The 243,793-nt window shown below is 37.5% G+C and overlaps 1 protein-coding gene across 11 annotated transcripts; it reads left to right on the top strand.

Moving 5' to 3' along the window:
• Positions 1–1,174: 1,174 nt before the first annotated feature.
• On the top strand, positions 1,175–194,535 carry TAFA2 (TAFA chemokine like family member 2). 11 transcript variants are annotated; one of them, XM_080557500.1, is made up of 8 exons: positions 1,175–1,762; positions 135,882–135,988; positions 167,207–167,359; positions 168,426–168,550; positions 182,983–183,165; positions 183,656–183,774; positions 184,985–185,225; positions 192,365–194,535. In XM_080557500.1, exons 2-5 carry the CDS (start codon positions 135,883–135,885, stop codon positions 183,010–183,012), a joined length of 414 nt encoding a protein of 137 aa, XP_080413626.1. In that variant the 5' UTR covers positions 1,175–1,762; position 135,882; the 3' UTR covers positions 183,013–183,165; positions 183,656–183,774; positions 184,985–185,225; positions 192,365–194,535. The 11 variants fall into 11 exon arrangements, with proteins under 11 accessions (XP_080413626.1, XP_080413622.1, XP_080413623.1 ...); XM_080557496.1 differs by having other exon boundaries at positions 182,964–183,165; positions 184,620–185,225; XM_080557498.1 differs by lacking the exon at positions 1,175–1,762 and adding an exon at positions 35,790–35,806 and having other exon boundaries at positions 182,964–183,165; positions 184,620–185,225.
• Positions 194,536–243,793: the final 49,258 nt, after the last annotated feature.

The following is a 243,793-nucleotide window of genomic DNA, read 5'->3' as shown; positions in this document are numbered from 1 at the left end:
CTCTTCCATTTCTCAGAGTTGACCATCAGCATCATACAAGATGGGATGACAGCTAAAGGCTCAACAAAGGCTTCTTTTCTGAAAATATGCTGTTATACAAGCTTATACAAATTATAATATATATCTATGAGGCAATGGATGATTATCAGTACTTGGTAATCCAAAGTGCACTCCCATTTTAACCTAGGAACGGACAAGCATTCTGGGAGAAAACCGAGACTTTGGCCCTCTGTTTGATACCACTGGAATGACTGAGGGCCCTTTCTGCCCACCTCTGGCCCCCTCCCCTCCACATCTCTGCATCCCCCTCCGGATGGCACAAACCACACTGCAATAAAGGAGCAAGCTGCGCTTTTCCTTATCCTCACCCGCCACCGTTTCCCCCCTATCCATCAGCAGCCGTGGCGAGCCACCGCCGGCCCCTCCCGGCTTTGGACAGGAGGAGAAGAGCCCTTCAGGCTCTGACCCCTAACAAATTCCCCTACAGTCCCCCAAGCCCGGCAGCACGGAGCCAGCCCGGGAGCCCACGGGCAGGCACCACCGGGGGAAAGCGGGCTTCCCCGCTGCCGGGAGTGCCTCCCTTCTCCCCTTCTCCCTCTGGAGGGAGACACAGTCCAGCTTTTGGCTGCCGGCGCCGCCGCGTCCCTCCTGCCCCTACCCTGCCCCTGCCCCTGCTCCAGCCGCCGCGACCCCTGCCCCGCGCCCCGGGGGAGCCGCCGGGGCCCCCCTGCCCGTCCCGTCCCCGTGTCCCCGTCGCGGGGGTCCCGGGGGAGGCGCGGAGGTGCCCGTCTTCTCCCCGCCGCCTCCCACGTGTGCGTGTGCAGAAACTTGGGAGCCCCCCGCCCGCTGCCCGGCAAGGGAAGGGTGGGCACGGGAGGGGAGGGAGAGCCGAGCCGTGCCGAGCCGAGCCGTGGGGGCGGGCGGGAGGCGGCCGGAGCCCCGCTCCCCCGCCAGACCCTCGCCAAGCGGGCTCGACAGGGGGGGTGACGAGCGGAGAAAGGAGAAGGGGAAGGAGCAGGAGCAGGAGCAGGAACAGGAGCAGGAGCAGGAGCAGGAGCAGGAGCAGGAGCAGGAGCAGGAGCAGGGCGGGCTCCCCCCTCCGCCCCCCGGCTGGGCGGCCCCTGCGCGGTGCTGCTGCTGCTGCTGCTGAAGGTGAAGCTCCGGCTCTCCAATTACTTTTCCCAAGAGGGAGAAGGAGGCAGCAGGAGGGGAAGGCGAGCCGTGTGGGGAAGGCAGGCCAATCAGAGCCGCGGTAACGGAGGGATTGCTGCAGGACGCCGCGGGTTTTCCTCCCGTCCTCCGCCGCCGGGGCTGAATCGGGACCGCACGCAGCTGGCGGAGGGGCCGGAGCCGCACCGGGCTGCAGGACTTCCTCGCCCCACAGCCAGCCCCTACTTCTCCTCCTCCTCTCTGTGTTTTTTTTTATTATTTTATTATTATTATTTTTTAAATACTCCGAGCCACTTCGAGTCTCCCCTCCCTCCCCACGCACTTCGCCCTCCCTCCCGCATCCCCCCAGCCGGATTTCCCGCTCCGTTCCCCGACAGCCGGGGGACAGCCGGGCACCGACGGCCGCCTGCCTGCCCGCCTGCCTTTCCCCTCCGTGCCGAGCCGTGCCGAGCCGAGCCAAGGGGAGCCGAGGCGGGCGCGGCGCCGCTCCATGCCCCCGGGCGCCGGCGATGCCGGGGCGGTGAGGCCGGGGCTCCCCCTCGCCGGGAGGCGGCCGCTCGCGGGGTGCTGCCAGCTCGGAGCGGGGCTGCAGGTAGGTGAGCCGACAGCCGCGGGGCCGAAAAGTTGCGGGAGGCCGGCTGAGGGGGGCAGCTGCCGCCCTTCTGCCGCGTTTTATTTCTTTTTTTTTTTTTTATGTATTTTTTTTTTCCCTCATCGCTTGAGGTCCTCTTATTCGGGCGAAGTACCTCAGCCGCGGGGGCTGGGGGAGCCCAGGGGTCTGTCAGCCCGGCTGCTCGTGTGGGGAGGGTGGGCGCTTACTCGCTGCACCCCCGGGGACTTGGGGGTTTGGAGACCGGACGCTTTGTCGGACGGCTCCAGACAGGGGTTAAAAGAGCGTGGAGTCGCTTTGTGAATCCTTTAGAAAAGGAGCGATAAAGAGATGGCTCTTGACTCCCTTTCTGTGTGTAGAGCTCCCCAACTTGTGGTGTGTAGGGCGTGCAGCCCCTCTGCGTGGCTTTCTTTCCATTTTAGGGAACTCATTTACCTACTAAATACACCACAGGTTCGGTCTTCTGCAGTGAAAAGGCTCTTCCCTTGCTCCATGCCATTTATAGCTTTGCAAGAGTGAGTTTTAAAATAACCCGCTTTGTTCCCTTGAACTGTAGGATCGGACACCCCGTTACCTGGGCGAAGGATAAAGAGCAGTAGCTTGCGCTGCCTTGTTAGGAGTTGCCTTTCATGTCTCTTCTGTGTGGTTCATTCTTACCAGGAGTTAAAATCATTGCTTGAAGCACTTGAAATTATATGTGTACTTACAGTTGTCTCTTTCCAGCTTTTGCTCGGATATTGTCAGTATTGTTTTAAGGCACGAAGCACTTCACTGCCACCACTCTCCCCCCAGTAGGCTCCAGCTCTGTATTTAAGGAACCGGGCTTTGACTCCTGAAGAACAGCCAATTTGAATAATAAACATACTCAGCCCCTATCCCTGGAAGCCCCATAAAACATTCGGGGTCTTAGGGTCTTCTCACAGCACTGGATACATTTAAATGACTATTGACTAAATGATAATTGTTATCTGGTTTCTCTGTCTTACCAAGTGGTTTCAGACATTAACATTCAGCCTGCTATATGTTTAACACTTCAAAGCTGCTTTATGGGCTGACCTAAATGATGTCAAATTGATAAATTAAGATTATTTTCTGTAGCATAAGGTACACACTAAAAACGAGCAGTTCAATGGTACTGTGAATACAGCTGAGCTGAAGTTGGGAAAGAGCATACTAAGGCATTTTTTTCAGGGGTTGCAAGGGTTACATCTGTTACACTTTTTCACAGTAATTGCACAGTCATTTCATATTGATGTCTCTAATTTATTTTGTGCGTAATTAAAAGTAGTAAAGTAATTCATATAAACTTCATTATGAAAAAATTATTTTGGGGAGCTGATACTGCTGAGGCAATATTGAAAGCTATGTGTTTTTTGGTTTCATAAAGTCCCGATTCCCCAAACTACAGTACTGCTACTGTTATAAATGTAAACTATCCAAGTGCCATAATTTTAGTGGAAGGCTTGGCTCGATTAGTTAATTGCAGATCAGGATTACTATTCAGTGTTTCCACATGTTGTCTGAACAGAAGGGGGTTTTCAAAAAATGTGGTGTTAATTTTAGATATGCTGCTGGTAGTGGGTGACTTTGAGGTAAAATCTTGACTCCTGTCAGACAGTTTTAATCAGAGAATGACGTCTAATATGGCAGTGTCTTTTATCATACCAGATATGAGACCAAGTAACCTTTTTCTCCGTCTCTTCCTATGAGCAGAGAGATCTCATGTAGGTGCTTGTGATGCACTTGTGAATTCTGGTGGGGAATACATGAATAACTAGTTCTGTGCGGAAGTAAGTGGATGTGTCTACAGATGGGTATTGGAGATTGCTTTACTGGCAACTTGCAAAGTGATGATTCATTGAACCCCGTCTAGATTTACATAAAGCAAATAATACTTTACACTGAATTGTGACAGCAGAAAAACATGTAGCAGTCAAGAAGTTCCGTAATTTCATCACAGGTGATGACAGGCTTGATAAAGGACCTCTTTATGAATGCAGGCTATATGTTTCTGATGAGCAAAACATACCATGGAATTTTTTAGATCTGAGCATCTTTGCACTTAAATTTATTGCTGGCTGTATTGCTACTTGCCAACCTGTGTGAGGCATAAATAGTGTATTAGCAATATATTGCATTAATTATATCGTACGTTTTACCAACTATAAAAAAGTAATAGAAAAATGCTAACTAGTTATTGTGTTAAAGGAAATCACTGACTTTGGAAGGCAGAAAAATCACATTACCTAATACTGTACATCTACACAAAAATGAGATCACCATCTTGAAAAACTGTTCTGAATAGTACAACTATCAGTGAGCAGGCAGTTCTATGTCCCCGTTTTAACTTCTGCAGTATTTTATTAGAAATGCTTCATTAAGTCACATTATTCTGCAGCTGTTTGTTCACTGAAAATTAAAACAAAAATCAGGAAGTTTATCCAGCACAGCAGTAGTATTCCCTTTGTTATGTACTGAAAGTTCAAACAACAACAGCAACAAATCCTTTAGCCTCACTGTGCCAGAAACACTGAGTACATTCTATTTTTGTGATATATGGATGGCATTTACTGATGCAATTCATCAATGTATTTATTAGTCAAACGTCATCTAACAAAGAAAATAAATGAAAGTAAACAAAGACTGCATGATGATACAAAGGCTACAGCAAGTGAAGACTCCACAAATCTAATTAATTAATGTTCAGTCTCATATTTACAGTCTGTATTTAAATATCTCATTCAAATGACATGTTTGTTGTCTTTCTCCCATTCATTTTCTAGTACAGCTCCAAATAATTCAGGTAGCAAGTGCTTTTCATTTGAAAATGCATTTTCCATTTTTCTTTTGAAATGCTGAATTTTAAAGGGATTGAGACAAAAGTTGGGTTTGGATGAATATAAAAGAAGGGTCCTCCTGTGTCAGCAGAGCTCAACACTGACCTGTCCCCATTCATGACAATTTTTATGTGTTAAGAGGGGCATCCTCAACTGATGTGGATTTCCCTTGCTCCATTGAAGTAGTTGAAGCTCTGACATTTTAAAGCAGCTGGAGATTTGCTCCATTATCTTTAGATCACTGAATTTAAGTGTGCCCTTAAAAAAGGATTTCACTTACTTTTTTTAGGGTGAGAAAACATTTACATACTGTATTGAGCTTCACAGAATCCATTGTAAGTGGATTTGAAATAGTTTTTAAATACAGAAGCACAGCGCTGGAGCCGTTTCAGCAGGGAATTTGGCCCAGTTATTCAGTTTTGTGAGCCACCAATATATACTTCAAAACATTCCTCATAACTAAGTCAGATTTATAAAACTCATCAGGCATAGGAATGAATGTGGCAACATCAACAATAATGTCATTCATTTTCCTGGTGACAGCTACAGAGCTGTTGCCTTTTGCTCTGCGTACAACTTGGAAAGGTAGTGATTTCTGTGCTTTGATTCTTTATACACCCTTGCCAGCCATTCTTATTTACCATACAGAGTCAGTTATTTATCAAAAGAGAAGACAAAATAATAATGGCCACCTAATGTACTTTTTCCTACTGCTACTGGAAAAAGAGTCACATTTTTAAGATAAACAGTTCAAGGCACTTTATAGAGCTTCTTTCATGCAGTGTATTTTGAAAAACACTTTCAAAGAAGAGAGAAAAAATAAAGACAATGCTTTACAGTACTAGTTGTGGCAGGACAGTACATACTCAAATAAAATGGGAAAGAGTCACTAAAAAAGGCTTTTTTAGCTTTTTCTTGTGTTCTGCTAGGTTGGAATACTGATTTGTAGAAAGCATTGTAGCAGTAGCTATTGCTTGATGTAGCACTAGAAAATGCTTTGTATGGATTTAGAATCAATCGTGTATATAATTGCATGTGTAAAAATTGGGAAGTTGGGTTTGTCCCTTGTTTAAAGCCCATCAAACCTCATAATCTGAATTATGTTACGTTTTTGAGTAACCCCACTTCACATCTTGCTGATCTTGTAATAGGAAACCTGCACACCGGTCTCACGACACCAGGACAGGCTTGCATACAGCCTCCTCTACTGCAAGCATCCCTCTAACAATGCCGGGGGGAGAGCCATAGTACAGGGAAGCACACAGATGAAAGCACATACAGTTTTTTTTTTTAGACTGTTAGTTGTTTGGTAGCCTATGCTTAAATCATGAATGTGAACGAAGGCTGCAAAAGGTGCTGTAGATTGCCAAATGTTGCAGGCTAATAAATGCATGAGCACGGCTCAACAAACCTATTCGGTTGTATAAATAACAAAATGATTAAGAAACGGGTTGCTTAGTATGAGACATTTTTGAAATAAATAACCAAACTTTTACTTTTGGTAGTATGCTGGCCTCTTGCTGTGTGGAAAATATACTGCCTCTGTTGTAATATTAACAGCCACTATTGAAGATGAGGGACGGGACTAGATGGACCATTGGCTTGATCCGATAAAGCAATTTCCTTTTCGAAATGCAAGGAGGTATAATTGCAATAGTCTATATTTTGACTGGCTTATTAGAACAAGACTGTAATTGTCTAGCATTCTGTTTTTGCTTTTTTTTTTTTTTTTAAGAATGATATAATGCATTTTAAAATAAATCTCTCAGTAACATGCAGTCTCACACTAGCTCCTTTGGAGACAGGAGCACAGACCTGAAAAGTCTCTCACATTTACAGTGATGCTCCCGTGTTGGATTTTTCCTCATGCTCCCCCACTGCAGTTTCTGCATCCCATATTGATAAGAGAGCAGTGGCCTCCAGCCCACCTCAGCAAAAACTGGTTAGCTGTGTGGTGTATGGCCCTTTGCTTGTCTCTGACTTGTCGTGTCAAGGGATGGGGCAGAGGACAGAGTGCTGCCCCTGGATCACCAAGTGACTTTTCATGCTCCTCTGAGCACCTTTTTATGGGGCACTCTTCCTGGTTACAGTCTCTCCCCGTGACTTCTCCCTCACCAAGTGACACCATGTGTGAGAGAACCTGTCCCAAAGCCTCTGATGTGCAGGCTGGGTGCCTCCTGATGCATGGCCACACAAATGGGGGATATGTGAGCACTGGCTTAAAACCCCACTCTAGATCCCCTTTCATTTGAGACTTCTCTTGTGTTTGTTCCTGTGTAAGATATCCATTTGGCCTTTTGAGTTCTAGGCTCAACCTTAAGTCATCGTTAGCTGGTGTATCATTGAACTTCATGACATGCAACGTACATCACAATGGCTTGGTAGCTCTCAGTAAAGATAATGGTTTTCCGTGCCGTTTGTATGTACCAGTCTTTGAAATTTGGATCTTTTCCAGCAACGGATGAGAGCTGGTACCATCTGAAGCTTGTTTCATGGCTTATCTGAAATGAGTCAGTAGTCTTCGTTTGGATTTTACTGTACAACTGTCCAAGCCACAAAAGTCACCACTGGCAAAAATGATGATGTGCACCTGCTGTGTGCACAGCAAGGCAAAAACCGAGCTCTGATCAAGCAAGGCATTTCAGCTGCAAGCATGTAGCTTCAATGGGACTAGTCAAATTAATTATGTGCTTGCAGACTTTTCTGAAGCGAGCCTGAATAAATGTTGCTAACTGCTCAGAGTGATCGGTGTTGAAGGCATGTGGGTGGGGTGCTGCTGAAACGGCTATGTTTGTGTCTGTATTCTGGGTATAAATTTAAGACTTGAGCTTTGTTTCGATGGATTGTCAGCCCTACACCTTCTATAAACATCCAATCCCGTTATATTCAGAACAGAGACCGTATAACAGCAGGTCATTTTCAGAAAGGTGCAGCAAGTACCTACCCTGTATTATAGCGTTAGAAACTACAATTACAATCATGTAATTCTTCAAATGTGATGTTACTGGCATGACGCTGAAGTAAAATATCACTTTCTGACGAAGTATATCAGGCTATGGTATTCCTGCAAGAAATGAGGTCATGTTTAAAGCTTAACTACAGAAGAAGGATCTCTTTCTGAGCCATAGCAGGAGAAGAATAGTCTCTCAGGACTGTGTTACCTGTGTTTATTTAGCTTTGATTTTTTTTAATCTATATATTATAACAAATAAGCTATATTTAAATAAGATGGTAAATTTTATCTTGAGGTCTGGTAACTGTAGTAAATAAAGTGAGATAAGTTCTGGTATATAAGTTTACTGGAATCCAGACAAGAAAAATCGTATTTGTATGCTAACATAACATGCTATAAATTCAGATACGATGTTATCAGCCAATATGGTTAATGTTGCCTGACATTTCTCATTACATGATCCTGCTTTTTTTTCTGTTCAATCTAAAATCACGAGGGATATCACTTACATTGGAATTAAGATAATACTTCAAACACACAGCCAAAGTGTCCAGACCTTCATAACCAAGGCACTACACTGGTATTTGTGTAATGTTCAAAGAAATAAGTAGCCATGAATCCAGGCGCTGGCTGAACTCCAGCCATAGGAAATGTTTTTTCCCCTCCCATGTGGATTCATTCTCCTTTATGGCAACATGATTTTATTATTTTCTGATTATAAACATTATGATTTGATAGAAGTATTCTTGGTGATTGTACCCCAGTTTTTCCTTTACCACAGGGATAATCTTGCGGTCAAAAGCTAACAAAACAAATAAAAGTAACTCTGGGTAACCCTTTTCCTCTTTTCAGATGCATGTGCTTCATCTGGGAATCTGAACCCGCATACTGCTGTGCTCAATACATCACTTCATGCTTTTAGATGACTGTATGAGGATGTATGGGGCTTTAGCCCTCACGTTGTGGAGGTCAGCGTGGCCTGCATGGCCTGATCTGGCTGTGACCAAGCTGGTCATGTGCAATTGCACAGCTGCCTTGTTCCATTCTGATCATGCTTGCATCCTTTCATGTAATTGTTGGGGTCACTGCTTGTGTGGAAATGTATTAGGAGAAAATTTGAGCTTAGCTCAGCCTTTCTGAGCTTTCACTTTGAGGCAGTGATGTAATTTTTTTATTTTTGTTTTTAGCAGTGCAATTATTCCTACATGTTTCAGAATTTCTTTGGCATTGCTTTGATTTGTTGCATCTGTTATAAATACATATTTGATGTCTGGCAAATACACACTTCACACTCATAAAATGAAGTATGCTTTTTAAAGCAACTTTTTTAAAGCAACTGCTTTTTCAGAGCAACTGGTACATAACAGTTACTATGTTTTCTTATCAGAAGACAAATTATAGAATTGCTAATTATTCACCTATATGAATCTTAAATAAAACCCTGTGTGGCAAAAGTGCTGACACAGCTATCACAATAGCTGCATGAATGCACTCTCTTCAATAATCTTGTTCTCATTCCCACTTTAAAAACTGAACCCACAGCAATGACACTTGTATTCCCCTCTTCCTCTTCATCCACCCAGACACTCATCACTTAACTTTTTCTCCTCTAGGTCTCCTTGCCTGTCCTTTTCTCCTCATTGTTCATCTCATCTGCATTGGTGTCATATAATCTTTCCGAATGTCAAGTAAATGTAGTCTGCAGTCAGTATTACCAAATTGCTTTCCTGCCAAAAAAGTCTCTTTTCATATGCCATGACCCATCATCTCACAGTTACCTGCGAGTCATTCTGATTCCCAAATTTACAATATATTTTCTATTTAATGAGCTATTAAACATTATGCACTTTTAAACTTCATCTTTTCTGACTAACTGCATTCCTCCTGATAATTAGAGCTTTAGAGAGAAACAATTAATTTGGAACCAATTCTGCAATAGAAGTGACATTATTTATATAGCATTCCTCCATATCTGTGCTCTAGGGATTATCTCATTAGCATATATTTATATTTGGAAACTCCTTAAGACCATTATGTCAGTCCAATAGCCACCACGTTGTCATCGATAATATAGACAAGACTACTGCATATGCTATTTTAACGTGACACACAAAATGAAAATAGATACATGGAAGGGTGAGTAGTTTGGTTTTGTTTTGACTAAATTAAAAAAAAAATCAGTTTATGTCCTTCCTCCAGCTTAGGAGAACATTTTGAGAAAAACTTAAGTTAAACACAAGCACATATAATATTACATACATATTGCACGGAAGTGGTCATTTTGGAATTGGTATGTTATTCCCATGTCTTTTTTTATTAATGGTAATATTCAATTTGTTAGAATAACTTTTCAAATTAAGTAGATATCTAATAAGAATTTTGTAAAAATTGCAGATTACTCAGTGATGATGAGTGAGTTCAATCTTTGTAGCTCATAGCTTACATTACATTAATGTATTTATTAAATCCAATAATGTCTACTAGTTTGGGCTATATAATCCTGTTTCTGTCACTGTGGTTAATTATATCTAGTTAATGGATACGAACTAAATGCTGTAAATGCATATGCATTCTGCTAATAGCTTAGCTTGTGACAATCCCAATAACTTTTCCATGAATTCTAATCTTTTTTTTTTTCCTCTGCTACTTAGAGTTACACTTTAGCAAAATATGAAAATGATTGACAGAAGGAAACTTTGTCCATGATTTTGCCATGGCAGCAGGTAGAAATGTACATTTTAAAGTCTTCATCTTTCAGCTTTCAACCCTGTGTTCAAGTAGCAGTAACTGTAAGTCTCTAACAGCCTTCCTTTGTTGCCTGCCAGAGCTTGTGCCTGGTTCTCACAGTTACTTTGTGGGAACAATACCAAAAATATTACTGGGGGAAATTTCTTTTCTCTGAATCAGTAAATACTATCAGTAAATACTACCATATTAAATACTGGGTTAAAATGAGTGCAATATACATATGGTACATGATACACATAAGGACACTCTAAGTTCACTGCTTATCTGTTGTGTATTTTAGATGCCTTTCCACTCTCTTTTGAGTGAATAGTTATGTGCACAGTTAAGTGGTTCAGTAGACAGCTTCACTTCCCTCATTTCTCTTGAAGCTGGACTGTTTTGGTCCAGCACTGTTTCAGTTCAGTTGCAAACTTTTCTGGTTTCTTGGCAAAGTAACATGACAGGCCTGATTCTGTCACCTGAGGTATTTCTCACCAGTGAACAATTGAGGTGATTCAAAGCTGCATTTATATATATTGCATATATTTTAAGCAAAATATATTTTATACCCCAAAACTTCTCAGCAGTTAAACAAAAGGATAAAAATCTGAGTGTACCAAATCCTACCTAAACTTTACTATTTTCTTGGAAAAAAACAACAAATCATTGTTTAATCCTTATGTCCACAGCTATTCTGAGTTGTATATTTCAGTCTCAGTATGTCCTTCTGTCAGCATCATAACTCAAGCATTTATTGGTTACTCATGGCCCCCTTCCTGGAGACAAAATTTGAAGCTGTTTCTTTTAATTTCTATAGGTAGTCTGGTCTTGACCAGAAGGTCTGTATTTATTAGGACCTGGAAATAACATCTTTCAAATTACTGGCCCACATACCGTGACTTTAAAGTTACTGCCTCTGCATGTATATATCTGTTCTTTTTATTTACATTTGGCACTTCCAGTTGCTTACAAAAAATCTTTTATGTCACAGTAAGTATAACAATCCTAAGAAAGCTATTAACTGCTTATATTTGAATAGCTATGTGACATTCAGAAAATTAGTGTGTATCAGTCTACATTATCATCAGAAACCTAGAGAGAAACATGCATAATTTTGCTGTATACACAATACACTACTGATTCAGCAGTGTGCTGTGGAGTTCAGATCACAGTAATGATAGATTATAAGGATTTAGAGAGGTACATTTCTGTTATACCGCCTTCGGGGTTGTTGTACCATTTTCTTAGTTGGTCTTTGCCACTGGATGATGAGTCAGGCTGATCATGAGGGTTTCAGGTATTAGATGGCTGCTAGTTTTGAAGGCAGAGCCGATGCTGGAGCTCACTGCATAATGATATGTTGGCTCCCACAGTGTAATTGTTTCTAGTAGAAATTATCATTTTTAAATCCTTGTTCTCTTTAGTCTGTTCTTTCTCCTCATCTCAGGAGAATTCTTGAACTCATTTAATTGTCCATGAAATAAGAAGCCTGTGATTGGAGCCCGCTAGAAAAGGAAATTGCAAAATGGGCAAATACTTCCTCTGTTTTGTTTTGATCAGTTGCAGCTAAGGTTCTCCAGTGACAATGGTCTTGATAAAGACATTTAGTTTTTACCCAGCAGTTCTCTTGTGAAGTTGCTTTATTAAGGAACTTTAGGTCTGTCCAGAGCCAGAGAACAAGTAGGAACAGGCTCTAACTAAAGAAGGATATCAGAAAGTGAGACAGTGAGAAAAACGCTGCTTGCTTTGTCATATTCTTTCCATTGTTGGAAATGATGGTGGTAGACAGTGTGTCACGTAATGTTACAGGAGGAATTACGTAATGCTAACACTTGCAGGTATTGAACAGTTGTTTCCATTTCGGAGGAAAGAAACTGTCCCTGACATCTGCCTTTTGTTCTATTTCTATTTTGTTCTCTTTTCATGTTTGTTGAAGTAATTTCATTTGTGTTTCCCAGAAAACTCTAACCATACATTGGAGAAAGAAGTGCCTGCCTACGACTTTTCCATGGAACCCTGGTTTGTTCCAGGCTAGTTCTTTCTTAACCGTTGTAAATACTGTCTAGCACTAAAGAACACAAGACCATAATTGGAGAAGAGGAGAATGAGAAAGAAGAGATTGTGCCTGTCCTTCCTTTTTTAATTTAAACAATCTTTAACTTAGGCTCCTGTACAAGAAACACTTAGAAAAATGAAACCAAATCTTTTTTTTTTTTCCATTAGATGTATTTCCAGCTTTATTTTTCTTTGACTGTGATTGAATGAAAAATTGTCTTTGATCATTACCTTCATACTAACAGTTAAGAACTGTATACTTAGAAATACATGCTTCTACAAAAATTGGATTTCTAAGTTAAATTAATAGTAATGCTGGCTTACTTTAGCACTGGTGTAATAATAGAGCACAACTCCTTGCATTTCTCTTTTTCTGGGCTTACCAGCATAATAATTTATAGTAGTAATTTTCTACATGAGTTTTAATTTACCAGTTAAGTTTCCAATAAACTTGTCATGATTCCTGAAGTAAGCCTATTTTTCTTCTCTTTACTATCTGGGAGAATTTCTTCCCATCGCTGAATAATTTCAAGTCTCTATTACTCTTTGAGTGTAGCTATTATTTTGCCAGTCCATTGTACACACAAACCTTCAACACCAGGATTCCTTGGCAGGTCTAAATGGTCTGCAATTAGTTATGAATAAAATTATAGTTATTTTTAATACTAGGAATCAAGTATAGCAAAATATAAAATGGATTTTAAAACAGGGACTCTCCTCTCTGTCTTACTTTTCAGTTTCTCTCTTCCAGTTGGTAGCCCAGGTTGGCTTGGCTACTGCAGTTGTTCTAAAATTGATGTAACACAGTAGTTTTTCAAGAAAAAGTTAAAGGGCTTCAGCAGCAGGACAGAGATGCATCTAATTTTGTAACTGATAGCAGTCCTGTTAGTGTTGGTTATTAAAATAGCGTCATATCTTTTCATGGTTAACTCCATGTGTTCAGTTTCTCTGCTAGAAGTTGAAATCTGAAGGGATTTCAGCCTGAGTGCCACATAACTCCTTTTTAATTTTGGTCTCTGAGGTGATGAAGAAACCTGAAAACCTGCTCAGATGGCCTAAATCTGTCAGAGAAAGGAGAGTGGAGCCCTTCACATAACCATTGCAGATACTCTGAAATTCACTCCGTGAATCTCAGATAATAAAAGCTGTTGGGGTGGCTGATTGTGATTGAAAAGGTGAAGGTGGAGTCACCTTTCCGCATTTTCAACACTAATAAAATTTGTATCTGGAATTTATCTTTTAACTGATAAGAGCAAGTTTGGAAGCTGGAGAACAGCTACAATTGTGTTTTACCATCATCTTTTGTTACTTGATTGGCCTGAAAATCTTCAGTGATTAAATTTTATGATTTGGAATTATACAGCTAGGTGTAGCAGTAGTCTCATAGCACTATGTTTCTTTGCCTGTCCAAAAGTATTGCTGTATTGTTTGAAGTTACTCTTTTTAATTTTGAAGCCTCTGCTCAAAAACATATTTAATCCCCTGGTATTTTGAGAAAAGTAATAACAGTACATCATCAAATAAAATTCTTGAGCAAGCATAAGGAATCTAAAATGAAAATTTTTCTAGACATCTTCCTTTCTTCAAACAAACAAATAAAACCCCAAACGAGTTACATGGGATTAAAAGTAAATCGGCCTTTAGTTGTGATTCTTTTTATTGCTACCTAAAGAACCTTTGCAAAGATACATTCAGAGCTGCAATTTCCTAATTTAAGAGTAATAGAAACAACTTCTTCAGCGACTTAAGAGATGTGCCAAGGGTAAAAATCTTTGTGTGTTACCTTTGTGATGTTGTAAGGTCCAGTGCTACTTGTTTTTTGATGTTGGAAATTTGGTCATAGCCTACCAAAGGGGACATTAGAGACAGGATTCAAGTTGAGACTGAACCTAAAATATGTTTCTACTTGTAACTATCTACTTGTGAGGCAGTTGCTTTAACTTCATAATCGAGGGAGATCTAGGGTAGGTTCAAGTGCATAACATCATTTTAAAGACTCTAGAGCATCTTGTCTGGCCTCCAAGCGCTACTCAAGATGGGTGCAGAACATGATATGCCTTGCCAATTCCTTCCTTTGAGGCATCTCAGCTGACACAAGATGGTTTTGTTCAAGTACCTGAACTGCTGAATCCTGTCCCTTATCAACAGATGTGTAGAGTGATTCTACTTGCCCTAAAAGAGATACCTACTTTGTATCAGCTGAACTGTACTTCAAGTCAAAGTCATACTTTGCCCTAAACTTGTGATTTAACAGTCGGTAGTGAGCATTTTTATATGTGTCAACTTATCTAAGATAGTTGTATGGGATTTATAGTACTGTTTCAGATCAATAACATGAGACTCATGGGCATGTCAGATATTGTGTTTAGTCAATTCAATTAAGTACTTACATTTCAGTGCTCAAATTTAGGTGTCTTAATCTTGAACTGAATCCTGTCGCAAGACCTGAAGGTGACATGAAGAATAATAGCATCATAGACAGCAATTACAAAATTAATTAATCTGGGGGACAATCTCTGCTAAAACTTTATTTTCATCTCTTTCTTTGTATGTTGTTTAGTGATATAATCTGATGAAAAATCCTAGCTAGTGAAAAAGTACCTCCACACTCAATTCAAAGTCTGGATATTCATCTGAGGTTTGAAAAAGCTCACAAAAAAGCTACAACCTGATTAGCAAACTGGGTAAACTAGATTTAATGTTTCTGATAATTCCAAGAGGAATGAACAGAGAATAACTTTTTAAAAGTATCTCTGGAAGGGGTGAATTCAGCTTTCATTCTAAATCATCAACTGCATGACATTAGTTAAATTTTATTTCTGAGGTCAACTTTTGTTGCTGAGAGCATTGTGTAGAAGGATAGTTAACTTCAGAACAAGCATTTATTGTATTGCAGTGTAATAGGTGGAAATGAGAGGAAGAGTTTCCACGTGAATGAATAATGAGGGTAAAAATCTACTTGTGGAGTTTTAGAGCAATAAACCAAATGCATAGTCTTGAAAGAGGTATATTCTATGTACACTACTTTTGTGACAGTGGCACTTACTTGAACCAGTCAGGAATGTGGTGCTGCACAAATATAAAATGAAAGATTTTACTGTTATCTATTTCAGTTCAGCTGCAGGACTGACCGCTGCAAGAGAATCTTCTAGTCCTTAGTCCTCATGACAGCCGCCTGCCAGTGGGTCTATAGCTGTAAGTCTTAACATTGTCCCGCATGCAGCAGTGGTCCACATACCTTGAGCTAACAGGATTAAGAAGTATATAATTGCCAATGTCTACTAGTATTTTAACAAAACAAACACTGAGACTGTTATAAAAAGTTTCTTTGTGGTTTTGATTTTCACATTAGTGATTTGACTGTGATTCATTAGGTTTCTTTAGTCTGGCTGTTATGTAGAATATAGGTCTACTGGCATCAGTTCCCAAAGTGTTATTGCCCTCATTGGAAATAGACAGAATCAACCTACAGAACTGGAATTTGAAAGAAAAAAACAAAGCAAAACAAAACATAAACATACACACTTCCACCACCAACAAAAACAAAAACCAGAAAACAAAACAAAACAACTCTCCTTTGTCTATAATCAGAGTAAATAATGCAAGAAGTACATCTTCTTTAGTACTTCTTAGATTATTAAACTCTTTACTACAGAATTAGAGAATCTTAAATATAAGAAGTAGTTTTGCTCGTCATTTCTCTTGTGAAGGGATTCTTAGGGTAGGCAGCAACAGTTGAAGTCACTAGGTTGAAAAAAATGCTTGCGTCCCAACCCTGACATGATGAGGCAGTGTACCCTCTCTCCTCATCCCATATCCTCATTTTTTCTTCCACAGTATTCCTCTCTTCACTCCTTCCTATCAGCAAAATAATTTTTGACTGCATTTTAAGTTGGTGAGGATCTTCACGGCTCCTTACTATTTCTAGACTACTAAAAACATGTCTTGATTTCCCCAGTATCTCTATTTGAGAAGCTGTTGTTGCAGGTCACTTCTATTAGCAGAACGTCAATATGTGACTAATTAGAGATGAAACGTCCAATGAGTATTGAGTAATGTAGTTTTCTAACTTTCTAATTAATGGCAAAACACACAAAAATGTTAATTATGGTTGGAAAGATCCTATGTACCATTTTGTGAAGAGTTCTTTTAATTTTAATTGCAAGAAATGATGCAAATAACTGAAGATAAAATATAAGAAAGAAAAAAAGTTTTCTCATGCCACAGATAATACAGATATAAAATATTTTATAGCATGTAAAATTGTAAACTCCTGCAGGAATTCGAGAATATTAATTCTCTCAGGGAATAAACATTATGCTTCTTACATACTTAGCAGCCTCCTTTTAAATCAACAACAACAAAAAAATCTAGTATATTATTTGTGATAATATGCGATAGCTGTTATTGGAGGTTTCATAACTAATGACCTAATCTGTCTTTAAATGTTAGAGTGGATAGATATACCTAGATTGATGGATACAGTTTAAAACCCTAGGGCCTGTCTATAATAGAAAGAATTAGTGTCAGCAATTTGTACAGCTGAACTGATGCTGAACACTATTTAGGTAAAAATGAATGAAGAATGAACTTTGTTCAGCCCTATTTCAAAATAACTGTTACAGGGTTTTAACCAAGCCATAAGCCTGCATTTGGCTGGAATGCCCATGAACAGTGTGATAACAATTTTAAAACAAGACATCTAACGGTATGTAATAAGGCAATGCTACATCTGCTTTGGGCCTTTTTTTTTTTAATTTATTTTTTTTGCTGAGTTCATACAAAAACATTTCACAAAAATGAGTACAAACAGCTGCCCAGCAGGACTTGTGCAAAGTGGAACATTTCTGCTGAACTCACTTCATTCCACTCTTTATGTCATAAATGGGATAAAAGTACTTCAAGGTTTTAACACAAAATCATTTCTAAGAAGCAGTTCACATGATGTATACATGCATATATACCTGCTGTAAACAACCACAGGCTTTGAAAATGAACAGAAAATGAAAAAGATTTTTATACTTTTTGACTGTTTACATGGTGGTTTTTGTAGGACCCATATTAATGAGAGTGTATATAGATTGTATTTGTAGTGAATATCTGCCAGGAGTCACTTTCTTTCATATTCATATATATTCATATATATATTCATATATATATTCATATATATATTCATACCTATATTCATGTAAGTCCTTTCTCCATCTTAAGCTGATTTCTCTGTTAACTTGAGTTCATTATTTGCATTAAATTTGAAGCAGTAATTTTGTAGCATTTTGCAAGTTTTATTTAATTTGCTGTACAGATGCATTTATAATTTTGTAATAAAACAGGAGAGAGCTAACAGAAATTTGGAAGCCCTTCTAATTTGGTTCAACATTTTTTTCCTAACAGACGTTCCCAAATGAGTACATCAGCATCTTTTCCTGGAAGAAATTTTGCTACTTTTAGTTCTGAATATAGCTCATCTTCTTTTTCATAGCAGTGTAGAAGTGAGCATCAGAAAAACTCTCACTATAATCTTGACTTTCATCCTATTTCCACTCTAAACACAGACCAAGATGTCTGCTTTCTGGGGAGCTCTCTTCATTTTTTGTAGTGTCCAGCTGACATGCTTATGCTGAGCTACATCAGCAGTACTGCTTAGTGCTAACAGGAATGAAACTTCAACAGGAGGACACAGCAGATTTTACCTTGGGTGATGCAGATGTCTTTCTCAGAGCCAATAAACCCAATCTTACCTCTCCTTCCAGTCAAAGTATTTTTGGACATTTTTGACATTTTGCACCTGGTACTTTATGTTGGGGATATTCAGTCCTTATAGCTTCCATTGACCTCAGTTGTAATTTGCAGTTCTGCAACTCCAAGAGGAAACTTTCTATAAACAGAAATCAAGATAGCATGTGTAAATTGCAAGACAGCCTGCATAACTTACTGTCATTTGTGCATGTAAAAAGATTATGTGCATACAACAAAGACCCATATGCTAAAAAAGCAACTCTCTATTTAAATCAAATTCCACAACTAAAATCAAATTGCATCTACTTGTAACACTGTCTGCCCTGAGGAGTCCTATCTCAAATCTGTATGAATCCCTTCTCTGCGCTAAAGAAGCAGACATTGCCAGATCAAAATTTTGAAAAAGTACTGGAGATACAGCTTACTCCTTATTGACTGCCTTTACCGACTGCTTACTGACTGCCTTTGCAGTCATGAAATCTTGGAAAAATGAGATGAACCTTAACAAGGGTTTTGTTCAAGTAGTCCACTCCAAGAAACTGATCCCCATCTCCAAACAATCTTCACCAATATAATGTGTTTGCATAACTTTACTATAATGATAGATGCAGTGGGTTTTAATTCCAAAGACTTCCGCAAAACATTCCCAAGAGTAAGCAGTTTGCTGACTACAAGTAGTGTTGTGTGCTTAATTCCTTCCTTTCCTTCTTTCCTTCCTTCTGTCTTTCCTTCCTTCCATCTTTCTTTCCTTCCGTCTTTCTGTCTTTCCTTTTGTCTTTTTCTCTTTCTTTCTCTTTTTCTCCCTCTCTTTCTCTTCCTTTCTTCCTTTCTTTCTCTAGCATTTAATCGAAAAATTTGGCTGAAAGCCAAATGTGATTTAGAACATTTTTATGTCTCAATCACCGAACAAGCTGTTGTAAGAACTGCATCCTTAATGCACAGAGGATGAGTTGGCATTTCTAGTTCAGATTAGTTAGTTCAGCGATTGTAAGCAATTCTCAAGTACAGGTGACAAGAAAGACCTTTGCCTTGGCATTGTAGTCAGAAAGCTTAGTTAGCCAGGAGACGCTGTCACGTCGGTGGAGGCTCATCCAAAGCTAAGAATGACTGTGGACTTTGGATGCTTGGGAGAGCTGTTACAGCTCTGAGATATAATGATGTGGCTCTTTAGTGCTAGATTTGATATTAGATACATTTTTAGCTGTGACATTTACTGTTTCAATCCCTGGTAAACCAACCTTGAAACAATGATCACATTAGCTAATCCCAACAGTATTTGAATCCCTTTTTCTAAACTGGACAAAGCTATCATGACAGCTGTATACTATTCTGAGAATCAAATCTGAGTTTTCTGCAGGGACTTTTGATCTGCTGACATAAATATGCCTAAGCTTGGGCTGCAGGCAGAAGAATTTCAGCTGATCAAACTTGCTTATTTTTCTGTAGTTCGGGACTATCGCATCTTGGCCCTTGATATATACTGAGTTGTTCAGAATTCTACAAAGGAATGCTTTTATGACCTTGCCTGAAATTATTGAAGATGCTGTTTCCACATCACAGTTTTGGAGAGCAATTTTCCAAATTGTGGAAAATGGGAGTTTGAATAGCTATGCAGTCACCTGTGATGACCTGGACAATTTGTACTGACCTGTTTTAATTTTAGAGGAAAAAGTATCTCCTTTTACAAATCTTACCTGGCTTACGCATTGCGTTTGATTTCATGGTATTGTTGTATTGTTGATGCTTTTGTATATAGGAAGTTTGCCACCTATGGCTGGGGATATATATGGTACCTCACGTGCAGCAGAGCATTATCGAGCCTTAGTGATCACTCACTCAGACTGGAGCACCTCATGTTGTAGAAAGATTGGTGAATCAGGCTTCCCTTTCTTTTAGGGCTGAGCTGGGGTTAGTGTGGTTTGAAGGGCTGAAACTTGTCCAGAAACAGTACAGAGGAGTTGTGTATGAAACTTGTTCTTTTACATAGGACCAGTTAAGGTTGAAGGAAAACATACTCCATTGGAGACAGTGTCTTCCATTTGGGAGCTGCTTGGGGATAGAAGACTCTTGGAAAAATGACTTGGAACTCTCCATAAGTACCCAATACTGAGGAATACTCCAGTGCAGTATGCAACTCCTGTGCTCTGTCTGAAGGCAAGTAAATGCTTTCATCTTTACATTGTCAATTAAAATTACCTACTTCAGTTATAATGTGTCCTTCAAAAGGCGTACAGAGAGACAATGTCCATGAGATGGGAGTTTGTAGATGAAGGTCACTCCCATGTTAACATAAAGCGTTTTATAGTAAACACAGGGGTCAAGCAATTGAGTCTGTGCATCTCAAAAAAGATGATAGATAGGACTGTGACAACATTAAATAAATAAACAAACAAAAAACACATAGTTTTTCATTTCAGAGCTTAAGTCTTGTTTTGAGAATAAAATCTGCCCTTGATGGTTAACTTGAAACAGAAAAGAAAAAAAAGCAGTAAGGGTGCTTTTTTTTTTTTTTTTTTTTTGACCTTTCCCACTTCATACATCTCAGCATAATGCTGTTTACAATGTAAATATGGTTAAGTATTTTAGGAACAAGAAGCAAGATCTCAGGTTCTGGAAGGAACTGAAAAATGAAGAGAAACTTTTGGCTGCCCTTCAAAAACTTCAGATCCACAAAATCTTAGATCAATGAGCTTAGCTCATCTAGAGACTTCTAAAAGAAAGTGCTGTATGTATGGATCTGTGGTCTAAGCAGAGATGTTTTCTGAACCACGCCTGTGAAAAATGGATCAAAGACTAGATTTCATGATCTGCTTTCTTTGACTGACTAAAATAGAAGACTGTTCATAACAGTTTTGTTTTGTTTCTCTTTTCAAAAAGTATTTTGTCTGTGATTACAGGGAAGTTACTTAAATTGATATTTCTTTTTTGTAATATCCTAGAGGAAGAATTAATATATAACTTTTTTCTTTACTTGGATATTTTGAGGACTTTTAGTTGTAAATGTCAAAAGAAAATTGCCATGCCAATATGAATTACCTGTAATAAGCTAATGTTGATTAGATTTTTTTTCTTGTCTATTGAAATGCTGTGATTTACCTTCTTTGGTTGTTACAGAAGGGAAGAAGAGCGAACTTCTGTTTGAGTGCTCTTGGGGTATTTATTTGCAACTCAGAGTCTCTCCAAAATGCAATTTGGGGTGTGGGACAAGTGATTTCCAAGATGACATTTGTGTGTGAAGCCAAACAGATGACAGAGCCCTTTTCACTGTCACATTGAGAACTCACTGAGAGCTGTTGCAAGGGCAGTATGACAGAAACAACTCTGTCACCATAAGTGCTGGTGATTGTGCTCACACTCAGCTAGCTGCTCCCCGGCATGTGGGATGCCCAGGACTAAGGTAAGGGTTTGAATAGACAGTGCATTGCTAGCTACTGGAAAGAACACATGAAGGTTAAAAAGAGTCATGGGGGAACGGAGGGAGCAAGAAGAGTACAAGGTCCCGCACATCAGTAGTATTTGCTTGGAAACATTTTCCAAAGTCAATGAAATGTATTAGTATATAGATTAGAAATAGGGGTTGCAGATGACTCAATTTATTTTTGCAGCGTTTTTATTCCTGAACATATAAATATGTAAGATGTATATGGACACGTAAAAAAATAAAGGTCTAAAGTCATAGCTGCCTGTAGAATTTGATGGAAATTGGAAGTGCTGAAGCAGAGGTGTGTCTGGAGGTGTTCTCTTCTCCCTCCCATAGACTACTCACGTCAGCGTAAGCTGCTTTGCTCTCTCCCCACACAGAGCTGACCTTGTTCTGACTGGCCTTGTACTTTCTCATTTCTTTGTCTGTGTTAAAGCCAGCTGGTTCTCTCTATGGAAATTCACAGCTAGGACCCTTTCAGCAGATGTCTACATGGCTTCAGCAGCTCTTTTCCTCTGCCCTTCTGTGGCATCATTAGACTTTTACCCTCACATTACAAAGTGAAAGCTGGGTCACTCAACTTTCTTGAAATGTGTTAGCAATTTGAAGGCTATTTATAGATGGACTTCAGAGCATATGGAGTGAGCATAGCCTGAGTATTTATGACCTCCAGATCACTGCTGTTTCTTCACTCAACATTCAGACTTACGTAAGACTTTGTAGCCTTTTATTTTGGAACAACGATCTGTCCTGGTGCATATTGTGATTATACAAGGTTTTCTACTGGAAACTGCAGATAAGTTAGACTGCTTTCCAGCAGCATACCTTCACAATTTTTGCACTGTTTATAAAAACATGATAACTGTGAGAAGGGCACTATTTGTTCAGTGTGCAAGAAAGACTTAAGATAGACTTAGGAGATGGTATCACCTGTGAGACAGACTGAAAAATCAAATAATAGCACTGTCAAGTGGGTGCAGCAAAGATGTCTCTATCTCCGCCAGCTTTGGTAAAAAAAAAAAATAAAAAAAAGATAAAAAAATGATGGTATGTACTTGCTACATTTATTGCATGTTATATATAATAAAAGAATGTTTGATGATTTAGCAAAGGGCAGGCTCAAATCACACCAAACCAGGTGTTCAGACCTCTTTTAGAACACCTTGCTCATGCCAGACAATGAGCAAAATTTTGCTTGGCTTTTCAGCCTCCAAGAATGACTAGGAAGCTTACCCTTTAATGTTGTGGTGTGAACAGTGGTGTCAAGAAGCTTACTACCTTGTACAGCTCAAATTTTACAGCTATGCTTTCTGGCAACTTGTGTCCATTTAAAAGACCCCAGACTGACTTTTGAATCCTCAGGTTTCCAAGCATCCATCATGGGCCTTTCAAAATGTTCTGTCTGCAGAAGTAACAAGACTTTGGGATCTTGGTACAAATACAAATCTGGGCCAACCTTGTTTAGACCATTTCAAATCAAATTTTTTTTTAAGTTTTGTTACCGTTAGCAAGAATCTCAACAAAGCTTCATGTGACAGTCTTTCTCTGATTATACTCATTGGAGAAAGAAATAGCTTTGTAAATGGACAATAAACCCAATGGCATAGTGTATAGTAGCAGTAGTAGTAGTAATCGTAGTAGCTGTGATTTTTTTTTTGATTAGTATATGATTTTGATGGGCATTTTCAGTGTCTTATATAGCTTTCATTAGAAGATATCTGGGTAGAGGAATGTTCTATATTCAGAACTTATGAAATATTCTTCCCCCTGTATAGGGGAATATCCTTGAGAGTATTTTTGAGATAGGAAAAGAGAGTGGCTCAAGACTGCTGAGTCTAGATAGGACCCAGATTCCTTTTATGGAGTACATTGAGTGAGATTCTCAATGAAAGCTAAAAATAAGAAAAAAAATATGAGAAAATATATGAGAAAAAATATATGAGAAAAAAATGAGAAAAAAAAATCATAACTACTACCGAGAGTATCAACTCTATTTCATGTTCAAGCTTTGGGAATTTATTATTCTGATAGGAAACCGAATAAAAACCCGTTCCTTAAAGTTTTCCTCCAAAGTAAAAAATCTATTTTGGACTTCAGCAAGAGCTTTTTGAGAGAAGAACAGGTGTCTTGACTAAGGTGGCCTTTTGGTTGTGAGAGGTGCTTAGGTTCAGGTTCATTTAACGTGATCATTCTGGAATGGGAGACTGTTTGCGGAAAACTGTTGAAAAGGCATTGTGAAAGGACTTCTTTCCCTGGTTAGTTGCTTGCCATCTGCCTGCAGTGTTATGACCATTTGTAGTTAATTATTCCTTCAGGCTCACAACAGATCCTGTACCTTCCAAGGTGATGCTCTGTGGAGGTTATGGTTTCCTTCAGGCACTAGGCAGAGCATGTTCTCATAGCTGGGGATCTCATTCAGACTCCTGTAATTGAAAATTTTGTCATGACTCCTAGGTATTTGTCTCATATGCTTAGCAATGTGGGTTGTAGGTAATATATTGCAACTTTCTTCCAAGATTGATTGGCTTTTTGTTCACTTTGGTGTTATGATTCAAGGTGGTGCTATTTGATCTCTGCTTACCTGAACTTGCATCTTAACTACCTGAGAAACCAGTAAGACAAAAGGTGCAACAGACTGCAAACATTTAACCCAAATAAGGGTTCCTGTGACCTACTGTTTCCTCACATAATAAAACTAGAAAATGAAAATATTAAAGATGGGAGCCTGAGTGGTCTGTCAGAGGAGTCCTGACATTCATCTTGATTTAAAGATGACTGTTACAGGCAAATGTCATGTGTAATTTATGTTTGGAAGGATCAAGCTTTGTAGTAGGACATCTTTCATGCAGGATTGATCAGCTAAGAATAAGGAGACTTTGAAGTGTCCTGGTTTGAACAGAGCACTGAAAGAGAATGAAAGAAACCCCAGAGCTGTTGTGGGAAAGAGGAGAAAGGAGCACAGAATCGGGTTGGGTCTTGCAGGGAGGCAGTTGATGTTCTTTGCATGGTTCAGGTTGAGCTGCAGAACTGCTCACTGCAGGATGTTGTGGACTCTGAAAGTTTACAGTGCTTTGAAAAAGACTTGGCACTTCCATGAAGAACACTCCACCAAGTCTTATTACAATAACGCCCTCTCTGCCTGATGATTTTCATGAGGTGCAAATTGCTCACGTTCTGGGGAAATTATCACTCTAGGTTTATACCCTGTTACAAGCTCTACATAAAATTATGAGGCACCTGCTGCTGGCTGGCAACAGTTAGAAACTATGTACTGGAGACATGCTTTCAGTCTGACCCTGTATGATTGTTCTCATGGCCTGGCAGATTGGGTTTCAAGAGTGAGAAATTTGTGAAGAATAAATTTCCCTCTGGTAAGCAGAAGGACTGTCTCATGCCAGCTTTCTGTAGATTATGAAATAAACCAAAAGATCTGAATCAGAACTGGGAATTATATGTTTTCTTGACAAGAGAGAATAGAAAAATGCCTTTAGCATTTTTATTTTATTATTTTATACATACATATATATATATATATATTTTTTTTTTTTTACCTGAGAAGGGTGATTCCTGGTACATTTACAGGTTGCACTGGACCAAATTCACTTCCCCTAATGTCTCAGTCCAAGATTTGACCCAGTAGCAGCTGTTTCATTGGAGGATCTGTGAGCTTGATGTTTGGGAGAATTTTTTCAATTTCTCTTGTTCCTCTAGATAAGTGTGAATGTGAGGAATGATATGGATACAACACATGACCTCTACAACAAACAGGATAAAAAGTGTTATGCACCTTCATTGATGTTTCAGCTGTTGATTTTCTCTAGTAATAAAACAATTTTTGAATTATTTTAAATGAATCTTACCAGGTACTTCTTTTTAATGATGGATTTTAAGCACAATTCAAGGTGCCCATTTAAACTGATAAACTCTTGCTGTTTCTCCACTGCAAATGTGATTCCTGTTAATTATAATTTCTTCAAAACTTTGCATTGATCTCTTTTTCAGGGTTCCATAACTGACATCAAAACAAGCTCAAATCAGAAAGTATCAACCACAAGTGTGAAAAAATCTCCCACTATACACAGAGGTCCAATTTGAGAAATACAAAGCCAAAATGGACTTTTTAACAGAATGCTAAGGTTAATGAAAGGTTATCTGTTTCAAAACAGGTTCTAGAAAGCTTACTCTCAAGTTTTTATTCTGCTCAATCAAAAGTGGGTGGCACAAAGATTTTGAAATATTTGTTCTTAGTGACTGGGGTTTTAAACTTTGCATTAAGTTTTTGTACTTTTTTTTTTGTGGAGAAAATTTTACTTTTTTTTTTTTTTTTTTTGGCCTTGAATACAGTTTGTCTAAATACAAATCTAAGCTTTCATTATATCTAACTAATAAGAATCAAAGGTTAGTAACCTTTAAATACTTTAAATGTATGCTTGAGGGAATCATTGCTGTCTCTGGGACTTAGCCATGCAACTCTTACAGAAATCTTCCAATGGACTTGGGAAAACACCACCACAGGAGTGACCAGAACAAGCAGGCACAATTCATATGTGTATTTCTCATTTATGTACACCATTATAATATTATTGGTATGGAAGGACATTTACCCATCTCATCCTAGAGTGAATTCCCTTCAGAGCTTGATTTAGCTGAGATTTTTTTTCCCCAGTCTTTTACTGTTTTCTGTCATGGTTTTGCTTTGTCAAACATCGGATTACCAGTGAGGTTCCTCTATAGATGTCATCACAGGAGTGCGACTTCCAGGTGACATTTTGCTAATCTTTTATGAGTCATTACATTTGTTTTGACTTGCTCTCTGTATAATCATTGCAGAAGAGAAAAATACTGTTGAGTGTAATGTTTGCCTCACCTCTCCGTCAGCCTTTAAATGCAGTCCTTCAAAAAGGGAATGATAGAAAAGATCAGTGAACAGCAGTATGAAATAATGTAGCAATGATATTTAGAGATTGTAATTTACACAGTGTAGCCTTTTCATTTTACATATCCGGAAACACATTTTCACCTGATTTACAGGTTCAGTGATATTGTGTAAGGAGAGGCTGAAATGGGAAATGGGATGCAATCTGAGAAACAGATTCATTCGGGGATAAAAGGGTAGTTTTGAATTAATTTTTTTAAGGTAAATTTTTAAGGTAAATTTAATTTTTAAGGTAAATGTCTTCATGAATACATGGAATGTTCTCATGTTATAGAAATGAAATTATTTGATTTTTACTTTGAAATTACATTTTTCTTTTGAAGTGACCTGAATTCTAAAATGGTTGAATAACCTGACACCAAAACTATAAAAATCCCCTTGTGAGTCTGATGAAACTTCTGAGTTTATACAGAATTTTTGTAGGTCTTTCTTGTTTGCTGAACAGATTTTTTTTTTTAAATTTTAATTTCTTTGACCTCTTTCTTTTATTACTTCTAGTGTTTGTTCAGACTTACTGAGGAATTTTATTTGATACATTATGTGGGGCCTGACTACTTTATCCTATTTAATAAAAATATAAAGGGATTCTTTTTTTCCATATATGTGAAAATCACACGTGATACTTTATTTATTTATCTTTATTCTCTCTCTCTCTCTTTTTTTTTTTTTTTGGTGATTTTAGGTATCGATGCAGATGAAGTAAGGAATGAACTCATATATATTCTGGAGTTACTTTCTAAATGATTCTCAGTCTCTCTTGACAGCTACTACTTTATTTCTGAAGGAGGAGGGGTCAGAAGCACCTCTTCCTTCCCAAAGAATTGTGCTGCAAGATGAGAAAGAGTTTTTGGGAAACATAGGTGGCAAACCTATAATTAATTATTTAACCATCTTACCTGGCAAACTTTTCAAAGTAAATTTTCTCATACAATAAGTATGATGTGAATAATTCAACCCTGATAGATAGTTTTCTGTAAAAAGTACCAGTAATTTGAATAAGCCCAAATTACCAAATCATCAAGTCACTTTGCAGCATCTGTATTTTTCTTACCATTATGTAGGATTGTTGATATGTATGTAAGGATTAAGACAAGTTCTGCGAATCTTATGGACAATAATTTTCCACAGTAATATTTTTATCTGCGATCAAAAGTAGATCCTATGGGATTCCACTAGAAACAACACCACTGGATTTTTTTTTTTTTGAGAACTCTCATTTAAACAGTTTTTTAATCCAGTTAAGATGTGCTAAATTGATTTTGTGTAAAGCATTTTCATCAGAATGTCAGTTAGTGCTGTGTCAAAGGTCTCATGGATGTCCACCTATGTTATATCAACTAAAGTTGAAAATACCCAGCTTCTGCAGATATATTTCTAGTCTATAAGAAATTTAATTTGGAGATATTTAATGAGATTGGATCTAATAAAATCTACTTTCTGACTGAGGACTTGATCAAACATCTTTAAATCACTTCCAAGCAGACACACCTTACCATGGCAGCTTATGAATCCCGAGAATATCTCATCGTTTATACAGAAGTAGTAGGGACTGTCGACCTTTCCCTTGTCTTTGTGCATTCCTTCAGGAAAACTCAAGCCATGTTAATCAGAAATAGCATAATGTACTGAAAAACTGTTATTATTTTTGGTGACTGACATGCTAATTTTAAACATGGTCATACGATGAAGCCACAGCAAGTCTTGGTTTTCTTACCCCTGCTATCAGAGTGATTACAAATGGTTCCAAAGTGTGTTTATCAATGTGGTGATAGGTGCTATATATAAATATATATATGGTGTGCATTGGCTAACCTGTGTTACATGTTCCTGTCTGTTTTAGGAAGTGGTTCACCTAAGATTGCTTTAAGCTTGGAATAATTTATGCCAGAGTCCTAAATTTCCCCATATGTTAATATTCCCTGGCTTTAAGCTGAGCCACATTATGGGTTCCTCTTCTTGTGTGCTGCTACAGAAACAAGGGTTAGGGTACACTTATAAATTATGCTTATTTTATAAAAGTCATCTAAACCCTTTGAGCTTTCTATGCAATTATTTTCAAACATGCACATGAACGTGTTTGTGAACACATTTAGGAAAGGCTTCTTCTCTGGTACTTATATTTACTGAATGACAGAATAAGATGCCTCTGTAAAGGGGAAGAAAGCAGATATATTCTTCTGCACATTATTCAAACTGACAGAAGAATCACTGAAGAGTCAAAACCTGTCACATCATATATGAATTTAGACTTATATCTATCTGACCCATTTGCACCCATATCTGTATTAAATGTTTCATAATTCTTACAGACATTTTGGTTTTAACTAATCTGTCTTCAAAGCTTTCTAGTTCCTTGTTCTCTAAACCTGAGAACTTCTCTGAATTTCCCTGACATAATCCTAGATATATTGAAGAGTATAAAACTGTTGATTACAGAGGCTGTATTCAACAGCTCCTTTTGTCTACCTTCCTACTGAGGTATCGCTGCTAAAACCTGAAGAAATATGTTTGTACTTCAGTACAATAGATGAAAACTATCTGCAGACTAATGTTTTTCAATGATAACTTCAATATTGTTGTGTCAGCATTGCTATTCTAGCATAAAAGATAATCTCATCCTTCCTGAAACTTCTGACATATTAATAAAAGCAAACCAAGAGAAAGAAAATATTATTTACTCTTCAGGAGACTCTCTATCTTACTTGTTGTGTTTAATTTATGGTACAATTTACAAATAAAGATTACATGCATCTATATAGACCAGTCAAATTGTTTTCAAGTAGTGGTCTGTACAATTTGTCATTTTCATACACCTGATACAGTGTATGTCCTGTCGCTAGCATAACCTGATTACAATTTTCTACGGGGGCAAAAATAATTGTTAAAAAATCTTAATATTTGAAGTTAAAAAGTGTTAAAAATATATAGTTTAGTTTATTATTATTCTCTGTCAGGTTGTTTTTTACTTTTCTTTCTCCTTAATTTTCTTGTTTCAAAATGTGGATTCACTGCATAATCTCCTGTTTCACAAGAGTGTGGAAGGCAATTAAGAATAATTTTGGTATGGTTTGGCTCACAAAAGCCTTCCCCTGAGATAATTTCAACATGCTGAAAGCAAGCTCTGATTCTTGGCAGCAGAAAGAATTGAACCTTTTAAAAAAGCAGGCTCCCAGTAAGCACAATTAAGTTATTCGACCAAGCGAAGGTTGAATTTAGCCTCTCAAATAAACAATTCTGCCAGCTGCATCAGTACTGCATCGGTCCCAAATTCCCCCTTCTTTGATCTGGCATGGCAAATCCATGAAGAGGAACTGGTGTGAGTCTGTGTGTGTTTTATAGTCTGTCAGATGGAGGATAGACCAAGGCCAAACTCCAGCGCTCCCTGGAACATCAAGGGGACTCATGCAGAGATCACGGGGAAAACAGAGTTTGCCCCTGAAAATTATGTGTGTATTGTCACTTGGGGTCTCTGCTTCTCACCAGGCCATTATGTTCTTCTTCCTGCATTTTGCTTTCTTTTCGCTATCTTTCTCTCCTTTCTTCTGTGTTGAGACTTTTCACCCCTTCCCCTGGTGTTGTTCCTGTACCCTGTGACTGGAGTAGCTGGTGTGGTTGGCACGGTACTACGGGTGGTGTCTGTCTGACACCCAGGAGAAAGCAAGGGGCAATGAGGTAGTCTCTGCCTCAGGTCCTTGTGCAGACTCAGGAAGCCACAGTTGAGAGGGCCTCCAGCTCTTCTTCCCTTTGGCTGCTGTATAGACAGAGAGAGAGGGGCCAGGTGACAACGTCCCTGTCACTCCAACGATACACACAATAGTTACATGCTGCTTCGTTAACGTTACAACTTTTATGGCTGGTAATACCGTTATCAGTCTTTATATGATATTTGTAGAAAAATAATAGCTGTGAGTGAAATAAGTTGTTTGTACCTCTAGTGTCTCTTGATGCTATATTCTTACTGTTTAACAATGTTAAATCCTCACACATAGGATTCCTATATTCAAATACCTGAAAGAATTAAGCAGCACTGGGGCCTGCAGGTCTACATCGGCACAGGAAAGGCTCTTGGTTCTCCCTTGGTTCCTTTCCTCCTCCATGAGCAGCACTCATTTTGGACAAAGAAACTCCATTTTGAATTAGAAGGAATTTTCAGTGAAACTAGAAGGAGAGAGAGAAACTAAGAAACTGAAGTAGCCGAATATTTATTCTTGAATATAATTTTACTAACAATTTTACTAATATTTTGTTAATTTTGTCATTTTGTAATTTTGTTCCATCCCTGTTTTCTAGTGAACACTCATTATTCTTAGACACCACATAATAAAGAAGATAGATCTGATTGAACATAGAGGAGTGTATGGTAAATCTAAGCTTCTGTGTATGTGCCCACTTCCTAAAATGCTCTTGAGAGAAGCAAAAACTCAGCAAAGTACACCTCTGTAGTTACACATAACCACAGTAAGACAGTATGCAAATGGAGTGTAGGACACATTGTCACCTAGTATTTAGGTATCCAAAAATCATTGCTATTTTTCTTAAATCTATCACTATTTCAACACCCCAGACAGCTATATTAATCCTTCCACGGTTTTTCTTACAGTCAGTAAAGACCATAGGCACATCCAGAGGGCAGTTCAGAGCATTCACAGTAGGTGTCCCTTTTTCACCCTGCAGATGAGCTGTACTTCATCCTCATCAGCCTTCAGTAATAAATCTTTTCATTACAGTGAGCTGCTGAGAATGTCTTAAGTTTTGAAGATGATTTTATGTGCTAGCTTTGTGCCACTCCAAAATAGTGACCACCTTTCTCTGTATGAAGGAATGCCTCTTATTTCATTTGTCTTTTGCATCTGTAAGAGGAAACCTGAGTCAAAGATAAAGTTTTGCAGAGCAGCACTAAGCAATATAACTGATTGATTCTTTTCCTTTAATTTTATTTAATATTTCAACCTGAAGAATTCTTGTCTTTTATTTTTTTGTGGTTAAGTTTTGTGTGTGTGTGTGTGTGTGTGTGTGTGTTTGTGTGTTTGTGTGTGTGTGTACCTTCTACCTAAATGATTAAATGCAGGGATAAAAATTATGTTTAAAAAAACTGTAAAAAGCAAAAGTTTGCCAAATGCAGTCATTTGCCAGTTTAATTTTAAACATTCAGTGGATATTTTGCATAGGATAGAATACAGTAGGAGATTGTCTTCTTCAGATGGGATGTGGAAATTCCCAGTGGCCTTAATAGAGGCACTGATATTTCCATTTGATTTCTGCAGTCCATAAAATGAAGCTGACCCCACCTCCTATTCATCTTTATGGCAGTATGTTTCTTGAACTGCTCAAATGACTGTTACAGGAGGGTTTCAAGGGCATGTGACAGAAATGGAAAGAGAAATTGGATCCTTTTTCACTAAGGACAAGGATTAGGCAAGAGTTTCAGAGAAGAACTGAGGTAGAAGATTCCACAGATTCCGAAGAAGATTCCTCACCAGCAAAGAAAGGACTTAGTGTAATATTATTAATACTCACTCTCATGGGAGACCTCTGAGATGGAGCATCAAGACAGTCCTGTGTACTTGATCTGAGGCAGCAATAGCTCACATCTACCTATCACCCATCCAGGAACGTGAGAGGATCCCACATTTAAACAGCATACATATAAGGGAAATGCAAGAAGATGAGTTTTGAACATCTGTATTTCCAGAATATGTATAGTTCAGTATAAATAAAAGTATTGCAAATTGAATCGTGTATCTACTTAAATATTTTGTGTCCAGACATCATTTTATTCCAGGTATTTGACATGGGGATAAATAGTACATAGAGAAAAATATTTGAGGTTTATTGGCTTAGACACAGGGATGCAAAGGTAACAGAGCAGATAAACTCTAATATTGGGTTGAATGTTACAATTTTTACCTGGTTGAATTTATTTCAAGGTTGTGATTATGTGATTATGATGGTGATTGTGACTTAATAACTGTTAAAAAGTCAGAATGCTCCAGATAGTGGGAGGAAGATTTGCAATTTCCAGAATGAATGAAAAATAATTTTACATGAATTGGTGAAGATTGCCATACAGCTTACTGTCGTTTATCTAGAAGAAGTTTCTTAATTGCTCGTTTGTAAGATGTGTTGTGGGGTATATAATCCTAGCATGCATTCCAAGAATTCTCGAAAATTTTTGGTTGTTAATAAATGTCAAAATAAGGAAAAAAAGTAAGGTGATCATTGAAGTAAAATCTGTAGTGACTGATCTTTATGAATACAAGAAAAAATTAAAATTTCATCTAATCTTGGAATAGAACAGATGTGCACCTTGGTAGTGCAAAAGGTCATGTGTATTCTTCCTTCTCTTTTAGCCAAGTAAATAACTAAAGAGTTTTTGAAAAGGCCATCAGTTTCTTCATGGTCAGTGAATCTTCAAATGTGGAATATCCAGATGTTTTTCAGAGGTATCATTACCAGCCAGCTGAAAGGGGAGAAATCTGTCCATCTGCGTGACTGTTTTCAAAATAGCAACAAAATTTAGGAATATTTGGCAATATATAAAATGCCAAAATGGAAGTATTTGAACATGGATGGTGTATTCTTATTTATTAATGCTAATTTTAACTTAGAGAGACATCACTCTGTTTTCAAATTAGTATAATTTATTTTCTTCTAGCTATTTAACCAACTCTCATGTGCTGTATTCTATCAGAAGAGTATCAGAGGTATTGCAAGGTATCAGAGATATAGGTTATCTCTTAATCTTAGGATCATAGGCTCATAGGATAATTCAGAGGTCTCAGAAGTCCACTGCTGCTCAAAGCTGGGTCAGGTATGAAGTCAGACTGGGTTGTGCAGGGCTTTATCTAGTCTTGTCTTGTTAATGCCCAAGAAAGTAGATTGCACAACTTCTCTGGGCAATCTGCTCCACTGCCTAACTACCTCCTGGTGATTTTTTTTTTTCCTTAAATCCAGTTTGAACCTCTCTTGTTTCAGCTTACGCCCGAGGTCTCATCCTCACACCATGAAAAGCTTGGCTACATCTCATTAACCTCCCTGTAGGCAGTTACTGGCTGCTGTTAGGTACCCCCAAAACTGTCTCTTTTCCAGGCTAAAGAAGCCCTGGTCCCTCAACCTCCCCTTGCAGAGCAAATGCTCAAGCCCCAGCCTCTGTGGGGGCCCTCTGCTGAACTCGTTCCAGTTTGTCCATGTCTTGTATTGGCGGCCCCACACTGGAGACAGATAAGGCCTAGTGAGTGCTGAACAAAGGAGGATGATGCCTTTCCTTTATCTGCTGGCTGTGGCCCTTCAAATACAACCCAGGGCTTGTGACTGGCCCATGCTCAGCTGCCCAACAAGGCCCCCAGGGCTGCTCCCCAGCTGGTCTCACGCAGTCTGAGCTGATGCAAGGGAGCTCCCCTCCCTGGGGCCATGCTCGGCTTTTCTCCTTGCTGAGTTTCATGAAGTTCTTGTCAGATCATTTCTCCAGCCCATCTAGGCCTCTCTGAATTGCAGCCTGGCCCGCCAGTATATAAGCCGGCCCTCCACAGTTGGGTGTCATCTGAAAACTTGAGAGTCTGTTCCATTGCCTCCTCCAGGTCACTGATGAGAATATTGAGCAGGGCAGGTCCCAGACTAGGCCCCTGCAGTACTCCATTTCTTACAGGCCTCCAGGCAGGGTAAGACACATTAACCACTACCCTCACAGTCCTCCAGCTGCCCTGTGGGATCCCACGGTTCAATCCATTGAATAATCATCAGTCTGCTTGCCTGGAGTCCAGGGCCTGTGCTTGGCTGTTCTCCTTCCTCACTCCTTGTAGGATTTTGGACCCCACTGTGGCGTGGTCACTACAACCATAGCTGCCACTTGACTGTTAGTTTCCCAGTTGTCTCTTCCTTATTAGTGAATAGCAGATGCTGGCAAGCATTGGCCTGCCTGTCCCACCCAGTACCCCGACACCTCCCGAAATCTTGACCACTTGTGTTCTGCTGTGTTGCCTTTTCAGCAGATGTCAGGGATTCTTGAGTCATAGAATGAAAAATTTCAACCGTGTTTCTTCATCTACTAAGATACTTCATTTTTCAGTTTTTAAGACATGAAAATATAGAGACATGCCTCTTCGAGGAAATTGTCCCTATAATTCTGCAATGATTCGCTGCAGATGTGGTGATATGTTTTCCTGCTCAGTATTTGCTTTTGTATGCTAGGAGGTGATAGGTTCCTTGTGGAATTTTGAAGAATTTTGAAGGTGGGAATAATGGAAAACCACTTCCTATGTCTGAATGCTACTTCTGTTGCTTCTACATTATGCAAGGAATCTTTTATTATATAATTATAACAATCATGATCTTATATACATTGAAGTTTGTGTCATAAGGCATTCACTTAAGTGCGGGTAAAGACAAAGAATCAGTTACAAATCATTTGTCCATAAATGTAGCTTTTCTCCAAAAATGAAAAATGAAGAGGAATTTCATTCTGTGGTATAGATAAGTTCTTAGGTCTGGCCTTAGATTTTGATTTCATTTAATGATGTAATGTTAGCCAATAATCATTTCTGTCAGGTTGAAACCTTGTAGATATCTGATCTCTGTAGATCTCCTTCATATGAGGAGCAGAGCGTAGACAGGTTCAGCAGAGCAGATATGCTGCATCGAGAATCTTATGCCATCAAATATTTTGTCCTCAGACCCTGATTCTCTCAATTTTTTAAACATTGGGGAACAGAATATGGTCAGTTCCAGCCTCAAATTCAGCAGTGAAACTAATGTTTTCCCTATGTAAACAGACTTGAATAAATTGCAGATACCAACCAAATATTGATTCTGTTAAGACTGACTTTGAAATTGATTTCATTTGTCCTTGTAAAGGGCTTTATGATCAGATTTAAAAACAAAAATATATTAGAGCTGATAACTAACATTTAAAATAATAAATTGAAGCTTATGATAATATAATTGTATATTTGAGGGTGGCAGAAATATACATTGGAGAGAAACGCCAATAGTGTTTCAGAATCTCTTAAACATAATATCCATCATTTTTTATTCATAAGAGGTCATCACCATATTCCCTTGTTAACATCCTAAACTCCTAAACTCTTAATAGCATTCTAAACAATTGTTGGATTCATTGTTGTTGCTAATTTGCCATTTTTAATAGGAGATTGTTATTGCTGGCTAATAAATGTTTCATGTTTGGAAATTTGTTTCTTTTGCTGATCTTTTCATTAAGTGAAGTTGCTGCTTAAAGTTGTTGTTCTGATGAACATCCTTTTTTTCTCAGGGTGATGGCTACATTATTAGTCTTGTTGAGTTGGATTATTAAAGGGTTTTGAGTGTGAGGAAGGAACAGTTCTCAGGATTCTTGGCTGAGCAGGTATGTTGCAGAAAAGTAACATCTTCAATGGAAACTTTGAAGAAGCCTTCCAGACCATCGTGTTTTGTGAAAGCAATTTCCTCGATTTTGTAAGAACAGATTTCAAACTGTAGTGTTTTGGTAGAATCTCCTGTTTTACTGTAAGAATAACTTTGTTTCTGGTCACAAACTGATCTATCTCTATGTAAGTTGATAGGGTGCATGTTTAATTCTATTTATTTATTTATTTATTTTTTCCCTGAGTATAAGAGTGTTTCAGCTTTTGGGCAAAGCTAGTTTGTTTTTTGAGAGAGAAAAATTCAAGAGGCCAAGCTGATGACAAGCCAGAATTGTACATGGCACTGCTTTACATGCTAAATTTTTCCTACAGCTTGAGTATTGACTTAATTTGCCCTTCACAAATATGCACTCTCTGTTAATATGTTGTTTACAATGTACTAATGTTCCCACAAAGCCCACTGAAGTAGAGCAAATTGTCCCATTTCATTAGTACAGGGTTCTAACTTTGAATAATTTTATTTCATATCAAATAGCTTTTTAGCTCTGCATCGTCAATGTAACCAGTATTTATTGTTGTGTAGAACAAGTTGTTGCTGTTTCCCATTTGTCATCTTTCTGCCTTGCTGACTCACTCCAGCCTTTATTTTCTTGTCTCAAATCATTCACACTCTCCTAAAGGGATTGCAGCTAAATATAACAGTTTACCTTTATGTTTAATTTTCACTCTTTTTAGATATCACATGCAAGTGGAGTCATGCAAAGTGTTGGCTCAGGATATCATCCAGATACAATTTCTGTCTTTATGTAGAGAAGAATAAATACCTTTTTTTTTTTTTTTTTTTTTTCCTTTCTTCCGTATTTACTCTGTTTAGGACAGATGAAAATTGCATTTCTTATATAATTACATGTCATACAGGAGCCATGGGCACACTGTCTTTCCAGAGACGAGGCCAGCGCACTCGTAACAGGTAGTGTTGTGTTTTGCAATGTCTCCAGGCTGGTTCTCTGTCTCTGCTCTGTAGGTGAATGTTTATGGCATCAATGTGTTTATGTCCTTTGGGGAATGCAAGCTCATTTGATATATAAGAAGCGAATCATATGCTTAAAGTTAAGAATGTGTTTAGATGAAATTAATAATTACGAATGTGTTTAGGTGTTGGCCTGAGGTGTGTGTGGAGGCAGCCTGAGGAGATGTTTTCTGTCAGCCCTGCTCTCGCTGTGTGTATCTGATAGTCCTGTAGGAAAACACGACAGAAATTCTAAGTGTAATGACCATATATTGCCACTAGATGGTAATGTTATATGAGATTAAGTATTTGTTTTGTACGAGGGAATGCTGAAGGGAAGTGGACCTTTGATGGCTGCTAGTCATGTGGGAAGGTGCCAGTGGCTGCTTCTGAGCGAAGTGCAGATGGCCTCAGGAATAAGGCATAGCAGTTAATTAAACCATAATTTATGATTTTGTTTCATGTTATTTGGAGGATTGGTTGAATAATGCAAGTCATTGCAATCGAGTAACCTCACTATATATGCTAGCAAAGTACTGGAAAATGGGAAATGTTTTCAACTGCTATCGTTGTTTTCCACAATATTTTACATAATGTTGTCCACTCATGATTTCAGTTTAAATGAACACACATCTCCCGTCTTTGAACAAGTGGGAATATTTTCACAGAATCATAGAATGGCTTGGGCTGGAAGGGACCTTAAGGGTCATCTAGTTCCACCCCCCTGCCATGGGCAGGGATGCCACCCACTAGAGCAGGCTGTCGATTTTCTTCAGGAGAAGTATGAGAAGGGCAGGTACCAGTACTGAGCAGGAACATGAGCAGTTATGACTTTCAACCTGTGTGAGGCAGTGATATATTTATATGCTACACATCTGCCAGTGCATTAAAACTTCCTAAAAATCCAGCGGGGGACATATGTGTGATCTATTCCATTGCTTGGCTGTTTCTTAAGGAAAAAGATAAGAATTATCAGTTGTTAGTTGTTTGGTTCTTAGGATGCTCCATTCTGTGAAGCACCAGGAAAGTCTGCACAAACTGTTTTATCTCACTGCTGTGTGAAAGGCATTATTCACTTAGCTTGGGATAGGGAAGCAGTTCTCCTAAGCATAGCAGTGCAGGCTGCTGCCTCCATTTGAAAAAAATCTAAATAAAAGGTGGAGATAAACATTTTGTAGTTTTTGCAATAGCTTTGAAACTTCCTTACAGCTTTGCTTTCTTAAAAATATTGAGAGAAAGCATTTAACTTCAGCTGATTTGGGGTTTAAATTGCTTTTTCATGCCAGGCTTTGTTTGGAAATCTGCTGATTTCCTGCTTGAGTCAGAGGCAGATGTATTGCGGGATCTCAGTGCCGTGATTGACATTTGTATTTTTCCTGTGTTGTTGCTGTGGCAGTGCTACAGTGCCACAGTCAAAGACCAACTCCAGTTTTCCTGGGGACTGCATGAACCCAGAACAAAATAAGGTACCTGCCTCAGATTTCATATTAGTTTATGTATTTAAATACAGTTTTCAATGCAGAAAAGTGCCAGTAAGACGAATATTTTTTAGTCAAGCTCAGCCCTCCCAGTGTCCCCCCCAGTCACGAGCAGTTCACTCTAATCTTAGGGGAGATGCATGTGCAGAACTTGAAGTCTCCTAAGAAAAAAGTGGAGCTCTTCACACTTGCTTCTATGTGAAGATTTAAGTAGACTCAAAGGTGTAGCATGCTTATAATCTATGCAAAACTAAACCCTAGCTTTTCAGAATGCTTCCTTGCATGGATGGCAGTGTGCTCCAGAGTTGCCCTTATCACCATATAGTTGGTCTTCCTCCCTTCGTTCCCCTCTGGCATGTGGTGCTGCCTTAAATGCACCTTCCTGCCTGCAGTGAGCATCTGCAGGCTGGTTGGACAGGTGAGCCCCCAGGGCTTGTCCACATCCTGCTGGCAATGCTGATGTGACACTGATGGCTTCCCCTCTGCATGGTGGCCAGGTCTGATCTTGAGAAAGGCCACTGGGATGCTTAGAGAGACCATGTGGACATAATGATTTCAAGTACCACACACAAAACAAGATTTAAAGGACTGGTCTGCCCACAGTTATATATCACTCCAGTTCTTAATCCATTGGAGGACCTGGCACAGGAAACTCAGTACCAAGCTGTGAATAATTACTAGGCTAAGATGACCTGCAGACAGCAAAGTCCTAAACAGAAATGCTGCATCACACGGTGTTGCATACCAACCTGTAACAAAGATATATTTCATGTAAAAAGTCATTATGAGTATTTTAGAACATGAAGGCCACTGGGATTATCAAATATCATCATATTTGTTTCCTACATAATTTTCATCTTGTGTTTTCTTCCTGTTATTTTTCCCCATCTATTGGATAGTGCTTTTTCTTTTTCTCTGGATTTTATTTTGCTTCACATTTCAATTAATTTCATGATAGTGTTTGTAAATATTTGAGAGCAAAAATGAAATTTGCCCTTCTTCTGTCTTACCAAGTTCTGTGTTAACTGTTCTGTGTTTTCTCTAACAGTTTCCAGGTATGAATCTTGGAAACTGCTAAAGCAGTTTCATTTTTAGTGGAGGAATCCAATATTTTAGATCATTTTCCACTGTTGAACAGAGATGAATCATAGTTCAGAAGTAATGCCTGAACAAAGTCAATGGCCATTTCTGAATATGTATTTGTTCTTTAAATGAGTGATTTTTGGATTGACTTTTATTTTATCTTTTAACTATGTGCCTCTGACAGGCAACTGTAATAGGTGAATTTTAACCAAAATAGCAATGAATGTAGTGAAAGATTGCACTTCTGATTAATATAATGATACAATTCAGTTCTACCAAAAGATTCTCAGGAATACAATTATTTTAAGTGTATTGTAAAAAAAAAACAAAACACCAAAAACAAAAAACAAAACAAGAACAACAAAAAACCCCAAAACAAAAAACCTTCCCCAAAACAGATCTCTCTTTCTTTCTCTTTCTCTTTCTCTTTCTCTTTCTCTTTCTCTTTCTCTTTCTCTTTCTCTTTCTCTTTCTCTTTCTCTTTCTCTTTCTCTTTCTCTTTCTCTTTCTCTTTCTCTTTCTCTTTCTCTTTCTCTTTCTCTTTCTCTTTCTCTTTCTCTTTCTCTTTCTCTTTCTCTTTCTCTTTCTCTTTCTCTCTATTTCTCTTTCTCCCTCTCTCTCTCTCTCTTTCTATCTCTCTCTCTTTCTCTTTCTCTCTTTCTCTTCTCTCTTTCTCTCTCTCTTTCTCTCTTCCTTCCTTCCTTCCTTCTGAAACCTATAAAAATGTGACCTAAGAACATTCCGTGAAAGCTTTCTTAATCTGCAGGACAGTTCAGTATATTTATGTTAAATGATATTAAAACAGACAATAGTACAACTCATATATAACCATTATTTTTTAACAGACATATCACAGGTATGTGCAGTCTTGGTAATTATAAATTAGATCTCCAGTGACCAGCAGGGAGCTTAACAAAGGCAATAAGGTAAAACCCAGTAATTTCAGAGTAACTTGCTGACTATCCTTAGTAATTAAGGCTGGAGAACACTGCATGTTGTGACTGAGGGAAAGGGAAGCTTATTTTCCACATTATCCATGATTTGCTGGAGAAGAACAGCAATAATTAAAAAAGATACTTTTTTTTTTTTGTGAAAGCGAAAGCTCACTCGTAGCCAGTCTGTTCTACAGATGTGTTCTGTGATAGTTGTTTCATCACCATCAGTGTTTTCAAAATATCTCAGTTAGCAAGAGCCTTAGAAGTTGTTATGACCCACATTGCATGGAGTCCTTGGGGATGCTCACTCTCAGATTTCTGTTTTACTGTTCTCTGATGCTAGTGCTAAGCTGTGCATATCCAAAATTTAAACTGAGCTTAAAACTATTAGTAGTAATAAAAATAATCCTTCTAAATAATCAGACTGACTGATTGAAGGACCTCAGATATTGCCTGTGACTTCTAGTTTGATTCCAGACTTGCCTTTGGTATTTTGTAACTCTTTTTGCTCAACCTGCCCAAAAGTAAGATCTATTTTCCCTTAGTGCGTGCGCACTGAAAGTGTACCATGTATTCCCTCTGCAAGTTTAGCTACTGTGTTATTATACTGATAATATCAACAGCTTTGATTTATATTCCTTTAGCAATACTACCTTACTTCTTGTTTGCTTTCTTTACTACAACTGGATACTTGGCTAAGGGCTTTAAAGGATTTTTCTGTAATAACTTCCAATCTTTTTTTATGCTTCAGAATCTTTCTTTTAGCTGATAGTCTGTCAGGTTTGTTCTTTGTTCCAGGGCTTGTCAGTCTGCATTCATCTACATTTGCTTTTAGCAAGACCAAGGTCTTAAATGATAGAAATCTTTTCCTCTTCAATTCTGTTTTCTGTATGATATGCTGTGGCTCCTCATCTAATAACACTTACAGGCTTTGAAATCTTCCCTTTTAAAAGTGTTGTCCAGGTCTTTAAACACAAGAAAAAGACAAAAAAAAAAAAAAAGGACAAAAAAAAAAGAGAAAATAAAGCATGCAGGGACACATCTTTGGCTTCTGTAGCATCTTTTAATTCTACTCTTGTTAAGCCTAGATAAGAAGACCTTCCAGACCAAAACGTGCATTTTTTTTTTTCACTAGATGATCCACCATTTCTTTTTTATGCTATTCTTCCTTCACTATAAGGATCATGTCTTTTGCTGTAAAAAGCACATCTCAGTGTAGCATAGTTTTTTATTTTTTATTTTTGGTCCTAATTCAACATAACATATAGGTCCCTTCCTAACTGACTAGAATGCTCAAATGTATTTAACATTTCTTGAATTCTGTGGAGTGAATGGACTTGGTAAAAAAGCTGAACATGTGCCTGAAGGTCCTTCTGGTGCCTTATTTGAAGCCTGTTGTGAGGACCCTGCAGAGCCATGTTGCAGACATGGTGGGGACAGGTTTCGGTATCTAAGCCCACCCTGTCCATGTGGGAACAACACGCTGCTGGGACATGTGGTGCAACAGAGACTGGCCTTGCTCAACCCAGGTTGTAGACAGTGTCTTTTCCACGTTGGTTGTATATATGCTAATAAGTAAGATGGGCTAGAGTCTGTGCTTTGGGCCAGGAGGCAAGTGATGTGATTAAACTCATCCTTTCCCATTAAACAGGGTTTGTCATCCTTCTTATTGGGAACACAATTGGCCTGGGCATTGCCTGGAAGACTGCTGGTTGGCACAGGCCAAGACCCTGCCACAGTCTTGGCCTGTGCCAATGCTGAAGCAGCAACAGTGGTTGTGGGACATCCCTTGAGCCACTCTTTGGTCCTGTTTAGGTTCCTGGAACAGAGATGCTGTGGCTGCTCCAGGCGTTGGTGTCGTTGGACTGCTCTGGTCCTCAGGGGCACTATGGCTTGCATAGGGGAAGAGGCCTTCAGCTCTGTCAGCCTGGCACCTAGCCTGGTCTGAGAAAATCTCTTTAGCCAAACAGTGGAGTTTTGGGGGTAGTGTAACAGGGTGGGAGGCAGAAGCCAATAGGATAGAGAGCTAAAACCCTCTGATTTTCCAAGAAAAATTGGTGCCTGCTTTTTTTTTTTTTTTTTTTTGTATGTGTGTGTGGTTGCAGCTTTTATTACCAGAGCCAAGTTAAATAGATGTGCAAAAAATAGGTTTATTTCTCACAGCTTAGACATGTTATCTTTCTTATCATAAGGTGTTAAAAAAGTTTGCTGAATGAAATGTCTTACACTGAGGGTGAGACAATGCTTATCCTTTGTTTCTAGGAAGGTATTTTAAACACCTGAGAACAAGAATGGATATAAACTGTGAGAGGTCTCTTGCTCAAAGATATTTCTACTTGAATCTTTTACAGCCCTTCTGAATTCTGCCCTTTGGCCTCCTTCCAGTTCAGTGGATGTCACAGTCCTACACCAGGGAAAGCTTCACACTGCTCCATGAAACTTGTCAAATAATTCTCCAGATAAAATATAACTGACATTCTTTTTCACTGCCTCTTTTTCACCCTGTCAGAACAGTCAGAGCGGTGATCAAACCATCAAGCCAGTGGCATGGAAACACACCAAGCTGGTATTTTTGGCATGGCCCAGAACATCCTTTCCTAGTAAGGCATGTGGAAGGGACATCTGGATAGAGACTTCTTCCCATCCTTTCCTGAGAGATGACCAGTGCATTGCAGGTGATGCCTTTAACTAGGGTCTCACATGTCCACCGTGACCATTATGTGGAAGGCCTGTCGCAGCTTGGGCACCTTCCCCGTGTTTATCTTGCTCCACCATGCACCTCATAGGTCACTTTGGATCATCTGTCAGATCACCTCTGAGAGAGAGGGAGCTGCGTTCATCATTCCTCAATGGGAGGGATGAGCAGAGTGTGGAGATTGCCTGAGATTGCATTATTTTTTTTTTGTCTTACCAGATTGTGGTGGGCATTGGATAGACGTTGTGCATCCTGGTTATTCCTTTGCTGCCCATTTTAATCTCATCTGTCACTCTCTGGTGACAGATGAACCTCAAGCATTCCAGGCCATATTTGTGTAGCTGGTTCGTTCTTGGGTTGATCACCTTTTATAGCACTTTAGACCTTATGACAGAAAATGTTCCTCATTCCAACAAATAAATGGAGGGCAAACAGTAGGGTGGCTTTGGGTAGCTTAGACTGAAATCTGAAACTTTTAGGCACAAGGTGAGTACTGAGTTACTTGCTTGATTATCCCCTTAGCAAGAAGAGAAGTCCAGAGCAGCATGTTGTGCCTGTAGTTGAATCAGCATGAGAGCTTCTTGTTTCTGAGAGTGCCTTGCAGCACTGCGCTGCTGCCACTTGAAACCCTTCTTGTGATGGTGTGGAGTGTGTCCCTTCTCCGTAAACCTACCCCTTTTCCCACCAGCCTTCATTTTGGGAAATCAAAATTGGATAGCTGTGCTATTTCACTTCCTTGCTGTCCCTCTGTCTCCATTGCTTTCCTTGGTTTATTTGAGGGTCCTTTACCACAGCAAGGAAGCAATTGCCCAGACTTCCTTGAAGTGCCAGTGATCTCTGGGTCTCCAAAAGGTTAGCTGGGGAAGTCCCAGAAGATATTAAACAGTTTATGTAGCACTAAACTATGGAAGTCTGCAGGAAGGGAAGAGCTGGAAGATGAGATTATGTGAGTTCTTGCAGTCTGTGCTGTCAGTAAATTTTTATAGAGTTGAGATTTATTCTAGTGTCAACCTCGTGTAGCTGTATATAGTGGGGGCAGGATGCAATAGCCTGTCTAAATAAAAGCTGGCAGTGTGTAAAGCCACTCCTGATTTTTATTTTTATTTTCTTTTTAGTCCTCAATGAGTGTCTCTTCATAGTACTTTTTCATTTTTAGCCCCTTTCATGCTGTTCTTCATCTGAGTGATCCTGTACATGTTAATTTTTACTAGAGGAAGATAGTGGGAGACAAATATTTAGTCAAAACTCCTTTTGTTTGGCAATGTGCAGAAGTGATGTGTCAGTTAAGAGAGAAAAACATAGCAACTACCAGTCTCTTGTTTTTTTTTTTTTTTTTTTCTTATCCTTTTAGATGTGCTCTTTGCTACCTGATCGATTGATGTTTGTTCCTGAAGCCAGCTAGAGGAAAGCCCACCCTGCCATCAGGGTGCTTAGTGGGCTGCGGAGGCATACCCCTGGCAGCCTGGCCTGAAGGCAGCATCAGGGACTGCTGGGGTAGGAGAGAGAGAAAAATGTCTGATGTGGCATCCCACGGCCATCATGCAGCGATGTGCAATTCCTTCTCACCGATCACACAAAGCTCTGCAGCTGTAGCACCAGGGAGTTCCTGTGAGCTGGCAATTGCAGAAATGATTTCTTACAGAGTGCAGCCCTTCTGCCAGCGTACAGACACAGTCTTAGCACAAGGAAGATGCTTTAGAAGTAAGGCAAGCAGCGCTGCAACAGAGAGCTTTCCTTGTGAAAGCCTATGTATTACCTGAAATAATACAGAGAAAATGTACGAAAAAGACAGAGGAGTTCAAATGGAGAATCTTCAAACAAGGAGTGGTGTTTATACATAAGCTGAATATGCAGTGTGAAACACAGCCAGAGATTTTGATACATTTTGCAATATACTAAGTAGAAATCTGAAATTTTGAAATATTTTTGGTCTAAGGTAGAACTACATAGTTTAGACAAACTTGAGTGTTTCTCAGTACGCTTGGAAATTATGGCAATTCTTGATGTTTATTTCAGATTCTCTGCAGACAAATGCTGTAGCAGGAGCTAATATGTAGTCAAATTAAAGAGGAATTTAGTGAGAAAAGTAAAATATATTGAAAATGGAAGGGCCTGGTATTTTATTAAGAAACTCTAAATATATGATATGATCAGAGGAATGTATGACTTGTTTAGAAAAGAAAAATCTATATTTTAAAAAAATACAAAGGAGAAAATAACTTCAAATTAAAATCAGCATCGTGCAAGACAGAGTTACAGATAGAAAATTGAGAAGAAACATCCTGATCTGCTGAAGTCTAGAAGGAAAAGCATTAGCAGCATTGGCATTACAATGATCTTTTAAATTAGCTGTAAGCTCACGTAAATTGAATTATCAGACTTGATGTAGGGAAGAAAAAATAGCAAGTTCTGATTAACTTGTGCTGATGCTTTCTCTCAGCCCCAACTCCAGAAAATATCTAGCAGTAGTGTTAGAAGACATCCTCACAAATTTAACTAATTTAACTCCAAGTCCGCAATGCTTTATTCATTTACATGATCAGAGGATCAGCTCTCACACAATGCGTGTGTGCTGTGTTTCTTGTTCACATATGAAAAAAACATTCTTTTTATATGACATTGAATTTTCTCACAGTTTTCTAATGATCGCAGCTTTTGTTCCCAGCAAAAAGAGTCTGCCTTGCAAAGAGTTGGATAGAATAACTTTGTTTAATAAGATTTATTTTAAGGAATATAAACACATCTGCCTTTACTCACTCAAAAATAGACTTTAAAAACAAACAAACAAAAACAAACAAACAAACAAACAAAAAAACAGAAAAAAGAAGCTTTTACAATCTCCTTTTTCTTGCTTTCTCACCGGATCAGAGCTCAGAACCAGCCAAAGACTCCCACTGACTGAAGCAGCTGTAGAGGCTAAATGAAGTTTTAAGGTGAACACTTTAAAATGAAGCTGGCTAGGAGGTTCATAAAGCAATTTGAACTCTCAGTGTGTGCATGTGTACTGCATAGGTAACAGTATTTTACCCATTATCACCTCAGAAAAAACACTGGGAGCTGGAGAAGTTTGTTCAGACATTCTCATGAAGAGATAGGGTATATATATGTCTGGACTTTCTTGTATGTTTTCTTTCGAAGTTTTATCTGGTCACATTTTGAATACTTTAAAAATGTGTCTGGGATTTAGGGACACCAAGTAACTCTAGCCAAATATTCCTGATCCAGCTGCTGCACATAAGCATTACATAGCTGTCTCCTTTGGGACTCTGGACATAGAAACAGTTATATCTGGATCTTCTGAACATCTAGGCTGTGTTGTACAGGCACCCACTTTAAGTTTGACACTTCTGGAAGGTCTTCTGTGCTTGTACTATCTAGTCAGTTTATGCATGTTCAATAGTTTTGATTGCTCTAATTCTGTATACAGAAGTTGATTTTGTTCCCACTGTAGTCCTCAAACGTTGCTGTAAACATCAAGGGTCAAATTCAAGTCCTATACCTTTTCTGGATGGAAGAGTGGTTTTTTTTTTTTTTTTTAGGTTAGTCTTTAATTTAGTGTGGTTCTGATAATTGGGCACTCAAGTTCTCAAGTTAAAAAATAGTTTTCAAAGAAATTGTGTTCAACGTAGCAAGTGCATTTATTTCTATAACTGGATCATTCATTCTGGTCAGCATCTTGCGGATAATGGAAGCTCTTTTCTTACATAGAAATGATGTGTTTGCTGGTATTGTCTCACATGATGTAGGTGCTGTCAGGAATAAAAAGTATTATCTTTTCCCTGATCAGCCTGTCCCAAGTGGCCTGCATTTCTCCTGACCTGGAAATGAAATACCGAAATAAAAGTATAATTCAGTAATGAGTTAATGTGCTGTAGACTCATTACTATTTTTGCAGAAATTATTCTCACTTCATTAGCTTGCTCTCCCCTTCCACCCATTTTTATAAGAATTATTATGGAGCCAGAACTTGATTAGTGCTGCCTTTGTCAATTCAACTTATTAATGACTAGTTAATTCTCTCAAGGAATCTATTTTCACTGTAGCAGTATTCATTTTAAATCACTGAGCCTCATGTTTAAACATTTTTAGCACTTACTTTTCAATTATGTAGCCACAGTAGAGTGAAAAAAAAAACAGCAAAAAAACCCACAACCTTAATACTTCCTTAAAGGTGACTTGAGAAACATGAATGATTTATATCTTATTTTTACAGCTCTAAAAATAGTGCCCAATGTTACGCACTGTATGGGATGCAGCTCACGAGAAAACAAAGAATAAGTGATATTCTAGTAAAAAATGTGAATATCTATTCTGTAGAGGGTCAGAAACCAAGCAACTTCTTATTTAAAAAGAAGTTCTCTACTCCTCAACTAGTAGTGGAAATGCAAAAATGTTAAGGTGTTTTTTTGGTTAATAATGTAAATATTGTCAACATTTTCTTAGCTCTTGGTAGTGCTAGAAGACATCTTTTCCTCCTCAAATTTGCAGGTAAGAGCATCGGTTGTATGTTTAGAATGACCTGGTACATAAAAATAACTGTATTATACTAAAAGTGACTGGAAATTTAAATATGAATCCGTGAGCAGATAATGTAGGACAAAGTAAAGTAGGGCAACTGCAGGGTGAGTTGTCTTTTTCTTGCATCTTTGTGGAACTACAGTCAAGAATAAATAAGTTATGTATACTTTTTGGAAGTTTCAGACTGACCTATTTGCACTTTGTATACTGCGCATGAACGTGGAGAAGAGAGAAAAATAGAGCTCCCTGCAGAATGTGTGTGAGAATATGTGGCAGATCTCCAGGGAGTGTTTGTATGGCTGTAGGAAAAAAATGCATAGTCTGGGGAGGGACTAGGACAGGTGTCTGAGGAGAATATTTTCTTACTAAGCCTTTGCATTACAGTGCAGAAGGACCAAAAGTGACTCATGAGGATACTTCGTGACAAAGCCTACAGATGAGAGCAGTTGGAAATCTCTTTCCTCACAGCACAAGGGTAACCGGTCCTATGAGAGAAGTTATAGACTTTGTATTTGAAATATAGCAATGCCTGGGATAGTCTGTTTAGGACTCACTACCTCTTGGGCAGCCTGATTGAGCAAACATTGTGGAGATAGTGCTCTCTGTGTTTCAGAAGCTCCATCCTGTGGCCTTTCTCTGGTTACGTTAAAATTTCATCTGTCACTGCTGGAGTCACTGCTTAAGATCCCATGGTTGTCAAACTCTCTCAACTGGCTCTGTGTCCTTTTCTGTGTCATTCAGAGAAATGAAATAAGTGATTAAGTGCATATTTTTAGTTACTGACTGCAGGATCAGATAATGGAAGGTTGCATGGTGTTTTAGGAAATCATCTGCTTTCAGGCGTTGTTAAAAATACCTATTTCCCCAATTTTTTTTCAGTCTTCTCATATTCCTTAGACAAATTACATACTCACAATGCCACCCCCTAATATTTCATGAATTGGTAGTAAACGTTAAGGGTGTTCTACCGGGAAGATTTGCTTGTCTGATAAGGAGGGACATTGTAAATGTACTGCAGCCATGGAGAATATCATGACTGAATAGGCTGGTATACTACTACTACTATTTTCTTTCTGTCCATTGCTTGCTGATTGTTAATGTCACAGTTTTGGATATACCAGCCAAATTAACAGAATTCCCTTGCAACTGTTGAACTTCAACTACGTAAATGGTACATCTGAACTCTTTTGCATGATTTTTTTTTTTTGCTATTCACATACAGTGTATCTAGTATGAAATTTCATTCATTTTGTCAATTTAAGCTGTTTTCCACTCAAAAATTTTTAACCTGCTAGATTCCCTATACAAGTAGGACTTTTGGTGGTATATTTGATATAGGATAGTGGTGATATCCAATATAATTTTAAATTTCTGGGGTTTTATCTACCTCCATAGAATGCATCAAGGCAAACAGATTATGTTGTCAATTTTTGACAACACGATGTTAAAGCCACTGGAACTGAGTGTTTCTGAAGGATAGCTCCATTACTTACCTGGACTTTTGAGATTAGCTTTACTCAATGGCAAATTCTTTTTCTTTTTCTGTCTTAATTCATTTCTGATTTGTGTTCAAATAGGCTATGTGCTATCTGAACCAATTCAGATTTTTTGAAATATTCCCAATATGCTTTTTATCAATAGCTATGCTCTACAAAGTTATCACTGTTTTCTAACTCCCTCATCACTTTTTTTCTAGCTATTAGTTGGGATAAATTTGTTCCATGTTCAGGATTTGTCTTAATTTTGTCTCCTTTTTAATATTTTTTTTTTTTTGCTAATCATGTTTTTAAAATAATTTATTCTTCCCCTTATTCAAGGATTAACTAATTTGGTTTTCATTCTCTCTTCTCATTTCTCTCATGGATATTTTACAACTGTGCATATTGCTGCCTATATAAATCACCATTTCCCATTTTCAGCAACATTTCTTTTTATCCTCAAACCTCCAATCAATCTCTCTGAAGCTGAACTGATCTTCTTGTTGAGCACTTATGGAATAAAATCCTGTCCCTATTGAATTCAGTGGGAGTTTTGTCATTCGTGTCAATGACTTCAATGCTCCACTCACAGTTAACATGCATTAGGTTTTAATTATAATGCCTTTTAGGCACCTCCAGCTTTCTTTGTGCTTCATAGCTTTTAATTACTTCCTAGTGAGCACACTATTTACTCCTCTTAATTCCACTCAGCTTGTGTTTTCAAATGCTTACCTTTTCTCATTGCTTGTCAATACACCGGAGAAGGATGATACCTTAGGTAAACATAAAGATAGCCAAAGGGGAGTTATGGCAAACATTTAAGCATTGCTTTTGCACATCACTATGTGAAGGCAACATGCCTATTAATTTTGGTGGGCTTTATGGGAAACTGGGACTTCTGCATACCTCCCAGTAGTGGAGTGTAGCCTTACAGAACATGATTATCACATCTCAAACATAAAGTGATAACCTGATTAAGGATAAAGAAATAGAAAAAAAAATATATATATATGTCTGTGACACACCTCATGGTCCTAAGATAAGGAACTTCTTAGCTTTTGTTGCTATCTCTTCTAAGATATGGTAACAAAAATGATAAATAACAATTGCCTATCAAAATAAGACAAATTGAACTTTTAATCACTTGCTGTTTATCATTGTTTTAATAACAATATATTTACCAAAGTACTATGGCTTTCTAGTATTAGCTCATTTCTTTTTAGCCTTTCACATAGCGTTTAGACACTTTTGCTACCTACATTTCTATAGAAATGTTCCAAGTTGAAAGAACTGATGAATTTATAGGCTCTCTAAATAAAATAAAATAAACCTGAATCACTGTATTTTTTTTCTGAGTTTTCTCATGGCTGGTCTACAGTTCTGAAGTACATGAATGAAACTAGTAAGAGAAAGAAGATGCTTTTCTACCTTTATCTGTACTTCTCATGATCATATGGCTTATTTCTTACATGGGGCAGTATTTGTCATTTCTTGCATGTCTATATTACACCTGAAAGAAAAAGATCTGGCCTTATTGGTTCCTTCATGTTCTGACTTCCAACATTCCTTCTAGTTTACTGCATGAGACAATACTGCCTTAGGTCTTGAAAAGGACAGATGTAGTAATGTTAAATTTATTTGAGCAAGATGTCCTTCTAAGAAACAAAGCTGCTGGGAGTAGCAGATTAGTATCTTTTTGCTATGACTTGTAAAAAGGCAGAGGAATAATGTCAGGAATAATGATAAGTGAAAGTACTTCCAGTACTTCCAGTGGAAGGGAATATGTTGCCTGTAAATGTCTAAGCAGAAGAAATGACATTGGCTCATGGTAGGTCAGGTAAGTCCAATAATAAGTATAGTAATCCAGTGATGTTATATTCTTTTTAGGGAACATAGTAGTTCTAAAAGGCTTTGTCAGGATCTGTCCCAGAGAACTGAAAGGTTATCTAGAATTGCCATATATTTCTCAGACTTCAGAACAGCGTTAAGTAATTCTTGAAGAAAATTTTCTTGTGCAATGACAAAAGCAACTATTCCCATGGAGAATTATTATTATTATTATTATTATTATTATTATTCTCTCTAAAGTATTGCTGGTATCTGGAGCTCCATTGCCTGCAGCCATTCCATGGTCCTGGGGTGTCCTGTCCCTGTCCTGGACTCACTTTAGAAGTAGAGAGGAAAGTATTCTTACAACTCAGTCTAAGTACAGTTTTGACAACAATCAGGTGAAGATAGCTATCTTAAGAGTGAGCAGGCCAATAGTGCATTCCCATTTGCTTCTCACCATGGTTGGTGCTCCCTAGCTAATTCATTTTTTCAACAGAACTAATATCCCCTTTGTCTTCTTGTCTTTGCAGAGTTTAGTTTTTGACAGTCCTGAGCCATACATCAATCACTTTGCCTTTTAAGTACTAAAACATCAACATCAATATTCTGAGATTTCAGCTTTCTCTTTGATGACTTTTCTTTTCTGATGGATAACATTAGTTGAGTCCTCTGAGTTGAAACCATTGTGTGGAAACAGCTAGAATTAGGTCACTACGGAATGTGTAGTTACTGTTATTTTTCTGATTTTTTTTTTTGTGTGTGGTATTGGTAAAGGTGACTTAGCCTCTCTCCATCCTTCCCCATCTTCCTTCAAAACCTAGGAAAGAGATTCCTAGCTAGTTAGAGAGGCCTATTTCCTGGAACTGAACCCCTGGGAAAGAAAATTCCACTGTGATGCCTGCGTCTGATGCTTGATAAAAGGAAACAGGAAACATTAAAGTACTTCTTATGCACTTAGCTATAACTAGTGATAACTGCTTTGTGGAAGCAATTCTGAGGCTTTAAAATTCCCTTGTTTGCCTCTTCTAAGCTATTTCTGGTATCTGCTGTTGCTGTTTGTTAAGGGAAGCTGCAGATCCACTGAAAAAAAAATCCTGAAAAAATGTCCTGGGGATTGAGAGGAATAGGGGGAGATTTAAAACATCTGGATGTTGTATTTGCTTTAAAGAAGTCATCTGATCCCTCTTTACTAGCTGGGGGCAGCTGGGTTCTGCATATGGGCTGTAAGAAGCTTCTAGTGAGATGACTTTTTTTTTAAAAACGATTCATACACACTTTCTAGAGTTTAGAATAATTTATTCCTCTGAATGTTGCTTTCTGGGACATGAGGACCTCAGAATACTTCCCAACTAATGGACTGGCTAAAAATCATTCTTGGGAAAAAATTATTTATCTACTGCAAGGAAGGAATTTGGTACACAGAGGTGAAATAGGGCAGGTATAGACCAACTCTGTCATTGAGCCTAAACCCATGCAATTACTGGGGATTACTGTAATTATTACAACAGATGTCTTGTTCAGAGGTTCACAGAACAGCTGTCTCACAGGATCTAATATCTGCAGGACATCTGCTGTGCAGACAGTCACATATCATGGACCACAAAACGATTCCTACTGTTTTGTAACAAATGCCAAGTCAAGACCAAAGCAGTGAAAGAAGAAACATGGAAAACTACAGTGTTGCAGTAAAGAAAACGAGAGAGATTGAAATGATTGCCCATGTTCTGTGTCTCTGGGATGTCAAAGAATTTGCCAGCTACAACTGGTCCCAGAAGACAACCACATTGTCAATAGTAAAGTGACATTAGCTGATTCTTCTGGAGAAAAAGTTCAAATTCTTTCTGATGTGTAATCTGAGAGTTGTATGAACTTGCTGTGAGGTAGTAGCATCCATGCTATTGGATTGTCTCTGTCTTGTTTTTAACTGGGGTGAAACTCCCAATGATTCAGGAAGAAAATTAAACGGTCCCTCAAAACGAGTCCAAAGTCATGCCAAAGTAGGACCCAGCTCCCTTGATTTGCAGTTTTAACTTCCCCCCCATCTCTCTGTTAATATACCATCCATCTTCATTAGTGTGAGATATCTATGGTTGAAAGCTGTCAGAATTACCTAGCAGCACAATTTCATTTGAGAAATTACAAATATCAGCTCTTTTATACTGTTGTCCCAAGTCTAGATCCTCATTAATGAAATGACAAAGACTCGTTGGCAATGTCAGCACTTTAGTTTATTACTTGTTTGCATTTTTTCCTGAAAATTGAGAAGTTATAAGCACTAAATTCTGCTCATATAAATGTATTTTAAGGAAATGATACAGAAGAATATTTTGTAGGAAACAGTCTCATCTAAATCTTTTTCTTTGTCCCGTGAGCTGGACACTATATACATATACATATACTATATACATCCAGGGCCTGTTTAGCCTGGAAAAGAGAAGTCTGAGGGGAGACCTCACCAGTGTGTATAAATACCTGAGGGGAGGGTGTCAAGAGGATGGAATTGGTCTCTTTTCAGTTGTGCCCAGCAAGAGGGCAAGAGGCAATGGGCACAAACTGCAGCACAGGAGGTTCTGGCTCAATATGAGAGGGCACTTCTTTACTGTGAGGGTGACAGAGCACTGGCACAGGTTGCCCAGAGAGGTTGTGGAGTCTTCTTCTCTGGAGATATTCAAAACCTGCCTGGATGCCATCCTGTTCAATGCGCTCTAGGTGAGCCTGTTCGGCAAAGGGTTTGGACTAGATGAACTTCAGAGGTCCCTTCCAACCTTGGCCATTCTGTGATTCTGTGATTCTGTGATATAACTCCATATACTGCATGTCATTGAACATAATACTTGGTTTAGTGTTCTTTTATGTAAAGACAAAATATTACATTAAAGAAGTGTCCTGTTTTGTTCTTTAAGGTTCTGGATGTTTAAATACACCGAGGAAGATTTTTTTGTAAAGTATATACTGGAAAATGTGCTTTAAAATAAGCAGTGCTATGGCTGGATGCAGGCATCTTTGTTATCAGTGCTTTTGCAGGAAAGAGGGCCCCAGGTGCCACTCTGGTATCTACTCACACGAGACAGAAATCTTTTTAGTTTCCTGTCTTCATGACAGTCAGAAACCTTGATAAAACCTGGGGCTCTGAGTTCAGAGGAGGTCCATGAAGCTAGCAGGGAGCTGGAGCACTTGTTCTGTGAGGGAGAAGATGGAAGAATTGGCTGTGCTCAGCATGGAGAAGAGATGGCCTCACAGGATCCTCACAGCAGCTGCAGTCTGCCTAGTGGAGCCATTAAACAGAAGACAGACCCAGGCACTTCACAGCGGTGTGTGGTGGGAGGACAGGAACTAATTGACAAAAGTTGCAACATGAGGCATTCTAACTGGAAATGAGGAAAGACTGCTCCCATCACGACAACCAGGTAGCGGAGCAGGTTAACCAGAGAGTTTTTGCAATCTCCATCCTTGGAGGTCTCCAAGATCTGACTGGGTGAAGTCCTGGGCAATGTGGTGGGACTTTGGGCCCAGCCTTACTTTGTGCAAGAGGTTGAAACAGAGATTTTCTGAGGTCCCTTCCAGCCTGTGTTACTCTATGGTTTATGAAATTCTTTCTCCCAGATGTAAGGGTTTACCTTCAGCCCCAGGGTGGAGGTAGAGATACACGCAGTCCTTATCTGGGCCTAAGCACCTTAGTCCTTTCCAGGACTAAAACCGGTGTCAGCTGCTTATTTTAAAACACAGTCAGATATGTTGTTTGTGCCATTTTATGTTGCCTTTTATTGTTAAGGCACTTGCCTAAGTGGGAGACTTTATTTGAGGCCACTGGTTTCCTCAGGCTGAGGAGGTTCAAATTTACACCTCCTTTGTTCCAGGAGACTACCCTTACCCTACTGTCATAAGCTGGGTGTACCACACACCTTTTCTCTTGAAGCAGTGCAACTGCACAGCTGAGAATGCAAAATCTGGGGATTAGAGAGAGAAGGAGCAAGAGCAAGTGAGATTTGCAGGTGAGTTACCACTGCAAGGACTGTCAGTTTGGGTTGAGTCCTGGGTTCCAGTCTCTTTCTCTTATGCTACATTTGACTTTTAGCTGGTAGCTAATTATTCCCACATATATATGCACTTATGGAAGAAAAATCCGTCTTCCAATCTAATACCTTGATATGGAGCAATATCAGTCTTTTCCCACTCAAACTGCAATTTTTGTATAAAAATGATTATGGCTCCTTTGCTTTGGTGAAACTTTCTGTTGTTATTGCATATTTGGCTTCCTATAGACACTTCCTATATCATACCTCTAACAGGAGCAAGAATGCTTTGTTATGGAAGTCCTGTTCCTATCTTGCAACTTTCTTTCCAATCAAGTATTTAATATCCCAAATTATGTATAGTGATTGCTGGTGACCAATGGTCAGGCCACATTCTCATAAGTATTGCTGGTTTTGACCATGAAGGACACTCTCCTAGAACATCTGCAATATTCTTGGTGTCTTCAGAGAAAGTAATCTCAACTCTCAGTGAAGCCACTGCAGGGCAGCCAGCTGTTTATCTTTGTTTTCACTTGTCAAACACTGCTCATGGCTTCATCCCCAAGAAATCCTTGGGTCTGTTTGTTTTGCTTGGGGAACAGAATGTCTCCACTTACTGAGAAGTACTAGATAGAAGTAGTTTCATTAGAGGGTGTTAAATTTTATAGTTCCTTCATTACATGTGTCAGATTAGTAGTAAGAAAGTGTTTTAAATGGTTGACTTTAATTAGAAGAATGGTGAAGTCTGCCAACAACAATAATCCATTTTTGGTGACCAAGTGTTTAAGTCGTTTAGAAGTTATTCCATTTATTCTTAACTATATTTTCATTTATTGAATTTTAATCTGTTTGGAAAAACACCAGTCCTAATGGTATGCTTCATGGATCATGAAATATGTGACAGAATATTTAAAATATATATTTTTTTCATTTTCTAGTCTCTGCCTTTTGCTACTACCTTCTGTGATGCTTTTGTGTCATTTGGTACATCTGATCACAAATTGTCATACTGCTCTTAGATTTACCATTTGGTAATATTTGCATCTGTTACAAAAACTCCTTTTTACAGCCTTTGAACCACTGCCAGGCTGAGACCTTGATCAGCAGTAAAGATACAGAGATGCCGATTAATTCTTTTGTCATCTCAAGGGCTGATTACTGTAATTCACTCTTTTTGGGACTTTCAGCCCATGCTGTTAAGAAATTACAACAGACACATTATGCTGCCATGAGGATTCTCTTAAAAATGAGATTGTTTGAATGCATTACACTGATTATTAAATTTCAAAAGAATCTGAATTTAAGTAGAGAATTCATATTAATTATAAAATGTATCTTAGGGGATCTTAGAGCATTACCAGTATGAGCCTATCATGTGAGTAATCATTTTGTTCTGATCTTTCCTGTAGATCATCCATTTCACTGAGCTGTCCTGATGAAGTCTATTAAGATTTGTACATCATCAAGAGAGCAAATTATCTATTGATACTCTCTAAACTGAATCTGCATTGCTTTTCAATCAACATCAAAATGCTTTTTATTTGCTTGAACATCTGAATAGCAGGTTTTCCTATTCCTGTTTTTAATTTGTGAGTATAGAATTATGGGCTTGATGAATCTTCCTGAAAGATGATTAATAATAGATATTGAAATTCAACAAATGACTGTCCAGATTGGATGATAGTTTTGAGTTTTAAAAATTAATAAAAGACATAAAAAGTGCTATTTTAATATTTTTTCTCCAGCTATTTTAAATTTTGTCAGAAAAAGGAGAAATATGTATATTTTTTCTTTTGAGTAATTTTGAAGCATAAAAAAAATTACATGGGTAAGAAAATCCTGTTTTTTAACTATCCTAAGCAGAATAATCAGAGTGGTTTTAGCAATATGGGTAATAGTGCTAACCTGTTTATGTATGCCAATCAGCACCATCTAATTAACAACCTTGTGTTAGCAAAGTCTTTTTTTCATTTAAGAGGAAGCTTGAAGCTCTAAAAAGTCAATTTAAAATGTCGTTTTCAAAAGGAAAGTGGCTTATGCTTCATATTATGCTGATTAGATGAAAGCTTTCCATTCTAATGTATTCTTGCATACTTATTTTTTGGTCACTTGAAAAAATAAAGGTCTAGAGCAATGCACAGATTTTGGAAAAGCTTAAAGAATCCACTCCAGTGGATTCACTGGATCAAACATAATTCTGAGACTTTAGATTTTAGCTTGGACTCTATAGCATCTCACATCAGTCTACTGTATCTAAAGAAAACATCTACTGTATTCTCGTGGTGTGTGAAACATATTAAGTCATAACCTCAAAGAAAAAAAAAAAAAAAAAAAGAGGGAGAGAGAGAATACACACACAGATAGGCTCCAAAACATGGTTTATGCTGAATAACTAGTATCTGGCCTTTTTTTCCCCTGTCCCAGATAGTGTGAGGTGAAGAACCAACAGAAAAAGATGGCCATTTTTCAAGTCTTTTGTCTGTTGAAGAGAATGCTTTATTTGCACTGAAATGAAGAAGGAAGTGAAGTGTGGGAGCTGGGTTTGCCATGGAGAGCAGGGCTCAGAGAAAAGGTAAAGACTTAGAGCCACACTCAAAGGATGGGATGTTGCTGTATAGATCTCTTCTCCGGCTTTAAGCTCTGAGATGAGTTAAAAGATTTTCCAAATGGGTTGCTATTGGAACCATAGAATATTTTCTTTTTCTAGCTTGGTTTCCAGCCTGGTAGTCCAGGGGTTGTCTTGTTAAAATAAAAATATCCTATTCTGTAAAGTATTGTATAAGTCTTAGTAAGGCTGGTAGATGGGATATCTTATCTCTCCAGAGGTAACTAATACAAGTAAAGCCGAATACATAGGCATTTTGATCTGCTTAGATGCATTTAAGCACCTTGTGTGCTGCAGGGAGCTCAGGGCCTTGCTGAGCACCATGGCGGTGTGGGGCTTGGTCAACTGAGTCAGGCTGCTAGTGCAGCAGGCAGCAGAACAAGACAAACAAACTTATTTTAGAATAGATAATCTTCCACTTACAAGAAAAATATTTTCTTCTCTTGAATTTGGCATTTAAAACTTACTGAAGACAATAAAAAGACTCATTGGGGGACCCTTTGACTGGGTGGTTGATGTTTCACTGCTTGTCTACTTTGTTATTTTTGGGCTGTAAGTTCTTTAAGGCAGAGAACATATTAATTTACTTTTAGTTGAGTGTTCTGTGCTTTTTATGGAGATTAAATATGATATTTGAAAGGATTATTCTGTTCACTAGTGAAATCTGTTTTTCAGCAAAGTTAATGTTGAGGTTGGCCTATGTAAGAGCTGTGGAATTTGATTTGAGGACATAATGTTTTGGTGAATGTCTAGGTTTATTATCATAGATTTATAATATAAATTAGTGATTTCATATCTGCCTTGGTCATTACCTAGTTTAGGATGTTAATATCCTTTCATGTTTTATTTTACTGTTATCTAATTTGACAGCATTCCTGAAACTATCAACTAAACTATTCAACTAAGTTGAAGCAAACAAGTTTCCGTGTCCCAAATTCTTGAAAAAACTGTTTCTCACAAAATAGCTGACATCACTCTGCTTAAAATACTTTTTAATGTTCATTATTTATTTTATAAATGTAATAAGTAAAGGTTAACTTTTTAGCTTATGTACTGTGGTAATGCTATGTGAAAAAATTCCTCCCTCTCCCCCCCTGAAAGTTTAGATACTAAGACTGTGACCTATTCAAAGTCATAATACATTGCTGTATAGATATATGCCAATCTTTCTTAGTGCCATTAGGTCTTGTTCTGGTTCAGTCATTTCATTTGCTTTTACACTTTGTAGAATAGAAGTGAAAAAATTTGGATTTATTAGCATTTTGGGTCATTTATTTTGTTTGGAATACAAATTAGGCAGGATTGTCATTGCAGAACTAGTTGAAAATTGTCTCTTTAAACAGACAGTTTGTAGGTCTGCTCAAATAAACTATTCTTTGACATCATATGTCCTTCTACTGGCTGATTTGCTAAGCTACTTAATTTCTGCTTCAGTTCATTTGACAGCAGTGTGTGTTTTCAGTGACAAAAGCTGTAGACTTGAATCCTGCTGACAGTCGCGTTGTATCTGTACATGCCATTGTAGCTCTGTACTTAGTTGAATGATGCAGATGAAGTAAGAGCAGAGGATTGTGGTCATTAACTTTTCTTTAGTGTTGTCTAACTTTTTTATTGTTTAGTCTTGGCAGAACTTTTGCTGTATTGCAGTTCATAGCACCGAATTAAGGAGGTAAAACTTTGCCCTGATATGCTGAATCTCATCACTGAATAATGGAAAAAAAGGTACAGAATTATATTGGTGAAAGAGGTATGCTTGCAGCTGCGTAATTGAAATAAAATTCCTTTTCAGCTTACACAGTATCAGTGGTGTACTGATAAAGGTTATGTTTCCTGTCTGGGAAAAGACTGAGTGTAGTAGATGATGTGCAGCTGCCCTTTTTTATGGAGATGACAGTCTGGGAGGCTCCCAAAGCTGATGGAGCAAGTGTGTCTCTGTCTCACTAAGAGGCTGTTCTACCTTCTGAATGTAGAATAATTTCTGTGTAGTCATTGGTACCTTTTCAGATCTGATAGGAGTCTGTTGTGTTTCACTCAGTGTTGAAATTATTTAGAATATGTTCAGAAATTCAGAAAGGTATAACATACAGCAGCAAGTTTCTTAAATAGTGTCCACAGTGCATGTTATATGAGACTATTTGACAGCTTTCAGTTCTTAGTTCTATTACACAAGACCACATTCTGTTCTAAAATAATACTTTTTAATTCTCATGAAAAAGTAAGTCACCTGTTTCAGAATGGCTGATGCAGTAAAACTGAGTCTCTTGTACAGTGGAGCTGGAATAGTATTCTTCAGCAAAAGGATAACATTTTCAGGTTCACTTGAAGCTGTTGAATTTCATGGTATGCAGGGTAGTCTAGCTGCTTGTAGAAGGGTACAATGGGACAGGAGCAGTTCCTATTTTTGTGATTGAATGGCTTTATTTATTTAGTCTTGGGTTTAGGCTATGAAGACTGTTCTTATGCTATTCTAGTTTTTACAGTAGTATGTTTTAGTTGATGTAAAGGTGCCTTATTTTATAGTAAACATAGTTTAAATTTACCATGTTTCTCTAATGCTCTCCAATTATCCCTATACCTAGTAAATACAACTTTGAAACATCTTCAAAGTTACTTCTACACCACAAAATTGTCCTTTCATTTGTATGGAATTATGAAATAAAAGTTACTAAAGCATTTAAAAACCTTGTACTGTTTCCTAATATTTCAAACAATTATTTGGATCTCAGTGTCCTTGAAGTAATATTTTTTTACATCCATCATTTTTTCCATTTGTTATATACTAGGATCTATAGTTGAACCGTGGCAGCCTTAGGGCTATGAATGTAATCAGGCACTATAGAGGAGGTAATTGAGTTATGAAGCTTGAAGTTTTTAATGGAGTTTTATTTTTTTTCATAGTCAAAAAAAAAAAGAGAAAAGCCATTGACATACATAACTAGGGCTGTGATTATGAGCTATTAAATAAAAATGAATATAAAATGCTCCTACTATTATATGTCCCAATGCTACAGTTAAGCCCTGGGTAACATGGCTCTTTCTGAGGAGCAGCAATTCAGAAATTTCTGACATTCCTCTTCTAAGATGATACCAGTACTGTCAGACCTGTCTTTATTCAACCATGTTCAAAAGTTATTTAAAAGTTGTAGAAGTGAGTATCCCTGGGGATGTTCTTGGAGAAAAAGGATGTTAATTTTTGGGGTGCAGGTTGGACAAAACTTCAGAACATCTTGTTCAGTTTTGTTTCTTACTATCTTCTAAATAATACAATCTGACCAAGTGACTCAAATAACTATAATCCAATGATTTCAGAGCATGTGCTGAATTTTCTCACAGTAGAAGAAAATTTCAGAATTGCTTTATTTATTTGTAACTACATTTTCTAAGGAACTGATGTACCACTCATTTGCAAAACTTAACTTTATGTCTGGAGTCTAACTTTGCTTATATCCCATAAAATTGTTCATTTGCATCATCCCTCTTTGTGAGTATGGGGCTCATATGGAGGAACTTCTGACTTGTCTGTAGAATTGTCATCTGAACAGGGGATATAAGAACAGCTACATTTTTTTTTTTTTGAAGGTACAGTTTCTCATGCCCAGTGGTCAGCTTATACTCAGTTTCCAAAAAAGATTTTTATTACCTTTTATAAAATAGTAATCACATTCCAAATATAGCTCTGACATTTTAGTGATTTACAGTTCATTAATGATCCTTTCAGTACACTCAAATCTTTGGCCAAATATATCTTATATTAAGGCAATGTCTTTGAATTTGTGTGTGAGAGACAGGAAGACAGATAAATAATCAATTTCTGTAGCCTAGGTAATCATTTACCACAGCCTATCTCAGTGAATATTCAAGAAATTGTAATAAGTTCTTGTTAAGTTGTTATTTCCTTCACAGCAGTCAAAAGTAGATGATAGACATTTTAGACAACAAGGTCCTTGCTTTGGCAAAATAACTGAAATTATACCTTGAGGTAGCTGCATAGTGTCATGATGATGAGTGGAAGAGATGCTGAATGAAATGAGAAGAAATAGATTTTTGTCATGAAGTACTCTCTTACGGAATGAAGAACGTAAGATATTATTTGGCTAAAGTATTTGACTGGGAATCAGAAATCAAGCCCAAATTCCCCAGACCAATTCATTTATTGCACAGTGTTTAAAGTAAGGAAACAGGACATAAGGGGACTGACTGGATTATCATGCAAGCTCCACAGTATAGCATCTTTCCCGTTAATTGATTCTTCTCAAGGGGAAAGCCTAATTTCCTTGTTCTTTGACTCCATAGTTGTAAAATAGGATTAACATTTTCCTTCTTTATGGGGGGAAGGAATGTGGGAGGATACCTTCATTAATTAAAGCATTATGCTTGACAGAAGAATGATGAAAGTCAGACCAATAAACAAATTGGTAAGACCTATTAATATAAACTAAGTTTAAATAATTCAAATGCATATAATATGCCTGACTGTCACAGTGCAACTGTGTCTTTTACTGAACTACTGGATTTGGCTGGTAATTTTAAATTTATCCATGAGCCTTGCTGTGTATTGAGACTATGAGAACAGCTGTAGTGGGTCAATCCAGCTTCCTCAGTGGATGGAGAACTGTGAAAGAGCAGAGAACAGGACAGTCTTTCACATGTCCTTTCTGCTAGTATACCCTTGCAACAGTCTGCATTTAGGGACTTTCTGTATCAAAGATTGCATCTTTGAGTTTAATAGGCTGTGATAGTTTTCCTCCATGAATTTATCTAAATGAATGCATATAAGCTTTAGATATCTATATATCCTGTGACAGTGATGTCCATAGCTATATGCTCTGTCCAAAGATTGTTATTTGTATGTTTTTAACATTGTCTTATTAATCTGATACTTATTTTTTTTATTAGTTATGAAAAATAAATGGGTGATAATTCCATATTCACTTCTGTATGTCCCTGAAAGCTCATAATTCTTATATTTTACCATTGTTTTTCATAAAATCATACATTTAATTTCAATTTTCAGTTTCACTGGAGAGAATGGAGAATTCAGGAACTATAGAAGACTGCCCTGTTAAACTGCATACCTTTTGAACACAACAGGGAAAAATGCAGTTTTGTTATTTCAAGAGCTGAAAGGAGATAGTTCAAAGAGTGTAAGCAAACAATGATGAGAGTGTGTTGACAATGCATGAAATCTCTGATGTGGATTGCTTCATAAAATAAAATGATTTTTTCAGGGATGCAAAGGTGGCTGTTAAAACCGCCAGTTATAAACTCACAAGAGAAAAGAATCTTCCTTTGGTTTTAGCATTGCTCCCCAGCTGAAAGAGCAATGAATGATTTTTGATGAACATCTTGTAGTGCAAAGGAGCATAACAGAAGCTATCCTGATGCTGGTAAACTCTTATTATTTCATTGCTGCTGTTGTTGTTTGTTTGTTTGTTTCTGATTCTTCCATCACTTTTTGTAGGAAATTAAAATAAATTAATAGGAGGAGAGATTTTTAGATGAAAAGAGTAGGATTCAGGAAACCAGACTGACAAAATTGGTACTTTATTTACACAGTCATGTAATATTTATCAAAGAATAGACTATTACAACCTATTTCTATATCCACTAAAGAATGAATTATTATCTGTAGAGTGAATGCCCCAGTGGAAACAATGGAACTCTTATTTATTGTGCACACCTTAGGCCCAATTAAGGAATTAAAGTGTTCAGTTTGGTTCCACCTTATAGACACAGCTCTGCGCTGGTTGTGTTGTACTGTGTGCTGTGGGAACACCAGAAAGCACTCTGCATTGGAAAAGTTGTGGTTAAGTCTTCTGCAATTCATGAGAGAGGAATGGAGGTGCTGAAATCTGTCTGCTGCTCTCTGAGACCCTGGATTGAGGTCTTCTAACACTGCAAAGACCGTTGCCTGTGAGAAACCTTTCTAACAGGTTTGGAGGGATGGATATGTTGCTTCCTGCCTTCCTGGCTACAGAGAAAGTCAGCACCAATGTGGTTTATTAAAATGAGCAATTGCTTTCTGTAAATAAGCTCCTCAAAAGTCCCATTACTTCCCTGGGTGTAAAGAGGGAATTAATTAAACAAACTCCCATCTCAAATGAATGATGGAGCTCCTGGCACTTAACAGGTGATAGATGTTTGTGCTCCATTTCATAGACAGAGTGAAATACTCAAATTAATGAGCTCTTCTTTACTAAAATAAATAGACTGGATACTTGAAAGTGCTTTTATGAAAAAAACAAATACTTGGAATGAAAATAGCTGGGAGATGGAGACAGTCTTTCAGTTGAGCTTATATTTATGGCTGAGTTCCCTAGAGGGAGAACTAAGTCAACTGACATTGTAATCTTCTGGGAACAGCTTTGGAAAAATAAAGGTAAGACATGGGATTGGCCTGATCTTAGAGAACTTGATATTCTTTATGGAACTTGTGAAAAGCTTCCTTGAAATACAGTCACACATAGGACCTTACGTTGTAGCAGCCAACACAACCATGCCCTCCAACTGGAAATATCTGCCCTGGAAATAACCACAAGTGTTAAGAGAGTGCTCTCAAAGGAATAGCACTGTTTTTGTTGTGCTTACAAGTAAACACCCATGAGTAGTGTGTAGGAATAGCACTGCAAACACGAGTGTGATATTTGAATGATAGCCTCTGGCGTGGTAGCAGCATTCAGTACCACAAAATTCACTGCAAATCTCCAGAATTCAAACATGGAGATGCAATTTCCATTATGTATTCATTAAGGATTTATTTTGTTGGCACATGCTTGTTTTTTTATTCCTAAACGTTGCTCAACATTGTTAGGATCTGGCTGATAAAAACAGTGAGATGTTTCTGTACAGTGTCATGTACAGACAAGCTCTAAACCAGATGCCTTGCTCAAGATATGATGTCCTTATTCATGTGAGTTCTTTAAACAATGCTAGCCCTTCAGCAAACATCTCAGAACAAACACAAATACTACAGGGAACTCAGCCCCTGATATTTCTAATGTTAAAAACAAGCATATAAAACAAATAACGAGGGAAAAAATGACATGCACTCAGCAATATTAAGAAGTTATCTTTGAATCGCTTCAAGAAACTTAGTGTATTTGTACCTCTTGGATACATGTTTTGCAGCAGACTCAATTCCCTGCTGTAAATGAGTTTCATTTTCTCTTTCTGTCTCTCAATATTTACATGTCTACTTCACAATACATCATATTCATATCTAAACCTAATTGCATGTTTATGTATTAATGGTACTTATATGACCCACCTTTGTTAACATGGTATTTGTGTTTTACAATTTTACTTTATTCTATAAGATGTTTGTTTATCTTACCATGCCTTCATAACAGCCAGTTTTATGGTTGCAGTCTCCATGTCTGGCTGAGTTTCATAAAGTTCTGTAGAAAACTTGCAGTAGTTTAGAGAACTATAGCAGATTCTTCTAAATTGGCAGCTTTTGGCCCAACCAATGGACCATCTTTTCTTTCCATTTGTAATAACGCTTGTTTCTCAAGGCCAAGGAAGTTGAAATGACAAAGCTTTTACAGACTACTGTGCTGTACTGAAAGTAATGTACAGGAAAGTGTTCATAATACGTGACATAAATTATTCTACATCTATTTTCTGTCTATCTATATTTTTTTTTATATAAAAGACTACTGAAATACAAATATGGAACTCTCTCTTATCAAACATGCAAAAAAGCTCATCAGGCATCTGTTACCTCTGAAAACACCTCAATAGCAGACACTTTGTTATCTCAAGGAAAAGGACATTTTACAGGATGAGAACTGAGATGGCTGGCATTGGCAAAGTATCTTGCTGAAAAAGTACTGAGCAATATTCTATTAGATAAAATGAGAATTGTTTGAAAGACCTGGATTTCTGTCAAAATTAGTGATGAAAGGGGTAGAAAATTAGATGACAGGGCAGTGTCCTTGATATGGTACTTTCATTGCAAAGACGGAGAGGCTGGACAAAGTGTTTGTTCAAGTAGGTGCAACAGAGAGAGACAGATTGTTAGGTGCAGTGGTACACTTAATTAAAACATTGCAGCTGTTCCATTATTATTTCACCTTCAGATATGACTGCTTTATATAATACATATTTAAGGGAAGCTCACAGCTCTTAGGATCATAGGGTCACAAGATAATGTAGGCTGGAAGGAATCTTAGGAGGTCAGCCAGTCCCTTCCCAGTCTAGGCTACTTCCTTCCCAAGGGCAGTGCTTTGCATTTCTCCTTATTGAATTTCATGAAGGTCCTTGAAAGACCAGTCAGACCTTCTCCAGCCTGCCTGGGTCTCTCTGAATGGCAGCCTTGCCCTCCAGCATATCAGCTGGCCCTCCACATTTAGGTGTTGCTTGTAAACTTGAAGAGACTCCACTCCAATGTCCCCACCAGGTCAATGATAAAGACGTTAAGCTGGACAGGTCCCAGGATAGACCCCCACTTCTTACTGGCCCCTAAGCAGGGTACAACCCATTAACCATTACCCCCTGAGCCCTATCATCTCAGCACTTTTTTACCCATCTTGTCTGAACCTCCAGACCATAATGTCCTAACTTGTATACAGGAGTACTGTGGGAGACAATGTTGAAAGCCTTCCAAAAGCTGAGGCAAATTACATCTACTGCTCTCCCGGTGTACATATGCAGCCATTTTCACCTTCACGTTTTGTGAAATTTTAATCAGAAAACTAAACTATGATGGAGTTGTTATGCATATGTGGACACAAAGAGAACACAAACAGTGAGGATGTGGCAAAGGGCAACTCCTTTTGCGAACAGACCAGCCAGTTCTGTTGTCTGACTTCGTCAGTTCAGCTGGAGAAACCTGTGGGTAACAACACTTAGCACTTAACACGTGTGTTTAACTGTTGAAAAGGGCTGTGCAAACATTAATTTATCCTTCTAATCACTCATGTTGGTTTCCCGAAGACAAGACTGGTTTTAGAAGATGGTCACAGAATATGTGCAGTGAAAACACATGCAGAAGAGCCAGTAGCAGATCTACAACTTTGTTAAATTGTGAATCAGGCTAAAACATTACTAGAGTTGTGGTTGAATAAAGATAATCCACGCTCAGGCAAGTGATTAGCTACAACATTACAGGAGTTGTAGTAAAGTAGAGATTATTGTTTATAGCTGGTGTGATCTTTGAGTGGCAGTTGATATCACATTGATACTCTTGGTGTATGCTTAAGGCGATAACTTAATAGCTCCTAGAGAAACAAATAAACAAACATAAAATAAGGAAAACTAATAGTTTTCCTGGGTTATTGCATTACTAGGAAATAACATACAGAACTTTTAGCTAGAACACGGATTTCTCTTAAAAAAGTAGCCATGATGCAACAGATTGTCTCTGCTACAGTATATTGGGATTTCAAAGAAGTCTTTTGCTCTGTATCAAGAATTTTCTTCCCAGAAAAGGTAAACCTTTGAATGCTTCCCAAAATGTTAAACCCTCTCCAAATTGGATCCATTTAAAATACATGAATGCTATGAAATGCTATATTGAAATGCTATGATACTTAATCCATTTTAAGAATATCTGTCAGGTTCTTCAAGAAATGGATTGATCTAAAGAAAGGGATTGTGCCTGCTGAATCATATGATGAGCTAGGTTGTGACTGAAAGAAGCAAGGGATGAATTTTCCTTTTACCCTCCAATCTGAGAGGGAAAAGTGGATGATGCTTAGAAGAACTCAGATGGCATAAGAAGGGAAAAGTGGTTCATTGAAAGAGCTCTCATTTATAGCATTGGGACCTGCAGATCTCTACTCAGTAAACAGCTGGCTACCTTGGTGTTAGTGCACAGTCACTTTGTGTAATCCAAGAGAAACATTTGAGATTCCCCAGTTATTGCAAAACCCAAACTTGTGTGTGGTCTTCTATTGTTACCTATTGTTTTTATTATTTTTTCACTGCATTGTTTTTGTCATGTGATGCTAACTTGCTGGTTTAAGATAAGTTTTCCATTCAAATTGACAGTTTTATTCTGTATAAATATGCTGTGTGAGGCTGTGTGAGGTGGCTGTTAAAGAGCAGTGTGACGGTTCTGCCTAGGAAGTGGCCTTTGCCCCATTCCCTCACTAAATGCCTGGCTCTTGTATTATTCTTCATAGCTGACTGTACATTGATTGCTATGTGTAAAGACATCCTAATTTAAGTACAGGTAATGTGTTTTGAAAGGCAAAACTAAACAAAAAAATATACTTTTGCTTAATAAGCCTGCTGAAAAATTTTGTGACAGACATGTTGAGAAAGAGATTAAAATGTACATCCCTTGGGTAATGTATGAGGGTGGCATTTGCAAACTTGTATGCTAGAAGGGTTAGTGCTTATCAGCTGGAAATGTTCTGTATATCCTGATGGAAGCTAAAATGCTGAAGTAGTGGCTAGGTTTCTTCTCACTGCATCGGAAATAAAGAAGATTAAGAAAAAATGTAAGGTGAGTTAGCGTGTGTGCGAAGAATGTCATTAATTGTCTTGGTGGTTTGCAGACAGTCCTTTACAGTAATTCCAGTATCACTAGTAGAATATTAATGGCATGCTGCTTTGACCTGCTATCAGTCATTGTGATTTGCATAACATTTGCATAGTATTTTGCATATCACTCACATCTTAATCACTAGATTTTATATTGCTAGAGCAGTGGATTTAGAGAATGACTGTAGTAGTGTTGCTCCAGAGAAAGAGATCACTTTTCAAGTTTTTTTTCTATTATTTTCCAAAATATTTTATTACAATGTTTTCAGAAAGTGAATGTTATTTTTATCATGATTAATAGCAAATGCTGGATAGACTATATCGATATAGTTCACTGTTAGTCTCATTCTTAGTTCCAGTGCACAAATAAACCACAAGCTGATGATTCTTGGAGATCATTATTATTTAGCTTTGGCTTCCTGTGAAGTAACCTCTTGGGACCTACGCTCAGAAGCCAAGACTACGTTGGAGAGTTTTTAACTTTGTCTGGCCTCCTGAGCTGTGGGCACACTGCAGGCCTCTGAGCGCTGACCCTGTGCCTTGGGAGAGCTGAGCATGGGCTTACTGTGCACAGGTAGATCTTAAGTGCACTTGGTCATGACCTTGTCTCATTGCTCAGACCTTGTAAATAAGAATCTGGGCTTGTTCTAGCTGTACTTAAGTTTTTGATCTCTCTATATTAGTTTGTATTAGTCTGTTTTTTTTTTTTTCTTTTTTGTTTTTTTCCTTGACAGTAGGAGTAGCTTACCTTGAGAATGGGTTGACTGTAATAGAATGTGCCACAATTCTTGAGACACCAATCTCAAGGACAGCTTTTACATTTAGTTAAGTAGTGATGGGGTGATGGCTCAATGTGTAGTACTTCGCTTTGACCCTGTGTATCTAGATTTTTACAGGGATTTGTTATGAGTATGTACTGGATATGTTGTGAGTAGGTCCAGAGTGGCCAGAAATTTCATTTTACTTCAGTGTGAGGGAAAATTATTGCTGTCAGAATGCCTTTCTTCCTGACTTTTACAGAGTATAATATACAGCAAATTTGAATTCCACTGGCCTATGATAAAAATCCTGGTTGTGCCAGGTCATTGCATCAAATTCAAAGAATGTATATGCTGAAGAGATTACCTGTGAAGCATTTATTTCTTTTTAGTTGAAAGGTTACATATATTTGCATTGACACGATGGGGTTTAAGTTAATGTAAGTGCTTTTATAATGTCAATAGACTATTTTTTCCCCTTCTATTAATTTATATATTCTAAAAGAGCTATTACAATTCTCAGTTGAGCTGTCTCCTGGAGTTCCAGTGACATCAAAGCTGTTTTGTTGTTAATAAACTTTCCTCATGGCCAGGCTTTGACATAATGAAAGTTTCCAAAGAGTCTTTTGTCTTTCAATGGAATATGCATGAATACTTTTCAACCATTTTCTTTTTAAATAAATTTTTCCATCTTTATTTAAAGAAATATATTTTTAAACATCCCAAAAGACCTCTCCTTAAGCAATGTCTGCATTTTTTTTTTAAAGTCATTGAAAGAGATTTGTTACACAAATCTTGCTTTGCATTAGTTGATAAGAGACATTTTACAGTGCAGCCAGCTATTTTTGGTGCCTAATATTGGAGGTACTTTTAGTAGGCCATATATATACTTCTGCTGCCCTTATTCTGAACTGCTCCCCAGTTAGCTGGGAGGTGTCAAGAGCAGTGAGGGAAATTAGACTTGAAATGAGTGTCTTCTTTCTTCTGCCAGCTCCACTTGTGTCACTGTTGTCTGGATGAACTTTTTGCATGGATCAGGAAAATATTGTCCAAAGATTACTTCTTCTTTTCATAGTTCAGAACCAATCACTTTTGGCTGGCCCAGGCAGGTCTTAAACCCTGGAAATGCTTGTCCATGCTGGTCTTTTCAGATGGCTGCTATATGTTTGCACGCTGCTACAGGTCATCTGCTACCTTCAAGTAGTTGGAGACTCCATGCCATTACCAGTTTTACTATTTTTGTACAACTATGCAAAGCAGTTACAATAATAATTCACTTTCTAACCTTATTCAAGCAGTCTTGTGGTAAGACTGGGTGCAAAAAAAAATGGTTATGCTTCATGTTTTGCCTTAAATCAGGCAGGCTGCATGGAGGAAACATTACATTACACAAGTAGGCCTTCAGGCAGCACCGGGGTGGACTGACATACTATTAGTGGTACTATATTGAGTTTGCATTTTCAATAGGACTTTCAGCAATCGTAGTGAAAATGGAAAAGAAGGGAAAAAAAAAACATGCATTGGCAGGTTGGGAGTGTTTTATTTATATGACTAAAATTTTGCCAGGAAAAGTTAAATTACATCTTTTTTGGGGTGTGTGTGGGGTGTGGGGCGGGGGGGTGGAAGGCACCTAGAGAAAGGATTAGCAGCAAAAAAGATAGGTGTGACAGCAGAGTCAGTTTAACCTCAGAACTCAAACTGTTATTCCAAGATCTGATGTACATAGTGGATGTGAAACTTCTGTATTCAGAATATAGTAAAATAGCTTTTCTTAGTATTAAATGAAAAATTTATATGTCTGTCTTATAGCATGGTTGAGCAAAAGTCTCCAGTCTGCTCCCACAGGATTTGCTCTCAAGCTTTTAACAATTTTTTGTCTTATTTTGAAATATTATATATGCTACTTTTCTTTTTCTTTTTTTTTTTTTCTTTACAAATCCCAAAAGGGATAAATTTAGAACAATATTAGAGTATTTAATTTTAGAACATAAACATGCCTGTTTAGCATAAAAAATGAATTAGAATGGATCTACATTTTCACCAAGATGGATCTTGCATTGAAACAATGATAGTTTTTTTATGAAATTCTGAATACCATTGTAGTAGAGATTAAAGTAATATAAAATTACATTTTTCCTGTTTAATTTCATAGAATTCATATTATGTATTTGCACAGCTCTACTTTGCTCAAATAATTACCTTTAATTCAGATCCAGTATTAACTGAACCAAACATCATTAACAACACTTTAGATTACAAATACTAATTTAATAAGGCATGATTGATTCATTTAACTCAGCACAGTCTTCCTCTTTGGAGAGTTTACTACTTTGTTTTCAGTTTGCAGAGGCTTGTGGCAAAAATCAGGAATAGGTCATGCATGGTTGCTTACTGGTTTCTTAATTAGTAATCCATTTGAATTGTTAATAGCTTTGCATTTGCAAATATTGTATCTCATTTTGCTGAGGAATCGTCAGCGCAGATATTCCAGAATAGGCCCACTAGGGAACTAATAGAAATGAAATTCTGTGTAATCTTGCAAAACATATTTGTTGTATTCTGTGGTCACAGTGAACATTTTGCATCGTAGCCTTCTGGTCTGTTTTTCTGTGACACTTGGGCTGACATACAATCAGACTGCCAGTCTGTATCTTTAAAGATGGTGCTATCATTCATTGTGGCTTTAGCTAGGACGTATTAAATGAAAAAAATCTTGCTACAGGTAGGCTAAATATGTAATCTCTGTTAGCTTTTTCATTTCTACTAAAAAAAGAAAATAGAGTGTTATCAGAAAGAAAGCACCCATAGCGGGGAAACATGACTACATTGCTTACTGTTTGAAAGCTTTCTTAGAGCATCTTCCATTGCATTGCTGAGAAATGCACACGATGATTTTGCATGGTATTGAGAAGCTAGCTGTTGTGTCATTCCAAGTCCTACATCTTGTGGACAAAGGTTGGCTGCAGCTTCACGATGTACACAACTGTGCTGGACCTGTGTGCCAGCGGCACTGCAGGGCGCTCCTGCAGGCAGAGCTGACCCATGTGCTCAGTGCAAAGCAAAGCAGGATTTGGGAGCCCATCCAGCTGGCCACCCATGGACTCTTGTACAGTGTGGTAAAAGGCAATACCTACGGACTAGCAAAATGACAGCCTACTTACACAGAGGACACAGTTAAATTAAATGCTTTAGTGTGTTCAGGAAGAAATCCCATTCTAACATGAAGAATCACCAATATTTATTAACTAGAGAGAATAATAATTTTGTCTTTTATTAAGACAGAGAAATAAGTAGAGTTGAGATGTATCACCTGAACTGGTGATAGACGTTGGTCTTGTTTAATGTTAGTTCATTGGATCATGACGGAGATACAGAGTATAACAGCACTGCAGTGTGCTCACTCAGCACTTGGTCGAAGGTTTAGTTGAAGCTCAAGCTGCACAGATGGGTAATAGTTGAAAGCACAGATGGAATTTAAAGAACAGCAAATTCAGTGGGAAAACTGCTGTATTGAAGAGAGGGCGAAAACTGAATGAACCAACAGCTTGAGACAGAAATATTCAGATCCAGCTGGTTATTACACAAATTATTTCAGCCTCTCCTAGTGTATAAACTGTGAAGACGACTGGCAAATATTTTAGAAGAATTGGCTGCTTCCACACTGTTCTCTTAAATAAGAAGTGCCTCTTATCTTAATTAAAATCCTTTTTTTTTTTTTTTTGAAGTGTTTTATTGGGAGCTAATGGAAGAGAGAGACAAGAAAGGGCCTAAAAAGCAAGGCAGAACTAAGGCACATGAGTAGAGCAAAATCAAGTGGCTGTAGATCTTAATCCCAGGATTTTTTAATCACAAAACTAAAAGACCAGCCTGCTGAGAAAAAAGTGGGGAAGACAATTTGCTGATCTCACCAGTCTGCAGGTCCTTCTTGTGTTGAGAGCTTGCCCCCTAGCAGGACTGATTTCTGCCTGAGCGTTTCAACAGCAATTTCCTTGCACAACCTCCTGGTAGAGGCAGAGCCCAGAAAAATGTCTTGCTACCCGTTCCCGAGAAGAGCAAGAGGAAGAATAATCCCAGACAGTTTTTAGCTACCTGCTTTTTACCCTGAGCTGTGTCCACTCATTAATCCTTTTGCATGTACCTGCTTTCTGATAATGCCAAAATTAATTTGTGTCTGAAGTGACTTAATCTCATGCCAGTGCACTGTAGATTTTAGTTCTCAACTCTTTTTGTTACCTGGGGATCTGTTTAATTTAAACTTCCCAGTCAACTTTAGCTGAAAAGTACAGTCCCTCATTGTAATCAAATAACTGTGCTAATGTTTACTTTCTGATTGTCCTATCACAATTTTTTTTTAGAAAAGTTTCATTCAATAAATAAATAAGATCCGTTAGGCAAAAAGAAGTAAAGTTTGATGAAAATTTGTTTTCTTAGAACATTTACATATTTTATATTATTTTGCAGTTCAATGGTTTTCTAATATTTCAGTAATAAGTGTGTGGAAGATGTTTTTTAGCTAAGCCATAGAAAAAAGAAAATTATTTTTGAAGCACTAAATTCCATATATATGAAATTCCAAGAATAATGTGAGATCCATCATTCAGAACAGGAAGAGAAGCTCAGCAATAAATTTATTCCTTCAAGCACTGATTTAAAAAGAGAAAGAGAAGACTAAAATTATATAATCAGATGAATTAACACTGTAATTTATTGCTGTGCTTTGATTTCTCTCCTGCTGCTAGAGATTGTCTCATAAGTGAAGTCTCTGTGGTCGAGCATTTAAAGCCAGAGTTTTTGAGCCTGAAAGTTTTTTTTTCTTCAAAGTTATTTGATTTCTATACATTTAAACTTTAGCTTATTTAAAACACAGAGCTTTCAAGGTTATTTGCTGAGTATAACTAATTTTGTATGCATATTTTCATAACAAAGATGGCTAAGAAGTGTAAAAGCCCCAAACAAATGATTCTGCATCACAGTATGTTAATGTCCTATTTCAAATAAACGTTCTTTATGACAATGTTTCTATGGAGCCCTGCTGTCAGAGTTAAGTCTTTCTTCATAAATTAGAAGAAAAAATATTAAGTTGCTAAGGATTTTTGTATTAGTTTATTGGATCTAATACTGTGGAAGAAACAGTTTCTGGTTTCTATCTTTCTATAAACTGGGATATTTCTTCCAGAACTACATTGAAATTTACTGTGACAGTTTATCATTTTTTTTTCCCTGTAAACAGTGTTTGCTATTTTTTCAACATTAGAAGCAATGCCATTTTTGTGGAGTTGGTTTGTTGGTAGTATGGTAGCATTACTGCCCTTTATGGTCATGATGAAAAAAAAAAGAAATGTTTTTAAATATCAAATTTTAACACTTGTAAAAATGACCCTTTTTTTCTTTTTCCAATCTATTAGGGCTTTTTTATCATAGAGTTTATACTTCCTATCAGATAATAAAGAAAGTGAAGACTGTTTGTTTTCTTTTTGAAGGAAATGTTGAAGCTGACAGGATCAGAGAAGAGCTGCCTTTTGAAAGTATCACAGCATGTGATTGTACCTTCCGGCTAAAAGTTTATGATTGAAAACAGAACTGGAGAGGACCTTGCAAGGTCATCTTCCAGGATTTAATAGGGGAAGATCCAAGCATTTATATCAAGGATCTGTTGATTCATTTTCAGGACATAAGATAATAATGGTGTTTTCAACTCTCACAAAGAGTCCTCTGAGCATCTAGAAGGAGTCTGAAAATGAAAAAAAAAGAAGTGCTGGTGCCATTCAGGGAAAGAATTCTAATCCTGCAAGGTTAGCATTTGGTAAAAAAACATTTTGTAAGGGTGCCAGTGACCTAAGCTAGTTTTGTCCATGCCAACGTGAACATTTCTGCATGGGACTGCTCGGAGCTGTGCAGACATACTGTGGGTTGGTAGAGACAGCTTCTTTGATGACTTAGAGTGATACCAGAACTATCTGTAGCCAAACATGGACAGTTAGACACCACTGCCTCCTGCTCCCTGTGTCACTGTGGAAAATTTCCTGCCTGTACTAGCCCAGGCTGGACTCACTGACCTTTCGCTGGATTTGGTTGCACTTCCAAAGAATCACAGAAGCACAGAATCACAGAATTGAAGGGGTTGGAAGGGACCTCGAAAGATCATCAGGTCCAACCTCCCTGCCAAAGCAGGCTCCTTAGAGCAGGCTGCCCAGGTAGGCGTCCAGACGGGCCTTGAATATCTCCAGAGAAGGAGACTCCACAACCTCCCTGGGCAGCCTGTTCCAGTGCTCTGTCACCCTCACCGTGAAGAAGTTCTGACACTGGTTTTAAAGAAATCTGACACTGGTTTTAAAATGGCTGTTGTGGTGCCTCAAAGTAGGAGTGGTTTTCTGCTAAGCATTATTCTGACTTGCAGAGTAATGTATGGAGGTCCCACAGTGTGAATCTACATCTGCCTGACATTTAGAGAGTAGACACTTGCAAGAAACATTCCTTAGCAGAAGCTGACTGACCCAGTCTCATTAGTATAATTAGATAGCACCATCATTTATCAATTCCAGTCATCAGCTCGTAAGAAAATAGCAAGGAATTTCTGCCTAAGAGAAATTGATTGGAACTGGCTGTTAACGCTTTGATAACAACTGAAGCAGAAGCTTTATAAATAAACTGGTCTCCACTGTCCTCTGCTAAACCTGACTGTAAGAAAGGGATTGGGTTGAATGAGGTTAAAAACTCTGGAAGGCATTTATGTTAATAGGCTTTTGGCATGTCAGGTTCCCCATATAGCTGGTGGGCAGTGTTCAGCAACTCATGAGGACAATGGAAAATGCTGATGCTGGTCAGCCACCAGGCTTTCACCCTTGGTGCTGGGGTCTAAGAAGAACCATCTTTTGCTATTAGTCATACAGTTGCTTTAAGGGACACAGGAGCCCAAAATTAGATGACATGAATAAACAGAGTTGCTCCTGATTCGCCTGCTATGAATACAGCACATATGACTGCAGCTCCCTTGCTGTACAGGAATTCTGGCCACCGACGATGAGTGGCTCTTTCTGTAAACCATACAGCCTTCCTGACTTCTGTGATTATTTATGAGTTCTATTTCTTTTCTTTCTTTCTTTTGTCTTTTTTTTTCCTTTTTTTCTTGTTGATGGCAACACAATATCATCAGCTGTTTCTCCCCTATTTCTGTGCTTTCACTTCGTATTTTAAATATCCTTTTTTTCCACAATCTTCTTTTGTCATAGTTGAAGAGTGACAAAAGAAAAATGAATATGCATGAAGTATAGAGGTACATTCTTTGACGTTTTCCCCTGCATGGTTGAATATCATTTCTAAAGTCCTATTTCCTTCTCCACTGGATTGCAGGGCAGTACTTCCTTGTTCTCACAATCCTGAAACAGAAAATAAAAGACGTCCTATCAGAAAAAGTTTGATGTGCCCTTAAGGCCTACTTGTGTGAAGTAAACCAATTTAAAAGTCATAATTCTTACTAATTTCTTAGTGCAAGAAGAAAAGTCCCTGATTCCCCAGTCTGAGTAAGCTAACAGTTAACAGCATGTATATGGAGCAGGGATGTTGGCTTGTGTCCTTTCAACCAACAGGGATGTGTCCTTTCAACCTACCAAGCAGTTTCTGTCACATTCAGTTCTGACTTGGGCTGTGGAAAGGAGAGGTCTCTAATGGAGAGCACTGCAGAGCTCCCATTTTTGGGGGCCATCACAAGCAGCATCAAAATGCTGTCACTTCCGTGATCTTGTCTTTGTTAATATCTCCACTGAGCACTGAACCGTTTGGGAAACCACAAGTGATTCTGTGTAGGCCTGTAAATTTTTGCTCTTTCCTCTGCTTTTCAAAGGAGCATCAGGGAAATACTGTCTATCTTTTTCTATCAAATTTATTTTTTTGTTTAGTCTGAGTACCTTAAATTTTTTTTTTTTTAGTCATTCTCTGATTTTCCTTTCTGTAGAAGAAACAAGTGCCTTCCACTTGAGCTGTGTGGTGTCAAAGTTCTCTCAAGGTACAGAAAAAAAGATTAAAAAATATGTAACTTTCAGTCTTCTTTTGTGGTACAAACCCCAACTTTTTCATCCGTCAAGTGTTTTGTAATTAAGTGTTTTAAGAAGAAAAGGGTATATAGGCTTTGAAGTAATTTGATAAATCAAGGAGGATGGGAATTCAATGGGTTTTAAATATAGGCTTCAAGGAGCTCTTCAGGGATTTTACCAAGGGTGGTTTTAGTGGAATGCAAACAATTGATATAACTGACAGGGATTACACAAGGATAACTTTATATGTTGTATGTCCCTGAAAATAAGATTTTTAAAGTATATTGGAGATAAACTGATGAAGTGTCAAAATCACATCAAAGAATGAAATATTTTGATAAGATCAGCAATCTGTGTGTAATTATATGTTAAAAAAGTAGAAAGTGTTAAAAAACATATAACTTTCTCTTAAGATTAAGCTCATCTTTAGCAATTGAAATCTTTTTTTTTTCCTTTTTTTTTTTTTTTTCCTATCTGTATTTACAGTGTGCTAGGGCTTCTACTGTTTTGTCACTGATGTACCTGGATTTTTTGCCATATATCATTTTTACTATATTTAACAGACTTAAAGAACTTTTACAAAATAACTTTATTTCTGCCTGGTTTTGGAAAGGTGCAATAGACAGGTGGCCCTAGTGCATTCTGCTTTCCTGGTTTTAAAAAATGTTACCAAGAAAATGTTTTTGCTACCAAAGCTACAAAAGATTTAAAACATTGTTAAGTTTTCATATTGATGACAAATAACTCATAAATTCCAACTTTCTATAATATTAGAGATTAATATGAGAGAGCTCAACTTTTCACTGTCCATCGTTGTCCTGCTTTTGAATGTACAGCTACCCCATCCATGGAAGCGTTCAAAACCAGGTTGGGTGGAACTTTGGGCAGCTAGATCTAGTGGAAGGTGTCCCTGCCCATGGCAGGGGGTTAGAACTAGGTGGTCTTTAAAGTCCCTTCCAACCCAAACCATTCTATGATCTATGATCTAAATCTACTTCCCCAGTGAAGCAGTGCTGCTCTGTGAAAAGGGATATAAGTGTTGTAAGACCAGGACCAAATCAGTAGATTAGCAATGAAGCCGTATCTTGTGGAGAGGGGGTTATTCTCCAGATTGACTCCCTGTTTCTTATAAAGGTTACACATATAAACAATTGCTGAGTAATATGTACTGGAAGCAGACAATAGAATCCAGGATTTGAATTTGCAGATTATGTGCCCACTGAGGGATGGCAGAAATTTGGATGCAGGGATTTTGTAGTTGTCCCATTGTGACTAAGTTGATTAAATGGTGTCCTATTGTTGACATAGACATTAGCTCTTTTGGAAGACAAGTAGGCATTCCCCTGCAGGCTGTCTGCATCTTTAGGTAATTAATCTTAAAATCTTATGTGCCTACATTATAACTCGTAAGAAAAATAGTAGATGATACCGCTTTTTTCTGATCCAGTTATGGATCATATTCAAAGGACACTTTCTACAAAAATATTTAATTACAAATACCTGTTTTTCTGCAGATAGTTTCTAACTGATCCAATAAAATTATAACTCCACCCTGTAATCACTGACTTGCTATTCCGGTGAAGGGCATGTGTGTCCAGAAGTGACATCTTGACATCAGCCAGTCTGCATTTTTGGAAGTAAAGCATATGGTGCTTGTAAAAGGGGTTCAGTTATCTTTCCATGTATACATATTGAGTTTGGTGTAGTAACTCCTGACAGCAAAGTAAAATATATTTCTCTTCACACTCTAATTCTGTTATTCCATCTTTAAATTGTTCTTTTTTTTTTTTTATTATTATTACACAAACTATTACACAATTACACAAATAAGAAATTTTGGAGGGTGACTCTTTATCAAGTACTATAAATAAAATTCATTTTTTAGATCACAATCCCTAGGAAAAAATGTTGTGAAACAATTTTTGTGAACAGAAATTTGTTTTATAAGAATGAAGAAAATAGTAGCTTTCATGTAAACTAATTTATTTATAGTCAGAAACAGATTTCCCCAATCAAAGAGCAGCTTTACTTCTTATTGCAGTTTTAAAATGTGTTTTTGACACACACAAAATGTGTTAAAGAAGATAAACTATCTTATATCTTAACCTAACGTCAAAAGAATACTATTTAGAAAAAAAGTGTAATTTAGCAGTTGGAGACATGTGAAGCCTAATCATTTGTATTCACATTTTTCTCAGCAACCAAAAGAAAATGACCACATTTCTCAAACATTGTTGAAATGGTCCAAATGTTTCATAAACTCTCTGAACTGAGAGCGTCGGCTTAATTGTTGTTAATAACTATGAATAACCAATTACATTTCTGGTATATTTGTTCATTCCGTGCTGCCTAAAAATAATCATGGAAGGACATATTCCTAAAAATATTTCTACTGTTGTTATAAGACTATAAACCACCTTTTGACCATTTTGAAGTTGCTTTGGACAGGACATCAACTATGACTTACAGGAGGAGATCTGAAGCATGATAATTTGTGTTGTGCCAATATAAAATTTGTATGACCAAAATACTTAAGAGACCATTAGTAATGATAGCTTTTTCTCAGTAAAGTAGTAATTATTGCATGGTAATAATATCTCTCTGCACATTTGAGAGCAGTTCTCGTTGTATTCAGACTTCCTATTAGCAACATATATTTTAGTCAAAAGCATTAGCCAAAGAGCTCAGCTTCTATAGATACAATATCCAGATACTCAGATGTTCCCTGCTCTCAGCAGTGCTCATGCTCCGTCTTTCATAGGAACAGTGGAAGCTGCTGGTTGTCAAACGTTTAAGAAAACAGAATATCCTACTTTGGGTGTCTAACCAGAAGATGATTTCATCTTAAACTCTGCAACTTTGGTAATTAATTGTCCACAACTTCTTCTGCTTCTCTCATGCTCAAGGTGGTGTCGTAGTGATGGTTGACAGCTTGGTAGCTTGTCAACCCACTGAAGCAAACTTTTAAAAAATGTGCTTGGTACTAAAGTGGAATTAACGTTTTGTTTGCTATAAAATAGTTGCTCAGTAGCCATGATTATGCAGAGAAATTTACAGTGCAGGTCTCTAGTCTTTCTTGAGTTGTTTTATTTCTGCTGACTTTTTATTTTCATTTTTATGGAAGAAAACTCAGGTCAGAATTTTACCATTGGTGTTTCAAGATGTCAAACGTCTAAGAAAATAGTATTTAATCATTGTCAAAGTGCAACTAAGAGACAAATATGACATATTCCATTTGCTGCATATGCAGTGTAATTCAATCTTCAGTATTTCTTCTATTTAATTGTGCACTGCGACCTCTATGTAAATCTGTAAACGGCTCTCCTGTGGCTATGGAGATTGCTTTGTACAAGTCACCTTTATAGCACTGTATATTGCTTTTGTACCCCAACTCTTTAAAGTACATCTTCCAAAATAAAACTAGAAGAAAGAAACATCTGACAAATCCTCACCCTAGAAAGGTTAGAAACCTATATTCTTTCAATTTTATTATCATGCCTTATCCTGGCTGGATTGTGCAAACACTTCTTGCCAACTCCAGGGTGCCTGAGTGACAAAACAATATGCCAAGACTTAATCTTTTTTCTTATTATGAAACAGTTATAGCTATTGCACAGGTAAGGTTGAAGCTAGCTTCCATTACAAACCTGATCTACAACTCCCCATCAACTACTTGTCCCCAAAACAAGCCATTCCCTGTGAAATTTCATGTCACATCTAATGCAGAGTTAACTATTTCTATGAAGACTAAGAAAAGAACACTAAAAAGGACTTTTAAACTTACAAAGCATGATTTTAAACTTACAAAGCATGATTGTCTGTTGCCCTGAAGAGGTGAACAATGAACATGTACCCTGAGTTTGTATACATACTGGAATTGGGATTGCTAGCCCTGTTTATTGTAAGATTCCATAGTAAGTCCTATCATAGGACTTTTCAGTTTCTTACAGATTAGATTAATGTTTACTGTCTTGGGTTTTATTTCAGCTTGATGTTGGTGTTTATGCATTGAGCTATGTGGAAATTGTCAGCCAGCTCAACACGGTTATGGAGAAGATGGGAACTTGTGCAGCAGATTGGTCCTTAGTTTCTGTAAAATATTAAAATCAAATTTTGGCTTATGAAATTAAATGTAAATGACACTTGGACCAAAGCAATTTCAAAATGAGATCTCACAAAATGTTTTAGAAGAGGAACGAATGTATAGTGGTCCTGAGGCTTGTGTGTAATGTCCTTTGTTGGCATGGGCAGAGAATAAGCATTGTGTTCTGCTTTGTGGAGTTTACAGCAGATTTCAAAGGGTCCATGTACATAATACTGGAGGTAAACTAGCTTCTAAAAATATTCAAACTGTAATTTATAATAGCTTTATGTTTAATATCACAGTTCATACATTGTTGCAGAAAACTATATATGAGATTCTCTTGCTCCCACAATTGTGATGTGACATCACAATGACAAATGACAAATTGATGGTTTCTTCTGAAGCTCAGAGATTTCCTATGGATTAGCTGGATGAGAACAGTAAAGATAATTTTCAGTCTGGATTTGAACTCAGTACCGAAGAGCTTTTGCTCTTAACCCTCTGCGTCACCTAGCTTCTCATTAACAACTGTTCTGTAATGCATATATGAATAAGACTCTTGATATCATTCTTCAAAATCTGTTCCATGTTAGACTAAAAGAATTCTCAGCTTTTAGCTACTCAGGAAATATCAGCTATCTATCATCTTCATACATTTAATTATGCACGCAGCTATTTTGCACAAAGGGATTAAATAAATCTCTTGTTATGTTGTAGTACTGAGGAAGACATATAGTAGAAGATATGTCTCCTTATGTTCTTGGAATGGGTATATCATGAAAATTATCTAAACCAAATAATAACAAATACACCAAACTGGGTCTTTTACACAACTCAATATACAGATATACTGCAGAAATGTAATTACTGTGACTGATAATAGCAGCCGTTTATTGCATGTCTTAGGGAAGCAAGACACGTATTGCTTGAATTTTGTTTGGACATATTAAATATTAATTCACTGATTTTTTTGTACTGTTCTATTTAAACATTGATGGTGTGAAAGGAGATGGTCTTATCTGGGCTGAGATAAAAACAAAGCTCATAAATTGGTTTAAAACTGTAAGGTGTAGCAGACTGTGATCTTGGGATGACACCACTGGCAAATAAATGTTGAACTGTAGTTCCCTGCCTGAGAAATTAAGACATGACTTTTTTCTCCATTAACTTTACTGTTCATGTACATTAGAGTGGAATGGTACATTTTTAACAATGGGAACTCCTCTTTTTGTCTTCTGTACATTTACTGAACTAATTTATATCTTAAAAAATGTTTTACCATGAAAAATTCTTGTTCTACTATTAAGTTGAACTATGAGGATATAATAAAGTATACGTGGGAGATTCTCTTAATTTCCTTAGTGCATTCAGAGATCAATGTATCTTCTTCAGAATTTCAAAAGTTTGAATTAATTTATTATTTTCTTATAAACTGTAGTCTTGCTAGATTTAATGTCCTATATTTTCCTTGCTATTTATAAAAGACAGCCCCAGCGAAGCTTGTAGGTGTCTGACAGTGAAATGCGAACACTCAACAATAGACTTACTTTGCTTGACAGCATCTTTAGATAATCTAAACATTTCCTTTCAGAAAATGTATAACTTTAATTGTAGGGCCATGAAAGCCTCCTGGGCAAGGAATTAATTTTCAACATTGCAATAAAAAAAAAGCAGTGCGTGTGTCAAGGGTATGCGACTCTTTTGTTAACTGGGAAAATTTTACTGCAGTGTTTGTCTGCAGCAGTGTACTTGCATATCTATTCTGCAGTGAAAATACAATCCTCTCTTCAGAGGACAGATTTAAAGGATTTTTTTTTCAGAATCTCAAGGAAGTGGTGAAAGGGAATTTTTAAAATGTCTTTCTAAAACAGAACTCATGGGCTTTGTTTATTTTTCACTAGTTGGGAAACCTCTTGTCTTCAATAAGGCATTTTATCTAAGAGAGGCTGAAGAAGAAGGAAATGAAGCACTGAAGAACGACATTAATATAGTTGTTTCCCTCTTTGGGCAGGGAAATATCTAGTGACTTTTTTTTTTTTTTTTGTGTATGTGTGTGTGTGTCTGAAAAAATTTTGGGATCTGTGTCAAGATTCTGTGTTTGTAATGATTTGAGGTTTTGCCTTTTTCAATATTTAGATATGATTATTTCCATAGTGTTTTTGAAAGGAAAAATACAGGCAAGACTGTCATTAGTTTTGTAATAATGAAAGCAGTAGTCATTGGTTTGAGAGGCATCCAGATGAATCTAAACAGGAAAGCAATTTAAAGTGTAAAGCATAAATTAAAGGAATTTATTTTCTATTTACTTTGTTTTCATATCTGTAGTCTGGAAAGTGAAGTGTTAGTGTTACTAACTGAATTATGTTAGTATTAACTAACATAATTTTAAGTGATTTTGAAACCTGGATATGTGAAAGAGGGAGAATATATATACATACATATATACACGCATAAAAATTAAGTCAGTATTTAGTTAAGATAGCAGGTTTATTTTTGAAAAAATAAGTTGTGAAAACTCAATAATGTTAGCACCGCAGTTCCTAATATTTAGGTATACCCTTCACTATGAAGATGTTTTACTATGGCCTAAAAGTTTTTCATATGTATCTAACAGAAAGGACTTTTAAATTCATTCATCCAGCAGAGTTCACCTAACCAGTGCCAGAGGAGATTGGTCCCAAAACATGATCCTAAAATAATGATGGCTCAGTTTGGCTGCCCTTTTGTTGCTTTCTCTCTTTTCTTCCATGCAAAAGAAGAAATGTTATTGCTGACTGAGCATTTCCACATTTAGCAAATAAAAGGCAAATTACATCAGTCAGCTTCATCATGCCATGCATAAGAATGTGATAGCATGGTGATTGCTGTTTGATCCATCTGCATATTATGATTCATGTTAATGACACATACAAATGTTCTGATGAAGAGGAACTTAGTGCACAAATTCATTTAAAAGACTTCCTCCAAAAGTCTCATGTTCTTTCAGTTCTTGAAGATTTTTGTTTAACTAGAACAGTGATACCATGAAGTCAGTTCATCATCTGGGATAAGTCAATTGATAATTCAATTGATAAGTCAGTTGCGCAGAGGATAAGGATCTGGGGGTGCTGATTGATGCTCTCCTGAACATGGGCCGGCAGTGTGCTCAGGTGGCCAAGAAGGCCAATGGCATCCTGGCTTATATCAGGAATAGTGTAGCTATCAGGACCAGGGAGGTGATTGTTCCCCTGTACTCGGCTCTGGTGAGGCCACTCCTTGAGTACTGTGTTCAGCTTTGGGCGTCTCACTGCAAGAAAGACATCGAGGCCCTGGAGCATGTCCCAAGAAGGGCTACGAAGCTGGTGAAGGGCCTGGATCACAAGTCCTATGAAGAGTGGCTGAGGGAACTGGGGTTGTTTATTCTGGATAAGAGGAGGCTCAGGGGAGACCTTATTGCTCTCTACAACTACCTGAAAGGAAGGTGTGGGGAGCTGGGGGTCAGCCTCGTCTTGCAGATAACTAGTGATACGACAAGAAGGAATGCCTTCAAGTTCCACCAGGGGAGGTTCAGGTTGGAAATTAAGAGAAATTTCTTCTCAGATAGGGTAGTCAGACATTGGAATGGGTTGCTGGGGAAGGTGGTGGAGTCACTGTCTCTGGTGTTTAAGGAAAGGTTGAAGGTGGTGCTTGGGGACATGGTTTAGTGCATAATATTGGTGGTAGGAGGATGGTTGGACCAGATGATCTTGGAGGTCTTTTCCAACCTTAATTATTCTATGATTCTATGACCAGTAGTCTCACATTCACTATCACACATTGATACAATTGAAATCCAATTTTCTCAAGGGTTTCTGCGCCTTTCCTTCCATTCAGAGAGTATTATCCTTTTAGTTATTATTCAAATGTTACCCTATCCTATCCTATCCTATCTATCCTAATATATTCTAGGATATTATCCTAATAGATACCTCCTATATGTTCAAGGCTGTAATTTGCGTATGAAGAGCAGTTGTTTGTATATAAATTTTGGTTAACCATTAGAGAATGCGAATATGTCTCCAAACAGTATTAAAGGCTGTGGGACAGCGTGCAACTTCTGCACACACAGATGCAGCATTGCATGTGCAAAACGGCTGCCCTGGTGTGAGAGGGAGAAACCTGCCCTGTTGCAAGGCAGCACGTGAGGTGCCCTGGCTGCTCTTTCTGTGATCCTGCAGAACGTTTCACTCTTGGCATGATCTAAAGAAGCAGAGAGGAACAAACTGGAAGGTGGGAAGGCTGTTACCTACTTCTCAGCTCTTGTGTGACCACCCCTGCTGGCAGCAGAGAAATGACTGTTGCTACAGCAGAGGTATGAAAATGGAAACTATTTTAAATGCAAACCTTAATCATTAATTAAATTGATAAATAAAAATGCCTCAATGTATATTAGAATAAGGCTAAATTCTGTCACACATTTAATTTGATTTGACATTCTAGTTCTGAAATTATTTTTCAATATTTCATTTGTTTTTAATTGCATAGTAATAATATTTAAACACATTATACGAATAATATAAAGAGTAACTTTTTTTTTTTTTTAAGGCACAGAAAGTGGCAGTTTCTTACTTGTATATTATTTTCTTTGCTTTTTGAATATTTTAAACTTTTAAATAATAAGATATTTTTGTAGGTGCATTATGAAGTGAAATAGTCTTTAATAAGTTACTAATCACAGCAGATGTTTAAATTTTTTTGATTGATTCAACATGAATTCATAAATTGGTTAGTTACTCTGCATAGAAAATGTTCTGCAAAAAAAGTTTTCCTGGCAAGTTTCATGGAGCTGTATTTACGCTACACAGTATTTTTCATTCTGTATACAGCACATATAGCTGTCACATTCCAAAGCTCTTGTTAAAAATAGACTCAGTCTAAATAAAGTGATGAGATTTTTATAGCTGCCATTAATTTTTGTGAACTCTTTTTGCAGTTGGGTGGCCAAATACTTCTTTCTATACTGATACGTGCAGACAATCTTAATAATCTGACCAGTACAGGATACTAAACAATGTGTGAAAATGTGTACTTCTAATCTAGGTTTTATTATTGCCTTGTTATTTATAACTCCTATGGATTCTTAGGATGGGAGAATGGATTGTTCAGTGAAATAGTAACAGGATTTGAAGACTGTCACTTCTGGGTCATTGATTTATGTCCCAGGCTAGATTGGCACTGTCTAAATAGAGTTATCACCTCAGTGTTTTGTTTGGCCTATGTGAAATGCGTCTTAAATTTTTAGTGGAAAGCTGTTCAAGTCACAAAAACACCATAAACTTTTGTGCTAATTATGGACTTTGCAGTTTCAGCAAGGAGGCAGAGGATCAAGTAGACATTGAAACTCCCCTCACATGCCTGGTGAATGATCTTTGTTAAGACACTTTGTCAGTATATCCTTGACAGTCACACTGCTGTCACCATGCCAAAACCTGTTCAATTGGTAATGAAAAAACCTTCAAGACTCAAACAACCACAACATTAATTTAAAAAAGCTATAGAAAAGTTTTAGGACTAGAATTTTCAACTGCATAGAAAACTATTATCCCTCAAAGACCTGGGAGCTGGGAACCTCAAACTCAGTCACCTCAAATGGTTGATTATCACCTGTCTGAATTCAGTGAAGAACCAGTAATGCATGCCTATGCATTTATGTGTTTGTATCTGCTTCATTACAGACTAATGCAATATAAAAGGTTCACTGGATAGAAACAATTCATGCTGAAACATGATAAAAATTCTACTCCAAATTTGCCCAGGAGAGTATTAAATACAAGAGTAGTACCTGGTCCACTGAAGAAGGCATTGCATCTTATACCAGCTAGATCATAACATAGTAGGAGAAATATTAAAGCTTTCTTCTGAATTTTCTAAAGCTGAATTAGCCTGGGGAGCAAGAACGTGGATCTGACTGGAGCACTCCCTAAAGGAGGTTAATTACCTATGAGAAGACAGAGCCACACTCTTCCTGGAGATGCACAGTGGTAGGATGAGAGACAATGGATGCAAGTTCCAAAATGAGAAATTAGGCTTATGTAGGAAGAATTACATTTATTGATTTATTTATTTTGCCAGAAGGATGGTCAAACAGTGCAATAGATACCCAAGCAATGGCCAGTTTTGTAAATCAGGATGTATCTTCCTGTTGGGCTGGCAAGAAAAGGAACAGCTCATGTCATGTGCTGTAACCTTGCCATACTTCTCCTTTTATTAAGGCACAGGGTCTTCCACTGTTGAGTTATCTGTGCTGTGGTCTTAGTGGAACACATGCCCTGGTCTTGATGGAAACATCATGTCCCTGAGTGTTTCACTGCTGTTGTGTCCTTGGTTATCAGTACAGGCCGTACTTCTTTCAACCCTATTCTTCTGTTTCCTCTGGTACGCACTTACACATATTTGAATTCCACTTAATTCAAAAGCAGTATAATAATCCTGTTACAAATCTCTACAGGTGTAGTTCAGGGCATGTGTGTTCTGCTGGGCAGGAAGGCAAAACAGAGGAAAATACAAACTTTTGAGAGGTCTTTGAATTTTGTATGTTCCTGTGGTATGTAGAAAAGGACTTTTACACTCTATGAACATGAGTAGTGAGCATTTTCAGAGAATAGCTCTGGGGCAAAAAAACTCATCAGTGCTGTGCAAGGTGAATCAGTTGCATATTCAGGACTTGACAGTCTTCCAGTGGACATCAGTGATTTTTTTTTTTCTGTAGAATTGGAACACAAAAATGCAATAATATTTCACATTGCAAACCAGAAGGCAGACTTCTCTTTTCTCTCCTTAAACTTGAAAAATGCTGCATTTTTTACAGTTGTTTCTCTAGCTGATTCATTTTGCCAATTAAATCACATCTTGTAGATGCTACTATCATATTTACTACTATATTTACATTACCATCTCTTTTTATTGTGTAAGCTACTAAATTGATGATTGGCTCTTTGAAATTAATTGTTTATTACCTCATTTGGGTATTTCTTCTCTATCTTTTTTATTTGCTGTAAGTCACCAAATTGCCTCATTTTTATGAAAGCCAGCTTTTAACAGAGGCTGGTTTGTTGGTTTCATTAAATAAAAGACATTAAATGATTACTGCAGTTGTAGAGAGTTATACAGTGTAGCTCCAACCTTTACTGAGTAAAACTTACTACATTTGCAAAATTTTGCTAGTTAAATCTGTTACTAGCTTCATCAGCTGGCACTGCAATATACTGGCAAAAAAATTAATTCTGTTGGGGTACTGCAGTGATAAAGTACATAGCATAGAGTCTTTTGGAGAAAACAAAGCTCAAAGGGAAATACACTGTGGCTTGTGTTGCTCCTTGCATTTTTTTTTCCCACCTGCGGTGTTGAATGCTCTAGTATTTTTTTTTAATGCCTTGAGAAGATTTTTGGCTGTACATTTTGTATAGATCTAAGTGGATTTCCCCCCATAGGTTTTATCTTCACTAGGGACCTTCAACCTCTGCTAACAAGCCTCTCTTTTTAGGTCACTGTGCAACACAGGATGTGGCAGGGCCACTTGGGGTTAGAGAAAATAGTTGCTGTAGCAACAAAATTGACCTGGTCACACAACTGGGGCTTCTGAACTGTAAATTACTTGTATTTCTGAGGCAGTTGTGTTGGGTGAATTCCTCAGGGCAGTGGTTTGCACAGGTGAGGGGCAGTTCTTTGGGCTCAGCACTGCTGCAGCCCACATGCAGTTGCCTCCTCATGGGGTTGTATCCATACTGCTGTCACCTCTCATGGTCTGAGCTGCCGTTGAGATGTGCTGTGGAGCAGTGGAAGGGCAGGGCCATGGTATTATGGCTTGAATAAAAGAGAAGGGATGCACCGCCTACCTGTTGCTTGGTGAGCAGACACGAATGCTGTGTGTGTGCATGTGAAAGGTGTAACACTAAATCTCAGTCAACACATCCTGTTTCTCCACAGGTCTGTTTGAAAAGATTTGTCACTAAGACAACTCTATATACAGCTTCTGGTTGGAGATTCAGCTTGCAGTGTGAGCAGGGCTAGCTCATGACTGCTTGCAAAATAGATGTTTCCCATACTGAGCTTACTGAAGAATGTTTTACCTATTTTGCAGGCAGATAGAAGACCTTAATCTCCTGGAGTTGCTGTCAGAGTATTTTGTGATTACACTGAGGTACCTTAGAATAACAGTTAATCATGTTCAGCTCTCAGGATGGGCTCTGTGTTGCTCTCATCACATTAAGGGCTAACAAGGTGATTGTTTTCTCTCTGAGCTCCTTGTTGGACTCTGCCTATTGAGATTGCTGTTTCCACTCCATTTGATAGCCTTAAGCAAGCCTTTGAGTTGCTGTCCGCACCCTTCTTTGGTTTGCCTGAGGCAGCAGGTGCAGGAACAGTGACTGGAGCTGGTACTATGGGTGCTGCTGCTGCTCTGACCCTGCTGTACAATTGAGTGGTGGTGTTGGGCCTTTGCCCAAGATATTGCAAGAGATTCTGTTCCTCTTCTTGGTGTTGATCTCAGTTTTCCTTTTTAGCAAGGTGTTTAGAGGTGTTTACTAATTCAATGAGGAGAAATGCAAGCACTGCCCCTGAGAAGGAAGCTTCCCTGTGTGGGACTGGCTGGGGAGCAGCTTTCTGGGGCCATGTTGGGCAGCTGAACATAGGCTGGCTGTGTGCCCTGGTAGCAAGGATGGCCAACAGCCTCCTCAGCTATGTGAACAGGGGCACAGCCAGCAGATGGAGATCATCCTCCTTTATTCAGCACTCATTAAACTGTGTCTAACTGTGTCCAGTTTCAGGCCCCCCATTAACAGAAGGACATGGACAACTTAGAGTGAGCTCAGCAGAAGACCACCATGATGGCTGGGGCTCAAGCACTTGCCCTGAGAGGACAAGCTGAAGGACTGGGTCTTGTTCCACCTGGAGAAAAGGTGGCTCTGGGAGAAGCTAACAATAGTTTGCCAGTACCTACATGGAGGTTAATGATAAGATGGATCCAGGCTTTTTGGGAGACTGGGAGATAATGGACATTAACTAAAACAGGAAAGGTTCAGACTGGACTTAAGGAAAAACTTTTTTCACCATGAGGCTGCCCCAGGAGGTTATGTTCTCTGTTCTTGGTGGTCTTTAAGATCTGACTAGATGAAGCCCTGAGCAGTCTTATCTGACCTAAGAGCAGACCTTGCTTTGAGGAGGGGGTTGTGCTAGAGACCTCCTGATGTCCCAACCTTGCCTGGCTAAAATAACCTTTCATTTGCAGGAGGGAAAGGAAGAGGGCAAATGAAGATGAAGAGGGAAACTGTGCTTGTATATCCCATTTGTGCCTAGGCCACCAGATATGGCTTTGACATGGTGTTGCCATTGCCTATGTCTTGGACTATTTTGCTAGTCTGACAGACAGTTGCTTTCATAAGGGTTTAACCCTGTGGATGGCTCAGTGAAAGTCTGTTTCTTGGAGGATTATTGATGATTCTGAGGAAGCTAGGTCCTAATGAACTCATATAAAAATATGACACGATTTTGTTTCCTTTTATTCTGCGTCAGTGTTGCAACCTTCAGGTCAAGCAATGTTTCCAATAGAGGCCAGCTGTTCTCCAGCCTGGGACTGGCTGGCTGTGGCTTTGCCATAAAGAAGAGGGTGGTGTATTTTTCTGTGTAGACATTTATTTGCTCCCATGCTTTTTTTTTTTTCTTTTTTTTTTCCTGCTGTTTTATTACCTGACAATGCTGTATTCTGTTCATTCTATGAAATATTTTTGTTCTCCAGTACTGTCTTTTGCATGCCTGTGCCTCAAAAATATACCTTTTACCTAATCAAATACTTTGCAGTTCCTTTAATGCTTACGGATCATGGAACATTAGGCAGCAAATAAGGGCTGTCTCTAATAGTGCAGAATGAATGGTCCTCCCGCTGCAAGGCCTCACTTATCACTGTCATAAAAGAAGCAAAACAATATAGCATGGTGGGCACTGTTTTTTTGCCACTGAAAGAAATCAGCAAGACACTTGGAACAAGAGTTGGGGAATGAGAGAGAGCCTTGCAGCTGTGTCACAGGTGTTATGTACTCTGTGAAGAAATACAGCTCTTTTCACAGGGACATGTGAGTACAAAGCTTTGGCACCTGTATCCTTGTGAAACCTCAGCTGCTTTTGGTAAGGGCCAGGATGGAAAAACGAGAGGCTAAGAAAGGAGATGGCTTTATTTTTTATTACATAAAATCTCTCTGGTCAGAAGTCTTTTGGTTTTGATGAAAAAAGTGCTCATCATTTGTATATTGCTGTCCTGAAATTCAGAAAACAAGATAATAGATTTATTTTGGAGGCTTTTGATCCAGTAATGCTTTCAACAATCTTAGGAAACAGGTTATACCATCACGTGGATTTGCACTAGAGGATACAGAATTTATTTGATCATGTTTCAAATGTCTAACCTGTAGATAACTTTTTCTGATTTTGACAGCCTGCAGACAGAACAAAGGAAACAAACAAAAAACAAAACCAAGCCAACCCCCCAAACAATTGTTAACTTGTGTCTCAGTGATCATTGAACAGATACCAATGCATTTTTTTCAGCAATCAGTTGACAAAATTAACTCAAAAACAACCAGCAGTCTCTAGCTATGAAATATAGTAGTGTTTCCTTCAGACTGCTTTCATGCTGTTTTAGACATCAACTTCACTTGAAAGAGGTTTTGTCAATACACATCATATTAAATGCAAGTAGTGCTGCACACATTTTTTTTTCTTTTATTTAAATTAATTTTATTTATATTCAAGGCTGCATTGTTTTCTAAGTATTTTTGTAGGTAATTTTTAAAATCTCTCCTCTCAATTAAAGACAAACTAATATGTTCCTTTATTTCAGGGAAACCTATGATTCATTGTATAAAACAGCAATGATACACGTTCGTTTCAACAGAAGTTCTGTTTCTCTCAAAATTAAATCTTATCAATGAAAGGGTTGGTTGGAATTGCCACTTGCTTTGTCAGAAGGATTCTTTCTGCTGTTTTTTATTTTACTTCCATAGACATGTGTTCACACGCACACAAACACATTTACTTCATACATATGATCCTGACTTTAATAGAGTTACAGTCTAAAGAAATGATATTGGATGGTGCAAACTACCTGAATTTTCCATATGTGGAGCTGATCCTTTATAGGATCTGATTTTCAGGCAAATATTTACATAGTTCTAAGCTCAAATTTATGATTCAGTTCTCCAAAGCACTGTTAAGTTCTCACCTAAAATAGGATATGAAGTGTAATAAAGAATGAATCTTTTACTGTTTTTCAGTATTTTTTAAGAAATATAGAATTCACTTCCTTCAGTGTTAAATTTTGGCAATGTTGAATTCTTTGAACATCATCTTATCTTGGAAAAAATACACAATTAGATGCCTAATATAATTCACAGTGTGCTCTGATATGAAACAAGAAATCCCAACAGTTGCTTAAGTGTTATACAAATAAAAATAAGGGTTAATTGTATGAAAGACAATAATATTGCTTATGAAAGTCAGTTATGACTTTCCTCTGGCCTATGGATTCTGCATATTATTTGCATTTTAATCACTAAAGTAAATACTTCACTACCATTACTATAAAGTTTTTAGAACAAACAAGCTGGAAAAGATCTCATAAGAAGACTTACATATCAAAACATCATCAATAATATATAAGTTAGAGTAGATCAGAGTAATTTTTTGATGAAATATTTTTTAGTTGGAAAACAATGATGGGACTGAACTCAAACTGTCTGTGAGAATTTCAAAATTGTGGAAACATCCCTTTTTGCCATTTTCTTTATGAAGATTTTAGTTTTTCTTAGTTGACACAATTGTTTTGAAATGTGTATTTATTATATTGTAGTATCAACAATGGAAAGAGAATTTAAAATTGAAATATTTTGCCTTGCCAAAATATGTCCTCTGTTGGCATTTTCAAATTGCAGAAGATATTTGAAGGTTTGGCCTTTATTCTCCTGTCTATTGAAGAGGAAGGCTGTTGAAATCATGAACGTTTTTGTGCAGTAGGAAATTAGTTTCCTATTGTTACAATACATGAGAAGAGACAGCATGCAGCTACCCTAAGGAATCCGCTGCATGGATAAACACGAGGGGAGCTTGAGGCATGTGTGGACACTGCTTTCCCCAAATGTTTGATGCTTCTTGTTTATTGTTCTTAGGTATTTCGTGAGCAAACATAAGGTGAATAGGCAACTGATGATGGGAAAAAATTGGGATAAAAAAAAGGGGTTGAGGCTCCAAAATGGATTGAATGGACACAGAAGGAAAGCAAGAAGCAGGCTATGTCTGAGAGAGCCCATTGCTTCTAGAAGACATCTGAGGGTGTTTTGCTCAGAGAGGTGAGGCAACTAAGGATCCTTGCCATTATTTATTTCCTCCTGATGGTGTTGATCATCAGCATGCCAGAGGCAAGAGGAGGTGCAGTGATTTGTTAGGATCCCAGAGAGAACATAAGATGAAGAAGTGAGGAGACCTGCACAGCCTGAGTATCTTCAAGAGGATCTGGAGATGCGGGAAGGGAGAAAGTGACCTGGAGCTCATGAGATATATGGGTCAGGGTCTTTGTCCGGTGAATGGATATGAGTCAGAAAATCTCTGAACCACTCCACAAAAAACACGCCTGTGCCTTCAGTTTTGGGGGGTTTTGCCCAATGATGTTTTGGCATGCCATGGGAAGGCATCTAAGCAGAGGCTTAGGGAATTACAAATTCTTTGCCAGTAGAGGGGAAAGCAAAGTAGGAACTTATGATAAATGAGTGTTGTTTGGAAGACAGAAAGAGAGAAATAGACGTAGAAATTTAGGAATCTGCCAGGGGAAGCTATAGGATATGGCAGGAGACAAATATATTGTAATATAGAGAAAGTGTGGAACATAAATGTAGAAGGAAAGAGAAACAAGAAATAGGTGTTAGAGCTAGGGTAGAACTCTCCAGACCTACTCAGTTAAGTACAGAATAATAGAAACTAAGAACCAAAAGGTGTCTACTAATGCATACCCCTGCTTCAGCGCAAGGTTATTGCCTAACAATGTATACTTAAATCATTTACAGTACTATATTTCTGGTGAGATTTCAGGAGAAGCATTCAGCATAATTTTAACAAGTACTATACTGTCTAAGAGGTCTTTCTCCTTGGATGGGCGCAGAACTACCTTCAGACATTATATTTTTTATTGTCTTGCAGCAACATCCATAATCATCTTTCCAAGTGAAATTAAAACAAATAGATATGAAATGCCTTCACTAAAAATCTTGAGAAAGAATACTTGTTCAATGCAATACCTAGAGAATTTAAGCTAAGTGATCCAAATGAATAACTGAGAGAGCAAAGGATTATAATAGAACAGAAGTGCAAGCATATACTGTTTAGAATGAATTCTGTCCAGGCAGAGCGTTACTATTTGCTGCAAGAGAAGAAATTTCTTTCTTTCCTTCCTTCCTTCCTTCCTTCCTTCCTTCCTTCCTTCCTTCCTTCCTTCCTTCCTTCCTTCCTTCCTTCCTTCCTTCCTTCCTTCCTTCCTTCCTTCCTTCCTTCCTTCCTTCCTTCCTTCCTTCCTTCCTTCCTTCCTTCCTTCCTTTCTTTCTTTCTTTCTTTCTTTCTTTCTCTCTCTCTCTCTTTCTCTCTTTCTCTCTTTCTCTCTCTCTCTCTCTCTTTCTTTCTTTCTTTCTTTCTTTCTTTTCTTTCTCTCTCTCTCTCTCTCTCTTTCTCTCTTTCTCTCTTTCTTTCATCTCGAGTATTTATGCTTTTAGATTTGATCTTCATCAAATGAATTACTATAACCTTTGTAAACAAATAGGAAAATCAAGTTGTGTTGTTATATATGCCAGTGAGATGAATCAATAATTACTGCAACCTCTAGATTAATTTGCTTTCTTCCACCGACTTGGTCTTTGGAGGAAAAGCAGATTAGCCCTTGATTACAAGGAGTTGAGCAATTCACAGTGAATAATTTATTTGGTAAATAACTTATGACTTAGAATAATTTATTTCCCTAAATGCATCCATTATATTTTGTACAAGGCTTTTATGTGAACAATTTTCATTCTATAGAATATTCATAATTGGTTATACAATTTCCATAATTAGATAAATTTGTAAACTGCAAGCAAGATAACAGATCAAGTTATTCAAGTCTCTTTGCCCTGTTATTAGATGCCCAGCTATGACAGAGGTTGAGAAAAGATGGAAATCTGAACAATCAATAGGAAATCTACAATCTGGGCCCAAATTAAACAATTTCCATTAGTTTCTTGCTATTCCATGTATGTATTTTTGCTAACAAATATTTAATTTCAACTTGTACCTGGCCAGCATGGATAAATGTTTATTGCAACTGTGGAGCTATGTGTGTGATATATTTGCTGTTTATATGCAAGTGCTTAAGGAAAATGTTTACTACTAGTATTGAACAGCTTTTGTGGTAGTTTTGGCAGCTGCTTGTAGTGGCTGAAGCAGCAGTAGAGTGGTGGAGAGCAAGGACAGTGTGTGGAAAAGGAGCACAAACAACAACTGTATCTGAAGGACTACTTCTTAGATCAGTTTTGTTTAAGGCAAAATAGAGGCCTGGAGAGAAGCATGGGCTGGTAGGTGCCAATGATGGTGAAGATCCAGAATAACTTCGTGGTTTCCAAGTATGAGAGTAACCAAGGCTGTCTTTAATATTTCTGGAGCTCAGCATGAAGCCATACACCACTATGAGAGCTCTTAAATTTTTTAGGAGTATGTGGTAACACTGTCTGGAATTGCTACCATTCATATTAGTCTGAAGGTAGCAGTTAAATTGTAGGTAGATATACAGTTTAAGCTTGATGGGATGGATGTATATGATGTATATGTATATGTATATGTATATATATATATATATGTATAGAGAAACCAGTACTCAAGCACTGGTTCAGGCATTTGTAGATTTGAGAATGTGTGATTGCAGAATTACAGTAGATAAAACCCTGCTGATAAAACCCTATACATATGAGTTTGTTAACAGAAAGATGTAATTTTTCATTGAGCTGCAAGGTACAGTTGGCAGTTGGTCACATTTGCAAGGTACAGTTGATCACATTAGAAGACTAAATGATCAAACTTTTTTTTTTTTTTTTTTTTTTTTTTTTTTAGTGGGAGAGGTAGGGGAGGAGAAGGAACTCAGTTCTTCATTTGGTGGACATTAAAGTGTTGTGATTCTTTCTGCTGTTCTGGGTGAAGCAATGACCTTTCACTATCTTGATTGAGTCTTGTTATACAATTGGATTGAGGAAAAGGGTTGCTTAACTGTTACCTGCACCCTGGGTAACTGTGCATCTGGGAGAACGTAAGGGAAATGGTGCTACCTACTGACAAAGGTAGGATTTTCTGAACAATAGTGCCTGGAACTATGACTGTCTGACGTGTGTTGCAAAATACCTGGGAGTGCAGAGAAAGCTTTACTACAGTTTGAGAAATAATTTTGGAGACTTTCCAAGACTTACAGGTGACCACTGAAATATTGATGCAAAATTAAAATCTCTAGGGATATCTCATCGGGGATATTTTTTATTTCTGTTTCAAGCAAGTAAGAAGATTTAAAAAAATAAGTAAAATTTCTTTCATTTATATTTAATATTTATGGAAATATCATCAATCATGAAGCAAGTATATGAATGCTTCAGGGACTATATCACAAATTGTTCAGATGTCATTGAAATGTTTTAAGTATGAGCACACTTACCTAATGGGAATTGGCATAGCTGACACTTAATGACTGTACTCATACTATTTTCTTCATGTGTTATTACAGGATTTGTAAAAGAACTAAAGATGGTCATGAGATGTTGCACAGCTTGTGATAGGAGCTCATCTTCCCACTTCAAACTTTATTTATTTTCATGTTTTGTGTAGCTTCTCTTGCTTGACTTATGAATATTTCATGAAGAAAATCAAGGAACATTTCATGTACCTTTAAATATTTTTAAATGAAAATTTGTTCATATGAGATTATATTTTCCTTCTTGGGAATTTTAATGGCACTTTGTACAGATTTTATGTCAGTTTTATTAGATTAAAAAATAATCAGACTGAAACTAAAAGTAACAATGAAAATACTTTTATTGCCCTCAGAACCTATGCAAATATACTGAATTAGAACAGGAAAAAAATAAATAGCTAACTGTAACAACAAGTCTATATCTTAAACCAAAAATGTCTACTAAAATGGTTTGAAACTAGCAATTAGACACTTAGAGGCAGAACGGAATTTGCAGGGCTGAAGACTTTCAGCTCACAAGAAAGAGCTGCCATATGCTCTGTGCTTAACTGCCTCAGAAGAACCTGAAGGTATGAAATGCATTTAGCTTGGATGGCTGCTTATGCTGGGGAGTTGCTTGGAGAGATCTGTATGGGTTACTGATTAAATTTTGGAAAGTTCTCTGCATACAGGAGTGCAGGATCTGAAAGCAGTGATGGCACAAAGCAGAGGAGAAGATCAAACTCTATTGCTACAGCTTCATTCTGTTCATGACAAATATGTTTTATTTTCCTCAATTCGTTACCTCCCTTTATTTCCTCACCCCTGAGACTCTGACCTCTCATTCTCATACCTCTTTGTTTCTTTGAGAATTTGAGGAGTTTGTCTCTTGTCGTTCCATTTCATTTTTTTCTCTTCCTTCTCCTACAATTAGCCAGATACTAGTTTAGGTGCCACGTCTTTGGAGTTCTGGCCTAGCTCACTGCAGTTCCTGTGGAAAGCAAGAGGCACAGAAAGAGAGCGAGTCTGTTCCATGTCACTAAAAATAATTTTCCTCATATTTTTTCGTATATACCCTCAATTTCCACTGTCTACACACTTTTGAACTTTGTTCATGTGAATTACTACTCTTGCTGCTGAACTGAAGTACCCTGAGGTGCATGGTTTGTTTTGATATTGAGAAAACTGAGCAGTTAAGGCCACTGGTGGTTTGAGGGGAGGAGGTGAGTAATTGCGCTTGAACGCCTTACAGTGTTTTGTATTTTGGGCAGTGTATAGCTACTCCCTGTGGTCAGAAAGCAAAGAAGGTGCCTGTCTAGGAAAGCAAAGGGAAGCACTGACACTGATGTCATTAACCAGAATAGTTCTTCTAACTTCCTCTCATAACTGGAAAGACTATCTCTTCTGGACTGAGTGACAAGGTTAGTTTACTCTATAGTGTTTCAAGTACTACCGAAAAATTTCGATAGCTAAAAGTCCTGAATTTTTTGTGAAGTAACTGTCTTACAGCAACTGCTGAAGTTACATATTTGTCTTTTTACAAAGAGTGCAAGAAAGCATACTGACTGAGCTCAATTTGTTTATTGATTAGGGGTATGAAGGCTGTGACCAAGCAGAGACATTTTCATTTTTCCTTTGTGATGCTTCACTGACTGAAATAGAGAAATCTCTGCATACAGTTTTACAAATCCTATATATATTTTGTTTATAAAATGTAGCACTACAGATTCAACTGCTGATTTGAAAAGCAAAAGCACAAGGAGGTACTACGTGCACAGATCATCCAAGTTTGGTATTTGTTTCGCAGTCTTGAAAGGGTAATATGAAACCACAAGATATACAAATCATCTGGCTGCTCCAAAGCAGAAAAAAAAAGTTTTAAAAGCTCTGAGAAAATAAAGGTTTTACAAAGTTCAGCTAAATCTCATGATAAAAACCCTTTAATGTTGTGGGGTTTGTATTCATGAAGTGGCAACATATTTATAAATTTTTGAATTATAGTGAATTAAAATATGGTTAGCATAAAATAGTTTGAAGCTATAGTACTAGCAAACATTTAAATCATAGGAGAGGAGCTAACAATGACCTGTGCTCCTGGTCTTTTTGCAGGTTACTAATGGTACATTTTCATGCATTTAAGAAACATTTTATTTGTTGCTAAGTTTTACACCACAACTTTTTGAACAACAAGAAAAAAAAAGTCACTGCTTTGAGAAACTGAAAGGTTAAGATAGTAAGACAGATAGAAACTGTGTGTGTTTGTGTGTGTGTGTGTGTGTGTGTGTTGAAGAAGGAGTGGTAAGGAGTGATATTCTTATTATGGGGGAGTTAGTTTTGAAACCATGTCATAGTGTCTTGGTAAAGCAGCATTATGAGTATGTAATGCAAGAAGTAAGCATGTCATTGTGGGACAGGGAAGAGTGAGGCCCGTCAGTGACATGCTTTTCAAGATTTGTAAATAGATATGTAACCACTGAATGATTAGTTCATGATGGGATTTTCTCTATTGCAAAGTTGCCATTTTTAGCAGTTAACAGGAAGGTTAGTACTTGGACATTCTACTAACTGCTACTAATGTAGCAGCATCCAGAATGCATGAAGATCCAGAGTTACAATGGGATGAGTCCAGAGGGGAATGAGCTGGCAGTAATTCTTTCCTTGAGCTGCTGTGGTGTATCTGTATGCCATCCTTTTACATTTCCAGCATCCTCTTGGACTCTCATGTAATGAAGGGGCCCTTTTGACTGTTTGGATTCCTATTGGTATTGGAATCCTTGCCATCCTCACTTGCCTCTACTCACTTGGCATTTTCTCTATTAAACTATATCTCACAGCAATATCCTGGGAAAAAATCCTAATATGATTCCTGTTTCATATAGAACAGTGCTGTGAGCATTACTATTTTTAAAACTTAGCTAAAGCTTGTAAGTTGTTCTGTATTCTTTGGTCTTGATCTGGTACTCCTAGGTGTCCTCAGTTTTGACTACTCCATGCCATTGGTTTTGGTAAAGTTTAAAAAGATTTTTCAATGATAATTTATCATCTCACTAGTAAATTACTTATAAATAATTATATGGAATGTGGTCATTTCAATGTGTATAAATTGAAATTACTGAGAACTTGCATCCACTCATCCACTGCCATGTATGTAAAACTCTGCCCCCACCCTCCCCCCCTTTATTACCTTACTGCTTAGCCTAATTTGTAAAAAAGTTCAGTCTTGTGAAGTACTTTTCTGAAGTACTTACTTGAATAGAACTACTCATATACTTGAAGTAAAGCTTCTTGCCAAATGGAGACCAGAGAGCTTTCAAAGAGGTCTCTGGAGCACTTCCAGAGCAAATACTGTTATGAATCCCTCTTTATTCTTGGATTTGTAGTATAGCTTCTGCTTTCCTTGAATATTACAAGAAAGATTTACTTACCAAATTTGCATGAGTAAAAAAAAAGAAAAAAAGGAACATTGTGTAATATTACTGAAATGAGCTGCTAGGGTACAAAAAGGCCCAAATATATATATATTTATATATAATATAAATATATATATATATATTTATATATTATAACATATAATCATAATTTATAATAAATGCTATAAATTTATATAAATTTATATATTATATAAATATAATATATATATATATATATTTGTTTTATTCAGCTAGCTCAACTGTTGGCCAACACATAATTCAGCCATCTACTTTCAAGTAGTTGTATTACTCGCCCATCAAAAAAAAACAAACAGAAAATGTCTAACTTACCTAAGATTTCTGTCTAAGAAGAACTTTATTATAATATAGTTATAACTTATAAAGCATAGCTTATCTGAGAAGGTTAACTGAATATTGCTATTCTCATTATCAGATAATGAAACCAAGCAGGACTATATGATCCTGTGTTTTGAATGGTTTAAGTGTCATAATGTCACAATGGACAAAACTGTACCGGAAGATCATTCTGAGGCAACAAGTAAGCAAGAATGAAACAGAAATAAAGACTATCATCAAAGTATTTGATTAACATATGTAGTTTTATGGAAAAACAATTTGGTCAAAAATTCAGAAAATGAAATTCAAATTCAGAAATAAGTTTAGTTTTGCCAAAAATCACACAAACTATTTGCAAATTATTTCTCAGCTCTATTCTGAAGAGAGAGGTTTCTAGAAAGATTGTTCATCAAAGCCAGTGCAAAACTAAGCTACAGAGAAATAAGAGGGAAGATATTCTCTAGGACTAAGAAATGGTTAAATGTTAGGAAAAAAAGAATAAGAAATTATTATTATTATTTTTTTTTCAGTAGGGAAAGAGGGTTGGTGGAGTCTAGAAAGAACCTGTGATAAGCCTCTCTGTTCATAAATGATCTGGAAAAAGAGGAAAATAGCAAGGTGAAAAAGTGTGTGGATATTAATCTATTCAGTGAAATAAAACTGGAAATTAACTGCAGAGAGTTGCAAAAAATTTTACAATACAGAGGAACTGTGTGAAAAAATGTCAGATGAAATTCAGTGTTGATAGATGTATAGTGATGCACAATGGGAGAAAAAGCTAACTTTACATACATAATGTTGGAGTCTGGATGAATTATTTTCACTGAAGGAAGAAATCTTGGAATTATAATAGATCGTTTTATGAACAAGTCAGTTCAGTGCTTAGAAATAGCCAATGATTCAACAGTGCACAAAGAAGGCACATAAAATGAGAAGAAGTTCTAGGAAAGGAACAGAGAACAAAGCCTGCAGCATCATTACAGTATTGTACAAATCTCTGGTCTGTCTTTATCCTTCATAATTTGTTCAGTTCTAGGGTCCTAGTCTTTAAAACCATATGCGAGAATTAGAAAAGCTAAAGAGAAGAATGATGTGACTAATGAATCGTAGAATCATAGAATATCCTGAGTTGGAAGGAACCCACAAGGATCACCGAGTCCAGCTCCTGTCTCCACACAGGTCTACCCAAAAATTCAGACCATGTGACTGAGAGCACAGTCCAAACGCGTCTTAAACTCTGACAGGCTTAGTGCCATGACTACGTCCCTGGGGAGCCTGTTCCAGTGCATGACCACCCTCTCGGTGAAGAACCTTTTCCTGGTATCCAGCCTGAACCTCCCCTGTTGCAGCTTGATTCCATTCCCTCAGGTCCTATCGCTGGTCACTATAGAGAATAGATCGGTGCCTGCCTCTCCACTCCCCCTTGTGAGGAAGCTGTAGACTATGATGAGGTCTCCCCTCAGCCTTCTCTTTTCCAGGCTGAACAGGCCAAGTGGCTCAGCTGCTTCTTGTATGTCTTCCCCTCTAGGCCCTTCACCATCTTTGTAGCCCTTCTGTGGACACTCTCCAATAGTTTCACGTCCTTTTTGTACTCTGGTGCCCAGAACTGCACATAGTACTCGAGGTGAGGCCGCACCAGCGCAGAGTAGAGCAGGACAGTCCATTCCCTCGACCGACTAGCAATGCCATGCTTGGTGCACCCCAGGATACAGTTGGCCTTCCTGGCTGCCAGGGCACACTGCTGGCTCATATTCAACTTGCTGTCAACCAAAACCCTCAGATCCCTCTCTGTGGGGCTGCTTTCCAGCGTCTCGTCGCCTAGTCTGTATGTATAGCCAGGGTTGCCACTCCCCAGGCGCAGGACCCAGCACTTGCTCTTGTTAAAATGAAAGATATGAAAGGAATTTAAACCTATGAAAAGTGACTTTCTGTGCCAGTCTACTTCAATCTGAAAATGAGACATTTGACTAGCCTCACAAAGAAGGCTTCAGCAAGTAGGGAGAGTTTATCATGAAATTACCGTTACGTGCTTTCTCTTATACTGTTCATTATTCTAGGCATCGTTATTCATCATTGCCAGAGACAAGATATTGAGTTATATGAATGTTTGGTCTGACATGCATGTCTCTTCTCCTTTTGTTATGTCATGTTACTATGAGGAGAAACAAGATTAAACATTTTCTTGTGATTCAGTGTTCACTTGTCACTGAGATTGGACCAGTAATTCTGGACTGAAAAAAAAATAAAAAGCTAGATGTCTTTCTGTCTGTTTATCTGTCTATATATCTGCACAAAATTATCTTGACCTTGACAATATAATCTGTATAATCAGTATTTTCTGTTGTATGCTTGAAAGACAGACATTTCTCTCCAGATATGACATGGTAATAGCATGTACTAGGGACTGAGAACCAACGAAGTGCATATAGAGGAAAAGATTTTATCGTATTCTCAACCTCAGTTTGAAATGTAACATTTATAGTATAAATGTAAACCTTCATTTTATCTGTCTACCACTTCACTACTGTAGATTATTTTTTAATTAGTTGCAGTTTGACCAGTTTACTGTTCTGATTGAGCTTTCCGTTTGAGATTTCCATTCAAATAAAAGATTCAACATAAATTAATATTGCACAACTTGAATTAATAAGAAGACAAAGGAGATACACAGCCATAACTTTTTGCAAGTGAGTAGCAGTATGTAGAAAGCCTATTTCAGTGTCACAGCTTGACTGTGACTTGACTGTGACTGTGACTTCAACTACATGAAGTGACACAAGTGTAACACAGTTTTTTTGTGTACATTCTTAGAGAAAAAAAAATGGTGTCTTTGAATATTTATAACCCAAAGAAATTAAGAATTTGGTTGATGAGAGATATTTCTGAAAAACTGTTTGTAATATATTCTTTCTGATTAATGCCATATATATATATATACACACACATATATACATATATACTTTTTTTTTTTTTTGAAATTAAATATTTTGTACTGACCTCCTGTTTTAAAATAAGAAGACCAACACATGGAATTAATCTGATATAGTTAACTGGTAAATAAACACCTTTTTCTCAGTTAACGTTTGTTTCTAGTCTTTGAAACAGCGAATAATCCTGCACTTAACTTGAGTAATTAGAAATAAAATGATATTCCATATACCTGCCTGTGTATGCCTTGCAGGTTCATTTCCATTTCTGCATTTCACGTCTAGCCCCCCAGACACTAATACATGAAAATGGCTACTATTAAGTGAGCATATCAGTATAAGAGGCATCTTTGAAGTAAAATGGAAAGAAGATAATCAGAGCAAATTGTATCGGTGCAGTAGAAAGTAAATAGAAATGACATAGTAAGTCATGATACGGTTCAGTAGGAGGATTAATTCCTGTAAGGTACCTTTATTAAAATAAATCACAGTTTTGCTATAGGCTGACATGGCATGCCTAAATAAGAAAAGTTTTGTAATACTGTTTTAATGAATACCTAACCTAAATGCTGACAGTGAATTCCATATTCTGAAGACATACTGGATGAAAAGGGCCCTTCCTATTCACAGAATCACAGAATCACAGAATCATCTACGCTGGAAGAGACCTCCAAGATCATCTAGTCCAACCTCTGACCTAACACTAACAAGTCCTCCACTAAACCATATCACTAAGCTCTAAGACTAAACGTTTTTTAAAGACCTCCAGGGATGGTGACTGAACCACTTCCCTGGGCAGCCTATTCCAATGCCTAACAACCCTTCCAGTAAAGACGTTCTTCCTAATATCCAACCTAAACCTCCCCTGGTGTGACTTTAGCCCATTCCCCCTTGTCCTGTCACCAGGCACGTGGGAGAATAGACCAACCCCTACCTCGCTACAGCTTCCTTTAAGGTACCTGTAGAGTGCGATAAGGTACCTGCCTATTGTCAAGTTGCTACTTGACAATTTCACTTGAATTTGTGAAAACAGAAAACACAATCATATTTAGAGATTTCACTTGCCACCACATATGTTATCTAAAAATGATAAAATATTCTACTGTACTATTAACATTAAAAAGATGACATGAGAAATATGAAATGTAAAGAAGATCACTGAAGAGAGCAACAAGAAAAAAAATGCTTGCAGGTAACCTTGATACATTTAAATAAATGACAAACTTAAGTACTAATTAGAGAATACTTTCAAAATACTGAAATGGTGTAAATAGCAAACAGATAGAAACTGTTAGAACTGTTAGAACATGCATGTCATGTCCAAATGAGGAAAGTAGAAATAAATGTAAACTTACCAGTTTAAATATAAAATTATAATGAAACAAGCCAAAAACAGTTTGAGGGACATCTTGCTGAAGGAGACCTACAAATTAAAACCAAACAAATGAAAAAGGCACAAAACAACACATCAGAAATGGGAAGTATGTTACAGAGTCTCTGAGACAGCTAGATAAGTACATAATCAAACTCACTGTGTGTAAGAAAGCCATTGTGCAGAAAATCTGAATTAATGGTATGCATTTATGTTCACTGTAGATAAGGTCAGGAAAATACCTACTTCTGAGTCATTGTTTATGGATGATAAGTCTGAGAACTGTCTCAAATTTAAGTGTCAATAAAAGACATTTTGGAGCAAGTCAATAAAATTAATAATAATAAATCTCACCCTATTTTCCTTTCATCCAAATGTTATGTGGAACTTAAATATAATATGCAACCTACAATTCTGAATGAATAGAAAGTAGAAAATGTGATGCCTGCTTTTAAAATAGGGTCCCAGGACAACCTTGTGAATTTACCTACCAAGAAATCTTACATTTGCATTAAGCAATTTGATAGATGTTATGACAAAGAGTAGAGTTAGTGGGCACAAAGATAAATATATATGTAATAAGCATCAAAATGGCTTGGATACTAGATGAGATTCATGACTCAAAAAGATGCTAGAGTTCTTTGAACTTGTCAACAAGCATGGGGTAAAGGTTATCCAGTTGACAAAATGTAGTTAGAATGGCAAAAGACTTTATGACAAGTTCCTTCAACAAAGACCCATACACTGCCAATTTATTAAATTGCTAGATAGAAATCAGTGGTTTCTTCTTATAATGGAGTGTAGTTAAATAAAATCCTGTAGAAGTCTGTACTGAGCCTGTGTAATTCAGTATATTCATAACTTGGAATTTAACAAACTTATAAATTGTTCAGAAAAAGAGATGAGCATTGTAACATTGTAATGACAAAGTCTGAAGACAAAACAAAATGGTGCCTAGTATTTATAACAGTCTGTGATGAGATTCCAATGGTACAATACTCAGTTACTGGGAATTAAAATGGCAAATGAATCATAGAATCATTAAGGTTGGAAAAGACCTTCAAAATCATCTGGTCCAACCATACCCCTACCACCAATATTACCCACTAAACAATGTTCCTAAGCACCAAGTCCAACCTTTCCTTAAACACCCCCAGGGACAGTGACTCCACCACCTCCCCAGGCAACCTGCTCCGATGCCTGACTACTCTTTCTGAGAAGAAGTTTCTCCTAATTTCCAACCTAAATCTCCTCTGGTGCTACTTGAGGCTATTACCTCTAGTCCTTTCTCTAGTTACCTGTGAGAAGAGGATGACGCCCAGCTCCCCACAGCTTCCTTTCAGGTAGTTGTAGAGAGCAATAAGGCCTCCCCTGAGCCCTCTCTTCTCCAGACTACACAACCCCAGTGCCCTCAGCCGCTCCTCATAGGACTTGTGTTCCAGGCCCTTCACCAGCTTTGTAGCCCTTCTCTGGACACGCTCCAGGGCCCTGACGTCTTTCTTGCAGTGAGACGCCCAAAGCTGAACACAGTACTTGAAGTGCGGCCTTACCAGAGCTGAGTAAAAGGGGATGATCACCTTCCTGGTCCTGCTGGCCACACTATTCCTGATCCAAGCCAGGATGCCGTTGGTCTTCTTGGCCATCTGGGCACACTGCTGGCTCATGTTCACGCGAGCATCGACCAACACCCCCAGATCCTTTTCCTCTGCACAGCTTTCCAGCCACTCTGCCCCAAGCCTGTAGCATTGCATGGGGTTATTGTGGCCAAAGTGCAGAACCCAATGTCAATAAATACCAGGTGATGCATGCAGAAGAAATGGTCTTAATTACACATACAGAATAATGACCTCAGTGGTAGTGTCAGTATTATCATTTAGCAAGATTAGAATCACAGCAGATATTTCACACAGAATGTGATGTCGATGATGAACACTGGAAAGTGAAAGTAGGTGTTGGAAATTTAGAAGTAAGATTTTGAGAACAAGCATCCAAACTTCATTAAACTGCTATGATAACATGTTACATGCAGAGTTCATTTATTCTGTTACAAAAAGGTGTAGCAGAACTAGAAAGGGCATGGAGGATTTAACCAAATATGGACCAGAGGCCTGGAGCAGCTTCCCAATTATAAGAGACAAAGTAGATTAAGACTAATTTGTAAAGCAAGCAACTGTGAATAAATGTGAAAATATCTAAGAAATCATAAATGTCCACTCTTTCCTGTTATGCTACAACTAAAGAGCACCAACTTAATTTAGCAGTTTAAGAAGGAGAAATGGAACTGCTTTTTCCTACAGCTACTAAGTAAATTCTAAAACTCACTGATATAGGATGTTGTGAAGGGCAAACACAGATAGTTTCTGAAACTGATAAACCTAATTTGTGGAAAATAAGACATTTATAGTTATCCTCAACGGTCTTGTTACAATACAAGACCCAGACAGTCCATACACTGCAGTCTGAGGGAAACATTATGTGTGACCTCTGTCTTTTGCTGATGATTTTTCAATACATAACAGTGGCCAGATCCGGCAGGTCTTAAGTTGATAACATTTAAGTTAAGAAACAAGGTAGACGACCAAATTCTCAACAGCCTTGTGCACTCCTCCCCATGCAGTCATCAGAAGTCATGCAAAGTATATCTAATATACTGCCATTCTTTGGCAGTTTTACAGTACTGGCAGACTTGTAATTATGTTTCCAAACAACAGAGACTTGAGTCCAGCATCTTGTTGTCTGTGATGATTTAGGTATTTAGTCACATCTGTTCATTGTGTAAGAATCCATTCAACAATGAATGCTTTTAGTATCGTGCAAATGATTTTTAATGGCTTGTTGTACTGAAGAACAAACAAATTCATTTTAACCAAAAATATCTGACAGCATAGTATAGGTTCAGATGCATCATGCATTTAAAATTTTACTCCAGCTAACAGAGTATATATAAGGCAATGCATTCTTGTACATCACAGAGATATTATGTACATGTTGTTTACTTACAGGGTAATATTAATACTTAATTATGTGTAAAATCATGACAAAGCTGGGTAATTATTCTGAAAGGACAATGTAATTATCCAGGTCTGGGCCTCTCCTCCCTTTGAGGAAAGTAAAGAAATAGAAAGTTTATTGTCTGACAGCTGTATTTTGTCTGCAAGGAATTTCCTCAGCACTTGGACTCTCTCTAAAGTTACCAAGGGACTCTGCCTTAAGTCTCATTTGTGCAACGTAGAGATACTTAATGTCGTGCTAAATGAACTAACTTGAGTAACAGAAGTAGTCCAGCTGCAGTGGCATGGCTGGTCCACTACATACAATGTACAGTCTATCTCAGGTATTGGTAGTTCCAGAGAGACAAGTGAGACTGAAGGAAAACCAATTATCTTTTTTCACGGTGCTACTTCAGTGGAACAGGGTATTTGCTACGTTACTTTTAAATTATTGGTATCATGAATGAGATACATATTTGGAAGTATGTGTCATTTAAAAGGAAAAGACTGTTTAGAGCCAACTATATTTAAATAAAAGTTTCTCATTCTTTTATTCTTACATGTGTCCAAAGCTCTGCCAATCTGGAACTCTCCTGGAAGGATATCTAAATTACAGTTTCCAAGCAATGAAGGGATAACAGTCTGGAAAGAGGGGAGCATAAGAGGAGTGCTTCAGGTCACCAGCACTGTGTCCCTACACGGTGCTTTTGTCCATCAGAAGCCAAATGTATCTGTTGTGTTCATGTGCATGTAGTTAGATTAACTTGACTGGGAGTTTTATAAGGCTGATTATGCAAAAGAGAATCCCATGAATCTTATTTACAATTGGTACTTTCCAAATAATTTCAGAATCAAAATTTCTGATTCATACACACTGGTGAATGAAGAAAAGTACTCTGGTTTACACCCCAAACCCAAATGAAATAAAAACTGCATCTGCACCTGTCAGTGTTACACATTGTGATAAAATATAGAGGAACCAGGACTGATTTCTGTGTGGGTGCTGTTTTGCTTTGCTTCTATCTCTGAGCAAGAGGGAATGTAAATTAATTGAATACCATTCTTGAAAAAAAAAAACACACACAGAAGAGCAAAAAAACCCTCCTAGATAACAAAATCTGCTGTATTTTTAAAACTTCATATTATCTGGCCTAAAAACTGGGATGAATACTGCAGTGCATTTTTCTTCTTGGATGAGATTTGGGACTAAATTACTGGAAGGAGTGTCTCGGTAGAACTTGCTGGTGGTTGCAACTCACTCATGGATTTACTCAAGGCAGAATCAGTACTGTTCACTAGTTTAATGAATAAGCTCAGTCTTATGATTGTGGAGTAAAATACGTATCTTTCTTAGTATGTCTGATGACTTTCTGAATATTTTTGCAAGACAAAAAAGACAATACTTAAGCAAAGCAACATCCAAAGAACCAAGTCCTCTCTTTATTGGTGTCTAGTTTGTTGCCTGAAAAGATATTATCATTTTTAGCATTTGTATTGCAATCATTATGGTCAGAATCTTTGGGTAGACCTGTGTGAATCCAGGAGTTGGATACTTATGGGTCCCTTCCAGCTCAGGATATTCTATGATTCTATGATTGTGTATTTTTTTTTGTGGACTAAAATTTTGTGAATCAGTCACATGTCCCAAGAACTACTATGGACACTTTAGAGGAGACCAAAACAGTCCTTTCCCTGGTTTGCTGAGCCTGTTTTGTAGTAATGGCCAAATGTTAGCCAAACTATAGGTTTTACTATGTGCCCAGTGAATACCAGCATTGAAGCTGCTGGAACTAGTTCTCAAAATCCACCAGTGGAAATTCTGTGTCACTTCCCACAGATGTAGAAGAAACCAGCCTCTGGCATTGCTTCACGGAAAAGTTGACATAGCCAGCATGTCACAAATGATGCCATCCTCTACTGCCTTACTGGGGGTGGTACCATGTGTGCCAAAGTTTAGTAATATCATTTAGATGACAATAGAGTTTGACTTTGTAAATAATAAGCTTGTAGTGTTCTGCGGTTAACAGGCAGATGAAAGCACATATCACATCACTTGAAATTTACACCTGATGGTTTTGAAGACTACAAGTCTTTTCCTGGCAAATTATTTTGATATCCTATTCCCTCTGGATGCTCAAATTAAAGACTTGCCATAGGTAAAATTGCATTGTTCTGTTGACTATAGGTTGTGCCCATAATCTGGCATTCATCAGGTCTTCTGACAGGCTTATGCACGGCTGTTTATATTTACAGGACCTAACGCATTCTGAACGTTCAATTGGCTGCATGACTGTTCTGTCTTTAGCATTATTTTAGTATACAGCTTTCTGTTTGACAGCATATTGCTATTGCAACTGCGGGTAAAACTACCTGGTAACAACCGATGCTATTACCAGGCAGTTAATTTGCAAGGGGCCAAGAATTAACAGTTTTGCTATTTATGTGGCACAGTAATTTTTCTGCAAAAGGAAATCCGCCTTGATGAATAATTTAAATCCCTGTCTCCCTGCAAGTCTATAATCACGTGCCCTGTGGAGACTGGAGTACATTTTACTCTGAGCATTGTGCAAAAGATTAGTACCTACGTGGTAGCAATGCTGCTATAACAGTGTGAATTGCACTTTTAATTTGTCTTCCCATCTGACAGAGCATCTCATTATACTTTACAAAATCTATTTTAAATTATACTTTTTAAATTCTCATTTGAAGGATATTTACATAAAAAGGTGAACATTAAATAAATTGTTTTAAGTCATATCAGCAAATCATTTTAATAAGAATATCCTTTCTTCCTGTATTTGAAAAAGACTGTGCATTTTGTTCCAACCATGTTCAGTTCCAGTCAGTCAAAATTAGCAATGACTGGATACAATTTCTTTACAATACAGTTTAGATGTTAAATGTGTGATAAGCCCTACTTTGTGTAACAAAATTATGCAAGCTCTCTAATAACTAACTTGTTAGCTATCTTCAGTCTGAAAAACATTTTATACAATAAGACCAAAACTTTTCTTTCACAAGTAGCATCGAGAAGAAAATTATTACTTTTTGTTAATCAGATTAAATTGTGGAGGGGTATACATGCATACTCCTTATGCACAGATTTTAAATAATAATGTTATATTTCTTTCATTCCTTTTAGCCCTATTCCTTTTTTTTTTTTTTTGTTTTTTACATTATTGAAATTTAGGAAGTATAATAGCCGATCTATTTAATGGCATATAATTGTCTTCCCATAGCATAATGCATATTATTCATCCTACCATATTAATCATTAATCCATTATATTTATTCTCTCTTAGTCTTTGTGTGACTGTGTAAAGAATTAGACTTTCTCTATACAAATGGGTAACATTTTCCCAATACTTAAAGATCCCAGTTAATATGTCACCTGTTGTTTAGATGGCTCATTTGATGGTAAGATTTCATGTTACTTGGATAACATTTGTTATATTTCTTGTTAATTTCTCCGGGCATCTATATATTAGAGTTTAGTGCTGTGCTAATTGTGGTGCAGAAGCCATGGACTGACCGTCTCAAAAATACTGCAAACTCATTGCAAATACCGGTGACATGTTAACAACCAATGGACATTTTTATAAGACTTCTGTGTGAATGAGGTTATATTTATGTGAAACAATTGTTTTTAATACTTTTTCTTATAAAATATATGGGCCAGGCCCTTCAAGGTAAGAGGAGGCTTAGGAGGTTGTTGCCAGGGCATGTTGCTTCTAGCAATGCTTTTCCAGTAAGTGCACCTTGTGGGCCACAGCTTCTGAGGTGGCCTTTGCCAAAGGCTGCCCATGCCTTAGTGGGGTGGCAGGAGCTTGCCTTGCTGGGGGGACAGAGGTCTGAGAACTCTGGGGTCAGGGAAAGACAGATTGCTCTAAGTCTTGTCCCTATTCCTATTCCTATTCCATTTCCCATTCCCATTCCTTCCTTCTTCCCTTTCTTCCTTTCTCTCTTACTTTTTTTTTTTTTTACACACAAGTTATTCTAAAATATTACTTCACAGTTATTAATAATTGGTAAGGCACAGTGCTTGGGTTCAGATCCAGATTTAAACTTCAGAGACTGCTAGGAGATATTTGGACAATACTTGTGATTGATATCACCTAAGTTTTTCATATCTCTCATCTGCTAAGGTAAAAAAAAAAAAAGTTTATGTAAATTATTATTTTTTTTTTATCATTGTCTTAGGTTACTTCATTTTGCAGTACCCAAACATTTAGGTTGGGATTTGAAAAAGAATTCATGTAAAAATGATTTTTTATTATATAATTTTTTGAGATAGATTGCTGTAAATTACCCATATTTAAAACTAATAGCAAAAGATATGTATAATGAAAGGGAAATAATAAAGTCCAAAATGGGTACAATTATCATTAAGACCTCATGCCTCCCAGGAACACAAGCAGCAGTCCTAGTTCCACAGATATTGGAACATATGCTGAGTTTTAAGTACAAGAAATTGTCCCTGTGCAGACATCTGGGCTAGAGTGCTCAATGCTTTGCATATTTGGCCCCTAACTCCATACATGCTTATGAACTGATCTTTTGTGTGTGTACTGAACAGAGATTAGACTTAATAAAGCTATGCAAGCATTTTGGAAAAGAAATCTCACTACAGTGTTAAAAACAACTTCTACCATCTGCTTGGGAAAAGCACTGGATCATTTCTTGTAAATTTGGCAATTAAATATGCTAAAATATAGTAGTAGCAAGATAAAATGTCTGCCATACCTATTAGCAACAACAACTAAAATCTAGTTAAATAACAACAAAACCTGAGAGAAAGAGCTGCCATCTGGTTACCAGGTAAAAACAAAAGTCTTGATACTCTTAAAACAAACACCCTCATTGACATATATTTTTAGTGAGGAATTTTAGAGCAACAGGAATTAGGTTCAGACTGGAAAAGCAAATTTCTTATTTGAAGTCTTTAAAAAGCTGTAAAATATTTAAGGCTGTGTAGTATGTGCTGTTTTATTTAGACTGCATTTTTCTGTCTCTAAAAAGATGAGAGCAAAAACTGCAGAAATTGCAGCAGCTCTCTGAATTTTTACAAGTTGAGATCTGTGCAGAGGCATAGTAGACTTAATGCTCGAACTCTTGGAACAACAAAATCACAACTTTCACTGAGTGAAATGTAATTTCTACTCCTTACTTACCTTAGCTTTCCTTGCTAAGGAAAGCTACCAAACTTTTTAGGGATATGTCAGGACTTCAGATATCCTGGAAAATGGTGTCGAAGACTAGGCTGCCATCTAACACTCACTGGATTGTTCAGTTTCCAGAATCAGTGCATTGAGGTATTCTATCAAGATTATTTCACTGAAGAGATCTATGTATAGTAGAAGAAGAATAAAGTGAACATAGTGCTCTCAAACAAATACTTTTTAGTAGCTGGCATAAGTATGCTGTTCATTGCTGCTGCTTCTACCAGGAGGAGGTAGTTGTCATAATGATGTGAAAGGAGGAGGTCACAGCTCTTTAATCTGCCCTTACTGAATAAGGACTCAGTGAGTGGGCTTCTCTCTCACTGTGGACCTCTAAAAGGCAGATGTGTCTGCCCATACTAGTTTCTTTAATTCCATTTATAATAAATGGAGAGAAACTAGTAATTGCAGGTATCATTCAGCAGACCTTAAATACCTATGGTAAGCTGCAATGAACAAGCTTCTGAATGTCTTTTCCCCTCCATCAACTATAAGAGAAAAGTACTTTCTTAGATACCTAATCTGTAAAGTTTTTGGTTAGAACAGGTAAATCCCAGTTTATGTTCCTAAAACTATGTTGGCTCTATGTGAAGAGCAGACTACAGCGTGGCTGAGACTGCAGCTGTCTTTCCAGCAGTGTGCTTGCAGGCTGGTTCCAAATGCCTTCCACAAACACTTCTTTCCTGGATAATGTCTAATTGCTGTGTTTAATAGGGCAAAGGGTACTAGTACATAGCTCAGCTCAGTGACATGTGCTTAAATGTTCTGAACCAGTTTGCCTGAAGTTGTTCTCACCGCTTTAAGCCACTTATCCTTTCTGATGATGTGACCCTCATGGCCTAATGTCCCTTGGAGGAATCTGTTGTTGAACATGGCTTTTCTTCTGGATGTTCATCCCTTGAAATATGCTTCTGTAGTCTCTGGAGGAGTGCCGGGTGGGTCCATGGTCCTAGTTCTGCCTTCCCTCTAGTTTAACAAATTCTGATGTAGCACTGAGATTAAATACATGACCCTGACTTGGCTGGGAGAGAGTGGCAGTTTTTGCAGTCAAAATGTTATTGCACATCATAGTCAAGTGTGTCAACTATTGAACTAAAAAATGTCCCCTCATAATCTATCCTGCACTTAAGAGATTATTTGCATTTTCTCACTGGAGTCGGAAAAAAAAATATATATTTGCACATGATTGGCACCAGATCTCATTTCTTTAGTTAGAAATGATTTATTCATTCAGTGTTTTTGGGATTACTCTTGGTTTGTCACTTCAGTTTAGATAAGCTAAATACAATATAAGTACATCTAATTGCATATTCATGAATATGCCATCAACCTACTTTAATGAAAACAAACTGAAAATTTAGATGTTTTTAAAGAGAGTGCTTCCATGTTGTTTGGTACAGGAAGACATGTCAAAAAGGTCAATTAAATCTTTACCAATCTTTGATGAATGACCTGATCTCATGAAAACAAACTTGCAAATAATATCAGTACTTATTTCAAACCTTCTGTGTGTGTCTGCTGTGTAGGTTCTGTGCAGCCTTCTGAACAGTGTTTTTTCATCTCATGAAGTGTTAAAACTCTTTAATTTTCGCAAAAAGTTGACAGGCTTCTTGTCATTGGGTATGTTTTCAATTTATGTTAATACTACTCTGACACTCAATGATGCAATCAAAACCATTGATCTAGTTTCCCAAACCCAGATTACTTCTCCCCAAACTGTTCTTTCTACAGAACATCTAGATAAACTTTCTGAGAAATAAGAATCATATTAATCAACTGTTATGGCACATCCGGGGATTTATCTTAAATATCCTTGCTCAATGGATGTATAGAACAAAATTTAAAAGCAAAAACAAGTCGAAGTATTTGCAGAAAAGTTGAAAAGTTCAGGTTAATTTAAAACATATTGACAGCATTTATGTATTTTTCCTAGAGAAATGAAGTTTCATAGAATTGAATGCTCTTTTCTTCAAATTATGAAGTTCCAGTACTTTGTCTCAAAAGTACATTTTTTCCTGTCTATAGCCAGACAAAGGCTTTGTGTACAGTTAAAACTTTAATGTGAGAGATACCAGAATTCTGTGTTGTGTGGTCATCAGATATTTATATTAAAGATGTACAATGCATGAATAGAATATCTAGTTAAAGAGAACTCTTTATGTTCATGAAAAAAGTCTGACCTACTTCATCTCCTGTACTCCCTGGTAGATATTGTGGTGGAAACAGGATTAGCATTCTACTCCATCCTGGTTAGGATATTCATAAATTCTGAGCTATTCTGCACTGTCAGCCAAAAGGTTCTACTGTATCCTGGGGTGCATCAAGGGAAAAGATTGTCATGCTTTACTCTATGCTGGTGTGACCTAATCTTGAGTTCTATGTGTAGTTTTGGACACCACAATATAAGAAGGGAATAAAACTATTAGAGGGTATCAAAGGTGGGCAACAAAGATGGTGAAGGGTCTAGAGGAGAAGACGTATGAGAAGTCACTTGGTATGTTCAGGCTAGAGAAGAGGTGACTGAGGGGAGACTTCATAGTGGCCTGCAGCTTCCTTATGAGGAAAGGAGGGGCAGGCGCTGAGCTCTTCTTTCTGGTGACAGCAATAGGACCCGAGGGAATAACATGAGGCTGTGTCCGGGGATGTTCAGACTGGATATTACGAAAAGGTTCTTCACCAAGAGGGTGGTCAGGCACTGGAACAGGCTCCTCAGGGAAGTGGTCATGGCACCAAGCCTGAAGGAGTTCAAAAAGCCTTTGGACACAGATCTCAGACGTAGCTGAGTTTTGAGTTTGTGCATAGGTTTGATTTCTGGTGGTCCCATGTGGATCCAGGAGTTGGACTTGATGATCCTTGTGGTTCCCTTCCAGCTTGGGATATTTTATGATTCTGTGATTCTATGATGGTGTTGAAGTAGTGGGTACTTTTGAGAGTGTAGGTAGATGTGCATGGCTGAGATTTCTTTTTAGTAAGTCTAATCACCTAATCACTTTTGAAAAACCTTTATTAAAAAAAAAAAAAAGCATAGATCTTTTCTTTCATTCTACTGAGGAAATGCTATAGGGATAAGAAATATAGTGAGTTTTAAAGCTGTTTCTCTCGTTTTTTAATGTAACGGTCTTTAAAAACCTAAATGCTTTTTGTAATCACACTGAATATTTTTCAAGAATGAAAGTTTGCAGAGAGACTGAGTGGATTTTAAATCAGCATTACACAGCACACTAGATACATCATAGACTCATAAATAGAGAAGTGAATTATTTCCTTGATTCTTCAGTTATAATGGCATTTTGGTGTGGTATCTTTTTTGATGAATATAGCTAGGTGATTCTTTTTTCTGATGAGCTATGAGGTGGCAGTTGTTTTCTACTGATTCTTCTACTGATAGAAAAATAGTACTTCTGGGAATACCAATTTGAATCATTTCTAATCGTTCTGATACTTTCATTTCTTGGCATGCATTACTGAATGTATAGTTAAATATATTTTTCATGGTGTATATATATTTACAATGTAGCTATAACACCTATTCTTAGTGCTTGAATTATGCTGTGCCTTGACTTTTAAATTCTATCTATATCCAAACTTGGCTTTAGCTGTAGCCAACTAATACACTTTTCTATAGATACTCTAGAATTCTGCAAAAAAAGGGGGAAACTGCCTATGAGATTTAACAGGGACTAGATTCACAAGTGTATAGTACCTTCCACTGTTTAAGATAGACTGGTCAAAAATTAGCAGCTAGATCCTGGAGGTTTTGGGTCACCTTCTGAGAGATCACATTTATGCAGCGGATTTTTTTCAGTGCTATCCAGTGTTGGCATGGAATGGGTATGTCCCATCCTCTTCCTTCACACACATTCAGATACAGTGGCAATAGCTATGCTTATCTGTGGGCAGTAGTTTTGTCCCCCAGAAATGCTGGAAAAAAGAAAGTAGGGCAAGTATAAGTAGGACAGATAAAGAAATCTGCAAGACAGATTCATCATGGAGCTCTCTGGTTGGACCATGATAAAGTTATCATGATAAAGGACGAGAGCTTTTTCTCCAATTATTTACAACTTTCCTTGTTATCTCGAAGGGATTTTAGTCATTTCTGCATAATTGCAACAAGAAAGACTTCTACAGGTACATCAGTGATAAAAGGAAGACAAGGGAAATTGTGGGCCCTCTCCAGAAGGAAATGGGAGACTTGATTACCTGGGATATGGAGAAGGCTGAGGTTCTCACTGACTTTTTTGCCTGTCTTCATGGGCAAGAGCTCTAGCCATATAGCCCAAGCCCTAGAAGGCAAAAGTAGGGACTGGCAGAATGATGGACTGGCCAGTGTAGGAGAAGATCAAGTCTAAGACCAGCTAAGGAAGCTAAAGGTGCACAAGTCCATGGAACCTGATGAGATACACCCACGGGTCATGAGGGAACTGGTGGATATAGTCGCTAAACCATTATCCATAATATTTGAGAAGTCGTCACAGTCCAGTGAAGTTCCCACTGACTGGAAGAAAGGAAACATAACTCCCATTTTTCAAAAGGAAGAAAAGGAGGATCTGGGGAACTACAGGCCAGTCAGTCTCACCTCTGTGCCTGGCAAGATCATGGAGCAGATCCTCCTGGAAACTATGCTAAAGCACGTGGAGAATAAAGAGGTGATTGGTGACAGCTGACGTGACTTCACTAAGGGCAGATTGTGCCTGACAAGTCTGGTGGCCTTCCACGAAGGGGTTACAGCACTGGTGGATGAGGGAAGAGCAACTGACATCATCTACCTGGACTTGTACAGAGCATTTGACACAGTCCCCCATGATATCTTTGTCTCTAAATTGGAGAGACATGGATTTGACAGATCATAGAATCATAGAATGACTTGAGTTAGAACGGACCTTAAAGATAATCTAGTTCCAACTCCCCTGTCCTGTAATTATCCTATAATTACAGGTGGATGAGGGGAAGGCTGTGGATGTGATCTACCTTGACTTCAGTAAGGCTTTTGACACCGTTTCCCACAACATTCTCCTCAAGAAACTGGCTGCTCGTGGCTTGGACTGGCGTACGCTTTGTTGGATTAAAAACTGGCTGGATGGCTGGGCCCAAAGAGTTGTGGTGAATGGAGCCAAATCCAGTTGGAGGCCTGTTACTAGTGGAGTCCCCCAGGGCTCAGTGCTGGGGCCAGTCCTCTTTAATATCTTTATCGATTACCTGGATGAGGGGATCGAGTGCACCCTCCGTAAGTTTTCAGATGACACCAAGTTAGGTGCATGTGTTGATCTGCTCGAGGGAAGGAAGGCTCTGCAGGAGGATCTGGATAAGCTGGACCGATGGACTGAGGTCAACTGCATGAAGTTCAACAAAGCCAAGTGCCGGGTCCTGCACCTGGGGCGCAACAACCCCAAGCAGCACTACAGGCTCAGAGATGAGTGGTTGGAAAGCTGCCTGGCAGAGAAGGACCTGGGAGTACTGGTTGATAGTCAGCTGAATATGAGCCAGCAGTGTGCTCAGGTGGCCAAGAAGGCCAACAGCATCCTGGCCTGTATAAGAAGCAGTGTGGCCAGCAGGTCTAAGGAGGTGATTGTCCCCCTGTACTCGGCTCTGGTGAGGCCGCACCTCGAGTACTGTGTTCAGTTTTGGGCCCCTCGCTACAAGAAGGACATGGAGGTGCTCGAGGGAGTCCAGAGAAGGGCAACGAAGCTGGTGTGGGGTCTGGATAACAAGTCTTACGAGGAGCAGCTGAGGGAGCTGGGGTTGTTTAGCCTGGAGAAGAGGAGGCTTAGGGGAGACCTCATCGCTCTCTATAGGTACCTTAAAGGAGGCTGTAGCGAGGTAGGGGTTGGTCTATTCTCCCACGTGCCTGGTGACAGGACGAGGGGGAATGGGCGAAAGTTGCGCCAGGGGAAGTTTAGGTTGGATATTAGGAAGAACTTCTTTACTGAAAGGGTTGTTAGGCATTGGAATGGACTGCCCAGGGAAGTGGTTGAGTCGCCATCCCTGGAGGTCTTTAAAAGACGTTTAGATGTAGAGCTTAGTGATATGGTTTAGTGGAGGACTTGTTAGTGTTAGGTCAGAGGTTGGACTAGATGATCTTGGAGGTCTCTTCCAACCTAGATGATTCTGTGATTCTGTGATTCTATTGAGCAAAGAGTCGCTCTCCATCTTTTTTATACATCTCCTGTAAGTACTGAAAAGCCACAGTGAGGTCACTCCAGAGCCTTCTCTTCTTTAGGCTGAACAACCCAGCTCTTTCAGCCTTTCTTTGAAGGAGAGGTGCCCCAGCCCCCTGATCGTCTTCATGGCTCTTCTCTGGACCCACTCTAACAGATCAACATCCTTATACTGGGGGCTCCAGACCTGGATGCAGTACTCCAAGTAACTACTCTGCCCCACGCATAGAGTAGAAGGGGACAAGTAAAGTAGAGGGGACACCTCTCCTACGAGGCTGAGGGAGTTAGGGTTGTTCAGCCTGTAGAAGAGAAGGCTCCAGGGAGACCTTATAGCAGCCTTCCAGTACCTAAGGGGGGCCTACAGAAAAGCAGGAGAGGGACTTTCTGTCAGGGAATGTAGTGATAGGACAAGGAGTAATGGTTTTAAACTAAAAAAATAAGGTAGATTTAGATTAGATATTAGGAAGAAATTCTATACTATGAGAGTGGTGAGGCACTGGAACAGGTTGCCCAGAGAAGTTGTGGATGCCCCATCCCTGGAAGTGTTCAAGCCACAGAACTTTCCTCTCGCTAGAAGAAAATAAATTCTACCCCTTTTTTAATGCATTTCATATGCTGAAAACAAGAGTTAGGCTTTTATTTTTAGTTAATTTGGATTAAGGTTCTCTTCTGGTTTTGAGCTTTGCTAAGACATTGTCGTTCTTTGATCTCAAGTTTTAGTGTTGGTTCATCTTTATTTTTATCCCCTAATTTTGAGATCATTGAAGCATATATACCTGTAGGAATCACTCAAACTAGAATAGAAAAATAATAAAACATAACATTTACATAACATTTTCATTTTTAAAATAATATTTGGCAACAACTGTATTTAGAGGAACAAAATAGGAAAAAGAAATGCTGAGACCCAGACAGGAACTTTCTTTTGGTGTGGAAACTCCTTTTCATGCTGCATTCAGGTGAGTGTTTCTGAATTACAACAATCATGAGAATGTCCCATTTGTCTTTTGTCCCACGTAAAAGGTCTTCATTATAACTGAGAAAGAATTGATATTTGATGAGCTTAGTCTGCCTGAAAGTACACTGCACTTTATATTTATGGAAACAATACATGTTTGGCTGAGTTACTTTCCCACTACATTCCGTAGTTTGTACATGTATATGTTTTGCACATCTTGTAGTTAATGAGAGGAAGAATAGTTTGAGATGACCAGTAAACTTTCAGGTCATGGCACAAAACTTAGGTTCATCAGTACTTTTATAACTTAGGTGAAATACAATGAACGCATACAACTAGATAATGATACTGGTCTTGTTTAGTGTGCAAAGAAGTGTCCTTTAGACACGTTTCTTTCAACTAGTATTTGGTCTTATTTGTTCTACTAAGGAAGCTTGAATTGCCACCATCAAATACAGTATATAAGGATGAGCATAAAAAAACATCCCAGGTGCCACTGAAAATACCTGAAAACAGTAACGGCACAATTTTGTGGCTCTTCTTTCTCCAGAAGCATGCATATGGGAATTCATTCCCATTACTGCCATCCACATGATACTGAGTTTTAGTAGCATTTGGTTTTGATGGTGAAACCAGTACATGCATTTCTTTGATTCCGGCAAACAGAAGAAGTAATTATTACCATCTATTAAAAAAATAACAAAACAGGAGACGTGAAAGAAATAGTCTAATTTAATAAAATTTTATTTTCCATTCTCTCGATTAGCCATTTATCTTAGTGGCTTTTTAAAAAAGGTATGTATTTCTGAATTAAATACTTTTCATAGTTTTGACAGCATTTTTGAATTCACTTGTGGGCTGAGCCATCTTGACCTTAAATTTTAATTCCACTTTCCTCTGAGGAAGTTCAAAACTTACATAGGGAAATGAGGGGATAATTCCTCTCTCCTGAATTTGTGACTTATTTTATACAAATCCTTTCTATTCCCAGTTGGACATTTATACTAATTAGACATGAACAATAGTGATGAAAGTGAATTCATCATAGTTAATGTAGCTATTCAGAATAAATTTTCATTCTACATCTGTAGAAAATCTGAATAAAGAAGCATAAAACAAATATATAACCTCCACTAATTGTTTCCAAAAACCAAATTTGGTAATACTTGCCAAATTTGATTGTACAGAAATTTAGGTTCATCTTTCTTAAATTCTCAAGCCTTTAATACAAGAAAATATATCCTTTTGTTTTGAAGCCTTTAGAAATAATATTTTCTTTGCATCTACAAAAGATAATTAAAATTGCAGTTCCTATCTAATTATTGGACTCTTGGAACTTTCAGAGAAACACCAAATATCAGAGGACTTGAAAAAAAAAAACTGGGGAAAACTGTGCTTGGTTACAGAAATAGGGACTCATTGTTAGCAATTGCAACTGCAAATCATGCAAGGAGGAATATACAAACAACAAACAAACAGCAAACATCCTTTATTGCATCAGTGTTGTAAGAAAAGTTTTCACCTTTCACGAACAAGGATTGTGGGAAACACAAGGTAGACAGCTCTTGAAATGAAAAAGAGAAAATTAACTGATGCAGAAGGAAATACAGGTTAGCCTAGATTGTGCTTTGTTTCCCTTTGAGTTATGAAAGTTCTGATTTTACAAAATTATAACAACATATAATGAACTCAGTGTGATGGATATAGTTTCCTGCAAGTCTGGCAAACACATAATAATTTATTTTGGTGGTGATTGCTTTGCAATATCTATAACTGTGACTGAAATGAAAGGGGAGTATTATAATATCATTTTTTTTTTCTTTGTAGGTAATGTATATACAGTATTATACCTGTGCTCTAGAAAATTTTAATGCTCCCTCATTAAAATTAAACCTTGATTTCATAACGGCAACCTTCTAAACCTTTCTATTTTAACATTTATCTTCGGAAGTTTGTGTAATTTCATGCTATTTTTCATTCATGGCTGCTCCCATATTGTACTATCTAATTATCATTGTTATTTAAAGACAGCCTTCAAGCCTTGTACATTTAGAGAACTATTCCCTCTCTTAATGTAGAAGAAACATAGAAATCCCTTTTAAGACAGCAGCAAAAGTATTGTAGTGGACTGCAGGTGCTTTTGTATAAGCAAATTTAGATTGTTACTGACAGCACAATAGGCATTATTTGGTTTTGTTCCCAGACAGTGCAAATTAATTATTTTAAAATGAAGACTGAAAAAATAAAAAATAGCTCCCTTTAATCATCAATGCTACAAATGCTGGCTGTACCCCTTCTTTTGAAACAAAATTTACAGAATCCTAAACAACCTTATGTCTAACTTTGGTGGCATTAATGAAATTATTATGAAAGTATAATGACATAACCTTCTTTAATAATGAAATACAAATGAAAATAAATAATATTTTTGTTCCGCTGAGCGTGAATAAGAATGTAAATGTGGAGTTTGTTAGAAACAGTTAATCCTCTTGTAAATATGGTAACATCTGAGGATTTCCTTGGCCAAGGCTGTATTAGGGAAAAAAAAAACACAAAAACAAACAAAAAAACCCACAAAAACAACACATTCCTGATTCAGATTTAATTTACTGTAATAAACTTCTAATATAAGAACAGTTTAGATGGCTAGGCAGGAGTAAAAGAATTTTAATCTAATTATGAATATGACTTTTATTTTTTTGGATAAAGCAAGCTGAATTGTACTTGGACTTGGTTAATTCAAATCCTGTCTGCTAAGGACCACAAAGCTAGTGGCTCCCTGTGAGCCAAGGGACTTAGGGGGGTCCCCATGGGGTGGGCAGGGCAGGTCCTCCCTAGCTGGGGCCTGTCCCATTTTCAGCCAGTGATTTTTTTTTTTTTTAACAGTCATTTACTGTTCATCTAAAAAGGTCCACCCATACATCTTAACAGTGTGGTGCTTATTGCTAGTGTGACTACCAGACTCAGGGAAATACTGTCAACAGTCTAATATCTGGGAATGGCAGGTATGGAGCCAGTAAAGTATTCAGTTTGACAGTTTTATAATGAGTTGTACTTTTCTTCGACAGTAGAGTTTCTTTTAGATTAGGTAGTACTCAGTGTGAAAAAAGACAGCAAAACTCTGGTCTTTAATTTTCTTCATTGAAAAACAAAAGATGTGCTGTTTTATAAAATAGGAACAATTCACTGAGTAATTTGAAGTAATTTATTCTGTAGTCAGTGCTCTAAATGAGGGGGATGCACTGCAGGTAGCTGTTCCCTGAGTTTGGTACACAAGCTGTCCTTCCCTTTGGTCTAATGTCATGGTAGGACTAATGGTCCTAAAATGCAGTTCAGAACTTGTTTAAGGGCCTCCTGAGTGACACAAACAAGTTCCTTTCAACACACTGTTGAGGTGTGCTGAGGATCTGGAAATGCTTTTAAGATTAATCACAACCATAAGGGCATTTTATCCAAGCATAAAATAATAATAATAATAATCTCCTTCCTCATCAGACTATAGGACTGTGTCTACCTTAGCAAGTAGTTTATTCTTATAAAGTGATTCTGTAGACCTGAAACAGCAACTGTTTTTGCTGAGGGTACAAAGTCCAAATTATATTCATTTGTTGGAAAAGAAAGTTGTTTTCAACTAACTTGTCCCCTGAACTGAACACTCGTGAAGAGTTGTAGTGTATTAGGTGCACTCCTCGATCTCATCATTAATTTCATTTATAGGGAATTCATTTAACGTCCTTCACATTGGATCAGATTCCATGATGTGAACCAGATCATAACAAATGGAGAGAATTGGGAAATTTGTTTGAAAAGTGCAGTCCAGGTCCAAACTGAAAAGCTAACATAAATGCACCTCATTGCACTTATGCAATCTCTGATCCAGGACAGTAGAGGAACTGAACACTGTATTTATTGATTTGTTGTGTCATTCACTCTACTGTTGTTTTTCACCTGCAAAACCCAAGCTATAAATCACACAGCAAGAAGCTGAGTACAGACATCTGTAATAGACACAGAGTTAGCATTTGTAGGAGGAAACAAGAAAAGTCAAAGATCAAGTTGAGTCGACACTGGCCAGTATGATGTCTGACTCAAACAGAAAAAGCTTGGATGCTTCATGTAGATGGTCACTTAACAAGTAGGGATAAAGAAAAGGCAGAGAGGCATTTAATGCCTTTTTTTGCCTCAGTTTTTAACTTTAATGATAGATCTTGGACTGCCTGATCCTATGAGTTGGAGGATCATGACTGGGGGAGCAGCAACTTTCCACTTCTGGTCACCAAAACTGAAAGTGACCAGTTATACAAACTGAACATTTTGAAGTCCATGGAGGGCATCCTTGGCAAGTTTACTGATGACACTAAACCAGGAAGTGCTATTGATTCCCTGGAGGGATGAGAGGCCTTGCAGAGGGATCTTGATATGTTGGAACATTGGGCAATCATCAACAGCACAAAGTTCAACAAAGTTCAAAATGGCGGGTGCTACACCTAGGGTGGAGTAATGCCAGACACAGGCACAGACCGAGAGACAAGTGGCTGGAGAGCAGCTCTGTAGAAAGGAGTGGTTGGGTGCTGATCAACAGCAGGCTCAACATGAGCCAGCAGTGTGGCCTGGCAGCTAGGAGAGCAAACCTCGATTTGGGATACATTAAACACAGCCTAGTCAGCCAGTAAAAAGAGATGATTCTCGCACTACACTTAGCATTGGTGTGCCCTCACCTTGAATATTGTGTACAGTTCTGGTCTCCACAAAATAAAAAGAATATTAAGAAACTTGAATGCATCTGGAGGAGAGCAAGAAAGCTGGTAAAAGGGCTGGAAGGTAGGTGCCATGAGGAGAGGCTGAAGATGCTTGGTTGTCTAGCTTGGAAAAAAGGAAGCTAAGAGGTGACCTCATTGTCTTCCACAGCTTCCTGGGGGTGGGGGTGAGTGGAAATAAAGAGGGATGTGCTGATCTCTTTTCCCTCATAACCAATGACAGGACATGCAGGAATGGCACAAAGCTTTGCAAAGGAAGGTTCAGACTGGATATTAGGAATAAATTCTGTATTGTGAGGGTGATCAAACACTGGAAGAGGCTTCTTAGAGAGGTGAATGATGCCTCATGCTTGCAAATGTTCAAGAGGCATTTGGGTAATACAGTTAACAATCTACTTTAACTTTTGATTAATCCTGAAGTGGTCACGCAGTTGGATTAGATGATTTTTGAAGATCCTTTCCAACTGAACTATTCCATTCCATTCCATTCCATTCCATTCCATTCCATTCCATTCCATTCCATTTAGGAAGCATGGTTTTTGTCTGTCTTTTAATGAGCTCCTGGCCATATTAAAATGCCACTGCAAGGCTGACATAATGCATGACAAAGTGAGCTTTGTTTCTGGAGGTACGCTTTCCTGGATGAAACTCGGTACTATACAGTCAATATGTTTCTTATATAGCTGTCGGTACCCTTCAAGAGAGGGTGTTTCAAAAGGGGCTAGTAAATGAATTGGATTTTTCAAGGAAGACTGGGTATCATTTATATACTTTAGCCATCATTATGCAAATCCTGACCTGACTTGAATCTATTCCTAGCAAGCCATAACAGGAATACTCTGAATTTTTTCAGCATGAGCTGGTTATTAATATTTTCCTCACTGTTTCAGAACAATGATGGGGAAATAGATACTGAGAGGAGACTGTAAAATTGCGTGGCGTATAGCATGATTCTCAAGACAGCATTAGTAATTATAGTATATGTGACATTAAATAGCATGCCAGGGCCAAAATACATAATATTTGATAAAACCCTGTGCACAGACAGAAAAGCTGCCATACTTCTCTATCAGTAATTTAAGAATACAGGTTGTCCTTGTGTGTGTATGTGGGCATATCTTTGCTGAACACAAGGCTCTGTTTCTGGATTAGCTGCAGGACTTTATTTTCTACTTCCCAGCTGGCAGCTGAATGTTGTTTGTGCATCCTGGCTTCTCTTCTTTATCATCTCTCATGTTTCCCTATGCATTCACTCCAAGTCATAGAAACTTGCTTTGTGTACCAGATACATGGGATGTCTGGGAAGAACCTGGCCTAACTTTGGCATGCTCTGTTTTCCGTGGAAGTTGTGCCTATGGTGACCTGTTCATATCATAGAATCATGTCATAGAATCATATCATAGAATCATATCATAGAATGGTTTGGGTTGAAAGAGACTGTAAAGATCATCTAGTTCCAAATGTATGAGCATGTGTTAGGACTTGATATTAAAAGAGTGGAGGAATGTGTTCCAGCTGTTTCAACTACCTTTGCTCCCAGTCAGCAGCTCTTCTGTCTTCCTAGTGTATTATGTGAGCTTTTAAAGCTATTTGGTCATCGTACAAGAGGTTTATATTTCTGTGATTTTAGCAACCCGCTGTTTTTTACTTACCCTTCAACCCTTACCTTAAAGCATGACCCAAAATGCGTAGAAGGCAGAAATAAAACATATGTTCATGTTCAGACATGCCTACTGTTTGTCAGAAGTGCTACTGTGTCTACTGACAGATGTAATTGTCGTGAAAATAGCAGGGGAGAACTTAGTGTGACTCTTGCTTCCCTGTTCATGTGCAGAGATCTGTCACAATATTATTTACCAGAAGAATACTTTGGAAACAACAACAACAACTAACAACAAAATTTAATCTTCACCAGGGAAGTCATGCAGTAGAAACTGAATAGGCCTGTGGACACACCAAACTTCAGTCTGTCAAGATTGTGTAACATAGTCATAGTACTTCATCCATACTCTTATATACATGTAAGAATCCCGGAAACAAGCATCCAATATTGCTTAAAAGGCATAAAGTTTAGGACGGTATTCTCTTTAAATGGATTTAATAATAACAGAAATTTAAAATGTATTCACAATTTTAAAATGCTTTTAATTTTGGACTAAAATGTTATTGTTTCCTTTTTTTTTTTTTTAATCTTAAAATGCTTAATTAATTCTTGAAATCATATAGTTTTTGTTTTCTACATTTGGACTCTTGAAGAAAATAAGACTCTTTTATATCTTCATAATTGTGCTGCTTGCCAGTTTTATGTTTTGATGATGTCAGAGTTAAAAACATGAGGATAATAAGATTTTCAATTTAAAGCAAGAGTGATGGAAAAGAAAATGAGTTCTAAACAAAGTGAGGGAGTGTTGATCATGGAATGATCACTCATATTCAACAATATTACATTAATTTACTGAAGTTAGTCAAAAAACAATTTTAGTACTGAATAGTCTTCCAATACAATTACTGTAAATGGGTTGACTTAAATCTTATGAAACAGAGACTGCAATTACACTTTGATAATGTTGAAAAATAAAAGGAGGGATATTCATCTTAATCAGATGTTCATCAGCATGGCCTTACTTCAGTGAATTCAGTTACAAAGCTGGTATGGTTGCAGATACAAAGCAAGTATTAAAAATAATAATTCCAGAGGAAAATAGCGATGCAGAACAATTAAAAAAAAAGTCCATCAAAAAAAAGCTAATCAAAAAAAGTCCAAGAAGTTTTGATAGTGGAGCTTAATATCTGTGTTTGACATTTTAATATATTTTTTATGGAAGTCAACATGGGTTAAAATATTAGTGAGGAGTCTCACGTTTGTTCTCACATAGGATATCATAGACAGAAATGCTGTGATATGTTCTTTGAGGAGAGCGAAACGACTTGGAAAAAACCACTGCACTAACACACTTGGAAAGAACTGGCTTATTGCTTTCTTCATGAAAGAACAGTAGCACTTGACTTCCTGTACTAACATACAAAAAAGGGATCATGGTATTGATGTAGAAATAAGTCTGGAAGCGGCTTCCTGAATCACTGAGCTGAGTGTTCTGATCCTTCCTGCTGGCAAGTTACTATTTAATCCATTTCTTATGGATATAATTTTTGCTCTCACTGTGTTTATTTTCTTTACTCAGTCTCTCCGTTTCCTTCCGCCTTTGCTTTGCTCCTTTTCTTTGCTGCACAAACCAGGCTCTTTTAATCTCCTGCTGGGTTAGAGTCTTCATTTCTTTGATCATCGTAGAGGACTGTCCTCATATGTTTTGCAGGTCCAGTTTTTCTTTCAACAAGATGGTTGGCTAGAATTATATAGATAAATCTGGGTGATAGTTTAACAAAATGCATGTTAACCCATCAATATCTTTATTAGAAACATAAAATTTAGTAATCTGCAAGATTTGTCTTTTTGCCTTGTAGTGGTTTTACCCTGCAGGACTCCACCACAACTGCTCTCTCGCTCCTCCTTTTCCTCTGAAGAAGAGGAGAGGAAAGTATGCTGGAAAGAAAAAAAAAAGGCTTTTGGGTTGTGATTTGAGATAAGGATAATTTAATTAAAGGGAAAAGGAAGAGGGAAAAAATAAACAAAGGCTGTACAGAAGCACAGACAGAGAAAAATAAAATCACTCTCAGCTTCCCACCAATGAATGATGTTCAGCCATTCCTGGGAAGCAGGGCCTTGATACATGTAGTGACTGTTTGGGAAGATAGACATCTTCATAATGAGAGCCCCCCCCTTCCATCCCCTGTCTCACCTTTTATTGCTGAATGTGACATCAGATGGTATGGAGAATATCTCGATTGATTTAGGTCAGCTGCCCTGGTTACGTCCCCTCCCCACTTGCTCATCCTCAGCCTGCTGGCTCTGGGGGGTTTGGAGGGAGTCCTGATGCTGTGCCAGCACAGCTCAGTGATAGACAAAACACTGGTGTGATACCAGTGCTGTTCTAGTTACAAGTGCAGAGCACAACACTATATGGGCTGCTGCAGGGAAACTTAACTCCGTTGTAGCCAGACCCAGTACAACAATCACCTCATGTCACCTTGATCCTAATGTACAGTTGGTGATCAATTAAAACAAACTAGTTGGTTTTTATATTAGTTGTTTCAAATGATGAATTCCCAACATATATCAGAAATGTCATTAATCTGTGATACCCCCTTTCAGTATTACTTGCTGTTATCACACTGGATCCACCTTTCAATTCTTAAAGTAATCCACAGAGTCTCCAGCTTAATGTGTAAGTTCCAGAGTGACACTGGAGAAAATGCTTCATCTAAATCCAGACAAATTATACCTACTTTATTTCTTTGTCTAGGAAATCAGTTACCTTATCAAAAAAGCTGTCAGGCTTGTCTGGCACCATCTACCCTTGCTAGCACTGCTGCATTTTATCCCATGTTCTATTTACTTCTCTGGTTTTAATTTATCTTTTTCTTCAAAGACTGTTCTAAGGTCTTGCAAACTGAAGAGGTCAGACTAATAGGCTTAGGCTTGCCCAGATCATTTCCATGTTGCTTTTAAATATGGGCACTTCAGTTGCCATTCTCCACAAATATTTGATGCTTTCTCTGCCTTGATAGATTTGGAGGCTTATCTCTGCCACTGCAATGGCCTTTATGAAATCACAGTATACTTAACAAATCAGGTCTCAGTGAGACATTTTGTTTAAAGCCTATTGAACTCCTAATTTTTTTTCCCATTTAAACTTTTGATTGGTTAGTAAGATATGAATAAAGAAAATTTAAATAACCATCTACAAAAGGATCACATGTAAGATATAAGCAAATACTATTGCCTTGATGATTAAGTGAATAGATAATACCCCCTACAACTTAAAGCCCCTTAAGCCCAGAAACTGGGAAAGAAAGAGCTTAAAGTGGCATAATAATATCAGAGAAAATGATGCAAATTGGAGCCTAAGTACCTTCTGATACTGAACACTTAACTGTGAGAATTTATTTCACAAGGGTGTAGATCATCACTAGGCAGATTAAAGATAGTAGAATATTTTGGATGTTTAAGTATTTTGTATATGTTAGGCACATCAAAGCATAATGAATGGAAAGTGCAGGTACAGTGCCAGATTATTACTGTTAATTTTATACATTTATTTTCATAAATACATAGAAGTACAAAATATAACCCTACAGAAATTTATGACATTTTCTTCCTGTGTATGTAGTAATATGCCAGCATCAATATTCATTCAAATGAACACTCTTTTGCTTGTCCTGATGAAATAACAGAGAAAGAAATGTAATATATATATGCAACTAAATATATGTGTATTGTTTGAGTTGAAGCTGGCTAGGAGGACAGTACATTTCTTGTTTGTTCTTTCTTTGTTTTCTTTATTGCTTTCAGTTAGGTGTTGCATCTGAAAATTAATGAAGGTGAAAATTGCAATCAATTGTGTCTACAAAGAACTGGTGTTAATTTGAAAGCTAGTGAGAGTAACATTGATAACACTTTAAAGGGAAGACCATTCATCAGTAACATATGAATTTTCAAGGCAATATCATCACAACCATACATACCCATTTGGAAGAAAAAAATTTCTTCCAAAAAGGTTCACATCTAGGTGGCTACAGCATTTTATAACTCTGGCAATTTAAGTACCTATGCTTATCAGATTTTGGAAACAATATATATATGTAAAGTTAACATCCAAGTGCTATGAGATACTGTAAGCATGTGTAATGTCTGTCTCCAGAGTTCCAGCTAACGGGAAAGTAATTACAGTGTGTAAAAAACTGTCTATTTATTTATTGCGTATTTTCATGTATTCTATAACTTGTTACTTTTCAGATACTTGAGATATTTTCCTTCAGACTGTCTTCTTACAAAGTTCACTCTGTAAATACTTCTTCAAAAATACTTGTGTGCATCTATCTCTGTTTGGGAAAGTATGTGCTTAAATATAAGTGTGTGCTTAAGTCACAGAGATTTAAATAAAACTTAAGTATGGGCATGTATGTCAATTATATGCTTATCTAGTTTTGCAAAGAATTAATTTGCCTCAGTGTCTTGTCTTACCTTTCAAAAACCCTTCTTATGCCTTTAGCCTAAAATTCTTCAATATGCTTCCACTGCATTTTAGCTGAAAGTAACAGTGACAATGTTACCTGTATTGATCTGCCAGCAATGTTTTAACTATTTCTGAATATTACTCAATAGCAGGGCTAAGATCCCTAGTGCTAATTATCCTACGGATAGGATCCTGTGGATCCCATTAAAGGATTCACACTAGTAAATAACTTTTTGAAAAAAAATAATCAAAAAACCAAACAACCACAACCTACCACTTCTGCTTTGTATACAGAGAATTCCTGTCTGACTCCCATCTAAGACTTGCATACATTACTAATCCAACCACCTCTTCTCTTTCTTTTCTTACCCACTTAGATCTAACACAGTAGCTTATGAGAACGGGTCTGTAATTTTTCCCCCAGCTTCATTTCAGAATCAGAATGCACTTTGTGTCTGTTACAGGCTGTGATGTATGAAGCAGAAAGAAGATTGATTTTCACAAGCTACCATGTACCTGAAGTAATGAGAGTGGCAAATTACTTGTTCACTGAGCAAACATGACAGGAATGTCATAGAGGGAATTTATATATATGCAAATACACAGGGGTCACATCGGTGTTACTTTTACAAAGTGACCTTATCCACCAGAGGGGCATTTTTAAATCTGCATTAGCTTACACAGGAAAGGCTAAATAAAGCTGCAAATACCTGCATTGTGTGGGATGATGAAACTAACACAGCTAATAAATAATGTAAGATTCAACACAGCACGGAACATAATTTAAATGGCTGCATTATTTCTGTAGGAGAGACGTGGGGTCAGAAGTGATTTCTACTAATTTAGGGTTTCTCTGAAGTAGAAAATAAAATATTTGTTGTAAAAAGAAAAATGAGAGAATGTGGGGCTAATTTTCTCTGAATTTTTTGTCTTGCATTTTATCAGGATTCAGCAGAGAAATAGGCTTACGCTTCTCTTTATGAACACTTGCATTCAAAGGGCATATGTGTTTGCAGAAGACAAATGGATCTCACTGACACTGAAAGTTTCTGCATATGTAAAACAAGAATGAATGAATTCTGAAAAGCTTCACAGAGTCTGATGCTTGTAAAGAAGAGAAACAAAAGGAGAAACAGAAAATTGCTGTTACTCCTAGGAAACAGATGAGAGTTTTATTTGTATATGAGCTCTAAGGGGAAGAATGAAAGCTATTATTTTCTTACATTTTTCGCTCCTCAACAATAGAGATTACATGAGGTAATGTAATTATTTCCTAATAATTCCTATTTTCACTTAAAATAGGAATGCAAGGCAATTTAGCATTGGACATACAACGTAAGGCAACTCCCATGTGATTCTCCTCTATTTCTGAACCGTTGGCAAGGTGGCTGATCTCAAGCCCAGATGCAAAGAAGGAGGAAAGTAGAAACTCAAAAGGTTATGGAAGCTCTATTGCTGCAGTGGATATTGAAAATGTACATCCACTCACAGTAGTTTTAGTATAGCCAAATAGTTGATCCACATCTGCTGTTGGGAGGGGGCTGACAGGGGGGAGCAGTGATGAGGGCAGCCTGTGCAGCCTAGTAGTGCATTTACAGCTGGCATCTGATGAACCACAGAGGCTGGGCAGAAGGGTTTCTGCTAACATGGTGATCTGCAAAGCTTCTCCGTAGCATCAGACATCAAATGTGGTTTCACCCTGAGAAAAAATCCTGCAATTTTTAAGCATTTTATTTTATTTTATTATTTTATTTTATTTTATTTTTGTCATTTATTGCCAAAACACGCTATCCTTAAGTCCCTGATACCAGACCGATGATGGTCTAATGGGTACATCAGGGGAAAGGAATGTTCTGGAGCAAAAAGTAGCAAATTCTTTGAATTTATTCATTGTGTTATGGTGTTGGTGAAGAGCTGGTCATGGCACAATCATCTCACACTCAAGTTATCACCTGTTTGAATTGTGCTGGTGACATTTATTTGTTTATTTTGAGTGTATTCCTGGGACCAACCACAAAAGGACCTATCTTTCTTTTTCCTTGCCTCTCAGAACATTGAAAATGAACTCAAAAAAATAAGCCTTTTATTTTCTTTTCTGAGTGAAAGCTCTGAGAATTCATTGGGCTTATTTCCAATATTTTAGGGCTAGAGATTGAAGGAAATTTTTGTTACACATAAATATTTTATTTTTTTTGTGTAAAGCTGATTTACAAATGTAAACATCTCCTATAACATGGCTGTTCTCAGCTTTGTTCACCTCTATCTTATATGGCATTACTGAGGGCTGTAAGGATCACGGTGAGAGAGAGGTTCTGCAGAAAGAAAGGAAAACAGGAGAGAAAAATGTCTCACAGAGAAAACCATTCAGGTTAACAGCTATAGTTTGTGCAGCTCTGAATCACCTCTAGGAAAAATAGACCTCATTTCAGACCTCATTTGTTCTATTTAACACAGCCTGTTATGTTAGTGTAATAATGGTACAGTAATAGACGGAATTTTATTTCCTGGATCCACTTACTTGACATGGAGCAGGGTTGCAAGGGGCTAATAGTTATGTTTCAAAGATGAGGCCAAATGTTTATTAACATATGAGGCTGCCTTGTTCCACTGTCTTCTCAATGGTACATCTTAGGCAGCTTTGCAAATCCAGAAAAAATAACCAACATCACAGTTTCTGAGTTCATGTGGTAATGCATACACTGAGATACTGAGCATAGGTATGCTCAGTAGTCTCTCCTTGTTATCTGTTTGCCTGCTTTTTCTCAGAACTGGGAAACCTGGCAATGGCAACCAGCCCAGGGTTGCTGCATCAAAGCTGAAACCTTCCTTTGCTTTGCAGAACAGCCTCTGCTAGATTCATTGCTGGTTTATTCCCTGTTGGTGTGCTGGGCAGTGGGGAGAGGTTTGTATCCTCACTCTTCCACTTGCCCTGAGGGGCTGTTGTTCACAGGCAGATAGGTTAGTTTTCTCTTTTTGCTCCTACTGCTACTGTTGTTTCAATGTGTATTTACATTTACTGCTGCACATTTTCAGCCAACCTCGCAGCACAGTAAATGAATCCTGCATCAGCAGAGAATACAGGAAGCGACTGCATTAGAGTCAGCTTTGCTTAATGGTGCAAGTCCCACAGGGCTTTGTGTAGGGCTTTGGGTAGGTGAGGAAGCAAAATTTGATTTTAATGAGAGATGACTTGGCACCAGCATTGTAACAGGTGCAGTAAGAGAATGAGGGAGTGAAAGAGTTAATTCATATTCTGTTCACAGCAATAGCTGTGGAAGAACATATGCTGAATGTGCATTCCAGTTTAATCTTTTTTGTTCTTATCTACAGTGACAAATAATATATTTCCCTTTAGCTTTGGGTGCTTCTTAAACCTGGAGGTGATGATGAATATGTAGTTTACACTATGAAGGCACTGGAATCAGTGCAAGAAGGCAGAACTTGGTGTGGTTCACAGCCCACTGTGACCTTGGCTGTGATTATTAATCAGTCAGGCTTTCAAGAGCACATCCACAATCCTAGATACAGCACTTGCTTATTCCTCTCTCTTTTTCCTTGATAAATGTGGTATCTGATCTTCTGGGAAACATACTATAGAAGTGTGACTTCTGTCAAAGGATGCTGAATTGTATTTGCTCTGAATTCAGTTTTAAAAGGGTTTGGAATGCTCCTCAGTGGGTTGTTAATTTGAGTCGTAATGTATTGTTGCACATAGCCTGGTGTGGAATCTCATCAATGTTTAACAAGATTGTATCAACGTCCTGGAGAGCAAGGTAGACAGTTTTGGGAGAAGTGGTCTGGTTATGAGTCTGGGAACTATGAGCTGGGTTGTGGGGTGTTGCGACTTGCCTCAACAGCATGTAGTGTTTTGTTAGAAAGCACTTTGCTCAGAGGAAAGGAATTGCTTTGAAGAATTAAAAAGAATTTTGGGACTTTGAACGGGCTACTGGTTATTTCTGCACTACAGCAGTCTGCCTTTCACAGAGCTTGTTGTTGCCCAAGATATTGTTGTACATGAACAAAAAGAGATACTTTCAAATTCTTCCAGACTTCTTACGAATATAATGGGAGACACATGTGAAATCATACTGAAGCAATGAAGTTTTTTTTTTTCTTCTCAGAAAGAGAAGGCAGCCTAGCTCCAGGCATTATAAAACGGCAATAATTTTGTTCAAGTGATCAAGTTTGCACCTTTGCTAGTATAAGTGATGTGGAATAGGCATCATTGTTCTATTGACTTATCAGCAGAAACGTGACCATCGTGCAGAGCTGTTTCTTAGCCAGCTCCCTAGGGCTCTCCTACAAAGAATGAAAAGTGAGTGAAGGTTTCATTATTATACCTCTTGCCACTCTCTGCAGAGCTGTAATACTTAAGCACTAGAGCCTATGTTCTTGAACTTGTCTTCTTGGCAGGTGGAGAGGTATTTTGTCTTTGAAGGAGGATACTGAGAAATAAGCCATGTTACTGTGTACTTGAACCACCACAGTAGCTTGCTGTCACAGTGAAAACATCACTGAAGGTAGCTGTGTGCAATTTCTGTGGGTGCAGTAACTCAAATTCTTTCATTACCCCTGGACAGATAGGAGAGACACTAGAGAATCTGCCCTGTTTGGGTTCGTATTTCCAAACTACTCACATCTTCCTAACAGGATTTCTCCTGTGGGCACATTGGCGTAAATCTTGGAGGTCTATTCAAATCTGTTTTCTCTTTGTGACTCATGGGCAGAATCCAAAAAGAGCTGCAATTCCAAAAGCTAAAGATTCCACTGCACATGGGCACCCAATTGACTGTGACTGGCCCAAATGCGCCAGTGGAATTACACTGTTCAGGGAAATCTATTGCACAGCTACAACTGCTTCTGTATTGGTATAAACCTGATGCATGGAGGTGTTGAATTCTCCTGGTACTGACCAGGGTAGAGGAATGCTGATGAACCAGGGAGAGAGGTTGTACTGATGTTGTATATGACATAACTTATTTAGAGCTAAGCAGAATATAAGACTTGAGGGTTGTCAACCAGAAACTTTTAAAAAATTCTTGAATTCTCCTTAATTTAAGGAAAAAAGTAAAAGAAGTCTTAAGAGAAATACTTATTTTTGTGTATTTTTGTTTCCAGGATGAATAAGAGATACTTACAGAAAGCAACAAAAGGAAAGCTGCTAATAATAATATTTGTTGTAACTCTGTGGGGGAAATTAGCGTCTGGGGCAAATCATCATAAAGGTAAGAAATACTTTTTTTTTTTTTTAATTATATTGTTGTATCTGAGGTTTCTGTCAACAAATTCAGAGGTGTCTGGTTTGTGGGACACTTTTTTTTCCCTAGTGCATATTTGTGTGTCCTGGTATTGGTTCACAAATCAGTATCTAAGGGAGGAGATTTTCAATGGATAGACTTTTATCATTTTTTTTTTTAATTTAAGTATTTCAGAACCATTTTCAGCATTCTCTGACTTCAGCATCTTCAGCATTTTCTTGGTCACTTTCTAATGATGGTACAGTTGAAAAGATAGTAAAAGAAGACAGTAAAGTCAAGAAATCAAATGATAAAAAATACTTCTATCATAAAAATAGATATGTTAGATAATATCTATATGTGCCTCTGAGGAATTCCTGGAAAGAACCTTAGAAACATGTATACTGATACTGTATGTAGTTATCTGCCAAGGCTAACTTCATGGACAATGTGTGTTGCGTGCTTTTTTCATCATGAATAACAGACCATTGTTTTCCAGTGTTGTCCATCTCCTTTGCTTCATTCCTAACACTGGAACAAAAACTAGAGCTAAACTTTAACAATGTGAAGTTTCTTTCCTCTTGGTTGTTCCAGCCCTTACAATGTATACACACAAGGGCAGGACAAGTACCTGTTTAAAAGTTATTATAATTTATCTATCTATTTATTTATTTATTTATTTATTTTTGGTGTGGCTGTGAAACCCAAATGCAAGAAACAGGGTCTCTGGATTCATGAACTAACATCTTCTTGTATGCCAATAGAGCTTGAAATGTGATCTGCAGTATAATATGATTTTGAAGTCTACTTCTCATGTTCATATAGTGTCTGTTATCTGTTCATCATCTTATTCGAGACCAGAATAAACTCTAACAAGTTAAGTAAAGGAAGAGTGGGACATACGTTTTACTAAGAGCTCAGGAGTTAAATATTACAGAATGATTCTAATGAAGCAAAACATTTTATCTGACTTCATTTTATAATGTTCCCTTTGATGAGAGAGTTTTGTGAGCAGGTATTTCATATATCTAGCTGCTAGATATTTTTCTGCTATGTGAAGATATTTTTCTTCAAAATACCCCACTGTTTAAAAACTTCAGGATGCAGAGGAACTTTCTGCAAAGTGTTATGTGAGTTATGATTTGGCTACAGTCAAAACAGATTTCTGATGCAGTCCTGCAGGCCACCAGAGATAAGCATCATGCCAGAGAGGAACCATGCTGACACCTTTTCTCAGCCTTTGTTCTCTCTCTGAACTAGAATGTGGATTTGTGCTCTAGCTTGCCAGTTTGGTTTTCTATTGGAAAAGAGCCAAGATATCTTAGCATGGATTCAAATGTATTCTGTCTTTGATTATCTTTCTTTAGAAATCAAAAAGCCTATATCCAGATCATTTTGATTCCATCCACAAAGGGTGATCAAGATGTTTTTGCCTCAATCCAATTCAAACTTTGCCAAAGTATGTTTGCCACTCTTGCCAACTGATTAATAAAAACTGTCAACAGGTACTTCTTGGAAAAAAAAAATAATCCCAAGGACTGTTTGGGAAATCAGTGCTTCATAATTGAAAATCAAATGATCCCCAACCAATTTTAGCTTTTCAGATATATTTAAACAAGGGAAACCATAGAAGAGCCATACAATTTTTAAGTTTATTAGCTTTAGGAAATTCTTTACATTACAGGAAGTTAGCAAAAAGATCTGTCTTTAAGTTGCAACTTGTTAGGCCTTTAGCAAAATATATGAAGAAGTCTTGCAGGGAACCATAAAAAGAAAAAATATGGCTTGAGCATTTGATTTAGAAAAGCAGTGATTGTGCATGCCCAGACTATTTTAGAATGAAAAAAATATTCATGAGGATCTTGTTTTGTGGATTTAGTAGTTCTGCGAAGCAGCTACAGTCAAGATGTTTGAGTGTATTATTATTATTTTAAAGCACAAATCAGAGATAGGCAACTTAACTACCACTGATAGTCAACAAGACTAGGAGTTTAACTTCCATTGGGCCAAAGAAAATTTTCCTCCTGCTCTAGAAGCAGAAAAGGGAGCTAAAGTGCCCTCAAGGAGAACTTGGCACTGTTCGCCTTTGCCCAGTGTCCACATACTGAGAAATGTGCGAGTTTCTTCAGCAATAATTATCCCTAGCATCATTAATCTTCGTTTATAGAAGTCCCTACTAACGTATTAACATAACAAACCCTAATGACTTTGAAGGAGTCCCTACAATTTTACAGATCAATAATCTACATTTAAAAAAATCTTTACTTTCCTATTGACTTAGTCATATTATGTATCAGTTGCACCAACTCTTAAACCCATCTCTTTTTCTGAAGACTAAAGAAAAGAGAAAAAAAAAGAAAAAGAAGGAAAGATCATCAGTGTGTGAAAAAATGTTTAATGAGCATTCTGCTCTCCAGACAGACTTCAGCTGACTCTGACTGGCTTGTTGGGCTTATTTCAAGGATGTGGTACAAACAAGTATTTCCAGGCCAGCAGCAAGAAAAACCGAGGCTCAAGCAGGGGATAGAGAACCAGCCTAGGAGGTTGAGTTGAGGCTGCAACCACCAAAACTGCAGTCTGGGATTTCAGATTACAGTTTTTTGGTGTCACGTGAGTGAGTGGCAAGTACACCCTTTTTTCTCTTGAGAAGACTGCCTTACAGACAGTCCTGTTCCCTTGTTGTCTTTGCTGATTGTTAAAGGTCCTTCAGTCTGGACAGAAAGACTAAGAGCTAAAAGAAATAAGCACTCATGGTGTTCAAAACAAAACACAAAGCCTTTATTATTATTATTTATTTATTTATTTATTTTTATTTTTATTTTTATTTTTTATTTTTTATCCTGTATTCTGTGAAGAGGCAGGAACTCTGCTTTTTTCTTTTCATCACACTGGGGTCTTTGACACTATGGAGATGTGTGCCTTACATGAGCAAGTGCGTCTATGAATCAGCTTGCAGTACCAGAAACATTTGTGCTGCAGTAGCTGTGTATGAGAAGACAAGTAAAGCGTGGAGTATCAGTATACAAAAGGATGTTGTCAAGGTTATGAGTCTGAAAACTGATATACCTTGAGGGTGGCTGAAAGATTTTTACCTCAAGAAATCCATAAGGGTATTATATTATAAGACTGATCCTGATCCTCCTCATTGCTAGCTCTTGGAAAACAAATAAACCTGTGCAAACATATCATGTTCACTGACAGATATGGCAGGCAGGCATCAGTTCAGCTTTACTGCCTGCTTGCTCCTTCTGTCATAGGGAACATGAAATGATTTGGTGACCGTTGTATCACAACCTGCTTTAAGGTTTCAGGTGTAGGAGTGGTCCTTTGGAGAAAGAAATATACTCTTTGTATGCATTCCTTTGCAGACAAGAAACTATCGTGAGACACGGTTTCTAACTTAAAAATAAAAGCTCTCTCAGAATTGGAATTTCTTTGAGCTTTTTGTGATTACTAAGTCTTCTAATTTGATAATACAAAAAAATAATGTAAATAAATTAAGGATGTTTTATATCTGAACATAGTTTAATAATTGTCAAAATAGAAAACAATAAGCTTAATATTAATTTTACATCCCTGGAAAAAATTAACATTTATTCAAAAATATGGCTAATCATGAATGCCTACCTGCATAGGGGAAAAAAAAAAAAGTAAAAAAAAAAAAAGTAACCAGAAACCACTCCAGGTAGATAAAAAATATAACTGAGTATTTTTGAACTTACTAGATGAAACTGCAAGATAATTTATTTTCATTTAAAATATTTCACTTAGAAGCTGAAATTATTTATCTGATGTTTGTCATGTAGTTAAAACAAACTAAACTCCTTATAGTTTGTGACGCAGAATTGCTGCTCCTACTTGTCTGTGAATTTGCACTAAATTAAGTAGAAGTTCGAGGGAATGTCTTGGAGAAAATGAATCTTGTTTTCTCTTTTAAGTGGTGTAGCTTTTCTGAAGCCCAAAATTTCTGAACTGTTGAAAGGAGCTAAGTGAGCCACTGATGCTGCTAAAATAATGGCAAGAACAAGCTTTGAACATGAATGAGATGCAAAATTGTGACATCATACTCGCATTCCTGCCTTCAACACCAGTAAGCTGGTCAATAGAAGCTCCTGTTTAAAAGACAGCATTTGGGGTTACTGACCCATCGAAGTGAATAAGGCCAGTTTGGACCTTCTTTGAGGCCAGGGTCTGGCATTCTTTCCACCCATACTGAAATAATAGCAGGATAATTCAGTCAGAAGATTTTTGTTCTAAGTTAGATTACCTTTCCTGTGAGAGTCTGCCTTTCTTGGTTGTCTTGCTGGGGCAGAAGTACTGCTGACACCAGTGTTGTGATGTATGATATAGCCTGTGCCATGAATGTGCCTGGGGTTTGGGGACAGCTATGACTATATAAAATGGTAGCAGCAGCGTACTTTCAAGAGGGGTTTTTTGACATGGCTGGACTTTCATTAGCTGTCATCCTTTTGTCCGATCACCAGTTCTCTTTCCTTTATATTGTGAAAAGAATATAAATAAAAAGTGCAGGACAGTCTGGGAAATCCCAAGGAACAGGATGAAAATTTAAAATTTTTATGGAACTGAGTTAGAAATGAAGATTAATTGTAATTATTGGCCTCAAGTGTTTCAGATTCTTTGGATAATTCATCATTTCTGTTTGCTCTGGAAGAGCTTTTAAGTCTTGCATCTAGATTTGTCATGTTTTTTATTAGGAAAATGAGCCAAAGGGCTGCAAGCCCTGAATAAGGCTCCGTACAGTCTAACAGAAATGCCACATGTATTTTGCATTGTGAATGTAAATATTTTTTTAGGGAACAAAGCCTCATAGTAATGAACAAATAAATGATCAAATGTGATACCTTAGAACAAACAGTATGGGTGGAACTATGACTGGTTCTGGAGAGCCACTGGAAGGACTTGTAGCCCTTGAAGGCAAATAGGGTGAGGCAAGTTTGTTCTTTTGGCTTCTAGCGCTCAGTGGGGTTCTCTTAGGGAGTGCAATAATGCTAACACTGCGCTGAATCAGCATGTGACAGTCTCCTGACTCTGCCTGACCCCTGGACTGTGGAATTGATCTGTTCTGAGGAGAGATAATATAGCACTTTGTTAAAAGGTATGGTAATGGCCTGTGTACATTGCCTCAATGCCCTCGTATTTGATCCTGCAAAAAGGGTAAAATTCACTGGTGATTTAGGACAGCTTTCTAGGTGGCTTAATGGGTGATTTATGTCATATTTACTCTTTCCTTGTATCTCAAAGAAAGTGTGAGGGACTTGAGGCACGATGGTGAATCTTGTGCAATGCTTTGCAAACTCTTAGTTTTGTGAATTGCACCTTAAAGATACAATTGATTATCTGATCCTCGCAGTACATTTTCTTCTAGCTAAACTTTCTCTTTACAGTTATCCATTGACTGACATTTATCTCATCACCCTTGTGTAACTCTAATATTATACATGTGATTCCACGCTTAGCAGATGTTAGTGTTTGAAGTCTAGTACTGGCTTGCACGCACTGGGCTCCCTGGACAAAACGTAACCATCAGAAGTATCATATATTATAGACCCATGTAAATGTACCTTTGAAGTTTACTAAAGATGATGCCTAAGTGGAGATGATTCTGAGCACAGATGACTGGTTCTGCTTATTTTTCTTCCTCGTTTGCTGTTTGCTATATATTTAAATCTGAAGCAACAGAGCAGAAGACACTGCCTTGTGCTGACTACTTGCTACAGGCCAAATGAAACTTCCTTGAGTGGGCTGGGAGGAAGCCTCCAGAAGACATGGGTGGTCAGGTAGAAAAGGAAAGGGACTTGTTTGCAGAAGGCCTACAGAAGGAACAATGACTTGGGGATGGCTGAGAAGATCAATGAACAGACAAATAGCTAGCCTTTTGAGGTGATGGAAAGAAAGGTACTTAAGGAGCCATATGTAACTGTGTTGAAGGTTTCTGCTCTGAGGGCAGACTTGGAGAAAATAATCTGTCTGATTAAGGGCAAATTTGTTTATAAGTTTTTTTTTTTTTTTAAATTTCTGTTCGTCTTTAATCAGCACCATCGAGTATTCTCTCTTTTAAAATATTTATTTATTTATTTATTTTATTAATAATGACTTTGAATTCAGCCCTGCTGAAGTTTCAGAGTGTTCTGTTAAAAAAGACCCACCAAAAGACCTGTGACTTACTTTGGTCTGGTTTGGTTGCATACAAAATGCAACCAAAAGTTCTTGAATGTTATGTAAACTGGAATACTGCAGAATATGTATAACTGTTTCTACTGCTGAGAATCACAGTGGGGGTAACAGTCATTCAGAAAAGCAGATGAACGACTATATCCTATATCAGTCCTTTACTCTGGTGTCTTGTTATTGAGTTTAGACAGCGCAGGTTTTTGGCAGTGATGTTCAGAATCTTGGGTGAATACCTACAGCACATTGCAGCTATATAATGCTGTCTAGCTTGCTTTATTTAGACAAAATAGGGGGTTGCCTGTCTTTTTGGTGTTTGAGATCTCTATTCCTAGTGTTTAGAGTCTCAATATCTAGATAAGAATAGCCCTAATTGAAACGTGGGAGTCCTCTGAAGTATTCAAATTTTTATCTTTTTATAGAAGTGTCTTAATCATGAGGCTATACTGGTTTAGTATTAATGTACCTCCATCCTTTCTGTTGAGGATTTTACACTGTGTAGAAGGCAGTATTGATAATGCAGAAATAGTGTGTTTGCATTGAATTTTAAAAGCAATATCTACTGCAGAGGACATATCCAGGTCAAAGATATCCCTCCTTCCAGCTAAGTAAGAACAAGATATCCACATGCTCCTTCCCGAGGGAGACCTATTGGAGGTAATGGCATTCTCTGGGGACATAAGTGTAGTTTGAACATTTCTGAGCTAAAGGGTGCACTGAATGCAGATCTCCCAGTTCCATGATACGGGCTCTAATAGGAAGGATTGGCAGCAGTAGTACCATGTCTCTCAGTTTGCACTTTTTGGAAGTGCCTGTACTATTTTGCAGTGCCTGTACTATTTATAGCATTTTGTGAGGAATGTGATCCCATGGGTAAATTGTATGCATCCAACATGTGTCTTGATGTGTGGGCCTATCGAAGGATGTAAAAGTTGTTCTCCAGATTCTTGACTGGAATTAGGTGAGAGAAAAATGTATTTTTAGATGAGGGAAGTTGCAAATATGCAGAGGTGTGTGGATGCATTAGGAGCTATCAGGTGAGGCTGGAAAATGTCAGTGGAGTCTGTCAAAATATTAGATGGAGGCATCCACTCCTCTATTGTTGACCTGTCAGTCCTGCTTCATGAAAATCTTTTGTCATATTTGCTAAATGTGCTCAAACATAGATAATCTTATCTCTTGTGGAAGTTTGTCCCAGAGATAGATTCTCTTAAATGAGAATGCTTTGTCCGCAGCTTTCACTAACTTAATTCTGAGTGTAATTAATGTTTAAATATAGAAACAAAGGAATATGATAGTCATTTTAGCAGACATGGGGAAGAAAGCTATTAGATGTTCTTATCTGGCTTCAGCATTAATTGAAACTTTCAGTTATATCAGGATCAGAACCTGATCCCAAAATTGCCATTTGCTTGAAGATAAAATAGAACACAGTCAGTCAAACACTTTTGTATCAGTATCTGTCATTGCAATCTAAAATGTTAATACAATATCTGTTAGAATTCAGTAGATAGTACTCCTTGGCCTTCTGCCATGGTATAAAAGAAAATAATTTTCTCTGATCACCAAGATGCCAATAGTTCTGATGGTTTATGGGGACATATGTACAGAATTCATGGCAATAGCAAAATTATACCTATTTTTTCTCTGTGCTACCAGTTCCATTGCCGTAAATGGCTGCCTTCATTTTTGTCTCCCTTTCTGCTACCACCCACCTTTAGGAAAAAAGTTGCCTGTCCTTGAGGTAGCCATGGAGAGAGAAGTTGGAGAATTGCAAAGAGATATCATGCATTTTCGTTTATACTGAACACTTTTTTTTTTTTTTTTTCCTTTTTATGTTTGGTTAGTGTTATGGATTCTTGATGCTTTTCTGAGATAAGTGAAAAGGAAGTGCATAGGGGTTCTTTATTTTGGGCCTGATTCTGTAATCACAATGTCATTTTTTTATTAGCTATCCGAGTGAGTATCCAGAATCTTTTCCTTAAATACGTTCACATTTTGTGTTGCAATGGGAAAGAGATGATTGCACAAAAGATTATAATCTTGTAAAAATTACATACTTCATTGATTTTACAGTTAGAAATAACAGACTTTTTAACGTTTTTCAGCCCTTTCATTTATTTCTAATGTTATCTTCCCTTGGGTATCTAGTCCACCAACCAGGCAATTTTTTTCCATTTTGGGAGACTAGTCTTTCCCTTGCTTTTTTTTTTTTTTTTTTTTTTTTTTTTGTTAGGAAAATACTGTAGGATGTCAGGACTGGAAAAACACTGATAGGTACCTTTCTATTACTTGTCCTATCATGAGTAAATATTGATCTTTTCCTAATACTGGAATATGATCTACTTTTCCAGTTTCATATTCTTGATTTCAAACTAATCCTGCTGATTTGTTATGTATACTAAGTAAAGCATTCTGCTAAATTTATCTTTTACTTAAGAAAACATCATGCTTACATTTGCATGTCATGGTTTTGATGGACTGTGTTTTGCCACAGTTTTGACCATAAAAATAATATGAAAGAAATGTTTAGACCCCTAGATAGTAGTCTTTATTAAATTTATCTTGTTTTATTAGGGCAGCTATAGGTCAATTTTACCTTTGAATTAAAGTCTAGTCTTATGGTCTCCTGCACTACTCCTCAGATTTTCAACTTGCATTCCATACACGCAGTGATGACTACCCCATACATATCTTTTGCGCACACCTGTTATCCTACTCGGGGGATTTCACATACTGAGGTTAGGGGGTTTGTGCTTGGAAAGTTTTGTCCCACATGGAGATTACTTCTATAGCATCTGGGGGTATGTTAATCTAACTTTCATCTGCATTAATTTTCTGCTGATGATGTCTAAAGATTATGCCCTTCTCTCTTGACACTCTTCACTGAATTTACTCTATAGCAACATTAAGTGATTGCTTGTACAATGTCATATTTTAGAACAGCTGTTCTTTAGTCATGCAAGCGCCAAGAAAATGTTCAGAATCAGTCAGCTATTCTGGGGAATAACAGGAGAAAAATCCTTTATGTGTTTCTGGGTTGCAATTTATAAAGTTTCCTCCTGCTACAATTTCTTTAGTTTTGTTCTTTGGGGGATTGGGAGGGATTTACCATTTTAATGCTCACTGCGGCAGTCTTCACTGTAGCTGAGATTTGTAAAAGATCAGGGGATTGATCTGAGCTGAAGCTGCACAAATGAACAGCTCCAAAGCAGCAAAGCCTGTGTCTGTATGCATGCATATGTGCATGCTTATGAATGCAAAGATAGGAGACTTGGATGAAAGAGAAAAATGCAAGGTCTTCACTGACGAAATAGCTGATGTAGACAACTTCAGTGTTTTTAAAATATTTTTCATTTATTTATGATAGCTTTGCAAAACATTAAGTGCTTTTCAAACATAACTGAAGGCTTGGAGAATTATTCATATCTGGTTTTAAACATCTCACTTAGGTTCTCTGAAACACCTTTCAGAGCTCATCTCTTTCACAAAGAAGGACTTTAAACCTTTAGTCTAGGTGTGAATACTTCCCTGAAATCATATATCAATGAGTCTGCAAACCAGTGTAAACAGTCTGGAAATTTTGGAATGTCTCTTAGCAGGAGGACTCTGTTTGGATGTTGTTCTTTTATCTGCCTAAAAAGTCTCCTTCTGTTACAGAGTCATAATGTCCAAATAAAATTGTAAAGATCTTATTTTATTTCCACCGTTCAAATGGAGTCATGTGTTACAGGTCAGAAGCCAATGAAATTTGGTCTGTGATGGGCCCACTTATATCTGCATAAGATAAGTTGAGAAAGTGTTGGCTGTAAAACCTAGATTTGTCATTTGCTTCATATCTCCTTGTTGAGCTAAAATACACAGAAATACAGGAAGAAATATAGAAATTTGCAGAGAGATAATACTAAAATGTTACCTTCACAGCTCAATTGGAAGGTCACCTTTTGACACAGAGGTGACTGCGACTGAGAAAAACTTACTTCTCCACATAGGTGGGAACAAAGCTACAGCATACTGACTGGAGAATGGAGGCTGGCTTGGGGTTTAGATGACAGAAAGCAGGAAAATTATAAAAGAGCAGTCTGCTTTGTGCAGCTTTCTTTTGCTAGGCTGAGCAAGAATTCTGTCTGTAGTGATGAGGAGGCTGAGGCAGGAGCTGCCAAGTCTGTCTTGTTCTTTTTTTTCCCCATAGATTTGTATAACTCTTGTACTAAAATTGTTCTCAAGTAAATGCAATAGACTTAGAATTCTTTTTGCAAAATACTTCTGGCTTCAATATCAAGTGTCCTTGAATGACTGAAGTATAAAGCTGAATGCATAGGTTATTCTGGGTGAATGAGGAGCTGTGGAAAGGATATGCCAGAGAAAAGCATTCTGTTAAGTCCAACACAACTTAGGTGCATTGTACCATTGGATTTTCAGGTGCAAGTTATAAGAATTGCTTTGGCTGAGTCTATGCTCCAGTACCATGTGTGAGAGGAGAGTTAGGGCTCAAAGGAGGCTGTCTGAGTTACTTGGAAGTCCAGAATAGTTCTGAACCCAGTATTTGAATCCAGGTCTATATATGTGTCCAGTGTGAGGGGGGAGCAGGGTTAAAACAGGTAATACTATAGTTTAGTTTTAATGAAAAGAATGAATCATAGAAAAGACTAGAAACAGCATTAAATCCTTCAGTGAGCTGAAAGGTTATGCAAAGCCAAAGTTTAGAGATTTAAAAATGACAAAAGAAAACATTGTACCTATGAACAACAAAATGAAAGGATTTTCATTTTGAAAGGAAAATAAAATCCTTATTCAAAGCTTTGCTTGGTTTTGTTATGTTATGTAAATTTACTATCAGTTGAAAAAAAAAATTCTGGTGCTAAACATTCATCTAAAATGCATTGGCATGTGTCAGATTAACTGTGGAAATTTTGTAAAATGGAACCCAGAAGGTGTGCTAACTGCTAGACACCACAGAGTGGAAAGTAAATATATTTCCAGCGACTGAATATTGAGAAAATAAGCATCTGGAAGCAATGGGAATTTTGGATTCTTAATTGCATCATTCACACCAGAACATCTGCCAGAGATACCAAGAGCATATATAACTGTATCTGAGAGAAGATATAAGTTTAAATAAGGAAAGAGGAAGAGTAAAATTGTGTTGTCTTGTTACACTGCTGCATACTGTGCATATGAAGGCTTTGTTAATCTCTCCTTTCCTTTTCCTTTTGGTTCAAAATCACTTTAGGAAAATGAAAGTACAGTTTCCATGAATAGGTTTACTTTTCCAGAACACTAGAAAATCCAGAAAAGCTCACCTACAATAAGTAAATAATACAAATTTTTGCATATTTTGTCCCTCACTATTACAGTACACAATATACTAAAAGGTTAGATTGCAGAGGACAAAAGGCATCCTACATGCCCTGGAAACAGCTGAGAAAATAATTAACCTTTCATTCTACCTATGCCACTCCTGTTCATAACATAGTTTAGATGAGCACAGATGAGCCTTTAACTTTAGATGCCTTTAGATGAGCCTTTACCCCTCACTCTCAAAGTAGCCATTGGAACTGACCTGTGGGGACTGCAGGAAGGCAGGACAGTCAGAACCTTTGCCTAATGCTGGAGAAGAAGGTGTAATGGTTCTTGCACTTGCTTCCAAGTGCAAGGCACTGCACCTGGGCCAGGGCAATACCAGACAGGAATACAGACTGGGAGAAGAACTCATTGAGAGCAGCCCTGTAGAGAAGGACTTGAAGATTCTGGCGGATGAAAGGCTTGACATGAGCCAGCAGTGTGTGCTTGCAGCCCAGAAGGCCAACTGCGTTGTGGGCTGCATCAACAGGAGAGTGTCGATCAGGTCAAAGGAGGTGACTGTCAACCTCTACTCTGCCCTTGTGAGGTCCCACATAGAGTACTGTGTCCAGGTTTGGGGCCTCCAGAACAAGAAAAATATAGACCTTTTAGAGCTAGTCCAGAGGAGGGCTATGAAGATGATCAGAGGGCTGGAGCACCTCTCCTATGAAGAAAGGCTGAGGGAGCTGGGGATGTTCAGCCTGGAGAAGAGAAGGCTTCAAGAACTCATTGCAGCCTTTCAATACTTAAAGGGGTCTTATAAAAAGGATGGGGAAGGATTCTTTGCTTAAGTAAATAATGATAAGAGAAGGGTGAATGGTCTTAAATTAAAAGGATAGATTTAGAATAGAGGAAAGGAGGAAATTCTTCACTGTAAGGGTAATGAGGCACTGGCACAGGTTGCCCAGAGAAGTTGTGGATGCCCCATTCCTGGAGGTGTTCAAGGCCAGGCTGGAGGGGGCTCAGGGGAACCTCATCTAGTGGGTGGTTTCCCTGCCCATGGCAGGAGGATTGGAGTTAGGTGATCTTTAAGGTCGCTTCCAACCCAAGCCATTCTATCATTCTATAATTCTATGATGAGATGGAAACAGCTAAAATGTGAGAAATTAAGACGATGAACATTATGCCAGTGGACCATTATGGACAGTGCTCAGCAGTCTCATCTCATCCTAATTTTGACTTTCTAGTTTTTGCTTCACATCATTAGATGTGTTTTTCTGCTAAGCAATTTGAGGACAGTATATATTTCCCACCCTCCTTTTGTAATGACATTACCTTCATTACATTTTCCTGGGTTTAGTCTGAAAAACATCTTTTGTAGAGGAAAAAGACTGAAAAAAATGAGCTTAGCTACCATAGAGGACTTAAGATATCGTGCTTCACAGATATGAAATAAAACCTAACCTTTAGAGAAAAAGAAAAGATTTTTAAAATGGAGCCATTTAATTTTTATTTTTATTATTATTTTTTAATACCAGAAGGACCACTGCATATTATTGCCTCTAACAATGCCATATTCTAGAACAGTTGTTCTTTAGTTATACAAAATGTTCAGAATCAGTCAGCTATTTTTGGAAATAGCAAAAAAAAAAATCTTAAAGTATTTTTAGATATTAATAGATTATTAACATTTTATGTTCATGTTTTAGGCATTTTTAACTTGAGCTTATATACAAAAGCCAAAGCAAAACTCAATGAGTAGTCTGAATAGCACATGGAAGTCATATTCCTATTTTTTCCAGCTCATGGTTTATTTCATCATGAGTGACATTTTTTCATCATAATCTTTTGTCAACTTTTTGAAATAAACAATGCTAGTCTGTTGGTTACTATTGAAAATAAATACTGAAAGTACTTCTAAAAATAATAAATTCATTGAGGCAAGTGACTTCCTCAAGTCTAGTTCTTGCTTCTATTAGCAAATATTTCTTAGTCTACTGAGGATTTTTTAACCTATATATATAATAATTATTGTGAAACACTCACATTTAAAACCATTACAAGAATTTGCTCATGAGCTAAACAGCAGTGTAAGGCAAGATCCTTGATGTCAGAAAAGCTCTCCCAAAATCTGTTCTATTGTCTGAACAGGTCTGTAGGAGTGATTATAAACTAATTTGCTGTTTTCCTTGGTGCTAGGAATACAACAGTTTACACTTAAACAGCATGATGACACTGTAACATTAAAAATATGAGAAAATGTTATATTATGGCTCATCCTAATGGCCTCATTGTAGGAGAGGAGTGTTAAACTATAAAATATCACTCAATTTTTCACAGCAATGATCACTGGGAGGTAACAGTTTCAATAGCTTTAAATGAAGTTTTTGTTTGGCATTTATTTTTTACTTTATTTATCATATGGAAAAATCTCGTAGGTTCATGCATAGCGAAAATGAATAATTAAAGAGGAGGCAGATGAGACGCATGAGATTTTTTTCTTACAGACAACCTGCAGAAAAATGTGGAAATGTTATTTTACAGTTGTAGAGTGGGATTTGAAAGCTTCAAACTGAGTCTGTGTTCCCTTATTAAAATCAGTTTACAGTGAGTAAATAAATGAATGATGTATTTTACATCCAGGAAATTTGAGATTTTAATTCCTTTTTTTTTTTTTAAAAAAATTCCTTTTCATTTTATTTTTTTTTTTGAAGGAGGAGGTTCATCATATAAAGAGAGCTTTGAAAATTTGTCTAGATATGCTGCTCCCATAACTGGTAACATTTTAAAAGCTCCTGAAATAATAGCTAGGAGAGTGTATTCCTCAAATGTCCTTTTGCTTCTTCCTCTGACTTTGGTGTTATATTTGGACCTGAATGTCACCCCTCTGCTGAGTCTTGGCAAATGTCTGAGATCTTAGAGGTCAACTTTACACTGGGGGCTGAATCAGTGGATATATTTTAGCTTTTTTTAGTTATACACCTATATTATCAGTGATAAAGTGGATGTGGTCATAGAGCAGTGACCTTCTGTTAGGTCTGTTTCAGTGTCATGGTAATACCAGATTCTTATGGGGGTAACCTCCTGAAAAAAAATTACTAACCAAAGACCAACTCAAGAGCAAATTCCTGTCTCTGCTGATTTATCTTTTTCTGTTAGGGTTTTGCCTTATAATGGATCAAAACCACGTCCCTCGGGGAGGGATCCAATCTTGCTCAGTTAAAAATTGTGTATTACCTCCTGGGGATTCTTCTGTCTATACCTCTGCATTGATTATATGAACATATCCAACTTAGATTAAATACCAAAGTTATATATATCCAAGATATGGAGATATGTATCTTTGCTTTTGTAGAGAACCACGGAAATCTCACTTTCTTTGTTGTTATAATAATGTACTAAAAGATGGTCTAAAGACTCAGAAAGTGAACAAAAATGCCTGTTGTTTTTTAATCCAACAGGCAGCTGAATACCACACAGCTGCTTGCTCACTCTCCCCAGGTGGGATGGGGGAGAGAATCGGAAAGGTAATACTATGAGAACTCATGGGTTGGGATAAAGATGATTTACTAGGTAAAGCAAAAGCTGTGCATGCAAACAAAGCAAAACAAGGAATTTGTTTTCTACTTCCCAGCGGTGGGCAGGTGTTCAGTCACTTCCAGGAGAGCAGGACTCATCACGCATAACAGTTTCTTGGGATGACAAATGCCATCAACTCAAACATTCTCCCCCTCCTCCTTCTTTCCTCCGGCTGTTATTGCTGAACTTGATGCCATGTGGTATGGGACATCCCTTTGGTCAGCCTGGGCCAGCTGTCCTGGTTGTGTCCCCTCCCAGCTCCCTGTGCACCCCCAGCCCCCTTGCTGGCAGGGCAGCACGAGAAGCTGAAACGTCCTTGTCTCTGTGTAAGCCCTGCTCTGCAACAACTGAAACACCGGTGTGTTATCAACATTGTTTTCACCAAAAATACAAAACACAGAATTGTGTGAGCTTTTATGAAGAAAATTAACCTTGTCAAAACCGTGACAAAGCCATGGTGTGTTGCTGTGTTAACATTTTGTATCCTTCTACTTAGAGATTCTTATACACCAATGACTGTAAATGTATGCATATATGTAATACTTGATAAAAATAGGGAGGGAGAAAACTCTAGCAGTCTCTTAGGTTTGCTGGCTTCAGATGCTGCTGTGTATTGCTTTCAGAACTCTGAACCTTGCATGCACTACTGAAATTTGGTTTGTGTTCATTCAGCTGACAACACCTTTATGCAATACATGTATTGATAGGATCCACAAAAGATGGTGGGGGAAAGGAAATGTGCATGAACATGCCATTCCCTTGAAGAGGTGAGACAAATTATCAGAATTTATCAGCTAGTATCCATTCTGTGGAGCATATTTGCCAAAGTAAAAATCCAAACGAAGAGCAGTCACTAACCACAAATACCAGGGCAGCTGTGTGTGAAATATCAGACTATTTGCAGAGTGTCCATGTTTGCTCTGATTGTTGTGTTTTTTGTTTCTTAGAAATTATAGGTGTCCAGCCATAATATAACTCCTAGGCATTGCGGTAGTTCCACATAAAGAATTAGCTATTAAAGCAAGGCTGTGCTACTGAAGTCAGGAAAAGCTGGCTCCAGCTGCATCTTCTATTTCTAATTTCACTGTCTTTTTATTTTGTCTTAAAATGCTCTTCTAACTATGGCTACACCTGGGGGATGTGTGCTAAGATTATTCTCAAAACTTCCCTGAGTTGCGAGCCCTGTGAAGATGAAACTCCTGCTAGATTTGTGTATGCGATTTGTGTGTGTGACAAGGTACCTCATGAATAGCGTTTTGTCAAATCCTACAGTGCATCCCTTGCTGTTCAGCTTTTTAAGGTGATGAATTGAAGGGGAAGGCAATTCTTGTTTTGTGACAGTCTTCTACACATTAAAGAAGATTACTCCTGGCTCTCAACATATCAGTGCCTTGGACTGGGACAGTTGATCACTTATTTTTTCTGGTTTGGATTTTAGAATTAAAATGGTATAATATGTTATGAGTCAGTGTAGATATTCCTAAGGAACTGTGGGTAATGGTTATTTACCCATAAGAATTTCATTTAATCTTGAAAATATGTAAGGCCTTGTGGATAAATGGTCACTCATCTGTCATTTTTTTTTTTTTGAAGAAAAATACTTTCTACTACTGTGTGTTGTGCATGGCATTCAGCTTCATCTGTGGGACTTAGAAAGTGTACATGTAAACTATTCCACACATAATCTCCATCTACTGATCTTTCAGTTATTTAACTAAACTTCAAACAGTTCAAAGCAATCTGAAGGGTGAAGTTTTGAGGTTCTAATATTGACCTCTGTGAGAAAAACCCTACGTTAAAGTATCAAAAAGATTAAAGAATTTGTAGCCCTTTAAATGTGTACAGCTAGAATATAGACACTGTATATTCTGTGCAAATTTTCAGTTACCTATACATTAAGTATGATTCCTTGCAAACTCTTATTAGTAACATTTTAATTAAAATTTGATCATTACATTTATTTTTCATAACCTTTTCATTGCTCTCTGAGGGCCCATCCATCTCTTTTTGTCCTCTCACAGTGGTGAGAAAGACGTGAGAATTATGGATTCCCTCTTCAGATTCTCTCTTTGACAAAAGAAGTGTCTTTGGCATGGACAGCTTGGAGGGTTCCTCATTCTCTGCATCTGATGAGCACTGCTTTGGCTCTTGTGCGAGGAGGATTCATCTTGGCAGTGGGTAACATGGAGAGGAGGTGCTGTGGGAGCTGGACCTGGTGAGGTGTGGGAAGCTTGCCTTGAACAGAGGCAATTAATGTACTACTAATTTTCTTACATAGTGCTGCAGGTGTGCCTTTTCTGGTCCTGGAAAGCTTATGCCTGCAGGATACTCAGTGAGCTCTGCTGTGCTCTGTGCTTGCATTTCTGTAGCAGCCTAGGCACACACAGTGCCTGGCTTATTTCATGGAAAGGCAGTAACCAGAAGGGATCACGAGCTGGCTTGACCTGGCCTCTCACATCCCAATATGCAATGGATGAGGGATGAGCTTCTGTAAAGCTTCTGAAAAGGCCCCTTAATAATTATGAAATTTTTTTAACTTTATTTTTTTATTTTTTTATTTTTTTACGTTTTCTCTTGAAGGTGTGAATTACTTCAGATGCTTTCATTATCTAACCCTTGTTGCAAAGCATGCTTATGGTGTTCTGGGAATGGCGATATTTCTGCAGCTTCTGGCTTTGGATAGCAATGAGAGTGGTATTTATGTTTCCTATCAACAGCTTCTATCAACCAGGGCTCCTTCAGAAACAAGTGCCAGGGAGTCTGCTCGGAGCATCTTAAAAGATACCTGTTCAGCAGGAAGAGAGAACTGAAAATGCTATCTGCTGGGAATCCTTGAGCAAAAATATTCTGGATTGTGCAGCTCTGAATGGTTCTCCTGGCACTTTCTCCCCTTTTATTTTGCTTGTTGAAATGTGCTTACTTTTTCTCCGTCTTGAAGGATGCCAGCTTCTTCCCTGGCCATCCAGTTTCAATGCATAGCCTCTGTCTAGATACTTATTGATTCATCATGCTTACAGACTTGCTATTTATATGGAATCAATAATGTAGAGGGAAGGTTGTGGCCGGGGAGATCCCTCTAAAAGGGGGGATTTCACAGGACTATACATGTGCCTTGTTAGCATTTTTTTTCTAAAGGCCTGAGTTAAGTTCCTCCCATGACTCTGTGCTTCAAAGAGCTTGCCTGGGGCTCTACAGAAGCAAGCTGAAACTTAAAATTAAGATCTTTCTTTCAGATGGTGAACTGTGTGCTGGGACATCCTACAGAGTTTCTCTTAATACATGTGGGGGAGTCTGAAGTACAGTGGTAAGTCCTAGAAGGCAGGGGTAGAAAAGAATAAGGAAAACAAACAAACAAACAAAAAAAACACCCCTGTAGCATTCAGAAGGCAAGTATGCATATATGTGCTTGCAGTTCATGGGAAGAATATTTCAAGGCAGATATTTGATATTTAGGTTAAATGGACAGACTAAGTGAAAATGCATTATAGAGCTGCAAAATAGTATGTGATGTAGTTTAAAAATATGTTATAGAATTAAAAAATCTTTAAATTAATACAGATACACCATTCTATCCAGATATGAAAATAGATAAAGCAAAGCAAAGTCAAAACACACCCCAAAAGAAAAAGTTTGACACACCAACTGAAACTATCTATAAAAGACAACAAACCAACCAAAAATCTTGGAGAGTTTTTAAAGTGTGGAAATGTGAATGTAAAAAATCAAATGTCTTTTATGGTGAAGTTTAGTTAAATTTCATCACATATGTATGTGCTCATTTTACGCACATGAATGTAAAAATATTTTCAGATTTTTTCAATGTATTTTTATTTATTTTTTATTTTTTTAATAGATAAATGGGTACACAAGTGTATGTAAACACCTTTCTGTGACTGTATTATGCATATTGTGTTTGGAAAAATCCTGCAAGAAAATGTGAATCTTGAAGTTGGGAGAATTTTTGGAAGTTCACCTTGACTTCACTGAGTGGTTTATATCAGGTCATCGCTAGAGTGTTTCTAATGCAATGTGTATTCTAGGTCTAATCAGCTTAATGATCCTTCAGTACAGATATCACCTGTTAAACAATTGATGTTGTCCTGGTTTCATCTGGGGTAGAGTTAATTTTCTTCGTAGCGGCAGGTATGGTGCAGTGTTTTGTATTTAGATGGAAAATAATGTTGATAACACATAGATGATTTCAGTTGTTGCAGAGCAGGGCTTACACAGAGTCAAAGAGGTTTCAGCTCCCCATCCTCCCCTGCCAGTGAGGAGGCTGGGGGTGCACAGGGGAGGGGAGGGGACACAGGGAGCGGACACAGCCAGGAGAGCTGGCCCAAACTGACCAAAGTGATGTCCATACCATGTCCTCTGTTGTTCCCCCCGCCCCCCCCCCCCCCCCGAAGAGTCCTAGTGTGGGGTGAATAAAAGGGGTGTTAAGCACCATTTTTATTATTTTTTTAAGAAAAGTGGAAAAAAACATAAAGACTTTGATAACAGAATTCATGGTAACATTTGGGTGCTTAAATATGAATCAAGCTTATCAAAGATATCTATTACCTAAATACACTTTGCACCTTACTAAATAAATAAAAGCCTTATCTGTGGAAACAACATCACCTGCAAGCAGCTAGATGTGTGTTGAGATGGAAATAGAGCACAGGGACTTAGACACATTTTTCTTTGATGAAACCATGTTTGTCCTTCCCTAAGCTTCAGCTGCTCTTTCCACAGAGACACCTAAAGCCTACTGAGGTGCTTGAGCTATTTTCTAATAAGTGTGGGTAGCCTGGAAGCAGGCTGTTCAAAAGAACTATTGAATTTACCTCTCCACCTTGTTACACTAATCCTATTTTATAAAGACTACCATTCACAGCACTTTTCTTAAGATGTTACTTCAGGCAAGGGCTATGTGCCAGAGGGTCATTCAAATATGAGAGGGTAGAGAAAACCTTTCCTTCTTCCTCTGATGTATGCCTGAGATCATGTTAATTTGTCATAGAGTACAATGTACCCTGAGACCATTTGGGTCAGCTGGAAAGAAAAGAAGATTAATAATGAGAGTCATCTAAGGAAGCAGGGGAAACATATTTCCCATAAACTGTGTAAACTACAGGCTTCTGAAGCCCTGAGACTGAGGATTTTTATTTTATTTTATTTTATTTTTTTGGTATTCAGTCAGATGCTGAAGACTGCTCCGAGACATGTGCTACTGCTTCTTGCTGAGTTGAAATATTTGGCAGAAGGCCCACAGAGAGAGAAAGAGAGAATAAAAAGTCCTTGTGCCAAATGTTCTTTTGAGTGCCTGAGAGCTGGATTGGTCTTTTTTTCTCCGAGAAATCATATAATTAGTAATCTCAAACCTCGGCCTGTTAATTTACGAAATGTCTGCACACTTTAATATATCGTTTGCTTAACGTGTTTGATAACAACCTCGGAGATACTGGGGCTTTTGACTTCTTGTAGTATTTATAAACTGCATCTCTCCCTGGGTGTTTCTCTGCCAGTTCTGCACAGGCTTGTCTTGTGGATGGTGTCAGCCTGCAGCAGCTAGGAGGAAAGGCAGGAAGTGTTTTGCCTGCAAAGAACAGTTTCCATTTCTGGCCCATAAGGAAATACACAGCCTTTGCTGCCATCAGCGTCTTCTGCTGCCCAACAAATGGGACGGTGAAGGTACAGCTGTTCTACCTTGGCACCTACGGTGGGAAGTGGTGAGCTGCCTCAGCTGCCTCATGGGCTGGCTCCAGCAGGGGAGCTGAGCTTGTCTTGAAGTCTCAGCAAATGTGCAAATGCCTTTTCTTATCTTCCCCTTCCAGTGGGTTGTGCTGCACCAAAGGTCTGGGGTTGGCAGCTGGCAAGAGTCCACACAGTAGTCAATAAGTACAACACAGTTTATTTCCACCTCAGATGTGGACAATCCTGAAAAGTGCAGTGGGAACCCTGGGAGCTCTGCCATGATGAGGAGAACCATCAGGCACTGCAGAGCATTGCCCCATGGTTAAGGCTTGCTCCTGCTAAAAGGACAGACGTTTTCTAATAACAGTACATGCATATTCATGTTTTGGTCTTGTGGCCACGTCAGGCAGACCAGTGGGGCCACTTTTACAGTGGGCACCCTGTGCGATAAGATTCCACATCTGGGAAAGTTAATATAGAAACATAGAGGTGAGCTCATATAAAGAATAGAGAATCAAGAGCATTGTGTGGGCTTGACCCTTGGCCAAGTAAGATATGGCTGGCTACTTGAAATACACGAGAGAGAGAAGCAATAAAAGTCCTTGGCCAATTACCTTACTCCTAACAGTATTTTGTGCCGTGGCCCGTAGACTGGGTGAACACACAAAGATCTGCAAGAACCCATACGATCGCTGCATGTGATCTTGACTCTGAACTGTCTGTCGTTTCATAAACCTGGCAATCACCTGATTTCAAAGTTGTAAGGGGGACCTATGAAGGGCAACCCTGTAGGCTGAGTAGGGATCATTTGAAAAAGAGATTATCCTTCAGGTTACCTGAAAATTGGTTGTGTTTTGAGTTCCTGTGTATTTGGAGAAAAGTTTGCCCTGAAGCTTTCATTTGTAGCCACTGCCGTAAAAAGACCCTGGCTACTGTGAGAGTGGAGATAAGCTTATTTGAGTAACACTGGCTCACTCCTGCCAAAGGACTGATTAAATAATTAGCCTGAGTAAGGCCAGGAAGATAAAGTCACATGGCTGTGAGCTTTCCAGGTCCAAGAGATCCTACATGAAGTTCTCCATCTGTGGTTTTATGTTTGTAAAGATTGTATGTCCAGCTGGGACCATGCCAGCTTGCTGTGCTATTCCAGTAAGTCTTTTTCTCTCAGTGGGGATAACTCAGTCCTTCAGACCATGGCAGATAGTGCCATGGGAATATCTGAGGCTTGATCTCACTGGGTCATTAGTGAATTAGTGAGCTCTTCTCAGGGGTAATCCTTACATTGTAGGTTTTTTTTTTTTTTTTTTTTTTTTTTTCCAAAAGGGAAAAATTCTTCCCACACAGATGGCGATAACCAGTGGCTGGCAGACAAGCTGATGGATGAGACTTTTCTTTGGCACCATGCAGCAGAGTATGCTTGGCAATGTGACTGTGGCAAACCATTCATTAGCTCAGTTTTTAAAAGCTACCAGAGATGCTGTCAGCATAGTGTTTTCATATGAACTCTGCTAGCCAATTTCACCCAAGTGGACTAAGTGGGTTAACTGCAGTAGAGGCAGACCTGCAAGAAGAGCTGGGCTAGCATTTGCAGGATAAACACTTATCAAGAATTGCTCTTGTAATTTTAAAGTGGTTCTCTCAGGAGAGAAAACACCATATTGAATCCAAGGAATCTGGGAATGGCAGTAGTTAGCAGGATCTTTTGTGTACGTGTTGCCAACAGGTGGCAGTACAAAAATAATTTGTCCAAACAGGCAGCTCAGTTTTCTAACAATTCACCTGAGGACACGTGCCAAGTTCCAAGAGACATCACAGCAAAACAGAAATGAAAAGCAATGCTGTACTTTTAAGCTAAACTTATTCTCCAGCAATGTAAGTAGTGCATAGCATGCATTCTGTTTTTCTGGATTTTGCAAGAGCTCAAGGTGACCAAGTGGCTTTTAATAGCTATAGCTGGAGTGCAAGGCATGGAAAGGTGCAAGCAGATAAATAAGACCTCAAAGCCCTGTCAATAAGGTGTGCTTGTAGGGGCTTAGGAGATATTTGCAGGAAGGAGTTATTCATATCATAGCATTATCCAAATCAAGCATAAAAGAGGTTGCATGGCCTCTGGCATGGAATGGGCTGCTCTGATCAAATAGCGTGACTCTTTGGCTGGGCTCACTGCAGTGATTTGGCATGTGCCTCTCTACAGATATTGATCTGCTGATCTAACAGGTATGAGAGGATTATCTTGACAGTCAGTGTGCATTTCTTAGAAGGAAAGGTTGAAGGTTAAATGTTATTTTGCCAAATGCCATCTCTGTCTTCCTTGCTTAATTTTTCTTTCCAAAAGATTTCTAATGCTCATGTCTGTTACAGGCTGCTGAATCCAGTAGCTGGGTAGATATGAGGCTGCTGCAGCTCCTTATTCCCAGTTTTTGTCAATGGTGAGGCTGAACATCTATGCTCCTTAGAAAGTAGTTGAACACAGACAGACATGTGTGCCATACACACTCAGCCAGCCACGCAGATCAGAGCAGACATAACAAACCACCTTTCCTGGCACCCATGTCCATACACACAGTAATCACTAAGTGGATGGGCCAATCCTTTTCCTCATCCCCACTGAATCTGCTGGCAGAGAGAGCTACGCATACATGCATATATATGCACACACATGTAAAATGGGTCACTCATAAGATGGTCTAAGACAGTCAGCCTGACTGGTAGCTGATCCGAGGTGCCCTCATGTCACCAGTTGCTTTCACTTGGATTTACGATGTTTGTGATCCCACTCCGGTTCCTTGTAATCAGATCTCTTAATTTACCCCCAACTAATCTGGCTTGAATTTCCCTACTATTAATGCATATCCACTCAGAGAAGAGAGTATGCACACAAAAACAAACAAACAAACGAAGAAAAAAATGGATAGAAATAAGATTTAATAAGAATGTAGCAGAACTTGCAGTGTCTTTTTATCCTTACCCCTTTATTCATTCATGCTCATTCCTCTCCAGTCCGCCCTGACCCCCCTCCCTTTCCCTTCCTTTGGTCCTTCTGCTAAACATCCCATAGTGAGCCTCACATTTCCACAAAATATCTGATGGAAAATTTTATGATCCTCAGATTCTGTTCCCTCTTCATCCAATAACGGGTCCAGTACTCCTGCAGGCAGTAACACCCTTTAGTCTGCAAGATTTCTGGGGAGGCAGTTTATCGGGTTGACCCATCTCAGTGGTTTTCCCACCAGGCCCAGGAACTGATCACTCCCCATGGATGGCTCTGGGAGCACTGAGTGAAGGTGCCCTGTTGGTAGACACTGGCTTGTTGGGCTCCTCTGGTCCCTTGGGGCCTTTGTGTTTAGCTTTTGGTCATGCTGGCTAAAGGTATCATTGGCCATCGGGTGCACAAATAGTCTTTAAACAAGTTTTGGTGTTTCTGAATGCCTTTATCTCTACCCTCTCAACTCTGGCCAGATCTCACCATGGGACAGTTTCATTGCTTATTGAAGCCAAAGTCCATTCCTTTGAGATCTGCCCACAGCACTTTCCCAGTTATATATTCTCCTGTAGCATGGCTGTGAAGCATCTTCAGTTCTAGTTACTTGGAAAATGGATGATTAAGAGACTTAAAGAGCAGCTTCTCTCTCCAGATGTTGTCTTTTCAAAGGAAAATTTGGTGTTCGTTTTCAGCTTTACAGTAGTTTTGAATTACCTGAATGTTTTAAATATACTTGGCATCAATGGAATAGATAACTAAATAATTTTAATTAGTCATGTGAAATGTAATGATAAAGCACAATAAGGTAACATAAAATTATCATTTTGTCCTGCTGATTCTATAGTGCTACCTCATGTGTCATCTGGAAAATAACGCAGCATGAATGCCTTTCCTGAGATGCACTACAACCGTAGCATGCCTCATGCCTCATTGTCAACACTGAGGACACAGGAATTACTGCTGTGTCTGTAATTGATTTTTTTAGTTCACTGGCCAAACACCGTGGAAAAAAAAAAAAAAGGTATTTTTTTTCCAAGTAAAATTAAACATTTTGCCTTGATTTGAAAAAAAAATTACAGCTGTAAAAATACCTTAAGTTTGCCTTAGCATTTAAAAAAATAAAGTTACAAATTATAAAAAGTCATGTGGAAACATTTTTTTTTTTTACCCTCTCTGAGGATGTTTACTTTTAGATTCAATTGTACCCAAACTTGACTAGATTTCAGAAATAGTTACATTGGTTGGATACTGTAGTTTCAGCAAATGAACTCTTCAGTGAAAAACATGACACCTTTAGTGATGGTTTAAAACATGATTTAATAATCCTAATTTATCATATTTTCAGTCACATATTTAGAATATATATTATCATTTGCTCAATCACTATAATAGATGCTAAATAAGCAATCGACGGAATAAGTATCATAAGTTGCAAATCTAAATGTCACTTTCATTGACAATACAAATTTTTAACTCTCTCTCTGAAATTCTGACTCAAAACCACTGATCAAGCTAGAGTTCAAAGGGCTTTGAATCTGATCTCCTTAGTAAAGTTCCTGTCAATGCTCTTCAAGTGCTTCTTTGGGAATCAGTGTCTTGCTGCATGCCAGAGGTAATGAGATGAAGACTGGTATGGGAGACACCTCTGCTTTTTTGCCTTCTGTGCTGCCAGCTCTCCATCTGGCCTATGGAGCAAATGTTTTGTGTTCACATAATGAAACTGAAGCTTGTGTCCCTGAAAGCTTGTCTGATTTTTTTTTTTTCCAAATATACTGATGGCTGATCAAAGAAAAGATCTTACCTCTGACAAAAAGCTTTGTGTTGCTTATGTTCTTATATCACCACAACTGCAACAATATCACCCCTAGTACCAACAGAGTATGATTAAACCAAATTCAATTTCTTCTTTACCTGATTTTAGGTATAACAGAAGGATAATGAAATTAATGAAATGAAGGAACTGGACAGTTTGTTTCATTTCAAAGATCATCTATCTTTTCATAGAGAAACTTTCATTGTAAATCTTGGCTTATCTGTGGTTGCGCAGTATTTTTTTGCTTAGATGTGGCAGCAACTAACACTTCTTAAACTACCAAAAAATATGCAACAATACTGTGTCTGTGTGCTTATGTGTGAGAGAGATTTTGCAAGTTTATTTGTAATCCTTCCTATCTACAATGACACACTGAGACTGACGTGACATACTGAAATTGCTGAAGTGTAGCAGAAATATAACCTACATTTGTTTTCTATGTCAATCAGAATAAAGAAAGCAAATAGACTATGTGAACAAGAAAACCTACTTTTTTCCTGGTCACTCTAGAGTAGGACAGTGATTTAGAGCCTACGCTGGAAAATAGTACATCATAACCACAAATTTTATTTTATTTTATTTTATTTTATTTTATTTTATTTTATTTTATTTTATTTTATTTTATTTTATTTTATTTTATTTTATTTTATTTTATTTTTTATATCAGTACACTCCACCACCCCTCAGTTTAAATATTTTGGTGGTATACAATGACAGATCACTTGGTGGGAAAGGAGGAAGCACATTGGTAATCTGCTGAAATATTGTTTGTTTTCCCTTGTAGATGGTTATTAAAAACAAACAAAGAAACATCAACAACAACAAAAAAACAGTAGTTGTATTATAGTCCTTAATGTGATTACTCATGTGAACATGTTTCACATAAATAAAGACTACTTACGTGCATAGTTTGAAAGACTGACTCACTATAGTATTTCATATGGGACATATTCCTGATTATCCAATAGATAGGCCAGAGATAGGCCAAAAATCCTCAAAAAGGCCAAAGTTTGATTAATATTAGATGTAATTTCGACAGAAACTCATGGCTAAAAGTCATTTCTGTTTCTCTCCTCATTGGTGATCTGTTGCCTCTTGTTTAAACTAAAGCCTTGTTTTTGTGAAGAGCTTTAGAAAACGCACAGATGCATGCAAATAAAGCTTTGTACATTTTACATAGGCTCACTGATCTCATAGGAATTACCTGGAATGTAATAACAGAAGATACATTTATCTCATGTAAGGGTGCAGAGCTTGTAAGCCGATATAGAACTGGTTTCTACAGAAGGAGGTGATCATGCATCAGTGGCTGCCTGCTCCAGCTGCTTCTCTTTGGCTGAAACTGCTTCTCACTAGTCTCTGCACTCAGGTGTAGGAGCTAAAGTGGTAGAGAACTAACCCTACAAAAGAGGGGTTATTTTTCTGTCCACCTAAATCCTTGGTTTAACATTATCATTGTTAAATGGCACTGTTCAGGCAAGCAAGGGATCAGTGTAGGAATAGAGGTAATGTATTTTTTATTTTTCAGTAGTGTTAGTCATTAGGTTGGCTTAGCTGTATTACCCAATTATGCCTGTCTTTGCAGAGAATATATAAATGAGACATTATTATTATTATTATTATTAATTTATTTGTACAGTGGCTACTACAATGATGGAGAGCCTGAATATAGATATGGTCTGTGGTTTTATTTATCTAGGCCATGGCAACATGTTCTTTTTTTTAATGGTCCATGTATATGTATATGCATTACCTATGCAACTTTAAGCAAAGAAAAGATTCAAATGGCCTAACAGAGAGTTGTCAGATTTGGTCATGAATGATCAAGTGACAAGGCTGAGAAATAGTGATCATAATGAAGAGTGGAATTCAGAAAACTTTACTTGATTTAATGCTAGATTTATCTATGCTGCTACAGTTATGATAAATATATCTTTTTTTTTTTTTTTTTTTTTGGTGTGAGTTACAAAATAATAATCTGGAAGAATAACTAATAACTTGTCTTCTGGTCTGGAACAAACTTCTCACGGAAGTAAAGGAGTCACAGCTATAATTTAGTGCCATATGTGCTGTGCAAATATGACTAAAAATTTCACTCATCTGAAGGGAAGGAATGTAAAGCTGTTGTGAAAGAACAAGAATAGGTAGAAATTATATATATTTAAAGTTATTTACTGTGTATGTTTAAACATACTCTTTAAGCACATTCAATGTTGTGTGCTGTTGCGTACAATGAGGAATAATAATTACTTAGCTTTATATTTTCTAGGATCATAATTGTGAGCACTGAAATTTTTGTAGCAATAGCACACTGATTAATGAGATAGCTATTCACAATTTCACTACATGAGAAAACGCTATAAAAGTGGCAGGCTAATTACAGGATATACTGTTAATGGGTAAGATATGATCATATCTATTTTCCAAGTTGCATGCTCATATTACAGTGTTACATCTTCTGTAACATAATGTATACATATATTATGTTATACATAATCATTGGAAAAACTTCACAGTCTGTACACATAGATATCTCTCAGTCTCTTTCTTCAGTCCTTCTTCACATTGATTTCAGGCAGGATTACTTGCATTAGCAGGGGATGCAGGGCTGAGGGTTTGCAGTGGTTCTGAATAATGAATTTCCGAAGGATTCCAGAAATGACAGTTCCATAAACATTTTCTGCAAAGCAAGCAGCACACTTTGAAGTCTGTGCTTGAAGAAGAAGAAACAAAACCAAACTGTGAATCTTCCAAAGTACTATCTCCTTTTTGTAGAATGGTTCAGTGCCTTAATGAGGTTAATTTGTATTAGGTTGTGGGAAATCCTTCATCTGCAGCATAGAGGCTTACATTTCACATGAATGTGACAGATACTGTACTTACTGCACAGGAACTTAATTATTTGATAGCATAAGGAGCTGAAATCCCTGCATTTCCTCTCAAGGAATATTCATAGCATACTCTAGATGATGAACAGAAACTAGAGGATGGCTAGCCTAGATTTTCAGTGATTGAAATATATGTATATGCTTTAGTAAGCTGTTTTGTTTTTATACCTAGAAAATTTCAAAGCAGTTTTATTAATGACAAGACACTATCAGTAGTATATGGTTATCTTTTATTCAATCCCATTTTCACATCTCTTCATCCTTTGAAGTGCTTTTCTGTACTGTACATGAATATAAGTGACCATTTCTTCTAATTATAGTCTTTTTCCAATAAGAGCCTTTAAATGCCTGATTTCCTGTTTAGTACAAAGTGAGTCTCCTTCAAAAGTTTTGTTTCAGGATGAACCTTTCTCTCAAAGCTTTTAAAAACAACTCTTTTAACTGGCTTCCATTCCAGATGGCTATTGGTGTACACAATACCAATACGCTTAGCAGGTATATTATGGCATTTCACAGAATCATGGAAAGATTTGAGTTTGAAGTGACCTTAAAGACCATACAGTTCCACCCCACCTGCTATGGGCAGGGACACCTCCCACCAGACCAGGTTGCCCAAAGCCCCATCCAGCCTGTCCTTGAATACTTCCAGGGATGGGGCATCCATAGCTTCTCTGGGCAACCTGTTCCAGTGCCTCACCACCCTCAGAGTAAAGAATTTTTTCCTAATATCTTATTTAAATTTACCCTCTTTTAGTTTAAAGACATTATTCCTTATCTTACCACTATGCTCCCTAATATGCTCCCATTTCTGAATTCTCCGTTTCCGGAGACATGGAAGAGCTGTGTAAAGCTATGTAGTGAGACACTGAGAGGACAAAATTTCAGGGTCACTGAGACACATCAGAATACAGAAAAGAACTGAAAACTAATATAGTCAAAAATTAAGTGGGAAGAAATTCACTACATTTTCTTTTTAGATTCAGTGTCCTTTTTTTTTTTTAATGTACCTTTCATAACACAAAAATCATTAATTTTTTGTTAGCATGTGTGTGTAGAAAATGTGCAATTGCCTATCAAAATAAAAATGAATGTGAATTTACAGAAGCAGTATGTGTTTGCTGTCATATATTATGCATATGAAAGATATCCTGGATTATTTTTTGTTATATTCACAAAAACAAAAACAAAAACCAACCCCTATAATAATTGTATTAAGAAAAATGAATTTATCTACTTGGATTTTCTTATTGGCAGAGCAATCTGTGAAATGGTTGGAAAATAATTAAAGTATATAAAAATATAAACTTTTATTCACTCAGCATCAAAGGTATCAAAATATCAGAGTTCATATCATCTTATAAAAATATGCAAAGTGCTTCCCTTGCAATTGGATTAAAATTCTAACTTTTTTCTCCTAGATTTCTGATTTATGTGTTATATTTCAATATCTCACAATATGATGGATCATGGGTTAATTGAATTTCACTGTGTTATATAGTTTCAGCTGTAATACGGCATGATATGAGAGAGTATAATCTAACCTGATGTAGCACAATGCAGTGAGTGACTACAAAGATCACAGGCTGTTCAGTGGACTTTGTTCTACTGAAAAATGCATAATTGCCTGAATGAAATGTTTAGTAGTTTATGTTTTGTTAATGAAGATCCAGAGTCTAATTGCTGCCTGTGGCTTTTGTCTCTAGACACATTCTCAGGGGCCATATCCTACATTAAGCATACTTTCTTTCCTCAGCTCTTTTGAGAGTTGATACTGTGCAATAACAGCTGAGCAGATCCAGTCATAGATGTTGGGCTCCTGAAAGTCAATTGGTAGGGCCTTTACCTTGTAAAAACTCTCAATTTTGCCATTAGGGTGTGAAAGGTAGATGTACTGTTCAGTACACAGGCTTTGCATAAAGCATCCAAAAAGTTAACCAGCAGATGAAATAGAGGGGCTGCCGAAATACATATTGTTTTGCATAATTCATATTCCTTCCTGTACAAAGTTGTAGGTCAATACCAGTTAAAATTTCAGATTCTTTCTCTATTCCTTCTGATGGAAATGAACTATCCCCAGAAATACCTTGTCTGTTTTTTATTTTCTTTACCAGTGACCACTGCAAGTTCTGTTAAAATTATTTTTCTGAATTCTGGATCCTTTCATAACTGACTGCTGAACCAGAAAGGTAGTTTTCTTACCAGTCTTACCAAACTGGTCCTCTCATAGGACTCCAGTAATATGACTCTAGTAATGGGTTAGAACACCACGTGGATACTGGATAATGAAGATTGTCCTGTTGCCCCCAGGGCTTTGAAAAGCTTTGATTCCTCATGTTTCCAAATTACCTTTGCAGTGCCAGGCAGAGACTTAAAATGTGATTCCCTAGTTTGTTTGTTTGTTTGTTTGTTTGTTTATGTATTGGGATGCGGCTATAGAAAATATACTAGTGTTTATGGAAGTCCAGAAATTAATATAGTGTCTAGGTTAGTTTTATAATGTCTTTTCTTCCCACTTCACTGGAACAGTCCTGTATGCAACCTTCTCCAATTGTTCTTTAGCCAGCATTTTCTGCCTGAGATAGTTATACTACATTTGGAAAAGAAATCATCTTCACATTGTAGTGTTAGTATCATTGTAATTCTAGTTTCGTGCTTGGCAGGTTGCATTACTGAGCCAAGTTTAATGCATTTCTGATTAAAACAAACAAACAAACAAACAAACAACAACAACAAAACAGAAAAACAGTATGAGCCTACCTTGCGATGTTATCAAATTGCTCATCTTATTTTCACAGCTCACCATGTTAAAACCGGGACCTGTGAAGTGGTGGCACTCCACAGATGTTGCAATAAGAACAAGATAGAAGAAAGATCACAGACAGTGAAGTGCTCCTGCTTCCCTGGGCAGGTAGCAGGTACCACCCGGGCAGCTCCTTCTTGTGTTGATGGTGCGACTATTTTTATTGCTTCCTGTGGTTGCATGTTCCTAGGGTGTTTTGTTAGCTTAGAGACATCCATAAAAAAACAGTTTATTATAGTTAGCTATTTAAAATAAGAGGAAGAAGTCTTCTGCATTTTGAAGGGCATGCCCAAGGTGAACGGGAGGAAGATGTGAAAACAAATTATTTGCTATTACTCTGTGGAAATGCTAAGTGAAATTATCAGATGCCAGTGAAGGAGACCTCTTGAGAAGCTAAATTTGACCTAACTAACAGAGTGCCCTCAGAGTTGTATGAAATTCACTTAATTAAAAGTGTTTACACAAAATCTACATGAACATATCATTTTCATACGCTGCAGTCTTACATTTTATTTATATATTTATCTTTATCATAAAGCAGTAAACAAACAAACAGAACAGAGTTCTGCTTTTTTTTTTTTTAAGTCTTTGTAGACCAATATATATATATATTTTTCTGTTCACAGTACAGTATTAATGTTTTACTTAACAAATCTGGCATTGTATTTTCTGTTTTAATTGGGAAAATACCAGCTCATTTTTTGCATCTATTTCTATGAAAGAGGAGCAGGATGGATTCACCTTTTACATGATCTCTTTACTGTTGATATGTTGTTGGCTGTCAGAGAAGCAGTAAATATGTCATCTTTGGGGAATAAATTTAATCAGCCTGTGCTAAACTATAGAGTAGATCAGGCAAAATGTACTAACTCAAAAGAAGAGAGCTGGCTTAAAACTTTGAAATCTGTCTGAGCAAGAAAAAATGAGAGTTGGAAAGGAATGCTACGAAATTACTTTCTGAATTGCAGTAAATTAGAAAACAACAACAGCAAAAAACACCACCACAGTACAGAAATTTACTTTGAAGCATATAACACCTTGTGCAAATTGCAGCTTCATTTCTTATGGAGATTCTGAGCTGGCTGCAAATCACAGAATAGCTGTCACTTAATATATTTCAAATATTTTCCTGGAAAATAAATGTTGCAATATAATGACTTATTAATATGTCAATTTTGAGAACTTGCAGATGTGGTTATTTTCTTCTGTTGTAGCTTCAATAGTGGAGCAGAAATGGTGGTGCCACATGCAACCATGTCTTGAAGGGGAGGAATGTAAGGTTCTTCCAGATCGTAAGGGATGGAGCTGTTCCTCTGGGAATAAAGTGAAAACAACTAGGGTAGGTATGATACCAAATTTACATGCTGCCAACAGGTAAAAAAAAAAAAAAATTTGTGCACAGGAAATTGGGTCCACATGGAAGACAGCAGTTGAGAAGAATAGAAAAGTGTGAGAAGAAACTTACTGGGACTGGACTTCCTGGTCCCGCGCACTTGTCTCAACATACTTAGCAATTGCTTGATTACGGTAAGCAGTATGCCAGACCTTCTCAGGTGAGCAGTGGAGATGATAGAGTTGAGCTCTTTTTCAGCTTCTGGTAAAGATCACATCCATTATAATCTGATATATATTTCTCTCTGAAACCAGTTGCACGAAATCTATGGACCCTGCTAAGTTCTTTATTTACAGGATAGCAAACAAGAACATTTTATCAGTAACATGGAATTACCATGTTTCAACGTTGAAACGGCTGAGTATGGTAAGCATTAGATGTGTAATATAATACGATCTGGTTCTCTCTGTCTTGCATGACTGATTTACTACAGAATTTTGTCAGAGTTTCAGTAAATCTTTTTTCTCCATTTGACACTTTTTGTATCATTGGTTCAAAATTAGATTAACAGAAGAATATCTAACATTCATCAAATACAAAGCCATAAAACAAAGTAAACCTGCTGTCACCTAAGCTTTTTAGTACCTAACAGAAACACAATATTAACAGATTCTTCAGATAAGCAGTAAGCGTTCAAACTTCCTAAAACTCCAGAATTGTATCTCTACATGGTCAATAGTTCTCCATTCACATAAAACAGGAAAGATGTACTCTGAAGACACATATGCATGTGTGTAAGCATAAACATGTTCACCCGTCCACTCCTCCACGTGTACTTGATGATTGTTTTGCTTATAGTCAGGCTATAACTTGCTAGTGTGGTGTATTCTTTATGTAGGTGTGCTTGAGTGTCTATGTCATTTGAATGAAATCTGCCTTATGTGGACACTAAATTTCTGGTACACCTCGGTTGTAGTGATGTAGCGTGTACTGGCTGAATTATATTCCTTTTGTTCAACATAGAGATCTGCATGTCTCAGTTTCTGTATGCATAAGTCTTTTGTCTTTTTGACATTCTTCAAAGGAAGGATACTTCCTAGATGTTTGATATACAATTCCACTCCTGTATCCTCTTTCAAACATATTTCTTCTGAAGCTAGCCTTGCTTGAATTCTGCCCATACATAACCTAGTACATGCCAACACAAACCTGAATTTATGCATGTAAAATGTGTGCACATGTGTAATACAGCTGAAAAAACTTTATAACCATCGATAATGACAATAGAAATAGGAAAAAGTGTGCGTATGTGTGTGTGGCGTGCATGTGTGTGTGTTTTGAAATTTGTTGCAGTTACTACTACATTATATATGGCACTATTAGTGTTAAAGAATGCATTACATTTCATATTTAATACGACTGTTTAACAAGCAGTAAATAAAAGTGTGGGTCTGGATTACCCTCCTGTAGGAAAAAAAAAAAAGTCACAAAAAGGGGAGACATCAATAAGAATCTCCTTGAGGATACTTCTTCCTCCCATTTTGTCAAAAGACTTTTTTTTTTTCTTTTCTGTATTGGTAAAGGCTATGAAGTTCCACTTACCAAGTTGCCAAGTTGCCACTTGGTCGGTGGCAATCCTTAGGACTCGTTTTAAGGCTTTTCAGAAGTGATGCTATGAAAAAAAAAGGTCATCAGGCACACTAATTCAATACAATGGCCACCATAACCTGCTTGCCGAGCTATCACCAGTAAAAGTAAAATACTAACCCCCTTAAATCCCCAGCCATTTATTTTGCCTTCTAGTTTGTCCAGGTACTATGCGTTTCTCCCTTCTCCCTTCATTTCCTGTGCTTTTGCAATACTGTTTTGAAACATTCCCAAATTTGAATTAATATTTCTGGCTGAGAGTTGGTCTCAGTCATTGAAACCAGGTGGTAGGGAAATGAAGGTTTCTGTCTTTCTGGGTAAAAAATCTCAGGAGAGTGAGATTTTAAGAGATGTCATTCTGATGCCCAGTAAAATATACATTGCCATTAGGAATGACAATGATTGTGTTGAGAGTAGCTTGCTTTCAAAAGCAAGTACTTTTCCCTAATATGTAGTGACTACAATTATTTTTGTAGCTCCTTTTTCTGCTCTCCCAAGTCTATAAATAAAAGGAAAAATTCTAAAGTGCTTGGTGGTTTCAAACCCCCTTTTTTTTTTGAGAAAAATATAAAAGAACTGTACAGAGAGTCAGTATTAAGAAGTCATGAATAATAACCTTCTGATTGTCAAATGAAATAACCCATATGTGATTGTCATGTATAATGTAAAAGCATAAAGAAACAAAGGGAACTGAACAGCCTGGGTGAGTTAAGTGTACTCCAGAGGAGCCTTGTGAAAGCCTTCCAGAAATGTCTAAGTAGGTCTATATTCACCTCCAAACATTTTATGTAAGTTTGCCTCCTTCGTGTGCAGAAAAGGTAACCCAATTAACTGATGAAGTATTACCTTCTCAGTTACAGGACACCAGATTCAAAAGCAGCACCTACATTTTCACATCTCAACCTGTTAATAGTTAAGCATTATGTTAGAGATAAAAGCAGTAATAGAAAAGAAGGTATTTATCTTGTCCACATCTGTTAGCATATTTAGTCACAGCACTGTAAAGATTGATGACACCAACTTCTTGATATTTATCAGTCGCTAAGCAAAAAGGCCAAATGAATGATAGGAGAAAAATAATTGTTTTTTAAAAATGTGGTTTACTTGAGGTTTTACATCTTGTTCAGATATGGGGACCTAATAAAGTTATATATTAATAATAAATTGTAAATAGAATGAACTTTATGGTACTCAGAATTCACATAAGAAAAGTCAGGTGGCAATTCTTTACCTTAGAAATGCAAAATCATATAGTATGGAAAAATTAAAGTTTGTTTCCTAATTTGTCTACATATTAATGGGAGATTCAGATGTTAGGGGTTAACCATGGAAAAATAATGAAAATGAAGAGGGGAAAGCGTGCATGAGCAAACTGAATACTAAGTAAGCTTATGCAATTTTAGAATTGACAATTTTGGGCCTGGGTAATATGCAAGTGGGGAAGGATATAAAAGGGAGCGACAATTTAACTAAAACACTATTTAAAAAAAATATTTTTTTTTTCATATAGAAAAATGCATGTTCCTGAGCATTTTACCAAAAAAAAAAAAAAAAAAAAAAAAGAGGATGTTCATGAATACATTAGTAGAATTACGAAATATGAACTGTTATTAAACAAAGGAGCCCTTTACAAAGACTGGAAAGCAGTCATATAACATACCTGAAGAGAAAAAATCCTGTTTCTTATTTCTGTCTAGTACGTGGTGTACCTCTTCCACATCTGAGGTCTCTGGTAGGGACTTTTTAAAGGGAAATCCAAATGCCAGGCTCTACTTTTATTTTTAAGAACAGTATGTTTTTTACTATCTTTATAATGAAGGCTTACCTCAAATAAGAGCACCAGAAGATACATGTGCCTTGTGTAAACATGCAAGCTGCAATGCTTCCTGGCGTTCTGGTTCTTCAGTCATCCACCTTGGGAGTAGATTGGAGCATGTCATAGCTCCTGGACAGCCTACAAATCCAGGTGTCTTTTCTGCAGAAACTGGGATGCAGGAAAACGTGAAATGGTGCACCATAATGTCTTTTAAGTGTCTTACATTCAAATCCAGGAGCTTTAACTGAGGAAGTGGGAAAATTCTCTCCCATTCATGCCTGGGAGTCAGGAAATGTCCCTGGACTTCAGTTCAGGGACAGTCTGAGAGTCTGTTTCAGAGAAGGTGGGCTGGTATTTTATGAAGATGTAGGGAAATGTGTTTTGATGTTTTTCGTGTGAAATACTACCTTGTCCTTAAACTTTTAACTTGATTTGGTAGAACTGCAAGGGGAATAGGGTACAATTTAATGCTAAGTTCTGGTTAAATTACTCAAAGTGGAATTCACCTGGCTTTGCTTAAATTGTAGGTTAATTTGCTTAAATTTCTTATTAGTATTGGAGAGAACTGTCCCCTTCCAGAGGTCAATTTGTTTTGTCCTATGATAGGTCAGATGAATTATCTTTTGGATATGCTTATGTCTCCCTATAACTCCGAAGGAAAGCTGTGATGATTAGCCTAGGGTCTAACATTTAGATGCTTATCATTGAAAAGAAAGATGCTGTCTAGGACACTTTCTTTGATGTAGTCTTCAGTAGGAAGCTGATCAAAAACCTCCTTAATTGTCTGTTTGGGAATTTTTGGGCTTTGACCACTATCAGATGCAATATAATGTAAAAGAAGCTTCAAAACTCTTCATGCTCTGAAGACATACAGCCATATGCTAAAAAAGTGAATCATACTCTGATGAGCAACATCACCAGTATCTATTATTCAGCAGAAATTGGTAACCAGTACATATCCTTTTGGGACAGTCTAGTTGGAGTATAAATGAACCAAAATGATCAGATGTATTGCATTACAGGTGTTGATTATTAACCTCTGAAAATCTCTAGAAGGTGAAAGTGAACAAAGTAGTGCTTTTCTACGAACAAGTACTAGCAGTATTTTCACACAGATTGCATAAGGCCATCTTTTGGAAATGTACATGTAACTTCTGGAATAGCTGAGTACCCACACTTTTTTGAGAGGCAGAAGGAACTGCAATTGTCACTCAGAAAACTAGGTATTTTTAATGTGTGGGGAAAAGCACAGTCCAGAACAGAAAGAAATCAATAGCTAATATATTACTATGTAACTATATGCCAAACCAATATTAGAAATAGAGTACTGTAAAAAAATAAAAAAAAAATAAATATTCCAGGGACAGAGAGAAATAAAAGAGAAATATTACAAGGCCAAAAATAAATCCATATTGAGTCTATTTATCTGCATTCCAAATCCAAATCTGCTTTCCAAATCAATACCAGAGATAGATGACTAGTGAGAAAAGAACAGAAATATTGCCAGGATGTAGAGAAATCCATACTGAGAGTGTTTATCTACATTCCAAACAATATTGGAGAGAGCCCGGAGTCAGATATTTGTAATATTCCATTTAATCTAATTTTGCATTATGGCATCTAGAGTTTAAAGCAAACTAAAAATTGAATAATGTTCTTGGAAGAGGACAAAGTATACCATGCAAACATACCAACTGGCTGCATGTGAAGCCAAATGGTGTTCAGCATGTGTATTCCACTACTCTGAATCAATGCAGTTCTCCTGCTACCTATAAATTCAGCTTACATTTTTACCCCGTCTTCTCTTTCTCACTTGCAGATGCTGGACTGTTTCTAAATTGATTACAGCTGCTGATAGGAGAGGCAGTAATTGTGTTTTTGTTTCAATTTATAAAATATGTTGTTCATAACTCTTTCAGAACAAAGAATGAAAGAGCTTCCTTCAGATACCTTTATGTAGTAATGCTTTGTAGGGGGCTAAAGGAGGAGGGCTGAAGGCCTGAGGCTGATTCCTGAGATTCCCAGTATCAGAAGGCAGCATTAATGGTGACTCATAACCAACACATGAATAAGACAACGCAATAATAGAGAGATAAAATATGTCCTGGGATACATGAAGAAAAGGACATTTTTTTTTTTTTCTTGAAACTGAGCTTGATATCTATGTTAGTAATGCAGCTGTTTGTTGATCTTTGCTCCTCCCTATCAGCAAACTATTGTGGAACTTGAGGCTGGGAATGATAAGGTTGAGTCCCTATGGGTTAGGGTCAGCGGGAAGGCCAACAAGGCAAGCATCCTGGTGGGGGTCTGTTATAGACCGCCGAACCAGGATGAGGAGACGGATGAGGAGTTCTACAGGCAGCTGGCAGAAGTTGCAAAATCATCAGCGCTCGATCTCGTGGGGGACTTCAACTTCCCAGACATATCCTGGAAGCACAACACAGCCCAGAGAAAGCAGTCTAGGAGGTTTCTGGAGAGCGTGGAAGATAGCTTCCTGACGCAGCTGGTTAGAGAGCCTACTAGGGGAGGTGTCCCGCTAGACCTTCTGTTCACAAACAATGATGGACTGGTGGGAGATGTGGTGGTCGGGAGCTGTCTTGGGCAGAGTGACCACGAAATGGTAGAGTTCTCTATTCTTGGAGAAGTCAGGAAGGGGACCAGTAAAACCGCTATATTGGACTTCCGGAGGGCTGACTTTGAGCTGTTCAGGACACTGGCTGGCAGAGTTCCTTAGGAGGTGGTTCTGAAGGGCAGAGGAGTCCAGAAAGGCTGGGCACTCTTCAAGAAGGAAATCTTAATAGCTCAGGAGTGGTCTGTCCCCATGTGCCCAAAGACGAGCCGGTGCGGAAGAAGACCGGCCTGGCTGAACAGAGAGTTGTGGCTCGAGCTTAGGAGAAAAAGGAGGGTTTATAACCTTTGGAACAGAGGGCAGGCCACTCAGGAAGACTATAAGGACGTTGCGAGGCTGTGCAGGTACAAAATTAGAAAGGCCAAAGCTCATCTGGAGCTCAATCTGGCTACTGCCGTTAAAGATAACAAAAAATGTTTTTACAAATACATCAACACAAAAAGGAGGACTAGGGAGAATCTCCATCCTTTACTGGATGCGGGGGGAAACTTAGTTACAAAAGATGAGGAAAAGGCTGAGGTGCTTAATGTCTTCTTTGCCTCAGTCTTAAGCGGCAAGACCGGTTGTTCTCTGGATACCCAGTACCCTGAGCTGGTGGAAGGGGATGGGGAGCAGGATGTGGCCCTCACTATCCACGAGGAAATGGTTGGCGACCTGCTACACCACTTAACATGTACGCAAGTCAAAGGGGCCGGATGGGATCCACCCGAGGGTACTGAGAGAACCGGGGGAGGAGCTGGCCAAGCAACTTTCCATCATGTATTGGAAGTCCTGGCTATCAGGGGAGGTCCCAGTCAACTGGCGGCTAGCAAACATGACACCCATCTACAAGAATGGCCAGAGGGTAGACCCGGGGAACTATAGGCCTGTTAGTTTGACCTCAGTGCCAGGGAAGCTCATGGAGCAGATTATCTTGAGTGTCATCACACGGCACTTGCAGAGCAACCAGGTGATCAGGCCCAGTCAGCATGGGTTTAGGAAAGGCAGGTCCTGCTTAACGAACCTGATCTCCTTCTATGACCAAGTGACGCGCTTAGTGGATGAGGGAAAGGCTGTGGATGTGGTCTACCTTGACTTCAGTAAGGCTTTTGACACCATTTCCCACAACATTCTCCTCAAGAAACTGGCTGCTCGTGGCTTGGACTGGCGTATTCTTCGTTGGGTTAAAAACTGGCTGGATAGCCTGGCCCAAAGAGTTGTGGTGAATGGAGCCAAATCCAGTTGGAGGCTGGTTACTAGTGGAGTCCCCCAGGGCTCAGTACTGGGGCCAGTCCTCTTTAATATCTTTATTGATGATCTGGATGAGGGGATCGAGTGCACCCTCCGTAAGTTTGCAGATGACACCAAGTTAGGTGCATGTGTCGATCTGCTCAAGGGTAGGAAGGCTCTGCAGGAGGATCTGGATAGGCTGGACCGATGGGCTGAGGTCAACTGCATGAAGTTCAACAAGGCCAAGTGCCCGGTCCTGCATCTGGGGCGTAACAACCCGAAGCAGCGCTACAGGCTGGGAGATGAGTGGTTGGAAAGCTGCCTGGCCGAGAAGGACCTGGGAGTACTGGTTGATAGTCGGCTGAATATGAGCCAGCAGTGTGCTCAGGTGGCCAAGAAGGCCAACAGCATCCTGGCTTATATAAGAAGCAGTGCGGCCAGCAGGTCTAGGGAGGTGATTGTCCCCCTGTACTTGACTCTGGTGAGGCCGCACCTTGACTACTGTGTTCAGTTTTGGGCCCCTCGCTACAAGAAGGACATGGAGGTGCTTGAGAGAGTCCAGAGAAGGGCAACGAAGCTGGTGAGGGGTCTGGAGAACAAGTCTTATGAGGAGCGGCTGAGGGAGCTGGGATTGTTCAGCCTAGAGAAGAGGAGGCTCAGGGGTGACCTCATTGCTCTCTATAGGTACCTTAAAGGAGGCTGTAGCGAGGTAGGGGTAGGTCTATTCTCCCACGTGCCTGGTGACAGGACGAGGGGGAATGGGCTAAAGTTGCGCCAGGGGAGGTTTAGGTTGGATGTTAGGAAGAACTTCTTTACTGAAAGGGTTGTTAGGCATTGGAATGGTTGAGTAACCATCCCTGGAGGTCTTTAAGAGATGTTTAGATGTGGAACTTAGTGATATGGTTCAGTGGAGGACTTGTTAGTGTTAGGTCAGAGGTTGGACTAGGTGATCTTGGAGGTCTCTTCCAACCTAGACAATTCTGTGATTCTGTGAAAAGATGCATTGTGTCTTTAAGAGGCAGCAGACAAAAAAAAAAAAAAAAAAGGTATTACTGTTTTCTTCTGTCAAAGTTGAATAGAAATATTGCTATTGTGATAACTTCTTCCCTTATATCTTTATTCCTCTTCCTTCCTCCAAGCTTTTCAAAAACAGCACTGGTGATGATGTAACTAAAAAAAATCAGAAATTATAAGCATAGTGTATAGGGTATTTTAGGATGTTTCTCATAGGCTGGATGTATGGTAGTTATGGTCAGTCTGCGCTAATAAGGCAGTGCATTTCATGTGTGACATTTGTTTCAGTGTAAAACTACTGTTAACCTCCATCACATGGAACACTTTGCCTTTTGCTTTGACCACTGTGAAACTTGAAGTACTTACAAGATAAATCGATGTGGCTGTAATAAATAATTACAGGAAGTGTTTCTTCTAATGTGTTTAAGGAACTGTATTAATAAGTTTAGAGACTACCTTGCTTTAAAACTGCTATGTCCCCCTGCCTTACTTCAGAGTCTCTATCTATAGACTCCTCACCTTCTACCTTAAGTTTGGGTGAAGATCTATAGCAATAACTCACAAATAGTGACTAGCTATACTTTGTGGTTCATAAAAAGCATGCAATTACAATACACGTAAGTGCACAGACTGTAGCAAAATATTAGCCTTGGAAAGGAGCGATTGCACTTGTGACAGCCTCTTTGTTGCTATGGTATCTCTTTCCATGCCTTTGGCTAATATGTCACTAGCAGAAATTTGCAGCTGTCTCAGCATGTTTCTCATTGCTAACTCAGAGACCCATTGTATCTAATCTGTCATTAAAATAGTCATAAATGCTATGTATACATTTTCTTTAAAAATGCACACAAGTCTCAGGGAGCAAATGAACTGGGAATGGAAAATGGATAACATTTTCTGAGGTCAAGCTAGCTTTTTATATTTGTCAGTGATGATTGTTTTGATCTACCATCATGATTCTTTCTTACTGAAGAACTGTATTTTTTGTAGGATGTTGAAACACTAATATTTTGGACACTTGGACATTTTGATGGAAATAGCATCCCTGGACAACACATGTTGTAGTTTCCCAAGTATATCTTTTAAGAAAGTTTGAATGAATTACCAGTTTTCAGGGCTACGCAATTCACTGAATCCCTTAAAAATAGCTACTGTATGCCAAATTTACTTTAACATGAAGTTGGCAGACCTAGTTCTACCCTATGAAAAGGTTCCTGTTTCAAGTCTGTTTCAAGTCTGGTTCTGTTTCAAGTCTGTGTCAAGTCTGAATAGGTTCCTGTTTCAATGCACTTAACATGAGTTTTGGCCCACAGAAATCTAGACAAGCCATATTCCTTCCCCCCCCCCCCCCCCCGCCTCTCCCCCACTGGAAATGCATACTAAAAACCAAACAGAACCACAAAAAAAGCAAAACAAACAAATATAAAGCAAGTTATAATGAAAAGGGTTAGAGGAGGGATTAAAAGGGGATTAAGGTAGTGACAGAGGCCACTTTTAGTGAAAGAACATGCATAGAGAGTTTGCCACAAGACCAGATAATAGAGATAGTACAACATGCTGTGCAAATGCTTTGAGGTGGAAGTAATAGTTCAGTACTGAATTTTCTCAAAAGCATGTGACCCAAAATACATGAAATCTAAATCATTTACAAAATTAATTACAAAACTTAGTGAAATGCAGAAGTTAGCAATCCATTGCTGTCTGATGTCACATGCTGGACCTAGTTTCCAGTTTTGCCTTAATTATCTTTCATTTCATACTTACCACTTCTGCAATATAAATATGAATGGACTTCTTGACTTGATTACCAGGTGGAAAAAAGGATCTGTCCCAAATCCACTGAAATATGACAAAAAAACATAAAATAAAATAAAAACAAATCCAATGCATTCCAGAAAGTTATGAAATAGGCTCATAAAAATTGGAATGTTGAAAATTTTAAGTGCTTTTTATTTAAAGTGTGAAATGTTATAAGCAAAATCATAGACTGCAAAAGGCAATGAAGCTTGTTGGACACATCAAGGTATGCAAACATTCAACCAGGAAATTTTCTATCTCAAATTTTGTTTGGTTTGAGTCCTAAAGATACTGATATTAAGGGCTGAAAGTGAGGAACATCAAAAGAGAGACTGGGTTAAGGGCAACATTTGTAAGTATAGCTCTTTTGAGCAGAAGGATCTTGTTAGTGCATTACTTCATTACTTGAAAGAAAATAGTTTTGAAAAGCAGAATGGTATTTATTTTTTTTTGAAGTAGCAGAACTTAATTGCCTAGATTTGCAATTTGCTTTTTTTTTTTTTTGAATTATTTTTATTTCTATCCCCAGCTGCAACTCCTTGTGAGTACCCCTGGATCTTGTCTCTGGGTTACACAGGGCTTTTTCTTTCCTTTTTTTTTTTTTTTTTTTTTTTTTGAGCAGGTACACTGTACAAATCATGAAAAATGAAATCTTTTGCAATCCTTTCATCATACTCATAGTATTAGTAATATATGTATATATGTTATGGTATATACATTTTTATGAGGAGATAGTTTTCCCTAAGGTAAGACTGCAGCTAGCATCCATTGTAAAGAAGTATTTTAACTTCTCCAGAACCTGAAAATTAATGGAATTAATGTGAAATCAAATGAAAATATTTTGCCACTGCCAAAGAAAAAACACAAATGGATTCAGTTGCACGTCATTAATTAAATAATTGCTGATTTTTGCAAACATTACTTTCTTCCATGTGGGAATCCTCCAATCCATCAGTCCAGCTGAGAGGTTTTCTGCCTTTGTCCCAAAAGATTCTACTTGTGATTTTTTTTTATTTTTTCTTCTTCTTCTTCTTCTTTTTTTTTTTTTTTTTTTTCTCCCCAGTTTTTCCTTTGCTGGCATATTTGAGCAAACTAACCTCACGTCTGAAGAATAATTTTCTGCCTCTGTGATGGAAAGTAAGAATGAGTTCTGAAAGCTGTATGTAAATTACTGGTTTTCTCCACTACTCTACAAAGTAGAAAAGGTCTGACACCAAAATCAAAGATGTTTCCACTCTCATTTGCAGTTTCCTTGCCCTTTCAGAGCTGTGCAGAGGATATTCTTTGAATATCTAGCAGTTCTTTTAGACTTTCATGGGAAATCTTTGTCATTGTCTAGTACCTTGTAAGTTGCCATATAGGAAGATGATTTTCAAATGTCAGTATGATACGAGTCATGCTGTGATGCTCTAAAACTAGTGCCCTTCCTTGTCTCATCCTCCTTTTTGGTTTGTGAGGGCTTTGGATCATTTCTGCAAGTCAGAAACATTGCATTTCAGCTCAGAGGGATGAGAGTATTCTGAAACTTGGCATTACATACTAAAATAGCTGCAGGCAGAAGTCTTGCCTCTATATGGCAGAGGCTTCACGAACTATATATACATCACTGGTCATCTGTAGAAATGATGTGAGGGGTGGAAAGGTGGCCCCCAACTGTCCAAAAGGTATTACTTTCAATTCTCCCAAATCTCATAATTTTCTTGAGGTATTTCTTTACTCATTTGGACTATTTATAGAAAACCTCATATGTTCTACCCTGTTTCAGATCTGCTTTTCTTCCTTCTAATAGTCAGAAGGAAATAGAGAGTAATGAATACCGATTAGAGAAAGTGTCATACAAAGCATTATACACAGTCATCTTGTGGAGTAGTGAAAAGCTCTCAAACCATTTGGAATCAGATTATTATTATTACAGTAATGAAGATAGTCCTGTCCTATCAAAGAAGAATTCAAATTTAAGCAAAAAATGTATTTAAGGCATGAATAAGTGAAAGACTGATCTCTAGGACTAAATTAAAAAAAATAATAAAAAAAAAAGAAGAGGAACAACATCAAATTTATTTTCATAAGAATTTCAAAATTGTTCATGTTTTCATAGCTTATCATTTACTCCTTCTTCCACCTTAATGAAGATCATATTCATCTGAGGAAAGACACTAATGCTGTACATAGAGAAAAGACTCCAAAGGACTTTATATGTTCTAAAAGTAGATGTTGAGTCTTCTTATACTGCTTTCTTATACATTATTAGCATGTACAGATGATTTAGTCTCAGAAGCTACAGTCCTAATGACTATCATCGAACTCCTTCCATATCTGCAGTGAGAAATGTCACAGAGCTCTGAAGTGGAGATTTGGGGTAAAGCTATGAAATATCCAGTTCACCATGACTTCTTTGTATCATGTGACCATATGACCTGTAGCATTATGTTGGCAAGACCTCTAGAACCAGAAGTGAATATGTGTCTCCCAGTTTATGAAGATGGATATGATATCAAGTGAACAATGAATTGTGTCTAAACAACCTGTATCTATACACTCAGTACAAATAGAAGATTCAAGAATTTTAATGGAGCTTCATATTTTAAGAGGTCCAAAACATCTGCGCCTCTTCAGGTTTAAGAATACCAGGAAATATTTTACTCATGCTAGAAAGAAGAACAATAGCTTTTTCCTGCATCTTGAATTCAAGCTTTGTGGCTCAGCAACACACCCCTGCTAGAAGACCAAAGGATTTACCTCTGCTTGTTCTTTTACCAACCTTGGCAAATGCACTGAAAAATCACAGAACTTGTTCTAGAATTTTGAGATCCCTCTCTCCTGCCTTGTTTTTAGAGTGATATTGGAAAAGAAAAGCATAGCATATTTATCATCTTCAAGGCATCTTTCTAATTCCAGTTGCCAATAATTATTGTTCAACATTATGTACAAAAAAGGAACAAGAAACTTTTTCTGGAATGCAACTTGTCATCTTTGAAGCTGATGACTTGCAAAGCCAATTTATTCTGGACAGTCATTCAAGAGATTACTATTCAAGAGTCCTTTGTATTTCTCTTGACCTTAAATCACAGCATTGCTACTTACATTCCAGAAGTTTTTGAGCCTTTAAGTCTTTCCTTCTTTACTTGAGATTTTAGAATGCTGGTAACTAATTGTGATTAGTTACTCTGATTCATTCATACTTATCTTGTCTTGGGTTGTGTACTAGTCAGGAGATAATGAGAAGACATGCGTATAAGACCTGTCCAGGTTCTTTAAGAAACACAAATTAAATGGAATACCAAAGCAGGTTCTTAGTTAAATTTATAGAGTTTGTCTTTTCCTTAGACGGAATATTTCTTTTCTGTGTACTATGAAGTCCAAAAAATAGTATTAAGGTGATCCCCAGTACACACAAGTTATAGAAAGTTGTAACTTTCACTTGGAAATTTCCATAATACTCAAGAAAATATTTCTGCTCAGTTCATGCATGAGTGATGACAGTAACTTGCATCAGTTTATCTTGAGTTTGGAAAAATGCCAGGGAAGACCATCAAAGGCATCATTTTCTGAAATTAATATCAACATGATAAGCTATCTGCTTCTAAGAATGTCACAGAAACTTGTGACTTGTACATGTCAGAATCGCAGAAGAATGACAGTGAAATTTGTTGTCTACACACTACTTCAAGCATGGATGGTACATTCGCTCTGTTTTGTGCTTTATGTATTTATTTATCTTATTTAAATCAACAATAGTGGTTTCTCTTTTTCATTCTTTTTCTCTAATGACCAAGATGACAACGATAATTAGTTGGGAATGAGCAACCATAACTCTGACTACTTCTTAGTGAACCAGACTTTACATATTTTTCCCTAGGCAGTGAGAGATCATACTAATTGTTCATCTATGACAGCTTTTAGGTGAAAAGCCTTTCAATCTTCACTTTTCCTGCTTCTATTAAGACTTCTATTAAGGGTGATAGGGATTTTTCTGTTATCCTTTAAATCTGCCACCTTTCTTCTGTTTCTTACCTGTATTAGAATGATAGTGTGATGGGTACTCATACTGGAGAAAGGTAAAATTAGATTCCCTTAAAATAATTTTATATTCTCTAGATGGGTACCCACTACTCTGTCAGCACCCACTACTTCGCCTAAAATTTCTCTGAACATGGGAAAGTCTCTTCATTTGGAGACTCTAAATGGATAGAAAAAGAGAGGAAAATGATCAAAGTGTTTCAAGTTGATGACTGATTCATTGTTTTTAAACATTTTTTTTTTTCCTGCCTGGATATTGCTCTGCTGTTTTCTAACTTGTTTTTTAGTTGTCTTATATTCCCTCAGCTGTGGCAGTATTCGTGGAGCCAAATGTGAGTGCACTACCTCAAAATGCCAGCAGTGGAAGCTGGTAATCAAGTGGGGAAAAATCACCAAAGGAATCTCTGACGCTTGGGACAAAGGCAGAAAACACATCAGTACTGCACTAGCAGAGCAGCAGGTATCCTCATAGAGAAGATAAAATTACAGGTAAGGAAATAATTTATGTTTCTGTTTTGATCTCATCCAAATGGCTTATTGTCCATTCAAAATCCCTGGAAAAATAACACACCTAGGGATAACACATTACTGGGGATAATTTGAAATTGAATCTTACCCAAATTCTGGAAAAATACATTACAAATTGGAAATACATTTTACCTATTACGCAATTTAAAACCTGAACTTTTTTTTTTAATAGTATTAGAATATTAGTTTGTTAGAGGTTTCCCTTTCCAGTCAAGAAAGTAGGCATTTCTTTAGGTTAGTGAGGTAAGATTAGTGAAAGACAAAAAAACTCTGTTCCCATCTCTGCTTTTCCCTTCACTTTTCTCATAGTTGGTAGGGTAATATGACTCTTTATAATGCTTCAGTTTGCCTATCTGTTAAAAGGAATGAGTTTATTTTTATCTTCCATTTGAGGTGACTAGATGGTGTAAAAGAGAAGAAAATTACATTTATTTAATTAATTGTCTTGCAGTCTTTTATGCCACCATGCCGCAGTCCCACTATGGAGTTGTGATCACCACAAAAACCACAAGAGGATATATCCTTGTCTGAATTACAACAGTTATTATCTGTTACAGAAAGTAAAATAAGGTTTATGTTTAAGTCTTCTTTCAATATAAAACTATTGCCTGTAAATGAAAAATTTTGTGAAGTTATAAGAATTTTAACATAAACTTGATTTCTCTGCTGAGTTATAGAATCATTGAGAAAGTTTAGTTATTTGCATTGTAGTGGCACTATTTTTTGGAAAAAATAATAATGAAATACATTTGAAAAACTAATGAATTAAATTTATCCTTGATATAACTCATATGTCTTCATCAGTTATACACTATGATAATTGTCCCAGTGAGTTGTATCAATTATGCTGATTTTGTAAACTATCACGTTCAAGGAAATATAAATCCAGAGCCATATTTACTTGTTTTATAGTATTTAAATGTGTACAGATTTTATTAAATGAACATGCTATCCAAGTTATGAGTTTAAGACTGTAATAGAGGTTTCAAATGATCTACAGTAGGACATTTAAGTTTAAAGATATAAAAGAAAAAAAAAAAAGAAGAAGAAAATAATTATCTGTTGTAAGCATTGTTTAAAGAAATTTAGGTGACTTTTTGAGGTATTGTGTACCCCTTTTCAGAAGAAATCTTTATCAGCAGGTCCAAAAACTATCTCAAATATCTAGATCGGGAAGTAGCTGCCTGAATTGAATAGCATGATTTGAAATGTGAAAAGTCATCGGTTCTTGTATGATGTTTCCTGTAGCTTAATAACCATAGAAATGACTATAAGTAGAGTTCTCAGAATTATCAAATTTTTCAAACTTTATACTTTTTTTTTTCTTTATATATATATATATGGGAAGAACACACTTAAATCTTTCATTTAAAAGAAAACACATTCTGACCTCATGCCTCTTTTCTGTGTCACAGGTCTATTCATGGACTTATTTTCAAATACCTTTTCAATTACTGTTTTATAATAGTTAAGAATTGCTGATATGCTTGCAAAAGTGAGAACCAATGCTACCTATCCACTTCTATTTGATTTTGGTGACAAATCAGTGAGTTTGAATTTGAGTATCTTTAAACCTTTTCCTTTGAGATTATTGTTATTGTTTGGGGTATTTTTTGAGACCATGCTCCTTTGCTAAGTGAATTTACTCTGGTTCTGCAATGTTTTTTCCTGTCTTTCTGCACTTTTACTAATAACTTAAAGAAAATTCCATCTAACCCAGTTTTGTGTTCTATAACTGATTCCATAATAGTGTAGTACTTGACATGTGTTTGTTTCTTAGGCAAACGTGTAAAACTCTTCAAGTCCGAATGGAGAAGTAGAGAAAGGAGGGTTCTGCTGTGCCTGATGACAATTTTTGATTTTTCCACACACACAAAATATTCTGGCTCCACGTTGGAGCACTAGTTGCACTAGTCTTGGTCGGATTCTAAGGAAGGGCCAGAACGTTCGTTGAGGAATAAGGAGTCAAACCACTCCAGAAAATGTGTTCCAGCCCTGGTTTATTACTCACAGAGCAGCAGGTGTGTACAAATACAGGTTTACACAGTATTAACAGGAACTGTTGTACCTTACTCTTCATTGTAGTTACTGAGTTTGCTACAGGTGCCCAGGAATCATTGCTTATTTGGGCAGGACTCCAGGAGGGTGGTTGTGCTGTTCAGCAGCTCCAGCGCATCAGTCAGATGCTTTTGGGAGCCTTTAAACATCTTTCTTCACTCCCTCTCCTTTCAAAGGTAGATCCAATTGATGAACGTGTGTTTCTCACTCTCATAGGAAAGCATGAAAAGAGAACAGTGCTTAAAAAGGAAGTACTTCTTGGTACATTCAGCTAGGTGGTGCTTCATAGTTGAAAGTTCAGTATTTCATATTGGATTACTTAGAATTTAGAAAAAGATGGGAAAGGGGATTTCTACTATATCCCTAAGATATAGTAGATGTTGTCTGTTTAATCTAAAAACCATGCTTAAGATGAAGAACTTGGTTGTTTTCAGAAATGTATGCCATGCTCTAAACCATTTTACTTCTACCTATTTTTCCAGACCTAGCTGTAAAATCACTTGGCACATGCTTAGTATACGTGGAGCAGCTGGAAAGCTCAATTTACATGTGAAAGACCTTTTAGTTTTCCTTACAATTTTTAACAATGATTGTCTAGGTCTGCATTTTTTAACCCCCAAAATTTCCAGCTGAAATCATTAAGAGTATTGGAAATGAAATATTTGTATCATGAAATACAGAATTATACTTCAAATGGCATGGTGTGCAATGAGTTTTCAATATTTTGTTTCTTTCTAATGGACAGTCCTAAGCATGAGAATTATCACAAATGCAATTCTGATTAGTAACAGTGTAATAAAAGCACGAAAGAATTAAGAACTTTAGAGTCTAGTACTTATCAAAGCCCTTAAAAACTTCGGGGCCATTTAGCTCTACTGGGAAATGACCTGTTTAATTGACAAAATGAGCTACAGCTGTTTGCCAAAGGACATACCTGAGGATCTAGAATTCTAAAGTGCTCTGTTACAGGCTTTCAAACATGTTTAGACACACTTTTCAAACTGCAGTGCCTACAATAAACTTGAGAGAAACAATTAATGCTTTTGAGTCTTGATATCAAAAGATACGTACGGCTGAAGTATTATGGAGCAGGAATAAAACATTTGAAGACTTGAAAAAATGTCTATCAATACTTAACCCTTACTGAAGGTAAATTAATTCATATAGTTGTCATTACATAGGTTTTCAAAACTGCTCAGAAATGACTCAAATTTTGCCTCTTGTCATTAACCCAAGCCAAATAATGGTCTGTGATATTGAAACAACAACCTGTTTCAGAATGCTCAGTTCTCTGCTGCAGTTACTTTATCAAACATACGCCTGGAATATGGCTGAACCACTTTAACTACTGTCAGACTTTTGAAATGGTTCCTTGTGCCTCCAGAAATTATCATAGACACCCAAATCCACACCTATCTACTGTTAATTGCATATTTTTGACCTATTGCAAAAATATCCTTAACAGCTCTTTTTGTCCAGCTTCACCATTAATTAGAAAATAAATTACAGGATTTGCATGCTGTGAGGAAATTGTGAGCCTGTTCTTTGTTTACATTTGCTAAGTACTTTTGAGTATCATAGGTACAAGGTAGCACCTTCCAAGTTTAGAATGTTGATCTGTTTCAGGAAATAAACATGCACAAATTGCAATGCAAATTGTCGCTTGCCTTCATAAGCCACATATGAATAACAGTGCATGACAAACACTGTATGGATTTTGAAGTCACAGGAATTAGTAGGCTTCCATATGTTCAAAATATTCATTTCCATCCTGGACTTTCATTTGTAGAGGGCATAGGAGAAAAAAAATCCATTGACAGATACTTGTTTCTGGTTATATGGGCACTTCTGGGCATTTTAATATTAATATTAAGCTTTCACTAACAAGTTGTTTCTGTCGTGGAAAAATATGACTGATATAACTCTCTTCAAGTCTATTCTGTTTTAGGAAATATTTGCTAAAGAATTATTTTTTTCTGACTCTGTTTTACTGATTTTTGGGTGCTTCTTTATGTTCAATATGAGAAAGAATATAAAAATAAGGACACAAGATACATCAAAATGAACTGCATAAAAATAAGGGCTTTCTTGGTACATGATCTCTGTTTAATCTCCAAGACGTGTCTTGGAGAACAATCCATAGCTAGGCATTGTCATAATGTGTTGCTTTCTTAAAAAAAATTATTTAAGGGATTCTTGTGACATTCCCTGTATTTAGCTTGTCTCATGTTGTCCATTAAATATATTTGCGAGAACCTTTTTATTTTTTAAGAAATACCCCCACCATCTTTGTTTTCCATGGTCTTTTAAAATTTTGCAGAAGAATGCTATGGGTGCCAAGATGGCTTTTCTTTGCCTCATGAAATTACACTTAGCACAGGGTGAGCTATTCATTGTTAAAAATATGTGATTTTGTTTCTCTGTCTTACATATCTGAAAAAGAAGAAGAAGATAGCTTGACAATTCCTGAGTGTACTCAGACAACACGCAGGCTATGACCATACACATAATCCTATACTATAAGGTTGATGGAACAATTCTGATTAAAAAGGAAACAAACAAACAAACAGCACCCCCCCCCCCCCCAATAAAACAGTATTAAGTTCTTACTGTCTCTTACATTTATTTATATTCTTTGGCTAAAATCCAGAACACAGGATCCATCATACTGCTGAATCATATTAGGGTTGTAAAAGCACCCATAGATGTCAAGTTCCTAACTTTTAAGCGCTGAACTTACAAACTCATGAGTTTGTTTTAATATAGATTTTGTGTACAGTCTGTGGTAAACATATAAAAAAAATTGATAGAGCTGCCAGTCAAAAAATTAGTAATGTAAAAAGGTGTGTTATGAAATATTCCAGCATACACTGACATCAACATATCTATTTTCTTCTAACAATTATTAAAAAAAATAATTAATTTCATGCCTCATTTGCATGTATGTGCTATTATGTAGTTAGAAAATATTTTATGATAAATTTATTTCTATAAGAAATAAAAGATTTGTGCTATGCCTAATTGTGACCCTGTAACTTTGATGCTTGGGTGTATGACAGTTAGGAAAAGTGCTTTCCTATTTCAAGAACATTCACTCAGTCATTCTTTACATCCTATAATCTTGATTAAAAGTATCTTTTTTTTTTTTTTTAATGGAAATCTATTCTGATGAAAGAGAAGGTGTTATCTGCTGGATTTCACAAGTGAGGACATTTTTCACATGTTGTCAGCAGCCCTGGAATGGAGGCTGTCCAGAAGATCTCCTGAGCTGGTAGCTTTTCTAATGTGCTGCCTTTGAGATCACTTCATTTCTGGTCCATTCTGGGTTACACTGGCAAATATGTTTTACTGGAAGATTGAATCTGTTCGGAAAATTTAGTGAGCAGAAGAAATGTGGAAAAATTCTGTTATATTTATTTATATATTTTTGTTTTAAAATAAAACAAGTGAGTTCACATACAATTACAACCAATTTACAGCGGCCACTCACTAATTTAAATTAAAAGTCTGCAACAGCAAAGTAATTATATTTTAAATGTACATTTAGCACAAGAAAGTGAAGAGAGTCTAATGTATTTGTGATATAACAACCGTGTGAAAAATATATTAGCATAAAAGGAGTAATTATGTTCCAAGATCAAACAAATTAATTCAAATCAATACCTAGGATGCTTAAAGTTCTAAGTATTTTATTTATTTATTTATTTATTTTTTAAATTTGTGTTGTTAAGCAGCAGCAAAGTTAATATTCATACATATTAATTATTAACTGAAAAATTGATTTGCACCCATTCACTGTGTTACAGTTCTCTTAGAATTTTAGAGATCAGACATACCACTCTCAGTCCCTCTTTCGTTTTAAAGACCTTTGGCACAATACCTTGCTTCCTAGCTACTCAAACCAAACAGCTTTTACTTTGTCCAAAATTAAGCATTTCTGGGAATAGCATCACTAGATATTAGCTACAATTTCCCTTCTTCTCTATGAAATTTCCTTTAACATCTGAGAGGTCTCTTCTCTCCTTAATGTGTATGGACTTATAAGTTCCATTAATGGTAATGGCTGATGTGTACTTGCTTATAACAGGTATTACCTTACTACGTAGAGGCCAATGCAGACCACTACGTGTGTGTTACTCAGAGTGGCAATGTATGAACTGTACATTAAGGAAGAAAAAAAAAAAAAAAAAAAAAAAAGGAGGGCAAGTGGAATAATAAAAATTCTGTTAAGGTGTTACGTTAAAAACTCCAATTACGTAGTTGTAAAATCTAGGAATACACAGCTTGACTTCCTGTGCTGTTTGTATAAACAAGATGACCTTTGTATAGTGTTAAACACCTGATGTAAAGCAGAGATTTGAATGGCTATCAGATTTTTTTTCTTTACATCTGCTGTTTATCCTATGCAGTAGTGTTTGTTGCTTGTATAGGGATATTTTCACAATACAATTGTAGAGCTAAATGCAGGGAGCAAATAGGCCTGCAGATTATGATTTTAATGTGTTTCACTCTGTCTTCAGTGACTGAAGAGGACACATTTAGACTTTCAAACAGCCATGTGACTGAGCAGTCATATGTGTCTGAAATTACTCTTTCTGCTAGCTACCCATACCTAAGAGCATACGTTGGTAGAGCTGGATGTTATAGAAATAATAATGGTTGAGGCTGGGATCTGGTCCAACCTTCTATTCAAGCAGGGGCACCTAGAGCAGGCTGCCCAGGACAATGTTCAGGCAGCTTTTAAATGTCTCCACAACCTTGGACAGCCTGCTCCTGTGCTCACTCACCTTCAGAGTGAAAAAGCATTTTCTCAAGTACAAAGGGAACCTCCTGTGTTTCAGTTCTTGTCCTGGCATGGGCACCACAGAAAAGATCCTGGCTCTCTTCACCCTCCCATTTCGCCCTCCCATTAGGTATTTATATATATGGACAGGATTGCCCCGAGCCTCCTCTTCTCCAGACTGAACGGGCCCAACTCTCTCAGCCTCTCCAAGGACTGGTGCTTCTGCCCCTTGATCATCTTGACGGCCCTACATTGGACTCTGTCCTATATGTGCATGATTCTCTGCTTGGGGGGCCCTGAGTGGACACAGCCCTCCCAAGTGTGGCCTCACCAGTGCTGAGAAAAGGAGAAAGAGCACCTCCCTTGACTTTGCTTAATACAACTCAGGTTACCATTAGCCTTCTTTGCTACAAGTGCACATTGCTGGCTCATAAGCAACTTGGTCTCAAAAGAGAACTGTTATTCTCTCTTTTCAATAACAAATATTTACTCTGTGTGTATGTAGGCAGAACAGATAATTCAACTGAGTTGCTGTGACTGTGCCTGTCCAGTTATGCCTGTGAGGAAACCTGCCTCTGGTTCTGCTTAGTTTCTGGTCTACTATGTGGTGCAGAAACGTAAGGTGCTTTGACCCTGCATCTACATGGCCTTTCTGGGAGTCTCACATCATTTTATCTATCTTTGGTGTGCTTTGCATCAGCTGATTTACCAATTTTTTTTTTTTTTTTTTATATATCTATATATATCAAGTGAAGTGAATAAAATTCCACCTGCAGATAGGATCAAACTGCATATTTTACATTATGTATCTCAGTGGCACCTGGGTCCATGAGTAGAATTCCAGCTTATTACAGTAACACACACACAAAACCCCAAACAAAACAAAGCAAAACACAAAACAACTACCAAAGCAAGCAAGCAAACAAGCAAACAAACAAAAAAAAACAACCAACCAACCAACCAAAAAAAACAATAAGATGCTGCGTCAGCCTTTTGAGCTTTGTTACAGGGCATAGAAATATGTTGCTTAACTTTTAAATTAATTCTTAATTATTTATTCAGACAATCTTCCACTATAGAAAGGCTCACATGAGGCAGTTTCCAACAGCAAGAACAAAAAAGAACAATTAAATAAATTAGCTCCTGTATAATAAAACCCACATAGCACAATTTTATTATGGCCTCCCTAAATGCAGTTCCTAAGGAAAAAACTTAGTGAAGGCAAACTGAAGTAATGAACTCCTAGAACAATCCTTTTAATATTCTGCTCCATGTTCTCTGCAGAGCTGATGAGAGGTGTATGCAAACAGTTTTGCTGAGGGCAAAAGAATGTTTCATCATTAAGGAGCATGACCCTTCTCTCTGAGATCAAAATGAAGAGCATATGCCCTTTGATGTCCTCAATTGTTATTGTGACCGATCCAATTGGGCTGCTCATCACAAGTTGGAATGTTGTCCCCTGACACTACTAGATATTAAAATGTTACGTGATCATTAATTGTACCCACTGACACAGCAGAAATATTCCTCAATGTTATGTTTCTTTGATATGATGGATTTGTTTATTTATTTGTTTGTTTGTTTGTTTCATTCAGTGTTTTAAATCATAACCAGACACAAGAAAAGTCCAATTACTGTGAAATGCTTTGCCTTCCTCTCTTTCTCTGTGATCCTTCTGTTCCACTCTTGTTTCACGCTAGGCTAAGTGAAACCTCTCTAAGTGAACTCCTTGATAGCTATTTTCTACCTTGCATATATCAAAATATATCTATCTTTTGTTTACGTATGCATGGTTTTTGTTCTGTTTCACCACTAAGTGGTTATTGCTTGCTAAAATATATTTAACACTTAACAGAACATTGCATTTTCAAGTAGCGTGCAAAGAATGGTAGAATACATCTCGAATATCAGTCACTGTTATATATAATGGCTAACATTTTAAAAGCATTTTTGTTACCATGCAGTTCTAACCCTGAAAAGGATGAACAAGATATGAAAAGTTTCCTTAAACCAATTCTTTTAACATTTGTGGGTTGATGATTTGGGACCTTCAGATTTTCTTTTCCATTATATTTTTATGTATGGTCACATTTTGGTTTCTCCTTGTCAGGTCCAACTCCAAAAAAACACTTAAACACACATTTTAACTTGGGGAGAATCCCTGTCTAAAATAATTGGGAATTATTCACTTATTTAAAAACAATTGAAAGTCCTTTGCTGGATAGAGATCTTATTTTTCAGTCTCAGTTTCCGGTACTTCAGAAGTAGATTCTCTATGTACATTTTGATTTTCTGATTTCTTTTTTTTCTTCTTTACAGGTAACCCGATAGCTAAAGACAAATCAAGTCAGTCTCAAGGCTGGTAACATTAAATGCCACACATAGGAATTTAATTCCTCCAGGCAATCATTGAAGTGAAATTTTATACTGCTGGGGTGTATCCTTCAGAATCAATGAGAACCTGGTTTGCGATCAGCAACAGCCTTGAGATCAAAACTACAGGAAAGTTATTTTGAACTTCTGTGTCACAAAGATTTCAATGGCTTGAACTGTATACACTTGTAAAATTGCACTTGCTGAGGAATTTGCAGCTGTAACCTCAAGAGGTGATATTCAAAATGTGCAGAAAAGCAGCAATCATACGGATTCTCCATTCCAGACCAGTGACTTCATCATCCTGATGAAACCAACCTCTGAAATGTATTGGTTCCTTCTCTTTAAAATGATCCCTGGTCCACCATTCAGATTGCTGGTGGGACTGCACACTGCTTTAATTAAATTTCCGTTGCAGAATTTGTCCTCTGGCATGGCGCAGTTTTAGACATTTTTATCTGTATTCTAATCTTGGGGCTCTGAAGGGTACATATTTCAACATCTTGAAGTTGCTTTTGTTATAGGAATGGAAATATATATCCATTGTTAATAATTATTGTTGACAAGTAATAGTTATCGGAATACATCAATCATATTAGAATGTATAGTCAGGTTGACATGTTTCCCTAAGGCTAACCAAGTACTGCAGCTCTTTGGCAGTTAAAAAAGTAGTGGTCAAAACTCAATTACCACTTCCATTATAAGGCATTTTATAACTTTAAGATATACATTTCAATTTAGTTTGAAGGAGATGAGTGTTCCTGTACTTTACTTTCCTAACCTTTAATTCATTGAAATTCATGGTAAGCAGTCAAAGACAGTATTTCATCCCTTTTTGTAAAGGTAGGCAGGGTTGTAAATGAGGTTTGCAATTATGAAATTAGATGGTAATCATTCAGAATTTGTCTCTTTTTATTAAAAAATAAAATCTCTTGCTTGAAACTAAATACTGTTGGATGCTTATGTAGATGTCTGCTCACTCTCTTTGGTATGAAGGAAAAAAGTCCTAGTGCTCTCCCAGATTCACAGTTCATGAGTATTTTGCTTGCTTACTGTCATCCAATTCATACCTGATCCATGCCAAGATCACATTTACTTTTTTTTTTTAAATTTTCCATTTCAGTAGCAATTTTTTGAACTTTGTGATGTGCTAGTACGTGAAAAATAATCCTCAATATTTAAAGGCCTTAAGCATCTATGAGCTTTTTACTAAGTTATTACAGAATGTATAATTTTATACTCCATTTAATGTATATTGTACCATCTGTAATATTGATAGAACAGAAATTTGGCAATTCCTTTTACTGACACTACATAAGCACACTGGCTTACAGAGTAAGGGAGTTCTGACTGTATGCTTTGGTGCATTAAGTGAAAACCACACACACTTAGTGGTAGGCAAAATATATATAGGGTCAAGCTTATTTAAAAGTCCTGTGTGGTTACCAGACTTTCAGAAAAAAGAGAGAAACAATTTTATCATTACAAGCCATTGACATAGCTAGGTAGTTTTATATTAAGTTCCATGATGGATGAACACCCTGGAGTGCTCTGCCTCTCACAGAATCCCCTGCTGTTCCCAAACCATTTCATTACCTCTGTTGTATTACTGCACAGGAGAGTTAAATAAAATAAATGATTGTTTGGAATAAAATTGAGGAGTATATCATTCTGCTGAAAAATAGTCAGAAATGTTGTCAGGGAAAGATAGTCTTTTCTGATTAAATTTCAATTAGGATAAACTGTAACAGCAACTAGGTATTTCAGTATGTTAGGATGGATTAATATTGTATGGATTTGTGCTAGCAGGTGCAGGACAGAAGGTAGCATCTTAAAAACATTGAGACAGTACAAAGTATAAATGTGCTATTTTGTAAAATCTGAATATGGCCTGTCTTTGGTCAAAAATCTGCATCATGCTTCTCAATATTTGTTTTATTTGGTTCTTTGTTCTTAAACCAACATTGAAAATACTGTATTATATACAAGTGTAACACATGCATATCAATAAGTGAAAATAAATGGATTTTCAAATATACTGAATAGATTATCTGCAGTAGATTACTGTTGTGAATATTCATGACAAGTGAATAAAATTGTGATATAAAATAGAGTAACCTACATGGATGTTCGCTTTGAAGATCTATTCTGTTTACCTATGTAACAAAATAATTTTGTTCAATGAGTAGGAATCTCAAGGGTTATATTAATTCTGTATTTCTTCAGTAGGGCTGGGCATATCTCCCACCACATTGAAAGGTCCTTCTCCAAAGGAAATTGATCAAATGCAACTGTTCTAGCATTATCATGGGGAATTCAAGTGAGCATATTGTTGTTTTCAGACAAGATTGAATACAACTTTGTTTCTTTTTTTTTTTTCCCCCAGAAAATTCATGAAAATTTCTAATTTATACCTTTTCAGTATCAACATAACATGGTAGATATTCTTGAAATGGTAATGTTTCAGTTTAACTTGTTGAACTGTTTAAAAACAATCAAACCAGTTCAACACTGATCTCTGGTGGTCCATCTCAGAGCAAGCTGGAAAGTTCAGATGTCCATAGTGTCTGTTTTAGTAGACAGTGTCTGTCTTTGGACACAGTATGTGTGACTAGATACATTGTGAGTATTCATATCATAGGAATCTGGAGATTAGTTCTGCTTCAAGTTATTTTATGTTTTATTCCTTATATTCTACTTCCTAGATTATTTCATGTACCCAGCTTCATCTGATGACAAAGATGATCAGGCATAATAATCAGAGGAAAATCCATGTTACCTTTTGAATTTAGTAATCATCAAAAGCTCTGAATCATAGGAGATTATGTGGTCTCAGTCTGCAGTTCCATATGGCAATGCACTCTCAGGGAAAGAAAATTCACTGCTTTGTTCAAGCTTTTTGAAATGACATGTATTGGATTAGTTCAACTAAACAAAAAGGAAATCTTGATACGAGTCTTAATGAAAAAATTTCCAAAATGGATCTAGTAAATATAAAATAGGGCTTAAAAAATTTAAAAAATCTGCATCAGATAGGTCTGTACTGAAACTAAAATTGTATTATAAAGCTTGATATTTTGTTAGGTTTCATAAAAATAAAAGTAGTTTTGTTGTAGTTGTTGTAGTTTTTTCCACATTATGAATGTACGGCTGGCTTTTATAACTATCCAGATAATGCATGGGTGTCTGTAACAACAAAAAAGAAAAATGTGATTGGCATCCCTTTCTGTTGATTTACTGCCTCCTCCTTCATGCCCTGAATTTTACAAATCTGTTGTTAACCAAGATATTGACAAGGGAAAGTAACATAGTTTTGGGCTATAACAGCAACATTGCTGTAATCTCTAGTTTCTTTCTGCCAATAGATAGATAGGTCTATAAAAAAAGTCACACCTGAACAATCTGATGTCACTAAATGATTTCTCATGGTTTCAGTGGTATTAAATGGAATAATGAGAATTACCTAATCACTTGGTTAGTCTTCATAACACAGTTTGTGTCCTGAAAAACTTTTGTTTATTCTTTTATAGCATGAGAAAATATTCCCAAATTATATCTTTGAACTTGTTTCCATAAGAGGTTACATAATTTTCAGCTACCACTTTACAGTTGGTCATTGCAAATATTTTAGAAAAAAGGTCTTCTATGGCTGGTAGTTTTGAATCTTCTGTATTCATATGGACTTGTTATATGGTGATTACAAGAGGTAGTATATAAAAAGGCAGAATTATCCACAACTTTATTTTGACAGGTGATGACAGGTGTTGCCAACATCTGTTAATCCAAAACTAACTTAAGACCATCTGGCAGGAGGACCATTGCTAGTGACAGCTGGGAACTATTTTATAAGGAAATGATTCACTTCTTCTTTGTCAGACTTCTGTGAGTGGGATGCCAGGCTAGGAAAAACCATTGTAGTATGTTTTCATCACCAGAGATGCAGGTTATGGGATGTGGATTGTGCATACTGTTAGCATCATGTAGAAGTCCAGGCTGGGGCTTTGTGTGATGGTGGCAGAAGGTCCTTTGGTCTGTTCTCCACAGTGGTAGAAAGGTCTGTCTTCTGTCTCCAGGATTTGCTCCAAAACCAGACCAAATAAATGGCATGGTGCCTTGGTGATTCCAGCCAGGTTTGGAAAAGGCCTTCAGCTGGAGTTGAGAGTGTTCATCATTTTACTCAGAAAATTCTGAATGAGCAAGTTTATTAAAGTTCATGTGCCTATTGATGTTAATGATTAAACAGCCTTCCCTCTATTTTCAGTTCCTCCTTGCTACCACACAGGTACTGTTACGTGGCAATGGGGAGAGAAATCCATTTATTCTTTGCTCATATATTTTCTTGACTAAATATCACTAATCAAATCAATATTAGCTGTGACTGAACATATAGACTTGAAATATAGCTGGTTTTTTTGCTCTGAAAACATTTACTGCCCAACCAAGTTCAAGAAATAGCTTCTGTAATAGAAGTATTATTGCCCATATGTAACCCTCACTGTTAAAATTCCATATTAAAATCCTTACATTACATTTATATTCATAATTATAAAATTCTATTAAGATTTTCTACAACAGAGCTATTCTCTCCCCCCTATACCCTAATAACACTGTAGTTTGTGATTTATGGCTTGCCTTAAATTACTGCAACTGCACCATGGGAAAAAACATGTAAAAATTCTGATATTACCTGTACTGCTGAGACAATACAAGTTTTATCTTGGAAATGATGAGTAGGTGGAGTTTCAAGTTTATCCCATATCAGCATATTGTTTGTTTCTCTTGATGTCTTTTCTCCTTACTGTTAGAACAAACATGATAAAAACTGATTTTAAATTCTCCTGCCTTTTGTCTTAGTGTTTAGATTTCATATCAAGAACTTACAAAATGTATACTGGTTGCTCTAGTTACTATGTTTCTATATAAAGGAGTTTTTCTTTTCTCTTCTCTCTTTATGATTAATCCTGGATGCCTTGCCAATATTTGGGTGTATAAAGTATAACTCTTCCTATTACTGATTTAGAGTTTGAGTTTCTTTTGTTTTGTTCTTTTTGTTTTTGTTCAGACATTTTCTCCTTAGCTGGGATCCATTCAATTCTTACAAAACTTCCACAATGAAGATACAAATTTCTTTTATAAATAGTGTCCTGTAAATGAACACAGGCTCTTTGTAGTTCTTCTTGGAGAGAAAGGAAAAAAATGATGTGTCTCTATCATTAGCTTTTAAAGTGGTTTCCAGCTCAAACTGTTCTGTCTGGTTCTGTCTGAATAGGAACATTTTTTTTTTCCCAACTATAAATGGTCTGTGTTTCAATATGCTCTCTGATCATAAAGCTGATGAAATGGTCCTATCTGTATGGCAGATTACCTCAGCAGAATTTACAAATGGAAGATGATGATTTTGCTAATGTCCATGGGCAGGTAGACAGAATTTGGTCCCAGATGCTCTGCCTAATGTTCATGGCAAAAACGACTCAAAAACAATGCCTCCATATGCCGTAATTGCTCGAATTATTTCTCAGGCATATTCCCTTGTCATCCCTCATATGTAGAACTCATTAGATTCCTAGTGGGAGAACATATGGAGAGAAGAGATGATGGAAAACATTGTAAAACAGATTGTATATTTAAATTTATATTATAAAAGACCTCTGTGCACAGGCAAACTTAATGGAGAAAGTCCAAACTCATTCTTCCAACTTCATCAGGAAGTCCACATTTATGGAGCTGTTATCTGAGAGCATTGAAATACGTGATGGGTTAAAGCCTGACCTCAGGGATATTAGTGGGAATTCTGCTGTTAATTTGAATTTAACTTTGTATTTCCTATATTATTTTCCACATATTTAGTTAAACCATAGATGTGTAATTTATTTTGGCTAGTAGAAATGACCAGAAGTCAAAGTTCCACCTACACAAATCTTTTGGCAATACCAGGTCTTTGACTGTGGGTTTGTGAATTGAGTGTCAAAACAATGACTTTAAGGGCTATTCTTTTTTTTTTTTTTTTTTTTTTTTTTTCCACAAAAAGAGAAAGAAAAAGAAAAAGAAAAGAAAAAGAAAAAATAAAAAGGAAAAGGAAAAGCTCATTGATGAATGGGGATCCATATCCAGTGTGGAGATAATGACTACTGAATATTAATAATTAATTATTTATCCTTATTGTTAGATTAAAGAAAAATAAGCTAATAATACTTGAATTCAACCATTATATGCAGAATTTTGTGATGCTTTTTTAAATTATACTTGAGTCTTGTTTTATAGCATTTTTTTTTCTTATTTTTGACTCACGGCTGACCATGAAGCTGATTTCAATAGGGAGCATCTGGGGTATTGTAAAAGGTCCCAGAAGTGGAAGTGGGCACTAGCAAAACTTGTCCAGTGGACAGGCTGGAGTTGGATAGACTGGGAACACTGTGACTTTACTGCTGTGGTTGGTAAAATATGGCTATCACCTACAGAAATGCTTCTGCAAACATTATTGTTACCCAGCTCCTAAAGAAACTATTGTGACAATGTCTTACAGCATGCAGCTGAATCACATCATACCTAAATGATTTTTGGAAGGACAGAGAGGAAGAGTGTGGACATCTCTTAAAATGTGACTCTTCATGCCTTAAAAATGTCAGATACATCCACTGGATGTTTCTATATAGGTTGTTGCCTTTCTAAAAAGAGAGACAAAATGGCTGTTTAGGTAGCATTTGCAGTGGAGGCATGTGTGCATGTGTGTGCACACATGCTGGCAAATATCCCTATCAAAACACAAGATTTTGTGTCATGTCTTGAGAGAGGGCCTCCAGAAATGCAGATCTGACCCTTCTCAATTACTACTGAAATTAGACTGCATTGCTATACTGCTCTAAATCAAACCTCCATGGTATGCTACTGGCAAGCTGCACCACTTGGCCTACACCTTTCAGAGCAGAATAGTTGTTCTGATGAACCTCGTCGGGAAGCAAAACATGCATTACTGTACATGCTCTTTTCTTACACTAACAACCCTGATTGTTTTCTGTTTTTACAGTTTATCCACTATATACGTATTAGCCTTTCTGTTACTGATGATACCTGTTAAAATACTGTCATCATTTAGGGACTTTTTAGACACTGCAGGAAAATGCTGTTTGGGTTGTAAGTCTTTCATTAACATGTTGTGGTTTTCCGTTCCCTCAGTACCAGCATTAGAAACTAGGTGATGAAGTAGTAAAAGAGCCTTGAAGATGTACTGATTTATTTACTCTCAGGCAAGCAGTTAGACCTTGCTCAGTTAAGGAAGTTACAGCTCCTATGTGTTCTGTCAGTCATAATATCCAGCCCTGTGCTTTGATTGAAATTTGATTATACAGAAATTTGTGTGGTAGTAATATAAATGTAAAAGATTAATAGCTACTTGAAAGATGGATCCTTAAGTATTGATGCATGCAGTGAAGTATCCAGGACTTCCAAATTCAGGGTTTTACTTAATGTTCCTGATGACTAGATCAGCATAGTACTAATTATTTTCCCCATTTTTTATGTCTTTGGAAGGATATACAGATATACCAGACGACTGGAAGCTAAAAAGCTGACTTAACTGGACCTCAGTTAATAATGTGTTTATTAGCCAAATCCATATAGCTCGACTCTTCCCTCACATGTTGTTAAAGCATCTAACATAAGGACCTTATATTGCAATTATAGTTCTGAGAGGAAACACAATAAGGAACAACAAGGCAGTTTGTGTCTGTGTTAGCTCCACTATCTTTACTAAACTTATTCACTGGGCATATCTGGTTTTAAGCATTCTAGCTCCATAATTTAGAAAAATAAGCTGCAGTTCATTTGAACATGTAGATGAAAGGGCATATTAAAAACCAAAGGCTCAGGTAAGAAAAAAATAATGTGGGTGACAAAAAACTTGAATCTGCTTTACAGTTTTACCAAATATCATATTGCTATGTTGAGTCTGGGAATTATGTAATCTTGGTCCTGCCTCCAACAGAGCAACACATGAATACCATTCCTTCCCTTGTCCTACCATAAAACATACCTAAGGCAATTTAAGAAAGGCAAATGACAGTCCTCTCAGTACAAGATCTCTATTCCATGCCTTTGCTCCTTAAATCCTGAAAACAGAGCTTTCTGAGAACCTTACTGGTGACGAAAGCTTCTTATGGACTTTTGTTCAGGTTTAAATTTCATTCTGCCTACCTGTGCCAGCCCTTTGAAAAGCTTTATCATTGGTTCATACACCCTCCAGGCCCTGCTTTGTTGTTGCTCAACATGGTCCAAAGTATACTTTGTAAATATCGTGTTTATATTTGATGTTTTTGATTGTCTGCAGGAATTCCAAAATGGCATTTCTTGCTTTGTGTCAAACTTGAAAGTTATTAAAATATCCTGAATAGTCATAAACTCAGTCGACTTGTTCACAATAAAGAGCTGTGATGCCTTAAGCTACTTTTTACCAGTCAGGGTATTGTCAAGGTGACCTTTTGTGCTGTTTCAATTGCATAGCCTTGCCATTATTTAACTATTAGAATGATGGAAAGCTTGCACTTTGCTATTTGAGTGGCAACATTTCCAGACACAGGGACCTGAAAGAATGAACATATGAGAGGCTATAATTAATGTGCCACATTAATGAGTTAAGGATAAGGAGCCAAAGAAAGGCTAACCTGGTGGAGCAAAGCAGTTGCAGTCTAGTCTTGAAAACTAAAAATCCATTTGCAGTGCTTTCTAGAATCCTAATATCTCCTGCTGGTGACAAATTGTTAATGATAGCTCCTTTTTCCTGCACTTTGTGTTGACCATCCATCATTATTGAAATGTACAAGAAAATGCAGCCTCTGGAATGCTATTAAAATTCCTCTCAAATTTCACTGTTAGTGAAGTTACAGCACAAAATATATTTTTACCTTCTATATATAAAAAAAGTTGATTTTAAAATGTCCATATATATTTATGGAAATAAAAATTCATAAAATACTTGTGTGTGTGTGTGTATAAATAATGAGTGAAAAAAAAGCTTTAAGCTTTAGAAGCCACAAAAAAGCCCACTACATACTAATATATTAGGGCAGAATTAGTGATATGCCGTGTGGTCTAATATTATCTGGCCTACTCAGGACTGACCCACTGTTTAAAGAGGAAAAGTGAGCTAAAACAAATAGGACCTATTTTACACCACTGTCATTCTGCCCCTGGATGTCTGTGTATGTCTTCTTTGTAGGGCAAGGGATTTTGTATGATAAGGTAATGTGAAGCAATCATAGATGGGAGTGAAAAACTCATCATTTTTGAGGAGGGGATAAAAAAAGGAAAATAAGTCTTTTTTGTAAAGTTAAAATGCAAATTTAGGAAAATTAATGTTTGCTTTTGTATGTGAATTGAAAAGTAAAACAAGTATTGTTATTGTACTTTCTAAACAAAAATGAGAAATAGTTGACTTATATGAAATGATTTCACTGAATTTTAATCCCATTCATAACTATGTAAAAACAGAATTGTTTTATGACTGCATAGTTAAATGTACTCTGTCTACATGAAACTTGACTCATGTTGATATAAAGCAAAATCTTTGGAAAGTTGTGGCTGTTGGAAAACCTTTTGTCTTCAAAATGCTGTTGGAGGAGTGTGAACATCACAGACTGTGGAAGCTGTGTAAAAAGCAGAACTGAAAAAGGTTTATTTTTTCATCAGTGGTTAGGTGATTTATATGCATGACTCTCATTAACATTAATGGGACTTATCTGCCTCATTTTTTATGAGCCGGATGTGAAGTTAATGGCAGTCTTCCCATTGTCTCTAGTGGGCTGTGGATCAACCACTAAGTGCATAAATGAGTTTGTTTGAAATATTGGTGCTTGTAGACTTAGAATGTCAACATGCTACATTCACATTTCCAACAAAAAAATGCGGTGGGAATACCTAAGAGTGTGAACTGAGGAGTTAAATACTGCAGCATGCGCTGATCTGTGTGCACTTTGGGGCATCTACACAGCAGATTGTAGAGATGCCTGAGCCAGCTCTCAGTGAGCTAGTGTGAGCAGAAACAGTAATCTGCTAAACAGCACGAGCTGATTTACTGCTCAGAGATCTGATGAGGGGTAGGTGTAATGGGGTCTGTGGTCCAGACCACGTGATGGGGGAGTTGCTCTGTCATACTACACTGTACTCCCATCAATAACATGGTAATAAGCAAACCTGTTTTTTTTTGAAATCTACCCTTACATGTGTATAAGCTGAGCTCTCTCTCTCTCTCTTTTTTTTTTTTTTCTCCAGCCTTTATTTTTTATTTCTTATTTTATATTGTAATAGTAATAGAGGAATATATATTTTTTTTTCTTCCCAATAACCCTTTCATTGGGTATGTAATTGGGTATGTATGTGTTGCAGTTTTAATGAAACTAGACTGCACTACCTTTTTCTTCTGTGGGAGAGGGAAAGAGTCCTGATATTTTCAGCACAACTGGAAGGATTTCTATTCAAATCCAGGTTCCTTATTGACCCAATCACTACAGGCAGCAGTGACCGGCCTGGTCATCTGCGGAGAATGTCTGTGGCCACACACAGAGCAGCCGGTATAGCTTGGCTGTGGACTGGGAACCCTTCTGGCTCACCTTAATGCTGGCAGATCCCCAGCAGTGACAGGTTTCTCCTTATCATAAAGTCGCATTGGCGTATGCATGCAAAACTGGTCTACAGAAGAACTTGCATTGTGAAGCTGGTCTTCTGTTAGTGTTAAGGGAAGCTGTGTCCTGAGTCTTTAAACACATGGGGTTTCTCCTCCCAGTCTGGCATACGTGTCTGCTGCTGGTCCCAATTCCAGGATCAGCCTCTAGTAAGGCTACAAAATGAAGATACAAATTGGAGATACAAATGTACACACAACACAAACATGGCCAGCCACACAGCTTAATGCAGACTGGAGACTGGTGCCTTTGGAGACCTACTTAGAAACAGACAAAGCATGCACATAACCATGCACAACACAAACTGCCAAATCCCTCCTTCCTCTCTGTTTGATCAGGATCGAAATTTGCTAGTGGGGCCTACACACACCCTCAGTCTCCCAGTTTCCAGTCACTAACACATCTGATATTCCTTTGATTGATAGTGTGGACTTCAAGTCAGTCCAATATCCTTGCTTGGACACTGATCCCCTTCCCAGTTACAGTCTATGACCCTGGGGCTTTCCAAGCAGTGGTGATCAGACTTGGATAGGCAAGTGTATTGACCAGAAATCAGCTTGCACATAACTGCCCCCTTGTATCCTTACCCTTCTCCAATTTTCCAATGCCCGTTCCTCCATGATCTCTCCCTTTTCCTTTTTTTTTTTTTTCTTTTTTTCCCAGACATCCCTTAAGTATCATAGGCTCTTTCAATCCCCTTGAAATATATTTTAATAGGCTTAGCTTGGTTCCATAGTCCCACTGAAATATCCCAGAGTTTGCACTTTCACATAATTATCTTTTCCCCTCTTTCCCCCCCCCCCTTGCTTATCAGTTACACAGTTTTGGTTGAACCTGACCAAGGTCATGTCTGAGCAGTTCCTTCAGTGGCCCATCAGTCAGACATAAGAGCTCTGGCTTTTAGTGTGACCTCAATTATGTACTGTTCTTTAAACTTGATATATGTATATGTTTAATCCACTGCTTTTCCCATGTCTTTTTTTTTTTTTTAATATGCTGAATAGCTGTTAATCAGATATCCTTACAAACCAGATATTCTTAAATTTCAGCCATATCATTACAGCTAGGTTTATTTAGTTTAGACAGTGGCTTCTGACCTGAATTCCTTTGTGCACCCTCACCTTGTCCTCCCTGTGGAAAGTCTCACCTCCTCAGTGTGGGTATGTACAGTACAAAAAAGTAGGGAGAATACTTCTTTAAAAGAAAAGGGTTGGATTTTAACTTTCCTTTCCAGGTCCTCTGAGATCAGATGGACCAGACATGCTGCCCTGAAGCCTGAGTATGAAACTGACATTCAAATCTTCAAAGAAGTATTAAAAAGAGATGCAGAACACATTATCTTCATGACCTGAGAGTAATGAGAGCATGGAAACCTGAGCAGGCTTGTGGAGCAGAGGTCTATAAAGGAGAGCAGGTGCTCAGGATGCTTTCATCGCAGCCATTGATTCAACACATCCTTGTGCAAGCACATGGGTTTTGCTCCCTTCAGAGATAATCTCAACACTATTGATAATTTATCTTTAGGATCAGCCTCATATGGCATATTGTTTCCTGGGCCAGCCTCAGGAAGACTTAAGTCTTCACAAGCTATCGAGCAGGCATGTGACTGTCCCATCTGACTTATGCAGGAGTGGTGGTCCTTCATTGTGCCAGTGCAAGTCAAGCCTCTCAACTTAATCTAGGCAGCCTAAAAAAAATGGCCTAATCCAAATGACCTAAAGGCACCTATATATAGCCTGCTGCAGCTGAAAGGCGCAACAAAATACAATTAATTTCCATCTCAGGTTGAGATTTTTCTCTGGTTATTCTATCTATACGACACCTTGGAATGTCAGCTTTTGCGGAAGAATTGGATTTCCCCTAGCTCTGGATTCCTTAAAATTTTTCAAAATATGAGCAAAGAGAATTAGGAAGGTTACTACTGTACAGTATTTGTAAATCCACTAGGTAGGATAGAAGCAAGTAGCCAGGTATGGAATTTACTGGCTACATTCACATATTTTAGGGTATGTAGAGCTCAAGTAACTACAAGAGGAACAGAGGAAATACTCCTCACTTATTCATCTCTGGGATGACTGCACATTGTGCATAAGAGAAAAGGTAGCAGCCTGGAAGAAAATAGATCACTGCCATTGAGTTTGCCTGCAGCAAATTTTAAATTGTTATTTACAAGCTGTGTGTTAGTTTTAATTAATACTTTTTCTTCTTTTCTTTTTTTTTTTTTTTAGATTAAACATTGTTTCATTATTTGATAATTTTTAAAGTCCTTCTACATCTTGTTAACAATCAGCAGGTTGGACTGCATTGATTCAGAGTTTCTTCTTGCATATATTCACAAGTTTAATAAAGTTCTGCATTTGTATTAAAGACTTGTAGTCTGCTTAATTGTAAGGAAATGGGAAACCACAGTAATGCCAAAGGGTTTTATTAAAGTATCAAAAATCAGCAAGCAATACACAAACCAATTAAATAGCTCTCTATGTCCCTGAAGTAGAAAGCACAGAGGCTTGCACTTAAATTGAGATTTTCTGTGACAATGAAATCATCCCTTACCTAATCTAATATGTACAATTTATCAGATGCAATATGCCAAATGCTGTCCTTCCACCACAAAAATTAAAATAAAATAAACACAGTCCCCTAAAAACACATCCAGCAGTTTTAAAGTATTTCCATTAAAAATGTGCATTTACAGTCAATGACTGATCTAAATCACTGTGTGCACTATATAGATGCAGGCATACATCTGAGTTCACTTGTCTGCATTCACCCTGGGACTGTGCTGCTTCTAGGGTGCTTTCTAGGTGGTGTGATATCTCTGTGGAGTGCACTCCAGTACGTGGAATGGATTCCACAAGAAAAATTGCTACCCTTAGTGATGCAGAAGTTTCTTTGGTGCCTGAGAGTTGGTGTAGCCGCTCTGAAAGGAGTCTCTCTATGGTTAACTTTGGAGTATACTTGCAGAAAGCTCTTCCAGAAGATCATGCTTTTGACTTTATAGAAGAGACAGATAGCAGAATTAATGAGTGTGTTTAGCTAACAAAAAGTCCTATCACACTAATAAGAGTCCTTCCCACCATACACATGCTTTGTACAGTGCCATACCTTACCGGTAAACTGGGGATGGTCGTCACAGCAATCTTGTGTTAGATATGAGAATCAGTAGGAGTATTTGAATGTGGGTACTCAGCGTTATGTATTTTTTACACAATTTTTTGAGAATGGGGGTGGAAGTATTTTACTCATCATCCATGTGCTGGATATGGTTCTAGTAAGCCTTTCCAGGGCTAGAGGAAAATCTACCGTAGAGTTAATAAGCAATACAAACTGGACTAATTCCTTCTGGTCTGGCTGTGAATCAGAAAGCGTTTTCCAGCTCACGTATATATATTTTTTTGCAGTGGATCTTGCAAATTTCTATTGTATGGATGTTTGTATTTCAAAGCAGTCATCATTAACACATTTTGCTGGCAGATTTGTCCCAAAGGGTAGAATGAACATGAATTTTTCCGTCTTCACTTCTGAGATGACCCTTTACTGTTCGACAGAAGCACAGAGTGTGATCTGTAGACATTATTTGCATGCACTAAATGTCACTTAGCACTTTAGTGGATTGGCAGACATTTTTAAATCCCATGACCATTAATAATCAGCTGGGTAGCCAAAAGCACTAAGGCAGATTTCTTTTATTATTTCCTTAAATATTAAGAGCAAGAAAACTATTGAATCTCTTAAAATGTTTAACAAGTAAATGGGGATTTTTTTGTTACATCATCACTACAGTTTCCTGTTTTCTTTCATAAAAACATTAGAAATGAGACTCAAATTCCAATTAATGTTCATTTACCCCAGCAATGTTTAATATCCTCAGTCCATGAGATGTGAACTGATGTACTTTAATGTATGTTAATATATTAATAATTATCACAACTGACCAACAAAATATGTACCATTATTTGATCCACTCATATTTAATATAAATTTCAGATTTGCTAGAGAAAAAGATTGGCCTCCAGAAAGCTGTGAAATTGTCTAATTTGACAGGATTTAAAGATTCTGAGTGGGAAATTAATATACAAAGACTAAACACCAGTGTATAAAATAGATTCATGATCTACATACATGTATTTAATGTTCCATATGTTCATCTTCTAATATTTTTAACTCCCTATTCTGTATTGTCTTTGCAAAATCCTTCTATATATATTAATAGATAATATACTTTCTTTGAAGAAGAGCAATGAAAAACACACATTGACAGGCAACCATAAAGGCACTCCACACCATTGTAAGAAAGTTCTGTACTACTGCAACCATCCAATTGAAATGATAAGTAATAAGACAAGAAAGAGCCTCTAGAAAAAAAATGATATGCTTTTCCAACTAAGGCAGTGTACTTAGACTTTCTTGGTGCATATATATATATACCAGTACCAAACGCTTTCTCAACTGTTTCATAGCTCTTAATTGCCATGGCCATAATTTAAATGGAAAGAATAACCTTGCTCTCAGGACAACATTAAGAAGTGTAAATCTCCCACACCACAAAACACTCCTTAACTCTATATTACTTTTAATATATTTACTCTTCAAGGCTTTCATGTTCTAACGGAGAAAGCACGACATTTGAGCATCCCACCAGCTGCTGATTGTTCAGCATAGTGAGATTTTTCTCCCATGTCATGAATGGATGCTTTTAAAGGGCATCAATTTCTCGCCTGAATGGAAATCAGAATCTTGTACACAGTAAGCCTTGTTGTTCCTGTCAATACTCATAATGCTTTATTTATGGAAAGGACATTTTTTTTGTCAGTAACTGTTCCTATTGTTCTTAATTCTTTCATTGTTTTATATCTCTTGGATTCTCTTCCACATTTACAGAGACTTTTAAGGTAGGACTAAAGAAAGTTAGAATAAAAATATGAGCTATTCACAGTATGCTATAACCTAACCAAATTAAATAGGGACAGCAGGAGCATAGTTTTATTTACATCTGAGCTTTACTCAGCTGCAGCGAGGAGATGTTTACAGCTTTTCATTTGTGTTTCCTATTGCTGGTGAAACAGTTCCCAAGAAGCATTTGGAGTTTCTTCATGAGTACATCTTTCTCAGTTGACTTTACACGCTGTTTCAGCATTGTTTCATCACATCACTGTGAACTTTTTCTTCTTATCCAATACACTAAATAGGAAGCCATGGGAAGTGGCAATTCCACCATCACCATATTTCTGCAAATGGAATGCTCCCAAGCATAGGCATTATTCCCCCCAGCAGTCAGTCATAACATTCTTGCTGCTTGAATAGTGGAAAGTAGGTTTAGCTGACAGAAGAGCCCATCCCAGGAGGTCACAATGAACTGGAAAAAATAATATAAATATGAACTTTGCAACAACACTGTTATGGCAGCCTCAGAAAGCAAGAATCTGCTCATAGTGGATTGTCAAGAGAAGAGCTTTTGATACATGTCCAGGATCTGTTGCCTCATCCCTGTATGATAAAGAGGTTTACAACTCCTCTGAGTGGATGACTCCTCCCCCAAACTCACCCTCTTCTTGTGTCATACTGTGATGACATTTATATTGTGACAGATGTCACAAAAATGACGTTCTAAGATAATTTGAATTCAGGCTCAACAGACTCTTTGGTTCAAATTCAAAAGTTCCTGAAGTAAAAACACCCCAAACCTCTATGTCATGCATCTATGTGGAATGCCTATGTCACAGTCATAACTGATTGTCTGCAGAAAGAGACATCCATAGACATGATATGCTTAAGAGACATCCATAGACATGATATGCTTACAAACTTTCCAAAATCTGCTTGCTGCCTTGGCTGCTTTCAGATATTAAAATTAACTTTCTGATGTACCAAGTTTTTTGAGGATCACGAAACCACAGGACAACTCAGGCTGGAAGAATCCCCTAGTGCAACCTCTAACACAAAACAAGGTCTGAGGTCAGACCAGGTTACTCAGATCTTCATAGACTAGTTTTAAAAATCTTCAGGGATGGAGACTTCACAAGATTTAAAAAAACAAACAAACAAAACAAACAAACAAAAAACAACACTTTCATTAGCATTTTCATAGGGTGTGTATTGAGAAAAAAAGGGAAGATTAGTATAGAAAAAAAATTTATGACAAAATGAACTTGACACCTTTTCCCTCTCCAATTGCTCAAAATGTCTGTTTCTATTACACTTTCCTTTTGTTTGCCTTTCACTTGTACAGGTTTCTCCTCCATTACATATAAAATGCTGCAAAGAGCCATGGCATGAGGCATGTATAAATCGGCAAACATCTGGCTGGCTTTCTTTGGTGTGAGCTGTAGGGCATCTCCGATGTTGTATAAATATCACAGTCCCACATTTTCTTTGCAAGTAATGGTTCAGAATTTTATTTTTTCCATATGTTGCTTTTCCAATCCCAATCAAATCTTTAGAGAAGTAACTAGGATGAGTAACACTCCAAAACACCAGTCTGAGCTTCTTCCCACTGCATGTTTTAGGAAAGCAAGCAGGCATCTATTCAAACCATAAATGTTCTCAGGGGGACAGACGTTTTCTCTGTTTTCAAAACTAAACCAAATCCCTAAATTCCTATCTCTTTTCTTCTGCTTTTGTCGAAGAACCTTCAGCTTTTCTGCAGATCCCCCTTCCCTCCTTTATATTCCCGAATGTTCTTCTCTCCTGCCTAATTGCCTTCCTCCTTCCCATTTCTGAACATGGTCACTGACTGTCTTCCCTCTGTTTGGTTATGTGATAAAAGCTGGTCTGCTTGTGCAAAAAGGAGTACAAAGAGGCAATGGTAGATGGGAGATCCAAAATAATACTGTCTCTGCTACTCCCAGTACCATCACGGGCCTATCTTCAGGTTCCTGTAGGAGCACAGGGGCCCAATGGCTGGTGGGAACCCAAATTAAGGATTCAGAGGAAGAAAGGCACTGTATATGGCCTGCCAGGGCTGTTGGAGGAGGAGACCCTCAGCCCCGGGGTCCATCTAGATGACTCAATGATGGATTAACTTTCAGATGAGGGTGGGATTGCTGACTAGGGGTATGGAGCACATTGTGGGCTGCAAGGGAAGACCATTTCAGGATTGCACAAGACTTATTACGGGATGTCTAGAGGTGGAAGTGGGGAAAATAAAGGGATAATGGGAGGGCTGTTTATGTTTGAGTAGTTTGCTAGTTGGGATGCTTGGGGCTTGTATGTTCCCAGGTGCTATTAGCTGAGGATACTGGGGGTTACATGGGCCAGTTACTGGGCAGACTGGGTGTCTAAGTCCTGCTGCTGTCTGTGTTTGTGTGAATACTGCGTGTGCTATCTCTGTGGCCAGACATGAAGTGCATACACGTGCCTACTGCGAATCCATGCTTAGCCTCACTATTGACTGGACCTCGGTCACAGAAATGCAACAGCCTCACCACTCCTTGGCTGCAAGATCCAGCCTGTTTCCTCCTAACATTCTTCCTTTCACTGTGGGCTTTCTGCTTGGGAGCTGATAACATTGCATTATTTCAAGAGCTTTTTCACTCCTTCAACATAGTTGTATGTTTCAAATTCTCATAAAATGTGGAGCTCACTGCACTGGTAACTATGGATAGGAGAATCCCTGATTATCAGGAAAGAAACAACCAGATTTAGGAGCATTTATGATATCCATCGTCTTTACCCACCCTCTCTCATCTTCCTCTCTCTCCATTTGAAACAATTACCTTACTACTTTTGTCTTTCTATTTACTTAATACCTCTGTCTACCTTGGATTCCCTACCAAATAATGAAGATGTGCTAGATGTGCTATCATACCAGAAAGCAGCTCAGAGAAGAACAACAATACAAGAAAACCAAAATTTACTTCCAAAATTCTAAAATAACTTTCCAGTTCTTATTCACATGTCTTAGTGGGTCCCCACTCTGTCCTAATCAGATGTCCAGAAGGTAGGAAGAAGACTTTTCTCCATGTCAAGTATATTGTGAAATCTGAAGACACTCTTTCCCACAAAGTAAAACCAAAACTGAAAAGAAAATACAGGCTTACCCTAAAATATCTGAAGAGAAACACCATTACCTGACGAAACAGTCAGCTTTGCAGATTGTCCATGTCTAGCACCTGGGGTTTGATCTGCAAATTTCCCAGCATTTATCTAATCCTTACCTGAACAAAAAACATGTTCCTTTTGACTTTATCCTTACTGAAAAAGGTTCAATGCTACATCTAGGTCATTGCATACAGGATGATGTAGTGCCATTCCTCCATCTTCATCTTCCAACATAAACACGGGAATATGATCTCCCAGCTGAAATACCTTACTTACTGAAAAAGTTGATAAGAAGTGGGGGTTATTACCACGTACCTCAAATCTTGTAAGGAACTTTACTGTGCTCAAGTATCACTAATGAGCAAGGTTACTTCTATGAAAATGCACAATTTGTTTATGGTACTATTGGAGTAAGGTAGCTTCAAAGTGGAAATCAGATGAGAAATGTCATTCCAATTGATATGATTTTGGAGCTGATTTAGAATAGCTTCCTGATAACAGACTGTACTTTTGCTTTTATCTTGCATATTTTAAGGATTAAGTGTATTATCAAGTATCTAATCCTAAAAATTACAGAGAAGCTTATGCTCGTAAAAGACCCAGTTAATAAATCATGTGCTGAACTAAATCTCAGTGATGATGCTTAGTTCTGCTTTTACAAAGGCAGATTAATTTACATGTTATAGGCACAAGGTTATTAAGAAGAGTTGAAAGAAATTAGGATTTAGGTGAAAAAGTCTAAATATGGGACAGTTGTCTTGTCAAAGCAAATGAGGTATTTCTTTTTTAATTCTCCCAGCTATTGGTTTGCTGGTAATACGGAAGAATGTAGTCTAGATTATTATTATTTTATTTATTTATTAACTGACAAACAAATGTGACAGACTCAGGAGGAGTCAGCTGAGCCATGAAGATTGTGTCAGACCACGGAACAGCAATGATGCTGATCTTGCTCTTCCTTTTGACTTTTCCAGTCTAGAAATATTCTGTTCTTTCAATCTCTTCTTATAGTTTGATTTTTTCTAGACCATTTCATTGTTACTGCCACCTTCTGCATTTTCTCTGGTTTTTCTGTGTTTTCTGAAAGTGTGCTACTGAAAACTGAACTCAAGCGGATGCCTCTGTAGTTCCTTGTAGACCAGGATACTTGTCTTCTTATATGCCACACTCCTAGTAATACATCCCAAAATTAGACTTACCTTCTTTACAACAGCAGCACACTGTTGACTTGTGTCCAGTTTGGGGTTCTTCTATCTCCCAGATCCTTTTTTTTTTTTTGCAGTGTAATTACATAGGCATTTCTTTCCCATGTCATCCCAGCTGGATGTGGCTCTGGGCAGCCCTGCTCTAGTGGTTGGCAACCCTGCCCAGAGCAGGGGGGTTGAAACTAGATGACCTTTAAGGTCCTTCTCAACCCAGGCCATTCTATAATTCTATGATTCTATGATATGTGTGCATTTGAGTCTCCTGTAGTGTTTTGCAAGTGTTGTTATTGAATTTTATTGTATCAGTCTCAACCCATTTCACCAATTTATCATGATTATTTTGAATTTTAAGCTTACTCTCCAAAATGCTTGCAGTCCCTCTCAGCTTTCTTATCCAAAATTTTATAAGCAGCTTTTCCTTTCCATAATTCACATTGTTCATGAAGACACTGTCTAGAAGTGTGGTTCCCACCTAATACCATCTTCCAGTGTGATGCAGCCTACGGATAATTGCCTTAAAAATGGCTCTTTGACCTACAATACATCTGTGTTCAGGCAAAACTAAAATGTCAGGCACTGATCATGCTTATTAAATCTTTCAGTGCCTGGGGGAATGTCATGGCAGACTGTTTCTCCTGCTTTTTCTCCTGAGAGAGTGACTGTTGCAAAAGTATTCCCGAGCTTCCTATGCTGCTTGGCTTGTTCTTCCTCTCTGTTCATTGGGCAAGAAACAGCCAGAAAAAAACAAATATTGTCATGGTTTTGTCTCAATAAATGGGTGGTGGATTCTTAATGTTACTTGTTTTTAGGTACTTGCAAATTGATTACTTAATCATTTGCTTTGGTATCATTCTGCATAACAAAGTTATGTTTACTGATCTTTAATGCCCCAAGTGTTTGTTTTTCTTTTTCTTAAAGGTAAGATCAATACCTATCCTTCTCCATCCATTTCAGATGTCATCTGTTTTCCATGAGGTCTAGAAGATAATCACTAATGATTCAAAGATTGCTTTGCTCTAGGATAAATTTCCTCAGGCCTTGTGACTTGAATATATACGTACCTTTTCTGTATACCTAAATATTCTCTGATGTGTTCTTTTTCTTGACTGGCCTATGTTCACATCCCTATGTTAATAGCAATCTTGTGAAGCATCTGATCACTATTAACCCTTTTGTGAAAAAGGAAGCAAAAAAGCCCGAGACATTTCTGCCTTCACCATGTCTTCTGTCAATAGGTCACCTTCTCCATAAAGCTCAAGAAATTTTACTTTGCCTTGCCGTGTTCTCTAATGTTTTTATAAAGTCTTTTTTGTTTGTTTGTTTGTTTTATTCTTATCTATCTTTTGCCAGATTATAATCCATTACTTAATTTTACACATTTGCACTTATCCATTCCTGTTTTTGTCTGTATATGCTTCTGTACTACTTTCTTAATCATTCTAAGCAACTTTTTTCTTTTTCTTTATTTTTTGGACAACTCATTTTTGTTTCTGAATTACTTAGAGAGTGCTCTGTGATTTCATATCATTCTTACTGCTCTTCCATTTTGGAACTGTATTAACTTCAGTATTGTTTGGTTTTATATGTGTTGCCATCAACAATCAACAGTCGTTTCCCCCATTATTCCCTTGCCCAGGACTTTACTTACCAAATCCTGAGTTTATTTAAGTCTGCTTTTTTTTTTTTTTTAGTTTCATTACCAATAATTTTCTACTCTCATTCTTACTTTCTGAGAAATCACAATTTCTGTAGAAAAGAAAGCTGCTGTTGCAGGAGCTATAATTTTGAAAAATCTTGGGTGTTTTTTTTCCAGTGTTCCTGCTGGGGCATCATACTACTGAACAGAATTAATCTGCCATGGTAGGTACTTTGTGACACTGAACATAAGAGAGAAAAAGGATATTCTGTAATGTGACAGCTGAAAAGTGCTAACTCTGCTTTATGAAGAATGGTCTGGAAAGGAACTAATAATAAAAATGACAGTCCATTAACATGGTAGTTTTTTTGGTGTATGTATTAGGGAGGATATTATTTCACCTGTCATTGAAATGCAACCATTCCAGAGTGGGCAGAATGCAACAATGCCATATATTTTAACAGTGAAAACGATAGAGCCATTATCAGGAAGGATGAAATCCCTTTTGTGGAATTGCAATTCACAGATTATTATCTTTGAAACAAACTGACTAGGAGTTCAGCTCCTCCTTCTGAAAATGGATATACTACTTATTGATACTTCATATTAGAAAATGAGTTTTGCATTCAAATGTTCCATAATTATTATATGTTGAAAGCAGTGCAATTTCCTCCAAATGTAGAGTAAGAATTCCTAATTGAGTCTGGAAATAGAGGTATTATTGCTGGCAGGGAGTTTATGAGCTCTGGGAGAACATACCCTGTTTCACTCTGGGAATGGAACTGAAGGGTTAAGAAACCATGTAGAGTATGGCAGTCCATGTGTCTTTGGATCTGACCAGGATTGTCGGTATCACTGCACTCAAAATTCAGTTATGAGCAAAAGGCATTAACACCATGTATATGTAAAATTTTTATAATAGGTAATATTTATATATTTACAATAGGTATTTATAATAGTTAAATTTTTTTTGCTAGCCCAGTTAATGTTTTAACAGCCGGATCTTCATCAATAGCATTAAAGTTTTTTATAATAAAAATTCCTATTATCTCCCCCTGTTGACCGGTGGTTTTTTCATCCTTTCAATGTACCTCTATTGTCAAGGTTGACTCTCTGGTACTCCTGAAGAAAAATGGTGGTGTTGTTTTTGGTGCTGGTCAAGTCATCAGACTCCTGAGGTCTTTGTCAAATGGAGTGTTGATGTTCAACTGTTCAACATGGTTTTCTTCTTCAGTCTTGCATCTGCTTGGATTCATTTTTATACATTTTCTTCACACAGTCTTATTATATGTTGCTTATTTTCATTGGTTCCAGATTACTCTTTTTTTTTTTTTTTGAACTGGTGTTACGTGACTCACAAGGCTACACTGATATAGTGACTGCTGGGTGCCCATTTTCATTGGTATAAATATCATCCCGTTGGTCTGGGACCTCTGATCACTCTTCCACATCACTTTTTGTACTGCTGTCCTAAATTGTATAATCCCCACAGAATAACTACTTGCTGTTATTATAAACTAAAGCTAAGCTAAAACAAATTTAGACAATAGCTACTTTACTCCTAGAGAACTGTTGTCATGGCTAAGCCAGAAAAAAATCACCTCATGCCAATAAAAACCCTGGCAGGTCCTCAGACCCAGCACCTTAAGGGCAATGAAAAGTCTGTGACTGTTTGCCACAGACTGGCAATAACGACAAAATCATATTTACTGGGCTGCTCTCTACCTCCATGAAGGGAATGTGGTTTGACTGTACTCCTAACTTGATCCAGTGAAGTGCTGTTAAATGAATCTGTGCCATCATCTGTTGTTTTTGGTCTCATACTTGATTCACTACTTATGTTTGGTTTAATAGCATCTCTATTCCTCAATTTCCTCAGTAAAATGCAAATAATGTTATTTCCTGGACACTTATTTGTAAAGTAATTTAACAGCCCTTGAGGATATGTGTCATTAACTACTAATATTACCAAAGTGCTAATATAGGGAAGGTCCTAAAATAAGTTTCTAACCTCTGTTTTAGACAACTTAATTATCTGGTATGATATTTAGAAGCTTTAATATAACCCTTCTCTTTCCAACAATCGTTTGTGTTTAAGGTACCAAGAGAAGTAGTGGAGCTCTGGGAGACAGAGCATACATTGCAGCTGACTGATTTTATTTGGGAATTCTGAAACAGGTAATAATAACAAAGTAAGTCTGTCGAATCGGTTTGTCATATGGTATTAATTTATCTTGGGTAATGGAACTGCAAATTGTGGTATATACTATAATTTTTTGGCAGCTATAAAATGCATTTTATCTAAATATTCAAAAAAAAAAGAAAAAGAAATGATGAGAAATCTTAAATCTTCATCTACTGTAGAATTAGTTATTACTTTTCATCTTGCCTTTGGGCAAGAAAATCAGCCAAGTGCCAATGGGCACTATTACATTGCTACCCCATATATTTCTGCTGAGATATTTCTTATACCTGTCAGTGGTGCCATGAGGCCAGTTACGCAGACACTTCTGGTAAACACGGTGTTAATGATCAGTGATGAGATCAAGCAGTTCCACACCAATATATCAGTAAGAAAATCAGATTTAAGGGAAGGAAAAGACAAACTGTGAGCAAGTGGAACAAGAGAGAACACAGTCTCATGGGTAGTGCTGAGGCAGGACTGCTTAAAACAACTATCTCTGCAGTGGCTGTTTACTTGTGTGCTTTTTCAGATGGAGCAGGGGTCCTGTGCCCTAACCCATGATTCAGGCCGTGAGTCCCACCAGACAATCTCTAAGGGGCAAGAGTTTTGCTTTCTATTTAGTTCTGCATCTGTTTTCCTTCTGATTACTGATAAGCCTGGAAAGGAAAGACTTTCACGTCAATAGCTGGAGGGCTAAGTTTCCTGAGGTAATAGTAGAGGACCTTTCAGATGATGCAGGCTCAATTCTGGTTGAAGACAAAACCTTTTTATCCCTTTAAAGTGTCAGGAGAGGGAGCCCATTAGAGCCATGAAACGATCTGCAGTTAGTATGCAATTGGACTAGCAGCAAAAAATGATTGATTTTATTCATTAAGGCAACCACAAGAAATGCTGTCAGATTCCCTCTAGAAACAAACATCTCCCTGATCTCTAGTGGTTCCAAATTATATTCTGACTTATAAGATGCATTATTGCACATACTTATATGTTACATTATTTAGTACATGTATGTTTACCAGTTATACAATTTTTCCATTATATCTGTAGCACTCTACAGCTTCTAAATGATTGTATGAAGTAATTCTGTTCAATGTGGCATCTACACAAGTGCAGCAGCCTTTCTGAAGATCAACATTTTTTTAATAAAAGAAGCAACCAGAAAAGGGCACAAGAGGACATTTTAAAAAATACTTGAAATCAGACATGAAAAACACCACTTCTGTACTTATAAATGCTGGTTGAAACACTCTGTGCTCTCCTTCCATCTCTTCCCAGCCTCCTCCGATTATGAAGGCAGTATTACTGAATCATTAAAAGAGAAGGGCTTAGCCTCTAGATTCACACTGGTAGTTTGTTAAAAGGAAGGGCTCAGCTAGTGTTCTTACAGTAGCGTTTAATGAGCTGATATATCTATAATCAGAGGAGAGAAAGGTACCAAATGTACCTGTAACATTACATGAATGAGTTATTAGCCATTTTTAACTACTGCATTTGGTACATTGGAGTAGAATCAGTGAGATGACATATACTTAGCAACTGGGCATTTTTATGAAAAGCAATCCTGAAATATAATTGGTGATAAAAAATATATTAATGTCTTATAATATGTTAAGAGGGTCTTAGCACTGAGCTGGTGAATGATGTAAGTAGAAGGTAATAGTTAAGAAGTCAGAGGTTAGAATGTTATTAGCAGCCATATGCATGGATACAGAAAGCCCCCCAAGGAAGAGATCATAGAGTTTGACTATGTGCAGCAGATCTATACATGCTGACTCAGGGTGAGATGGAAATATCGTGTCATGTCATGGGCAATTTTTAAGGACAATTTCTTTTTTATTCTCTACTTTCTGCAGCAGTAGAGATGCAAATTTTAAAGCATGCTTCAGTTTCTATTAGCAGCAAAATGCATTTCTAAAATATTCACTAGAGAGGATGAGAAACCCTGAATCCTCATTTACTGTGTAGCTTGTAATCACTGCTCATCTTGCTTTTGGCCAGGAAAATCATCCAAGTATAAGATGGCCACTCTACTGTTTACTACTTCATATGTTGCTACCATAATTCTTCTGCAAATATATTGTACCCTGTAACTCTGTTAATAAGAAGCACTAATTGATTGTAACCGTGAGTAGCATCCAACTGAAACTCTAAAACAAGCAAATATTATATAACTGGAAAGAGGCTAGGTAAGAGAACAGTCACTAAACCTTGGGAAGGTGGACTGGCTAGCAGAAGCCTCTCTTGAATCAGAATGGTTTCTGATGTTTCTTCACTTACTGGGTGATGTATCAGTTCTTAGGGTCTGTAAACGTAACTGGAGACATTGTTGGTCTTGCTTTCAGTTCTTAGAATTTACCGTGTGATTTCAATATTTCTGCTCTCAACTTTCCAAGGACATTGATAGAAACAGAATTTTTTTTATGAGATAAGCTAAACTGATGTGACACTTGTTGGTCAACCTGGGGTTGTGGTATCTTAGCAAGCTCCATGGTATCTGTACGCAAAGCGGTGATTAAGTAATTAAAAAGTACATAACAAACCTCTGTGTTACCACTGTCTTCATCCAAAGCAGAGAGTCAAATGTGATGCATTTACCCCACAAAAATCAGCCAGTTACACCCGAGACTCTCTCTGAAACTAGGATCACTGGCAAACCATAATAAAAAACAGAGCACAAAGTAAGGCTTACTGCTACCTTCTGAATTCCCCAAATAGATTTTAACTGAGGACAGAATGCACTTCTCAGCTTTCTCTATTTCTCTTGACCTTTCTACCTTCTGTCTGGACCATATTTAGGACAGAACTGAATGAAGCTTCATAGACGTGAGGCTGAATTTTCTCTTTTACCACCGAGGGAACCCTTTTGGTTTAACAGGTCAAAAATTAATGCCCTAGATTGGAAACACTTGTCACAGAATCGTAGCCAAGAACAAAACCCAACTTCCTTGCCAATATTGTGTGCTAGCAAAGATGGCTAATAAAAGCAAGCACAGCAACATTAGTGGCTTCCCCAAACTGCAGATTAGAGTGCAGTCTTCTGGGACACCCTTGGTTCCTGTCAGGCTGGGACAGAAGGCTTAATAGGCAAGAACATATTGCAAAAATAATCCACTTGACTCACTAATCCACTAAAGCAGCCAGCCATAAATGAGTGTTTTTTGAAATGCTGTCATACTTATAGTAACATGCCATACATTTCAATAGCAGAGGAGACATAAAGTGAGCTCAGACATGAGTTTTGAAGCAGAAACTACATAATGCTTAACTAAATTATCTCCTCCTATGATTTCTTTATGAATCCCCATGACTGCTTCTTTTGTCCAAGGAATTTTTTCTCAATTTTAGGGTTGTATGAACTCACAGAGAGAGTGTGTAGGACAAAGACTCTACCTGGCCTACCCAAACAAAACCTTACAAAAACAAGTCAGAGTGATACAGTATCACCCGGCAAACAATTATTTTGCATACATTTTCTAGTTTTGTGATCACAGAAAGATCCTGAATATGCAAGACCTAAAAACCCATCATACATGTAATCTAGTAGGGGAAGATTAACATGTTTAGACTAGATTATAGAAAATACTCCCCCCTCTTCCTCTATAGTTCCGTTTAAGTGCCAGCTATGTATCAAGAAGAATAATAAGAATTGTCTTTAGATGCAGGCAATGACTGCACCTTGCTGCTGCATTCTAACATGTGATAGATTTAATTAACTCTGGAGCTTTTCTGCTACACCACTCTACTTTGTAGAGTAGATAGACTTTTTTTTTTTTTCTTCCCAAAATTTCCAGCCTAAATTTAGTCACAGCCACTGTATACTCATTTGTTATCCCTCTGTTCTGATAATGTATATCATCACTCTGTTAGGCTAGGCTAAACAACCTCCTTTTCATTTACCATTCTAGTGACCATGCTCTGTAACAGCTATAGTTTGAATGTATCTTTCTTAAATGTGGCTGCGTGCAATTACATTCAGAATCCAGATTTCTCATTTTCATTTTGTTTCCCTAATTAAAATGTGACAGGCTCAGTATATCTTATCTTCTGCAGGGTAAGCATTTGGACTCCTCCAAAATTTGGATAACTCTACCTGAGAAACAGATATTAAAAATTTTGTCTTCAGAAAACTCCAGAAACTTGCTCTCTGAGCTCTCTAAAAGCTATCTGAGTACTCAAGGGCCCTAAGTTCCTAATACTCTAAGATGCTAAATCTATTTAGGTATTTGTGTAGTTGATCCATGTCAACCTCATTACTAAAGTGTTTATTTGTATGTATATTGCTTTCTGGATAAACAATAGAATTCTTAGTTTGTTGATAACACCATATATTCACTCTTGGAAATGGCAAATGGAAAACAAACAAACAAACAAAACAAACAAAAAAAAAAACATAGAAAATCCATGCTCTGAAATGGTGTTAACTAGTGTATTTACTGGCTTGAAAACATAGCAGTTCATTCTAGCATAGCACATTGACACTGCCAAAACAAAGTATTTGACTTTTTTCTGACCTGAAACATGATGTTGTCCTTGGTTAATTTGACTTTAATTTTATTGCACCATGGTGAAATAACTGAGTAATAAGTTGAAGATTTAAATCCTGTTCAGAGAGACATATACACTTAAAACCTTGACCGGAGTGGACATGAACTGTGTGAGAATGTGGAAAACAGAAAGCTGAACAAGTGTATTACAGAGAAGAGAAGGTTTTAGTTCAGGAAGGTATCTGTTCTCTGACCGTTGATCAAGTACATTGGAGCATTTGTCAGTGGTGGTAGATGTTGCTGTGTGCCACCCCTTCTCACTTAGTCCTGTTCCTTTGCATATCTGGATGCAATATCTCTTTTCTGAGTGTGTGCATCTCCCAAATGGTGCTTGGATATATTCTTGAATGATGAGACAAGGGATGACTGTGCTTGCACTGGAACAGGCAAATTGGCATACTCCTCACTTCTCAAGGTGTAAGAGAAGGTTCAGGCTCATGTCGTGCTGACAAAGGGACATAGGAATTAATGTGTGGAAAGAGTGGATTTTGGAGTCACAAATCTGAACTAAGGAAAGGAAAGATGTTTTTCCCAGGGTCAGGGGTGGGTGTACCAAGTTTCTAGATCTGGCTGTAGTCACGAGTTCCAAGCTGTTCTGGATTCATCAAGACATAAATTATTTCTTTTTCTCTGTATATATGTATGATAAACAAAGAAATTTTATTATTTAGATGCTATGTGTTACGAATTTTCTTTTCTATATTTCCTTATTTGGGATTGGTACCCCCAAATATTAGACCACGTTTAGATTATAGCATAAGATTCACCCTTACATCCTACACTTCATGCTCTTTCCCCATGTTCTCTGTGAATTCTACCTTAGCATCTAGGACAGAATAGAAATAGAATAGAGTAGATTCTCTCTTAGCATCCAGATCCAGACTAAATGGGAGAAAGTTATAACAAACTTTAGAAATGGATTTTTTAATGAAATGAGTCCCATAGAATAAGAAGCAAACCCACACTATCATATCTGTGGGGCAAAAGAGGTAAATAGTGAAGAAAAAATGTTGTCTCTTCTTGGTACACAAGCAGTCTAATACTATCTCCATTCAAAAGAAATGAAAACCCAGAAGATACAACTGCTCTGGTAGTAATCGCTTTGAGCCATCCAAAACAAGTAAATCACTTGCTGTCCTCTATTATTTTGAATTAAATATCTCTGGAGAAGTTGCTTCTGATAAAAGGGTGCCAAAAAAAAAAATTATTGGAAGATATGTTTTACACTGGCAAATATGATAACCATTATACCATCTCCAGAAGCTGGGAAAGCATCCCAGGAGATATTTTTCTTTGTAATGAACTGTAAAGAGTATGGATTTGAAGATTTTTTTACCCATCAGAATTTTATTTAGCTTTTTAAAATAAGTTTCCTTGCAAGTTGCCTCCTCAGACTTTTCTGAGATGTAGTACCAATGTATTCTTTGAAGAATTAACAACAAACAAACAAACAAAAAAGCAGGTAGTGTTTCTACATGATTTCAAAATTGATTTTATAGGAAAGAATGAGACACAGCAGTAGAAAGTGTTTTGAAATAGCTAGAGGTTTCCCACCAAAAGGGGATTACCAAAATTGTTACTAAGGGTGAAACAGTAAGGAGTAATCATTCATTGTTTTGGTCAAATTAACCAGAGTTAAATAGAGCTGAAGAAGGCATGTTTCTTCACTGAACTCTCCTTTTCTGTTTCATACCTAGAGGGCTACATTTCGCTAAAAAGGAAAATAAAAGGAAACGAGTCCCTTTCCTTCTTTTACATGGTCTCAGAATTTTTAGACCAGGAACAGGTGGTGTTTCCTCTTGTGCTCAGGTTGGGTTTTGTTTTTATCATTCTTTCTTGAATCTGAAATTCATTGGATGTTTTCCATTGAGATGTATCTGTTGCAGTTTTTGGTCTGTGTTGAATTCAGTTATGTGCTTAGTAAATGCCTGCTGGTATGCAAAGCCAGTAGGAGGTGATAGATGCAACACTCGAGCTGACAAAGTCAGCTGAGTCAGTGTTCTGGGTCTGGCTGGGATGGAACTAACTTTCCCTGCAGCAGCCCATAGAGTGCTGTGCTCTGCACTTGTAGCTAGAACAGCACTGGTATCACACCAGTGTTGTGTTTATTGCTGAGCAATGCTGGCACCATATCAGGACTCCCTCCAAACCCCCCACCAAGAGCCAGCAGGCTGGGGCTGGGCGAGAAGTGGGGAGAGGACATCACCAGGGCAGCTGACCTATACCAACCAAAGGGATATTCCATGCCATCTGATATCACACTCAGCAATAAAAGGTGGGAAGGGGGGTGGGGGTGGGGGCAGCTCTTGTTATGAAGACATCTGTCCTCTCAAACAACCGCTACATGTATTGAGGCCCTGCTTCCTGGGACATGGCTGAACATCATTTGTTGATGGGAAGTACAGTAATTTCTTTTCTCTCTCTCTGTACTTCCATGTGGACTTTTTTTTTTTTTTTCTCTCTCCTCCCTCCCCCTCCCCCCCATCTTCCTTTACCCTTTAATTAAATCACCCTTATCTCAACCCACGAGTTTTATTATTCTTTCCAGCATACTTTCTTCTCCCCTTCTTCTTTTAAAGAGGGGGAGCGAGAGAGCAGTTGTGGTGTTCAGCTGCCCAGCAGAGTAAAACCACCACAGTCAGTCACCGTCAGTGTGACCACCTCCACTCCACCAACCTCAGCATGGTAATGGCAGCGCCCAGTTGAACCAGTCTGTTGTCTTCTTCCCTGTGCTCAGTGACCAAATACCTCATGTTTTGTCATTTAGCAACAACCATGTCTTGTCACTTCCCAGTACACAGGCCCGATTTCAGTGACAGGATTGCACAAGGTTATTTTGCTGTCCCCCATGAAACTCCAAGTACTGCATCCTCTTTCAAGAAGTGGCAGTAAACCTGAACTCTATTTGCTGCCTTTCTGTAGCAGTTTGTTGGCTTCCAATGACTGACATATTAATAAACTATTAAAGGAGTTCTCCATAGGACAGTAATAGAATGATTGTTCAGTATATGCCTATCATTTGTTTGAGTATGTTCCTCTGTGCGTGTCAAAAATTTTATCACTTAATTACAAAATCAAAGTTACTATTTTTTTTTGCTACATTACTCCACACCAGACACATCTACACTTCTCTGCTGCATTTACATGCAATAGAGCATTCTTGTTTGAATAAAGCTTAAACTTTGTCAGTCTGTGTAAGTGAACAGTCCATATTACACATTGCTATCTTCAAAACTGTAATGAAAAGATATTGGAAAAGATATTGTGCTGTCACTCTCCTGTATCATTCTAATAGTACAAATAACTTGGCTAAATTACGAGACGCAGTAAAATCCTGTAACTGTGAATGCTAACAGAATGGAGTCAAAATGCAATTTTATTTGAAATGGAAAACACTAATTTATTAACTGCAAGCAATTTCCTCAAATGATATATTAATAGACATTTTTTTTTCATTCTTGTTCCTTAAGTTTCCCCAAACCAAAAGTACTACTGTTATTAAAACTTTATAGGTGTGCATCTGTGTATATATTATGTCAGGGAAGAGGATGACAAAAAAGACACTCTCCTAGAAAGAAAAAAAAGTTAAGGACAATCTTAATATCAGTTTTCAAGACTGATGATTTTTCAGTTACATTCATGAAGGCCTGGTAATTATATGCTACCTAACACTGAATTAAAATGTTCACATAAAGTTATATGAAAATATGAAAACTTTAATTAGAATGTACTCTGTTATTATACATATAAGTTTGTTATATCTTCTAGTCATTTTGCCTTTGGAATAATTTAGCTTTTTTATTATATCTTTTATGTTAAAGCAGCACTATAAAAATATTCTGTACAAACAGGCCAAATAATTTATGCTTATGTATCTTGCTTTTTAAAATTATACAGTATTTTATATTGTTCCCCCGTCCCCCCCAAAACAAAACAAAACAACAACAACAAAAGACTATGTATGTAAAGATGACAGATGATGAAATTGGTGAAGCACTACCCTTTGCTTTCCAGTTTTCATTAAGGAAGAATTGCCTTAGACAGCGTACTCTACTCGTCTTAAATTTCTCTTCAGAGGAAAATAAAAGAAGAGATTCTATTTACCTATCTGTCTGTCTGTCTATCTATTTATTGCTATGTTTCCCTCTTTGTTTTTTGGTCATCCAGATTTCTGTACTCAATTGTGAGAAATCCTACTTGTCAAGCTATGCAGGCAATAGCTTGTGCTGGTCATTTCTCAAACAAACAAAAAAAAGATGTGTCCTTCAGCAGGCCTTTTCTTGGATTGCTAACCCTGCCAAGAAAGGTTTCCTAGCACACAGCACAGCACCACAGCTTCACTCATTTTCCTCGATAGAATTGTGCCAGATGTGGAATATCACTGTGTGGTAGAAGAACATAAGTGGGAACAATTGCATTCATCACAGAAAGTCTGAGTCTTGATACACCCCTAACACACACAAGAAACCAATGCAGAAAGCATTTGTGATGTTTGCAAATCCACAGACTGGTCCCCCTGCTTGTACTGTTGTGTTTGCTTTCCATACTCTGAACCATTGTGCTCCGTGTGAACTAGAAGACCTTTTAGGGATGACCTCTGTCAATCTTTGCTTGTAAAATCCCTGGCTTAATATCATTCTTGTCTAAGTTTTCATCATTATTATATTATCATTATTATATTGATAGCAGTGTTAAAAATGTAGAAGTAAGCATATGAATTTAAGGTTCCAACTGGCCTGAATTTATCTCATAATGCTTTTGTTTCCCAATTCTCACACATGGAAAAAACCACCACTAGTGACTGATTTTTTTCTTAGTTTAGCTGTTTAGCAGCATGCTGTTTAAGTAATTATATTGGTATTTTGCTGTTTTAGAGTGGCAAAATGTGAAAAAGTAAGTAAATCTTAGCACTGCAGCACAGTCTGTGTTCCTCCAGTCTCCTGAAATTTTATATATGTTGAAAGTCCATGTGACTGAAGTTCCTCAGTATACATTCATCAATAAGAGAATGCTGTTCTGTAGTCACAGAAATGTTAGTCAAGGTATCTGCCCATGAGTAGTCAAACTGGAACATACAGTTATTCATAGAAATAGTCTTGTTTGAGATGCAATGATGTTGCCTAATTAAGGCAGTCAGGATATGGACCCCCAAAACAATGGCATTTAAAAGGGAAAAATAATACATATTGTTCATGAAAACATATATTTTTTTTTAAATATTTTTTTAAGGACCCTTGTCATAATAGTTTCTGTGATAATGTTACTAAAAAATCTTAATTTTTATAAAGATAACATATTTGAAATTACTCTTTGGACTCAGTTTTAGGTGTTATACAAAGGAATACAATTGTTACTTTCGTATTTTGCACTTATAATTGCAAAAATAAAAATGTTACAGAAGACACAAAATAATAATTTATACAATAATATCAAAACTTTATGATACACTACTGTATAGAATGTCATAGTCATAAGCATAAATATCTGGGAGTTGACACAAAGTTCTCAAAGACACAATGAATAAGATTCAAGATAATTAAAACACAATCACACTTCAAGGACTTACAGAGTAAGGAAGAATAAAAAAGATAAAAAGAAACAAGTAGAAAACACTTTCATGCCACTATTTTATAGAGTTCATACTTGTCTTACCCACCTTAGAAGAAATGGTAGTTCAGGGAAAAACAGGATAAAAACTGTAAGGCTATGTGGATGGAGAGAACAGCTACTCCCCTAAGTGTATCTTGTGAAGGACCTGTTCCCTACAGAAAACAATAAGAAAAGGAGGAAGCAATAAATAGAGTATACAGAGACACAAACGTGACAGAGGAAAATAAGGGAGACAAAGGTAAGAACAGACCTTGTCAGGTAGGCTAACTGATGGGCTATATAGAACCTGCAGGCAAACCCGCAGGCAAACCAGGACTTTGCAAGGGTGCAAACCTGTGGGTCCAGAATTATGTATCTGGGGGTTGGTGGGGCATTGCAAACTGATGGAATAAGCAGGGGAAGGGGAGCAGGGAGGAACAAAGGTGAACAGACAGAAAGTGAAGTAAAAGGGCTGGTTGCATGTAAAGCGAGGCCGTCAGAACACTTGTCTGCTTGTGGCTGGTCACTGCAACCTGTGCTAAGAAGTTGCTAAATAAGAAATCATTATTTAATAATAATTAAATCTTTTGTGGACCATAGTCTGTGTAATCTCACTCTCTGATCCCTGTGTGTGCCCTGCAAGGGTTCAGTGTCAGCTAATGGAAACGGGTGTGAGGGACAGGGCACCAACCTCTGGAGCTGGGCCAGCCTGTGGGTACCCTAGGCTGTGGTGGCAGCTGCAAGTCTGTGCATGCATGCAAATTCAGTCTCGTGTATCTCGTGTTCAGGGTGCCTGTGTGGGGACGTGCTCGGTTTCACTACTCGTTGAACCTACAAGCACTGGGCTGGGCCTAGTAGTTGGGCAGGAGTGGTCCTGGGCCACCCACAGCTGCTGGAGGAGTCAGCCCCTCCCAACATTCCTTAACAAGAACCACAAAAAAGCTTCTAAACAAGGAGAAAATTGAGCACAAGTCCAGCTTGGAAAAAGGATATGATGGAGAGTTATAAAACCATGAATGGTGTGGATAAGGTGAGTAGGTGATGATTGCTTATCTACTTTTAATCATATGAAGAAACGACAAGCAAACAGTCGGGCCTGCAAGACATACTCTTCTTTCACATATTTGTAATAAAAGTATTGCATTTCTTGTCATAGGATGCTGTGCAGGCCAGAAGCAAAAATAGATTCAAAGACAGATTAGACTAACTCATGGAACGCAGTTCCCTTGATAGCTATCAAATGTGATGGCCAGAGGCAATGTCCAGCGCATGGAACCCCTAAGCACTTGTTGCTGTAAGCTGAAAGACTATACTTGCATCACACTGCTCCTATTACAACCTTTCCTAAAGCATCTGTTAGCAGACCTACTACTGGAAGCAGGGCTGGTCTAGTCTCTTGGTTTTTATGCCCTTATATTACTGGGGCCTGAGCAAGTTGGCAGTTCTGAATTAATCTTGACTCACCCTGAGCATTGCTAGAAAAGCTTTGAATCTAATCCACCAGGACTGAGAACAGATGTGTCCTCCAGGTCTTTTGCCAGGGAATAATGTTAACCTGGTGTGCAACAGCCTGTGTTTAAATTTGTCTTTTCTCTATGTGTTGTATTTAACTCGTGAATATGTTTCTTTAAAAGTCTGTAGTTTAGGAAAAGAGAGACAGGCTGCCTTTTTCCTTTGTCAGGTGAAGTCCTATCAGGGCAGAAGATGAGAGCCTTTTTCTTGGTAGCTGGGTATGGAGGCTAGAAGAGGGAGTCATATGAGAGATAGACACACTCTGTGGGGCTTTTTTTTCCCTTTCTCCCCTCCCCTCCCCTCCCCTCCCCTCCCCTCCCCTCCCCTCCCCTCCCCTCCCGTTCGTTTTTTTCTCCCACGGACCAGAGGAGACTGTATTACAGAAAGCCATTACAAGTTTCTGAGAACAAAGCTGATCTATGAAGTCCACAGGACCAGGGGAATTTGATTATTTTTTAACTCACTCTGCAGAGCAGTGTTTTTCTACTTAAAATGTTGAATTTTTCTATTTTGAGTTCAAATAAAATGCACTGTTTGAAATTCAGATTTGGTGAAGGGGCCTAAGTGTGTTGTGCTTTAGGTATAACATGCTGGAAACCCACCTCAAAGCTTTGGCTGACCTGGAGTCCTGTCACATGGTTCAATGTAAATTGGATGCTATAGAAAGGGGTTTGCTGAAAGACACAAACCTAGACTATACTGAATACAGCGTTTATTAAATTTGCTGCTGTCTAGCTAATTTTCCTTTCAGTTGACTTGGGCTTCATCCATAACACAACTCTTTAATAGTAACTGACTGTTCAAATAGCATTAAACTATGAATGACGAGCTTTAGGTTTTGACATACTATCATTTAGTTCATCCTTGTAGATAAATTCCAGCATACAGTGGGTGTTAGGAATCAAATTATTTTCCTTTTTGTAGTCTTAATTTGTGGCAAGGATGGGATTAGAAGTGAGGAGAAATACATATTTTGTAGGTAGCAGCAATTTAACCTAGAAAAAAAAGATCTCCAGAAGGAGGGTTTTGGAATAGAGAGAGCTAATATGTATGTGCATGGGTTAAATGCTGTCTGCAGTTCCCATAAGTCATTCTTATAGTGGGGAGTCAGTTTAGTTTTGGGAGACCTTTTCTTTGATTAGCCTGCATGTATACGAAATGTAGCAACAGTCAGTCAAGTGAGACTCACAGCAGGGAGGAGAGAGGTATGAGAGAGAACAGCAGTTAGGGACAGAGCAAGTCAGTATCCTTAGGAAAAGATAGATTTCTGGACAAAAAGTTCTTCATAGGATTTCAAAACAGTGGAAGTGAAAACTGAGTCGGTGTGCAGAATTGACCACTGGAAATAAAGGTGAAAAAAAAAAATTATCATTGCCAGGAGTAAGGCTGCTGTTGTGGGAAAGGCTGATAACAGTATATGTGTATTGGACTGAGACTGTAGAGAGAGAGCTTACTTTGATTTGATTTAATTTTTTATTTTTTAAATCTGAAATGAAGAAATAGAATATTGAGTTAATACATTAGAGAAATTAGCATCATTCTGTCACATCTATCTGCTTCTCTGAAACCTTATACTATGAAATCCTCTAATTAGAGAGAGGCATGACTGCAGAAAACTTGATTCCAGGTTATGCAAGAAACTATTTGGAGTGGAAGAGAGCTAGACCTAGGTATTGGACCCCAAACAGCAAGGTTTTTGAGCTGTCCTAGGAAAGGATTAGTACAAAGACAGCTGGCAGTGGAAACCCCTGTCTGTTGAAAGAAATCTTGCATTTGGAACAGGGGCAGACTGTGATGATGTTCCTATTGCAAACTTCAGTGAAAGGGACAAAGAGGAATGCCAAGTTTACAGTAACATTGCTGGGATTATGGGACACAAGTGCCATTTTTTTTATCTTCTAGTATTGCATGAACAAGAGGAACCCGATGGAATAACTGGGACCACAGGCCTTTTTCACCATTGGTTTGTAGCTGCAGGGTTACTTGACAGATCCAAAGTTTCTTGAAATACATGTGAAGACTTCTGGCCTTTATGCTGTGTTCACATGGCTCTAGAGCTGAATTGAATTTTATAAGCCCTAGTGAGAAGCTGAACCTTGTGGGTCTTCTGAATGACAGTTAATTTGGGGATATTTGCACTGAGCTCTGCTGCATGATTCAAACACATACAGTAACTTTCTGGGTAGTGAAAATGTCTTTATAGAGGAAATCATTTAAATCTTGCAGAAAAGCTAGTAATTGAAAGATAAAGGCAGTCAAATTCATGGAGACACTAGTTACTAATTTTTAATTAACTGAAAGATTATTTTATTCTTTAATATGATGGATTATATGTCGTGAAAATTTCAGATCAAGATTCAACATCTTTCTAAAGGTATCTGGCCTGAGGTTATTGATTTGATGCAGGAAAGAGTAGGTGGAATTCAGTGACATATATTATGCAGGTCAGATTACATGAGCCCATTAATGCCTGTTGGCTTCAATATCCTTGAATCTATAGAACTTTGTGCAGTGGAGTAGCTAACAATGCTGACATTTTAAATTGTCATCTTCAGATTTCAGAGCTGGAAAAAATGGGGAAGTTCATCCGTGTGTTTGTTGTTTTCTTAGCAAGCATGAAGGTCAGAAACTTTTCAAATATAAAATCTTTGATTATATAGCAAGAGGTCTTTGTGCTAGACAGGATGAGGAATTTTTACTCTGGTATTGTTAAGTGCAATATCATGTAAAAAAACAACCTATTTCAGGGGGAAGACTTGTAAGAGCGTCATGGTTTGCTAGCTATACAAAAGTGATTACATTAAACCCTGTTGTGCTTCTGGTCCATTAGGATTCTGTAGCAGGCTAACTCCATTTTAGCATGGTATATGCAGTGGAATATTGTCCTGAACTGGAAGAAGACCTGTATAAATATGGGGCTTCTATTCAAAACGCCTGGGTTATGGTAACTCCCTGACCTCTGATGAGTCATAGGAAGAATATAGATACAAGAACTGGAGATAAAGAAATTCAGTCCATTCAGTCATGAAAGTAAGTTACAAAGGTTTGGTAGTTAAAAACATCCAGGAGAAATCTGTCCAACATGTTGATCTATACTGCATTAATGACAACAGAAGCCAGTGTGACCTAGGCTGGCAGTGTGGGCCAAGTAGGATTGCTGTGGCTTCATTTGCTCCTTGTGCTTCTCAAATATGTCAGTTAAGCACTATAAAGCAGTACAACTGTCCATTGCTGTTTTGCATAGCTACAATATGGTATGCCACTATTCCCTACAAACGAGATTCAGGAAACTCCTACAAAAGAGAAACAGGACAGTTCTTATGGGTCTGCCAACTTAATTTACTCTTGAATGATGGGTATGCAGTATTCATCCACCAAATGTCTTTCTTTTGACAAGAAACAAAACCTACACTCTGTTTCTTCATCATATTAAAACTCTTACATTATTGCAAGTTTAATTTAATCCTTTAAGGCATGGTGTAAACTATTAATGTTAGAAATAGACACATTTCATTTGATTTTCATCACAGTTGAGTCAACTGTAGAGCTCTTTTGATAATGAATCAGCGATGCTGCTATGACTAGTAGATACTGGTGGCAGGTGAATACCAGAAAATTGTGTCTATGTGCACCTGTAGATATATACATCCAATGGATTTTTTATTTTTTTAGACATAAACTGTTCACTGCCTCTAGAACACAGATGTATGTATGCCTAAATTATGTTAATAAAACTTTAAGGTGTGTTATCAGGAAGCTACAGCCTGAAGGCCATTGAAGAGAAACAGAATTTTAACAAATGCCTACAGAGGTACAAGAGCCAGATGGTAGCAAGAGCTTTAACAGCACAAGCATGGACTGATAGCAGAGGTCCCAGGGCTATAAACACAAATCACAGACAATTACAGGTCACTAAAGGAATGTAACCTTGTGAGCTGGGTAAAACTGGTTCTAGGGATGAAAAAGAAAGCAAAGAAAAATTCTCCACAAACCATACAAAGTGAAACTCAGATATAACATTGAATTAGAGCAAGTAGTCTGCGTAGCAAACATAAAGATAACCCTGAACAAACCCAGGAGAGATAAAGAGAAACCTCCCCCCAACAATTTCATGTTCGTTATGGTGAAGAGCTTGGGATGCTGACAGCTCACTACAGAGCCTTTCACCTTAAGGCAGACTAGCACCTTCAAACCTACCATCATGAAGGACATAGGAAAGGTGAGCAGAACACATCAGGAGAAGGAGGAGATAACAGAAAGTTTGCTTACATAATTTCAACTATATCATTACTAGTAATGAGCTGCAGAAATTTCATTTGTGTTAGTATTATTGTAACAGGACTAATCTTTGATTAGATTGCCTTTACTTTTATTATACTAACAATGAAATCTTGGTTCTGCATATAAGGTATGTTTCTTTAGCTCACTGAATTACATGAGATGTTTAGCCTTCTACTTGCCCGTGAAGCTTGATTATAATTTGTATGCAAAAAGTATCTTGGGGCACGAAATTTAAACAATAATAATTTCAAATTTTCATTCTAAATGAGAAACGTTATTAAACGTTATTCTAGATAAAATAAGGGAAAGGAAGAGAGGAAAAGGAGAGAAAGTGTAGGAGGAAAAATAGAAATAAAAGCTTCATTTGATTCTCCACCACACTTTGATTTAGATTAGGGAACTAAAAGACATTTCACATTTACAGAGAATTTACAGTACCCTGTACTGTACATGGCATTTTCTTAGTCTTCAGTGATATGTGCCTAAAGCCTTCTCAAAGCATGCTCTTTGTGCTTGCTTCAGAGATCTTGTCCATGTTTGAAGGTAGTTGACCATAAGTGAAAGTGATTGAAAGACTTAATCAGTCAGCTGAACCTTGGCAGCTGATAGTGAGCCAGTTGTTACAGGCACCTGATGTGTCTGTAAAGTAAAGCCTTCTAACCTTACCTACCTTTTTGATGGAAATGATTGGGAGCAAAGGAGAAAGGAAAGATTGAAATGTGTTTAAGTTTTTAGAGGAATTTTCATTTGACGTCCTTATGCATGTATTTTCTTTGAGTGTTTATTTCACTTAGTGTATAAATGTTTAATTGTTATAGCAGTATGAATAGCACCTGCTAACTGTTAGCAACTTAACCTACAGTGAAAAATCTAAGGGATTCAACCATGCAATGTATAAATATCTCAACTTTATCTTGAAGGCTTTCAGCAGAATGTAACATTGTTGGCTTCTATGGAAGAAACCTTATAATTACTTGAAAAAGCTATGCAATAATTGAATAGTTTTAATAATTCTCTGGGAAATCATGATAAAATTCATATTTTGTAGTTTTAGTGTGCCTAAGAAGTACTGTCTTACCAGAAAGTCTTGTTTATGGCAACAGATATGCAATAGTTTTATTATCCAAGGCATCATTTCTGAGATATCATGAGAAGTGAAACCGTTGTAATAGCAACACTCCCATAAGTTTTATACTTGCAATATTTGGTAAAGAATTGAAAGAAAAGGAAAATTCTAGAATTGTGTACATAACCTCATTTATGGATGATTTAAAACAAAAAAAAGTACTTTTCTGCCAACAGATTATACTCGGATCACCATGATAAGCAACAGATTGAGTTTGTGACCTTTTTGGCTAGGCGGTCATGGATCTTTGCACTTAGATGTGGAGTAGAGGTAGGAAAAAAGTGACTGATGAGGTAAAGTTTCATGTTTAGGGAAGACTAATGTGACCTTTTTATGGCAATATTTTCCAACATACCTTTAAAGTGTTCAGGCAAATAGGTCACTTAAATGATTTTTCAAAATTATTTTTCAGATAAGCTGATGTCCACTGAGCTCCATGAGAATTACTACATATTTGCAAATCTAGTGCCTTTACGAAAAATTTAGTTCCATCCCTGAGAGTTTTCCGCCTGGCTGCCTTTTCTTAATTTGTCATTGAAATATATAGGGACATTACTTGGTGGGGATAGATTTAAATATAAGGAACAGGCAATTGTCTTTTTCTTGGCAAAGGTAAAATGGCTTCCAAAAATGTTCTTTTCAAAACTTTAAGGGCTTCTAGCAAAGCACAACCTGATGGATCTCATTTCTTCTAAAAATGTACAACCCAACCTTGTATTCTGCCTAATTTTAACATTTTTTTCTCTCTACCCATGTAACTTCAGGCATTTTTTCTTAATCAGTCTATGGATATTTCATGCTCTGACTCCTTCCTCTTAAATTATTCTCTTCACACTCTCAGATTGCTTTCATGCTTTTGGCCAAACTCCCCTCAGTTTTCTAATGTTGAATGGGCTGTGCTTCTTAAAATTGAATATGTTAGTCTAAATTCTACTAGTTTTGTAAAAACAGATTATTGCTTCTTTGCTGTAAATCAAGATAGTCCTATGTGCTGCCTAAAGTCATATTGACCTTTTTGTGTAAAATGCTATTCACAAAATGCTATTCTGAAATAATGTTGAATTAATTTACTCATGTTTTGATAAACAACTTCATCTTGTTTCTTCATGGTTTTTCTTCATGGTGAGGGTGACAGAGCACTGGAACAGGCTGCCCAGGGAGGTTGTGGAGTCTCCTTCTCTGGAGATATTCAAGGCCTGTATGGATGCCTACCTGGGCAGCCTGCTCTAAGGAAACTGCTTTGGCAAGGGGGTTGGACCCGATGGTCTTTCGAGGTCCCTTCCAACTCCTTCAGTTCTGTGATTCATCTTCCACCTGTTCAGTCAAACATGAAGAAATTCTATATTTTCTTTGTTACAGAGAAGTCTTTTACTATATTTCACAATTTATTATCATCCACTAATTTATTATGCTATTTAACCTCTTCCCAATTGTTAATGAAGATGCATCTCACATCTTTTCTATCTTTGACGATCAATTTTATGTTTAAAGAGTATAAATTTAACACATACAGACCTTGAAAAACACTTCTGAGCTCATCTGATTGGTATTTATTTCACTATTCAGCTTGTATTTTCCTCATTTGGTTTTCCTGTGATGACCTGATTATTTCCAGGTCAGCCTGACTGAACATCACCTTACAGATGGAAAATATGAGCAACATTTTTCAAAAATTTAGAATTCCCTCTACATACTCATACTCTATAGCATATTAAATATGTACAGCATAATAAGCTTTTAATAAAAAACAAGATATTTCTTCCTTATTGCTCAGTTAATGTCTACAGTACAAGCATTTTTTTATTTTTATTTTTTAGGTTACCTATTTTATTTTCTTGATCTGAAGTTAAGTTTGCTGGACTGCAACTGGCAGACTCATTTACTCATTTTTGAATACTGGTTCCTCATTAGTCATGTCTCAGATTAATCAACACCTGCACGTTTCTGTGTGTGTCCTCGAAAACCTGCTGGTAGGGTAGGGAGTACATTTACTAACTATGTGTCTAATGGATTTGCTAATTTGACTGCTTTTCCATTTCCTTGCATTCCTCTTCCTGCTCATTATTTCTAGATATGTTTATTTTCTTGTCAGTTTTCTCCTGCTAAGAAAGTCAAGAAGAATTCTTAGAGGGCAGTTCAGCCTTTCTGTTCTGAAGGGTAGTTTTTGATTTCCTTGCCCAAACAGTGCTCTCTAAGGTCTTAAAGTGATGTCAGTTCATGGTAGCATGACTTTTCTTGTAGTAATAAACCAATGTTCTGGGATATTTTCTTCATGGGTTTATCCTCTCCCTCATAAATCTTGCCCCTTGCGTACCTCCTTCTCAAGGAAATTAAAATGCAATAATTATTTGTACCACGTGAGTTGAAAATGGCTAGCCCAAATTCTCTTTTGGGCCTAGAATAAGAGAAATAAGTCCCTGTTCCTAGGCAGCCTGTTGCGCAGAGTGAGCCCAGAGGAGGAAGGACTGATATAGGTAGTTCTCCATTCTAGTTGAGAGAATAAGAAGTAGCAGCAGCTACTAAAAATGCATTGAAATGATAAAGCTCTTTTCTGATCATACCCTTGCTGAGATTTGTGGCGATGTCCATTTTCAGTAGATATTTAGCAGCATTTAGGCTCCTGAGCTCTATGCCTTCTGTTATCATGATTGCAGAAGAATGTAGGTCATTACTTATGAGATCTAGGCTTGCAAGTCTACCTTAGGTATTTCTATAGTTTATGGACAGAAAAATACTCTTTCAGAGAACTATTTGAAAGAGAATCCTATCTGAGATGCTCTCTTTGGTAAAGCCTATTTTGTTTTAGAATGTACATGTAGCCTTTGGTGGCTAGCAGCTACAGTAAGTGGTGTAGGTGTCCCACTACAGCTTTAGCAAATCTCATATTTTACAATGCTCCTAGACTTGTAATGAATTCATGAGTTTTAAAAACACAGTACAAGATTAACTCACAGATGCAGTATCATGAATAGACTCAGCTTGTGTAGAAGTGTAAGCATTGACTAGATGTGGGAAGGCCTTAAGGAAAAAATAATACAGAGAGCAGAAAATATTAGTTGCATCAACAAATGAAATCACATCAGAAACAAAAGGATTAAGTTATTAACAGAGAAAAATCCAGTAACTTCAAACCAGTCTTTCTTGGCTTATCTTTAATCAAATGTCACATTGATGCTGGTAATAAAAATTGTGGTTTAAATGCCTTGCAGATCTTCATCTATAAGGAAAAATGTTATACAAGATCAATGAAATGAAATGTTAGAAGAGAACATTGTCTCCACAGCTTGCTGTTCATGGGCTTCTCCATTCATATTAGTACATTTCCTCTGGTGAACAGTTTTATATAGAGTATGGGAAATTAAATGGTGTCACTCAGAGATCAATATCTGCTGTCTGATGTTGATGGCTCATTAGTTTTTTGAAGTTTAGCTAGGTCCATTACCACCTAAGACATATGTAAGGATAACTGTCAAGAAACTATATGTGTTTCTGAACCTAAATTGGAAATTATCACTCTGTAGTAGAAGGATGCTGTATCATTTTAAAGCCATGTCCTTTAATTCACCTGCAATGTTGCAGAGATTAGGGATTCATGTTATGGCAGCTTTGATTTTCAAAATGTATGTTTCTGTTTAGATGACTTAACAGAAGCATTGTCTATTTTCTAAAAGCAGCAACAGCAGCAGCTTTTGCAAGATTTAGAAACATTTAATAGAATATGAAAAGTGAGGATTACCCATATATTAGTGAAATGTCAATTACACTTCTGCTTGGAATAGTAGGTAAGGATTAATAGTAGATTTTCACAAATGCTGAAGTGGGACTGAAAACACAATCTGATAGTCAATTAAAAGAAATGAGGTCATTTTGAGGAACCATCAAATACCATTGAAACTACATGCCTTACTGTTCTGTTAAAGCTTCCCCTTCAAGCAGCTCAAAAGATGTGCCTTTTGAACAGACTTTGATATGCTAAAAAGCATTTCAGCTTAAAAATGTTTGTCAGCAGTTTTAAAATATTCAAAATTCAACTCCTCATTCCAATCGCTTTCCCAGAGTTTAGCAGTATGCTTGGGAACATCTGTCACAAAGCTTTTCCATAAAGAATCACAATGTGGTAGCTTCATTCCTATTTCTGGTGATAAAGCAATACAATAAATAGTATGATGTGAAGTGATTTCACATAAAATTCTTCTGCTGAACACTTCTCATAGAAACAGTTACTCTGATATTCAGCAACTGAAAGTATCCTCAAAGTAATGGACCAGCTCCTCAGCTGTTGTATACTCAGAGCTTCACTGACTGTGAATTCATATGATGTTTAGTGTAATTTGCAGAATTCTACTGATATAGTACAGTAAGAGAGTGTAAACAGTTAAACATACTCTGTTTATTTATTTATTTTTAAACAGGGTTTACCCCGTAGTACTGTTTACCACAGTATCTAACCTCACATTTATTACTTTCAGTAGGGAATAAGAGCAATACTTCAATTTTGGAAGTTCTGGAATTATCTGAAGATGAAAAGTGTAATTCACCCCTCTCTGCACAGGGTCAAATGAAAACCTGGGATGTAATTTGCTTGTCAAATCTTATGTTTGGTATTTTCAAATTGTAAGGAAAGAATATAAATCCTCCAAGTATAGTAAAACTATTGATGAAAAATATAGGGAAAAAAATACTTTTCCTACTGTTTCTTGCACTCCAGCATGACCATATAGTATGACTTTTAGCCACTTCATATTCATCTGTGTATGGAGTGACAGTGTTAGGAGCTGTAAGGTTCTTTAGTTATTAAATTTTACATTTTTAGAGCCATCTCAATAAATCACATATATTATAAATTGAACTGGATAAATGGTAAGTGAATATGGGAGCAGAATTGGCATGTGCTTTAATAACCGTACATGGACTAATCCAAGACTAGATGTCTTCCATAAAGTTGAAAGCTTTGGAAAAGGGGTGCCAATTTAATTGCTAATAATCCCCTGGCATAAGGTAGTTTAAAAATACGGTGTAGCTGGTGAACTGTGAAATAAATGAGGGAGTGAGGAGCAAATCACTCCTATGCCAGTATAGAAATCAGACTGGGGAGGTGGTACAGGCATTACTTTTCTTTGTCTCTTATCTCCACACATGCTGTAATGGGTCTGGCTGGGATGGTGTGGTTCTGGATTTGTGATTAAAATAATTTATTATACACCTGTGTTTTGGTTATTGCTGAACAGTGCTTGCCTATCATTGAGGCCCCCTCCCCTTCACTTATTAAACTGTCTTTATCTTAAGCCACAAGTTTTCTCACTTTTGCTCTTCCTAGTTTTTCCTCCATCTCACTAGGGTTGGGGAGTGAGTGAACAGCTATGTAGATGCTTATTGTAGAGGTCAACCCATCACAGAGAACAGGCTGAAGTAATACTGAAAGTGTCAGTCCTTGGTCCATTTCCTGGTAAGACTGCTAGTAAAATGTGAAATGACTAAAGAAATGTGCTAGGGACTCTTACCCTACCAGTCGGTCTCAAACCATTCCACCTTCTCCCGCTGTTTGTCATCCTTTCAGCAACACAGCATGGTTCTGGTTATGAAAACTTCTGTTGATTCCTTTCAGTTGTCTGAGCTATGTTAAAATCAATCTTGTGAGAATACTGATCCAGAATTCAGATGTTTTCATACAGTTCCTTTATCCTTGGTGAAAGCAGACAAAACCAGGAGGATGAGTGGTCCCTGCTGGGCTCAGCTCTGGAAAATCCCACTTTCACTCTCAAGTTGTCACTATTCTGCACAGACGAAATGTAACACACTTTCAGCCCTGAAAATCAAACATGGTAGCAGATGCAGGACTGAAGAAAATGTTACTTTGCACAGTCTGAGAAAATATTAACTGGATGGACAATCTAGAGCCTCCATGTTGTGTTTTTGTTGGGGGAGAACAGACATGGAATGGTGGCAGTGACAAAAACAGAACTGAGAAAAGCTGACAAGGGAAGCTAGATAGCACTGATAATAGAGATCGCTAGTTGCAGATGCTAGAAATTCAAAGACATGTAAGAACTAAAAGATTTTTTTTTTCTTAGAGCATGAAGGCAATATATTTATGAATTCAGTTAATTCTTTGGAGGAGGCACAGTTCACCTTTAGTGTACCATCGACAGCCCACAACAGTAGGATCTAATATGTTATAAAGGGGGAAAAAATCAGCTTTTACAAAAAAGAACTTTCTATGTTTCAGAAGTAATCTGATCTCTACCAGACCAGCAGTAGCTAAGCCTTGTATCTAGTTAGCAGTATGATTATTTAACCCCAAGAGTCTCCTGTGGCTTCTTTAAAAGGCCCCTTTTATTCCAGTCATGCTACTTTTCTCTGCTACAGTAACCCTTGGGGAAGCTGCATAGCATAAGCCTGTATTCATTCTACATTACCAGCAAATCACTTTCTCACTTGGTCAGGTCTCTTTGGGTTGATTGCCTACCTTTACGCTCTTGTTTAGAGCATCTGCAATTTGGCCTTAAGGCAAAGCAGCAAATTATATGCTGACAGCACTAGTCTTGAGATCTGTGATGGGCTGCTCCTGCTTGACTTCTGAAATGAAACCCTGGGTGCAATCACATCTACTGGGAGGCATGAGTGACATGGAGGACTGGCAGCTGCAGTCCATAGAGGACAGCACTGTCCCATCTGCCTGCTCTGAGGATGTCAGACAGGCACGTGTGTGCCTTCTATGAAGTGTGATGGGGCATTCAGGCTGCTGGATCTTAGGTGAGTGAAACCCACTTGCACCAGAGCTGGATTGATCTTGTGAGCAGCCTGAGAACGTGTTAATGAATAATATGATTGTAGCCACCTTGCAGGTTTGTCTGCAGTTCAGAATTTTCCTGGCATGGCTTATATATAGATATGCTGAAAGCCCGCTGGATAGACCCAATGTCTTACCGAGGCAAGAACAGTTGTTCCAGGGCAGTTTACTCTTTGCAAAGGGCTTAGTGACCAAGTGAGATGATTATTTATTGATCAGCATATATGTCAACCATTACTCTTGGCAATCCTACTCTTGTAGCATATTTACCTGGTGTATTGTCCATATAACTATTTAAAGTAATTTGTAAACTAGTTTATGTGCAGTTTCCATAGCTCTCATGTTGAAAAACACTGTTACTAATCTTGTATAAGCTGCAGCAGCAGTTAAAATATAGTCATATCAACAAAATTCTGGTAAGTGCAGATTAGCCTCAGAAAGCTCTGATGTCTTTGCAAAGTTAACAGACTGACAGCTCTAAGACAAAATAAATAAATAAATGAAATCAGTAAAACTTAAAGCCAGCAAATTTGGACTGGGTAGAACACTATAATGAATTTCACATGTAGCTGCTGATGAAAACAGCACAAACTGAGTAGCCGTCATGAAAGTCATGACCATGCATAGCCAGCTCACCCAAGTGGAACCACCAATTTTATCCCTACTAGCTTGAAGAAATTAAGGTACGTTTGTTGACATAAACAGCACTGAGATAGCACTGCTCTCTATCTGCTCATTCTACATATCATGGACAAAATTGAAGATGATCTCTCCAAAGTGGTAAAAATGTTCCTTGTTAGAAGTGACAAATATAAGGTAAAAGTACTGTTCTTTCAGAGGGGGATCCTAATCATGGAATTCTTCATGCACTGAGGCGCAATCTCTTACCCAAGAAAAAAATAGTATGTAGAAAAAAATAGTATATCACCTAGTCAACTGCATATGTTATCATCTAATGATAATATAAAGGACTGCAGAAGAAGAAAAGATAAAATAGATGTGCCCTATTCTTGTGGGCAACTTTTTTGATCTGATCATAGAGCACATGCCTAAAAGTGATGTTACCCTGTAGAGAGACTACCTGAAAAGTTATTATAAGTATTATACATGAGGGCTTTTGCTTGTTTATTTTGCACTCTTTTGGGTATTTGTATTCAGACTTCTGAAGACGGATTTTTCAGGTCAAGTAGTGCATATTGGAAAGTCATTTTTTTTCAAAGTTAACACTAGTTTTTATTAGCAGAGTCACTCATATGTCCCATTAAAATGTGGATTTATTATTCTCAGAAGCTTCTTGTGTGAGGATTTATTTCAGTGTTTCCAGCATCTGAGAATAACTGTGCAGGTGCATTGGAAACTGCTGCAGAAGGTAAAGTGATTTCAAATGTATGACTTCTCTTTCTGTCTTTACCTCTCACTTTCTGGTCACTTCCTGCTGCTTTAGTTCAGATTCTGATTTCTTGCTCCTTAAACAGTGCTTTGCTGTCTCTTTTAAATTTGTCGACCTACTCAAGGTATGGGGCTTCCTTGTGAGCTGTGATCTCACACTGCTTTCTTCTGTGTTGCAACATGTGCATTTGGATTTTTTTTGGGGGGACAGTTTATTTATTTATTTATCTTTAAAATTAGGCTATCAGATTTCATCCATACGTGAAAAATGCTAAAAATAATATTTCACTGCTTTCTCAGAATGAGGCTAGTGTAGCTCAGCTGAGTAGGCAGGGGAACTTTTGAAAAGGTTCACCTTTAATGTGCTGCATTCTTGAAATGTAACACAGGACTAGTGTGCCCTTTACCATGACTCTTTGTCACCAAGATGTAAATGTATCTTACTGGGAATATCAAATCCTTATGCTTGAACTCACCTTGATATGTACAGACTGTTTGAGCCTGTGCTCCTGAGCCAATTCTCCAAATTGCCCTGCGGTTTTAATTGCCTGGATTTCAACATGCTTGTTTCTCCTTCTCCTTCTCCTTCTGCTTCTCCTTCTCCTTCTCCTTCTCCTTCTCTAGACTGTTGAATACCTGTCTCTGATTATTTTTCATTTCATGTAGTCTCCTCTATTCTAAACATGGTTCTAATAAACTTAGGATACCTGATCAACAAGTTTTAAATTAGATAGAGGATCATACCAGGTTCTGGTTAATCTTTGGTAGGAATTGTGTGAGTTCCTAACTTTGGAAGTGCCTATGCAAAAAGATGCCAACAACTGGAATAATTAGCAGATGAGCTGAAATGATTTTCTTTGTAGGAAATGTATTAATCACTTGGATGAAATGAAAATTAGGGATTAAGAAATTTAAGTTTATGGGTCTACAAATCAGTGAGGTCCAGACTTCTGCTACAGCAAATGAATAGCCAGTCAATGAAGTTAGTGGAGCTTAAGGAGATATTTAGGTGGTCCGATGTTGAATGCAAACTTTGTGATGAGTTGCATTGTTCCACCGACTGTAATGATTATATTGTGAGTTTAGACATCTTGTATGTAGACATTAACTTTTATATCTCTTAATTTGGAGTTATCTTAACATTTGGATGTATTCCAGTTGTCTAAATATAGGTCTTTTAGTGCCATTGGAAATGGCCTTATGATAACCAAAGCATCCACACAGGTCTGTCATACAGGATGTAACATCTACAGGAGAATCCTGTCCTCAGGAGTGGCAGCTGGAGACCAGCCAATGCACATTAGTGCATATGAAATGCCACCAGATATTTGTGTTCATGCAACTGAATTCTACCTTTTATGTCTATTTATCAAGACCAAAGTGGTAGAAATGGTAAGTGTTCCTGATGCCAGTTTGTACTGTAAAGAACTGAGGTGTATATTGCTTTCAGTGCAAATACACGCAGAGTAGTTCTCTCTGATCTTCTAATACATGCAGACAATATACTCTTCAGACTGGAGGGAATCAATCCAGAAAGGGTGTGAATAATAAATCTCAGAGCTGAGCTTATTTTGAGGACAAGGTATTCTAGACAGGTGCCACGACCAAATGGAAAGAGTTTTGAGTGTTTTACAATTCTGCTTATTATGAACTGCAGCAGTGTTGGTTACTATATAACTAGTGTTAGTCTACAGCATGATTTACAGAGAAATAAATGGATTTGGACATATTACTGTTTTCTGCTGTAGTCAACAGACATCAGAGACAGAGAGAGAGGGAGGAGGGTAGAAGTTTCTTTGCAAAATGTCCATGTCCATTGACTGCCACACTACAGTGTATGGTCATTAGTGTCTTTATTGCAGACCTCAGGGTCAGGAATCCACCACTTACACATTACTTAGCTCTGTAGCACACATAAAAGAAGTGCAGACAATATTGCCTTTAAACCTGGCGTTCAGTGCAGTGAATATTACTTGATGCCAAGACACTTGGTGAACCCAATATTTCTATAAAAGTTTTTCTGCTTTAAAATTTCCAGGCGTCTCTATTCCTACAGCAGTAAAAGTTTTCTTCATTATAATCTTTCAATGACTGTAATTATATGAAAGAATTTAGCTCTTAGTTATTACAGTAGGAAAGTCTTAGTCATTACAGTACAAGGAAATTTAACAGAAGCATAACATCGTATTCATTGTAAATGATTTTCATGTTTGCAGTCAGTCTTTGAAGACGAGTGCTGAAGCTTCCTTTCTTCTGTAAATAAAAACTGTAAATAGAGACTTTTATTTATTTTTGGCATAACCCAAATATCAGCCCAAGAGAAAGGTGGGAGACAGGGATAGAGCGTGTGAGGATTTATATATCACAATGGCTGTCTTGCAGTACCAGAATAAATATTCTTGTGT

This window comes from Anser brachyrhynchus, assembly GCF_964034855.1.
Source record: "Anser brachyrhynchus genome assembly, chromosome: 1".
In the NCBI taxonomy this organism is placed as follows: Eukaryota; Metazoa; Chordata; class Aves; order Anseriformes; family Anatidae; genus Anser; species Anser brachyrhynchus.
This window is presented reverse-complemented; position numbering and strand designations above follow the sequence as displayed.

Excerpts from the sequence above, each read along its gene's own strand:
- TAFA2 (XM_080557495.1), top strand. The coding sequence starts at position 175,394 with ATGTATTGGAAGTCCTGGCTATCAGGGGAGGTCCCAGTCAACTGGCGG.